Genomic DNA, 283,715 nt, shown 5'->3' with positions numbered 1-283,715 from the left:
CCGGAACCAAGTATTGTGTGATCTCGACCCCGATTGATGGAAAAACTGACAGGCTTTTCCACAGAGCGGCATGGGCATTTGGAGCTTGTATTGCAGCGATACCGTTCCTCAGACCAGTGATTAGTATCGATGCATGTTTCATGTCGGGACGGTACCAGGGAAGGCTGCTGATGGCATGTATGTACGATGCCGAAAACCAATTACTTCCAGTAGCTTTTGCAATTGTGGAGAAAGAAAGTGCTGACAACTGGGGTTTTTTTATGAGATGGTTGAGGCTGGAAGTAATTGGAGATAATCGATTCTTTTGTGTCATATCGGATAGACATTTGGGAATTAAAGCCGTGTTCCAGGATCCAAATCTCGGGTGGGACGAGACTACCGATCAATGTGTGCACCGGTATTGCTCTCAACATGTTGCCGAAAATCTCTACAAGCACGTGGGGCGTAAGAGAGAGGTTAGCGATAGGTTCATAGCTGGAGTGAACAAATGCAAACCTAGGAGGTTGCAGGAGATGTTACAAGACTTTGAAATTGGTTGTCCGAAGGCTATTGACTACCTTAACAAGGTGGGTAAGAGGAACCCTAATGATGAAGACGAGCTTCCATGTCCGGAGAAGTTGTATCAAGCAGAGGACGGAGGTCACCGCTGGGGGATAATGACAACAAATGGGTCAGAGTCACTGAACGCCGTGTTCAAAATTAGTCGGCGATTACCGGTTGCAGCGGTCGTGGAGGACACGTTTTATAAGTTGAATAAATGGTTTTTTGACCGATGGAGCAAAGCTCAAATGAGATTTCAGCATGGTCAGGTGTGGTCCGATAGGGTAACCCAGTTATTGCAAAAGCGTATCGAAAAAGGAAGGGACATGACTGTGATTCCTTACCGTGGAAGACATGGTCTTTTTGAGGTCTTGGTTAAGGGTGAAAAAATACCAGCAAGGCGTAATCAACCGAGACTTGAGTATACTCGTAGGGATTTCGGTTATAGGGTTGTTGTTATGGACAACAACAAGGTTGAATGTGAATGTCAGAAGCCTCAACTGACCGGCATACCATGTTCTCATTTCATGGCAGTTGTCCGCGAAATGAGATATGATGAAAATTTATACGTCAACCCCTTGTACCGTATGTCAATAGTGTTACAAACATGGAGCGGACATTGGGAACCGAAAGGCAACCAATGTGAATGGCCTGCATATAATGGCCCAAAAATTATACCTGATTCGGATCTGATCAAGAAAGGACGGAGACGACACGACCGCATACCGATGGAAATGGACAGAATGCGTGGTCGGAGACTCGGACACCAGCCTCATCGTGAGACAATTGATCGGAATGCTGCAGGTATAGCTGATCAATCAACTATAAATACATGTTTTAACTAAATTCACAATTTAATACATGCTCTACACTACATGTAGAGGAGGCAACAAGACAGGCACAAGCAGCGGCAGAGCAACCGGCAAGAACAAGTACAACTGTTTGGCGCACCATCGGACAACATTTCAATCTGCGTCGTAGAAATTAACTTGTGTGTGTTATTTTTATTTGTATATGTTGAGAGCTATTTTTTTATTTGTATATGTTGAGAAATTAACTATTTTATTATGTAATTTTTTAATGTTGTTGATTATGAAATTGTAGACGATCAAGATGGACAGTAACAATCGACAAAAGACCGAGGAAAATAAAAACAAATGCCAATTCACTGGAAAACAAGAAAAGGACTGTCTGCGATGTGTGCATATAAAAAAATATTGTAACTACGAAATATCTGATGATGATTTCGTAGATAAAAAAACCTGGCTAGCACGTCCTGTGGGAAAGATAAAAAAGACTGGCTAGCATTGTTAGTAAGTAGGTTGTCAATTTCAGTTTAGTTGAACTATTTTATTTGTATGTGCTAAGAACTATTTTATTTGTACGTGTTGAGAACTATTTTAGTTTAGAGGAGACGGTTTCGATGAAATGGTTAAAGTTACAGATACCGGTTTCGAATACCAATTAAAAGACAGAAGGAAATAAAAATAATTAAAACTTAACAACTGGTTCCAAATCTAACGGGCAGTACAACCAAAATAGATAACTTGTACAGACATAGATAAAAGATAAGTAAATAGATCAAAGGCCGGGCATGTGGCCGGGATAATCTGCAAACGTGAAGCGCCGGGTCGCACGGCGGCGCCTATGACCCCTTCCCAGTTCTTCTTCTGGACTTCCCTCGCCTGCACTACCATCAGATGGACGTGAATGGGATGTGGATGCCTCTGCGTCAACAGTATCTATAGGTGGACGCGAATGGGATGTGGATGCCCCTGCGTCACCACTATCGATAGGTGGCCCTTCAAATAACCAACTAGTCCTCGGATGCTCTTGCCGCAAAGTATCCATAGATACTCGTCGTGCAATATCGATATCCGCCTGCTCCTGCAAATCCAACAGATCTTCTATGTTGCCTGTGCCTATTCCCTGTCTCTGATAATCCTCCCAAGACGGATTGCATCCACTCTGATCCTGATTCACCTGCAATTCATACACAGCTTTAATTCCTAAAAAAATAATTGTAATTCATAAAAAAATACTTATTCAAAACGAAAAACATACCTGTCCGAGATCAACGTTCTGATGTAGGCCGTAACTCGGCCCATGCGTCTGCAAAAGGCTGTCCGGATTCCAAGCTTGCGTCCCCTCATCCTGAGATACCTATAATTAGAATTTAGTTTGATAAGTTGTGGTTTAAATACAATTTTTTTAAGTAAAATTACAAATTACCTGTCCGGGGTCTGCGACTGGATGTGGTGGATTTACCGGTGCAAATGCTTCTGGTGAGATGTACTTTCTCCATTCGGTGCCGTCGTATAACCAACCCTGAAAAGGATCTGGGCCTTCGAATCTAGGCGGTTCTGGATATGGATACGCCCCAATAGGAGTAGGCTCGTCCGATGGGATCGTTTCCCAGTTTTCTGGAATCCCCGCCTCATCCATCATTTGCCGGGCACGTGGACCGAAGCCTGTATCACAGCAGAGACGCCAGCCGGTTCTCATCAGTTTTTTACCAAGCCTTCGCCACCCCTTGGTAAAGAACATCTTGACGCCGTGCGCCAACTCCCCAATCCCAGTCAATGCCTATACACAAACAGTTTCAATTTTAGCAATTAGGAGTCTTACATAACTGAATCAACGAGGATAGCAATTAAAAATATTTACAGTTCGAGTGACAAGTGGTCCGCTGGGAATGTATCCACTCGGCCCGTGCTCTGCTCTAGGGAGCCACGTTGTACGATCCATTCCTTCCACGTGCTGACTAAACAGATAGACAGATGACATACATCTCTTCTGGTACCACTTGCGATAACGCGGAAGGTCGTTTTGGTCAAATGAGCGACCTTCTCTGATTACTTGCGCCTCATACGCAGTAGCCAACTGAACATATTCCACGTGTCTTGTGGCCCAGGAACCGTTCTTCTTTGAGCCCAACATCAACCTGTTCATAATTTTATAAGAACTTAACACCCAAAGGTAAGTAACATAAATAAGGAAAATGACGGTGAGTAAACCTTACTTGTGCAACTCGATATGCGTGTGTCTATTCAGTGGTTCTGGCACCGGAATCTCTTGAAACAATCCGAATTGGCGCATGCAGCGATCCGGATAGGTATGCTCAATGATCCAATAAAATATCAGTGGACCGCGATACAAGTAGTATGGCTGATAAATTTAGCAAGAATGTGAGTTATAATTTATAAATACGGTAACATATAACTAAATAAATAAATAGATTGAAACATACCCTTCCCTGCTGGGTCACTGTCGGAAGCTTGCTGTAGACCCTCCCGTACGGCTCCCAATTCACATGATCCTCAGTCAAACTCTGAAACTGGCCCCGCGGGATACGTGCACCCTGGGTCTTGTAGTGGGAGGATGCCACGTATTTGTGCGCACAACACCATTTGTACGCAAAAGATGCGCATGCATCAAGCGATGGAGCGCCCCAGATAGGTTCCCAATTTTTAGTTTGCGGCTCAGGCCGGAGAACTGGAAAGCGGGTCCATGACCAGTGCTGCAGAAGCATCACCGGACCATACATAGATCCTCTCCCGGGCTCGGTAGCGAGACATAGATGCCGATACAGATATGCAAGAACTGCTCCACCCCAATTGTACTGTACCGGCGTGTCCAAATCCACAATTAGATCGAGATACCACAATGGTATCCCATCCCCGCCACTGTCTGGGTACAAATTGGACGACATCAGGTCTAAGATATATGCACGGACATACCTAGCAAAATTCAAGACAAGGTGAGTACATTATTGATAGGCTAAAGAACGAATAAATTGATATATATATATATATATATACTTACCACTTCAGGATCTGCTCGTCGCGATCTTCCGGTAGCTTCCCAAATCGTTCACGAAACTTAGATTTCAGGAATGTCAACTCCATGCTTCTTTCATTTCTCTCAGACCCCCGTTTTTTGAAAAGTTCACTCTGCTCATGCTCTTTGATTCCTAACAATTCGAAGAGCCTGCCTTTTGCATTCCTCCCGTCTGTACTCCCCGTCACTGGGACTCCCGTAATGGGCAAACCCCATAAACAGCTCACATCCTCCAAAGTAACTGTAATTTATCAAATAAAAAAAATATAAATTTCTTCATTTGAATTGTCAGTAAATTAACACAAAGAACAGATTTATTTGAAATAGTTTCAAAGTTAATACCGGTCATCTCTCCGAAGGGAAGATGAAAGGTGTGTGTCTCAGGACGCCACCGCTCCACAAGTCCATGTATCAGCCCCGCATCGATTTTTCCTCCCGGCATGACTGCGATCTGGTATAAACCCAATCGAATCAAGAATGGCGCGTATGCAGCGTGGTACGCGGTCATGCAACGGTAGTTCTTCACGTTTATAACCTCCTTTTTCTACATTACCGAAAATAAAAATGAGAAATTAAAACAAGATGATATTTCTGAAAAAGTCAGAAAAAAAGAAATAAGTAATTGCTTACCTCCTCAGAAGCCTGACACACCCTGTGACTGCTATGCGGTATCCACAACAGATCACTAAAAGTATCCCGCGCCATAGGTACTTCATCATTGATTTCGTCTGCCATGCTACAAAATTAATTCAAAGTTAATCCATTGTTTTTGAAATTTATAAACTAATCTAAACCGTTTTGAATGTTTCAAATTATTTCCAAACCAATTTAGATTACCTAAATTTGGTAAACTATTTTATACTATTTTAAAATTTTCTAAATTATTCTAGATCATTTTTGAACTTTTCTAAATTATTATCGACTATTTTCGAACAAAAATAATTATTCGGGCACCATTTTAAAATTTTCTAAATTATTCTACACTATTTTAGAACTTCCTAATTTATTTTTCACCATTTTGGTATTTTACAAATTACTAATTACTCTAAACTATTTTGGAACTTTTCTAAATTATTCTACACTATTTTGGAAGTTTTTAAATTATTTTTCACCTTTTTGGAATTTTACAAATTACTCTAAACCATTTTGGAACTTTTCTAAATTATTCTAAACTATTTTGAACTTTCTAAATTATTTTTCACCATTTTGGTATTTTACAAATTACTCTAAACTATTTTCTAACATTTCTAAATTATTCTACACTATTTTGGAAGTTTCTAAACTATTCGGGCACCACTTTAAAATTTTCTAAATTAATCTATACTATTTTGGAGCTTCCTAAATTATTCTATACTATTTTGGAACTTTCTAAATTATTCTACACTATTTTGCAACTTTCTAAATTATTCAGGCTACTATTTTAAAATTTTCTAAACGGAACTAAACCATTTCAAAATAATCAAAACAATATTCCAAATAATATTCCAAACAAATTCTAAACAATCTTTCAATATTCCAAACAATATTTCAAATAATATTCAAAATAAAGATTACAAATAAATTTCAAATAATATTCCAAATAATTATTAGAAAAGTTTTAATTTCACTTTTCGGTACATAGACATGCATTTTTGTTATTTCCAAATAATTATTCTAATAATTTTTCAAATAAGAAATATATTCCAAATAATTTTTCAAACAATATTCCAAATAATTCCAAACAATCTAAACAAATAATTCTAAACAATCTAATCAAAATTCTAAACTATTCTAATTAATATCATAAACTATTTTAATATTTTTTAAATAAAAAAAAACCTGATTGAAAAATCTCCTCTTCTTCCCTTCTCTTCTCTTCTCTTCTCTTCTCTTCTTTCCTTCCCGCAGATGCCCGAGCAAATGGCCAAACTAAACTCAAATTCGGCTGAATTTCAGCACATCAATAATGTTGGTTGCCACGTGTCGACTCCCTGCATGATGACCCCCACGCGTCTAAAAAAAAAAAAAAAAAAAGGCCTGGTTCGGTTAACCAATAACCGGACCAACGAATTCGTTGCCACGTGTCAACGCCGCCCCAGCATGACCCCCACGCGTATATAAAAAAAAAAAAAAAATTTCGGTTCGGTTAACCAATAACCGGACCACTCTTTCCGGTGCATAACTAACCGAACCCACTACCCGGTTAACCGTTAACCGGACCCGGACCAAATTTCCGGTTAACTGTTAACCGGACCCATTTAAAAGTATCCGGTTAACGGTTAACCGGAAATTTGGTCCGGTTAACCCTAAACCGGTTTGGGTAGGATTTGAAAAACACGCAAAAACCGGTTAGTTTTTGAAATTTAGTTATATTTTTGGATAAAAATAAAAAAATCGGTGTAGGAACCGTAAGATGTTATATTCATTTGAGATTTTTTAAATTAGAATTTTTTTTTTTGTTCCGAATGGTATAGGATGAGGGAAATTTCCACACGCAATGATGCTACATTTTTTTTTATAAACTCAAAAAAATACCGATTTTTTTTATTTATATCCAAAAAATAAATTAAATTTTAAAAAATAACCGAACCGGTTGTGGAATTTGAAATCTACCCAAACCGGTTAACCGTTAACCGGACAAAATTTCCGGTTAACGGTTAACCGGACCCTTTAAAAGAATCCGGTTAACCATTAACCGGACCCTTTAAAAGAATCCGGTTAACCATTAACCAGAAATTTGGTTTGGGTCCGGTTAATGGTTAACCGATTCCTAGGTCCGGTTAGCCGTGTACCGGAAAGTTTGTTTTTTTTTTTTTTTTTATAAACTCATTTTTTTTTAATAATATATGGAGAGTGTCCGGTTATTCCCACGGGCGGTCCGCTTTTTTTTTTTTTAGAGATCTTAGTATTTTAATTTTAATTGCAGAACACGTCATGAATTATTAAGACTATCATTTGATATCAGAGCAATTGTAAATTCATATAATATGCAATAATTTTTTTTACGAAATTGATTTTGAGTGGTTAGTATAAATATTTTCTTACAATTAATTTTTTTTTTTACGAAATTGATTTTGAGTGGTTAGTATAAATATTTTCTTATAATTAATTTTTTTTACGAAATTGATTTTGAGTGTACAAAAGGCTTTGTATATATATATGTTGTATGAATTGTAATCTTCTACTTTTTCTTGTATATATGTATATGTATATGTATATGTAATATATGTATATGTATATGTAATATGTATATGTAGATGTATATGTATATGTATATGTATATGTATATGTATATGTATATGTATATGTATATGTATATGTATATGTATATGTATATGTATATGTATATGTATATGTATATGTATATGTATATGTATATGTATATGTATATGTATATGTATATGTATATGTATATGTATATGTATATGTATATGTATATGTATATGTATATGTATATGTATATGTATATGTATATGTATATGTATATGTATATGTATATGTATATGTATATGTATATGTATATGTATATGTATATGTATATGTATATGTATATGTATATGTATATGTATATGTATATGTATATGTATATGTATATGTATATGTATATGTATATGTATATGTATATGTATATGTATATGTATATGTATATGTATATGTATATGTATATGTATATGTATATGTATATGTATATGTATATGTATATGTATATGTATATGTATATGTATATGTATATATAATATAATACATGTATAATATATGATAACTGATTTTTTTTATTTTTTTTATAAACTAATATAACTAATATATGTATATGTATATATAATATATGTATATGTACAAATATTGTACATACACATACACATACATATACATATACATATACATACATATACATATACATATATTATAAAAAAAAAAAGAGTTTATAAAAAAAAAAAAAAAAAAACTTTCTAGTACACGGCTAACCGGACCTAGGAACCGGTTAACCATTAACCGGACCCAAACCAAATTTCCGGTTAATGGTTAACCGGATTATTTCAAAGGGTCCGGTTAACCGTTAACCGGAAATTTGGTTTGGGTCCGGTTAACGGTTAACCGGTTTGGGTAGTTTTCAAATTTGGTGACCGGTTCGGTTATTTTTTAAAATTTAATTTATTTTTTGGATATAAATAAAAAAATCGGCAAAAAATATATAGCATTGTTACAATTCCCACGTATCACGTAAGAAACGAAACAGTTATATCAATTTTCTCAATTAACTTTTTAAATATCAACAAAAAAAATTGCACAAATTGTATACAACGCTGAAAGCATCGAGTAGAATTAGGGTGTTCTTAATTACCTTCAAAATCTATTACATTGGTTTCAAATAAGAAATTCAAATTATTGAAACTGATATGCTTCATAAATGATGTATTAACATATATAATTTTCGGATTAATATAGTATAAAATTCAGTAATAAAAAAAATTATAAGGCAATTTTAGTACATTATTTATATTTTATCATTTTATTATTATTTAACGAAATCAATGTCATTTTAGCTTATATAATACCAACTCCAAAACTTATCAAATCAACTTCAAACGATAAATCTAAATTGTTCAAACTAATCTACTTCATTAATTGGGAATGAAATCCGCTGTCATCCAAATTTGCTGCTCTCCCTGCTATCCTCTCTATCTCTCTCCTCTTTATCTCTCTACCTTTTCTCTCCCTTCTCTCTGTCCTCCTCTTTTGAAGAGAGAGATAGACACACAAATGAAGAGCAGGAAGCTGTTATTCTTAGAAGAATAGCAGCAGATTCGTATCCCATTAATTGTTCATTTACGTCAAAAATTTATAATTTTTCAAATTTATTTAGTATCAAGTCAAGTGGTCAAATGTGAGAGTTTTTAAATTAATTTTTATACATTCAGTTTTCAACATTTTTGACCGCTTGACTTGATAACTCGAAAAAAATATAAATTTTACTTGTAAAATTGTAAACACATCACTCATAGGATAAATTTATTATTTAAAATCTATCTAATAAATTTTGAAATTAATATCACATGAGATATCAACATCATAATACAAAGGTACAAAAAAAAAGAAAATTCTCTTCACATTCACTTTACAGAGGGGTAACAGCCAAAACCTTTAATTCTGAGCAACCCAGGTCAAAGTAGAAGGTTGAGAATTAGTGCTCTCTCCTCTCCCAAGAGAGCACTAATTGCCAGATGACAAGAGAGTAGATTTAAAAGCATTCACTAATTAATTAATTTTTTGTACTGCGACAGGGACCAGCATTAGGTAAAGTCTCATGCAAGACTCTGCTCCCCATCTGAGTAAATGCAGAGATTTAAATTTAATTATGATGAGGACGTCGTCTTCGTCTAAATTGTAACAGTAAATTGAATAAATGAACTCATAAATATTCAAGGTATTATTGCTTTTCCTAAATTTTGACTTTGACGATTTGAGATTAATGACTTTAATCAGAATTATATCTGTTAAATTAGTAAATGCTTTAAATCTACCTTTAGCTCTTATATCCCATTATTAATTTAACTCTGTCCAGTATGTGTCTGTGTCTTTGTGATGAACAATATTGTATATCCCATTATTTAATTTATTTTTATTTGCTGGGGGAATATTACATTACCTTTTATTTTATTTTTTTTAATAAAAGTTTATAAGCAGGATGAAGAATTCTAGCTACCGCACAGTTCTAGAAAATATTTACAGGTTTCAAGGGAAAAAAAAAAATTTGGAGTTCAGTGCTTATGCAGAGAATAGCAACAATTATCTCTGTTTTCAATAAAATATAAAATTATGTTTCAAATTGAATACATTCGTTTACAAGTTGTTAATTTAATATATGTATCTTGATTTATATATAGTTATTTGTTTGGATATTTAAGGGTTGTTTTGACTTCTGATGACACGAGTTTTGATAAATACAAATGTAAATATAAATAAAGTATCAGTAAATACGGATATGAATTTCTCTGAAGGTGGACAAAATTGAAGTCTTCAATTTCAATTTTTAAAGTGGTAGACCTCCCAACATTGAGTCAATACAAAAATGCCACGGCCACCTATCTACCTGTCTTATATGATTCTCTGGTCAAATACTTATCTTGAGTTAGGCTACATGCCGAACCCTAAATTAATTGAATTCACATCCTCTCCAATACCTGATAAGGAAATCTTTTACAATTACTAGATCTGAACCGTTCTTTTTAACTTGGCACGAATCTCAAAGTCCAAAAATACTGCTCCTATTGCAGCCCGAATACCAAACCGGTTGAAATTGAATCTTAAACCGTAAAGTGAGGGTGATCCTCTGCAATACCTGAGAGGATATGGTCTCAAATTAATTACCATACTTATTTCCTAATATATCGAGGCCATGATCGGATCACTTTCAATCTACCGTCATACTTTTTTACAACTACGTACGATACACAATTTGAAAGGTCTATCTAATATGACGCGTTATTTAGGCCATGTTTACTAGTAGGGGAACAGATGGAATTTGATGGGTTTATAAAATAAATTTGTTAATAAACTCGTATTACAATGGGTTGACGATCACAATAAATTAGAAGAGAATAATAATTGGAAGGGTTGATGTGATATTGTTTAACAGCTTAGAAATTCGACTCTTTCCATATATTTATAATTTACAATTTGATATATCTATCATGGCCGAAAAAATCCTATATTAAAAAAATGCTCTACAAAATTGGAAAACAGAATATTATAACTATGAACGAAGGAGACGGCATATATAAACAATTCGAAATAATGTATACTGAAAAAAAATTAAATATCTTTTTAACTGTCTATGTTAGTAAAAATTAATGATCAATTACAATGTTCATCAAAGTCCAGTTTGGCAAAAATAAAAATCTAAAAGTAGTTACTGCTATCAACAATGGTCCATTGGATAACGGTATATATGCCCATTTACTTGACAGCCATTCGATTTTGATCGGATAATCTTACGGCCTGTTCGGCCCACTAATGGGAATGGGCATAGGCATAGGAATGCTTCAAATTTGCACTGTTTTTTACTGTTTCGGTGGGAAAAAAAAAAACAGTTAAACTGAATTTTTTTTTTCCCACAGAAACAGTAACCAAACCAAACAGGCCCTTAAAAAAATATCTCTCTAATTAAATAGACCAATTAAATGGATTTTCACAAAAATAAAATTAAAAAAAATCTTGATGTTTCTACTTCAAAAGAAGTCGTGTTGATACATATATTGTTCATGAAATTTATTATTTTTTGTTTGTTTTTTAAAGTACAAATATGATATATTATTCTTATTATAGAAAACCAAAATATGATAAAATTATTTCTGCATTGTAACTCCCATAGTTCCGGATATGTTACCATGGTTGGCAGCAGATGTCAGTGCAAAACAAAAATAAAATTTTGGTAGCAGGACTGAGCCCAAAGCGACAAATAGTTGTTGAAAATGGCACGTGTTAGTTTGAGATTTGAGATTTGAGATCGAATAATTTTGAACTAGTTTATCTGATTGGGCATTGTGAAAAGAATTAGACAGGTAGAGATGGAAAGCACGTGCTTTGTCTTGGTTATTACAAAAAATGGCGAACAATATTTGGGCCTTTGGGGGGGTCTGATCGGAACCAAAACAGATAAGAATTCAACAGAATAAAAAAGATATAATAATTCAATAAAATAAAAAGAATAAATATCATAAAAAAATTCAATAATATTAAAAATAATAGAACAGACATGATTTAGATTAAAATTTTGTGATTAGTCAGACCATTATATAATGAATTCATCTTTAGAAACTTCATAATTATATTCAATTTTTTTGAGTTTACAGATGTTGTCATCATATTCTCATTTTTAGAATTCCAGCTTACAAGAAAAACAACAAGAATAATTGTTTTTACGGTGCAAAGGAGGAGGAAGGAGGGAAACACGAAGGGCTAGAAAAGACCGCATCGTCTCTTTATTCGGTTCCGTACGATTTTTGACAAATTCCTTTATTTTGGTTAGGAATTGGCGACGCAATTTAGAGAGAGAAAAGTGGTAGGAAGTGAATTTGTCTCCTTCGTAGTCTCTGCTTTCGATCAAGTATTGCGTTAAAATTCTAATTTCATTATGTTTTTATAGGATTTTGAAGTTATGTGCATGTAAAATTTGCTTAAAAGTTATGGGATTAGGGTTTATGATCTTTGAAGTTCTTGTTATACTAAATTTGTTCATTTTTTTGACAATTTGATATATATTAAATAAACTTTAAAAACATCACCCATCTCTCATGAAAATAAACAAAATCAACTGCTCAAAATCGATATTTGTGTTTCCCATTTTAATATATAAATATAAAGAAGAGGTTATGATATATATTTGTGACATTGAAACTCTTTTCTAGTGGATGATATGAGTTATCATATATCATTTTGGTGGTAAGTAATAGCATTCTTTCGTCTGCATCATTTTTTTTTTTTTGTATCTTAAAAATGTTCTTCCTTTCTTTGACATGCACTTATAAAAATATTTATACTTTTCAAAAATTTTGTCATAACAAATTGAGCATGCATATTTTATATGTAATTTCTATTTTCATATAATAAGTTATAAAAGTGTATTTATACTCACAATGTCATTTTGAATATCACGTCAGATTATTTTCTGATAATATATTTTTTTACACTAGATATAAACCATTATCTAATAACTGTTCGTCATATTTAAAAGTGTCACGTCAGACTGTTTTCTGTCGTGATCTTTTAACAACTAATCAATCAAATAATATTTTAGTCAGACAGCAATTATCCTCACACTGTTCTATGTTCTAACCACTTCGTTATGGTTAGCTTCAAATGTTTGTCATTTATTCGATTTCAATATTAACAGATCATAAACATTGCATAGGAGGGACCCCAAATTGGGTCCGGATCCCCCCAAAGTAAACCAATCTTTGAGTTTTGGATCGAAACCGTCCGATTCAAATCTGTCGTTCAAGATTGCTTTGCGATTCAAATTCATTTTTCGGGATGTGTGCGCTCTACTTCGGATAGATTATTACGGATTCAAATCGAACGATCCAGATTTAAAACTCAAAGATTGGATTAATTTACTGGATCTAAACTCCCCCAAATTTGTGCATAAATAATGTTGGTTGTTGAAGCTGGAGTGGATTTGTGGGGTCTTTGACTAAAGCAAAGTATGGAAGTGGAAAAATGCAGTGTCGGTGATGGACATGTACTGTGCATGCCTTATTGTCTACTTTGCTGTCATCATCCTAAAATAAAAATAGAACAATAGTAAGATCCTATGTTATTCCGATACTTCAATATAGGGTCTGTATCCGTATGGGACACGTATTGGTATCACGTATTGAATATCGATACGCGTTTGATATGGCTACGATACGTATCAGATACGCCAGCTGACGTATCGGCTGATGTGGCATATTCTTTACGTATTGATACGGTCACCGATACGCGTTGAAACGCACCGATATGCTCAGGATACGGCTAGATACACGTCTGCGCATTTGGACTATGAACCACGCCCATGAACCACGACTGTACACCGCGCACGCGCCTGTAAGCGGAGCATACACCAGACCTTTTTTTTCCCTGTATGCATGGTTCGAACTTGGTCAGCCCCGTTTTGAGCCAAAAGCAGTAACCACTACACCATAGTGTTATATGTGATAAATGATGGTAAGTATAATACTTAACTTATACATAAGTTAAGCCTATAATCTTTTGTACAATTTTAATTTAAGTAGTTATGATTATTTAAATACAATATATAAATAATAATAAAAAATATATATAAAATAAGCGTATCGTATCCTAGATTTTTGAAAATTAACGTATTGTTGTATCCAATATGATACTCGTACTTGTATCTATGCAACATAGGTAAGACCTGACACAAAGTACTTGCAAGCTGCATGATTATTTTTTTTTTTTTTTTAAAGTACTACATATAGTGCAGCTTAATTATAGAACTAGTAGAAATATGGAACGCTGCTTCCATATCATCTTCCTTCTTTAAGAAGCTTAGTTGTTTTTTAGAAATTTGCTTTAAATTGGGAAATCTAAAAAGATAAATATTTAGAATGAAATATTTTTTATAAAAAAATATATATTGTTTAAAGAATTTTTTATACCTAAAACATAACAAGTGTATATCTTTTCTAAATAAGAAAATGACATGTGAGAATGCAGAAGTCATTCAATCATAACAAATAAGAAAAAAAAAGATATCCAAACGAAACCCCCAATTCTTCCTCTTGTTACACACCTTAATAGTAGATAATTTGTAAACTTAATCTCTTTATAAAATATAAAAAAAATATTTTAATACAAGAGTACGCAATTGTGCACAACTAATAAGAATTGCCCACAGAAAATCCTTCATCCTTCATCCATTTCACACGAGAACTTCAAAAAGAAGGCATGGCTCTTTGCCTCTTTCACAGATATATGACCACTGTAGCGTTTGTTAGTTGAATGAATGATTGGGGCTTGGATTCTCCCTTTCTCACAAGTTATATATAATTATTATTTTGTAAAAGATGAAGGGGTCCATGATGGAAACATAGTTTCCAGCTCTATAACCTGTGTAGTGTGAATGTGTGATGTATGTAGTGTGCTTCTCTGACTCATAAAAGACTATGATTCTTAAACAAATAGCAAAGTCCATTATTATGTTCTTGTCTCGTTTCATAATTTTGCCTATTGTTTGTTTCAATAATAATTTATGAGAAAGTTATGTCTGACGTCATTATAAAACTCGAGATTTTTTTTAATAATGTTATGATTGTGTTTCTAACTTTCTACTAAATAATATCATATTAAGTGCTTATTACTCTTAATTATTATTGAAATTGCAACGGTCTGCTGTTCTTTGTACTTTTCTTTGATAAGTTATTGGTAAAAATTCATTTTGGACCATTACAGTAAAACAATTATAGAAGATGCAACTTCTAGGAAACTTAAGCCACAGAAGATCATGAGCACAGTAACGGCAATGTAGTATTGAAAAGGACTTGTGAATTGAAACCTGATCATAGTAACCGCCTGAGCTTTGATTCGCCAAACCAACCAACTACAGTGCTTGGCACTTTTGTCTCAGGGCTTATGGACACTCCTCCTTGTACCATTAGACGGGACCAATTCGCTATCTTTGACACATTTGCAACCTTCCGAGTTCCGACTACTAATAAGAAACTAATTATTAAACAACAACAAAAAAGAACATTGTACGGGAATAATGAAAGGAGAACTAAGTCTATTTTGTAAATATTCATCACAATAGATAGATTAGGATATAACTCCAAGTCTCCAAGATTATTTAAAACTAATGTGCTTTACTTGATATATAAAACTAATGTGCTTATATATAATATCTAACAGTAGCTGTAGCAGGTAAAATTTTGTTTCAGCCATTCGAAGATTTTTTTTAGAAGAAAAAATAGAGATCACGTTCTCATTTTATTAATTTAAACTAGGTTCGGTGTTACAACTATCAGGTTTTGATGTAAAATCTGTGCCCCCCTCCCCTTACAAAGTAGACTCTACCATGAGTCCTTTACTTGAAAAAAAAAAAAACAAAACTGAAACAGAACCTAAAACTTAAACTGAACCTAAGACTTAAACCAAAAGAAAATCTGAAACAGAAAGTAAGAAAAGTACGAAATAAAATGCAATTTAACTTGCTCATTCTATGCTAATGAAGATTTGCCCACTGATTGTGAATTTCTTCTGCCAGTTCATGTGTTGTTTTATTCTCCTCCCTGAAAATTCTGGCGCACCTCTCTCTCCACATCACGAAATGTGTTATTGCCAGAATCTCGCGAATCTTTTTAGGTGTCTTCTTGTCCATCAGTATTTGTATCATGTCGAGGTTTGATCTTTGTACTTCGGCCCGGGAGAATCTGTTTAGGGTTGTCATCTGAAGATGCTATCCAATAATTGCATTTATTGGTATCTTATTGACTTGTACAGCCACTTTGGAATTTATACGGATACAGATGAGTACAAATGTGAACAATTTATTTATAATATAAAATATACTTATAAATAATTACGTAAATACAAAAGAACAAGACGAAATTATCTGTTCCAGTTACATTAGTCCCGGATATGGGCGTAGAAAGTTAGAAACCATGCACGAAAGAACTAATAATTAAAGGCCCACAAAAGCTCAAATTGCTTGTTATTTAAGATTTCAAAATCTATGGGCTTGTGAATTAGCATAATTGCATGTACCACCCTATATGTTACATCAATTATCCAATTTTAACGCAAGATGAAGAAGTTTTCCCATCCCAGAAAAATAAACAGAAACAAAAAATAGCGAAAACTCTACTGCATGATACCGTATCCCTACTATTAAATATGTCCCCAGTTTGCTAGGATCCTTCTGTAAAGATCATAAAAAGGGGACATTATATTAACAATAATCTTATTTAACAACCATAAAAACCTACACAATGCTGATCATAGTCAAATAATTAAAGTTGTAGACATATTATCTATGGCTTAAATAAGTTTTGCATCCTAAAATATTTGTACAAAATAATACCAAGGTCGGATGCGGTTAGAATTACCTCAAAGCGGGCATCCCCATGCTCAAGAATAGAAGACCGTGGAAAATATCCATCTTTTTCTTTTATTTTTTGAAGTTCGTAATCTCTTAGTAGTTAGTACATAGTAGTACCGATGAGCTAAAAGACGACGCTTTATTTCCTCCTTACTGAGATACTTAACCAATAAAAGACAACTATAGTGGAATGCGTATCCTGTGCATTAACTCAAAAAGGAATCTTTTGAGTTAATGAATCTCAACCATCGGATTTTAAATGGAGCTAATCCGGCCCTTGCTTATGATATAGGGGCCCTTTAATATGAGTGCAGATCTAGTGTGTACGAATTTTAAAACAGATCGGATGGTCAGGATTCATTAACTCAGATTCCTTTTGAGTTAATGCAGAGTTTACGAATTCACTATAGTGGGGATGAAGACACAGGCTATCTATGGTTTGACACAACATAGTATAAGTTCAATGCAATTTTAAATAGATTGATCCTCTGTCAAGCAAATTTAAAACTAAATTTTTGTTTATCTTAAAACATTTAATCAGTAACCAAATAACAATCGATCAATATTTATAAATGGCAAAAGACATCTACTAAATTCAATTTTTATTTTTTATTATTTCAAGAGATCCCGTTGTTAGTTGCCAATCTATGTGCAATGTCAAATGTCAACCCCCCGTAACTATTGAAACAATCCTACAGTACAGATGTTAGTTTCTAATGGGAGGTGTATTAATGCTCAGGAACATTATTCTAAGATTTTTGGCATACACTCCTATTGATTATATTTGTTACAATTTGATTTAACTAATTTAAGTAATATAAAACACTTTCTATATAGCAACTTGAAAGTAGAAAACAATATGAGATAAAAAAACAAAACCAGAGATTTCATAGATGACATTATCATACTTAACCTCGGAGTAGCCAAACCACTCACAACAAAAGAACAGGCCACATAGGGTTTCATAACGAAATTTTGTACAAACCAAACCCCAATTCAACTGACACACTTAAATCGCCTATATTCTATACGCCTCAACAAGCATTTCATTTGCTTTATCGAGGAAACAAGCCCTGAAAATAAAATGCACCCCAAGCATTTAGTTTCAAGGAAAAACAGAAGGAAAACACACCTCACATTCAACAATAAAAGAAAAAATGAATCTGAAGTAACATTGGATGAATCAAGCTTTTAGACAACAGCAAAGCTCCAACAGGGCATCTACCTGCAATGTTTTAATACGAAACTCAGATATAGCAACATATTCCTAGTGTATTGTAATAACTACATAAGACAAACAGTGCAAACAACAATACCACATTCTATTTGCTTTATGCAGATGATACATCGATCACACATGGAGAGTTCTCCTACAACAAAGAATAATTAAACAATTAAAAATTAGTATCTGTGATTTATGGTATGGAACTATTTCCATCACCTGTTTCCTGCAACATTGTGTTACATCAATAATTAAAAGAGTGTTTACAAGATAAACACTCCTTTCTGTCAGATTTGTTCAGCTTCCCCCAATGCAATGTACATACCCACAACTGTAACATCTATAATATCTGACATTGGATGATTGGAAAATAAAAATCTGATTAAAAATACAAGCCTCCTTTTTCTGGTCTCTGATTAAGGAAACAAAATCAACATCTAATCTGCATGCATATAGAATATACAACACTAACAAGTTCCACGGTTTAGACTTTATAAGTTGAATGACCACAAAGGATCTTTGTAAAGAAACTATGTTAGGTAGACAATATGGATTCATGTACAAAGATGTTGACCCTTGCTCAATTCAGGACAGCATGGATACCATGTCCCTTCTAAATTTTTACAAAGTTTGTCCTTCTGTACAAATCACACTTGTTTTCATAACTTACAATGTTTTTTCTATTTTCAATGTTGCACTCTTCTGTCACTATAACTCACAAGCCTTAACATATATATATATATATATATGAGGAGGGTTCAAATGCACCCTATCTTTCAAATCATTTTTCTCCGTTTTCAAAGTCCGAATAGTCAATCCGAACCGTTAGATGCGATCTATATATTAAGATGTGCTTGGAGACCAAATTTTACATTTTTTGGAATTTTTTTACTATTTATTAAACCACTTTGAAAATCGCTGATTTTACATTTTCTGGACCATTGGATCAGCGATTTTCAAAGTGGTTTAATAAATAGTAAAAAAATTCCAAAAAATGTAAAATTTGGTCTCCAAGCACATCTTAATATATAGATCGCATCTAACGGTTTGGATTGACTATTCGGACTTTGAAAACGAAGAAAAAGAATTTGAAAGATAGGGTAGATTTGGGTACACAAAAATTTGGGTGCATTAGAACCCTCCTCTATATATATATATATATATTTGGTCCTTTGCCTTGGTTGATACCTTTTTAAACATGTTTTGAGATACCCAACTTGGTGACTAAAAACAAAAAAATATCAGTTTATAATGGATATCAAGAAAAAAGGGCAAAAGAAGAATTAGCATACCATATTCTCTTTCTGTTCCTCATTCTCCAGCTTTGATGTAATATCAACAGTTGTTGCTGAAATAAGTAAGGTTTATTTAAAAATTACCTGAGTTAGAAGGCCAAATGAGAAGCAAAGCAACAACTATACAAACACCGGAGTGAAGCTAGTACATACTATAGACTAACCAAGATTGCTGGTGAGCTTAGCTCTAAACTCTACTGGATCAGCTTCAAACAAATCCAAACCATTGAAAGACAAACGAATGCATTAAAAGAACTTATAAACCAACACTTTTTAACCCCTTGACTTTATACTAAATGCATTTGAAAAAAAAATGAAAAACAAATGTATCTCAGAAGAAGATCAGTTTCAATGGTTTAAAATCGCTGTTTGAAACCCAGTTCAATAGATTTTAGAAGCTTGCCAACCACCATGATAAGCTTCAGTACATACTAGCAACAGTCCCTGTCCAATGACTGAGATGGTACATGACTTCATAAATTTTCAGTTTATTGGACAAGAGGAAGTTTCAGTATCCAACTAGTATATACTCTAAAACTGGAGCAATTTTTTTCCAGTAAAAAGGAGAAAAGTTTACCAGATCCTTCAGATGGGTTGTCTTCCAAGCTGGTTTGATTTTCTTTTTCACAATCTGCTTGCTTCTCCTTCTTCACCTTTTTAAGGTTTTCCTTCGCAGTAGCTATCTTAATTGGGTTCTTGTTAGTAGAAACCCTAACCCTGGAACCTGCATTAGACGCCTTTGGACCAACCTCTGTGTTCAGAGATCTTGGCTTCAGATTCCCATGCCCATTAGAGGCACTTATAGAAGGTGTATTTTTGGAACCCTTCTCTGAGTTGGTGCTGGATTTGGGTGACTCAGACTTTCTGTGGACATAGACTTTGAACTGTTCAGGGTCCTCTGTGATGCCATACATGTTGAGAATGTCTTTTACACTTTCATTCAGTTCGACCAAGAGGTTATGCTGAACTATATATGACTTGAGCTCCTCTCTCATTCGATCTAATGGCTAACAATTTAAAAAGAGTTGATCAAAAGGAAACTTTAGCGAGACAGGTTTACAAAGTAGCACGTTTGTTGCTTGAATTAGGCAAACACTTGTTGAATTTGTGTGTGTGTGTGGGTGGGTGGGTGGGTGGGGGGCAGACAAAGATTACTTATATGGAATGTACCATGAAAGTACAAGTTCTCTTTTTGGCAGGGATACTGACACAGTACTGATCAGGTTCTGCACTGTAATAGTACATACAAGCTGCAGACAGACATTTTTTTGGACAATTCGATAGTTCCGTACTTATATCCCAGATCAATTAACAAGAATACTGCTCAAACATTTTTCACAACAGCCAGACACAGTAAATTTGCAGATAGTACAATATGCTAGGTAGCGTAATAAAAACAAGCCTATGCAATTCTGTTCTCAATATCTATATATTAACATCTGGAATTAAGACAACTTTAAATACCTCACATCCTGCCTCAAGTGCGAGCTTGAAGAATCCAAGAGAGACTGAATGCTTGGAGGCAGCCTCAGCCAGCTTGATCTGAGTCATCCAATATGACACTGAGGAAATCATGCTGAATCGACGCCTAGCAATAGTAGAGCCTGACATACTAGACACAGGTGTCACATTTTTCAGTATGCCGGATCTAGCAGAGATTGGGGTGGTGGTGGTGGGCTTGTTGGTGGTACGAGGAGTCGAGACAGGTTTGGTTGGGATGGAAAGCCTTCTAGGAGGCTTTGTTGAGGATGCTTTGTCCTTTACAGAAAGTTCTAGAACACTGACACTCTTGGTGATATCAGTAATTGGTTTCGCAGACCTAAACATAACAAGTTGAAGTTAGGAACTATACTTTCTAATATTGAGTACTTGCTTCGGTGGTTCAAATTGATATATTATGTTGATTTGAGTGTCCTCAATAGAGATGGTAGTTAGAACATCAACTTATAATTAGTAATTGTTGCATGCCAGACCCATATTGTACCTCATTCAAATTCAATTTGACGTTCTTTTTGTTCAATTGTTTTGTACAAATTGTGAATGTTGAGTTATTTGTGAATAAATAGAGTTCTGAAATGAAATTCAAATCCCTACAACTAGAGCTTTTAAAAGGATGATTTATTTGTATATTCAGCTTATCCTGAGGGTCACATCCACTGGAAAGGTCATTCTTCAATCTTGACAATCAGATTTTTATTGGATTCTCAAGATTGGAGCAACAACCCTCTTCACTCTCCGTATAAACCGGAGCTAAGCAACCAATTGTAAACTTCAAAAGACTTCTATAGATTCGGATCTTCCTAATTTCTGTACTGTAGAAACCTCATTAAGTATCACGAAATTAGGAAGTTCCGAATCTGTAAACTTCAAAAGGCTTGTACGGTACGAAATAAAACCAAAGTCCATGTTATCGTCAAAAGAACATAGACACCGGATTGGAGGTCAAATTTTTCTTGATTAGAAATAAACCCTACTAAAACATAGAAGAGTAAATAAAACCAAAGAATAAGTCAAAATAAAACCTCTTTGAGGCAGGTAGATCATTAACCTCCTTTGATTTCGTAGCTGAGCGAAGGGGATACCTCAATTTCGAAGATCGCACTGCAGAACCTAAATCATATTACAAACAAATTAACAAAAATTGCGCAATCGAAAGAAAAGATCAAATCTATTGAAATTGACGAGTGGATAGCAGTGAGAACCTCTTGGAGCGATCGATTCAGTCTGGGCCTCCATCTGTCCCGTCCCCTCGCGATCCAAGAATCCTCAAGAGGAATGGAAATTTTCGCGTGTCTGCACTGGTTTGGAACTGAAAAATGGGGGTTTTGGAGCTGTTGCGGTTAGTTTGATGGGTTGGATTGGTTATAAATGGAAGTGGCCAGATGCGTATATGGGCTCCACCAGCGCCGTTTCGAATTGGGATTTGAGCGGGAAGATTTTCGAAATTTGGATTGCTACCTATGTATCTCCAAATTCTTTTTACCCTTCTCGTTTTCTTCACGATTTCTAATACCGAGAATTTTTTATTCGGTCTTCTGCTTTTGCTTTTATTGTTAACTAGGGTCGGGAGCGTGCGTATCCTCTGAGATATCTCAACTTTTGCGTGACCGACGTGTCCAGTGCCTATTCGGGAGTGATGTAGTGATCAGTATTTTGTGTGATTTGAGATTCGTGCAGAACGTCTTTAAACGGTTGGGAATTTCCATAAAATCACGCAAATTTTGCGAATTCGGGTCGGGACGGGAGGTCGTGGATACTGACAGGTGACAGCAGTACAGCACCCATTTAATGAGAGGTAAAAAGAAAGGAAATTCAAAAGGTTTTTGGTATAACGGATTTGTCCCTCATAATTGTTTTCGGTAAATCCTCTGTACTTAACCGTGTAAAAAACTGTTAGGCCATGTTTTGGTTGTGGAGTAAGAGACGGAGTAAATCTCTTACTTCACGCTTAGGGCCTGTTCGGATGTAATTCCGAAAATACTGTTCACATGGGAAAATAAAAATTCACTCAGATTGAATTTTTTTTTTCCACGTGAACAGTAAATTTCAGTTCAAATTTTTTCTATTCTCGTTCCTATTCTCATTCCCACTGTGCAGCCGAACAGGGCCTTAAGGAGCCAAACGAGAAGTAACATAGGCGGTTTAAGATGGAGTAAGATTTGAGCTAAACCGAAGTAACTTACACCACCTAGAGAGGTGGTTTAGCTTACTTCACCAAACATGATTAACTTATTCCAGTTTAGCTTGGAGTAGGAAATTTAATCCGGTTTAACTTTACTCCACAATCAAACATGACCTAAAAGGGTAAGGCTAAGATAGTATGGGTTGCATAGAGAGTCCGAGATCTACGGTGCTACGGCTCAATATTTGAGTTTTTAAAATTTAAACGGTCGATTCGAATCGTTCATCTTATTCTCCATATTAATATGATTTGGAGATCAAATTTTATATTTTTTGAAAAAAGATTACTATTTTTTTAAATAGGTAGAAAATTAAATTTCTGAATGGCGCAAAAAATTTTAGATCAAGTGATTTTCTACCTATCTAAAAAAATAGTAATTTTTTTTCAAAAAATGTCAAATTTGATCTCCAAACACATATTAATATGAAGAACAAGATGAACTGTTCGGATCGATCGTTTGAATTTTGAAAACTCGAATATTAAGCCGCTATGCAACCCATAGCACCCTAGCCTTACCCAAACTAAAAACACTAGAGGAAGACTAAGATATAATAGGAAGTAAAGGAAAGGAAATTTTAATTTCTATGCATAACTGTGTTTTTGTTTCGGATATAATTTTCAAAAAATATTTAGGGTCCGTTCGGTATATTACTATTCACCGTGGGAAAAATAAATTTTTTCAGAGTGAAGTTTTTATTCCTACGGTGAACAGTAAAATCAAGTTCAAAATTTTCAAAACTCATGCTCATTCCTATTCCCTACTGGGCTACCGAACGGGCCCTTATCACCTGAAGTTCTACCGAGACATCATTGTTTAATTACCACGCTTAAAAAAAAAATGTATTCGGTATTAATTTGCTTACTTTAATTTATATTACAAAAGCATATTAATTCCGAAGTTTATTTATATTTTTAAAAGTAAACTTGTCATGTTATTCATATGTCAGATCCTTGATATATAGTTGTTAGATTATGTAATAATCTACTTAGTCTCTTTGAATAGCGAATATCAAATCATCTAGAGTTAAAAAACTTAAAAGGACCATATTCATCCTCCTCTATATACTTTTTAAGAGAATAGAAATAGGAATAGGAATAGAAATGGATTGCAAAAATTTTGAACTGATTTTTATCATTTACATTGAAAAAGAAAAAAAATTTCCCACGTAAACAATCAAATTTGTTGCTTCCACCGAACAGTCCCTTAGAGATCAACAATAACATATTTTTTCTATTATTACAAGTAGATCAACAAAATTTATATTAGAAACACAGTATAATATTTTTATCTGCATGTGTGATTTGACTCAACATATAATACTAGTCATTTATATTGTGTATCCAAAAACGAAAATAAATTTTGTTAATTTAAACAAATTCGAGGCTATTATAGTGATGCACATGGCGCTGACAATAATACTTTAGATTCAAATTTAAATTTTTGAGATTCAAATAATTAATATCCGGACGCTCAATGTGATAAATTCATCTCTTGTTGTGGGCAAAATTTTCTTTTTTTTTTTGTTCCACAAGACATTTCAAATAAGTGATTCCATTAATTCCGACGTCTACTTCTTTTTCGGATGTCTCTTGCAGATTTTGAGCCCGTATATTTCCGAAGAGGCAAAATCCATCAGCATACGTTTTAGGTTAAATTTCACCGGAGTTCACTAAATTTTGTCTTTTATCATGAATTAGTCGCTCAAATTTGATTGTTCTAATCAAGTCACTTAATTTTTTATTAAATAGAGTTAAAACGTACCATTAATTTTGTGCCCTAATCATACTCCACATCTCTATATCTGTTTCCAAAATTCAAACGGTTGATTCAAACTGCTCAACATGATATCCACAATAAAATGTGCTTAGAGATCAAATTATATATTTCCAAAAATTACAAAATTTGATCTATAAGCACGTTTTAATACGGAGATCATGTTGAGCTGTTTGAATCGACTATTTGAAATTTGAGAACAGAGATAAAAATATGGAATATGGTTGGAGCACAAAACCAATGGTGCATTTTAACCCTACTCTTTTTTATTTATCTCAATCAAGTCATTCTAAATTTTTCCGTTCAAAATGCTAACGGAATATGGTCATTCGGTTAGCATTTTGGATAGAATAGGTATATTTTGTTAGTATTTTGGATGGAAAAATTATAGAGTTAATTAGAACAAATAAAAAGTTCAGCAACTTGACTGACACAAATTAAAATTGAATGACTAATTTGCGACAGAGAACAAAATTCAGTGACTTTCAGAGAAATTTAGCCTATGTTCTACATCAATATGATTTATTGTAGCATAAAGACTCCATTTTAAAAAAAATATACATTAAAGTTTATCCAAGAACACTTTTAAAGTATGTATTCTTTAAAAATCCACACAGGAATTAGCAACTTGTTGATGAATGTATTTGGGAAAAAATTACATAACCGATCCATTATAACTTAACAACTATAATAATCTCACATTGTTTGCAGCGATCAGTCATTACAAATGCATTACATTGGTAGCTAATCAAATATTGGCAAGCTCAGATACCTGGTTAGAAAGGAGTTCAGATTACTAGTAACCATAAAACTGATTTAATCAAAATGAAATTAAGACCATGTGATTTGATGATAAAAAAATCAGATTTGACATGCCCCATATGCTTCATTTGGTGCACATGTACTAAGGAACAAACCCTCTAGTTCCATCCTCGGCCAGTAACATGTCACGTCGAGGTTGATAACACTATAATAGAATGTTTATCAGCTGCACTGAACCAATAAGTATCCGGTTAAACCGGTTCATTTAGCACAAGCAAAACATGCATATTCAGTTAAAGGGTTCTGCATTACATCTATTTCAGACCCACTACCTACCAGCATACATTTTACTAAGTTATCATCTACAACAATAAGTACTTCCACCGATCTTATACAAAATACCTATACAAAACACATCTAACTCTCAAAAAACTTGCCTCCAATCCCAGAAAGCAGCCAAAAGGATGATCAAGAGGAATCTATATATTCTACAATTATGCAATACTATACCCTTCCAACTGCGGTTCCAGCAGGCCCCTGTCCAAAATGAAATTTACAATCAGTGCTACAACAGCTCTATAAAGTTAAGATATTGGTCAATGCACTTAATTATGTTGTCCCAACTCCGCCTGTGCAGTTTCTACACAGCTTGTCCCAAGCCAGGAAAAAGGAGGAGGGTTCATGATAGGCTTGGCGAGCCAATGGTAAAACATAAAAAACACAACCTCTTTATGGAAACGAAATCCTCACGAATTGGGATAAGAGTAATACTGGGATGGGTGACCTCCTGGGAAGTCCCTGTGTTGCTTATTCTAGTTGGGTTTCATTTCTAGTCTACCCCAACTTGTTTGGGAATAAAGGCTTTGAAGAAGAAGCACTTAATTATGTTGCCCCATGCTAAACCATCATCTAACTAGCTAACCAACCTCAGCTCAGCTTCATCGACCAACTTTCTCTATTTAAAGGGAAATAAATTTAGATTGGTTCTTATTGCTCTATGGTCTATAGTCTATACCATATACGACAAGACAGGTTTGGTGCTTGCCTTAAACTATTCCTTTCAACACGAATTTAGTACCAGTTTAATCAGTCAAGTCGGAGTAAACCTAATTGATCCTAACCCAAGGGCACAACAGGGAACACATGTCAATTAAACATCATAAGCACATCTTCCAAATCTAAATGACAAAACCAGAACGAGTTTTTTTTGTTTACTCTCAAAATATCATAAAAATCAATCAAATAAATTTCAGACATAATACTAATTAACGTCCAAACAAGAAAATAACTTTACAAAATGAATCTGGCTGATAGGCATCTATCACGACAATACTGAGAAAGGAGGCCAAATCAAGTTAGTTTTGTACAATGCACTTTGTGGGTTTCTCGATATGGTAGACTGGTAGTGGTATTTTTTCCCGTGAATGTCACTTTTATATCATTAATTTCTAAAATTTGGTATGTTGTCCCTGTTCCTATTCTTACTTCTATTTGTGCGAAGTAATTTCCAAGAATTGCCTCCTAGTAATTGCGCATATGAAAAAAACAAATATCAAATTTGAAGTTTCAAGATTTTGAATTACCCGATCAGAGAGAATCAGGGAAACCTTCAGGTGGCCACCAAGAAGGATTTTCAAACACGATTCCTTTCATCTCCGCAATCTCCAAAATATCTATGTCGGCATATTTTTTCTCACCAACATCCCCAGAAAAAGCCTCAACTACTTCCTGTAAATTCCATGCTAAAGGGAAATCAGTCCCCTTATTCTCTGTTAGGATTTAGGATTTACCACGCCTGCCTTTCTCATCCTAAGCACTCTGATTTGAAGCCCAAGTCGGAAGCTTTCTCAGTACATCACTGGCAGCAGGGATCACCTTTCTGCTCCTCCTTCCACGTGAGAGAAGGAAAACCATTTCTCAATGCCATGGCTCTGATTATCAACAAATGTTGCAGGCGTTTCTTCAACTTGTTCTTTGAGGTTTATGCTAGAGTTAGGGTTTTCGACTGGTCCTTTGTTTTTGTTTGCGCAAAGGTTAGGGTTTTCCTCGTAGGAAGGCGAGGAGTCATCTGACACCTTTTCTTTAGAATGTGCTTCTTGGTTTGGAGAAGGTTTAGGGTGTTCGTCGAAGGAAGAGGCGGGGACTACTAACGATTTTACTTTTGATCCTCGTTTTGGCCGAGATCAGGGGAGAAGAAAGCTAAATCGGATCCGAATTCAGCTAAAGTGAACATTTTGATTTTTTCAGGAGACATTGGCATCGTACCAGCGGCGCGTAGTTAGAGAGAGGGAGGGGGCAGTGAATTTCAAATAAGACAAGGGAAAGAGAGGGGAAAGGGAACGGAGGAAGAAAGAGGTCACGTGTCTTTTTAAGTTTTGTACATACCCCTCGGGATTCGTTCTTACGCGGATCTCAACAAAACGAACGGTCTTCATTTTTTCCTTTTTTTTGGCATTTTATTTGGCATCTTGCTGTTCTTTTACCCACTGCACTTCGTTTCGGTCTCAGGCTGTGCTCCACAACCCTAGTACGGAGAGGAAGGGAAAAGAAGAGAAAGGGAATGAGTGCCGTGTCGTTACCCTCGTTACAGTGAAATTACATCTCGATTCGGAGGGTACAAATCTCGTCACTTTGCAAAGCGTAATTCTCTCTGTTCCCCTCGCTACAGTACTCGCGTTGCTTTCTTTCCTTCTCCGATTACGCTCTTCTGGAGCAGGTAAACGGCGCGAACTGACCGTGATCGTGCAGATTTTTCCTTCTTTCTTTTTAATGAGAGTCGTCCCCCTCTCTGGAGCACGGCCTCAGACTCGACGTATTATGCCAAGAATCTATCAGCTCAATTTAGCAATAGACCTCTTCATGGCCCAATTATTAGACCTAGTAATTGGATTCCTCAGCCCATCATTCAAAGATTGATCTTCTGGCATATTCTTAGCATAATGAATTAATGGGTTTAATATACAGGTAATAATATTTTTTTTTCGAAATAATTTTTATCCCATCATCTCCCGAATTTTTCTAAACCATTTAAAAAAAAATACAAAGTTATATTTTAAAAAAAATCCCATTTATATTCGTTATACAACTATTATTTGTGCACCGCTTAGAGGTAGCACACATATACTATCTGTGCACACTAAGAGCATCTACATCCCTGAAACTATTAGAGTTTCTAATCTGACGTGGCAGTTTCTAATCCAGTTTCAGGGATGTGGGAGAGTTTCTTATTTAGAAACTATGCAGGAAAGTTTCTTATTAAGAAACTGTTTATAAACTCTATGTTGGCCAAATGATTGGCTCAAATTGTTTCTCCTTTTTAATTTGTTGCTGACGTGGCTTAATAGAAACTCTAAAATGAGTTTCAGGAATGTGGAGGTTAGAAACTTTAGAGACCATAATATCTAAAAAGTAGTTAACAGTTATTTAGAAACCCTTTTGAGTTTTAGGGATGTAGATGCTCTAATTAGTGTGACAAATTGTATCAAAATTTACAACTAATTGTGCATATAATATTCGTGCACACAGATAAAAAAAATTAAAATAATATGGCAAATCTGCATTTTCTCTTTCTTTTTTTTCAAATGATAACTAAAAAAATTGGCAGGTATTTCCTCTAACCTCTGCCAAATGCCAATTCATCTCCAGTGTGATTTTGATGCATAGAGCGAGATAAATACGTATATTGTACACCGTTTTTATTAAGTATTAATATTTTGTAGATATAAAATTATACATGATTGACACTTTTGTCAAGAGTGTTTTTATTTTTAAATTAAAAGACGATATTTTTACTACATCAGCAACTTTAATAATTCTCTCTTAATAAATTATTATATAATTATTTCCCCCCGATTGATTTTAACTTCGGTTGTGTTTATTATTATTTTCATTTCAATATTTACATCTCTGTAATTGTCAATCGCAAGTTGATGTAGTATTTTTAAACATACTGATTTATTAAGAATGCTAAATTAACAATCGCATATTACTTTACAATTAAAATTACAATTGTATTTTAAGTGGGATGAAGATGTTATAATTATTATTTTATACGAAACCTGACATCGGATTGTATTGTTTCTGCCAAATCAAGTAGTAGTTTTGCTTGCACGAGTTATGAAAATGAAACCTCGTACTCAAAGAATGATAAGAATTAAAAGTTGTCAGTCTTACATGTTGGATTAGGGGTGGCAAAAAAGCTTGTAGCTCGTGGATCGATCGTGACTCGCATCTGGCTCACTCGCTAACAACCCGTTCGTTAGTGGACCGAGCTATTAACGAGCCACCTCATCACTAGCTCGACTCAAAATTAACAAGTTTGAGCTAAGGCTTAGCTCGCTCGCGAGCCAGCTCGGTCCAAGTATGAATTTGTACATTGGTATAAATTTGTGTGAATTTAGTATGCATGAATTTATTTTGTGAACTGTGTTTGTATGAATTTGAAGATTTAGTAATTTAATATGTATGAATTTAGTTACAAACTTAATTTATGACAGTTGACTTTATAATATATTATCTAAAACATTTGGGCTTTTGGCCCACGAGCTTTCACGAGCTGGCTCGGCTAGCTCGTTGTCAAAACAAGCGAGCCATGAGCCACTATTTCAGCTCGGATCCAAATGTTGGCTCGCTCATGACTCGCTCGTTGCTAAAACGAGCGAGCCATGAACTCAGTCTAGCTCGGACCGAGCCGGCTCGTTGCCAGCCCTATGTTGGATACAAAGTTTTCACCTCTCTACTTGACTTATTTTTGACTTCGGGTATATTTGAATGCAAAACAATAATAGCTAGAATAACTTTTTTGTCATTTGTCTTATTAGAACAAGTTAAATTTAACTTTTGTAAGAATATGCTATTTTAATAAAACAAAAGAGTTGAATTCACTATTTTAGCTATACAACTCTATCCAGACAAAGAACAAACTATTTTGAATAGCCTTGTTGTAAGAATAACCTATAACCTATTCTTACACCAACCAAACATAGAAAAAGAAAAAAGAAAGGAGTGTATTTGAATTTTTCAATTAAAAATATTATATTTGAACTTTTCTGTAAAAGAAGCTGGTGTATATATGTTTCAATTTTAGGATGGTTGAATGAAAAAATTGAATGAAAGGTGCTATAACTACTTATAGAAAATACAAGAAACATTTGTTTAGTACAAAACACAAGGAGGTATTTGAAACTCATGTAATTTCACAGTTTATTCTTTGGAAAATTGTAGAAATGAAAAGAAATGCACGGGCCTTACTTCCTTTAATAGCCACGGAACATAGATAATAAAAATAAGGCAAAATGTTATCAAAATACTGATCTGGATAATTTTTTTTACTATTCTAAGACAAATAAATTATATTTTTTTTAGCTGTTAAAATTCATCTAAAGACAAAATAGATTATTCCGAATAGTCTAATCTCAAAAAGAATTTATTTTTAACCCAATTAAACATCCAAAATTTTCCTTCGTTGAAAAAAAAAAAAAAATAGATTGAAAATGTTTTAAAGGGAGTCCCGAAATTACATGAGAATGTGAATATGAACATCACGTACAAGTGAGAGAACATTTTGTTCCGGTTCCAACTTCCAAAGAACTTTGTGTCAGTTTAACGAGCCATAAGCAGAGTCATCCAAGCGAACGACGATCCACCACACGTTTTACAGAGATCCGGTCATCGATCTAACTTCAGCCGTCCGTTCTCTCACCCGTTAACTGATAACCCTCGGGTCAATAATTTGGTCTGAACTCGGGACCCAAATGCATACCCTGAAAGTCGGTCGAAACTTCTCTCAAAGATAAACCCTCTCCGCTAGAAAGGAAGTAAATTTTAGAAAATCCTGACCTTTGATTCCTAAACCAACGGCTCAAGTAGTCCTCACCCAGAAAACTCCATTCTTCCTCTTAACCCTATTCTCAATCTCCGCTTTTTCCAAACCTGGCCGCACTTTCCTCCTCTCTCTGTCAATCGGTCTAATCCATCGATCAGTACCCTAGTAACCTTCTGGAAATGACGACGGTGCTTACCATGGCCGAAATAGAGAGCAAAGCAAGCTCTCTCGGTATAGATCTCTCTACCATAGATTTCGACTCCATCGTGCTTCCTCCCGGTGAGGATTTTGGTATTAAAAGGTAGCATAATTTTCAAATCCTTACAATAGAATCTAGCACCAGTGTTTCGAATTTTCTTTCAATTGCTGGTCTAATTCGGTCTTAGAAAACAGTAGCTACCGGGCCTATTAAATTAATCAGTTTCAACTCTTCTCAGCTCACACACAATACCAATAGAAAATTAAATAATACTTCCAAATCTGTAATTCACCGTAGATGCTGTGGTATATTTGGATGAATTATTGTACCGACAATTGAAAGCTTACCTTCTAACTCCATTTTCATAGCTGGTTGAAAGTTAAAAAAAAAAAAAAACGCAAAGAAAGAAATTACATGTGAATCCTATCTGTCTATCTTGGCAATCCATGCCTCTGTTTCTGTATTGTTACCGACGGGGCTTGGAACCATTTACTGCGGTTCTCTTTATGGTATTGGTTTACTTGCTTTCTTGGTCGTCGATTGTACAATTTAAGAATGAAATGTTTCATTTTTGTTGTTGTTTTATTCTTCCCTGAAAAATTTCAGTGACGATGAGGACATTCTTCATGAAGAGGAGCCGCCAGAATTTGAGGCTGGTTATGGAAATGTAATTGTGGTAGATAATCTACCTGTTGTATCCCCTGAGAAATTTGCCAAGTTAGAGGGGGTTGTTCGCAAAATCTACAGTCAGACTGGTGTAATTAAAGAAGGGGGTCTATGGATGCCAGTAAACCCTGAGACAAAGATGACTCTTGGCTATTGCTTCATCGAGTTCAACACTGCTCAGGTTATTATTCTTTTAACTAGGGGTCATATTTTGGTATCATAATGCATTGTTTTTAAGTGGTTAGGGCTTTTTCATGCATGCATCTCTTAGCAACAATATCATGTCAGCTCCTGCAAGACAAGAAATCACAAATACCACTACAGGATTGTGCCCCAGCTCAATGGAAAAAATGACCTCCATAAGCCTTCCCTCCCTATTTACCTGAGAAGATGCTGAAACAAATTTATTATTTATTAGTAACCGAAAACAGGAGGAGTGCTATTCCACCCTTTTGACAGAACAACAGAATGATACTATTCTGGCATTATTTCAAACTATTTGGCAACGTTTTTCAGCAGAATAGCAGACTGCTAGTCTGCACACTACCAAGCGAGCCCAACACAGTAGCAAGTTGAAGAATTCACCATCACGTTAAGCTGTATTTATTTCAATTGCATCATTTTTCTTTCTAATAATTTAACAAACACAACATGACAGGAAGCTAAAGAAGCACAGGAGAAAACTGATGGGTACAAGTTGGACAAATCTCATATATTTGTTGTCAATATGTTTGATGATATTGAGAAGTACATGAATGTCCCTGACGAGTGGACCCCAGCTGAAATTAAACCTTATGAACCTGGAGTAAGCCCACCAATTCCTCCTTTGATCCCATATCTCTTATCATGAAACAGCCATATATTTTTCCTCACGACCAACTTATTTCTTTGTTAAAATTTTGACAGGAAAATCTTCAGCATTGGCTGACTGACGAGAAGGCCAGAGATCAATTTGTAATTCGGGCTGGCACTGTTACTGAGATATTTTGGAATGATGCAAGGCAGGTGCGGCCTGATCCCGTGTATCAGCGCCAGGTATGCTCTCTTCATTTTATGTGCGCCTTTCTGTTCAATTTCTGTTCAGTACTTGCTTAGCTGTCTGATGCTGTGTGTGTATCAAAGCCAGGTGCTCTCTTTCTCTCTCATCTAACTACCTACCGGCACTTTTCTGTTCAATATGTGTTAATTATAATAAGTTTTTCAAGTGAATTAAATGGTTTTTAAACTTGTTTGGGTTGGTGAAATTTCTCGTATAAACAAACAGGTCGGGTCGGGTTTGACCAGGGACCTTTGATGTTGGGAACATTTTAGATCTTCTTGAGCCAATGATCGGTTGGGTAAAAAAAATAATAAACAATAAACCAGACTGGCTTCATACCATACAATGGCATCTGTATCCTCTTGATAGGTTTGTCAAATTATTTTTATAAGTTCATTCTTCCCTTTTTTATTCTTCTTGAGGGGTGGAGTAATTGGGTACATTTGCTAGGCAGCTTTCGATCTTTCTCTTCTGATGTTGTATATCAGGAGTAATTTTGGGGTGTTTGTATATTTATCTGTTTATTTCCTCTTTTTTTTTTTTACAGTATTGGACAGATGGCTTTGTACAATGGTCGCCACTGGGAACATATTTGGCAACAGTTCACAGACAAGGTGCTGCTGTCTGGGGTGGAAAAAGTACCTTTAACCGTATCCACAGGTTCCCTCATAACCAGGTGTGTGTTTTTCAGTTTTTTTTGTGCGCGTGTGTGTGGGAGGGAGAGAAGAAGTGTGTCTTTGAGTTTTCTTGATAGTAAGTATGGCCATACCGGAGGATTGTTGGTCATACCTGCGTCATTTAGGTTGTACATTATCATTATGGGTAGACTTGTTTGAATTAATTAGCTGTTATACAAAGCCTAGGAATAATTTACAATTAAAATTAGATTATGACCCTCAATTTACTTCTCAATGCAACACCACATATTGGTTGAGTTTTCTATGGTCGTTTTAAACTTCTATGGTAACGGCGAGGTTGCATTAGTACTGGAACAGCCTGTGGGGGTCAATCTGCTTGAGTCACTGCTTAAATTTAAGGCCAATTCAAGTGGAAAACAAAAGGCAGAGACAAGAATGAAAGACGGAAAAGGAAAACAACAAAAAGAAGAAAACTCTCGTGGAGTCATACCACAATTGTACCACCTTGGAGGATTTAGATTCTATTTGCAGTAAAAATCCTTGATTTCTTTTCCTGAAATTTTGATTATTTTAACAGGTGAAACACATTGATTTTTCCCCTGGTGAAAGGTATCTTGTAACATATAGCAGCCAGGAGCCCAGCAACCCTCGCGACACTCACGTAAGAAACATATCTCAGATCCCACCTAATTGTGTCATATTATTTGTTTGTCCTATGCTGTTCTAATTTTTTTATTGTGTGGTTTTAGAGGATTCTGCTGAATATTTTTGATCTGAGGACCGGAAAGCTAATGCGTGATTTCAAAGGAAGTGTTGATGATTTCACAACTGGAGGCACCGGTGGCCTGTCTGGTATTTCGTGGCCTATTTTCAAGTAAGAAATTCCAATAACAACCTTTTGTTAAACCAAATCTGGCAAGCATGTGGAGTACAGAATGAATCTGATAAGAAAACATGACCTTTATTAGAAAGATCCAATTGCTCATTTGTTTTGCATTGAGTGTGAAAGAAGAGTGCTCCCATTTTGTTAGAAAAAGAAATTTCTTCTTAATTCTGAAGTTAAAATGTGGATTTGTACTGATTTTTTCTGTTTTCAATCTTTCTGTTATGTTTATGTAGGTGGGGTGGTGGGAAAGAGGACAAATATTTTGCTAGGATAGGGAAGAATGCGATTTATGTGTATGAAACCGACACATTTATTCTCGTGGATAAGAAGTCATACAAGGTGGACAATGTGGTAGACTTTAGCTGGTCCCCCACCGACCCAATAATCTCTCTTTTTGTTCCAGAATTAGGTGGAGGCAATCAACCTGCCAGGGTAAGTTATGATTTGAGATCTCAATGTTTCACGGTAATACCAACTCTTGTATGGCAAGGGTATATTGCAAGCACATTAATTTGACATCCATGACAATCGACTGAATTGTTATAAAAATTGAAAGAAAGTTGTAGATATGTTCTCTATAGTTTTTTGATAAATTGTATCAAACTTGGTGAAATTTGAGAATGTTTGGTCTCTGATCAAGTGCGATAAACTGAACCATTAATTTTTTCAAATCGCATGATGGATTACCGATCAATTTTCGAGTTGCACCTAATTCGATACACAACCTCTCTAAACTACTGGGAACATATCTAGTATTTACCATTTTATTTGTATAACTGTTTTGATGGTTGTTAAATAACTGGGAACATATCTAGAATTTACCATTTTATTTGTATAATTGTTATGTTGGTTGTTAAATAAGATTAATAACATTTTTCAGCTCATAGTTCTGTTATTTATGGAGTCCAGTCCTTGTCACGTTTGTGTGTTCTGTAGGTAATGTCACTCTCTGGATATTTGTATGGTATGCCATGCTCATGCTGATGGAAGTTAATCATAAGATGATGCGTATGGTGGATTGGTTGTTTGTGATTAATACCATTCATATTATTTTCTTTAAATATGTTGTCCATAAAACAGGTTAGCCTGGTTCAAATGCCTGGGAAAGAGGAGCTTCGTCAGAAGAATCTTTTCTCTGTGAGTGACTGCAAGATGTACTGGCAGAGCAATGGGGAGTATCTGGCAGTTAAGGTGGACCGGTACACCAAAACAAAGAAATCAACTTACACAGGATTTGAACTCTTCCGCATCAAGGAGCGTGATATTCCAATTGAGGTGCTGGAGCTAGATAACAAGAATGACAAAATCATTGCTTTTGCTTGGGAGCCAAAAGGCCACAGGTTTGCTGTTATCCATGGAGACGGACCTCGTCCTGATGTATCTTTTTACTCGATGAAGACGGGTGGTATTACCAACCGTGTGTCCAAGCTCACTACTCTGAAAGCTAAGCAGGTGATCATAATTCATATTTGAACTTGATTAAATTTGGTTTTGAAGTTTATGGTGGTTTAAAGTTAAATTTTTATTTTGGCTGAAGTGCTCATAAGGCAAATGGGAAAGATAGTTATTGATTGACATACTTGGTTTTTGGGTTCTTAAATATGTGGTTAAAACCAAGTCTATTGATTGAAATGTTGAATTGGATTTTAATCAATCTGCAATGAATTTAATTATTTCTTGAAGATTAATTGGAATTAGAATTCAACCAATTATGTGTCTTTGATTGGAAATGTATGATTCTTTGGTATAAAATTGGGAGCCAAGCTAGCACAATTAATAATTAATTCTATAATAATAATAACAAAAACAATGATACCGGTTGACCGGTGATACTAATCCGAATTCTGATTTTAGTGTTACAATTGGCTGCTCCAAACTGCTCCATGTAATCTACATATTAAAAGTCCTGGTCAAGGCCAAATTATATATTTTTTTTATTGATTTATTGGATAGGAGAAATATTAAAGTCCAATAGCACCAATCTCTCCCAATTCATAAAATATTAAAAAATCTAAAAAAATACAAAATTTGGTTTCTAACAAGATTTTAATATATAGATCATATTTGAGAGGTTTTAAGCTGATCAGAACTCCTAGTGTTGAATTTGGAGTCATAGCACCCGTCCATAGTGCTATGCAATAGCAGTAGCATAATACATATTATTATCATTAATATTTATTAATATTTTATTATAGAATATTTTGTTTACTTTAATGCTTTTCAAGTCATCTGAAGCTGACTGGATTTTAAAACCCTAACTATCACAGGCGAACGCACTGTACTGGTCTCCATCAGGCCGGTATATAATTCTAGCTGGGCTGAAGGGATTTAATGGCCAGCTTGAGTTTTACAATGTGGATGAACTCGAGACAATGTCGACAGGGGAACACTTCATGTGTACAGACATTGAGTGGGACCCGACTGGCAGGTGCATTATTTTCACATCTCTTATTTTATATCGAGGCTATCCTTTGGGTTACCAGCACTATACTGGTCAGTTCTGGTCATGGTATTTGATGCCACTTGTAAAGGGACGGTACCCATTGGAACCTGCTTTTCCTTTGCCCATTTTTGGTACTTCTTTTAAGGAAGGAATGAGGGTCTTGACTCTTGACAGAGTTAAGTTGTGATAATTGGTTTGTGCCCTGACATAAATTGGTTTAAAGACAGGTTTCTTTGTACTTGATTGCTAGTTTAAAGCCAGGTTCCTTTGACAGCAGCCAAGTATCAATCAAAGCACTTTTCTTGTACTGAGGCAGCTGTGTTTTTAAGCCTAGGCCATTACTGGCTTGCTAGTACTACTTCATTGCTGTTAACTCACTTAGACTATTTACTATTGGTCTTGTGCCATATTATTTTTGATGTAGGTATGTTGCCACAGCTGTTACATCTGTCCATGAGATGGAGAATGGCTTTCACATTTGGTCGTTCAATGGCAAGCTTCTCTACAGGATTCCCAAGGATCATTTCTTCCAGGTATGCAAACTACAGCTGTGCCAGCTAATTTGATTCTACTACTGGTTCATATACTTTTTGTGGTCACATGTATTTGGGCCATTAGTGTCAAAATTTGGTTTGTAGCACTGTACATAAAACCAGATCAGTAGCTTGTCTCTAAGATACACAAACAACCTGTGTATTTTTTTAGCACAAACATCTCAATACATACTCAAAAGTCTGTGCAGTCCTTAACTTGCCTTTGTTCTTATATCACAGTTCCAATGGAGGCCCCGCCCACCGTCTCTCCTAAGCCCCGAGAAAGAAGAAGAAATCAGCCGCAATCTGCGCAAATACAGCAAGAAATACGAGGTGGAGGACCAGGACGTCTCATTGGCACTGAGCGAACAAGACAGGAAGAAGCGCCGTGCCATTCAGGAAGAGTGGGAGACTTGGACCACTCGTTGGAAGCAGTACTATGAGGAGGAGCGGGATATAAGGATGCAACTCAGGGATGGGGAGCCCAGCGATGATGAGGGAAACCAGGAGGAGTATGAGGCCAAAGAGGTTGAGGCTGAGGAGTTCCTTGATGTCCGTGAAGAGATCGTTAATTTTGACCAGGAGCAGTAGTAAAATGTTTCATTTTTGCACCTTGGGTTATTTTGCAACGGGGTAGGGAGGTGAGCATGCTATTACTCTCTTTTGCCTGTTGAAATCAATTCACGTTGTCTCTCTTGGATTTTGCATAGGTAACCTGCTATGGAGTACGGCGATTAGAGTATGCTTTTCGGTTGTTTTTCTCTTGCAGTTTTCTTTCAGTTAGAAAGTATGTTGATTTTTGGCTTTGGTAGATTTTGTTTCATGTTCCAGAGATCTTTAAGCGTATGTTTAGTTCAACTGTTTCGGTTGTGATAAAATTTGAAAGATATATGTGATGTTCTGATGACTAGGATCTGGAGATAAATTATGACTCAATTTCACCACTAGGGTGTTGGAACATAAATGGCTTGCTGCTTTGTTGGCAAAGCTAATGCCATTTGTGTTCTTTTTAAGCTCTTTCAGACCTGTTTATTTAATTTTTACGTTCTTTACTGTCAAATTTTGCTCTACCGCTTTCACCTATGAACATTTGCTGTCCTATTAGACGGAATTTGTGGGCTCTTGCTTGCCTCATAATAGCCAATACTATCATTTCATTTCATTTTAAAGTATCTACACCACTGGTACTATTAGAGTTTCTAATTTGATGTGACCGTTTTTAATTCAGTTTTAGAGATGTGAAAGAGGGAGTTTCTTATTTAGAAATTATGCAGTAAAGTTTCTTATTAATATATTGTATTTGGATTGAGTGAGCCTATTATCACGGAAATTTACCTTCAGTTTACCTTTTTGTGATATGAACTTGTGAAAATAAAGATCCTTAAAGGCTGAAAATCAAAATTCAATGCTTATCAAGAATGATTGACAGAAGGTACAACCAAGAGGGCTGCAGTATATAGGCGAATGGCCTAATGGTATATAGTTTAGTGATGCAGCGGGAGTGTAGTGGGGTATTGTTTTCTAAAGACATTATCATGTTCTCCCACTGCTTGTGACCTTTGCAACGGCGGCAGTTTTGTTATAGGCTGTTTACCTTTCGTTCTCCTTATGCGCATTTTACAGTTTTGGGTTTTTTTTTTTTGAGAAAAACCCGTAGGTATGCATTAATTGTAAAATTTGCGGTTACATCCCTAAGCATAAAACTGAGAATAAATCATGCTAGAAAGAAGAAAGAAAAGAAAAGGAAAAAAAAAACTACCTAAGAATTAAAATATCAGCATGTCCTAGAAACATAACGACCATTATCTAAGTACCTAAAATAAAAATAAAAGGACTAGGAGTCCCGCCATGTTGTAGCTATTTTGCTATCCTCTGCTTGGAGCAGTCTTGATTGAAATCTTTGTCATTGGCTTTTTCTGGAGCAGTGCCTCCATTTTCTATTACCTTGCCAGTTTGAAGAGGCCCCGATCAATACCAGTGTGCAGGTTTGCCCCCAATGCCACCTCTGCTGGTACCAACCCAGTACTAGATGACCCTGTGGTTCGTGCCCAATTTGCCAAGTAATGTGGCTGAGGTACCAATTCCCTTTTCACATGTTGAAGAGTAACTCTACCCATCAGTTGTAGGTATAATTGAGTACCTTTAGCCACCATCTCCGCCGCCTGCCATGAGGGTAATTCGAGGCAGTTTCTTTCTAGTACCGCCTGTACCAGAATTTTGCAATCTGAACATACCATCTTTTGTCGCGTCTGGTTCGCACCAGTTTCACTTGCAATGAACCGTAGCACCTCCAGCAGTGCCAGTGCCTCAGCCTGTAAAGGGTCCGTACATTGCGAGTGCCCTGTGTGAACATACCTCAGTCTTCCAGACTCATCAAACACAACAAAAGCCGTCCCTGTTCGCTTTGTGTTATCCCAAGAGGCATCTATCAGAAATACCTCTGTGTTTTTTGGTACCAATACCGCCTGTAGTGTTATTTCCTTTGGCATATGCTGATCCATTTTTTTTATTGTACCCATCGCCCTTGCTTGAGCTATAATAGCTGCAGGTGTTGTGTCCTTCCCTTGGAAAATTTTTTCATTCCTCGCCTTCCAGATACACCAAAGTATATTACTGAACTGAACAATCTGTTCACTATCCAGCACTGTAATGATACTCAGTAATGTTCTTGCAAAGTTAAGTGGGAGAAATTCCACCCTTAGTGCGAAAGGTGAGATAAACCATGTTACCTGGGATTGAGGGCAAAAGAAGAGCACATGCATAATGAACTCATTTTCTACTCCACATCGCTGGCATATTGGATCAAAGGACCTCACTCTCCTGTGAAGCACCTGGGCCGTCGCAATTCCCCCATGTACCACCCTCCAAAGGAATACCTGCACCTTAGGTACCATGCCTCTCCAATTCCACATGACCTTCCAGATTTCGGTCTGGTATTCATCATATTGCACCACTCTCTGCCGCCTCTTCGCCAATATCTCATACCCTTCTTTAGCCGAATATGTCCCACTTTTGTTATGTGTCCAGATCAATCTATCTGGCAGCAATGCTTGATCATTTGGTCTTCTTGCAGAGGCTGTGATTGATTGTACCACCTGTTCCCCTAACATCTGTGCAATGACATCCTCCCTCCAAGCCCCCCTTTGCTGATCAAAAATGCTTGCTACAGTTGTATCACGCTGGGCATTACTTGTTATTCGTGTCAGTGACCACTCTTCAAACCATGGCTGGTTAACAATAGTGATGGTCCTACCATTGCCAATCTGCCATCTTACCCCCTCTTTAAAGAATTCTTTCAGGCGCTGTACTTCTTTCCAAGCCTTGCTCGATCTTGTATTTGTTTGTATCCCCCAAAATCCCCCTCTCGGGTAGTATTTTGCCTTCATTATACCTACCCATATTTTATCCGCATCAGCAGCCAGTTGCCATACTAACTTGAGCATTAAAGCTTCATTGAAAGCCTCAATATCCCGAATCCCGAATCCCCCTTCCTGTGCCGGCCTACACACCTTTTCCCATGCTATGAGAGACATATAACGGCTTTGCCCCAGTTTTCCCCATAGGAATTTACGCATTACTTGGTTAATCTCATCCATAGTTGCCTTTGAAAGGGTTGCTATGCTCATAAAATAAACCGGGAGTGACATTAACACTGATTTTATCAATGTAATTCGACCCGCATGCGAGAGTGTGTTCGCCTTCCAACCTGCTAGTCTAGCATATACCTTTTCCAAGACCAAATCATTATTCGGATCCCTCCTGGTTGGTGCTTTTCCCATGAGAATTCCCAAATATTTCTCCTTTTCCTCAGCTGGTTTTGCCCCCAACTCATTCATAATCAGATCACAGCAGCTTGTATCGCACTTACTACTAAATCAGATTTTTGATTTTGCTGGATTAACCGCCAAGCCCGAAATGGATGCAAAAATTTCGAGAATTGATTTGTACTGTTGCACTTCTCCAGGCTCCGCCCTTCCCATAATTACCAGGTCGTCCGCATAGAGCATGTGTGTCAGGATTGGTGCAGTTGGAGCCAGTTTAATGCCGTGAATTGACCTCTTTTCTGCTGCCTCATTGATCTGTCTCGTTAAACATTCCATTGCTATAATGAAAAGGTAAGGGGATAGAGGGCATCCCTGCCTCAAACCCCTTGTTGGCTTAATGAAACCACTACCCGACCCATTTATAAGTATAGTTGTTTTGCTGGCACGCATACATGCCTGCACCAAGGATGTGAATTTGCTCGGGATTTGGAACTTATTCATTGCTGCTTCAATAAAGTCCCATCTAATCATGTCGAAGGCCTTGCCTATGTCTGCCTTTAACAGGAAAGCGGCCTCTTTATAATGAGAGTCTTGAAAGGAATGCATGACTTCCTTGATCAGAATCACATTATCTGCGATATTTCTTCCCTTCAGGAAAGCGGTTTGCTGTTTAGAGATGATCTTTTGCATGCTCGGTTGGAGCCGATTTGCAAGGAGTTTCATAAATAGTCTGTACACAGTATTGCCAATTGTAAGAGGGCGGTAATCCTTCGGATTTTGCGGTTCCTCCATCTTTGGTAACAGTATGACATGACTAGCTAACCATTCCTGTGGAAGCCGTTCTGTCTGAAATGCACTTTGTATTGCCTGTGAGATCTCACTGCCAAACAATCCCCAGTTGTTTTGGAGAAATCTTGCTGTTATCCCATCCGGCCCCGGCGCCTTATCGGGGCCCATGCTGAAAAGCGTACCTTTAATCTCCTGTTGTGACGGGGTTCTAGTCAATACTATTTGAGCCTGGGTTGGTACCAGCTGTTCTTGAGGCACTACCAATTCTTCAAAAAACTGTGTAATGCTTTCTAGCTGTTGACCTTGCGGTGTGCAATAAAGCTCCTTGTAATAGTTAACAAAGGCTCTTCTCACATCTGCTTCCTCCGTCAATAGCCGCCCATCACCCAATCGGACATGCGAAATGTGGTTTGTGCGGCGGCGTTGTGTTGCCGTGGCATGGAAAAAAGTCGTATTCCGGTCTCCTTCACACTGCCATTGAATCCTAGACCTCTGCTTCCAATAGATCTCAAGCTCCATCTCAGCTCGTTCAAAGTCGCGCAACAGCTCATCTTCTACCCCTTGAATCTGATACGCCGGATGTACTGTCTGGACTTGTAAAATCTTTTTCGTCAGAATCCTGATGCGGTTTTGTGGAGTGTCCCTCTCTCTAGCCCATGTAGAGATTATCTGTTTTAGCATCCCAATCCTTCTTTCCCATGGTAGGCCCACTGTTTGCTGCCAGCCCAATTCACATACTTCCTTGAAACCTTCTGAATGTTGCCACCAATTTTCAATTCTGAACCGCCTGGCACCTGGTGGTCGGGTTTTTGTCTGTACCAAAATTGGGCAGTGATCACTATGAACTCTTGGCATGTGATTGACAAACGCATGCGGATGCATTTGCGTCCAGTTCAGAGTAGCTACCGCCCTATCAAGTCTCTCATGAATTGCACTAGATGTTTCTTGCTTGTTGGTCCACGTGTAGGCCGGACCTTTAAAACCTAAATCGATCAGCCCCGCTTCAAAAAGAAATTTTCTGAAGCCTCTATTGTTGGAGTTCATTGCTGAATTCCCCCCATATTTTTCTTGATCACTTGCCACGGCATTAAAGTCCCCTAACACACAGGCCGATTTCTCCTTTCTCAATATTCCTTTAATATCCTCCCAAATTCTTGTATTTCCGCCATGATTTGGGTCTCCATAGACACAAATTAGAGACCATTCTTCCCCTCCTTGCTCATGAATTTTTGCATGTATCATGAACCTATCCTTCTTCACAATACTCAAATCTGTTTTGTTATCCCAAAGTAACCAAAGTCCCCCGGACCGGCCTCGTGCCGGTACAAGAGTATTATTTTGCATAGGTAAAAGCTTAAAAAAAATTTTGGATTTTTTTTCCGATCTTTTTGTTTCAGTTATGAAGGCAATATTAGCCCTCGTCACCCGGAGTATGTCCGCTAGGAATTGATGCTTCCGTGCCCCTCCGGCCCCACGGCAATTCCAAGATAGTATGGAATTCATTGCTCCTGCGGAGGCAGAGCCGAGCTCTCCTCCAAGGTCCTCTTTTTAGTTGCGCGATTTTCATACGCAGCACCCGAGGTTTGGGCGCTATAATCTCCCTCATTGAACAACATACCTTGCATGTCTCCCCCGGAATACTCTCCTTGGTCACCTGTATTAGCAGTGTTGGCCCGCAGCGATCCAGCATTAGTGTTTCCATTTCGCTGGGCTCTAAACGGCTTGCTTCTATCATACATCCCTTCAAAACTTAGGCCCTGTGGTGGTTCATTCTGTAGGTCTAGTTGGGCTGACCTCTGTGGCGATGTTTGTTGGGGGTCCGATCTTCCTGCTGGATTATTTGGTTGTGGGCCCATCTGATTAGCCTCTGGTTGATTACCGGTTCGCGCCTCTGGTAGTGGGATACGGGCTGAGTTGTTGATCCAAACCCCTACAGTGGCCCGAATTGGTTTTTGCATCTCCGGCCGGTCCCTAAAGCGAGGGTCTAGCCTGAGTCTCTCCATTCTCAGCTTCTCTATGCAGCCCAGCGGTTCATGGCCAATTTTTGCACAAAAATGACAGATTCTATCCAATCTCTCATATGTGATGTATATTGGAAAGTCACCAAGGTCAGGGTGATGAACTGTCAGTTTGTCTTTTAGTTTGGCATCCAAACTGATCAGTACTTTCACCTTATAAAATTTATTTCCACCCGCAAATACCTCCACTGGTTCAGCAAGCGGGGTCCCCAATTTTTGAGCAAGAATCAATATGCCTTCATGAGACAGTGATGCTGGCGGGACCCGATGCCATTGGGTCCAAACCTCTGCTTGTTCCACTGTTGGGTGCTCCAAATCCATTTGCCCCCCTACCCGTTTTAGAATTACTGCATCCATTTTGTATGTCCAAATTCCCTTCTGCATTACCCTCTCCAAATCGTCCCTGTTTGTGAATTGTACCAGGTAAATGTTGCGTGTTAAGATTGAGATGTCCGTGGCCGGGTCCACCCCCCAGGCTTTCATCATAGTGGCCGAAAAATGGTGGTCCATAGAGGTTCGGTCAGATGCAATTCTCAGCAGCGCACATAGGTTCCAGTGCCTATTAGCTAGGCCCCTCCCTGGCAGATGTTCGGGCTGGGGTGTTTGGACTCCCGCACTTAGTGCCTCGAATTGAGCTACGAATTCTTCGTCAGTCAATTCCATGCTTTCTTGTTGTGGTATTTCTTTCGTGGTTTGGAGCTGGTTAGTTTGGAGAGAAAGGTTTTTTTTGTGAGCAGTGTCTGAGATTTGGTCTGTTTGGAGAGAAGGATTATTTTGGTTTCGTTTTATGGGTGGGATATAGACAGCACAATTAATGGGCCTGGTATTTATTATTGTTGGGGTTGTTGTGGGCTTAATTGTTGTTTCCTTTTTTGCTTGTTGCTGCTGGGCCCCGTCCGGACTTGTTTGTGCTGGTGACAGGTTAATTTGCTTGGCAGGCTTGTTGTGAGCCGTTGTATGGTATAAATTTTCCTTTTTAAATTGCATACATAATTTTACCTGACATTGCTTTTCTCTTGCTGGGCTGAGAACGTCCTCTCTTTGTGCATCCAGCTCATTCACACCCTCTTGAGTAGGCACATGTAAAGCACTTTGCTGTGGGAGCAACAGCCTTTTTGGCATGGCATTTATTGATCTCTTTTGGTTTTGGTAAGGAAGTACCTCAAGCAGCACCTGGACTTGTCCTACCCATACCATTTGCATGCTAAAACCTCTGAAGCTAGTACAGTCTATTTCTTTTGGTGAGGCCGTAGCGCAGTCCACTTTTCCATTTAAGTGGGGGAATTGATTTGCAATCCCTTGATCCAGATATATGTCACCCACTTTAGCCTCTAGTTTCCATTTGTTTTGTTGTGGCATGCATGAGAACTATTTCTCAGGTACTGACATGGTTTCCTTAGAGCCAGTTAGCAGCGGTTCTTTTCTTAGTTCATTCAACGGTTCTTGTCTTGGTTCATACAACATTGGTGTTTGTACACCTTGAGACCTTAGCATCGGTGCATCATGCACCGCCACTCGTTGGGAGGCAACCTGCGCCCCGCAATCTTCATCGGCAAGTTTTAATGGGGTCTGGCTCTCAACCGCTAAAACCGCCATAATGTCGGCCGCATCATCTGAAAAGTAGGATGGTGAGTCAGGTGGAGTCGGCGGGTCTGACGTGTTGAGATAGCGGTTCAGCTTGTCATGTGCCGCTAACAGAGATACTCTATAGTAATCAATGTTGTGTTCAATGAGCGAACACACCGACCTCTGTTCTCCTGTTGTGAGCTTGGCCTCCTCCGGTATCCATGTATTATATTCCCATCCCGCGATGTGAATATACATCTTTTTCCACTTCCTCTCATAGGGTAGAGTCACTGTCGGTGGTATTCTACGAGGATCAATGCATAATATATCCAGTGCTAGTTTGGACCGATTGTCCCGATGGATAAATTCCTCTTCAATATGTACCACCTCTCCAAATCCGGCACATGCATCTTGTATAAAGGTCTCATGCCAAAAGTCTAACGGAAAGTTTGTGATGTGCAATCTCACCCGATACCATTGTGATTGGACCCCGGCATCTTCATCTATGTCGAAATGGCGAAAAGACCATTTCTCCGAGCCTCCCCATACATTTCCAGCATTTATGACCTCCTCATGCTCAAGTCCAATTGGGAGCTGAAATAGATATACATCTTTTGCGTATTTGAGCGGTGAGTACTGTGTGAGTGGACCACCATATGTCCAATGGAGGTAGAATTGTACATCTCTAGGTGAACCGCCGCCATTTTGGTTGTGCTCTAAAGCTATCACTAGAATAGACCTCTTGAGTCCTTCGTGGAGGTTACGGTGGATTTCGTTGCAACGAAGGTAGGCGCACCCTTCATCAGCCTGTTGGGTAACCAGTGGGAAGGGGTCCGATATTGTCATGCTTGAACGATTTGTGTTGTGTAGGATGAGTGATGGAGATAGAGGATTGTTTTAGTGTTGTCAAGGTGTTTAACTTTGAGGGTGCAAGGTTACTTTAGAGGGTACTTGTAGAAATGAAAGCTTGTATATAGTGGAATTTAGAAGAGAAGTTGCATATATGATACTGTTGACGAGTAGAGCTGCCTGGGACTGTTGTGTAAAAGGTAGAGGTTAGGTTGTAGTACTAGGTAGGTGAGAGCATGTTTAATGTAGATTCTGGGAGGTAGTTGAGAGCTTTGATGGTGAAGTTTTCATGGAAGGTTCATGTCACCTCGGATGGGAGCAAAGAGCCGGCGTACATCACTTCGTGTGGAATTTACACAGTTTTGGGTTAATGAAGCTTCAAGGCTACCGTTTCAGGATTTATACATGTTGCAATAAGCCAATAACCAAAGAGTAATGAATTTTTGGATGTACAAGCCAGTCAAATTATTTAAAAATTTCTGACAATTGCAATTCTTATTCCTTGAAGCTAGAGTAAAGTTGTGGCTGGAGAGCACATGTTGCAACATCGACGAGTCATTGTTTTTATCACGTCAGCAGAAATAGCCAAAATTTTTATTAATATAAAATATAATAAAAAAATATCCAGATTAGGGGACGCTTTTCGTTTTTTTTCAGATATAAGGAAAACGTTTTTAAATATCGCGGCCACTGGCCGTTGTGGCTTATCACGGCCATACTTAGTGCCTTATTAATCGTTCTAACTACATTAACCATTCTAATTGAACCAGAGATGAATCATTGAAAAAACCGGAAAAAAAACCCTGTCCGTTATGGATAGAAACGGCCAGCGAAAAAAAAAAAAAAAATTTCGAAAATGCTGTCCGTGATGGATAACAACGGCCAGCGAAAAAACAATAAAAAAAGCTGAGGAGGGAAGGTATCATTCCTTCTTTTAAGAAGATTGATGCCTTTTTGAGCGAATGGAATATTGGCAAGGTTGACCAGCGAGCTCTTTTTCATTCCATCTCTAACATCCTCAAGGACAACAAGAGGTCCTCTCTCTCTCTCTCCCTGTCTTCCTTTTTGTAATTTTTAATATTTTTTTTGTATTTTTTTACTAATTGTTCGTTGGTTGTAGCATGGGGAAAGAATCATTCACATTCTTGAGCAAGTACTTGGCAACATTTTCGGGTTCGGATGAAGATGCTGTCCGTAAGAAAAGCTTTTTTTATTGTTTTTTCGCTGGCCGTTGCTATCCATCACGGACAGCATTTTCGGATTTTTTTTTTTTTTCCGCTGGCCGTTTCTATCCATAACGGACAGGGTTTTTTTTCCGGTGTTTTCTCTGGTTCAATTAGAATGGTTAATGTAGTTAGAACGATTAATAAGGCATTAAGTATGGCCGTGATAAGCCACAACGGCCAGTGGCCGCGATATTTAAAAACGTTTTCCTTATATCTGAAAAAAAACGAAAAGCGTCCCCTAATCTGGATATTTTTTTATTATATTTTCTATTAATAAAAACTTCGGGCAGAAATAGACTGAACTTGAGTGGGCCAAATAAGCGTTCAAAACATAAAATTGGTGACATAAATTGCTCAAAACTCTACCTGATTTCCATTTTGCGCACTATATAATTCACACATCTAAAATAACTCATATCAAAGCCGCCCATGATAACTGGCTATTTTTCAAAGTGTCCAAACCGACCATTTTTTGGCTGGTAAGAATATTTTTTAATTTTTTGTTAGATTACTTCTTTTGATTTGATGTATAATTAACATATTTATACTAAAATATAATAAATTATAGTAATCATGTTAAATTACGCTAATTATATTAAATTAGCGCTAATTATGCTAAATTACGCTAAATTAAGTTAAATTACGGTGTCGCTAAATTAGCGTATTTTAATGCAATTTAGCATCGTTGTAATTTAGTGAATTTAACGTAATTTAGTGTATTCGTCATAATTAACGTTGTCGTAATTAGCATAATTAGCGTAATTTAACATAATTAGCGTAATAAGTATCGTCATAATTAATGTCATCGTAATTTAGCGTAATTTAACATAATAAGCATAATAAGTGTTGTCGTAATTTACTACGCGTCATTGTAATTTAAAAGCATCTTAATTACCCTAATTATACTAAAATACGCTAATTACGCTAAATTACGATGACACTAAATTACGTTAAATTACGCTAAATTACGATGATGCTAATTTAGCATAATTTAAAGTAATTTAATATAATTACCGTAATTTAGCGTAGTTTAACATAATTACCGTAATTTAGAGTATTTTAGTATAAATATCCTAATTATACATCAAAAGAAGTGATCTAACAAATATTTCAAAAAAGAAAAAGAAAATCCTGATTGTCTATTTTTTTATCGGTCAGAATTTTTAATCCAACCGGCCATGGCCGGTTTGGACAAATTTTTAAAAATAACCAGTTATATTTTTAAAAATAGCCAGTCATCATGGGCAGCTTTGATATTTATTATGTTTTTGTTGGATATGAGTAAAAATGTCGGGTGATGGCGAGTCTTCTATAAAATTTCCCGAGTGAGTCTATGGTACTATGCATATTACGGTTTGGCACCGTGCTACGACTCTATATTCGAGTTTTCAAATCCTAACGGTCGATCCGAACCGTTCATCTTGTTCTCCATATTAATATGTGTTTGGAAACCAAATTTTATATTTTTTGAAATTTTTTTACTATTTTTTTATATTTAAAAAATCACTTGATCTGAAAATTCTGGACCATCCAAAAACAGTGATTTTCAATAAATTTCAAAAAATAGTAAAAAAATTTCAAAAAATGTCAAATTTGGTCTCCAAACACATATTAATATAGAGAACAAGATGAACGGTTCAGATCAACCGTTAGAATTTGAAAACTCAAATATAGAACTGTAGCACGATGCCAAATCGTAATATGCATAGTACCATAGACTCATTCAAATTTCCCCAACTAACAAAATTATTTCTAATTAGTCACAAAATACTAAATTTCTAACAGACGGCAATTCAACTCAAATTTCACAAAAACAATTTTTGTACGCAGTAGAAGTACAAAATTTGGGACCCAAGATTTCTCAAAAGCAAAAACGAGATGGGTAACTTCCGTGTTAAACTGTTAATAATGAACTACAAAATTATCAAGACAAGGAGGTAGATAATTATCTCAAAGTGCTATCCCAAACACCTTTTACAATATATCTGTTTATTTCAGATCATATTTATTTTGACAAAAGAACAAATACACTAGTAGAGTTCTAGCAAAATATTAGAGGACAGCTAAATAGCCAACACAGAGAGGTCAAATTAAATTCTAAATTTGGAGATTGAAAATTAGGAAAAAGAGGTGATACCAATGACTTGTAGCATATTGAGTTCCTGTAATTTTTCTTTAAATTTCCTTGAGAAAAGGGGATATACACTTGAGAACACACAAGCGTTGGTTAATATCATTCATATGGAAAAAAAAAAAAATGCCATTTAAAGAAATGTGATTTTCAATACAAGATCTACAACTACAATACTACATTAGTGTCTACACAAATTCTCTCCTTCCATGATACTTCAATACAACTTGTAAAAAAAAGAAATACTGTAATCTCAATACAAAATGATCTTGCAATGTTTTCAAAAACTCGAGAAAAGCTATAGCCACTACAGATGAGCCTAAATTTATTATCATCCAGAAAACAAAAGCTTAAATTGTTCCCCAATCAAAATTGTTTCCTCTTATTTCTAAAGATCTTGTCCCTCTTAGCATACACATAGAAGAAACCAAAAACAAATGCTGCTGAGACTGAGACAGAGATATAAGGAAAAGGAGGGTCTGTAAAACATACCAATTGCGCCTCCATTTCCTGAGATGCCTGGTATACCAAGGTATGAATCATGTATAGATCGTGATCAGTCGACTTCAGATAATACATGGCCTTCTCATAATCCAACCTTGACATGGCTGACACCATCTTCTCCAATTTGAACCTGAAAAGGTTCCACCTTTGCCCAAATTCAACATACCTCTTTTTCCTGTGGAGTATCTTCTCGCCACCATGCATGGCCATGGCTTCTAACACATCAATAGCACTTGCAATGGTGTAATTCAAAGTGGACAGAAGAACATTTCTCTTGGCCGCATCTCTTTGTGCAAAAGAGAGGGTTAGGGTTTCGGAAAATGGCCCAAAGGGGGTGTGGCCCACGCTCCAGGTGTAGTCCACAAGGGTGTCATTGTGCTCAGGACTCCATGAGAGGTGAGTAGGCGATACCCCCCACATGCTCTGTAAAATTGCACCAACTAATGGGCGGTCCAGATTTCTTGTCTGGGTTATGACATGGCGACCATTACAGCTGTAGTCGCTCACAGTTTGGGAGCTCTTTGTTCGTACAGCTACCACCATGTCTTTGAAGGACACAGCTTGGTGGTACCGATCCAGCATTAGAAGTTTGTCCCAGTTGAGGTCGAAGACAAAAACCGGAATAACTCTCGAGTATTCCTCCTCACCTATTCCAGCCAACCGGTTCATCTCCTCTGATGAGTCAGATAGAATCTGGCGTAGCCGTTTCGAGTCAAGGTATTCACTCACAATCAAAGTATAATTCTCAAAAAGAAATCGGGATGTGAAGGAGTTAGTTGATCTTGCAACGGCAAAAGAACAAATGGGACATTCGGTGTATTTAATGCTATACCTCCTGAATTCGAGTTTTTGATAGTTATATGCCAAGTTCCCATCTTTGATTGTTCTTTCTATTACTTCCCAATCTAACCCAACCGGGTCCCTCTGATCTGACCCATAGATGTGCACAAACCTTATCTGAAGTTTATCTTCATAATAAACTGGTATTCTAAGAGATGGTACCAACATTGTCTTGTATGCACTCAACACAAGAGATGCAAGGTCAGAAATAAGCGACCTCTCTGACTTAGGTCGACCATGCAAGGTTGCAAGAGGGTGAAACTCACCTTTGGGTAATAAACCTTCACCTGACAAAGCAGGTCCATAATTCACTGGGCCCGCTGACAAGTCTATCCATATGTACCGCTCCTTCCCAGCCCATACTGTTCCAAAACACTTGGAGAAGGCTGGTGATGATTCACTGCCGTCAAAGGAGTATGCATACTGCCTTGACTGTGATCCGAGATTCAACAAGTAGATATAGAAGGAAGGGGAAGAGGAGGCTGAGTCTTCTGATTGGAAATCAGATTCAATTATGGAGTCTATTATAGAGTAGGGCACAGAAGAAAGTATTGTTTGGTGAAACGGTGATGGTGTTGTGGAGAGGTGGGAAGAGAGAGCTTTGGAGAGAGAGGACGCAAGGTGAGATGAAGAAGCTGAGACTGACAGGTGGAGACTGTGGGAAATAGCAAGGGAATGAGGTGAGGAGAGGGATAAAAATGGAGATGAGGTGATTGCAGCCGAGGCGAAGGAAGAGAGGAGGGAAGGGGATGAAGCGGAGAAGGCGGAACCCACTAGTCGGACGGAGACGGATATGGGAACGGAGAGGGAGAGGAGAGGGGAAGTGGGGTTGGAGGGGTAGCCAGGGGAGGAGAGGAGGCGTTTGAGGTAGGTGGATAGGGAGAGGAAGGTGTCGTTGGTGGCGCGCGGGTCGAGGCGGAGTTGGTCGGAGAGGAAGGCGTCGAGGCCGGGAGGCGAAGCGGAGGTGAAGACGAAGAGAGAGACGAGGATAATTAGGAGAAGGGTTAGGGTTTTAGACATGACTGGGGATTAGAGAGAGGTGGAGGTGGGGATTGGAGTGGTAAGAGTGAGATCGGAGCTCGGAGCTGCGATCGGATCGGGAAGAGAAGGGTGCGGTACCGGGGAACGGCGGAAAAAGTTGTGAGTGGAACCGGTTGAAATTTTAAGGGGGAATTTCACGTATACCCCTCAAAAACTTCAAAATTACGTATTTTCCCCTCTAAAGTTTGAAATTACGTATTTCCCCTCTAAACTTCAAAAACTCACAAATTTACCCATTTTACTGTATGGCAAATTCTGCAATGGATCAAAAATATTTTGGACCGTTCATTTAGTTACGATCGAACGGTTTAGATGATTTGTAAGGATCAAAATTCTCTGTTAAATTTAACAGACTATTTTTTCGGAAGGGTATAATAGGTATTTAAAATGTGATGCTGCTCTGTTAACTCTTTTTTTTCATCACCTCCCGCCGTGAGACGCAATCCACAGTTCCACACTACAACAAAAATGAAAATGAATGAAGTTATACCGGCGCCGAGTAAAAACGCCGTCCTTTCCTCTCCGCTCGCCAGACCAAATCTTTGCCCAAATTAATCGCGCCAGTGCCAAACCTCAAACCCTCCCTCCTCTTTGCTTGTCCCTTTCTATTTGATCTCACCGGCCGTCAAAAGAGGAGGGGTGGGATAGACGCCTGTTGGTTCAGTGTCACCGACTAGGTATTGTTCTTGTTTTTATTGCTTCTGCCTATTTTCTTTCATGATTTTCAGGTCTTAATCTTGTTCTCTCTCTCCAGTCCTTTGAAATCCCTGATTAAAGGCAACCGGGTAATTAACCAAAACTATGGTTTTTCTAGCTTTGCAAATCAATTGTTCTCCACAATTGGGCAATTTAATAAAAAAAAAATTGACTTTTTCATGAACGCAATTAAAAGTTTTTTTTTTTAAATAAAATCTATTTTTCAAAAGTTTCATTCCAATCAGAGGCTTAATGCACGAAACCATGTCCAGTGTTGGTTTCATTATCTTTTTTGCAAATTGAAATGCTGCAACGAGACTGGATCTCAGATGCAGGTGAAATCGATTGCAATCGATTTCTAGCAAAAAGAACAAGTAATTTGAGAAAAGAGAGAAAAAGATAAGAATAACGAAATGGATGATATAGGCATAGGGGTTTAGTATTTCAATTTATTACTTGTGCTGAGTTTTTTTGTAAATAGCCAATAAAATAGGGACCTTATTGTAAATTTTGTAACTTGAGCAGTGTGTATGCCAAATCTCGTGCAATTTGGACTTCATTTCATCGTCGATGCGAGGCTAAGAGCTAAATCATTAAATTTTTATATAACCTGATCAATAGTATATTAATCTTGAAATCGCATCAAACTAACATTGTTGCCTATATGAGAAATAGATGACATATTCACGATTTTAATTCTTGAGTGTTGTTCAAACGAGCTTGGACGGTGATTAAGAAATAATATTTGGAATTGCAGGCACAACTGGAGATGGAGGATAAGCTGAGCAGGGACAAGAAGCACTGACAACTGACCACAAGAAATATGAGATTATCGACAAGTCTATGCATGATGGCATCATCCACCAAACTCACCTCTTGTTATGGCATCAGCCTTGCCGAGGAGCTTTAATTCCCCCTCCTTTTTTTTCTGGCTGTGTCTATCGCTCTCTTTAGAGAAAGGATAACTTTCACGGTTGTAGATTTTAGGGGGTTTAACTGCGTGTATGATGAGAAAGTTCAACATGTGTATGTGATGTTTGCTTGGTATCTCAAGATATCTGTACCTATTGAAACCTGGCTGCAAATGACTAACGATATTTAGATTGAATGGTTTCTGATTTACAAAATAGTCTGCTTGTGATCCCAAAATAAGGAGCCAACTCATTGTCTTTTTTTTTATAACTTGACTGATGCAGCCAAGGATATATTAAAAATTCAATTACATCATGCATCTCAATTGTGCACAGCTACCCATCATGATAGTAGTGTGTTACAGCCTCCACCCTCTTCACCACGGCTCCGCTTGTCTCATCCTTCGTGCGGTCGTGCCTCATCTCTCTCCACTGCCTCTAGCCTCGATCTCCGCCTCGACCACGGCTTGTCGCTCTCTAGCACCTCCTCCGGTATGCTCCCTTCCTCTTCTCTCTATCTCTCTCAGGGCTAACCCTTAATTCTTGGTTGTGCGTAGAATGAGACTTGATTAGCTCTTCCCCAAATGTGAGATATAATCTCGATTTGAACTTGCTGAAAGGAAATATTGTTGGAGAATGTAGAATTGGTAAAGTTTATTTATTTTTATTTTTTATGGGATTTATATACAAAAATTGCAATTTCCATTCACATAAAGTTCTCCTTAACAGGCAACTGGAGGATGGTGATATTGTAAATGTTGATGTTACAGTTTACTACAAGGGTTTCCATGGTAAAAATTTAGTAAGCCTTTTGTTATTATATATGCATTGATAATTTGGTGTAATTTTTTGCTGTAATGTATATAGGTGATTTGAATGAGACGTATTCTGTGGGTAATGTCGATGAAGCGTCCCAGCATCTGGTTCGATCTACCTATGAGTGCTTGGAAAAAGCTATATCTATAGGTGACCATTCTGAATTTCTTTGAATAAAAATATAAAACAGGCATTTTTGCATGCCATTTTCTATTACGCTTTAAAACAGGAACAGCTGAGTTGTTTGCTGGTACATGTATTAACCAAATGAAACCTAAGTCAAGCATATTAACCAAACTAATATTCAGATCTTTTGTATACTATAACCAACCTGTTCTTTTGATGTAGGATTTTCACTAGTACTTATTTTTAAAAGCATATTAACGAATTTTACTTTTGGCTTTGTCTTTTGTCTCAGTTAAGCCAGGAGTTAGATTTAGAGAGGTTGGTGATGTGATTAGTCGGCATGCTTCTATGTCTGGTCTCTCTTTTGTAAGTGGGATTAGTCAGAACCCTTCATATGCAACTAATGACTAATAATTGTTTTTTCGCAATTTGTTGACATCATTTTTTAATTTTATATCATCTGTAGGTAAAATCTTATTGTGGCCATGGTATCGGAGAGTTATTTCACTGTGCCCCAAACATTCCTCATTATGCAAGTGAGATGTGTAATTTATATCACTTCTTGGTCATATCAAATCAAATGATTTTATCCATGCTTTAATTTGCTGTTTTTTTTTTCCCTCGATCGATATCTATGCAGAGAATAAAGCAGTTGGAATAATGAAAGCCGGTCAGACATTTACAATAGAGCCCATGATTAATACCGGTTAGTCAATTATTACTAAGAAACTACTGCTGTTGATATTTTGATGACGCATACTGTTTGACCTCAAATTTTTGTACAATTTGTTTCCCTGGCTGGTTTTGCATTTATTTTTCAGATCTGTTAACATTCTTTAAGACCAAATGTAAGGAAAATTTTTGTACAATTTGTATTTCCAACTATCCCCCTACTCTGTTGAGATGTTTGCATATAAGACCAAATGTAAGGAAAATTTTAGTTTCTGTGAAGTGCTTTCATCTTTGTTCTGCTTGTAGTATTCAGTTTTTAAAACAAATCAGATCAGTACTAGTATTGATACATTTCTGTTATAATTTTGCAGAGGGGGTGTGAATGAGTTCAACTTTATTCTTTCATTCTTCTTTCTGTTTTGTAGAGAATGAAAGATGGAATTTCTTTCAAGAGCCGAGCATGAATTTCGAAGGCGCAAGAACATGAAGATAGTGAAGACGGTAGTGCCTATGACAGTGAATACATTTTAGTTTGAATTGAGTTGGTATTGGTTAAGCTTTTGTGCCCTTGATTAGCGTTCAGTACATGCATTTTTTTATCTCATCAAAATTATGGACAGTTGAAGCTGTGTCAAGGATTCTGCTTAGAAGCTATAATTTATAAGAACTTTTGTCTTTTGTTTTGTTTTGTTTTCTTCTTTTAAGAAACTAATTTATAAGAACTTCCATGGATGCTTGTTAGGATTTCTATTTTTTTTTTTCTGTAATATCCCCCCCCCCCCCCCCCCCCCCCCCCTTTTTTTTTATAAATTGTAGAAATTCAAACTAAAATGAAACAGTGTCACAGAAAGAGATGCATATATATCACAGAAAGAGATGCTTATATCATAGAAAATGAAACAGTGTTAAAAAAAGAGATGAGAACAAACTGCAATATTTGCAAGTCTCTATTGTCAAATTGCATTATATGTCAAACCAGTAAGATATGAGAAACCAGAAATTAACAAACACGTATCTCAATATTTACACTCTAGGAAAAACTACAATATATATAATAGAATCGTATATCACTGTTTACACTCGTGGAACAAACTGCATCATGTATCATAGAATCATATATCCCTTCATGAGGCTCGAAACTTTCTTCTTCTTTTCCATCTATCACCATATCTTTTGTTTCATCTACTTCCAAATTATCTATTTATCTACAAAAAAAATATAATACCTACAAATTAGATTAATAAACAGTAAAAAAAATTAGATTAATCGCTAATTTGTAGGTATTATATTTTTTGGAATAGATTAATCACTAAATTAGATTACAAAAATTATTGGTATTATATCACTAATTTTTACTAAAAACTAGGTATTATATCTACTTCCAAATCGCTAATTTTTACTATTTATTAAATTAGATTACACTTTTAAAAAAAAATTAGATCAATCACTAAATTTTACATTTTTTGAAATTTTTTTACTATTTATTAAGCCACTTTGAAAATCGTTGTTTTACTGTGAACAGTAGAAAATTTCTAGACCATCGAATCAGCAATTTTCAATATTTGTTTTTTTATAATCTCTTTCTTCAACAAAATGAACCTTTTTATCTTAGGAAGATAATTAATATTTAGTTTGCAAACATGTTAATTACTTTTCTATTTTGTGGTAATCAATAATATAAAAACAAAGAAAAAAATGTTATCAATTAATTATTTTTATGACAACATTCAGAGAAAATAGAGTAAATAGAAATATTGTTACCTCAGAGAATATGGACTCCCACTTAAAATGGAGATCTCCTGATTTGCAAATATACAGATTGGGTAATAATTGTATAACAAATAATATGAATCGAAAATTGAACGATTGGACAAATCTAATACGGACTATACTGGCACCGTATTTAGCTCCTCAAGGTCGATGACTTGATACATGATCAAATATATATTTGAGAGATAGATAACATGTTTATGATTTAATTTTTGAAAACATTTTATTGGAAGGGATAATTCAGTCTAATTATAATCCATTGCAATATACATTTTGTTGAGAATGACAAGATTCAATGACAATCAATATATGAATTCGTGAAAGTTGTAAATAAATTATAGATGTAGTGCATATTGCCGATTTTTTTATTTCTATCCAAAATTTAAATTGAATTTCAAAAATCAACCGAACCGCATTTCAAATTTTAAAACTACCCAAACCGCTAAACGGTTAACCGGACCCTAGGTTCGGTTAACGGTTTAGCGAACCCTTGGTTCGGTTAACGGTTTAGCGAACCCTTGGTTCGGTTAACGGTTTAGCGAACCCTTGGTTCGGTTAACCGTTTAGCGAACCCTTGGTTCGGTTAACCGTTTAGCGGACCAAGGCTTTGGGTTCGGTTAACCGTTTAGCGGACCAAGGGTTCGGTTAACGGTTTAGCGGACCAACAGTATGGGTTCGGCTCTATAAATATCAGTCCGACGGAGAGATGAAACCAAAAAAAAAAAATTGTTGTTTGAGAGACGAACGGAAGAAAAGGAAAAAAAAAAAAATTGTTGTTTGAGAGACGAACGGAAGAAAAGGAAAAAAAAAAAAACCGCTGTTTGAGATACGAACCGAAGAAAAGAAGAAAAAAGAAGGTAATTTATTTTTATAATTAATTTGTAAATTATATAAGTTAATTTTTTAACTATCGATTTTTGAAATTTCGTCTGCTGGAGAAGAAGAAATTAAAATATCCAACCAAAATACAACATATTATAACCGTAATATTTGCATATATTATTGTTATTCAATATGTACCACAATTTTTTTTTTGACCAACTTGTGATAAATAAAATAAATTGGCAAATTGTTCATTATTGTTATAAAAAATATAAATCAAAAGTAATGGAGAAAGAATGTTACTTATTATTTAATTCATTATTTAATTTAATAACAAATTACGGATTCTTTTTTTTTGAAAACTTGGTAGTAGCTACCAAGGTTCCAAAATAGTTTAGAATATGACAAAAAAAATTCTAAAATGATTTAGAATTGTTTTAGGAATCCTTACGGAGCTCTGACTGTCTGATCAACCGGCTCTTCGATTCAGGTATTTTTTGTTTTTTATTTATTTTAATTGATAATATAATTAATTAGTTCATTTTAAACGGTTCAGAATATTGTCGAAATAATTTAGAATTTTTTAGAACATTCCAAAACGGTGTAGAATAATTTAGGAATATCCAAAATGGTTTAGAATAATTTAGAAAAATGTAAAATGATATAGAATAATTTTTAGAGGTCCAAAACGTGGCATTTAAAAAAAAAAACCTGATTTCTGCCGATTTCTCTCTGGCCTCCTCTTCTCTGCTCTGCTTCTCTTCTCTTCTCTGCTTCCCGCACCAAACGGAAAAAAAAACCCAAACATTTGCCTATTTCAGCAGCCACGGGTCTACAGTGGAAATGCCACGTGTCGACACCCCAGCGACATGACCCCCATGTGTTTAAAAAAAAAAAAAAAAAAGGGCCGGTCCCCTTAACGGTTCACCGAACCGTTCTCAGTCTGCCACGTGTCGACACCCCAGCGGCATGACCCCCACGCGTTTTAAAAAAAAAGATTTAATAAAAGCGGTCCGGTTAACGGCTCACCGAACCGGTCTTTCCGTTACGCAGTTAATCGAACCGAGGAATCCGGTACGTAGTTAACCGAACCCAAAGCCTTGGTCCGCTAAACGGTTAACCGAACCAAGGGTTCGCTAAACGGTTAACCGAACCGAGGGTTCGCTAAACCACTAACCGAACCTAGGGTCCGGTTAACCGTTTAGCGGTTTGGGTAGTTTTAAAATTTGAAATGCGGTTCGGTTGATTTTTGAAATTCAATTTAAATTTTGGATAGAAATAAAAAAATCGGGCATATTGCTTGTATAGTTCTTATGTCAAATTTGACTCCTATTTATAATTCATTGACATGTATAATTCCAAATGTGATAAAGCTAAATCGTTTAGATTTTTAATAGTGAATTGTAAATTGATATTCAAATCACTCTAAAATTTATATGCCTAATATATTTATGAGAAATGTTCTGGTATCCCGAGCCATCATACCTGAACGCGTCCCCCAAGTAGTAAAGTGTTATTTAAAAAACTTTCAATGTTGTCTAACTTTCATTTTCAGTACTAATATCAAAACATTTATAACTATGTTCAACAACAACTCTTTTGATTTCAGAAAGAGAAATAAGGAAATTAAAAAAATTGATTTTCATTGTGATCTGTATAGAAATGAAGAAGAAGTAAAGAAATAAAGAAATAAAAAAATAGAAGGTGGAGTCTTCTCAATTGAAGAGGAGAAATATGAAAACAAAGAAATAAGAAAACATATAAATATATCATTAAATTTTAGAGTTTGTTCAATTTTAATTGTAACGTATTGTGTGAGAGCATATACATAAAACATATGCATTTAATCAAAATAAGACAAAATATGTAATTGGAGGGCTGAGATCAAATTCAAAGTTTCATCTTTCAATCGTAGCTGTTGATGGATCGAACACTCAACGTGCTTAATAATACAGATAAGTGATGTGCTGCCCTGTTTGTTAATGAATCTCTCCATTTCACAATACTGTGGTCTGTGGCCTCTTTAATCCAATCTATTCACTGACAGCTGGATCCCTGTTTCCACTTAAGCCTTCGTCCGTCCGACTCTGAAAAATTTCATAGCTAGGTTTATTTTCATTTTTCCCTCCAAAGTTTTCATTTCGCGCCCTTTCTTCCTCTCTCTCACTTGCCGAGCCTAGACCCAAATCGAAACCGCACCCAAATCCAAATCGACCCCGTCGCTCCCAACCCAAGCACGGGAGCGTAACCTAGATCGGTGTCTCCCTTCCCTCACACGCTCTCTTCCTGGTGCGATTTTGCATTGCCCTCCCCCTTTTTCCCTGTTAATTACGCAAACCCGGTTACGGCTTCATTGGGTCCTTCGGGTCCTTTGGCTGTGCTCCCGAAGCTCGGAGACGGCCTCAGAAGCAAGGTGGAGGAGAACGATTGAGACCCTCTTGGTACCACGCTGAGCCGAAGTTGAAAACTATCTGGTAAATTTACCTTTTTCAAAGTTATTTCCCCTTCTCTCTTTATTGATATTGCACCAGCGGAGAAGTTTAACCATGATTCTTCTATTGGTAATTGGCAGTAGTAATTACTTCCATTTTAATTGCATTAGTAGTTGCTTTTGTTATCACAATCCCCATTTAGGGAAGATAATAATATCATTTCAGTAATTCCATCCATATCACCGGATAGGTCATTTATGTACTGTTAATGCTATTTTTCAGTCCATTTGCAAATCAAATGTTTCTGAGTTTCAGGTATGGTTAATTTTTCATGGTTTTAGTTTCCCCTTTTGCAGGGGCAAGGATATATTGGATCTTTCACAATAAAAAGTTTCTTAAAAGAAGAAAGACAAAAGATAGTGCATTGATCCCTCTCTTTTTCTTGTTTTCCTTGCATTTTGGATTCAGAAATCATGGCAATTATGTCTCAATACATGCTGTTGGATAACCATCATAACGAAACCCAACCGTTGCGGCAAGATTCAACAGCCTAAGGTGCTTTTAATATATGCTCTTTGGATGCTTTATGCAATATATGGATATTTTAATTAAGATAAGTTCGATTTATTTGCAATATAATGGATATTTGGGTAATTTAATGTTGCCAATACAATAGGTTTTTGCAGCATCTTGGTGAGCATCTGCATTTGCCTGCGTATGGCCTGGTAGATTCAGATCCTTATGGGTTTGATGCTCTGATGACATACCATTTTGGTTCAATGGTACCATTTCATTTTAATTTTAAACACTAAAATAATAGCAACTAGTTGCATTTGTAGTAGATTGTATTCTTTTTTGTCTATCATTCTGGCATTATATCTCCAAGAATGATTTACTTAATTGTAGATGGCGAGGTTGACCCTTTTCCATAATCTTTTTTCTCCTCTGTTGATACCAATCTATAACTCAGTAGTAAAGCCAACAGGATGGTGTTAAACAAACGTGTAATAGATAAGAGTTTCAAAGAGATGTTAAAACTCACAATGTATTAAAGATTATCACAATATTTTTGTTCTTGGTCTGCGGTCATTAATTTCCAGTGCAAATTGCTAGATTGAGAATTTAGGGTATTGCTTGCAAATATGGTAATTATTGGGTATAGTTTGGAAAAATTAAACATGTGCCTTTTCTCGACTTCTTTAATTTCTTTGATCAGTTTACATTTCTCTGTAAGTTGGTTGGTGCAATGGTGCCAACTGTACCATTGTTAGTTTGATTGATTTCCTTGTTTTGTAAAAAAATGGCTATTTTGTGATCTTTGCTTAGCTTGTTTGTTTCTTAATTGTACAAGAATCAAGGTTTAATTGATGAAAAATTCCATAGTTTGTGATATAGTAACTGTCACAAGTAGGGATACACCTTTATTCAAAAGGAAATCAGATTTGTGATGGCCTTTTCTCTCAACCAATTTGGCATTTCAAAGGTGGAGTTATAGATTTGCTAGATACCATCAGCTTAAGAAGGCAATGTATTAGTTTTTAGATACTTTTTCTTGGCATTTGTATTTACTCTTTTTTTTTTTTTCAAGTAATGAAATTGGCTAGTACATACCACTATCATGTTTCATTTGTTTCCATCTGTGCCATCTTAATTTTTTTTTTTTTTTTGTAATTATTTTGTTTCAGGAAATAGTCATGCTCCTCACCAGAGGTAACTTCAAATTACCTTTATTAAATGAGATATCAAACAGACTTCAACATAGAGAGAAACAAGCTTTAAAAAGGAGGAAAAAAAAGAATTAAATAGAAAAACATTTCGGGTGAAATCGAGAAACTGATCTTATTACCTCCTTTTTTCTTTTTTAGTTACAACCTTTACAAATTATTTTCTTGGTTTATTTATGCAACAACGCAGCTAATTTGTTGTGGCACTATATATTGTAGGAGGAAATAATAGGCATGATGGGCACCAAATCACCAATCTCTTGCCAGATCCAGATTAGTGCTTAACATCTATTGATGGTTCTGTTATGGCCTTATGGGTGATGGTTGCATTTGTAATTCTTCTGTTTTTTTTTTTAATTTTATTTTGGTTTTAGTTTCCCTTTTATGGGTATCCTATTCTTAATTTATTTCTGTTTTTTGGATGTTGTTTTTGGAGAGGTCCAGTGCAATGCTACTGGTTGGCAGTTTTACAATGATGCCGGAGTCTGAGGCATGGTTCTCAGTGTTGGTCTTACCTTGCAAGGCCTCAAAATAACCCATATATGCACATATTATTTAAAAAAGAAGAGTATTTTGTGCCCCTGCATTACGGGAAAAATTTCACCGTGGCCCTCAAATCTAATTTTTTAGAATTATGTCAATATCAAATTATGCTCTCTCATAGAAAGGGTGAGAAAGAAGGGTCGATTTGACTTGTAACCACACAAATGGTTGGAAACAAGATATATCAGGCACTTCAAGAGTAAGCCGTTATAGTGTATTTTTTAGATGTTGCAAATGCAATTGAGCAAACTAATTCTGATGCAACCCTCAGGATGTTGTATTTGTAGTGGATTGCATTTGGAGATACAATTATGTCAATCGTTCTTGGCATTTAGCAGGCTTGCTTTTTCTCTAAAGCAAATGGCATACCAGTACCACTCAAAGCTAATGCGGGTACCTGACATTGTTGTCAGTGTTGGTTTGATAGGCATGAGTTTACTGGTATTGTTACTGGTATAAGACAGAATTTGGGATTGTAATATTAATTTTCTTGTACTCATTTTTATGTTAATATATTTGAAATTGCTCTTTAGATTGTAAAGGACAGTTTACAGTTTAGAGCATGCATAAAATTGAGGGTTTTCGATTGGCTGATTTTTTTTTTTCCTTTGTTTTGTAAAAAATAAGAAGAGATGTATATATTTGTATGTGCACTTCTAGCTATGGTTAGATAATTGCTAGAATTGAATGTTCCTTTTCTTTTATTTTGTTTTTGTTTTGTAACTTAGCAACCATTGCTAAGCTTTTAAAAAAAAACATGGTGTGCACTTTCCTTTTATCGTATCATGCAACTCTTACAATTTCAATATAGATTAAATTGTTCAATTTCTTTCTATTAATGAATTTATCCATCATTTTTATCTTCTTGTTTTCCTTTGAATGGTACGCAATTTAATGGCTGCAAAAAATGCACTAAAAACTATCACTACAATAACAAAAACATTCAGTCTAATAATAAAATTTCCAAATAAAAATTTAAAAGGGAAATTAAAACAACATCATAAATCATTACTCCATTGTTCAGTATATGTAATAATTTGACAAGATCATGCAACTCTCCACCTTCATTGAAAAAAATAAGATAAGAAACAAGAAAAAAAATATATCAGAAAAAAAGTTTATGCATCATGGAAGGAAAGTAAAAAAAGATAAGATATCAGAATAAAGTAGATAGTATTATGCATCCTGAAAGGAAAGTAAAAATATAAGATATCAGAGAAAATATTTTGCTTTGCTCGTTTAATCGGGAATAAGCATGCATACTCAGAAATTTCCTAAATTACCCTTGTCACATGATAAACCAATCAAATAAATCAGAAATGAAGTTGATAAAATGGTGAGATTGTGTGTGCATATCAGACATATCAGTAAGGATAGAACTCAAAACTTGATAGGTGAAGAACCTAAAATGACTCGTAACACACACTGTCATTGTGGTATGCAGTAACAGTGCCTTTCTTTTATGCCCCAACCACAATCCAATGATCTGGACCACTCAAATTCGTTTTTTGGACCATATTATCCTCTCTCGGAAAAGGAAACTATTCCGAGAAGCCAGAGCATCTACAATAGAGTACTCTACCATGTAGAGATGGAAGACTGGACAGGAATAATTTCAATTTGCAAAGAAAGAGTGTCTTCAAAATGAGAAGATGCTGAGAAGTGGCTTGTCAGTAGCTCTTCATACAAGGAGTTGCCTTCTCATCTGATCCAATCAGCAAAACAACCAGAACAAACAAAGAATAGGAAATATGCGGGTATGGGAGAGAAGGTACCAAATTGGAGGATTTGACAGTGCAAATTGTACCTTCACTGGTAAAGGTAGAGTCTGAGATAATGACTTGTACTCTTCTCTGAGAACTTATTTTTCTTGGAAGATCCTTTTTCGTTTATCAATTTTTTAATGCTTCTTAGATTGTGGAATTACCCCTAAAGTGGCAGAAATTAGTGTATCCGAAGATGTTTATGATAGTCCACCAGTGTATATAAGAAATCTTACTACGTGGGAGGAATGGATTTATAATTTTATATTATTCTACCTTTTCATATTCCCTCTTATAATAAACATATTTATACTTTGTTCTTTTATATTATATTTGTTGGCCGGGAGACATTTTGATCTCTGATTACACGTGATAAGTGCAAAAATAAGAATACCAGTATACCATGAAATAGTTTGTACTCCTTTAGCATAGTTTTGTTTTTGCAGAACTTAACAAAATTTGTTTGATAAAATTGCGATTCTTTTTCCCCTTAAGAATAGTGCAAAATGCTAGGTTAATTTATAAATTGAGAAAAATATAAAGTGGTAATAACCAGATGCCTTTTTTGTTGGTTGGTTATGTCTTTTGTATCATAGGACTTGATTAGAGTGGTTGAGAAGTTAAATTCATTCTTTCTCCAATGGCAGAGAAAGTGCCGTGTTTAGTCAAGATGATACTGAGAAATTAGACCTGCAACTGGAGAGAACGGGGGAGTAGGAGATACGGAGCAAAGGGCCACTGACGGGAGGGGGAGATACGGATCAAAGGAGAGGGGCCGACCGACGGGAGGGATATCTCAGAGGATGAGAATTCGCCACGGGAGGGAGAGATCTCAGAGATGCAAATTCGCTAAGTGGTGATCTACGAGAGGAAGAGACGGGAGCAAAGGACGGAGATCTAACGAAAAGTTTAACGGAAAGATTTTATTATATGATGCTATTCCAATTTTACCCTTTTGGAATTAACGACTGTGATTAATTCGGACAAAAAATTGAAAAAAAATTCCGATCCATGACAGCATCACTCTTGTGTTGATCTAGCATGCACGGATCTTAAAGCAATATTGATTGGTGCGCATCGCATTAAGATCGGTGCACGTCACATCAATATATGTGCGTGTTCGCATCAAGATTCGTGCGAATCTTGCGCACACATATTTAAAAGTAGTTTGGACGGTAGAAAAATTGTTCAAATTCAATTTTGAGTTTGATGGGCTTTATATGCTTTTAATAAAATGGTAAAATGGGTATTTTATAAATTTAGAATGAGTTTTAATATAAAAGACAATAAAATTGATAAATTTGTGAGTATTTGAAGTTTAGAGGGGAAATATGTAATTTCAAACTTTAGAGGGGGAAATATGTAATTTTGAAGTTTTTGAGGGGTATACGTGAAATTCCCCCAAATTTTAATTGCCCTTTAATAAAAAAGTTATGATTTGGTTCGGGGGCCCACTTTTCAGTGAGCATAGACTGCACTACTGCAGTATCAAATTAAGTTGCCAATATTTTTTTTTTTCATATTTTATGATTTAAATTAATTTGTATAAAAGAGTAAGATCGGGAGTGAATCAATACTACTAACAATCAAGTGATCAGCCTTCATATTTTGTTTATTTATTTTCAAAGTCCAATATATCAATCCGAACCATTCAGTATAATATCCATACTAAAATATACTTAATGATGAAATTTTATAATTTTTAGAAATTTATTACTATCTGTTTAGATAAGAAGAAAATCACTATTTTTGAACAGTCCAGATACAATGATTTTGTACTTATTATAAAAAAATAGTAAATATTTTGCAAAAATTATAAAATTTCATTTCCAAATATATTTTAGTATAGATATTATATTGAGCAGTTCGAATCGACAATTTAAACTTTAAAACATAAATATACGATATGAGATATGAAACACGAAATATTGGAACCTTCTCAAAATGGCTATAAATTGAGGGAAAACATTTCTGGTTAATGTGTTATGCGTCGAAACAAGCATTACACGTATGCGAAATATACACCAATTGTAACTGATTACGCACGAACCACTGGCATTGGAGGGCTCAGTAGACAGTAGTCATTGACATCTCCAGTGGTTGATAGTCCAGACAAGTGTTGTAAAAAACAGTTTTAACAGTCAATTAAACAACCGTTTAATCATTAACAGTGGTCAAACCATTATAAATACACTTAACGGATGCCTGTTTGCAGATGAAAACGATTAATCGACCGTTTTTTCTGATTAATCGGCCGTTTTACCGATTATTCATCTATCTATTCCCTTTTTTTTCGATTAATCGGCCGTTTTACCGATTAATCATCAATTTATTCCCGTTTATTCCTGTTTATTCTAGTGAGTATTTAGTTTCACATTGCTTTTTTTTTTTTTTTTTCCAGTGATAGTTGTGTGATAATAAAACATGTATTGTAGTATTATTGTGCTTGGATATACATCCAATATTTTTTGTATATGTTTTTCTTCTTATTTACTTTGGAATTGATTAATTCTTCTATTATTTATATACCATATATTTTCTTACTTATTGATGTAATTTTTTCAATTAGTATAACGTATTCATTTATGAAATTAAGTTGTTATTATAAACTAAATTTAGTGATTTTATGTTGGAATGTTTCATTTCTTTCAAGTAATATATTATTAGTATTTAAAAAGAATAATTTCAATTATTATTTTTAAAATAAATGTATTACTTACATATGTAAAATGCTTATGTGTTAAGAAAATAAAAAGAAATAAGCGTACTATCATGTTATAACAGTGTTCTAAATAGCGCGCTATAGCGCCGCTATAGCGTTTTTGGAGACCAAACGCTATGCTATGGCATTAAAACACGCTATTTGCGCTACAGACGCTATAGCGGTAATAGTGATCCGCTATAGCGTATAGCGTGTAGCGCAAATAGCGCGCGCTATGCAACATTTGCTGTTTTTTTTTCAATTTATATGAGCTTTAAAATAAATAAATGGTGAAGATATTGTTTAATTTTGATGAATATTACATTATATCAAATTCAGGTCCGCTATAATAATTTTTTCATTTTGCTCTTGGTTTTTTTTTTAACCGATGATAAATCAAATAAATAATTGCTAAATTATGGAAATTTTAGGGACTAACAATAATTTCTTCAAGGATCATCTGTTTATTTTACTAAAAGTATGATTTTTTTTTTCTTTTCAATTTCTAGGTTATTTTGAAATTTAAATAGAAAAAAGATAAATTATGTTATGATGTTGAAGATATTTTAAATAGAAAAAGATCGATAGTTTATGATATTAGTATTACTATAGATATTTTGAGTCGCAATTTGGACTTTGTATTGGTTCAATATGAATATTATAATTTTTTAATCAATTTGATATTATTTATTGTTATATGAGACTAAATAATGTTGATATTTAGTACAAATATATAATATAATTTTTATAAAAATAAAAAAAATGCTATTTGGGATAGCTTTCGCTATAGCGTCGCTATTCGCTATAGTTTTTTCTGGAGGCTTCCCGCTATGACGCGATAAACGCTATTTAGAACCTTGTGTTATAATAATAAAACTAAGTTAAATTAAATTTATTTGATAAATTTAATGAGTTAAATAAATTATGACATATATATACATAAATTTAATAAAAACAATAAATTATCTGCATAATTTTAATTAATTAATTTTATACTAATTAATTGCTTAACTGTACCCTTCCGTCCGACAACCGCATACCATTATTTACAACGTTGACTGCAGACCACACCCCAAACCAATTCATATCGCCCAAGGTACTGAACGTTCGCTATATGTTAGCACTAATCTTGAAGGGCAAGTTTGGGACAGAACTAGACCGATTCTGATCGGACGGTTAATTGAAACTAGAACGGCGAGAGGTAATGCAAAGGATCCGGAGTTCCGGACTCGGGATGAACCGGATGGTCAAAAAAGAAAAAAAGAAAAAATTATCAGGGAATGGGATTGCCAGTTTGCTACCATAGAAAGTAGAAACCTTGGGCTAAAAACCCTCTTTTCTTCCATCAGCCGTCTCTTCTTCCCTCTTATTACCAAGTCTCCCTTCTCTCGCTAATTTCACCAAAAACCGATAGTACAGACGGCGGAGATGGGGTTGGGCCGGCCAGAAGCGCCTCCGCTCGAGCAATTCCTGGCCATTGGATTGGACAAGCGCACGGCGCAGAATGCGGTCGCCAACAAAAAAGTCACGTCTAACCTCCTAGCCGTCATCAAAGAGGTTTCAATTTAGCCCCTTCTTATACTTGTTTATGGTGTTTTTGTAAGAACTGAGGTATCTCGAGTTCAAAACTTGGTTCTTTGAGTGGGATCTTAGAGGATAACTTTTTTCAAATGGTTTCGGTTATCAAACCTATCCAATTTACGTAAAATTTGTGTTGTCAATTGTGCTGGGGGTTTACTCCCCACACTTAGTCACTTTAGTTTCAGTCATACAACTTAGATTTGTGGTTTTGTGCAACTACAGCCCTCTGGATTTGTCCATTTTATTACTTTGAGTGTGAATTGAATTTCTCCAGTTCAAGCTACTGAGAACTACAGGTTCTCACAAGCAAGTTGTTATAGTTAAGAGTTTATGTGTAGGGTATTTTATCTGGTTATCTATTTGATCTACAATTAGATATACACATTTGAATAAGGTGCTTTACAATACTTTGTGGTTTTAATTTCTTCAACTATTCTCTATCAGGCTGGTGTAGAGATGTGTGACAAGGCAATTGGAAACCTCCTTTACACGGTGCGTCTGATAACTATTTCTGATAACACCTTTTTTAAATTAAATTCTGAGCTGGGATCTAATTTGCCGGGCCCTTTTATCTTTGTTCAATAGGTGGCGACCAAGTATCCAGCAAATGCATTGGTTCACAGACCTATGCTTGTTCAGTATGTAGTCTCGACAAAGGTAAAAATCAAGGTTTGACGTACTGAAAATGAATGGTACTGTATCCCAACTAAAGCCTGATTTAACTCATCATTGCAACTAACTGTAAGTCCAGAGTCTGGCAATCCTGTTCTAAACTAAATCAAGTTTGCTGCATTGCCTCTGTTTAACCAAAATAAAGCCTCAGTTTACTACCATCAGCTGTCATGTCAACCTTTAAATAAATCTAAATGGCAAGTTAAACTTAATTTACCATGAATGTTTCAATTAAGCCAGAAAAATGCCTTGGAAATCAATAACTAAAAAGAGGGAAAACAAAGGAGGTATATCTGTTACAAACCAGAATCATTTTCTGCTAAATCATAATTCTTGTAGTCATGCTGTTGGGTGCTTATAATTGACCCTTTTTATTGCCCCCCCTTTATTCCCCCTTTTTTTTTTTTTTTTTCCTTTTCCAGATTAGGAGTTCGGCACAACTAGATGCTGCACTCTCTTTTCTTACTAATGCGGGGCCGGAGCCTTTTGATCTGGATAAATTTGAACAAGCCTGTGGAATAGGTAATGTAAACATTTCTGATATTTTTAAGTGCATATATAAAAATAAAATTTATCAATTGTCATCTTGTATGAATATAAAATGCACTGAGCCTTGTTGCTACCTGTTTTCGATTTTTTTCCTTACATAAGGGTAAACTGGGACTAAATTAAGGCACAATTACAAAAGGAAGGCTTAGTAGGCCAAACTGGATTCAGCTGTAGTTTATTGCACAGCTGATGCTTATTTGGACCTTGGTGCTTAATTGGGGTTTATTTTAAGGATAATTTTACCATACAAAGAGATACTATGCATACAGGTCCAAATCTTGTGACAGTGCCAGAAATTTAAACTGTTGAGAAAACATAGCTGCTTTGGTGCACCACAAGTCAAAGTCTTTTTGCTTGAAATTTTTTTAGTTAATTAACTACTATATTTTCTGCTACTTTATTTCAGGAGTTGAAGTTTCTCTGGAAGAAATCCAAGCATCTGTCAAGGCAATTGTAGATGAGAACATGGATGCCATATTGGAGCAACGTTACCATATAAATGGTGATTCCTCGTGCATCAATTTGGATATATTATCTATAATTGTAGCTTTACTAGCTATAGATGTTTTTTTCCCTTAAATTTTTAATGCATTTCTTGAATCAGTTGGAAGCTTGTGTGGGCAAGTGAGAAAGCTCCAACCTTGGGGTGATGCTAAAATTGTGAAGGTATGGTTATATATTTTTTTACATCCATGTATGGCATTTTCTTAATTAGTAGAGTTGTCTCAAAGTTATTTTTCCTCTTTTTCTTGTAATCAGGAAGAATTAGATAACAAACTTTTTGAAGTACTTGGAGAAAAGACAGAGGCTGATGAAAAGAAACCCATGAAGAAGAAGAAAGAAAAGCCTGCTAAAACTGAGGTGTTGTTTCATAATAAAACTAACAAAAAGTACAAGTCCCATTTAGGCTTGCATGGAACCCTAAATGTCACTTATAACCTGGTCAACATATGAGTTCTTAGTGTGCCCCTTTTTCTCTCTTGTTCCTGTAGTTTGTCGACGTACCCAAACTAACCCTCAGATAAACTTGCTCAATAATAACAACATAGAAAATTCAATTCATTTACTTCTATATTATAATTTTCTTGCTTGATGTTGTTTCATTTGTGTAGGTGCAAACTACTGTCACTACTCCTCCACCTTCTGAGGAGGAACTGAATCCTTATACCATCTTTCCAAAACCAGAGGATAATTATAAGGTTAATTTCTTAAACATTTTTTTATTTAATTTGAAGTACTTCATTGCTTCTTCTATATTTTGATCTTTAGTCAGCTTTGTTTCTTTAGACGCAGCATAATTCATTACCATTTAATTATAGTATGCAAGTGGTTATGTAGATTACCTTTGGTGGTTGGAACTAGAGAAACACTGTTTGTGCACCAGTAGAGCGCAAGCAGTGGCGGAACCAGGAATGATCGATAGGGGGGGGCCTAACTAGTTTCTCAGGATATCAGTTTTAGTTTCATGTTACAAGAATTTATGTTTACAATTTTTCAAATGACCATTATTCCTACATCAAAAGGTCAGAAATACTTTTCAAATAACTATACATATCTGCCAATTATTCCGAGATTTTTAGACAATGAATCATTAGAACGAAACATCTAAATTCTCACAAATATTTGATCTCAACTAAGCGTCTGAGCCCAACCACCAAAATAATTTTCATTAGCAGGAAATATTATAAGCTGTCAAACAATAGGCTTCAGGAAGAGAGAAAAGGAGTCCACGTTCTCAAAACCAAAGTTCATGGGCTTTTCCATTTGGATAAGGAGGCACAGATAGCCAACGAGAGGGTGCTCCGTATATTAAAGGGGGGGCCGGTTTTTTTTATTTATTAAAAGGCCTCTGTAAATTTTCTGAGCCAAGGGGGGGCCAAGGCCCAGGCTGGCCCAGGCCTTGGTTCCGCCCCTGAGCGCAAGCTGGTACTAACATCAACACTAATCCTATTTTTGTTACCACAAATAAGCGGTTTCTCTGTTTTTTCTGGGAACAGGGAGCTATTAAGAGGCCAATATGAGGACCTTGCATTTGAAAGACTTATTTTTAAAAAAATTTGAGCCTGCAGATGTGCTGTAATAGCTTGTTCAGGAATTGCCCATGACAGATGTTCAGTTTTAAAAAGTTCTATTATGTTCTTATGTATTAGGTGCATACAGAAATATTCTATAGTGATGGTTCAATTTGGAGGTGCCACAACACAAAGGAACTGTTGGATAAGCATCTGAAAGCTACCGAAGGAAAAGTGCTCACTCGATTCCCTCCTGAACCTAATGGGTATTTACATATCGGCCATGCTAAGGTAATTATGAATTTTGTAATTTTGTCAGTATTTCATTGAAGACCTGGAAAACCTTTAAGGGTGCATTTGGATGAAGGCTTGGGTTAGTGAGAAATAGTGAGCTAACCCAAATTTGAGATAATGAGCTAACCCAACTTTTGGTTGGGTTAGTAGAATAGCATGCTAACCCATAAAATACAAACAAAGAATAGTCCCTTTTTGCTAACCTAAACACATCCAAACATAGAATAGTAGTTCGGAATAGTCGCTAACCCGGGTTAGTACTATTCTTTGCCTCATCCAAACGTACCCTAAAATATCTGGCACCCAATTTTTTACTTCAGTATGTGAGAGGCTGTTGTGTAATTATGGAAAGTATCACTTGTGGCCTTTCCTCCCAATATAAATAAATGTTAACTAAACCTTCGGAAACTTTGCCAGTATCATTATGCCTCTATCTCATTTAATTTTATTTATTTATAGTGCACAACTACCCATCCTTTTTCTTAGCCATGTTTGATTGAGGTGTAGTTTGGCCATTTTTTGAGTAACATATTTCAGATGCTTCCACTTGAGCCTAGTGTATTTTGTAAACACATGGGTCATGCTGAGGTGGATTTGTAATCTTGAAGATATTTTAACTTTTACCAGTGGATCACCTCAAATTTCCTATTTTACCTTGCAATATAACATATAAGCCTAACAATGCTAGCGTGTTTAGAAAGTCGAACTAATCATGGAAAGAAAATTATGAATTAGTAATCCTGGAAATTTTTTATGCCTGATCTTGCAGTAACCTCAAAATTTTGTGCTTGATTTTCTTAAGAAACTGCCTTATGTACTGTTTGTTTCTTCCCCATTCAAGTAGAGACACCCCTGGGGGACCATTTTTTGGCATCTTTCCAAAACAATTGAAAATATGAGGGTTGGTTAGGAGTACAAACATACTATTTCTATGGTATGCAGGATACTTATCATTTGGCGGTGTATATGTTTAGGATTTTGCTGGGTACATGAATAAATGTTCTTGGCACAATTATAATCCTTTTCATTGTGGTAATTGAAGAAGCAGCAGCTATTGTATGAATTTAGTTTCATTCTTGGTAATATTTTTTTTATGGGCTATAATGGAATTATTATTGCAGGCTATGTTCATTGATTTTGGGCTGGCAAAGGATAGGGGTGGTTCATGCTATCTAAGGTGAACATTTTTCGTAAACATGCCTTTAATTCTCCCAGTATTTTAGTGTTAAATGACAAGTATGCAGAGAAAATCAATTAATTAATATGAACATGCTATTACATTGCAAAATTTTATTTTGATCTGAATCATCTTAGTTGTTCGATATCTAGTTTTGCAGAAACTTAGAAAATATTTTTCCTTAGTGAATTGCACCCAGTATTTTAACTTCTTTGCAAATTGGAACAAAAAAATACTATATTTTGGTTTCTTATACCCCGACATTTGCAATGTTACCCAAAAGCTACTGGTATGGTGAAAAGGGCATAATATTCTTTTTAGCTTTGATTATTGCGTCTTTCCTTATTGAGTCTCTTTTATATAGAAATTGATCCCAGTTGTTTGATTCTAGTTTGGAGCAATTAGGTTGAGCTAATTTGAAAAGTCAGGGGCAATGTGTCATGAGTTTGTAACTCAAACAGTTCATCATTTTTTTTGTTGGCTTATCAAGTGCTGTTGAATCTTCACTTTTACTTTGAGTGTAATGTTTATAACTCGAAAGGATGTCAGGTCTAGGCAAAGAGTACCATAAGATGTTGGTTATAACTTTGCAATTATCCCTGAAAAGTAGAATGCATGATTATTTTCTGAGAAACAATTTTTATTGAGCTATTGTCCCTTAATAGGTTTGATGACACAAACCCCGAGGCTGAGAAAACAGAGTACATAGATCATATCAAGGAAATAGTCAATTGGATGGGTTGGGAGCCGTTCAAGGTAGCTAACTTAGGTGCCCTCATTCTGATATATCCGCTACTTTCTTTTCTTTGAAATGATATCCTGAATTGTAGCATTGCTGTTACATTACTGTGATACCAGTGCCCAGCAAGTCCAATTGAAATCAGAAAATTGGCTGAGAATCATTCTAGCTAATTATATTTTTTTCCTAATGCAGATTACATATACGAGTGATTATTTTCAAGACTTGTATGACCTAGCTGTTGAGTTGATAAAGAAAGGATTAGCTTATGTTGATCATCAGGTGAGGAATTTCTCTCTTATGTATTCAGCTTGTTTTGTTTGGTCCTTACTCGATATATTTTGTTTGGGTCTTCTGAGTTTGCAACCCGCGAAAGAATGGTGCACATGTTCTCTTGAAATTAAAGGAAATAATTAAATTATTAGGAGTTTGCTTTTTATTCAGATCTTATTCAGATCTTATTTGCATTAGAGTTTTTTTTGCATACGCAAGAACGAAGTTTTGGCTAAGTTGAAGTCAATTGCACCATTGACGGTTGACTGAACCATTATTGGTAGAGGTTGACAGAAGTATTTGCTGTAGTCTAATAAGAAAATTGAGAAACAATTAGCTTTTCTTGATTGACACAATGAGGGCAAGCATTATGTAGGCATGCTATAGCATGTAATACCAGTAAGGTTTGCTTCTGGTTTGTAAAATGAGATTTGAGATTAGTTGTACTTTCTACTTTCTAAAACCAAAGCAACTCTGAATGTGTTCTTGACTAATTTATGTTGAAGACCCCAGAAGAAGTAAAGGAGTACAGAGAGAAGATGATGAATAGCCCATGGAGAGATAGGCCGATAAATGAATCACTTAAATTATTTGATGACATGAGAAGGGGCCTAATAGATGAAGGAAAGGCCACACTTCGCATGAAGCAGGATATGCAGAGTGACAACAAAAACATGAATGACCTGATTGCATATCGTATAAAGGTTTGTCTACATCCTCCCTTTAAGCTTCGAGAAATTTAGTAGATAACATTTTTGTCTTATGTTATGGTATTTCTTAGATTTCAAGATAGCCATCTGGGTATGTGATGTATTGTGGGTTCTAGACTGACAATCTAATAGTGGTTGTTTGATGGAAAGTACTTATTTGGGATTGCTTCTAATGTTGTTTGGTGGCATTCATTTTCCCCTTGGAATGAGACCAAATTGTTTCAAATACTTGCTCCTTATATTGTGGAAAAGCGAGGCAAGTAACTTTGTTTTGAAACTTGATTTTTCCTTGGTTGTGTTGGTTCTTCATTTTGCTAAGAATACAAATTGAGGTGGTGCTATTTGCAAATATTCTTTAAGATATCAAGTGAATTTGCGGAAGCCTTTTTTTGGTTTGGTATTTAATTTGTTTATTTCGTAACTTCTAGTCTCCTTTTTTGTTCATTCTGCACCTTTTTTTTGTTATCTTGGTTTATGGAGTGATTATTGCTGCTAATGTTCTTATTAAGTTAGCCTTTAGTTATCCTGAGTTTCTTAGCTTACAATTTTTTTTATTTAATTTGTAAACAGTTTACTCCTCATCCACATGCTGGGGACAAATGGTGCATATATCCAAGTTATGATTATGCTCATTGCATTGTTGATTCACTTGAAAACATCACTCATTCAGTAAGCTTTCTTCTTGTTTGAGTAGTCCTTGTAGTTTTGGTACCCTTTAATTCTTGATAATTTGAATAATTACAAGCTTGCTTACAAGGAGAAAGGACAGACTGAATTCAGACATCTATAGTTTATGCAAAACAATAAAAAAAAAATATGCATGTCTGCACAGAATATTAGGAGACCACATACACACAGACAAAACACAAGGCATTTTCAGAGGAGAAATTAGGACCTGCACATCATGATAAAAAATTATTAATAAATGCTACTTTAGTACCTTAAGGCCTATCTTCTAATGATTTTTTTGTTATTTGTTAACATGGTAGCTTTGTACTCTTGAATTTGAGATAAGACGTCCCTCGTACTACTGGTTATTGGTAGCACTCGGCCTCTATCAGCCATATGTATGGGAATATTCTCGGCTAAATATCTCAAACACTGTCATGTCTAAAAGAAAGGTACAAATGTCGAGCACACTTTAGCATTAAAGAAAAAAGAAATGCTTTGATTTTGTTTCTGTGTAACTGACATGTGTTGTTCCTAACTTTGCAACAGTTGAATCGGTTAGTGACAGATAAATGGGTCGATGGCTGGGATGATCCTCGGTTGTTGACTCTAGCGGGCTTGCGTCGGAGAGGCGTATCTTCCACCGCCATCAATTCTTTCGTTCGTGGGATTGGCATCACTAGAAGGTTCTAAATTTTTTATTTTTACCAACTTAGTTTCCATTTTCTTACATCCAAATCTTGTGAGTTTTGTCTGAAAATAATAGCCTATTATAATGCCTGGGGTTCTGGTGAAATGTTAAATATTGTTGTGTTGGACAGGTGGTGTATCTTCCTCAAGGACTCTTTCTTTCCCAAGCTTTTTTTTTTTTTTTCGTCTTATTTTTGTGTACTACAAGTTCTCCTTCATTTTCGTTGGAGTTCAAATTGAACTATAATTAAGCCAAAAGAGCTATCTTTATTGTTGGTTTATAAGTTTGAATCAGTCATGATGTGATCTCCCTATTTTCTTGGCCTACTTTGGTTATTTTTTGTTCGATCTGATTGTTTGTTATATTTTTTTGTTTGATCTGATTGTGTTATTTGAAAAAAAATTCCATCCTGGATAAAAACCTTTCTTGACTTTTGACTTTAACTAATTACAGTGATAACAGTCTGATACGTGTTGATCGCCTTGAGTACCATATTCGGGAGGAGCTGAACAAAACTGCACCTCGTTCCTTGGTGGTGTTGAACCCAGTCAAGGTTTGTAAAAAAAAAAAAAAAATCTTGTTTTAATGCTTAAGGTTTTACAGGAATATTAATAATTTTTTTTGGCCTAATGTTGAAGGTTATGATTATGAATCTTGAAGATGATAAGGTGATGGATCTTGATGCAAAGATGTGGCCTGATGCACCTGCAGACGATGCTGCCTCATATTACAAGGTGCATATTTAATTATAGTAGTAGTAATAGTAGTTAGTCATTCAACTGTGGAACTTTATTTTTACTTCTTTGATAAAATTCTGGTCCATCTAATCAAGTGTGGACCTTTTTTGATGTATGCAAAATCAATCTTCACCAAATGTTTTCCCAAACTGTGACGACTTCATTATCCTTGCAAATAAATATCAGCTAGTGAATATAGCACCTTAAAAAAAATATTTTGAAGTCGTCTAGCCTTTTTTTTTGTTTTTTGAGAAAAGGGTATGTAATCTTGTTGCTTTAGCATAATATAAAATTTTGTCATATATTAATAATTTTATGCTTCAGGTTCCTTTTTCAAGGGTTGTGTACATTGATAGATCTGATTTCCGCTTGAGAGATTCAAAGGACTTTTATGGTCTCGCTCCCGGTAAAACTGTGCTTCTCAGGCAAGTGAATTTCTATATATAATTTGATTACTTTTCTTCCTGATGTTCCCATGTAAATGCATCTGATCTAAGTATACATATATTTGGTTTGGGTTTAATGCAGATATGCCTTCCCAATAAAATGCATTGCAGTGAATTTATATATATAATTTGATTACTTTTTCTTCCTGATGTTCCCATGTAAATGCATCTGATCTAAGTATACATATATTTGGTTTGGGTTTAATGCAGATATGCCTTCCCAATAAAATGCATTGCAGTTGTAACTGGTGACGATCCTGAAGATATTATAGAAATACGTGCTGAATATGATCCTTTGAAAAGCACTAAACCCAAGGTAGTTTTCCTTCACATATTCTTCTTGTTCTCCTACAATAACCTTTCCTTGTTGTTGCAATCCTTTGAATGGTGATATGTTATCATTAAGCACCTGAACAAAATATTGCGCAATTGCAATTTAAGCTATATTATAATATTAACTAGTTATGTACAATGCATGGAATGGCAAACTTCATGACTAGTACCTGGTTGACCACTTATTGGCATTGCTTCCTCTCCTTTAGTTGTTTTTCTTCCTTTTCTTTTGCTTAAAAAATGATTATAAGGATATTTAAAGGTAGTTGAGGCATAATTTGGTTCAGTTTTCTTTACTCAATTGATGGTTTATTTGTCCTCTATCGGGCTCAATTTAGAACTTGTATTTATTCAGGGAGTTCTTCACTGGGTTGCTGAGCCATCACCGGGGGTAGAACCCCTCAAGGTTGAAGTCAGATTATTTGACAAGCTATTCCTTTCTGAGGTCAGTTATGTTACTATTTCTTAATCCTTTTTTTCTTCTTGCTATCTTAATTTGCAAGGCTTTATGAACTTCAAATGGTTATATATTTTGTTATCAGAATCCAGGCGAGCTGGAGGATTGGCTGTCAGATCTAAATCCAAATTCAAAGGAAGTGATACAGGGGTGTTATGCTGTGCCATCCCTTGCCAAGGCTGTTTTGGGCGACAAATTCCAATTTGAAAGGCTAGGTAATTTGCCTTTTTAATTTTAGTTCCTTTTCTCATCATAGGAAATATTTTTTCTGTAGATCAGCCAATATTAAGGTCCTGTAGGTGCCTCAGATTTGCACAACTCAGAAAATGAGAACAGAGAAGAATTGCGCAAGGCCATTGGAAGGGTTAATTTGCAGAGTTTTGGGAAGGAGGAATATGGACAAGATCTCTTCTTTATGCATGTTTGTTGGATAATCCTATGCTTTTTGGGGGCATTTCGGATGTTGTTCCTGTTTTATCTTGATGTCGTTCATAACCAGATGAGCTTGCTTATATTATTGATTTCTTTTCGTGGTCTTTGTTTTTCACTCAATGTGTTTCTGTTATATATAGGTTATTTTGCGGTCGATACAGATTCAATTCCTGACAAGCTTGTGTTTAACCGCACTGTTACTCTCCGTGATTCTTACTCCAAGGGGGGTAAATAGTTTTGAGTTAGAACTCAAACATTTTTAATTGTTGCTCCTTAGTTTTGAAATAGAAACTGAAAACTGGGCTGAATTGGAAAAAGAAGCAAGATTGGGAAATTAGCAGTTTATTGGAATAGTTACTGACAGATTATTATAGGATAAACTGTTTGATGGCTGTGCTGAGTGTTTTTTTTTTTCTAAAAATCTGAACAAATCCCAGTTAATATCTTAGTGATTTGATATAAAATTTCCTTATAAATATACTTTAGTTTCTTTTAATTATGAAATTTTGATGAATCGCTTCTTGACGAACTTTGAACTACATTAACTTCACATATGCAATTGAAGCCTTTGCCCTCTCCTGATATTCTTTTTCCTCGAGTCATAGTGTATCACAGCTACATGTCTTTTTCCCCCCTTTTGTACGAGGGAAAACTGTATGCATTTGCTAGACAGGCCTTTTTGTTTTTGTTTTTGTTGTTTTGTTCTTTTACAGATGCGATCATACTATGGTTTTCTTTTGACACGTAATTCCATTGGACAAGCATTACGGAGGCTACACCCCCATTATTTTGTTTGGTAAGAAATCTCCGTAGAAACATAATACGCATATAATTATTAGCTGCAACTCCAATATTCAAACAATGGAAGCATTCTATTATAAAGCCCCTTTTTGTTCATCAGGGAATCTCTCTACAAATATATAAGCACATTGCAATGCAAACCCTTCAGTAGGAAGTTAATTATGGAAGCTACTCACCGGGCGAAGCCTCTCTTTATTTTCAGTAGGAAATCTCTCTACTTATTATAATGGGTGGCCAAGCTTGAAAACAGTAATGCTGATGAGACTATGGTCATCGACATTTCCGTGCACTGATTTTCGTCACCCGGTGATGACACCGATGCTTCTTCTCATCTGTGAGTACCTGATGCGTTGTCAGATTGAGTCCTCTCGTGATTTGGCTGTTGGTTGTTTCTTGTGCTCCATGCTTCTATCTGTAAGTCCCTGCTGGGTTTTGTCCTCTACTAAATGTAGGGATAGGAAGAATATATCGACACAAATTTACTTGGCAACTGTAGCAATTGATGTCAAAACTTCAAAATAAAATAAAATATTTAGATATGTTCTCCTTCTCCATCACTTGGATAGTCGTCATCATATTTGTGCAATTAACTGAAAGGGCGTACCCACTGCCGAAAGCTCCCACACGTTGTAGGGTCTGGGGAAGGGAATTTCTAGGCAGCCTTCCCCTTCCACTTCCAGGACACAAGTGGAGATACTCTACCACTGTGCCAGGCCTGCCCTTCTGCAATTACCTGAACGGTTATATTTTAAATTGGTTAACAAAAAATTAAACTAGACGATTAATAGGTAAAATTGAACTGTTCAATTTCAAATTGCTTGGAATGCTGTTCCATTTTTAAATTGCATTAATTTGATAGGCTTTGTAGTTTCTACACAGCTTGTCCCAAGTTAGGAAAAAGGAGGAGAGTTCGTGATAGGCTTAGCGAGCCAGCGGTAAAAAAAGTATCTTTATAGAAATGAAAACATCACGAATTGGGCAGTAGTTGTACTAGGATGGGTGATCTCCTGGAAAGTCTCTGTGTTACTTATTTCAGTTGGTTTTCATTTCTAGTCTACCCCAACTTGTTTGAGAATAAAGACTTTGAAGAAGATTATAATTACTTGCATCGTTACTCGCAGTTCGTCATAGTTGAAGCAAATGTGCCATCTTCTATGGCTTTTGATTCAATGGACAGTTAATAAGTGAACGGCATGGTATTTCGGTGTGAGATGGTTTTTGAACGACGTGTAGCTTTGGAACTGTAGCTCCACTGACAAGTACTGCACCGTGATAAATATCACCTTAGTCAGCCATTGTTTCTAATATATCAACAAGATACAGCTTAGGCCCAACTGCAAATGCTGGACGTATGCTCAAAATATAATCTGGCATATTATTTGTATATGATAATTAATTTATGCAAATTTATGAAGCATAAGTATATTCTTGTATTAAATTAAGTTTTGACTTTATTGTAGCTTCCAAAAAGAGCAGCTTACACTTACCAGGCTTATCCTCTGCCAGGGTTCGAGTGGCAGTTGTAGAATAGAACATGCATGAAGCACTTATAAATAGGAAGAATATGCAAAACAAGGGAAGTATTTTCATCGCCATTTTTTTTGATCTTGTTATTTTCTTTGTTGTTACAAAAGGTACTTCTATTCGTTGCCTATATATGTTTGTTGAAGAGGTACCCAGGGGCGGAACCAGAATTTAAGTATAGGGGGTGCTAAATAATATTATTATTATTTTTTGGAATCGATGCTATAATTTATAATATGAAATTGTTGTTTTCAATTTAGGAATTGTCTGATTAGTCGGTGCTATAATAAAATACCATTTGTTTATTGTAATTTCTAATTTGAAAAGGATTTTATTTTTGCCATCTTCCAATGCGCAAAGACGGAAGGCCCACTAGTCCAAATAGAAATGAATTTAATTATATTTTTTTAAATTTACATTGAAGCCCTCTAATTTTAAATATTTTTATAGGGTTATACATGTAAAATGAACTATATAATACAATTCCTATATACTTGGTAATAAAAAAAATTTCAAGTTGGGGTGGCTTAGCACCCCCCAGCTACACCTATGTTTCGCCCCTGGAGGTACCCATAGTGTGCAGTAATGATGTGTGATATCTACCTACTTCATTTTTGCAATACTTGCAATCTAATAAGTCAATAAAATACACCTAACCCCGTAGAAAATTAGATCGGTTTTTTCGTGTCTTAGTTCATCAAATAATCAAGTTAAATCAGGCGATGACTGCTAATTCCTCAGTATCCACACCACACTATAGTGAAATTGAATATTTTTTATACTACATGTCAGGAGACAGCTCAGAAAGGTAATTAGATAAGATCGGCTATCTTATCAAAATTAAACAGTAGGGAGGATTGAATATGGCTTGCTTAGATATAATTGGTCTAGTTGGACACAGTTTTTCCAATAAACAGACAACATAATTTTCCGTATTGATTAATTTGGATAAGAAATTTAAAACTCACTTTTGCAAATCATAACCGATTTATCAAAAAAATAATAATTTATCCTTTAAGATACATTGGTCGTATGACTCTAACGTTTCTGAACAAGTTTAGTTTGTTCCTATAAACTTCTCCTTTAGGATTTTGAATTTCTTTCTTATGTTAATTTCGTTTTACATGCCGTAGATAGAGTAAAATAAGTTTCACACAACATCCTATATTCTGCAAGGGAATAGTGTCTCCATATGATAAGCATCTTCCGTAGGTAAAATAATTTACACTAATCTCTAACTTCAATTAAAGGTCTTTACAGCACTCTAGTAGTATCTCCATATGACAAGGGAATATGGTAGTTGCAACCCTAATACAACACTTCAATTGAAGGTATTTGCAGCACTATATTAGTGTCTCCAGATGACAAGAGAAGAGGGCGGTTGCAACCATAATACAATATTTCAATTAAAGGTGTTTGCAACACTCTAGTAGTGTCCCAAGATGGCAATAGAATATGATAGTTGCAACCCTAATACAACACTCCAATTGAAGGGCTTTGCAGTACTTTAGTAGTCTCCACAAGACAAGAAAAGAGGGTGGTTGTAACCTTTATATAGCACTCCAATTGAAGGGCTTTGCAGCACACTAGTAGTGTCTGCATATGACAAGAGAATAGGGTAGTTGCAACCCTAATGCAACACTTTAATTGAAGGAGTTTATAGCACTCCAGTAGTGTTTCCATATAACAAGAGAAGAGAGCGGTTGCAACCCTAATACAACACTACAATTGAAGGTCTTTACAGCACACTAGTATTGTCCCCAGATGTCAAAAGAATATGGTGGTTGCAACCCTAATACAACACTTGAATTGAAGGTGTTTGCGGGGGTCTAGTAGTGTCTCCATATGACAAGAGAAGATGGTAGTTGCAACCCTTATACAACACTCCAATTGAAGGTCTTTGCAGCACACTAGTAGTGTTTGCATATGACAAGAGAATAAGATAGTTGCAACCCTAATGCAACACTTTAATTGAAGGTCTTTGCATCACTCTAGTAGTGTCTTAATATGGCAAGGAAATATGGTAGTTATAACTCTAATACAACACTCCAATTGAAGGAGTTTGCAGCACTCGAGTAGTATCTTTAGATGGCAAGAGAAGAGACTGGTTGCATCTCTAATACAATACTCCAATTGAAGGCCTTTGCAGCACACTAGTAGTGTCCCTAGATGTCAAGATAATATGGTGGTTGCAACCAAAAAACAACAATTTAATTGAAGGGGTTTGCACCACCCTAGAAGTGTCTCCTTATGGCAAGAGAAGAAGGTGGTTGCAACCCTTATACAACACTCTAATTAAATGTCTTTGTAGGACACTAGTAGTGTCGCCAACTGGCAAGAGAAGAGGGTGGTTGCAACCCTAATACAACACTCTAATTGAATGTCTTTGCAGCACTATAGTAGTGTCTTAATATAACAAGTGAATAGGGTAGTTGCAACCCTAACACAACACTCCAATTGAAGGAGTTTTCAGCACTCCAGTAGTGTCTCCAGATGACAAGAGAAGAGGGTGGTTGCAACCCTAATACAACACTCAAATTGAATGCCTTTACTATGTTAGATATGTGTTATAAAAGTTATCTTATGTTGATCACTTTTACATGTAATGTTTATGAATTGGATGCTACATGCATTTTGTTCCATGAAATTTATGTTTATCTATAGAAGTGTTCAAGAAGTTGCTCTTGATCTTGAACCATAGAACTCTATATGATGACAAACATAAATCTCTAAAATGTCCACAAACTTGGTTATTAGCATGGAACACTAATATACTATGATAAGTTTGTCATGTTGATTAAAGTACATTGTAGTTTTATAAATGTTGATAAAGGCTTATTGTTTAATAACATGAGTATATGAAAGGTTTCATATATTGAACAAACATAACGAATGAAAATATTATATGAGTTATGTTAGTGTCATTAATATTTTCATTGTCTCAGAATTCTAAGATATGAGATGTATTTCTTTTTCACATGAGAAGTATATAATGTAATTAGTATTAAAAGTTGCTTATTATAAGTGGTGATAAAAATATTAGTTCCTTGTATATGACTTGTGCGGGAAAAAGTTATATGTCAATAGTATCATTGCCCCTCATTTATAATGAGTGATGATATTTTATGGGCCCCTTGGTAAAGTAGAATTATAATGCATGCAATATAACTGAAGTGCAGTTATATATTTATAATTTACTTAAGAGACCAAGAAACAAATATAATACAAAGATGACACAGTCCGACTTTGTATATTATTCATAATATTATGTGGCAAGGAATAAACACAAGTAATGTTACAAATAACATTACTTTAAAGGATCATGTATTATAAAAAAGGATACTTTACATCTATGTTATTTGGGTAACTATCATGTATAGCTAGAATACCGCTTATAGTTTATGGTAATAAAATGTTTTATACCATTGCCAACATAACACAGATCCTCCATATAGGTCACACCAACTGAGCGAGAAACAAGAAAGATATTTTATTTATATGATGTATATTGTTTCATATGACCTGAAATAATATACATGTGATAGATAAATATCATGATTACTTAGAGCGAATATAAATTTATGAGAAGTGTGCATATATATATTATTTGGTATAATATGGTGCATATTATATAGTATAATATACACGACACATAAATATAATAATATGCAGAACATTGTTATAACATAAGTTTATTAAAACCCCAAATTAATATGAGTTGAGGCGGGTACTGTAGCATTTATGTAGCGCACAGCTAGGGTTGGCTCTTTTAATAAGGAGAATTATACTAGGAAGGTTGCAGAATGGAAACCCTAGTATATTTGTATATAAGGAGAGGTAGAGAAGGCATTCAAGTAAGCAAGCAATTTTCTGAAAATTTATTTTCCTTCTCTTCCTCTCCCTCCTAGCCGCCACCCCTCTTCCTCTCATATTATTGGTTTCCCTAATGAAGAATTATTAGAAGAACAAGAAGGGTTATTAACTAAGTTAAGCTTAGATTAAATTAAGATCTCTAGCAAGGTCTTTCTAATCCTTGTTTAGTTCAAGGTAAACACTAGGAGGCCGTTTCGACAAACGAAGGTATCTAAGATGCCTAGAAGAGAATATGACTTCTCTCTATTTACCAAATTGACATTTGGTAGAGGTATATTCAAATCACCTTTGTTAGATAGATTTGTGATGAATGAATGAGTAGATATCTATTTGCATATATATGAATTGCTTTAATATAATTAGCATAATAAAGTAGATTCGTAGATGCTTATAAGAGGGTCAAAATTTTATAATTTATCGCCTTGCCGCATCATGAAATCATTCATACTACACAAGTAGTGTCCCCAGATGTCAAGAGAATATGGTGGTTGCAATCCTAATACAACACTTTAATTGAAGGTGTTTGCAGCACTATAGTAGTGTCTCCATATGGTAAGAGAAGAGGGTAGTTGCAACCCTTATACAACACTTCAATTGAAGGTCTTTGCAGCACACTAGTAGTGTCTTTATACGGCACGAGAATATGATAGTTGCACACCTAATGCAACACTTTAATTGAAGGTTTTTGCACCACTCTAGTAGTGTCTCCTTATGGCAAGAGAAGAAGGTGGTTGTAACCCTTATACAATACTTCAATTAAAGGCGTTTGCAGCATACTAGTAGTGTCCCTAGATGTCAAGAGAATAACGTGCTTGCAACCATAATACAACACTTTAATTGAAGGTGTCTGCAGCACTCTCGTAGTGTCACTATATGGCAATAGAAGATGAATGTTGCAACTCTTATACAACACTTCAATTAAAGGTCTTTTCATTACACAAGTAGTGTCTGCATATGGAAAGATAATAGGGTAGTTGCAACCTTAATACAACACTTTAACTGAAGGTCTTTGCAGCAGTCTAGTAATGTCTCCATATGGTAAAAGAAGAGGGTGGTTGCAATGGTAATACAACACTCCAATTGAAGGTCTTTGCAGCACTTTAATAGTATTTTCATATGACAAGAGAAGAGGGTGGTTGCAACGCATAACAACACTCTAATTGAAGGTCTTTACAGCACTATAATAGTGTTTACATATGACAAGAGAAGAGGGTTGATGTAACCTTGGTACAACATTCCAATTGAAAGTCTTTGCAGCAACACTAGTAGCATCTGCATATGACAAGAGAATAGGGTAGTTGCAACCCTAATGAAATATTTTAATTAAAGATCTTTGTAGCACTCTAGTAGTGTCCTAAAATGACAAGGGAATAGGATAGTTGGAACCTTAATACAACTCCAATTGAAGGAGTTTGCAGCACTCGAGTAGTGTCTCCAGATGGCAAGAGAAGAGGCTAGTTGCAATCCTAACACAACACTCCAATTGAAGGCCTTTGCAGCACATTATTAGTGTTGCTAGATGTCAAAATAATATGACGGTTGCAACCCTAATACAACAGTTCAGTGTTATAAGAACCAGACCGGATAGGTCAGTTCAGTCAGAAAAAATGGGAATTGATCACCTGTCCGGTTCGGTCCTTTTCAATTATCGGGTAAAAACGATTTTATCGGTCGGTTCATGTAAAAAAGGCATTGGAGAAATCCAGGTTAAACCACGGTTCAAATCAACATTTGATATATCCATATCTTCCTCTTGCAGAAATGAGAACTTAGCATATCTTCCAATTTTGCTAGATTTTTTCATTTCCTGCCTTTTCTCCACATGACTGAGATGGAAAGAAATGAGAAAATTGCTCTCCTTTCTCCTTCAATTTTCTTGCATATATTGTGGTATATTGCACATAGGCTCAAGGATGTTCTGAGTTCTGAAGGCATAAGCTTGAAACGAAATCACCAAAGAACTTGCATTAGATATTATAAGTATACTCATCTGATCATTTAATTCGAATTTGTAGTCCATGCACTTGAAAAGCTTGAATTTTTTAGATGCTTGTATTGAATAATTGACTGCATTGAAGGTGTTCGATGAAATGCTCAAGCCAAAATAAGATTTAGATGAGAGTAGTTGGAACTTAAACACTGATTAGTGCTCAGTTGGGAATTGATTGGCAATTAAATTATGCAAGACTAAGTAATCTAATGTCTTGCTTTACCAATTGTAACACTAATACGACATTTCAATTGAAGGTGTTTGCAACACTCTAGTAGTGTCTCCATATGGCAAGAGAAGAGGGTAGTTACAACCCTTATACAACACTGCAGTTGAAGGTCTTTGTGTCACACTATTAGTGTCTGCATATGACAAGATAATATGGTAGTTGCAACCCTAATATAACCCTTTAACTGAAGGTCTTTGTAGCATCCTAGTAGTGTCTCCATATGGAAAGGGAATATGGTTGTAACAACCTTAATAAAACACTCCAATTGAAGGAGTTTTTAACACTCGAGTAGTGTCTCTAAATGGCAAGATAAGATGCTGGTTGCAATCCTAATACAACACTCCAATTGAAAGCCTTTGTAGCACACTAGTAGTGTCCATAGATGTCAAAATAATATGGTGGTTGAAACCCTAATACAACAGTTTAAGAAGGTGTTTGCAGCACTCTAGTAGCGTCTCCATATATCAAGAGAAGAGGGTGGTTGAAACCCTTATACAACACTCCAATTAAAAGCCTTTGCAGGACACTAGTAGTGTTGCCATCTTGCAAGAGAAGAGGGCAGTTGCAACCCTAATATAACACTCCAATTGAAGGACTTTGTAGCAATCTAGTAGTGTCTCCATATGACAAGTGAAGATGGTGGTTGCAACCCTAATACAACACTTTAATTGAAGATTTTTGTAGCACTCTAATAGTGGATCTCTAGATGGCAAGATTAGGTCATTGACAACCCTAATACAACACTCCAATTGAAGGTGTTTGGAGTACTCTAGTAGTGTCTCCAGATTACAAGATAATAGGACATTTACAACCCTAATACGAAACTACAATTGAAGCTGTTTGGAGCACCCTAGTAGTGTCCCTCTATTGCAAGATAATAGGGCATTTACAGCCCTAATATAATACTCCAATTGGAGGTGTTTGGAGAACACTAGTAGTGTCTCTATATGGCAACATAATAGGACATTTACAACCCTAATATAGTACTCGAATTGAAGGTGTTTGGACCACTCTAGTAGTGCCTTTATATGGCAAGATAATAAGGCATTTAAAACCCTAGTACGACACTCGAATTGAAGGTGTTTGGAGAACTCTAGTAGTGTTTCTATATGGTAAACTAATAGGACTTTTACAACCCTAATACAATACTTCAAACGAAGTTGCTTGGAGCACTCTAGTAGTGCCTTCAGATGGCAAGATAATAGGGCTGTTACAACCGTAATACAACACTCCAACTGAAGGTGTTTGGAGCACTCTACTAGTGTCATCAGATTATAAGATAATAGGGCATTTACAACCCTAGTACAACACTACAAGTGAAGGTGTTTCAAGGACTCTTGTATTGTCTCTATATGGCAAGATAATAACGCATTTATAACCCTAATACAACACTACAATTGAAGGTGTTTGGAGCACTTTAGTAGTGTTTCCAGATGGAAAGATAATAGGGCATTTACAACCCTAATACAACACTCCAAATGAAAGTGTTTGGAGAACTCTAATAGTGTCTCTATATGGCAAGATAATAAGACATTTACAACCCTCATACAACACTCCAATTGAAGGTGTTCGGAGAACTTTAGTAGTGTCTATATGGCAACATAATAGGGCATTTACAACCCTAATAAAACACTCCAATTGAAGGTGTTTGGAGAACTATAGTAGTGTCTCTATATGGCATGATAATAGGGCATCTACAACCCTAATACAATACTACAATTTAAGGTGTTTTGAGGACTCATGTAGTGTCTCTATATGACAAGATAATAGGGCATTTACAACCCTAATACAACACTCCAATTGAAGGTTTTTGGAGAACTCTAATAGTGTCTCTACATGGCAAGATAATAGGTCTTTTACAACCCAAATACAACACTCTAAATTAAGGTGATTCGAGCACTCTAGTAGTGTCTTCAGATTGCAAGATAATTGGACATTTACAACCCTAATACAACACTCCAATTGAAGGTGTTTGGAGAACTCTAGTTGTCTCTATATTGCAAGATAATAGGGCATTGACAACCCTAATACAACACTCCAATTTATGGTTTTTGCTCTTGTAGTGTCTCTATATGGCATTATAATAGGGCATTTACAACTCTAATACAACATTCTAATTGAGGGTGTTCGATGAACTGTAGTAGTGTCTGTATATGGAAAGATAATAGGTCATTTACAAACCTTATACAACACTCCAATTGAAGGTGTTTGATGCACTTTAGTAGTGCCTCTATACGGCAAGATAAAAAGACATTTACAATATGAATACAACACTCCAATTGAAGGTTTTAGGAGCACTCTAGTACTATCTCTAGATGGGAAGATAATTGGGCATTTACAACCATAATAAAACAGTCCAAATGAAGGTGTTTGGAGAACTTTAGTAGTGTCTCTATATGGCAAGATAATATGACATTTACAACCCTAATAGAACATCCCAATTGAAGGTGTTTGAAGAACTCTAGTGGTGTCTCTATATGGCAAGATAATAGGGCATTTACAACCCTAATACAACACTCCAATTGAAGGTGTTTGGAGCACTCTAGTAGTGTCTCTATATGGCTACATAATAGGGTATTTACAACCCTAATACAAAACTCGAATTAAAGGTGTTTGGAGAACTCTAGTAGTGTCTCTATATGGTAAGATAATAGGGCATTTACAACCCGAATACAACACTCCAACTGAAGGTGTTTGGAGCACCCTAGTAGTGTCTCCAGATGAGAAGATAATAGGGTTTTTACAACCCTAATACAACAATTCAAATGAAGGTGTTTGAAGCACTCTAGTAACCTCCAGAAGCACAACAAATGATGAGAGATAAGGATTTTTGTTTTTATTTTTGCTGCTGCTCAATCAAGTAAGCAGAAAATGCGCTTTATTATTGCAGTTGGTGCGAAATAGGACTTAAGCGACTAGAGCGAAACCCCTGTGTGGATGGCGAGTCGTAGGATTAACCAGATTGTTCAACATGATAGCTTTTCTTTGCTTCTCTTTTTGAAAGAGTGTCTCTAGATTGCAAGATAATAGAGCATTTACAACCCTAATACAACACCAATTGAAGGTGTTTGGTGGATTCTTGTATTGTCTCTATATGTCAAGATAATAACGCATTTACAACCATAATACAACACTCCAATTGAAGGTGTTTGGAGGATTCTTGTATTGTTTATATATGGCAAGATAATAGCGCATTTACAACCCTAATACAACACTCAAATTGAAGTTGTTTGGAGCACTCTAGGAGTGTCTCTAGATGGCAAGATAATAAGGCATTTACAATCCTAATACAACACTCCAAATGAAGGTGTTCGAAGAACTTCAGTAGTGTCTTTATATGGCAAGATAATAGGGCATTTACAACCCAAATAAAACACTCCAATTGAACTTGTTTGGAGAACTCTAGTTGTGTCTCTATATGGCATGATAATAGGGCATTTACAAACCTAATACCGCACTCCAATTTAAGGTGTTTGAAGGACTCTTGTAGTGTCTCTATATGACAAGATAATAGGATATTAACAACCCCAATACAACGCTACTTTTGAAGGTGTTTGGAGAGATCTAGTAGTGTCTCTACATGGCAAGATGACATTTACAACCCTAAAACAACACTCCAAATGAAGGTGTTTGGAGAACTCTAGTAGAGTCTCCAGATTGCAAGATAATATGGCATTTACAACCCTAATACAACACTCAAATTGAAGGTGTTTGGAGTAGTCTAGTAGTGTCTCTATATGGCAAGATAATAGGGCATTTACAATACTAATAAAACACCCCAAATGAAGGTGTTTGGAGAATTCTAGTAGTGTCTCTGTATGGCAAGATAATTGGGTATTTACAACCCTAATATATCACTCGAATTGAAGGTGTTTGGAGACCTCTAGTAGTGTCTCTGGATGGTAAGATAATAAGGCATTTACAACCGTAATACAACACTCCAATTGAATGCGTTTGGAGCACTCAAGTAGTGTTTCCAGATGCCAATATAATAGGGCTTGTACAAACCTAACACAACACTCCAAATGAAGGTGTCCGGAGCACTCTAGTAGTGTCTCCAGATTGCAAGCTAATAGGGCATTTACAAACCTAATACAACACTCCAGTTGAAGGTGTTTGGAGGACTCTTGTATTGTCTCTATATTGCAAGATATTAGTGCATTTACAACCCTAATACAACACTTCAATTGAAGGTGCTTGGAGCATTCTAGTAGTGTCTCCAGATGGCATGATAACAGGGCATTTACAACTCTAACACAACACTCCAACTGAAGTTGTTTGGTGAACTCTAGTAGTGTTTCTATATGGCAAGATAATAGGTCATTTACAACCCTTATACAACACTCCAAATGAAGGTGATTGGAGCACTCTAGTAGTGTCTCCAGATTGCAAGATAATTGGGTATTTACAGCCCTGATACAACACTCCAAATGAAGGTGTTTGGAAAACTCTACTAGTGTCTATATATGGCAATATAATAGTACACAACACTCCAATAGAAGGTGTTCGGAGGGCTTTAGTATTGTCTCTATATGGTAAGATAATAGGGCATCTACAACCCTAATTAAACATTCCAATTGAAGGTGTTTGGAGAACTCTAGCAGTGTCTCCATATGACAAGATAATTGGGCATTTACAACTCTAATACAACATGCTAAATGGAGGTGTTTGGAGCAATCTAGTAGTGTCTCCAGTTTCCAAGATAATAGGGCATTTACAACCCTAATACAACACTTGAATTGAAGGTGTTTCGAGCACTTTAGTAGTGTCTCTATATGGCAAAATAATAGAGCATTTGCAACCCTAATACAACACTCCAGTTGAAGGTGTTCGAAGAACTTTAGTAGTGTCTTTATATTGTAAGATAATAGGGCATTTACAACCCTAATAAAACACTCCAATTGAAGGTGTTTGGAGAACTCTAGTAGTGTCTCTATATGGCACGATAATAAAACATTTACAACCCTAATACAACACTCCAATTTAAGGTGTTTGGAGAACTCATGTAGTGTGTATAGCAAGATATTAGGGAATTTACAAACCAAATACGATACTCGAATTGAAGTTGTTTGGAGAACTCTTGTAGTGTCTCTATATGGATAGATAATAGGACATTTACAACCCTAATAAAATAGCCCAAATGAAGGTGTTTGGAGAACTCTACTAGTGTCTCTATATGGCAAGATAATAGGACATTTACAACCCTAATACTTCACTCGAATTGAAGGTGTTTGGAGAACTGTAGTAGTGTTTCTGTATGGTAAGATAATAGGGCATTTACAACCGCAATGCAACACTCCAATTGAAGGTGTTTGGAGTACTCTAGTAGTGTCTCCAGATGCCTAGATAATAGGGCTTGTACAACCCTAACAAAACACTCCAAATGAAGGTGTTCGGAGCACTCTAGTAGTGTCTCCATATTGCAAGTTAATAGGGCATTTACAACCCTAATACAACACTCTAGTTGAAGGTGTTCGGAGGACTCTTGTATTGTCTCTATATTCCAAGATAATTGGGCATTTACAACCCTAATAGAACACTCCAAATGAAGGTGTTTGGAGAACACTACTAGTGTCTCTATATGGCAAGATAATAGGACATTTACAACCCTAATACTTCACTCGAATTGAAGGTGTTTGGAGAACTGTAGTAGTGTTTCTGTATGGTAAGATAATAGGGCATTTACATCCGTAATGCAATACTCCAATTGAAGGTGTTTGGAGTACTCTAGTAGTGTCTCCAGATGCAAAGATAATAGGGCTTGTACAACCCTAATACAACACTCCAAATGAAGGTGTTCGGAGCACTCTAGTAGTGCCTCCAGTTTGCATGTTAATAGGGCATTTACAACCCTAATACAATACTCCAATTGAATATTTTTTGAAGGACTCTTGTATTATCTCTATATTGCAAGATATTAGTGCATTTACAACCCTAATAGAACACTCCAGTTGAAGGTGTTTGGAGAAATCTAGTAGTTTGAAGGTATTTGGAGCACACTACTAGTGTCCCAAGATGGTAAGATAACAAGACATTTACAACCCTGATATAACACTCCAATTGAAGTTGTTTGGAGAACTCTTGTATTGTCTCTAAATGGCTAGATAATAGGGCATTAACAACCCAAAAACAAGACTCCAATTGAAAGAGTTCGGAGGAGTATAGTAGTGTCTCTAGATGGCAAGATAATTGGGCATATACAACCCTAATAAAGCACTGCAAATGAAGGTGTTTCGAGCACTCTAGTTGTGTCTCTAGTTTGCAAGATAATAGGGCATTTACAACCCTAATACAACACTCTAGTTGAAGGTGTTCGGAGGACTCTTGTATGTCTCTATATTGCAAGATAATTGGGCATTTACAACCCAAATAGAACACTCCAGTTGAAGGTGTTTGGAGAACTCTAGTAGTTTGAAGGTATTTGGAGCACTCTACTAGTGTCCCTAGATGGTAAGATAATAGGATATTTACAACCCTAATATAACACTACAATTGAAGTTGTTTGGAGGACTCTTATATTGTCTCTAGATGACAAGATAATAGGGCATTTAAAACCCTAATAAAGCACTGCAAATGAAGGGTTTTTGGAGAATTCTAGTAGGGTCTCTATATGGCAAGATAATAGGGCATTTACAACCCTAATAGAACACTCAAGTTGAAGGTGTTTGGAGAACTCTAGTAGTGTCTCTATATCGCAAGATAATAGGGCATTTACAACACTAATACAAATCTCCAATTGAAGGAGTTTGGAGCACTCCAGTAGTGTATTCAGATGGCAAGATAATAGTGCATTTACAACCCTAATAAAGCACAACAAATGAAGGTGTTTGGAGAACTCTAGTAGGGTCTCTATATGGCAAGATAATAGGGCATTTACAAGACAAATACAACACTCGAATTGAAAGTGTTTGGAGAACTCTAGTAGGGTCTATATGGCAAGATAATAGGGCATTTACAACCCTAAAAGAACACTCCAGTTGAAGGTGTTTGGAGAACTCTAGTAGTGTCTCTATATCGGAAGATAATAGGGCATTTACAAGACAAATAAAACACTCGAATTGAAGGTGTTTGGAGAACTCTAGTATCTCTATATGGCAAGATAATAGGGCATTTACAACCCTAATACAACACTCCAATTGAAGGTGTTTGGAGCACTTAGTGTATTCAGATGGCAAGATAATAGCGCATTTACAACCCTAATAAAGCACGGTAAATGAAGGTGTTTGGAGAATTCTAGTAGAGTCTCTATATGGCAAGATCATAGGGCATTTACAACCCTAAACGAACACTCCAGTAGAAGATGTTTGGAGAACTCTAGTCGTGTCTCTATATCGAAAGATAATAGGGCATTTACAAGACAAATACAACACTCGAATTGAAGGTGTTTGGAGAACTGTAGTAATGTCTCTATATGGCAAGATAATAGGGTATTTACAACCCTAATACAACAATCGAATTGAAGGTGTTTGGAGCACTCTAGTATGTATTCAGATGGCAAGATAATAGCGCATTTACAACCCTAACAAAGCACATCAAATGAAGGTGTTTGAAGAATTCTAGTAGGGTCTCTATATGGCAAGATAATAGGGCATTTACAACCCTAAAGGACATTCCAGTTGAAGGTGTATGGAGAACTCTTGTCGTGTCTCTATATCAAAAGATAATAGGGCATTTACTAGACGAATACAACACTCGAATTGAAGGTGTTTGGAGAACTCTAGTAGTGTCTCTATATGGCAAGATAATAGGGCTTTTGCAACCCTAATATAACACTCCAAATGAAGGTGTTTGGAGCACTCTAGTAGTGTATTCAGATGTCAAGATAGCAACGCATTTATAACTCTATAAAGCACAACAAATGAAGGTGTTTCGAGAATAGTAGGGTCTCTATATGGCAAGATTATAGGGCAATTACAACCCTAATAGAAGACTCCAGTTGAAGGTGTTTGGAGAACTCTAGTCGTGTCTCTTTATCGAAAGATAATAGGGTATTTACAACTCAAATACAATACTCGAATTGAAGGTGTTTGGAGAACTCTAGTAGTATCTCTATATGGAAAGATAATTGGGCATTTACAATCCTAATACAACACTCCAATTGAAGGTGTTTGGAGCACTCTAGTAGTGTATTGACATGGCGAGATATTAGCGCATTTACAACCCTAATAAAGCACAGCAAATGAAGGTGTTTGGAGAACTCTAGTAGTGTCTCTATATCGGAAGATAATAGGACATTTATAAGACAAATAAAACACTCGAATTGAAGGTGTTTGGAGAACTCTATTAGTGTCTCTATATCACAAGATTTTTACAAGACAAATACAACACTCGAATTGAAGGTGTTTGGAGAACTCTAGCAGTGTCTCTATATGGCAAGATAATAGGGCCTTTACAACCATATAACAACACACCAACTGAAGGTGTTTCGAGAACTCTAGTAGTATCTCTATATGACAAGATAATAGGGCATTTACGACCCTAATACAACACACCAAATGAAGGTGTTTGGAGCACTCTTGTAGTGTTTTCAGATTAGCGGTTTTAAAACCCTAATACAACACTCCAATTGAAGTTGTTGGAGTAGGCTGGTATTGTCTCCAGTTGGCAAGATGATAACGCATTTACAACCCTAATACAACATTCCAATTGAAGGTATTTGAAGCACTCTTCTAGTGTCCCCAGATGGTAAGATAATAGGACATTTACAACCCTAATATAATACTTCAATTGAAGTTGTTTTGAGGACTCTTGTATTGTCTCTAAATGGCTAGATAATAGGGCATTTACAACCCTAAAGAAGACTCCAATTGAAAGAGTTCGGAGGAGTATAATAGTGTGTCTAGATGACAAGATAATAGGGCATTTACAACCCTAATAAAGCATTGCAAATTAAGGTGTTTGGAGAAGTCTAGTAGGGTCTCTATATGGCAACATAATAGGGCATTTACAACCCTAATAGAACACTCCAGTTGAAGGTGTTTAGAGAACTCTAGTCTTGTCTCTATATCAAAAGATAATAGGGCATTTACAACTCAAATACAACACTCGAATTGAAGGTATTTGGAGAACTCTAGTAGTGTATTCAGATGAGAAGATAATAGCGCATTTACAACCCTAATAAAGCACGACAAATGAAGGTGTTTTGAGAATTCTAGTAGGGTCTCTATATGGCAAGATAATAGGGCATTTACAACCCTAAAAGAACACTCCAGTTGAAGGTGTTTGGAGAACTTTAGTCGTGTCTCTATATCAAAAGATAATAGGGCATTTACAAGACAAATACAACACTCGAATTAAAAGGTGTTTGGAGAACTCTAGTAGTGGCAAGATAATAGGGCATTTACAACCCTAATACAACACTCCAATTGAAGGTGTTTGGAGCACTCTAGCTGTGTATTCACATGGCAAGATAATAGCGCATTTACAACCCTAATAAAGCACGACAAATGAAGGTGTTTGGAGAATTCTAGCAGGGTCTCTATATGGCAAGATAATAGGGCAATTACAACCCTAATATAACACTCCAGTTGAAGGTGTTTTGGAGAGCTCTAGTCATGTCTCTATATCGAAAGATAATAGGGCATTTACAAGACAGATACAACACTCCAATTGAAGGTGTATGGAGCACTCTAGTAGTGTATTCAGATAACAATATAATAGCGCATTTACAACCCTAATAAAGAACAGCAAATGAAGGTGTTTGGAGAATTCTAGTAGGGACTTTATATGACAAGATAATAGGGCATTTACAACCCTAAAAGAACACTCCAGTTTAAGGTGTTTGGAGAACTCTAGTAGTGTCTCTATATCGGAAGATAATAGGGCATTTATAAGACAAATAAAACACTCGAATTGAAGGTGTTTGGAGAACTCTAGAAGTGTGTCTATATCACAAGATTTTTACAAGACAAATACAACACTCGAATTGAAGGTGTTTGGAGAACTCTAGCAGTGTCTCTATATGGCAAGATAATAGGGCCTTTACAACCCTATAACAACACACCAACTGAAGATGTTTCGAGAACTCTAGTAGTATCTCTATATGACAAGATAATAGGGCATTTACGACCCTAATACAACACACCAAATGAAGGTGTTTGGAGCACTCTTGTAGTGTTTTCAGATTAGCGATTTTAAAACCCTAATACAACAATCCAATTGAAGTTGTTTGGAGTATGCTGGTACTGTCTCCAGTTGGCAAGATGATAACGCATTTACAACCCTAATACAACACTCCAATTGAAGGTATTTGAAGCACTCTTCTAGTGTCCCCAGATGGTAAGATAATAGGACATTTACAACCCTAATATAATACTTCAATTGAAGTTGTTTTGAGGACTCTTGTATTGTCTCTAAATGGCTAGATAATAGGCCATTTACAACCCTAAAGAAGACTCCAATTGAAAGAGGTCGGAGGAGTATAATAGTGTGTCTAGATGGCAAGATAATAGGGCATTTACAACCCTAATAAAGCACTGCAAATTAAGGTGTTTGGAGAAGTCTTGTAGGGTCTCTATATGGCAACATAATAGGGCATTTACAACCCTAATATAACACTCCAGTTGAAGGTCTTTGGAGAATTGTAGTCGTGTCTCTATATCGAAAGATAATAGGGCATTTACAAGACAAATACAACACTCGAATTGAAGGTGTTTGGAGAACTCTAGTAGGATCTATATTGCAAGATAATAGGGTATTTACAACCCTAAAAGAACACTCCAGTTGAAGGTGTTTGGAGAACTCTAGTCATGTCTCTATATCGAAAGATAATAGGGCATTTACAAGACAAATACAACACTCGAATTGAAGGTGTTTGGAGAACTCTATTAGTGGCAAGATAATAGGGCATTTACAACCCTAATACAACACTCCAATTGAAGGTGTTTGGAGCACTCTAGCAGTGTATTCACATGGCAAGGTAATAGCGCATTTACAACCCTAATAAAGCACAGCAAATGAAGTTGTTTGGAGAATTCTAGTAGGGTCTCTATATGGCAAGATAAGAGGGCAATTACAACCCTAATAGAACACTCCCGTTGAAGGTGTTTGGAGAACTCTAGTCGTGTCTCTATATCGAAAGATAATTGGGCATTTACAACTCAAATACAACACTCGAATTGCAGGTGTTTGGAGAACTCTTGTAGTGTCTCTATGTGGCAAGATAATAGAGCATTTACAACCCTAATACAACACTCCAATTGAAGGTGTTTGGAGCACTCTTGTAGTGTATTTAGATGGCAAGATAATAACGCATTTACAACCGTAATAAAGCACATCAAATGAAGGTGTTTGGAGAATTCTAGTAGGGTCTCTATATGGCAAGATAATAGGACATTTCCAACTCTAATAGAATACTCTAGTTGAAGGTGTTTGGAGAACTCTAGTCGTGTCTCTATATCGAAAGATAATAGGGCATTTACAAGACAAATACAACACTCAAATTGAAGGTGTTTAGAGAACTCTAGTAGTGTAATAGGGCATTTACAACCCTAATACAACACTCCAATTGAAGGTGTTTGGAGCACTCTAGTAGTGTATTCAGATGTCAAGATAATAGCGCATTTACAATCCTAATAAAGCACAGCAAATGAAGGTGTTAGGAGAATTCTAGTTGGGTCTCTATATGGCAAGATAATAGGGCATTTACAACCCTAATAGAACACTCCAGTTGAAGGTGTTTGGAGAACTCTAGTAGTGTCTCTATATCGCACGATAATAGGGCATTTACAAGACAAATAAAACACTCGAATTGAAGGTGTTTGGAGAACTCTAGTAGTGTCTCTATATGGAAAGATAATAGGGCATTTACAACCCCAATACAACACTGTAATTGAAGGTGTTTGGCGGACAGTAATAGTTTCTTCATTTGGAAAGATAATAGCGCATTTATAACCCTAATAAAGCACATCAAATGAAGGTGTTTGGAGAATTCTAGTGTGGTCTCTATATGGCAAGATAATAGGGAATTTACAACCCTAATAGAACACTCTAGTTGAAGGTGTTTGGAGAACTCTAGTAGGATGGCAAGATAATAGGCATTTACAGCTCTAATACAACACTCGGAATGAAGGTGTTTGGAGAACTCTAATAGTGTCTCTATGGGGAAAGATAATAGGACATTTACAACTCTAATACAACACTATAATTGAAGATCTTCGGAGATATTTAGTAGTGTCTCTATATAGCAAGATAATATGGCATTCACAAGTGAAATAAAATATTCCAATAGAAGGTGGTTGGAGAACTCTAGTAGTGTCTCTATGTGGCAAGATAAAGGGTATTTACAATCCTAATACAACACTCCAAATGAACGTGCTTGGAGCAGTCTAGTAGTGCCTCAAGTTAGCAAGATAATAGGGCATTGACAACCCATATAGAACACTCAAAGTGAAGGTGTTTTGAGAACTTTAGTAGTGTTTCTATATGGAAAGATAATAGGCCATTTACAACCCTAATAAAACACTCCAATTTATGGTTTTTGCAGGACTCTTGTAGTGTCTCTATATGGCATTATAATAGGACATTTACAACTCTAATACAACATTCTAATTGAGGGTGTTCGATGAACTGTAGTAGTGTCTCTATATGGCAAGATAATAGGTCATTTACAAACCTTATACAACACTCCAAATGAAGGTGATTGGAGCACTCTAGTAGTGTCTCCAGAATGCAAGATAATTGGGTATTTACGGCCCTAATACAACACTCCAAATGAAGGTGTTTGAAGAACTCTACTAGTGTCTCTATATGGCAAGATAATAGGACACAAGACTCCAATTGAAGGTGTTCGGAGGGCTTTAGTAGTTTGTCTATATAGTAAGATAATTGGGCATTTACAACCCTAATACAACACTCCAAATGATGGTGTTTTGAGCACTCTAGTAGTGTCTCCAGTTTCCAAGATAATAGGGCATTTACAACTCTAATACAACACTTGAATTGAAGGTGTTTGGAGCACTATAGTAGTGTCTCTATATGGCAAGTTAATAGGGCATTTGCAACCCTAATACAACACTCCAATTGAAGGTGTTTGGAGGATTCTAGTAGTGCCTCCTGATGGCAAGATAATCGCACATTTACAACTCTAATATAACACTGCAAATGAAGGTGTTTGGAGAAGTCTAGTAGGGTCTCTATATGACAAGATAATAGGGCATTTACAACCTTAATACAATGTTACAATTGAAGGTGTTTGGAGTACTCTAGTATTGTCTCTATATAGCATGATAATAGAGAATTTACAACCATAATACAACACTCGAATTGAAGGTGTTTGGAGAACTCTAGTAGTGTCTCTATATGGCAAGATAATATGACATTTACAACCCTAATACAACACTCCAATTGAAGGTGTTTGGAGCACTCTAGTAGTGTATTCAGATGGCAAGATAATAGCGCATTTACAGCCCTAATAAAGCACAGCAAATGAAGGTGTTTGGAGAATTCTAGTAGGGTCTCTACATGGCAAGATAATAGGGAATTTACAACCCTAATAGAATACTCTAGTTGAAGGTGTTTGGAGAACTCTAGTAGTGTCTCTAGATGGCAAGATAATAGGACATTTACAGCTCTAATACAACACTCGGAATAAAGGTGTTTGGAGAACTCTAATAGTGTCTCTATATGGCAAGATAGTAGGACATTTACAACTCTAATACAACACTACAATTGAAGATGTTCGGAGAACTTTAGTAGTGTCTCTATATAGCAAGATAATATGACATTCACAAGTCTAATAAAATATTCCAATAAAAGGTGTTTGGAGAACTCTAGTAGTGTCTCTATATGACAAGATAATAGAGCATTTACAATCCTAATACACCACTCCAAATGAAGGTGTTTGGAGCACTCTAGTAGTGCCTCCGGTTGGCAAGATAATAGGGCATTGACAATCCAAATAAAACACTCCAAATGAAGGTGTTTGGAGAACTTTAGTAGTGTCTTTATATGACAAGATAATAAGGCATTGAGAACCATAACAGAACACTCGAATTGAAGGTGTTTGGAGAACTCTAGTAGTGTCTATATATGAAAAGATAATAAGACATTTACAACCCTAATACAACATACCAATTTAAGTTGTTCGGAGAACTTTAGTAGTGTCTCTATATGGCAAGATAATAGGGCATTGACAAGCTTAATAAAACACTCCAATAGAAGGTTTCTGGAGAACTCTAGTAGTGTCTCTATATGACAAGATAATATGCCATTTACAACCCCAATACAACACTCGAAATGAAGGTGTTTGGAGAACTCTAGTAGTGTCTCCAGATTGCAAGATAATAGGTCATTTACAACCCTAATACAACACTCCAATTGAAGGTGTTTGAAGACTCTAGTAGTGTCTTTATAGGGCAAGATAATAGGCCATTTACAATGCTAATACAACACTCCAATTGATGGTGTTTGGAGCACTATAAGAATGTCTTTATATGACAAGATAATAAGGTATTTACAACCATAATACAACACTCCTATTGAAGGTGTTTGGAGCACGCTTGTAGTGGCTCTATACTGGAAGATAATACCGCATTTACAACCCTAATACAACACTCTAGTTGAAGGTGTTCGGAGAACTTTAGTAGTGTTTCTATATGCAAAGATAATAGGGCATTTACAACCCTAATACAACACTCCAAATTAAGGTATTTGGAGCACTCTAGTAGTGGCTCCATATTGCATGATAATAGGAAATTTAGAACCCTAATACAACACTCGAATTGAGGTTGTTCTAGTAGTGTCTCTATATGGCAAGATAATAGGCCAATTATAACCCTAATACAACGTTCGAAATGAAGGTGTTTGGAGCACTCTAGTAGTGTCTCCAGATTGCAAGATAATAGGGCATTTACAACCGTAATACAACACTCTAATTGAAGGTGTTTGGAGCACTCTTGTAGTGTCTCCAGCTTGCAAAATAATGGAGAATTTACAACCTTAATAAAACATTCCAATTTAAGTTGTTTGCAGAACTCTAGTAGTGTCTCTAGATGACAAGATAATAGGGCATTTACAACAATAATACAACACTCGAATTGAAGGCGTTTGGAGCACTCTAGTAGTGTCTATATATGGCAAGACAATAGAGCAATTGAAACCCTAATACAACACTCGAATTGAAGGTGTTTGGTGCACTATAACAGTGTCTCAAGATGGCAAGATAATAGGGCTTTTACAACCTTAATACAACACTCCAAATGAATGTGTTTGGAGCACTCAAGTTGTCTCCAGATTGTAAGCTAATAGGGATTTTACAACCCTAGTACAACACTCCAATTGAAGGTGTTTGGAGCACTCTAGTATTGTCTCTAGCTTGCAAGATAATAGGACATTTACAACCCTAATACAACACTCCAATTGAAGGTGTTTGGAGAACTCTAATAGTGTCTCTATATGGCAAGATAGTAGGGTATTTACAACCCTAATACAACACTCGAATTGAAGGTGTTTGGAGCACTCTAGTAGTGTCTCCAGATGGCAAGATAATAGGGCTTTTACAACCCGAATACAACACTCCAAATGAATTTGTTTGGAGCACTTTAGTAGTGTCTCCATATGACAAGATAATAGGGCTTTTACAACCCTAATAAAACATTCCAGATGAATGTGTTTAGAGCACTTAAGTATGTTGTTCGTACAATAATCTTTTTAGTCTATTTGACTAATTTGCAAAAACATACAACTATTGAATTTTACGATTTCTTCTATTTTAGAATTATGCAGGTTTAAGTCAAATGGAATTGCAATATGGAATACTTGAACTGAAGAAATCATGAAGACTTATCAAGAATGTAAATTGTAAAACGTTATGTAACGTTTATAAAACGTTGTAACGTTTTACACCTGTCAAAAACACTGAAGTAAAAGCTTGATTAAACTCAGAAATAACTTAAAACGTTATAACGTTTTAGGATTGCCAAAACGGCTGAAGCACAGGTATTCAGAACAACTGAAACGTTGTAACGTTTTACAAAACGTTATAACGTTTCAGGATTGGCTGTATCAATGCCAAATTCAAATATAAAACGTTGTAACGTTTTAATTAAATCTGAGCTTCAAACAATTCTTGTTTTGATCAAGATTTTACAGAGCAAAACGTTATGTAACGTTTTATAAACGTTGTAATGTTTTGGATAAGTTAGCTGAGCTGTCAGAAAATTGAAAACCTAAAATCGCATTACAAGATAAAACGTTGTAACGTTTTAGCTCAATTTGCTCTTTCTGGAGCTGTCTCTATAAATAGAGCAGTGGGGTCTCTTCCCCACTGAGAACCCTAGCCGTCCCTAATTGCAAAAGAGGCGATTTTCTGTGAGCTTGGTTCCACCATTGTTGATTGAGCTTAAAACTTCAATATCTCTCAATCAATCTCAAACAACCTCAAACCCACTTCACTAATATCTAATTAGATTAGGTTAGAGTAATCTATTGAGTGTTTCTCTTGTTCTTGAGTAGCTTGTGTGACTTCCCTTGTTTGTAAGGGCTCGCCGGCTCAAACCTCGAGTTGCTCGTGTGACTTCCCTTGGTTGTAAGGGCTCGCCGGCGCTCATTTCTCGTTGGCCGTGACTTCCCATTTTGTAAGGGCTCACGGTTCACAATTGTAATCCTTTCATATTGGGTAATAGAAAGGCGCACCTAGAAAGAGGTTGTGACGCCCCGGAGACGTAGGCCTTTGTTTTGCCGAACTCCGTTATCATCCCTCGTGTCAATTTCTCTAAACTCATCTCTTTTACTTTTAATTGAAATTTAATTTCAGTTTTCGAGATAATTAGCGGTGCCCCTTAGTTCAACAAAGTAGTGCCTCTAGATTGCAAGATAATAACGCATTTACAACCCTAATACCGCACTCAAATTGAAGGTGTTTGGTGGCCTCTTGTAGTGTCTATAAGACAAGATAATAGGACATTTACAACCCTAATACAATACTCGAATTGAAGGTGTTCGGAGAACTCTACTAGTGTCTCTATATGGCGAGATAATAGGGCATTTACAACTCTAATAAAACACTCCAATTGAAGGTGTTTGGTGAACTCTAGTAGTGTCTCTATATGACAGGATAATAGAACATTTACAACCCAAATACAACACTCCAATTTAAGGTGTTTGGACGACTTTTGGAGTGTCTCTATATGGCAAGATAATTGGGCATGTATACAACACTCTAATTGAAGGTGTTTGGAGAACTCTAGTAGTGTCTCTATATGGCATGATAATAGGGCATTTACAACCCTAATACAACACTTCAATTTAAGGTGTTTGGAGGACTGTTGTTGTTTTTCTATATGACAAGATAATAAGGCAGTTACAACTCTAATACAACACTCTAATTAAAGCTTTGTGTAGATCTCTAGTAGCATCTCTACATAGCAAGATAATTGGTAATTTACAACTCTAATACAACACTCCGAATGAAGGTGAATGGAGCAATCTAGTAGTGTCTCCAGATTGTAAGATAATTGGGCATTTACACCGCTAATACAATACTCCAATTGAAGGTGTTTGGAGAACTCTATTAGTGTCTCTATATGGCAAGATAATAGGGCATTTACAACCATAATACAACACTCCAATTTAAGGTGTTTGGAGGACTCTTTTAGTGTCGCTATATTGCAAGATAATAGGGCATTTACAACCCAAATTTAACACTCGAATTGAAGGTGTTTGGGGAACTCTAGTAGTTTCTTTATATGGCAAGATAATGTGACATTTACAACCCTAATACAACACCCCAATTGAAGGTGTTCTGAGAACTCTAGTATTGTCTTTATATGGCAAGATAATAGGGCATTTACTACCCTAATACCATACTCCAAATGAAGGTATTTGGAGCACCCTTAGTGTCTCAAGTTTGTAAGATAATAGGGCATTTACAACCCTAATACAACACTCCAAATGAAGGTGTTTTGAGAACTGTACTCGTGTCTCTATATGACAATATAATAGGACATTTACAACCCTAATACAACACTCGAATTGAAGGTGTTTGGAGCACTCTGGTAGGGTATCTGTATGACAAGGTAATTGGGCATTTACAATTCTAATACAACACTTAAATTGGAGGTGTTTGGAGAACTCTAGTAGGGTCTCTATATGGCAAGATAGTATGACATTTACAACCCTAATACAACACTCATATTGAAGGTGTTTGGAGCACTCTAGTACTGTCTCTATATGACAAGATAATAGGGCATTTACAAACCTAATACAACACTCCAATTTATTGTGTTTGGAGGAGTCTTGTAGTGTCTCTATATGGCAAGATAATAGGGCATTTACAACCCTAATACAACACTTCAATTGAAGGTGTTTGGAGCACTCTAATAGTATCTCTATATGGCAATAATATAATATGACATTTATAATCATAATATAACACTTTAGTTTAATGTGTTTGGAGGACTCTTGTTGTGACTCTATTTGGCAGGATAATAGGGCATTTACAACCCTAATGCAACTCTCCAATTTAAGGTGTTTGAAGAATTCTATTAGTGTCTTTACATGGCAAGATAATGGGGCATTTACAACCCTAATACAACACTCCAATTGTGAAGGTGTCTGAAGAACTCTAGTAGTGTATTTACATGGCAACATAATAGGGCATTTACAACCCTCATACAACACTACAATTGAAGGTGTTTGAAGAACTCTAATAATGTCTCTATATGGCAAGATAATAGGGCATTTACAACCCTAATAATATAACACTCTAATTGAAGGTGTTTGGAGAACTCCGGTAGTGTCTCTATATGGCAAAATAATAAGGCATTTACAACCCTAATACAACACTTCAATTGAAGGTGTTAGGTGCACTCTAGTAGTGTCTCCAGATGATAAGATAATATGACATTTACTACCCTAATACAACACTCCAATTGAAGGTGTTTGAAGCACTCTAATAGTGTCTCGATATTGCAAGATAATAAGAAGGCATTTACAATCCTACTATAATACTCCAATTTAAGGTGTTTGGAGGACTCTTGTCTACAATAAATCAGACTCACTCTGGACAGTGTGTGATTGCAAGAATAAGGTGGCAGGGGGTCTTCTCGGTGGGTCCCATGCTATGGTCCAAAGTAGGCTGTTTCTTTTGGTCACAATTGATTAGTCTCAAAGGGTTATTCAACTGGTCATTTACATGGATCATAGGCAATGGAGCTTCTATATCCTTCTCGTATGACCAATGAGGGCCCTTTCCCTGAAAACAAACTGGTTCGAAGCAACAATTTCACGCAACCTCTCTGTTAGATGCCTTCTCGGATTCCTACACAGTTTCCCTTCCTGATTCACATAACCCACCTACTTTAAATGACTCAGATGATGAATTGATTTGGAGGTGGTCACCAAATGGCAAATACAATACTAGTTCCATTTATGCAGTCATGACTGGGGCAGGACTGTGGCATGGAGTTTTACAGGAATCTGGAGATTCTCAATTCCCCCGAGCAGATATTCCTGTATCTGTTGCTAAGAGATAAACTACTGACAAAGGAAGTGATGCTAAGAAGGCAGTTCAATTGCAATGGGAATTGTGTGCTCTGCGATTCTACTCAATTGGAATCAACACTTTATCTTTTTTTCCAAATGTGAGTTTGCTGTCAAAATTTGGGATGGGATTGTAGTTTACTTGAGAAATCAGATTCGAGTAGAAGCAGATTCAGTGGAATTGATCTGGATCCGTTCAGCCCTCCCGTTTAGACATAGCCGAACAGCTAGGAGGAGATGGCAGGTGTTCTTCACAGCGGTTTTTTAGGTGATTTGGAGGCAAAAATCTGGAATTTTTTTAGGAGAAGCTGTTACCGTTGACATGATTATACACTGGATTAGTTGACTTAAGTCAACCGTTTCATATTTGGAATCCGAAATCTGGAATTTTTTTTAGGAGAAGCTGTTACCGTTTCATATTTCTATTTCGATGACAAGATTTTAATTTGTTGGATTAGTTGACTTAAGTCAACCGTTCGTCTCTCCGAATACAGGGCAAGGTATTGGGCCTATTGGCCAGCAGTTTTTCTTCTTGATGTAATTTTGAGAATTGACTAAACTTTTATTGTTCTCAATTATATATGGAGTTGAATAAAAAAAATTATATATGGTGGAGTTTTTAGTCCGAATTGTTTTTACTGATTTCTGGTGGTTTAAAATAATAGAATCAATAATTATAATTTTATATTGTGTGATATTTTCTAGATGCTATGTTCGATGTAATACTTATTTATTTGCGGTATCTTTGGATTAGATTGTACAAGTTATTAATTTATTTGATTATCAGTTATTCGTCAATTTTGCGTTAGCCTTAACAAATAAATGTTGGATAAAAATACTCCGTTCTTAACATGTAAGAATACTATGTAGATGAGTGTTGTAAATAACGGTTGCGTTCGTCGGACAGATAGGGTACTGTCAAACAATTAATCGGCTATAATCGAGAATAATTGGCCAATTAGTTGAAAAAATCTGTGATGATTTAATCACCGTCAACAACAACTAAACGGCCGTTTTTTACAACAATGATGTAGATAAGTCTAATTTTAAACAAGTACAGATGTACATTCATACAACTTGTACTAAATGATCAGCCAATCTTTTAGTACAAACGGGCACAAAAGCACACAAAGATTGTACGAAACCACGAGATAATAATTATCAATACAACATATCATAAAAAAGGCTTTGACAGAGTACATGTCCATTCAGCCCCCTCTTTATTTCAGTAGCATAGTCACATATTTGTATTTATATATTGGAGTTATCGTTGTCCACTTACTGTTCCATCCTCTCCATTGGCCTGTAGATTCTTATATTTTCTTTTCTGTTAATTACTTTCCGTTGGGAGTGGGAGGAGAGTGACAAGGTCTGTATAAGCTATTGCATGGCCTTGGCCTTGGAAGATAAGGTCCGCCTGGGTTGCATGCTCCCGTGGGGCATATAGGCCTATTTGGGTTAATTGGGTTGAGAGCAACACCACCTATCAGAAATCACATGTTAATTAGTCAGTCCGTGAGAGGAGGTTGGAGATCTAGATGATGAGCTTATAACATTTTTCGAACAAATGAAACAATAAGGTTAAAAAAGAGAGAAAAAAAATCCACCAACAAACTCAAAACTTGATACATTTGCTATGGAACAAATCTATCTTAATATAAATAAGTTTCATTGGTTTGAGTTTGTTATTGAGAGCAAATTCCATGAATTTTGAGATTAAGTTTACGAAAAATCATGCCGAGATTATTAATGCCATAAAGAGCATGAGTGTATATATGTGTGTGTGTGTGTGTGTGTGTGCACGTGCTGTGTGCAAGTAATCAAAATCTTATAACATTCACCGAATACCATAGTAGGTTCACTATTTCTATTTAAGTGGTGTCCGGGTGTGTGTAAATCATAAAAGTCTTTAAAAACATTTACCGATCACTTGGAAATTATTAGCATCTGTTTCTATTGATTAATTTAATTAGAGCTTTAAAGCAGGTACGTAATGGAAGAGTTGCTGCCATCTGTGTTACCACGTTGCCAACCGAGCTAGTTTGTGTCATCCAAAAATAGTCATGGACGTGCAAGCATAAGAAATTAATTGTGATCACATACGCGTGTATGAGTGTTTCAAAGTCAGGGGATATGGTCTCGGAGGGGGAGGGGAGAGAGAGAGAGAGAGAGAGATTACCGTCCTTGCTCTCAGCCAGAGTTCGAGCGGCCCCTGTAGAAGGTAGCACGAGGAGGGAGCCACTAAAAGTTAGAAAGAGAATGCAGAGGAAAGGGAGAACCCTCGTTGCCATATTAGGATAGTTTATGTATTGTTTTTCTTGGTGGTACTGATACATAATCACACCCTTGAGTCAGTCCTATATATAGACTAGTGTGCATGGGTTCGTTGGAAATTATTTCGTAACATTCATAATGAGGGTTAAATAAAAACTAGATTTTTTTAATTAAGGTTTAAAAATTGAAATAAATAATTAAATTCAAGACAAGTCTACATCTTAATATGGCATGCTAACAAGTACTTTGACTGCCCAAAGGCTCGCACCCGTGGAAATGTGTCGTCTTCTTCACTCATCAAGATTAAGCATATGATTTGTATGAAATATGAATCGGAAAACGAGATTTTTTTTTTTCGGTGAAGCAGACATAAGAAAAGTGAATGAAGGTTTTAAATTACCATCTAAATTGCTTTCCTAATTATAATTTTTTACTGCAAAAACACACATTTATTTTGTTTCACTGGGTAAGTCAATTTTAATGGTGTTTACTGTTATGGTACTTTTATCTAAATCAATGAAAAATTAAGACACATGAATGATAAAAAACATACTTGCAGTGTGTGGTTGTCTTCTATGATTCCGTTTCAATCCAAATTTGAAATTTGTGAGAAAAGATTGATGTGGAGGATTGAAGTAGAAAGTCAAATTGACACTCGATAAATTGAAAAAGAGTTAGATTTTTACTGATTATATTTCCTTTCCTACAATGGAGTAAAAAGGAAAGGTAACAATAGAACAGCAGAAAAATATATCAATTATGAATTATCAAAGATACAAAATTAGAGGCACTGAAATGAAATTATAGAAGAGTATATTTGTATTGAATTGGATATATATAAATTTAGATTTTATAATTACCCTATAGGGTAACGGGTACAAAATTGTCATTATCCATATCCGTACCTATTTGGTTAACGAAAAAAAATTCTTATTCATACCCATATTCAATAAGCTAACGAAAAAAAAAACTTACTGACACCCGTCTTATCGGATACGATATGGATCATGTAAACAGCTAAAAAGGTACCATTGACACCCCTAATGATTGAAGTGCGCGTCACTGCCTGCTATATTTTCCAACAATAGTCAAAAAAGTATAATCAACGTTAACTTCTGTTACTATGATGTAGACGAGTTGTTCTTAGCAAAACTACTTTCGTCGTAGCTCTCTGTGTTATTTGCCCCTAGCTTCTGAATTCATATCCACTCCAATACCTTACTCGGTAGAATGAAATCTGAGTCATCGGTTTTAGTTAATTTGGCACGAATGTCAAAACAGATATAGTAAATGATACCACATTAATTTTAGTCCACTGCTCAGCAATTAACATAAGATTAAAAATGAAGGATTGAAAACTCAAGGAGTACTAAGGAACTAATGATCGGCTGTCATAATTCCTGAAAGATATTTAAGAAATGAACAGAGGTGTCTTAAGGTCCGAATAGAGAATTAAAATTATGGCAAAAGGTGGTTAAATGATGTGATCTTAATCTGCAGTAAAGAATTATTGTTAGATAGAATTAAGTGGCTAAGGAACACGTACTACTAGAATAATCTTTAATTTATTGCATGACTATGAAAATGGCTAAGGAACACGTACTACTAGAATAATCTTTAATTTATTGCATGACTATGAAAATGGCTAAGGAACACTACTAGAATAAACTTATTTGCATGACTAAACATCACACAGTTGCATGGTTGCATTTCACACAATTGCATGCGATACCTGTTACATAGGGATTCACATGCAACAAGTTTAAAAAGTCAACAAACGCAATTTCTTTTGCATGAGCCGATCCTAATAGTTTATAAATTAGGATCGGTTGTTTATAACATCAACTCTTGTATATCATGCATGTTAAACAACCGATCCTAATAGTGCATATTAAAAATGAAAAAATGGAGACCAGTAGATCAGCAAGTCTGGACTGATACAAGGACCAAACTGCAAAAGTGATTACACCGGCATGTAGAGCATTAAAAAAATGCACAAAATTGACATAAATTTCAATTTATTTGAATTTTTCTACAGTTAGTTATGAATTTCTAAAGTTCAGCTTTCGAAAAAACTTTAAACATCCATAACTTTGGTTAGAAAAGTCAGATTTGGGCATTTGACCACTTTTTGGAAAGGGGGGGGGGACGAGATGGATCCGATTTTGCCCTAGTAATACATCAGGCACTGTCGCATCTGAAGCATCAGAATTTAAAAAAAACGTCGTTTAGTGTCTCAAAAATTTAGTTTAAGTTTTCGTTCAACGGTAGACATACAATGATCGGTATTTTGTTTATAAATATCGTTTGGGTTTTGTTTTTTTATAAACTCATTTTTTTTTATAATATATGTATATATAATATAATATATGTATATATAATATAATATATGTATATATAATATAATATATGTATATGTATATATATAATATAATACATGTATATATAATATATGTATATGTATATATAAAATGATATTGATAATAATTAAAATGACAATAATTTAAAATGATATTGATAATACCAAAATATAATGGTAGAACATTTTTATTGTATTATTAAATAATTTTGACAAATTAAATTGTATAGTAGAACATGTATGTTGCATCAATGACTTATGTCAAACATGCATGACCGTAGAACATCAACTCTTGTTGTGTGAGTTAATGAAGGAACAAAGACAAACATCGTCTGTTGGTCGATCAAAACCGTTTAAATTAAATAGCACTGCATTTATTGTCTTGCATCCAACTTTGATCAAAATTTATTTTTAGTAACCCATCCATCTAATTGACCGAAAATTGAAGCATCGTATGGCCATAAACACTTCGTGTTGGATCGAAGATCATACATAATAAATTTATGAACTTTTAGGTTGGTTACGTTCAATGTTCTTGTAACACTGTGAACTTTTAAAATTCAGATTTAATTAAAATAATAAGTGGTTAAATCGAATAATATATATATACGTATATACGAAATTAGTGACGTGGATGGTGAACAATAATTATACGATTAATTGTGTTAAGAAAGAGGAGCAATAGGTGTTATATAAATCATTTAATCAATATCGAACAAGTGGAGGGTTTATTTTGTAAAAAGACCACTTACAAGTGGGGGTCCTTGTCATTCTTTCCTCTTTCCCTTCTTCCTTTCCTTTCCTGCGCCCCATCCCTTCTCTTTTTCTTTCTTTGTTTCCGCCAAGAGAGAAAGACAACGAGAGAGTGAGAGAGAGACAACCTTAAACCCTCCCCCGGTGACCGTATTGCCCGAAAACAGAGATTTAGGAAGAGGAGCTCAAACCTCGCACATCCATCCGTTCCATTGGTAATTCCCCTTTCTATTTCTCTCTCATTTCTTGATTCCGTGTTTTTAGGGTTTCGGTGAAAACCCGTAGAATCGTACCAAACTGATTATCCGTGCCTTTGTTGTTTCTATAGTATAAATTGATTGATTCCGTGTTCCAAAGTGCAACCAAATTTCCAATTTACGGATTTTCCCAAAAATTGATTAGGGTCTAAATTGTAAAAGTGCCGGAATTTAATAAATTGACCTATGTATAGATCCTAACGAGCACGGCTAGCGGGATTGACGAGCTTACCGAGTCGCGAGATCGCGGACCCTCTACGTGCCCTACGTAACCAGGTGCGGGGGTTCACGGGATCTGTTTTGGGGTTTATTCGTAGAACTAAATAACGGTGCATATTATTATATTTATGTTGATTGCTTGATTTAAATAAACTGTGCATAGCATGTTGAATCTCTGATTGAAAGCATTTGTTGCCGCATTGCATTAATTGTGATATTAGTGTAATTGAATTGTATAACTGTTATGATTCTCATGTTGGTACGGTTTATCGATTGTTGATCTGTCGTTTTGAATAAGTGAGTGGAACCACAGTATGACTTGGATTGATTGTGTGAAGTGAACAGTGTATTATAGTGGAAAGTCTAGCTAGCTACTAGACTTTCATCCAGGACCCTTAAGCGCATCTGGAGAATGGCCCTAGTGAACCCAGTACCGGTTGGGTAAGGGAAGTGCAGTGTAATTTTAGGTAGAACTGTGGTTCAGTGATTCAGTGAAAGTGTCAGTGATTTCTTTTTGAGAAAAGTGATATTCTGTTGCATATTCGCGGAATATGCCCGTGTATATTTTAAGTGATGAATTGATGAAATTGTATGACTTGAAACCAGAAAATAGAACTGTTAAGCCGGAGGTGATCGATAGTTGATATCTGTACCTCATAACCAGACTTATATATATTATATCTGTGAAACCAAATCTTTCTGGAAATTCGTTGATTGATGTTGATGAGATGTGAATTGAAATCCGTTTGAATCTATTCCCGGTACATGTGCATTTATTATTATTGGTGAATAAATAAATAGACACCCTTTTTCTAGTGTATTTAGTTCTGGTGATGAATTTCTCACAAATTCAGTAGCCCTTTTAAATTCCGCACTGAGAAAACGGATGACAGGTTTTCTCACCCCCTCCCCTCGGGGAATTTTTTCCCTTTGAATTGAAATGTGCAGGTAAACGCGAGTGAAGTGGGACTCGGGCTCGACACGTGAGTATAGGCCAAACTAATAGGTTATGCCAAACCCCTTTTATGCCCATTTTGAATGTGTAGTTGAACCTGTAGTCGGTTATTTTGATGTATAGGTTATTATCGAACCGTATTATGTTATAAAACCCTCACGGTATGTTTTAAATTGTTGTTATGACTTAAATGTTGAAATTGCATGTTAAATGTCATTAAAAATTTCTAGTAAATGGGGAATAATTGTTTAATTATACGGGGATTTGATCGGGTTTGAAAACGGGGTGAAATTTCATGAAAATGGGCAAAGGAATGAAAAACAGTACCCTTATTGCGGGCCGCAATAACCCTATTGCGGGCCACAATGAGAGTAGACAGAGGGAAAATTCGCAGATTAAAATCCAACCAGGTCATTGCGGGCCGCAATGAATGGAGGCAGAGACGATTTGCAGAGGCTGGAAATTTTGGAACTTGTTGCGGGCCGCAACAGCCCTATTGCGGGCCGCAATGGCAGACAACGCTCGCAGGGGGCTACCGCCCCCCTGCCACCGCCCGCATACTCCTAGGAGCAGGCCCACACACATAAATATAACAATATATATATAAATCCGCATATGCGTCCGCATACCGCATATGCGGCATGCAGTGGCCTTCCGCATGCATGAACACAACCGCATTTTAAAACACTGGCGAAAACTGCGCGACCCCCCCTGTTCCGGGGTGTGACAGTTCTCCCTTGATCATTTTAAAACAGATTTAGAATGATTTCACTGCAGATCGATCATTAATTTCTCGCGTGAAAATGAACAGTCTGAAATGTTTTCTAAATTTGAAGGGGCATATAATGATGGAAGTCTATAAAAAATGACATGTAAAGTATTATTTGGCTATATAAGATGTTAAAAAAAATATATTTTTTTGAATTTTTTTCATATGTATTGCTATACATGCATTGGGTGATTAGTAAAACTTTCATACCGTCCGATAAGTGAAAAATGGTTCTGATTTATTCACTTTGAATAGCTGTGGGTAGGGAGTTCCTATACTCTGCGGTAAAATAATATCTCTATTTAGATCTGTTTTTGGATTTAAATTTCTTGTTATAATATGTAATGCATTATATCTGGATTCACAAAATGTTGGTTCTGAAAAAAAAGGAATTATGATCGGTTGTTTCAAAAAACCGATCCTAATTCATTTTTTTTTGCAGAACCATCATTAAAAAAAGAATTAGGATCGATTTTTTCGAACAATCGATCCTAATAGGATCGGTTTTTTTGAATTAACCGATCTTAAAGCTAATTTGGAGCTAGGGTTTATTTTCGTTTCGCGCCTCTGTACTTAGCAAAAATTTTTGAGTCTCAATACTATGAGGATCGGTTCAATAAATAACCGATCTTGATAACTCCCTATATAACCTGCTTAGGGTTCTTATTTTCATTTCGCGCATCTCATTTTCAACTTAGCGTCTCTCTCTGTGTCTCTATCTCTCCCTCTCAAATCCTCAGACCTCTGTGTCTCTCTCTCTCTGTCTGTCTCAGTCTCTCCCTCTCCTCCGTGTCTCTCTCTCTCTCTTGCACCTCCGGCTCAATTGTGTCAGTTTTTAATTTTTTTTATTGTTTCAAAAATTAATTAATGGTTTTTGCATATTGTTTTATAGTCTTGAGGATATCTCGCTCAAGTTACTTAATCATCCGGCCGATCAACTATCACGGTATTAGCTTTATCTAATTTTCTCATTATTATACTTTTAAAACACATTTTTTTTTTGTATTTTTCATTGAAAAATATTTTTCCATCTAATTGTTTCTTTTGTTTTTGTTTTCAGGGTCTTTTCTAATCTCAAGTGATGTGATTGCAAAAGAGGAAATTATTATTTTTTTTATTGTTGTGCTTTACATTAATTGCATAAATGTGTGTTAATTGAAGAAATAGTTCAATCAGTCACTTGTATGTTTGTTAATTAAATTTTTTGGATTTAAATTTCTTGTTATAATATGTAATGCATTATATTTGGATTCACAAAATGTTGGTTCTGAAAAAAAAAGAAAAAAAGAATTGGGATCGGTTATTTCAAATAACTGATCTTAATAGTACTATTAGGATCAGTTTTTTTGAAACAACCGAACCTAATTCCTTTTTTTTATTGTTGGTTCTGCAAAAAAAAAAAAATAGGATAGGTTGTTTCAAATAATCGATCGTAATAGTACTATTAGGTTCGGTTTTTTGAAACAACCGATCCTAATTCCTTTTTTTATTATTGGTTCTGCAAAAAAAAAACATTAGGATCGGTTATTTCAAATAACCGATCCTAATAATCAGTTATTTCAAATAACCGATCCTAATAGTGTTAGTTTGTAATAATCTAAAAGTCAATAATACGATAATTTATCATAAAGCTTTTTTCATGAATTGAATGTTTATTTATAGGGAAAATTGTGAAAATGCCACTGCAAAACTGTGAAAATGTGAAAATACCACTACAAATCTGAAAATTGAGAAAATGCCACTGCAAACTTTAGAAATTGTGAAATTGCCATTATTGCTATATTTTTATACTATTTTGTATATGTATTTTTGTAATTCCAATTTTACCCTTCATACAATTAAAAGACTTCTTATTGACACCGTAGCCTCCAGTTCATACCATTTCACTTGTGTTCCTGAAGGACCTCAAGAAATTAAGGGAGCCCAAAGAGAAGAATGCGCCGCAGCTTAACAATTAACATCATTCCATGTTTGAGGCAGCCAGGCTTTATTCTTAACAACTGAACAGTACTATTCAAAATAATTTGACATCATTAATGACAGAAACATAGTTGTGAAAATACAAAACATGCATATAAGGTTATAAGATTCTTCCGTTGTACTTTATTACAAATTAGGTCCCTCACACACGCACAGAGCATCCTATCTCATCGTGAAAAAACAAAAGGAAAAAAAAATAAAAACGAACAAGAAATGAACAGATTCTTCTGTGATCAGGTAAAGTCTATGATCTGATTTAATGCTCATGCTTTAGCATTTGGAGTTGCCTTAATTTTTGCAGCTTCTGGAGTCTTAGTTTTTGGGGTTTCTGCAGTCTTCGGATATTCTCCTGCCTTTGGGGGCCCCTTCCACTTGAAATTATCAGCATAAGATTTGGGCTACAATGAAATTTAATTTCAATTAACGGAGTAAGATTGAGTGGGCTAGTATAATGATATGGATGAACAACACATACTTAACCCTTCTGTTTGAACCTAAGTAGCACTCGTGCAAGTTGATTACCTGTGTTCTCTTCAATTTGACTGGATGCGTTTCTCAGTGTCTCCAGACGGACGGGTCTCCAGGCTGACTGGATTGGGGCTAGGGTCCTCCGTGTCTCCAGGCGGAAGGGATTGGGGCTAGGGTTTCTGTACCGAATTGGATTACGGAAGGGTCTCTAGGCGGATTGGGGCTAGGGTTAGGGCTCCAAGCGGAAGGGAAGGCATGTCTCCAGTATTCTTCATTAAGGGTATTTTAGGTATTATGTTTTGTTTTTTGTTTTTTTAAAGATTAATATAGCAATAATGGTAATTTCACAATTTTTGAAGTTTACAGTGGCATTTTCTCAATTTCCAGTTTTGCAGTGGCATTTTCACATTTTCACAGTTTTGCAGTGGCATTTTCACAATTTTCCCTTATTTATATATGATTTTGTTGCCTTGAGTATTATCGAATTTATGGATCATTTCGAGTTCATGACTGAAATTGTGAAACTCCATAATATAGATGATATATACTCTTAAAAAGTCACTAACCAAGGTAATTAGCAGAACACTAATTACTGCGATAAGGTTAGTATGTGGATTAAAAGATGGTTAAGTTTTACAAACCACCTGACACGAGATGTCATTTTAATCACATAGATACATGTTCTAGGAACATGGTATTTGATAGACCCCGAATGAAACATTAAATAGAATTGTGTTCGTGTCATTTATGTTTTCATTCAATGTCAGGTTCTATAGTATGAGGTATTTATCGTTCCCACTGAGAAATATGTATGTGTGATTGTTATCTAACGCTGTCCGTAAAAAACAGTCATAACGGTAGCTTTTCCATATGTGCTTAGTTGAGGAAGTGATAGTTTACCAAGAATACTATTTGTCCCTCGTATTTTATACGAGCTATAGCATCACTGGGCTTGATAGAGTAAGATTATCTGCTAGCGGTATAATTACAAGAGTAATTATATTTGATAATCTGCTCAAGATCAAGAAAAGATTCAGTTAGCAAGGATGACACACATCTACCTTGAAACTAATATGATAGCTATGAGACAGAAGAACAGACACAAGTAAATTGTTTACTGGATCGTGATATTGTACTGTACATCATCATCTGTGTAATTGGATGGTCATGATGTATACTGCCAGATACCGCTCATGATTATAGAAGTTAAAACAGTTTTAACTCTATTTACCAACATAACACAGATCCTATTGGGTCACACCATATAGGAGTTAATCGGAGAATCTTATTGTGATTGATTATAAATTGGTTATGATCAATAGTAAGATGGTTATAATTAATTATACGTGTTATAATTAAATTATAAATGTTATGTAAAAATAACAAGCAAAAACATTGGTTAATTTATAAACGTGTGTGACACGTTGTATAAAAGTTAACCAGTTAATTTATAAATGTGCAGGACACGTTGTATAAATTACCGAAACAACAACCGCAAGAAATATAATTGTTCAGAATAATTATATGAATATTATTTGTATTCGGGCCGAGGGCATTCGGGTCTTTTCAGATTCGTCCTTATCCGCATGACACATCATCGATCCTATCCAGATGACACGTCATCAATCCTATCCACATGACACCTCACCCCCCCTAGGTGGCATGCCTTGTCATAGGGGTATTTTGATCTTTTCACATAATTTTAGAGGCTATAAATAGAGGGGTGCATGGAGAGAATAAAATACTAATTCACTCGTATCGTTTCGTGTCGAAACGAATCGGTATTTTCTCTCTTTCTCGGTTTCTCTCCCAAATAGTGTTTCGGTTGAGAAAAGAAAGTTATACGTAGTTGACGTATAATCTTGTGGGTTGTTGTGAAGTATATTTACGGGATTGATGAATAGTGTTTTCCTGAATTTCGCGGTATGTCAGTTTTGCTTATTTGTGAAACTGAGTAGCTGAAAATTCGTGTTTACGGGTTTTCGTCTTTTCTCCGTGAATAGTGTTTTTGCAGAATACCGCGGTTTATAGTATTTCTGGCAAAAGAAATAAACCGTTCTCCGATTAGTCCTGGTGGATAACCGATAGAGGCATCAGACGTCTGATGCTCCGAGGAGAATCATTCCCGTGATGTAGCTCTACTCGCTCGATCTGCATTCCAACTGTGATTTGGAATATGTTATATTAATCTATTTAATTGGTAAGTAGATTAAAATTTTAGAAATCAATCATGGAGTAGATCTGTAAAAAAGATTAAATTGGGTTTTGATGTCAAAGGAATACTGAAGGTGGACAGCCTTGGAAAGTTTTCTGACATACCCCGTTTAATCCTGAGCTTAAGTTGGCCGTAGAAATTTTTGTTCTACGGTCATTCCGCAACTTAAGCCTAAACGGGTTTTGGTTACCCCGAAACCCAACAAATAGTACTATTAGGATCGGTTGTTTGAAACAACCGATCCTAATGCTTTTTTTCGGTGGAAACTCGAATTAGGATCGATTGTTTCAAATAACCGATCCTAATAGTACTATTATAATCAGTTATTTGAAACAACCGATCTTAATGCTTTTTTTCTTTTCTTTTTTCAGTAGAAACTCGAATTAGGATTGGTTGTTTCAAATAATCGATCCTAATTAATACTATTAGGATCAGTTATTTGAAACAACCGATCCTAATTGAAACTATTTGGATCAGTTCTTTAATCGATCCAGATTAGTGTAGTATTAGTATCGCCTTGATCAGGATCGGTTGTATTCCGATACTAATATGCGTATATAACCGACCCTGATTCTAATTTTTCCACTAGTGTGGCAACGAGCTACTTAGTTTGGTCCGAGTTGGACCAAATTCATAATTTATTTGTTTTGGCAACGAGCGAGTTATGAACGAGTTAATATTGGATCCGAACTAAAAAGGTGACTTGTGTGGGCCAAAAGCTTAAATATATTAGATAATGTATTATAAAAATCAACTACTATAAATTAAGTTTACAACTAAATTCATACATACCAAAATATTAAATTCTCAAATTCATACAAATATAGTTCAAAAAATAAATTCATATTTGAAACGAGCTAGTTCGCCAGCTCACGAGCAAGCTAGACTCTAACTCAAACTCGTTAATTTTAAATAATTTTTAAAATTAGAAAGTTTGACCCTATCTTTATTTTTTTTTAGAAAGTACGTTGTACATATGCAAATGATTCGGATATTATCCATCTATATCCGGTATCAAGAAATTAAATATAGATCGGATATTATATTGGTTTTATACATTAAACAATATATGAGGCACAAACATATTTAAAATCCTAGGCAAAATCCAATTATTAGTATTTCTATCGGTTAGATCTGTATAATCGATAAAAGTAAATTAAGTACTTAGACAAACTTGATATTCAATATATACATGATATACATAGATAATTCAAGAAATATTCAACATTCTATATAAACATTCAACATTCAACTTACATAATATTCATAATACAAGTAATATATTCAATATTAATTCAACATAAAAAACATACAAATTAAAGACAATATGGTTAGCAAAAAGGAAGAAATTAAGAGGAAGAAAAGACAACAATAATATTGTAAATAACGGTTAGAAAAGGTTCTGCTAAGCGATTAATCGAAATTATGCGGACGATTAATTGTTTTTATTAAAATTATGTGTATATATTAGTAATTGATTAAAAATGATTTATTTAATTCATCAAACTTATCAAATAAATTTAATTTAACTTAATTATATTATTATAACATGATATGTACTACGCTTATTTCTTTTTAACAATACATACACACTTTACATGTGTAAGTAACACATTTCTTTAATGAATTTTTTTTCAAGAATTAAGCTTTTTAAATAATATAACATATTATTTAAAAGAAATAAAATATTAAAAGATAAAATCACTAAATTTAATTTATGATAACAACTTAATTTTATATATGAACATGTCGTACTAATTGAAAAATTACATCAATAAATAAGAAAACTATATGGTATATAAATAATAGAAGAATTAATCAATTTTAAAGTAAGAAGAAATAACATACATAAAACATATTGGATGTATATTCAAGCATAAATAAAACTATAATACAAAATTTATGAAATTTGTTAGCACACACAGTGACAGAAACAAAAAAAATAATATAAAAATAAATATTCAATAGAATAAACAAACAATTAAACGGGAATAAACAAAATAATTGGGAATAAACAAAATAATCAGGAATAAATAGGAATAACGACCGATTAATCAGAAAAATCTGCAAACGGACCACCGATTAGTGTACTCGTTACTGTTTGACCGTTGTTAACGATTAAACAGGCATTTAATCGGATGTTAAGGCCGTTTTTTACAACATTGAGAGAGATGAGAGAAATTAATTTGATTTGATAGGGAACAGTGTGAAAATTAATGACCTCGATCCAGTTAATATGCACGAAATTGAAATATCTAAATTCTAATGGTTGAAAACACAACTAATAAAACAAGTTTGTTTTGCTTATATCGGGACTAATATTTTAACCAATATCATAAGATCATGAAATATTTCTATCGGTTAGGATTATAATACTTTTATAATAAGAGAAATAACTTTTATTGGTACACTAAAATAACAAATAGAAGAAAGTGGTGCACATCTTTTATTAGTTCTTGAGAGCGCTATTGATAGAATAATATTTCAACTCATTTATTAACTTACCACAACACCGTTAGTCTATCGGTTTCAAATCAAAATTGCTTTAAATAGTTAGAAAATGAGCTTTAAGTGATTCTATTTTTATAGCAGTGTCATAAAACAGCCAGTTCTTTCCTTATCCTTGAGTGAATATGAAGATGTGAAAAAGTTGTAATTAGACAACAATAAAAAACCGTGGGCTTCCACTATGTTGCAAAATGCCTGTCAACTTCTGCTATATTTTCCAACGTTAGTCAAGGATAATGCAATATAGAAATAAAAAGGGAGATCATGGGCATGGCAATCTACTTTCACTTTCTGTTTTCTTGTCATAATTTAAGTGATAATAAGTGCGATTCTACTTAAAAGTAAAGATTGCAACTATATTGGGGTGTTGACTACAAGTCTACCAAGTAAAATGACAAAGTGAAAAAAGAAAATTAATTAGTTAAAACACAATCTTTTCTTAATATTCTCATTTTTCATGTTGTTCAAAATAATTTATTCCAAAAATATTTTATTGGACACACAATTATCACAATTCAACAATGATTATTGTCCAGATTTAGAAATTAATTAAAATTCTCAGCATTTTTTGGGCAAGGTGTCTATTAACAACCACATTTACATCGCAAAGGATAACAATCATTATTTTTTAAATAATCAATAAACAAATAAAATTATAAAAAATGTACTTCATAATTTAGATACATTGTGCATTAAATTAATTTGATATAATATAATTTTTTTTATTGTTCAATGAAAGTGATATATTAATTTAATTAACCAATCCGTTAATGATTAATTGATTTAGAAATAGTACAGTATCATATTTGACATACAAATTAACATCTAATTAATTGAAAAGATATATATGTAATGTTATTCTAAATTATAATAACCGTTTGATTGATGGTCATAATTATCAAATGAGTTTGTTTGCTAAAAAATAATCTATCTCTGAATATATTTTATTGCGATGACATGCAATTTTACATGCCTAAATTATTATATAATAAAAAATTGACTTTCGGAGGATGTCCCCAAGAACACAAAAAAAATTGAATTATTATTAAGAAATCCTCTGCCTATGTGGAACTCTTTATATATGTCAAATGACATTACACTTAACAATGTTATATGTTCTCAAGGGAAAAAATGTTATATTTGTCTCATATTTTAAAGTCTGATTTACTATCTGTCGATGAACTAACATCTTCAATTATTGCATAATTTGGTTATTTTAATTTCCTACAATTTTATGGTATTTTGAACCATGGCTTAAAGAGACGAGATTTGAGTAGGTAAGATCTGAGATGCTGTCGTGTACCATCTTATTCACTTTCATTTTTTTATTTTATTATTCGACCATCTGAGGACATATATATTATAGGGGGATTAATGGATATATTAATTGACGAATCATATATTGGAGGAAAGTTAACAAATCCCATTCAATGATAAGCAGTCGTGTTACCATAGCACAAAAAAATCTCTGTTACTACAGACGATTATTTTCAAAGTATAAGGATTAAGAATCATATTGATTTCACAACTCAATTTTTATCAAATCACAGTAACTTATTCAGCTGGCACATAGATACATATATAACGTGTGTAGCGTACACATTACAAGGTCCCCTCTTTATTTTTCGATGTTACATGCATAAATTTCACTTAAAAGCTTATACGCATACATCTGTCATTACATTGTTCTTCAACTCTTCTGTCGAAATATGGATTAATCTTCTATGGTGGGCATCCGTATTTACTGCAGGGCCGAGTGTATGGTACGCCGCCAGATCCTCCAGGGCGTTTTGGGTTTATTGGATTGTACCCGATAGTAGCTGTATCAAGAAAAATATAAAATGAAGAAGAAATTTACGTCATTAATTTAGTGGTGTCAATTATATAATTGAACCTCCAATCTTATAAACAAATACAAACCAACCATTAAAACTAGGTAAGTGGCTGCCAACAGAATACACCCTTTTGCATGTATCTAAAATTTATACTTAATTAAAGCTTATAGGAGTAAATTGAAAAATCTGGCTCAAAGATTTAAAGTTGATTCAAGCAAGCTAGGAAACTTGAACGCGCACCAGGGAAAAATAAATATATATGTGAAAGCAGCAGATCGATAAAGAGAAAAGAAAAAAATTATCACCCTTGCTTTCCTCCAAGGTTCGAGTGCCCTCTGCAGAAGGAAAAACAAGAGAGGCGCTAACAAGTAGGAAGACAATACAGAGCATTGAAAGAGCTTTCGTTGCCATGTTGAATCCCGCTTATAGTGGTTCCTTTTGTGGTAGTAGTACATAATGGTTTCAATATATATAGAGATATGTAGGGGTGGCAATGGGTACGATATGGGTAGGGTGAAACTATTTTCATACCCATACCCATTAAGAATTGATCTTATCCAAATCTTATCTATACTGTTAAGAATTTGCTTTACCCTATCCTAGCCATATCTGTTAAAATTAGCGGATAACAAAACGGTAGTAGGCGAATAACGAATAATACAATTATAATAGTTTTATATTATTTTTACAAATAAACTATCAAAACTCACCATATCATACATATGCAATCACAATTACTAATTAATATATATAAAATTGAAATACAAATATACAATCAATTCTAACGAATAGTTTTTTATGAAATAAAACAAATAAAAATCACAAATAACTCTTCTAACAAATCCAATTTGTTAACTAAATAACAAAACAACATGTTTAGCATAATATTCTTCTTATAATAACATGCATACATTTTCTCAAGATGTAATTTATTTTATATAATTATCCATTATCCAACGGATACGAAATAACATTTATCCGTACTCATATTCGTTTATCTAACAAAAAAAAATCCTTACTCATATTCTACCCAATAAGCTAACGGAAAAAAAATCTTAATTACCATGCCCGTCTTATCGAATACGATACGGGTAGGGTAAACGGGTAGCATTGGCACCCCTAGAGATATGTGTGGGTTTAGTTAGTAGTAGTCCTACGTATCTATGCTTTATTTCATTTTATTAATTATTATTATGAGTCCTTCACTAATATTTCCGCAAGTCGTTGGACCCTATTTTGTCCCGAAGTTTCTGCATCTTTCATATCCACAAATAAATATTTTGTCCCTTTATTTATTTGTTTTTTCAATAGTATCTATTTGGACCGTTCATGTATTTCACTAGCTAAATGCGGGGAGGAATTTTGATTCGTTCGACTAGACAGGGAACAATTTGATTTGTTCATGTATTTCTTTTTGGAAATCCTGGCAGAGGCTGACCAAGAGTTACATTCATTACAACCTATACAACATCAGTGAATAAAAAGAAAATGGACTTTTCCTAACAATATTTACACCACATCAAGAACTCTCCCCAAATTCTACTCGATAAAATATTGGGAGTTACATCCGTGCCCCTGAAAACCTTAGAATTCCTGGCCTTCCATACATGCCAGCAAGCACAGAGCATCAGTTCAGTCAGTCTGCTGCATTGACCCCCCTGTTCCTGATAGAAATGAATTCCATGCATCTTCTATCCTCATGTCATCCTGGTCAATACTTGGGAAATTCATCCGAGCCACTTGCCCTAATCTCAACCAAACTTCTTTTGCAAATTTGCATTGAAACAACAAGTGCATTGTTGATTCCAAAGTACAATCTTCACACATCATGCATCTAGGATCACAGTTGAAGTTCCTGGTAATCATATTAGCATGTGTCAGCAATCTTTCGTTTAGCATCAGGTATCCAAAGATTCTGACTGATGGTGTGAGTTTGCATCGCCATAAATGAACAAAACACCATCTTGTCCTTCCTCCTCCCTTAAAGACTCTATATAAGGATTTTGAAGAGTAGATACCCGTGCTGGTCCAATTCCACACAATAGCATCCTGTTGTGTGTTAAAGGACAAAGCAGAGATCTCCCCTTCATACTCCGGGGCAATTTCTGACACCACGTCAACTGCCTGACGAAGTGAGATTCGAAAATGAACAGGTCTCCTTTCAGAAGGCCCTTTGATTGGCTGACCACACCAAGCATCAAACCAGAACGAGATTTGCATCCCATCACCAATCTGCCACCTCGTTGACCATAAGAACGTATCCTTGATACCGTGCAGTTGCTTCCAAAAGAAAGAACCCTCCTTGGTGAACAGTTGAGGTCCTTGAATGTGATTTGCAACTGCATGCAGATCATGTACCGTCATTGCCCAAAGCGAATTTGGTTCGTGGTAGATTCTCCACCACCACCTGCATAGGAGAGCTTTGTTCTGAATTTTCAAATCCGGGATGCCCATTCCTCCCCATTCTATTGGTAGACACACCGTAGGCCAATTCATTAGGGAAACGCCTCTCCCATCGTTCTTACCCCATAAGAAATCTCTACGGAGTTTGTCTATTCGTTTGATTACCCAATCCAGTAGGAAGAAACAACACATGAAATACACCGGTACCGCCGACATGACCGATATGACCAATTGTCTTCTTCCTCCCCTGGAAATTAATTTCCTTTTCCATCCCTCCAACCTTCGCTCCAGTTTCTCAATTAACGGAATGAAAACAGCTTGGGAAGGTTTATTTAATGTTAGGGGCATCCCAAGATAATTAATAGGAAATGCAGACTGCTGACATTCCATGATTGATTTCGCCACGGAACACTGTTCACTACTCAAATTCAGCGGTACTAGACAGCTCTTCTTGAAATTAATGTGCAATCCTGAAATCAAGCTGAATAACCTGAGTATTATTCTGAGAGTGATTATCGAATTGTAATCATGCCCTGCATTTGCTATAATAACGGTGTCATCCGCGTATTGTAACGCTTTGATTGATTCATGGATTCTATGGGAGATGGGCTGTAGCAGAGTAGAGTTTGCTATCCGAAACATCCTCTGTAGTGCATCAACGGCCACTATGAAGAGCATAGGCGATATCGGGTCGCCTTGACGAAGGCCTCTCTTATGACAGAACCCATCCGATTGCTCCCCATTAATGAGAACTGATGAAGTGGATGTAGTGAGTATGTTTCGGATCCATTCAATCCATCTGTTGGGGAATCCCCTTGCCTCCATAATAGCGAAAAGAAACTTCCAATTGACAGAATCAAACGCTTTGGAAAAGTCAATTTTGAGAAAAATTGCCTGCCGTCCATGTTTGTGTATGTGCTGCAACATTTCTCGCGTTGCCAGAAATGACTCCGCGATGTGCCTGTTCTTGATGAACGCCGTCTGTTCATTAGAGATGATGTCAGGTAGGAAGTGTCTCAGGCGGTTAAATACACCTTGGATATTAGTTTCGGCAATAGGTTTACAACACTAATGGGCCTGTACCCGTTAACATCAGTGGGACTGTCAGTTTTTGGGATCATGATAATATTGGCACAATTGATCGTCCGCAGATCCAATTGTCCATGGTAAAACTGATTAAAAGCCCCAAGCACATCCTCCTTCAGAGTATCCCAAAATTGTTGTATGAATTCGTTCGGCAAGCCATCTGGGCCTGAAGCCCAATTTTTTGCCAGTTGCCTAACTGCCTTCGCAATCTCTCTTTCAGTGAAAGGCACCTGTAGAGAATTTAGGTCTTCTTGCTGAGGGTAGAGCTTTTTGGGATCGAAGTGAAGCACCTCTTCCTCCCTTCCTAGCAAATTACGCATCTGATTACGAAAGATCTCCCTGATTTCAGATTGATTAGTCACCGTAGTGCCCTCATGTTCAATTGAAAGGATTGCCTTCCCTCTTGCCCGTGCTGATGCATACGCATGGAAAAAATGGGTATTTCTATCCCCACTCGCAAGCCACCGGCATCGAGCCCGTTGTGACCACCGCATCTCGATATTGTGTGCCAACTCATAGGCCCTTTCCTTGATTCTTAAGCGCAGCTGGAATTCCCTTTGATCGAGGTTGCGCCTCTCTTCTATTCTATCAAAAAAGAGTATAGCCTCTCTACATCCTTTAAGTTGCACCTCTATCTTTGAGAAATTGTTTTGATGCCATTTCCTTAGAGCTTGTTGTACCGCCATGGTTTTATTTTGAAAAACATGAGCTTGTTTTCATGTATTTCACTAGCTAGATGAGAGAGAAATTAATTTGACTAGACAGGAACAATGTGAAAATTAATGACGTCGATCCAGTTAATATGCGCGAAATTGAAGTATCTAAATTCTAATGGTTCAAAACACAACTAATAAACAAGTTTGTTTTGCTTATATGCATGAGTACTACTAATGTATTAACCAATATTATAATATCATGAAATATTTTTATCGGTTAGGATTATAATACTGCTATAACAAGGGAAATAACTTCTATTGGTACACTAAAAGTAACCAATAGAAGAAAGTGGTGCACATCTTCTGTTAGTTTTTGAGAGCGCTATTGATAGAATAATATTTCACCTCATTTATTAACTTGTCACAATACCGTTAGTCTATCGGTTTCAAATCAAAATTGATTTAAATTGTTAGAAACGAGCGTTAAGAGATTCTATTTTTATAGCAGTGTCATAAGGCAGCCAGCTCTTTCCTTATCCTTTAGTGAATATGAAGATGTGAAAAAGTTGTAATTAGACAACAATAAATAACTGTAGGCTTCCACTATGTTGCAAAATGCCTGTCAACTTCTGCTATATTTTCCAACGTTAGTCAAGGATAATGCAATATAGAAATAAAAAGGGAGGTCACGGCAATCTACTTCCACTTTCTATTTTCTTGTCATAATTTAAGTGATAATTAAGTGCGATTCTACTAAAAAGTAAAGATTGCAACTATATATGGGGTGTTGACTACAAGTCTGCCAAGTAAAATGACAAGGTGAAAAAGAAAATTAATTAGTTAAAACACAATCTTTTCTTAATATTCTCATTTTTGATGTTGTTCAAAATAATTATTCGTAAAATGTTTTTATTGGACACACAATTATCACAATTCAACAATTATTATTGTCCATATTTAAGAATTTATTAAAATTCTCAGCATTTTTTGGGCAAGGTATCTATTAACAACCACATTTACGCAAAAGAAAACAATAATTATCTTTAAATAACAGAAAAAAATAAAGCTATTAAAATGTAATGCATAATTTTGATACATTGTACATTAAATTAATTTGATATAATATATTTTTTTTTATTGTTCAATGATAGTGATATATTAATTTAATTTAATATAAAGAGATTGGTAATATGGCCTCTACAGCCTTCTGGCTAGATGGATGGTGTTATGAATATCCTTTACAATATTAGTATCCTAATCTTTTTTCAATAGTGGAAAATAGATTTATTTCAGTTGCATTAGCCTTCTCAAGAAATTATTTGCATCTAGATTTTACAAGACAACTTACTGGTATTTATATGCAGGAGTGGCTACAACTGAAAGAGCATTTTTTGCACTTTACATTGGATGATTCAGTTTTTGACAGACTTATGTGCAGATGGTCATCCAATCATCTCTTCTCCGTCACATCCTTCTATAAATGATTGCAATATGGGGGCATGCCAAATAAATAATACCTTACCATTTGGTCTTCTCATTTACCATTTAAGATTAAAATCTTTTTTATGGTTAGTTAGGCAAAATAAAATTCTGACCAAAGTGAGCCTCTCTCACAGAGGTTGGCAAGGTGATACTAAATGTGTTTCTTATACAAATGAGGTAACAACTGACCATTTATTTACTCAATGTTCATATATCAAAATTATTTGGAATTGGATTACAAATTACAATAATTTTACCTTCTCTTTTGAAATTGTAGAGGAATTATGACTTTTAGATGCTTTAATTCCCCTTAAAGATAGACTCTTGCTTGAATTAATTAGAGGTGTTATACTTTGAACCATATGGTTAGAAATGAATAGAGTTTGTTTCAATAACACCAGACCAGCATCTGCCATAGTTTTGGGGTACCAAAATCATATCTATGAGCTCTTTTTGGTGCCAATCTAGAAATGATAATTCTTTTCTAAAACTATCTCTAATATTGCCTTTTAACGTCAAGGATCTCCCATATCAATTGACAACAGAGGAAGAGGCAGTGGGTCTACTTTTGGCCATGTCCACCATGGAGGAGAACCTTCTAGAAGTTGTGGCCACTCAAGCACCTGTAGAAGGAGATGGAACGATTGAAAATGTGCAGGCTGATGTAGAAGATGCAGATCAGTGAGCTTGAGTGATTACATGTTTATTTGCATATTTTGAGTTGTCTGTTTCTATATCTAACTTGTTATTTTGATTGGTTGGATAGTTCATTTACTTTGTTTATAGTTGAATATGGAATGTGTGAACATAACAGGATCATGTTTGTGGCATGTTTCCATTTTGGATACCTAGACATGTATTACTTTGATTTTGTAATGAAATCGGTGGTATACCCACTATTTAAAAAAAAAAAAACCAATCCGTTAATGATTAATTGATTTAGAAATAGTATCATATTTGACATGCAAACTATCTAATTAATTGAAAAGATATATATGTAATGTTATTTTAAATTATAATAACCGTTTGATTGATGGTCATATATATTTATCAAATGGGTTTGTTTGCTAAATGACATGCAATTTTATATGCCTTATTATATAATGAAACAATTGACTTTCGAAGGATGCCCCCAAGAACACAAAAATGTTTCAATTATTATTAAATTTCTTAAGTTCTATGTATAGCAACATTTCCTTGTCTGAATTAATGCATGCCGGTTTTTAAATACGATAACGCACCGAATAAATATTTCATTTAGCTAGAAATCGTCAGTGTTAATTATTAACTGCTTAGAATTGTAAATTCTGTTTTATATTAAATTTGAATTATATAGAAAGAAAAAATAATTCATTACTGATAATTTAATTATATTCATAAATATACTCTCTACTTTAAAATTAAGTACGAACCATATACAAATAATATATAATAATAAATGTAATGCCGATCAACTTCTAACAGTACGACATACTATTAATAATTAACAAAACATCAATAGTTAACCAGTCTCCTCTGAAATTAGCCAAAAATACATTCGCACGAGAGTCAATGTCTTTGGAACAAAACATCAAAATAAATCTTTGTCTGTTTCTCACATATTTGATATTTCTAATGTTAGTCAAAAAGTGAAAGAATCAAAGTAATACAGCTCTAACGCAATGCTTTGTCGATATCTCGCATATCTTTGGAATTATTTTGATTCAGTCAAAATGTATTTAGGAAAGGCCAAAGAATATTAACGCATATAGTCTTGAAGAAAGTGACAGCAGTTCCTTTCTTTCACGGAAGGAGACTTTGTTATTGACAACTTGACAAGTATGTTGAAAAATAGTGGAAATCATAAGTGAGGGATCGTTGACTGGTGGTCAACCGAAGAAAACTATTGATTAGAGAAGTCAATACTGTAGACTATTAGTTCAAAGTTAGAGAAACACTAGCATTGATTAGAAACTAATATAAATGTTTGTTTTTCTAAATGTTGCCATTATATTAATTTGTACAAAATGATAAAGAATTAGAAAAACAAAATGAGTGTGTCATATATTTAGTTGTGCTTCACTTTTTTTTGAAAAAAGGCTAACGCCCGTTTCATTAACATGAAATTGGTAACTTACATCTCAGAGTTCCATCAGTAAAATTCACCATATCAGATAGATAGTTCTAAGCAGCAAAGATAAAGCATCCAAAACAAGTTCATGCACGCAGGCATATACTGAAAGGTTCAACACAAGATAGAAATAGTAATAAACGGAATCTCCAACAAAAAGAAACAACAAAATATGTTGGAGAGGAGCAAGGCTTCAGTCTTCACGCTTCCGCTTCATCAGCAATCACCCAGTCCACCATTTGCACATCATCCGGTGGCAGCACCTGTAATGGGATGGCATCGACATCTAGAGGCATCCATTCCTGAACTGCAACCTGAAGCGCTTCCACCGCAGTACCTGTCCAATAAGATACAAGAGACACAATTTGTAAGATAACATTGCGTGCTGTGTATATCCTATGATTATTAAAACATAAATCATTGCAATGTTTCCAAATACTCCATACAACCGCACATGAGACTATCAGTAAAGCAGTTCTGTGTAATTTGTTTAAGGTGAGAGCAAAATCGACTACATCATCTATTGAGCTCCAATCCTTGTAAAGAAAAGAGCAACGTCCCATCCAGTGCCAAATCTGTTGTACATAAAAGCACCTGAAAAATAAGTGATTAGAGGTTTCATCCAATTCACAAAATTGACATTGTAACTCTCCTTGCCAACCTCTATTTTGTAGATTTTTCTTAGTTAGAATCTTATGTTTATGGACCAGCCACAGGAATGCTTGAATTTTTGTTGGGATTGAAAGTTTTCACCAAACAAGGAACTGTTTATGTGATACGCTCCTGAAATTTAAGAAAAAATACATGGACTTGACAGTAAAATGTCCATGAGTAGTTGTGCTTCACTTAAAAGAATTTCCTCGTTCCATGGTACCGTTATTTTTCAAAAACAAATAATAGTAATAAATGTAAACCACTGTCTACTTTATATTTTATTAATCAAGAAAAAGAAATATTTACAAGACATCAAAATTAATGTACATCAAATAAATCATAACATATGACAGTGAACACCATCTCCATTAATTGGATGCTCACTTCATGAATATTTCGTACATAGAATCGGATGTCCTCTGTGTTCTTTCCTTCAGAAATTCTACAAAGTCTCATCTCGAAAGGGCCATCCCGTGCTTGGAAGCCTATTCCTAATACGAGCCCAAAAAGTGAAAGAGGTATTTGCCCCATTTGGTTGTGGTACATGGTATCGAAAGTGGTTGAACTGCTGGGCATAAGAAAAAGAGACGCTGTTTCAGAATCCCCTCTGCCTATGTGGAACTCTTTATATATGTCAAATGACATTGCACTTAACAATGTTATATGTTCCCTCAAGAAAAAAAATGTTATATTTGTCTCTTATTTAAAATTTGATTTACTATCTGTCGATGAACTAACATCTTCAATTATTACATAATTTTGTTATTTTAATTTCCTACAATTTTATGGTATTTAATTTGAACCATGGCTTAAAGAGACGAGATTTGAGTAGGTAAGATCTGAGATGCTGTCCGTGTACCATCTTATTCACTTTCATTTTTTTTTTTTATTATTCGGACCATCTGAGGACATATATTATAGGGGGATTAATGGATATATTAATTGACGAATCATATATTGGGGGAAAGTTAATAAATCCCATTCAATGATAAGCAGTCGTGTTACCATAACACAAAAAAATCTCTGTTACTACAGTACGATTATTTTCAAAGTATAAGGATTAAGATTCATATTAATTTCACAACTCAATTTTTATCAAATCACAGTAATTTATTTAGCTAGCACATAGATACATACATAACGTGTGTAGCGTACACATTACAAGGTCCCCTCTTTATCTCTCGATATTACATGCATAAATTTCACTTAAAAGCTTATACGCATACATATGTTAATTATTACATTGTTCTTCAACTCTTTTGTCGAAATATGGATTAATCTTCTATGGTGGGCATCCGTATCTTTTATTATTGCAGGGCCGAGTGTATGGTCTGCCAGCTGATCCTCCAGGGGGTTTGTTGGGGTTTATTGGATTGTACACGATATTAACTGTATCAAGAAAAATATAAAATGAAGAAGAAATTTACGTCATTAATTTAGTGGTGTCAATTATATAATTGAACCTCCAATCTTATATACAAATACAAACCAACCATTAAAACTAGGTAAGTGGCTGCCAACAGATACACCCTTTTGCATGTATCTAAAATTTATACTTAATTAAAGCTTATAGGAGTAAATTGAAAAATCTGGCTCAAAGACTTAAAGTTGATTCAAGCAAGGAAATAACTTGAACGCGCACCAGGGAAAAATAAATATATATGTGAAAGCAGCAGATCGATAAAGAGAAAAAGAAAGAAAAAAATTATCACCCTTGCTTTCCTCCAAGGTTCGAGTGCCCTCTGCAGAAGGAAAAACAAGAGAGGCGCTAACAAGTAGGAAGACAATACAGAGCATTGAAAGAGCTTTCGTTGCCATGTTGAATCCCGCTTATAGTGGTTCCTTTTGTGGTAGTAGTACATAATGGTTTCAATATATATAGAGATATGTAGGGGTGGCAATGGGTACGATATGGGTAGGGTGAAACTATTTTCATACCCATACCCGTTAAGAATTTGCTTTACCCTAACCTAAGCCATACCAGTTAAAATTAGTGAATAATTAAATGGTAGTGGACGAATAACAAATAATACAAATATAATGGTTTTATATTATTTTTACAAATAAACTATCAAAACTCACCATGTCATATATATGCAATCACAATTACAAATTAATATATATATATATATATATAATTGAAATACAAATATACAATTAATTCTAACTAATAGTTTTTTATGAAATAAAACAAATAAAAATCACAAATAACTCTTCTAACAAATCCAATTTGTTAACTAAATAACAAAACATTCAAATAAAAAAACAACATGTTTAGCACAATATTCTTCTTACAATAACATGTATACATTTTCTCAAGATGTAATTTATTTTATATAATTATCTATTACCCAACGGATACGAAATAGCATTATGCTAAACATGTTGAGTAATTTATTTTATGTAATTTATTTTGTTAAATAAATAACTGTAGGCTTCCACTATGTTGCAAAATGCCTGTCAACTTCTGTTATATTTTCCAATGTTAGTCAAGGATAATGCAATATAGAAATAAAAAGGGAGATCACAGCAATCTACTTCCACTTTCTATTTTCTTGTCATAATTTAAATGATAATTAAGTGCGATTCTACTAAAAAGTAAAGATTGCAACTATATATGGGGTGTTGACTACAAGTCTACCAAGTTAAATGACAAGGTGAAAAAGAAAATTAATTAGTTAAAACACAATCTTTTCTTAATATTCTCATTTTTAATGTTGTTCAAAATAATTTATTCGTAAAATGTTTTTATTGGACACACAATTATCACAATTCAACAATTATTATTGTCCAGATTTAAAAATTTATGAAAATTCTCAGCATTTTTTGGGCAAGGTATCTATTAACAACCACATTTACGCAAAGGAAAACAATAATTATTTTTAAATAACCGATAAAAAATAAAGCTATAAAAAATGTACTGCATAATATAGATACATTGTACATTAAATTAATTTGATATAATATAATTTTTTTTATTGTTCAATGATAGTGATATATTAATTTAATTTAATATAAAGAGATTGGTAATGTGGCCTCTACAGCCTTCTGGCTAGATGGATGATGTTATATATGAATATCCTTTACAATACTAGTATCCTAATCTTTTTTTAATAGTGGAAAATAGATTTATTTCAGTTGCATCAACCTTCTCAAGAAATTATTTGCATCTAGATTTTACAAGACAGTTTACTGGTATTTATATGCAGGAGTGGCTGCAACTGAAAGAAACATCTTTTACACTTTACATTGGATGATTCAGTTTTTGACAGATTTATGTGGAGATGGTCATCCAATCATCTCTTCTCCTCTCCGTCACATCCTTCTATAAATGATTGCAATATGGAGGCAAGCCAAATAAAGAATAATCAGTGATTCCAATTTTATCCCGTTGCATTTGAAATTTCTGCATCCTATATATTTTCTTCATTCTTGGTAACACACAGAGAGAATAAGTGATAAATCTTAACTCGTTACAGTTTGATAGTGCGATTTTTGTTGGGTTAATTGACTATAAGAAATTGAGCTTTCCTTACGACAGGGACTGCAATACATGGGATAGAAACAACTTATCTTATCGTTTTGAATGTATCAGGAAAATAGAAAGAGCAAGATCATCACCAGCCTTGTTTTCTTCCGGAGTAAAAATAGATATATCTTCTTTTTTTAAAGAGCCCCAGTCGCAGTTTCTGCGGAACTTTCAAAAAAGATTTTTTTTTTTTTTTAAAGGTTGAAGGTGTGACACCCCAACAATACATTAAAAAAGAAAGTATAATTAAAAAAAAATTTTGCTCTTACCTTTTAGTATCAGTAAAAATAATAGCCCGACAGTGGTTTGACACTTTGACTGTTATTTCTACAAAATAAAAATCTGTAGAGAGTAGAGGTAAATCTGATAAAGAAATATTGACATGTCACAAGTCGGTTAATTTGAGTTGATCGGACGGATGAATTATAAAATTTTCATCCAATATGATTTGATGTTCGAGACATTAGCTTATTTACATATTTATTGATTTTATTTGAAAAAAATTAAACCCTGTATTAATGAAAATATCAACATAAATCAGTAAGATCAGAGCATACGCTGCATATCTATATATCAGTTGACTATATAACCCACAACCACAACCAAGCTACTTAATTAGCCAATACACATTTCAGCAAGCAATAACTAAAAAAGTGTCTGTGCATTGCAATGAAAACATATTATAAAATTAAAAAAAACTCATAGAAAATAACATATTTCATTAAAAAATAGACCAATGAAAAAAATAATTATTCAATAATATTTATGAATGATATTAAAATATATTGAAACGGAGACATATTATAAGAGAGTAAATACGTACAAAATCATTCTTTTTATAGAAAATAAGTTGGACTTTTAATTCATAAGTACGTTGATTTTGTGTGGTATTTTAAAATGAATTTCCATTTTTTTTCAATCATGCCCTTTTTGATATATATCTCATTATCTAAATGTTGGTTATTTCTGTACATATAACATGATATTTATTACCAGGCATAAAAATTTCATTCATTTAAATTTTAAGGTGTTTTATTACAAAGTTTTGACTGTCCTTCACATAATGATTAATTACGAGGTCTCAAGTTTAAATTAAAAAAAAACTTATTGTGGGTATAATAATAATATAAAAACCAAATAAATTAAGGAATTATTTTCTTAGTGATAATGTATTTTTCTTACATCACAAAAAAGAATTAAATATGTACACAATTATATTTGATTTTGATTGTTTGTTCAGGAATCAACAAAATTTTTGCTAAAATTGGCATTCCAACTCGGCAATTGAGATCACCTAATAATCATAAATTGAATTTTGATTGAATTGTTTCCATAGATGCTCAAACTAATCTTTAACATCCTAGATTTACGACTTAATATTAGTAGTTATTGTTTGAATCAACTACTAAGAATTGATTGTATTTAATTACCAATCAGATCTCATTAATTACGATTCAAGTCATGTTTGGATTTAATAAAGATACCAAATATAGATAATTTGTTAGCATATCATGTATTGTTATTCAAATTAGATACGATGAATGATTGCAATTTATTCTCCATCAATCCCTATCCATCATTTAAGAAAGGCAATCAGATATTGATCTTGAAGTTCTTTAAAAAAGCTAAATAATTGGCTTCTAAGTTTTTCTATACACTAATTAAGTTAGTTTTAAACTTCTTCCGAAAAATTATGATAGTGCCTAGTATTTTATTTGCACCAAATTAGTCCTTCAACATTTGAAAAGAAATTAAGTTTTGACCATTGGATGTCTCTTAAATTAATGCAATTAATCCTTCTAACTTGGTTCATTTTTTTTTTTTTTTTTTAACTTTAAGAACCAATTTTCACTCATATATATAGGAGTTTAATTAGAGACTAAATTTGTCATCTTTTCAGAAGTTCAAACACTAATTTGACTTATTTTTACAAATTTAAGGATAATTTGATGAGAGTGAAAGTTTAATGTCACACCCCGCGGCCACGGGTCGTAACAGTCCCCCGCCGTAAGCATACAACGCCGTGTATGCTTACAAGGCTACTCACAATTCAACCCAAAAAATTCAATATAAAACAAGTTTCTAATAGATAATCAGAGTACACAGTCTGGTCAGAATATAATACAACAAAAGTATCTCATCCGGATACCAACCACGAGGCCTACCCTAAATCTATACAACAAAACATATCTAGGGTCATACACTGGTAAGCTACTAAGACCTACTACTCTCGTGCCTCTCCGGAATCAGTCGCACCGGTACCTGTAATATAATCCGAAGGTGGGGGTGAGAATAAATTCTCAGTGCGAATTTGCCACATATGAATTATTGGACTTGCAATCAAACTCCATATTAAAAAATGAAACCCCAAACAATAACAATGCAAACAGATATATAAGAAAACATAAATAACAGAATGCCACTACTCGACAACAATTTATCAACCTGAAACACAGTTTACGGAATTTCCAAGATGAATTTCAAACACAACATATATTTTGGCTTAACTCGATTCATAACTCAGTTCATTAGGGCTTGTAGCAATTACAGATGTTCTTTCGAGCTGAACCTTTATCAAACCCACATCTGTAGGGTTACTGACACCTACAGATGGCCAACCGCTGGACCCTTTATCTGACACCCATCTGAAATCACTTGGCTTAACCGTTTATTAAGGTCTGGTTCGAATCACATAAAGAAAATCCTTTTTAGAATCGTTTCCAATATTCGTCATATTCAATCGACCGTTCAAATGCATTAACACGTAGGAAAATGCCACCGAGCCATAGACGTTACACAAGTCACCCACGATTTCCAATCACATCTCATAACATAATCACCCTCCCTCGTCCCAACCGGTACTGGGAATATCGAGGGCCTTTCACCTAAGGCCATTTAGGATCCTGGGAATCCAAGTCAGCATAGAGCCCGACTTGGCAAATTCATTGGATCCAAGTGCTTAACTTCGTAAATCCATTCACATACATATCAAATCAAATCGTGGTGACTTTCAATCAAATCAGATCATAATAGATCGACACAACCTACAACCATACCAGCATGCAAATCACTCAAGTCACATCAATTCGAGTTTAATTTGATTGGGCTATGCAAATGCTATACACAATTCAATGATGCAATCAATGATATTCAACATGACAAACGAAAACACAGTTTAATTCCTGAAAATAAAGTATCAAACAAGTCCAAGAATCCCGCACCTTAGTATGACGAGCGTACCGCTTAATTTAAGGATCGGACGTCTCGTATTGTCTCGCAAGTTCTTGCTCGACCGAGCCTACACCTATATCATACGTATACTTGGTTTAACATTGGTTCAGGATCGAGAGGTTTACTCGAGTTACTTTTAGGGCTTATACCTTCCCTAATCAATTTCTATGTGTTTGGTATCAATTCGTTCGGTTCATTATTTCTTACCAAAATCCTCTAAAACCACACAAAATCTCATCTAGGTCCTCTGGACCATACACTCTCCATTTGGTAACCATCAATCACCGTTTCACTACTTTGGTTCTCGGTTCATTTCAATTTACCGTTTGGTTAACCCTAATTTGGTCAAAACCTCAAATCAGCCGTTAAATGTTCTAAAAATTCACGATCAGGAGGCAACCCTACCGATTACAAGTCTAATTGGTCGGGTTAAGCAAATCAAATCACGATTATGCCAACTTTCAATTTTGGCACGAAACCCTAGAAATCAGATTTCACAAATCGGAAGAAATCGGGAAAAAGATTGACAAACAAACTAGTAAGGAGTGTAGAGGAACTAGTTCTCGAGAAATTCGAACACAAATCTCGGGTTTAAAACGAGAATCTGAGAAATCGAGAAAATTCGAGTTTTCGAAAGAAAGAAGGAGAGAAAGAAATACCAAATAGGAGGGTTCGGAGAGATCCTCGGCTGCTTTCTCGGTTCCAAACTCGATTTCTCGCAACAATCGGGAGTCTGAAAGAAACGGAAACTCACGAGCTCTTTTTCTTCTCTCTTGGACGAAAATCACTTAAAAATGGGGAATGGTGGAAGAGAGAGAGAGAGAGAAGCTTTGATTTGGATTTTAGGGTTAAAATTACCCTGAATGCGGATGCACCCATCCGCACTGCGGGTGGCTTGACCCGCACTCGGGACTTAGAAAGTTTTCAGACCAAATTCAAGAAAATCCGAGCCTAGTGCGGATGAATCCCACCCGCACTGCGGGTCAACTTCATCCGCACTCACTACTTAGCCGATTTCAGGAAAATTCAGTGCAATACATAAATTCATGAGTGCGGCTGGACCCATCCGCACTGCGGGTCACTCACCCGCACTCAGTACTTAGTCAATTTTGGACCAACACAGAATTGCATGAGTGCTGATGGACCCACCCGCACTGCGGGTCAATCCCATCCGCACTGCGGGTCAATCCCATCCGCACTGAGCCTATAAAATTCCAAAATCTCGAAATTTCGACGCGGTTTCGATTCACACTTAACCTACTTATTTAGGGGAACCTTAATTAAGGTTTAAACTTCCATTTTATTAGCACAATTAACTTGATTCTTGTTTTTAATTCATTTGAATTTAATTGTAAAAAGTTCGTAACGTAACATTTAAGGTCCAACTTGATTTTTTTTTAGAAAATTTAATGATCGATAATTCAATATATGAATGTTTATTAAGAAAACACATCTTGGAGAAGGCTCTAACTATCTAACAGAATTCAACCAGTGTAGTAAAATACAGCTTATATAATTGCATATGTGTACGAAGTTAAATTTCGCATAAAAAATCTTTATACAGTAGTCCGATCTATATATACAGTTATGTAACATATATAGTTCCGTGTGCAGCCGCATATGCACGTATAATATGCCCGCATAGAGGAGGGTTCAAATGCCTCCACGTATAAATATGGAGGCATTTGAACCCTCCTCGCCCGCATATCCATCTTATTTCTTTTACAGCCGTACAAATTAGTAATGTATGCTTTTATGTTTTGACAGATTTTACAAATAACCTGCAACTATTCATGCTTTCATCTTTTTAAATATTAATATATATATCTGCATTCGTGCATGATTATAGATCATGTCTGTTACGAGTTTTCAGATTTATTAACCGAAGTGACATATTAAATATTTAATTGAATTGATGGTGTTATATTTATATTTAATGAAGACATTTGTATATTTAAGTTCGTATAAAAATCCGCATATATAGTAGTATGTGGTTATTTTTTGTATACCGCATAAAAATCGTATTTGAAAACATTAAATTAATATTGAATTAATCCTCATCTATTTCTAACATATTTTCAATGTTACTCAAAAAGTTAAAAATATCTAAGTTAAACATTCTAAATTGATTCTACGTTTGATAGCACAATATTTTTGTCTTTGTCTCGCAACTTTTCCGAATTATTTTGATTTACTTTGTTTCTTTCTTCTTTTTTGTTTTTACAGAAGTGACATTAATTAATTATTGATGGCAATTTAAAGTACGTTGAAAAATTGTGGAAATCGTAAGTGCATGTGGGACCGTTGACTAGAGGTCAATCGGAAAAAACTAGTGTATCTTCCTTCTTTTTTGTTTTTACGGAAGTGGACATTAATGTATTGATGGCAACTTAAAGTATGTTAAAAAATTGTGGAAATTGTAACTGTGGGACCGTTGACTAGAGGTCAATCGGAAAAAGCTAACAAATAATCATACTCATTAGAAAAGCTACAGTAAGTAGTGCTGACTAGACATGTGTATTAGTGTCAAATTTGGGAAAATAACCGAGCAATCGCTAGGAATTTATTTTGATTAGACGTGCTAAAAAATATGTGTTATTCTAGATTTGTTTGATTGCAAAATAAGAATAAGTTATAATAGCTTTTTTGCTATTTGTTTTAATATTAAAATAGTAAAATTTCTCTTTTTATAAAAATAAACTATTTTAATAAGATAAATAAATTGGATTCTCTATTCTAGCTTTTTAAATTTAACTAAACACACAATAAGCTATTCTGAATGAAAGCTGTTAACAGCCTCCAGACAAATATGGTCTTCTTCTTGGCAAAGCATTAGAAGTTGAGGTAGCATGAAAGAGGTTACATGGATAGCATGGTTCACGTGCGTGACGTGGTTCATCTGAAAACAGAGAAATTAACGAACAAGTTTTCAGAGGTATGTTAATGCCTCCGTGCATGGTTGTTAGTTGATAAGATCTTTACAGAAGGTGCGCTATGGCTAAAGCATTGCTAGCTTTGAGCAGATAGTATTTTGTTTTTGTTTTTTTTTTTTTAATTTCCTGATTTTGTGCTCATGAAGATTTGTAAGTTTAGGGCTCGTACACGAGCATGTAAAGATGGACGTTATAAGGCTAATGCAAAATACTGGCAGCATCTGTCAGGGAATTTAAAAAAAAGAAGAAGCAGTCTCCGAAAATCAATCACTGGATTTAACTGAAAAGTGTATGTAAACTTTTTCACAAAATTATGTAAACTTCAATACTAAATTATATAAACCGCGCGATTCAACGAATTCTACAAACATAACGACTTTGCATTACCGTGAGGTCCCCAATAAACCTCCAGTTTAACAGCTTTAACCGATTTGATCGGGACCACTTGTGGACTTTGATCAGGATCATTAAGATCACATCACTAGTGGAAAAACATGAATCAGGATCGGCCTATCTGGATCGGTTATATGAAACAACTGATACTAATAACTATCTGGATCGGTTTTCTGAACAAAACCGATCCTAAAAACTAGTTAGATCGGGTTTTTTAGTCAACCGATCCTAATTTGTGAACTATCCGAATCGGTTTTTTATAAAACCGATCCTGATACTATCAGGATCGGTTGTTCTAAAAAACCGATCCTAATAGTTAAACTATTAGGATCGGTTGTTTAGAACAACTGATCCTGATACAATTTTTTTTTTCAAAATTGGTTCTGTAAAAAAAAAAAAAAAAAAAATCAGGGTCGGTTTTTTATAAAGAACCGATTCTGATACTATTAGGATCGGTTTTTTATAAAAAACCGACCCTGATTTTTTTTTTTTTTTTTTTTTTTACAGAACCAATTTTGAAAAAATAAAATTGTATCAGGATCGGTTTTATTGCTAAAAACCGATCCTGATAGTATCTGGATCGGTTTTTAGCAATAAAACCGATCCAGATAGTTTTTTTCTTTTATTTGGAAAATCTTTTCATATGGTTATGTTTAAATAAATATAAAAAATTACATATTAGAAATATAAGTTAATTATTTAATAGAAATTTTATTTAATTTTCAAATTCTACTTAAATAATATTGAGATCCAACGTAAACTATTTACGGCCGTGCGATGTTGCTATATTGTTTTGCTTTCATGAACTAGTAAATGAATCCCGAATTGTATCAAATTTTATAATGGTGAAATTAATATGACATTCTTTCATTTTAACGGTTCCGATCGACCAAATGCTAATGTTCATATTCGTTCCTTCACAACCCCACACAACAAGGATTCAAGTCCTATGTATATTATTATATGGCACAAGTCATTGATGCATCATGCATGATTGTATAAAAAAATTCAATAGTCAAAATGACTTCAAAATGAAATATCAATGTCAAATAATTAATTATATTATCACATAAATTTTAATAATATAAATTACATTAATTTTCATCAAAATTACATTAATGAAATGTCAATGTCAAATAGTACCTATCTCCTGTTTAATATTATTTAAGTAGAATTTGAAAATTAAATAAAATTTCTATTAAATAATTAACTTATATTTCTAATATGTAATTTTTTATATTTATTTAAACATAACCATATGAAAAGAGTTTCCAAATAAAAGAAAAAAAACTATCTGGATCGATTTTATTGCTAAAAACCGATCCAGATACTATCAGGATCGGTTTTTAGCAAAAAAACCGATCCTGATAGTATCTGGATCGGTTTTTAGCAATAAAACCGATCCAGATAGTTTTTTTTCTTTTATTTGGAAACTCTTTTCATATGGTTATGTTTAAATAAATATAAAAAATTACATATTAGAAATATAAGTTAATTATTTAATAGAAATTTTATTTAATTTTCAAATTCTACTTAAATAATATTAAGATCCAACGTAAACTATTTACGGCCGTGCGATGTTGCTATATTGTTTTGCTTTCATGAACTAGTAAATGAATCCCGAATTGTATCAAATTTTATAATGGTGAAATTAATATGACATTCTTTCATTTTAACGGTTCCGATCGACCAAATGCTAATGTTCGTATTCGTTCCTTCACAACCCCACACAACAAGGGTTCAAGTCCTATGTATATTATTATATGGCACAAGTCATTGATGCATCATGCATGATTGTATAAAAAAATTCAATAGTCAAAATGACTTCAAAATGAAATATCAATGTCAAATAATTAATTATATTATCACATAAATTTTAATAATATAAATTACATTAATTTTCATCAAAATTACATTAATGAAATGTCAATGTCAAATAGTACCTATCTCCTGTTTAATATTATTTAAGTAAAATTTGAAAATTAAATAAAATTTCTATTAAATAATTAACTTATATTTCTAATATGTAATTTTTTATATTTATTTAAACATAACCATATGAAAAGAGTTTCCAAATAAAAGAAAAAAAACTATCTGGATCGGTTTTATTGCTAAAAACCGATCCAGATACTATCAGGATCGGTTTTTAGCAATAAAACCGATCCTGATACAATTTTTTTTTTCAAAATTGATTCTGTAAAAAAAAAAAAAAAAAAAATCAGGGTCGGTTTTTTATAAAAAACCGATCCTGATACTATTAGGATCGGACCCTGATTTTTTTTTTTTTTTTTTTTTTTTTACAGAATCAATTTTGAAAAAAAAAATTTGTATCAAGATCGGTTTTTTATAATAAAAAACCGATCCTGATACTATTTTTATACAAAAAAATTAGTATCAGGATCGGTTTTTTTATTATAAAACCGATCCTGATACTATTAGGATCGGTTCTTTATAAACAACCGATCCTAATGATAATTCCTATATAACCAGCTTAGCTAGGGTTCTTCTTATTTTTATTTCGCGCCTCTCATTTTCAATTTAGCATCTCTGTCTCTGTCTCCGTATCTTCCTCTCAAATCCTCAGTACTCTGTCTCTCTCTCTCTGTCTCCGTCTCTCCCTCTCCTCCGTGTCTCTCTCTCTCTTTCTCTCCGTCTCTTCCTCTCAAATCCGAGCCTCTCGCACCTCCGACTCAATTGTGCCAGTTTTTAATTTGTTTTATTGTTTCAAAAATTAATTAATGGTGTTTGTATATTGTTTTACAGTTTTGAGGACATCTCTCTCAAGTTACTTAATCATCCGGCCGATCAACTATCATGGTATTAGCTTTATCTAATTTTCTCATTATTATACTTTTAAAACACATTTTTTTGTATTTTTTATTGGAAAATGTTTTTCCATCTAATTGTTACCTTTGTTTTTGTTTTTAGGGTCTTTTTTAATCTCAAGTGATGTGATTGCAAAAGAGGTAATTATTGATTTTTTTATTGTTGTGCTTTACATTAATTGCATAAATGTGTATATTGTATAAATGTGTGTTAATTGAAGAAATAGCCCAATTAGTCAATTGTATGTTTGTTAATTAATTTTTTTTTTGATTTAAATTTCTTGTTATAACATGTAATGCTTCACAAAACTTTTTATGAAGTACATGAATTTTTTGTAATAGTTTAAGATGTGTATGATAATTAATTTATAATGTGTATATGATATTTAATTGATTATTGCTTCTTACTGTGCAACAAAAAAAAATTTAGGATGCTGGCCAGCAAAATATATATGGAAGCTGGTCAAATAAATAAAAATATTTTTTTTAGCTTCAATAAAACATCAGGATCGGTTATTTTAAACAACCGATCCAGATTACTACTATTAGGATCGGTTGTTTAAAATAACCGATCCTAATTCTAAAAAAAAAAAAAAAAACTTTTAGGATCGGTTTTTAAATAAAAACCGATCCTAAAAGTTTTTTTTTTTTTTTTTGGAATTATGATCTGAAATACAATCAAGATCGGTTTTAATATAAAACCGATCTTGATAGTACGTATCAGGATCGGTTGTTATGTAATTTAAAAAAAAAAATCGAAAATACTATCAAGATCGGTTCTTATATAAAAACCGATCTTGATAGTACGTATCGGGATCGGTTCTTAGTCAAAAACCGATCTAGATAACAACTATTAAGATCGGTTTTATTAAAAAACCGATCCTAATAGTTTCTATTTGGATCGGTTCTTGAAAAATATAAAACCGATCCTGATAGTATCAGTATCGCCTTCATCAGGATCGGTTGGATTCCGATACTGATATGTGTATATAACCGATCCTGATTCCTGTTTTTCCACTAGTGCATCTAGAAGATTTCTGACAACTTTTTGATTCAGAGGATACTGGTGCTCTAGGTCCTGATGGTTTTACATTCTTATTTTATCAAATATTTTGGGACTTGGTTAACCAAGATCTGTTGATTCTTTGTCAAGGATTTTATAATAATAGGTTAGACCTCCATAAACTAAATAAATCCATTGAGGAGGGATCCAATTACACCATTTTATGGTGACACATCTTGATATTATATTTTTATAAGTTATTTTTGTAATTTCAAAATTCAAATAGTCGATCCGAACCATTGAACGTGATGTCCATATTAAAATGTCCTTCGAGACCAAATTTTACATTTTTTGGAAATTTATTATTATTTATTTAGAATTTTTTTAAATTACTTTTTGGAAATTTATTATTATTTATTTAGAATTTTTTAAAATTATTGTTTTTTAATGGTCCAAAATTTTCTGAAAACAACAATTTTGTACACATCTTAATAAATACTAAAAAAATTCCAAAAAAATATAAAATTTGGTCTTCAAACACATTTTAATTAATATGGAGATCATGTTGAACGGTTCGGATCGCCTGTTTGAATTTTAAAATCACAAAAATGACTTATAAAATATGGTGTCAAGATGTATCACCATAAAATGATGTAATTGGATCCCTCCTCAAATCCATTATATATTTGATACCAAAAGAACCTGATGCCCATGTTATCCATAAATTTAATTAGGCGCCAATCAGCCTGGTAAACTGTGGCTTTAAGTTGATATCCAATATCCTAACTAATATACTAGAAGGGATTATGAGTAGATTGATTGATGACACATGAGTTTCAAGATTTTACAAAGCAACGAGATAATTATCAATACAACATATATATCATAAAAAAAAAGGCTTTGACAGAGTACATGCCAATTAAGGCCCCTCTTTATTTTCAATGGCATCGCCACTGCATATATATTTGTATCTATATATATTGATGTTATCACATACTCTACTTATTGTTCCATCCTCTCCATTGTCAAGCAGATTCTTTTATATTTTTCGCTTCTGTCAATTACTTGCCGGTGGGCGGTGGGACGGTGGGTGGAGTGGGACAATTTCTCATATACGAGCATGTCCTTGTATAAGGATCGCCACGGGAGGTGCATCTACCCTCGGGACATGCACGCCTATTTGGATCCAAATTTCCTGTTGATATACCTAGTAGAAATCACATATCAATTATTAGTTAGTTCATGAGACGACGTTGGAAGTACTTAAAATATTTTTGGAACAAATAATAAACAACAAGCTCTAAAAAAAATTAAACTAAAATATCAATATATATTTATACGTGGGTGTGTGAGGGTGTGCGAGGGCAAAGTAAAATAGACACAATAATTTTCGTTTAAATTTTGATTTTTGAAATTCAAGTAGCGAGTCCAATCCATATACATGTATTCTTATTAAAAATATCGAATCATATATTTCAAAAATAAATTCCTAATCGTTTAGAATGGTTCAGAGCTTTTTAAATCAACATATTTATTGTTTCCTATATAATTAAAGAGATAGTTTAAAGAAATCTAAAAAACATATATAAACAGATCTGATTTCCAACAAGTTTTATGTAAATCATATTAAGTGGCTAAAATCGATTGTTCGTATTTCGTATTTGAGATTTTAACACAAATTAAAATTGTTTGTCAACATTACCCATAATTTATTAGATCGGTTCAATGACGAACTCAAGCTCATCAAAATGATACACATAGAGTTTACATAACTAATTTGTTAACATGTGAGTATATTTAGTATAAATAAAGTTAATCCGTAAAAATTTAAAGATTTAGAAGTTTATTTTAATGTATTTATTCTTTATTATTTTTTGTCTACTTCACTTCATAATAAAAATAAATGAAATTTAATAAATTAATTTGTTATCGAAACAAATCTTTCGTGAAATAAATCATTTTGATTGATGTGAGTTCACAGTTGATAGCCGATGCATTGAATTTTGATCTTAAGCTTATAAATAATCATGCTGATTGAGCTCAGTGGGTTTGCAATACCTAAATAAGAATGCTGATGTGTGTGTAAACTATAAAAGTAAAAACATTTACCGATCATTTGTACATTGTTAGCATCTGTTTCAAACAATTGATTTACAGTTCATATCAATTGACTGTTGACAATTATGTTTGAACTTCCAATCTCATGTCTGCCAACAGAGCACATCCTTTTGCAGGTATTTCAAGCAAGAAAATTTTAAACGTGTAGATTAAAGTTTGAACATAACAGAGAAAGAGAAAGATTATCACCAGCCTTGCTTTCTTCTAGGGTTCGAAGGCCCTCTGCAGAAGGAAAAAGAAGAGAGGCGATAAAAAGTAGGAAGAGAATACAGAGCATATGAAGAGCTTTCATTGCCATGTAGAATCCCGCTTGCAGTGGTTTCCTTCGTGGTAGTGGCAAGTAATAACCACCCAAATGGTTTCTATATATAGAGAGAGATTTGTGTGCGTGCGGTTTAGTGACTGTACCTTTTTTTTTTTAAATTTATTTATTCATACTAATTAACACTGAGTCCTTTCTTTTCCAAAATTTCCACAAATCAGTGGTTCCTATTTTATCCCGTTGCATTTGAAATTTCTGCATCCTATATTCCTATTTATTTTTTCCCTTGAATAGTATTTATTCCTCTGTTGATCTCGGTCAATGTGACTCTCTGTATTTGTCGTTTTGAACATGATATTTTCTTCATTCTTGGTACCACACAGAGAGAGAATAAGTGATAAATCTTAACTCGTTACAGTTTGATAGTGCGATTTTTGTTCGGTTAATTGACTGTAAGAAATTGAGCTTTCCTTACGTCAGGGACTGCAATACATGGGATAGAAACAACTTTCTTACCGTTTTGAATGTATTAGGAAAATAGAAAGAGCAAGATCGATCATCACCAGCCTTGTTTTCTTTCGGAGTAAAAATAGATATATCTTTTTTTTTTTAAGAGCCCCAGTCGCAGTTTCTGCGGAACTTTCAAAAAAGATCTTTTTTTTTTAAGTTTGAAGGTGTGACTGTTAGAAATGTACTATAGGTTTTATGGCCAACGAAAAAAAGAAAAAACCCTTCTTCAAAAAAGATTACATGACCTCCAAAAATTAAAAGAGGAAAGAGTCTATACCCCTCAAGAAGAAGAAATTTGGATTCAAAGTACCAATAGATTAGAAGAATTGTTACAAGAAGAAGAGGACCACTGGAGACTAAGATCTAAATAATTATGGCTGGAGGGTGGTGATGCGAACACTAAATACTTTCATAAAATTGCTTCACATAGATCTAAGAAAAATCAAATCAATAGTTTAATGATAGATAATACTCTTAATCATAATATGGTAGAAATTAGACATCACATAGTGGATTACTACAAAGATTTATTAGGAACTCCTGGTCTAAAATATGGTCATTTGGATACAAACTTTTGGGATGAGCGAGATAAACTCACTAGAATAGAACAATGGGAATTATAACAACCTTTTAGTGAAGAGGATCTTAAGAGTGCGGTTTTTGCTTCTGATCCAAATGGGGCACCAGGCCCAGATGGATTCACATTTAAATTCTATCAATTTTTTTGGAATATAGTTAAAAATGATCTCATGATTCTAGTCCATTTTTTCTATGAAAACAAACTAAATCTGCATAGGATAAATAGGTCATGCATCTGCCTTATACCAAAGGAAAAAGATGCCAATAATGTTAAGAAATTTAGACCAATTAGTCTAGTTAATTGTAGTTTTAAGATACTTTCTAAATTACTTACTACTAGATTAGATATAGTTATAGATAGACTTATTGATCATAGTCAAGCTGCCTTTATTAAGAATAGGTATATCTTAGATAACGTGATTCTTAGTCAAGAAATCTTACATTCTTGCCATACTACAAAACAATCTGGTGTAGTTATTAAAATAGATTTTGAAAAAGCATACGATAAGATAAATTGGGAATATCTGCTAGAAATAATTCATGGTAGGAACTTTGGTAGTAGATGGATCCAATGGATCACTCAATGGCTTCAAAGCTCACAATCTTGTCTGAATATTAATGGGGATCTTAGTCCTTATTTCTACTGTAAACGGGGGGGTTAGGCAAGGGGATCCATTATCCCCTTTCTTATATATTCTAGCTGCAGATTCATTGAGTAGAATATTCTCTAAGGGTAGGCTTGCTAATGTTATCCGATGTTTAGGTCCTCAATGTATAGACAATAGGGCCCTTACTAACTGCCATTATGCCGATGACACGATTCTTTTCTTGGCAGCTCAAGAAGACAATGTGGAAGCTGCATGGTGGACTATGTTAGCCTTTGAATCCATTTCTGGAATAAAAGTTAATTATGACAAAACGGAGATGTTTCCTTTACATATAGATACTACATCAAATCTTAATCAATTGTTTAGATGCTCCTGGTGTGCATTCCCAATGAAATACTTAGGGCTTCCATTACATTACAAAAAACTACAGATTTCTGATTGGTCCTTCCTAAAAGATAAAGTAGAAAGTAGATTACAACTGTGGAAAAGTTCTAAGTTGTCAATAGGAGGTAGACTTACATTGTTGAATTCAATCCTTTCTGCTATTCCACTATATGCTCTTTCGGTTTACAAAGTTCCTATTACTGTTATTAAGTTGATAGATAAAATTAGGAGAAGATTTATGTGGCAAGGTAATTCCAAGAGAAAAAAATACATCCTTTTAGATTGGTATACCTCTCGGTTAGCTAAACACTTTGGAGGGTTAGGAATTTTAGATCTTAGACAAATGAATATTTCACTCTTACTTAAGTGGTGGTGGAAACTTAAGAATAATGACTATTTTGGCCTTTGGAAAACCCTTCTCATACACAAATATATCCGAAACTGCACAGTTTATCTTTCTCCTTTCTGGTCTTCTCTAAATAAAATTAGTCATATTGGCGAAATGAGCTCTTCGTATACCCCTGGCTTACAAACTCAACTTAGGTTTTGGTTAGATCAGTGGTACCAAAATTGCTCCCTCTCAATCAAATATTATTCTTTATTTTCTAAATGTATTAATAAAACAGTTTTGTTAGCCGATGTCATACACACTCAAGGGCAGATTTTGAAATTTAGAACCGAATTGATAGGTGTAGATTATAGGGAATGGTTAGAATTGCTTGCCATTGTTAGTGCTACTTCTTTCACTTTGCCTTACGACAAGATAGACTGGAGATGGGACAATTCAGGGAAGTTCTCAACTCACTCAATTTATACTATTCTAAACTTTGGAGGGTATCAACCAACTAATGCTATGGTCTGGTGGCAATTACCAATACCCCCTAAAATAAGGATCTTCATGTGGTTAGTTTCCCACAATTTAATTTTGACCAAAGATAACCTTACTAAAAAAGGTTGGACAGGTAACACTCAGTGCCATATATGTGGTCAGCTTGAAACAGTAGATCATTTATTCTTACAATGTGATTTAGCTCAACAAGTTTGGTTTTGGTTAGGAAAAAGTCAAGAGGTAATGCACCTCTGGCACAACTGGGATAGTTTGATCCAGTTTGCTTACTCCCTTACTCTTGTGAATCGAATAGGTTTTCTAATTGTTTTAAGTGCTGTTACATGGTCTCTTTGGAAAAATAGAAATGAAATGTGTTTTAATAATACTCCAGCTAAAACAGCTAGAACAATGATTATGCTGATAAAATCTTTATGCTTGTATTGGATAGGTATGCTGAAGAAGAAGACCAAACAATCGATTGAAGAGTGGCTCCCCATCGTTGAGGATGCCATTCCAATTAGTTAGTTCATGCCTCTCTCCATGGTAGTGCTCCAACCTCCTGCTGAGGGCTCCGAGGCCACTTGATGGCAGATGAAGACAGATTCACCATTTTGCTCTACTTATCTAGTTTACCTTAGCCCCCTTATGAGTGGCTTAGTTTTAGCTAATCTGAAATATTTTTGGACTTTAGCTCTATTTATTATGGTTGTTGTATGAACTATTTGCTGTTTTTGTGACTTGATATTTTCTACTCTCAGTTGAGGTGTTCCCTGTTTGGAGGGCACACTAAAACTAATTTTGTAATTATCCAATTTTAGTAATATGAAATGGGCTTCTGCCTTCTTTTTTTTTTTTTTTTTAAAAAAAAGAAAAAGAAAAAAGAAATGTACTATAGGCCAGAATATTTATGGGCCATATTAATAGTTAATATGGATCAACTCTTTATTGGGCTAGGTCCGAATTTCTGATATTCTGATATGATCTGAAATGGATAAGTCTTCTGAAAGGGTTCAACGAATTGATGCCATGAATAGGCTCAAATGAACTGGTGCATATGCTTTATAAATATGCAGTGATCTGTTCAGAATTCGGTGGCTATTATTATTTAGATTTTCGGAAAAAGAAAGAGAGACAGAAAGAAAGAGGGGCTGTTAATTCGGTACTAGCATATCGAATTACAGAAGTTTATCAACCTGTTCGTGTGGATACTGATAGAAGTGTGACTGCTGGGCTGTTTCGTGAATCTGACACGGAAGGAAATGAGAAGAAGGCTACCGCTGGACTAGACTTGAAGTTTCCGCTGCGCGTCTAGTGGTAAACTCTGTTTTAATCCTAGAATTAGTTTTATACATGGATTCTGATTTTCGGGTAGTGAACAAATCTTGAACTGAATCGAATTGTTGCACTTTAACCTACCCGAAAACCCTACAGTGACACCCCAACAATATATTGAAAAAGAAAGTATAATTCAAAAAAGATCAGGCTCTTACCTTTTAGTATCAGTAAAAATAATAGCCCGACAGTGGTTTGACACTTTGACTGTTATTTCTACAAAATAAAAATGTGTAGAGAGTAGGGGTAAATCTGATAAAGAAATATTGACATGTCACAAGTCGGTTAATTTGAGTTGAGTTGATCGGACGGACGAATTATAAAATTTTCATCCAATATGATTTGATGTTCGAGACATTAGCTTATTTACATATTTATTGATTTATTAACCGAAGTGCTGAAAGCATATTAAATATTTAATTGAATTGAAGGTGTAATATTTATATTTAATGAAGACATTTGTATCTTTCTTCTTTTTTGTTTTTACGGATGTGGATATTAATTTATTGATGGCAACTTAAAGTATATTAAAAAATTGTGAAAATCGTAACTGTGGAATCATTGACTAGAGGTCAATCGGAAAAAACTAACAAATAATCATACTCATTAGAAAACCTACAGTAAGTAGTGTTGACTATACGTGTGTATTAGTGTCAAATTAGGAAAAAAAAAACGAGCATTCGGTAGAAATTTATTTTGATTAGACATGCTAAAAAATGTATTATTCTAGATTTGTTTGGTTGCAAAATAAGGGGAACTCATTTTTACAGCGTAAGATTCTGTGCGTACAGCGTTTGAATTTTTCATGGACTAAAATGCCCTTCTACTCTTTTCTCCCCCGCGACACTCCCGTTTTTTTTCTGATTTTTTTTTTTGCTGTGGGTCCGTCGGTCAGAGGAAGAAGAGGGGAAAGAATAGGGGTCCGGACCTGAAGTAGGGAATTGATTTGGGTTAAATCCTCTCCAAAAATTAAATCCAAGCTTTGAGATTTGTGCTATTTTCATTTAAACGGCTACATGCAATTCTGATTTGAATGGTTAATTTATTTTATAATTTCTAATTTATCATGTAGCGATTCAAGATCAGATTCTTATGAAACATTCTCAGGTATTAGCATTTGAACTTCTTGGTTCTTATGAAACCAAACTTAAATGTTTATTATTGAGTTAAAAAAAAATTATTAAGAGGGTAACTTAGTTGAATAAATATAATAAAATAAAATAACTTGTGTAAAGAAATAAATAAATAGATTTGTACTTAGTCGAATAAATATACAAATTTTCACACGAATAATTTTTATATATAAGTTACAAATTTTATTTATTTAGGAATTATAAAGATGTGACTTTATAATTTTATGTATATATATACACACTATTTGATATTGAACTATTTAGATTTAAAAAGTCAAATTATAAGCACGTAATAATATTCGTACGACACTGTAATATTTTACAAACATTCGATTCAAAATTTGGACAAAAACAGATTTTTAACAAATTAAATGAGTACATATTGAATTCTAGTTTGTTGGAACCTTTGGATGCAACTCACCTCGGAATTTTGGAAAAAGGGGAACAGGGCCCAACTTTGGTTCGACTACCTAGGGGTGTCAACGGGTACGGTACGGATCGGGTGGAGGCATTTTCATACCCATACTCATTAAAATTGACCTTACTCATATCATATCCTTATCTATTAAAAATTGGCCGTACCCTACCCTACCCTATTCTTACCCGTTAATATTATCAGGTAACAAAAGGGTAGCGAGTAAATAACGGATAATACTAATTAGAATTTTTTAGATTTTGAAGTATTGTACAAATTATATTTTACTCATTACATTACCGTCTAAATTGCTTTTACTAATTATAATTTTTATTGCAAAAACACACATTTATTTTGTTTCACTGGATAAGTCAATTTTAATGGTGTTTACTGTTATGGTACTTTTATCTAAATCAATGAAAAATTAAGACACATGAATGATAAAAAACATACTTACAGTGTGTGGTTGTCTTCTATGATTCCGTTTCAATCCGAATTTGAAATTTATGAGGAAAGATTGATGTGGAGGATTGAAATAGAAAGTCAAATTGACACTCGATAAATTGAAGAAGAGCCAGATTTTTACTGATTATATTTCCTTTCCTACAATGGAGTAAAAAGGAAAGGTAACAATAGAATAGCAGAAAAATATATCAATTATGAATTATCAAAGATACAAAATTAGGGGCACTGAAATGAAATTATAGAAGAGTAAATTTGTATTGAATTGGATATATATAAATTTAGATTTTATAATTACCCTATAGGGTAATGGGTACGAAATTGTCATTATCCATATCCGCACGCATTTGGTTAACGAAAAAAAATTCTTACCCATACTCATATCTAATAAGTTAACGAAAAAAAAAAAATACTGATACCCGTCTTATCAGATATGATACGGATCGGATAAATGGCTAAAAAGGTACCATTGACACCCCTAATGATTTAAGTGCGGGTCACTGCCTGCTATATTTTCCAACAATAGTCAAAAAGTATAATCAACTTATGTTACTATGATGTAGACGAGTTGTTCTTAGCAAAACTACTTTCGTCGTAGCTCTCTGTGTTATTTGCCCCTAGCTTCTGAATTCATATCCACTCCAATACCTTACTGGGTAGAATGAAATCTGAGTCATCGGTTTTAGTTTGGCACGAATGTCAAAACAGATACAGTATTTCAAATGATACCAAATTAATTTTAGTCCACTGCTCAGTAACATAAGATTAAAAACTCAAGGAGTACTAAGAAACTAATGGTCGGCTGTCGTAATTCCTGAAAGAAATTTAAGAAAGGAATAGAGGTGTCTTAAGGTCCGACTAGAGAATTAAAATCATGGCAAAAGGTGGTTAAATGATGTGATCTTAATCCGCAGTAAAGAATTATTGTTAGATAGAATTAAGCTGTTAAGGAAACTAAAGAAAATAGGTTAAGTCTTAAAAAATCTTAATTAATCTTTGTTGCTGAATTTGGTCCCCGAAGTATGATGTATATGATACGTAATTTAAAATCCTAGGCAAACATATTTAAATATATGAGGCAAACATATTTAAAATCCTAGGCAAACATATTTAAATATAGATCGGATATTATATTGGTTTTATACATTAAACAATATATGAGGCACAAACATATTTAAAATCCTAGGCAAAATCCAATTATTAGTATTTCTATCGGTTAGATCTGTATAATCGATAAAAGTAAATTAAGTACTTAGACGAACTTGATATTCAATATATACATGATATACATAGATAATTCAATAAATATTCAACATTCTATATAAACATTCAACATTCAACTTACATATTCATAATACAAGTAATATATTCAATATTAATTCAACATAAAAAAACATACAAATTAAAGGCAATATGGTTAGCAAAAAGGAAGAAATTAAGAGGAAGAAGAGACAACAATAATATTGTAAATAACGGTTAGAAAAGGTTCTGCTAAGCGATTAATCAGTACGTATATGGTCGATTAATCGAAATTATGTGGACGATTAATTGTTTTTATTAAAATTATGTGTATATATTCATAATTGATTAAAAATGATTATTTAATTTATCAAACTTATCAAATAAATTTAATTTAACTTAATTCTATTATTATAACATGATACGTACTACGCTTATTTCTTTTTAACAATACATACACACTTTACATGTGTAAGTAACACATTTAAGCTTTTTAAATAATATGTTTTAAATAATATAACATATTATTTAAAAGAAATAAAACATTCCAAGATAAAATCACTAAATTTAATTTATGATAACAACTTAATTTCATATATGAACATGTCGTACTAATTGAAAAATTACATCAATAAATAAGAAAACTATAGGGTATATAAATAATAGAAGAATTAATCAATTTTAAAGTAAGAAGAAATAACATACATAAAACATATTGGATGTATATCCAAGCACAAATAAAACTATAATACAAAATTTATAAAACTTATTAGTACACACAGTGACATAAACAAAAAAATAATAATGTAAAAATAAATATTCAATGGAATAAACAAGCAATTAAACGGGAATAAACAAAATAATTGAGAATAAACAAAATAATCAGGAATAAACAAGAATAAATGGAATAATAAGGAATAAACAGGAATAACGACCGATTAATCAGAAAAATCTGCAAACGGACCACCGATTAGTGTATTCGTAACTGTTTGACCGTTGTTAACAATTAAACAGACATTTAATAGGATGTTAAGGCCGTTTTTTACAACATTGAGAGAGATGAGAGAAATTAATTTGATTTGACAGGGAACAGTGTGAAAATTAATGACCTCGATTAGGGTATTAATACAAGGGCGGGTACGGGTACCCCGGGTATACCCGGGACGGGTACGGGTACGGGTAGGACGGGTACAAGGGTATACGGCTACGGGTATGGCGGGTATATTTTTCAAAAACCACACCCTACCCGTCCTATACCCGTACCCGTGTACCCTTGACGGGTAAGGCGGGTACGGGTAGGGCGGGTACGGGTATTTTATTTATTTTTTTCTGTTTTCTTTTTGTTTTTCTTTTTTTTCTGTTTTTTTTTCTGTTATTTTTTTTTCTGTTATTTTTTTTTCTGTTATTTTTTTTCTGTTTTTTTTTTCTGTTTTTTCTGTATTTTTTTCTTTTTTTTTGAACGGGAAAAAAAATCAAATTTTGGGTTTGAATTTGAATTAAAGTGGGTCGGGTATAAGGGTACGGGTACGGGTAAGGGTAGACGGGTATCCGGGTAGGGTAAAGTCGGGTACGGGTAAGGTCGGGTACGGGTATGGTCGGGTATGGTATGGTCGGGTATGGGTCCAAAAAATCCCGTCCGGTCCGTTTTTTGCCCGTACCCGCGTACCCGAGTACCCGACCCATACCCGGGCTCGGGCACGGGTACCCCGGGCGGCGGGCACGGGCGGGTATGGTCGGGTATACCCGACCCGGGTTTTATTAAACCTCTAACCTCGATCCAGTTAATATGCACGAAATTGAAGTATCTAAATTCTAATGGTTGAAAACACAACTAATAAAACAAGTTTGTTTTGCTATCGGGACTAATATATTAACCAATATTATATGATAATGAAATATTTCTATCGGTTAGGATTATAATGCACATCTTCTGTTAGTTCTTGAGAACGCTATTGATAGAATAATATTTCAACTCATTTATTAACTTGTCACAATACCGTTAGTCTTTCGGTTTCAAATCAAAATTGATTTAAATCGTTAGAAAATGAGCGTTAAGAGATTCTATTTTTATAGCAGTGTCATAAGGCAGCCAGTTCTTTCCTTATCCTTGAGTGAATATGAAGATGTGAAAAAGTTGTAATTAGACAACAATAAATAACTGTGGGCTTCCACTATGTTGCAAAATGCCTGTCAACTTCGCATAAAAAATCTAAGTATCTAACAGAATTCAACCAGTGTAGTAAAATACAGCTTATATAATTGCATATGTGTACGAAGTTAAATTTCGCATAAAAAATCTTTATACAGTAGTCCGATCTATGTATACAGTTCCGTGTGCAGCCGCATATATATGCACGTATAATATGCCCGCATATCCATCTTATTTCTTTTACAGCCGTACAAATTAGTAATGTATGCTTTTATGTTTTGACTGATTTTACAAATAACCTGCAACTATTCATGCTTTCATCTTTTTAAATATTAATATATATATCTGCATTCGTGCATGATTATAGATCATGTCTGTTACGAGTTTTCAGATTTATTAACCGAAGTGACATATATTAAATATTTAATTGAATTGAAGGTGTTATATTTATATTTAATGAAGACATTTGTATATTTAAGTTCGTATAAAAATCCACATATATAGTAGTATGTGGTTATTTTTTGTATACCGCATGAAAATCGTATTTGAAAACATTAAATTAATATTGAATCCTCATCTATTTCTAACATATTTTCAATGTTACTCAAAAAGTTAAAAATATCTAAGTTAAACATTCTAAATTGATTCTACGTTTGATAGAACAATATTTTTGTCTCTGTCTCGCAACTTTTCCGAATTATTTTGATTTACTTTGTATCTTTCTTCTTTTTTGTTTTTACAGAAGTGACATTAATTAATTATTGATGGCAATTTAAAGTACGTTGAAAAATTGTGGAAATCGTAAGTGCATGTGGGACCGTTGACTAGAGGTCAATTGGAAAAAGCTAACAAATAATCATACTCATTAGAAAAGCTACAGTAAGTAGTGCTGACTAGACGTGTGTATTAGTGTCAAATTTGGAAAAATAACCGAGCAATCGCTAGGAATTTATTTTGATTATACGTGCTAAAAAATATTTGTTATTCTTATAATAGCTTTTTTGCTATTTGTTTTAATATTAAAATAGTAAAATTTCACTTTTTATAAGAATAAACTATTTTAATAAGATAAATAAATTGGATTCTCTATTCTAGCTTTTTAAATTTAACTAAACACACAATAAGCTATTATGAATGAAAGCTGTTAACAGCCTCCGGACAAAGAATATGGTCGTCTTCTTGGCAAATCATTAGAAGTTGAGGTTGCATGAAAGAGGTTACATGGATAGTATGGTTCACGTGCGTCACGTGGTTCATCTGAAAACAGAGAAATTAACGAACGAGTTTTCAGAGGTATGTTAATGCCTCCGTGTGGTTGTTAGTTGATAAGATCATTACAGAAGGTGCGCTATGGCTAAAGCATTGCTAGCTTTGAGCAGATAGTATTTTTTATTTTTTTATTTTTTTATTTCCTGATTTTGTGCTCATGAAGATTTGTAAGTTTAGGGCTCGTACACGAGCATGTAAAGATGGACGTTATAAGGCTAATGCAAAATACTGGCAGCATCTGTCAGGGAATTTAAAAAAAGAAAAGAAGAAGCAGCAGTCTCCGGAAATCAATCACTGGATTTAACTGAAAAGTGTCTTTAAACCTCCAGTTTAATTAACAGATTATGTAAACTTAAATACTAAATTATATAAACCGATTCAATGAATTATGCAAATATAACAACTTTGCATTACGCCATTACCGTGAGGTCCCCAATAAACCTCCAGTTTAACAGCTTTAATCGCTTTGACTGAGACTACTTGTAGACTTTTGACCAGATCATTGGGATCACGTACATCTAGAAGATCTTTAACAACTTTTTAGAACTAGTAACTAACAAGACCACATTAAAATTCTGTAAATAGATACATGACATACATGTAAAAAAACATTTTAAAAAATTTAATTTTTTTTCAAATCTGCATCAAGATGCTATTTTCAATTATTTTGAATATTGTAAACCTTATCATATAACTTTGTAGATAGTTTTATCGAATACTGTAAATCGGTAAAAAGAAAAATCAAATTTTAATTTTGTTTCACAATTTTATTTTTTTAAATTTGAATCTAGATGCTACATTTAATTGTTTTAAATTTTGTAAACATTATCACATAACTCTGTAAATAGTTTTTTTTAAATATTGTAAAAGATTAAAAAAAAAAATGTCCATTTGAAGTATTGGAATGTTTTTGGGATATATTTTATATTACTTTTTCGTATTGGGTTGTCCCCCTTAAAGTAAATATGAAAAAGGAGAATAGATTGGAATAAAGATTTCATTCTAACTGAATAATAGTTAACCGCATAGGTATAAATACTTCAGTGCATAGGTATAAATACTTGTAATATTTGATATTATTACTATTAAATGTCAGCAGTGTCATATGTGGAAAATACTAGGTATAAATACTTAGATTTCGAGGTATTGGTTAATTTTTTTATTTTCAATTTTTTTAGTAGGTTAATAACTAGTTTAGTTAATTTTTAATTTTAGGTTTTGTGTGTATTGGTTTCAAAATGAGTCTAATGGTATACATTTACACTGGTGGTGATGTTTTAACAGACCATAATGGGGTTTATTATAGTATCAGGCCTGTTACTGTGATTCTGGTAATACCAAGTACTGATTTAGTGGGGATTAAATCAGTTAGTTGTCAGAGTTTGGGAGTAGATCAGGGTCAGTATGACCTTAATATTCAGGCCAAAATTAACATGCCCACTAATTCAGCACAAACCTAGTTCCAACTGTTTCCAGTTCAAAATGATGGAGACTGGCAGGTACTGTACAATCAAATCATGAGTTTTTCTGAGGGTGGATACGAGGTAATTGAACTATATGCTGAGGTTACCCGAGTCCGGCGTAGCAATCCAATTATGAGGTTAATCCAGGGCCGTAGTCGGGTTAACTCATCTGGCTCAAGTCCTTCCCCTTTAAAAAACTATTTTCTTCAAAAAAATTTAATTATTCATAGTTTATTAACAAATGATTCGAGATCCAATACGATAAGACTCTTGGGGGATTTGACAACTACAACGAGTTCGAGATAATCTCCACACTAGAGAGAGTTCACGCTTTCATACCTAACGATTCTGGCTAGTTTACCAAAGCCAATTTCAAATATTTGGATCAAACAAATCATAATAAAATGCTAAAGTACTTCATTTAAATTCTTAATTAACAATTAAACAAATTAACACTAGAAATGCAAAATAGGACTTCTCTTATTATTGTGCAAAATTAATTACAATTCTAGAAGGTTTGTTCGGATTTAGCACCGAAATTTTTATATATAGCATAAAAAAAAATCCAAATCACTCCATAATCTCCATTGACACCTCTAACTGTACGATTCTACTATGTTTCAAATGCCAGTCAACTTCTGGCTATATTTTCCAACATTAGTCAAGGTCTTCAAGGATAATGTAAATGACACAAATTAAGAGAAATATGAAAAGAGGTGATGACAATCTATTTGTCTTTTAATAGAATATTTAAGTGGAGAGTGCGAGTCTATTGAAAAGTATGAAGATTGGAAGTATGGAACTATATATGTGGCGGTTGACTCCAGGTCTACTAGGTAAAATGATGGACTAAAACGGAAAACTTGAAACAGAATCAATTTTTTAAATTTTTATTTCCACCTTCTTACAAAAACTCTTTGCAACTTCAATTACAAGAAATTAGGGCATGACTCCAATTTTTTCTCAAAAAAAAAAGAATCAGTTCTTGAAATTTCAATTTTTTATGGTGATTCAAAATAAGTTTACTTTGTTTGCAACAAAAAAAAAAAAAAAAGTTTACTTATTTGGACTTCAGAGTCAGTTGTCTTACTATCTAATCTATTAAAGGCGTAGTACACCGACTCAAAAGTTTTTTTAAGGTTAGCTAGCAAGTGCAGCTAATATTTGTATTGATAAGAAAAATTTATTTACATAGTCCTAAAATTAATAGTCCTCTCTAACTAATTTTTGAAGTTCAATGACATAATTAAATGTCTACGTACTGACAATTGTATTAACAATAAAAAAAAATTATTGTAATTCAATCAGGAAAGTTTTTACATCAACGGATCGGACTCAAAGTTATTACTGTGCTAAATTCATAGATGATTTATAGCTTTTTTTACTATCAAACCTATCAAAGGCCAATGCAATATTTTTGTATTATATTTTATATTACTTTCTCGTGTCGGAATATCCCTTTAAAGTAAATATGAAAAAGGAGAATATAGATTGGAATAAAGATTCTATTTTAACTGAACAACAAAGAAATTAAGTGGAATTGTAGGGGAAAAGAAGTAAATTGAGTTTAAACTTTTACAGTTAAATTCATGTTTTTTTAAGTAGATTCCTCTACATTCTCATGAATCGATTCTCTATTGAGTTGGGCTACGGTGCTATGCATATATAGTGTCATCTTATGCTATGCATTTTTGAACCGTTGAATGAGCTTTAAGATTAGTGCATAATCATTTTAGCCTCCTACATCTTGCCTCGCGCCTACAGCCCCCTCCCGCCGCCTCCTACTCTCACAAATTTAATTCATTTCTACCATATCGTATCGCTTATTAGAAATGTCACCAACGATGAAATCTGGCCTCTAGGCATAAAACTGCAGGTACATCTCAAACCTTCTGTGCAATTGTTAAAGTGTGAATGCAAGAGTCACTACTTTCTATGCCATATGGAAATCTAAATTGTTATTTGGTATTTCTGAAAAAATACAGGGCATTTTAATAAATGGATAGTTGTCAAGACCGCAAATCAAGACGGTACAAAACGACAATCTGATTATCAATGTCTACAACATCCTCACTGACCGCTTATCTCTTGGTATCTCATTTAATCTGTCTACAAACTCAGGACTAAACCCTTCCCCGGTTCAGCGACCAAATCTTTTAGCGACTACTGATATTTCTGTCAATTTCTGTTAACTTCTCATCCAGCAAAAATTTTCGCACTAATCTCAAAGCTCATCCAACGATTTAAAAATGCATAGCACAAGATGACACTATATATATATGCATAGCACCGTAGCCCAACTCTTCTCTATTTGATCGATGGAGTGACGAAATTAATAGTTTATGAAATGAAATTGACTCATTTTATAAATATTCTTCTATTCTTCCACTTTTATTTTAAGACGACTGAAATAGTACGAAATAGAAAATTATTTTAAATTTTATTTGTTCACTATTCCACTTATAGCTAAACAGGCCTTATGTGGCATAAAGAAAGCATATCATATAAGGTTTTGACCCTTAATTTATAAATAGTTTTAAGTATAAATTTTTAAATGTGAAGACACAATAAAGAAGTCCTCCAGTCCCTCAACAAATAAATAATATGATATTTAACAAATAAGGATAAGAATAATTTTAATTAGATATTTGTATTTAACAAATTAATAAGCATAAGATTTGTATAAAAATAATTTTATTTAGATATGTACGTATAGCCGTATAGATATCAAAACACATCCACCCAACATATAAGAACATATCCTAATAGAATAGGAACTAGTTTTCTAACCTTCTTGAAAATTAAATAGATGCACAAGGAAGCACATGTTATTCTCTCTATTATATTTGTAAAAAAGTAGGCCACGGTCTATTTATATTTTATTAACCAAGGGAAGGAAATATTCACTAGACATTGAAAAGAAGTTACAAGATTAAATATAAATCCTAACATCTGCCAATGAACAGAGTATCTGTTAATGGGGGTGCACACTTCATGAATCGTTCGTGACTAATTAGAAACGAAAATCCTCTGATATAGAACAGGCGTCACGTGCTTGGAAGTCCATTCCTAATAGCCTATAGGAACCCAAAAGGGTAAAGGGGTATCATTTTCACTTGGGGAGTGCTAAATTAAGTGCACAAATTCAATTTTTGAGAGCAGAGAGAAAACTTTGTCCTTAATTCCAATTTTGTCCTCGCTCTCTCTTTCTAATTTAACTAAGAAACAGGGTGGGACCTAAGAAAAATTAACTAAAATTTTCAATTCCAACTTAATTAAGAAATCAAGTGGGCCTTCGCATTAACTAAAACTTAAAGTACAAATATACTATTATATTAACTAAAATTTTCTGATGAATAATATAAAATATGAAAGTTTTGGGAAGGGGCTGTTATAAATACGGAAGTTCTGATACCAACACGAGCTATACAAGTATCGACACCATAACTCATCAATTTAGATTATTAGGGCTGGTTCGGCATTTAAATGGGTTGGGGAATGGACATGGTAATTGAACTGATTTTTACTGTGCTCGTGGGAAAAAAAATTTAGTCTGAGTGAATTTTCTTTTTCCCACGCGCACAGTAGCGCACCGAACAGGCCCTTATAGTGTATATAGGATGACATATAAAATGACAACAATTGGATGACATATACAGTTTAGGCCTTCTTGTACTTGCAGAAAGAACTATAAACTAAAGCAATAATCATAATTAATAGCTGGAAAAGATAACCGGAGAGAGTAGGACTCTGATTTGGATGGGATTATTGAAATTCAAACAACACACAGACCCAAACTGACATGATAATCTTCTAAAAATTGATTGGCCTTAGCTGGTCACTTCGCAATTTTGAAAAACAAAAAAAATAAAATGTATTAATAGAGCTGACAAAATTTGAACTCCACAAGGTTCTGTCCAACCTGAATTTGAACCTAATTCGAAAATATTAAAAAACCTCAGTATACCTTATCGAAACCCATTTGTTTTGAGACGCATAATAACTCTAAATTGAAATGTCGAAACTCAATTTTATTCTGATTTACCCACTTATTTGTATTTAACCATATTTCATATGAATGAAGGTAAAGTACATGAACTAGCAATGACTGGTAACAAAGGATGTACTGAAGGCAAGTCTTGAGGCTAAAGTGATGTTATCGTGTCATATATATCTGTCATAGCCACGAAACCAGGTTGGAATGGTGAGGCCTTATGAGTCATGCTGGTCCGATAAAGCTTATCATTTACCACTGAGAATTCTCATATGTTTTGTTTTACAATATTATAATTTGAACATAATTTTATAGATTTCTTCCAAGATTTTACATAATTTACAAATCAAATTACCAATCACCCATCACTCATCTACAAGCAGTACTGATTAATTTACAATGGTGCCTGTGTAATATTTCACATGTACATTGTGAAATTATATATATAAAAAAATGGCTTTAGCTTGTTAATATTGCAGCTAAAGGTGATTTGCTGGTTTGCTCGTATTGTTTGTGCAACAAGATGGGGAGCCAACTTGCTGACAAAATTTTCAAAACAATACAAGCTAACCATGAAGTGCCTTTTGTCGTATGCATCTGGCATAGTTATGACTTATGAAGTGCTTTTGGATTTGACTTTCTGCTATTGATTGAGGAAAGAAATAAATTTACACCTTGTTTGGATGGAGAGTAGAGGAAGGGAAGGAATGGAAATAAACAAAAACTTTCCGTTGAATCGTGTTTGGTTGTTAAAATTATGTCGGAGGTGAAGGGTATAGGAGGTGAAAGGTTTAATCTTGTATCATTATAATTAATAGAATTGGTTTCCCTTCCAAATTGGGGTATAACGGATGGAAATAAATTTTGTTACAAATATTTTTAGAAAAAATAACACAAATGTCTAATCCTATATTTTACATATATAATTCTCATACAAGATTTTTTCCTCAAACCTACAACAGTCACCGAATTTCTCATTAACCTCCTAAATTTTAGTCAACCAAACAAAAAATAAGACAGAAAGGAAAGTTTTATTTTCTCTCATTAATCATCCAAACACGAAGAGGTTAAATATGTTAATCTTTCTTTCTATTCCATTCCATTCCCTTCTATTCTTAACCTCCTATTCCTTCCTCTACTCTCCATCCAAACATGGTGTTAATAAAATAAAATTTTATTTTGTTCTGATTTTCTTTCTAATTAATCCACTTATTTCCATTTTTGCATATCAAATTAAAAAGTATTTTTTTCTCATGGCCACTCTGTTTCTTAGTTAAAACGGAAAGAAAGACCCACTCGATTTCTTAATTAAATCGGAAAGAGAGAGCAAGGGCAAAACTGGAATTCAAAGACAGTTTTCTCTCAGCTCTCAAAAATTTAATTTATGCGCTTAATTTAGCACTCCCCTTCTCACTTGATTGCGGTACCCGGCAGTGTTGAACTGCTTGGCATAAGAGACTTGAAGGGAGTGGTACGTGGTACCAACTACCAAAAGTGTTGAGCTGCTTGGGAAAAGAGATTTGATTGGAGTGGGTGAGATGTGAGATGGTTTATGCCATCTTATTAATTTTCATTTTTTGTTATTCGGTCCATATGATATGAGGACATATTATAGGGAGATCAATAGGTATATTCGTTGTGGAATCGTGAACCATTGGAGCCAAGTTAATAAACCCCATTCAATTATAAATGGCCATGTTACCATAAGAAGATAAATCAATAGTTATTACAGAGGATTATTTCCAATAGTATCAGGATCATGAATCATATTAATTTCACAACTCAATTTATTATTAAAACGCAATAATTTATTCAGGCAGCACAAAGACATATATGAGTGTAGTGTACACATCACAAGATCACCTCTTTATTTATCCATGTTACATATATAAGTTTCATTTGAAAGCCTATACGCATACATATATATGTTCTTCCATTATCGTTCTTCAACTCTTTCGTCTAATTGTTGATTAATCTTCTATGGGTTTGCTTCAGGATGAGTGCAATGGTTGGCTGTACTGCAGCCCGGAGCCGGATGAATCTATGGTTGGCCAGGACGTGTGGTTACTGCGGGCCTGTTACGGTTGATAGGGTTACCGTACGAGATATCTGTATCATGCAAAATATAAAATGAAAAAGAAATTATGTCATTAGTTGAGTGATGTTAATTATAATTGAACTCTAATGTCATGTACAAATGCAAACCATATATAAACATTAGGTAGTTTGCCAACAGTACACATCCTTTTTTGCATGTATCGAAAAATTTAACTTAATTGAAACTTGTAGGAGTAACTAAATTCAAAATTTTGGATCACAGACAGTTTAAAACTTGACCACGCAACAGTTCTAACTTGGCAACTGCTGCCAAGATTTCAATCAAAAAAAAAAAAAAAAACTACTCGACCACAGCAGGGAAAGAGAAAAATTACCATCAATCTTGCTTTCTTCTAGGATTCGAGAGCCCTCTGCAGTAGGGAAAACGAGAGAGGTGCTAAAAAGTAGGAAGATAATGATACAGAGCATTGGAGGAGCTTTTATTGCCATTTGGAATACCACTTGCAGTTGTTTTCTTTGTAAGAGTGGTACATAACCACCCAAATGATTCCACTATATATAGAGTGAAATTTCGCATATGTACCTATGTATTTTTCATTAACTCATCTCTATTAAAACTGGGTCCTTTCTTCGCTAAAATTACCACAAGTCATTGGTCTCTGTTTGGTCCCACACATTTAAAATTTTTGCATCCGATATATCTAATTAACTAGGGCTGTCAAAAAAGCTCGTGGCTCGCTCGTGGCTCGCCTCTAGCTCGCTCGCTAACAGCTCGCTCGGTAGTGGACCGAGCTGTTAACGAGCTAGCTCGGCTCAGGCTCGGGCCAAAATAAACGAGCTGAGCCAGGGGTCAGCTCGGACCGGGCCAGCTCGGCTCGTTAAGCTACAGTGGATTTAGGGTTTAGTCCCGTATAATTTTAAGTTCAGTTCCATTTTCAAAGGTGTAATTATGCAAAATTGATGTATTTTCAGTTTGGAAAGAAATGATATGGGCTTTAGTTGCTTGAAGATGTGCCTGCTAGACAATTTCTTAAATTTTTTTAATGGACTTTTTTATTTTTTTTTTATTTTTGAATTTGTATAATAGCAGTCTAATAAAGCCCAGCGAGCCAGCTCGTCAGCTTGCGAGCTAGCTCAGGCTGGCTTGTCACAAGCTGAGCCAAAGATTTTGCCTCGGGTGACCTAGGTCCAGCTCGCTCGGTCCAGACTCGAGCCAAAATAAACGAGCCGGGCTAAGGCCCTGCTCGTTTACAGCCCCATATCTAACCATCTATTATTCATTTATTTAGTTTTCACTTGAATTGTATCTATTCCTCGATTGATCTCAGTCACAGTTAACTCTCTGGGTTTGTCGTTTTGAACATGATATTTTTTTCATTCTTGGTAACACCTTGAGAATAAGCGAAAAGTCTGAACTTAATTACTTAATTGACTAAAAGGAATTGAGAGGCGATTTTTGTTGTATTAATTACTTAATTGACTAAAAGGAATTGTGCTCTCCATACGATAGGGGCTGCAATAAATGGAATAGAAACAACTTCTTTTTCAATAAATTATAAATCAACATAAATAGGACAGGAAGTCAGGAACTAGCTAGTTTTCTAATCTTTTTGAAATATTAAGAGATGCATGCATAAGGGAGCACATGTTATTCTCTCTATTAATTTTGTAAAAATATAAGCCACGGTCTATTTTATGTTTTAATAACCAAGGAAAAGAAATATTTACAAGACATTGAACAAAAAAGAAAAGAAAAGGAAGTTAAAAAATAAATCAACAAGGCAACAACGCTCACACATGTTTCCTCCTCAAGCTTAATTTCTTGAAGAGATTTTTGAGAGTTGAAGAAGTCTGTTGTTTCCTTTTCCCTCCGCCCTCCCTCTACCCTCCCTCCTCCCACTCCGTTCGGTCCACTCCGCTTTACTTAATCCGAGCAGTACTTTTATTAATGGATTTGGTTACTGCTCCGCCTTGCTATATACTCTCTCGTCTCGATCCACTGGATTCGGATGGAGGTGCTGTAAATTCACTCCACCTTGCCTGTAGTATCTACTATTTATATACATAAATAAGGTAAGTGTTTATGGTTGATGGCAGTGATGTTGTTGGCAGCAATGTGATATGCTGTAAACTCCTCTTCTTCTCTCTTCCTTTTTCTTTTCTTTGTCCTCTTTGTTCTCCTCTGCTTCGACCTTTCTTTGCTCTCGTTGTATCACTACAGCAGATCCTACTATCAGAGACCGGTTTTCCGGTCTCTGATAGTCACGGCGCCGGTCGCTGATGCCAAATCCGGTCTCTGATGATAAAAACCGGTCGCTGATACTCCGGTCGCTGAAGGCATTGTCGCTAATGCTCGTCCAATGACGTCACTGGTCGCTGAATGACATCATCCCGATCGCTAATGCTTCCTGCAGAATTTTTTTTGTTTATTTTGTTATTTATATCAATTACACCAATTACTAATGTTCTCAATTCTGAGTTCTGATAGAGACTCGATTGCCCTGTCTACCAATAGCACAATTACCCATAAACTATCATGCTCAAAATACAATAATAATTAAACCATTAGTAAGAGCTAAGAACTGAAATTGCCATTTATGGAACATGTAAAAAATCATGTCTTCAGTTACAAATTTGTTAACTAAACATACACCTAACATAAAACTAACATCCACATATCTGATCACCTCACATCGCTTATACAAAACACCGAATAGATGCAGCTCATACATCCACATATCTGATCGCCTCTCTCATGGATTTCATCAACCAGCAGATGGCTTACCCCACTTAAATTTGGTTCTTCAATCTACGACAAAAAGACAAAAAACTAACACACTGTGTTTTTATTTGGTTTCCTTAAGGATTCTTTCATAATCTAATATAAACAGATACAGTCATAATCTAATATAAACAAAAGTACATAAGAAAAAATTGCCTGAAATAGAAATGGCTACTCAAAAAGCATGTATGTACAACATCAGTTCTAAGTTCCCACTAATTCAATTTTCTTGAAATCCTTGTAACAAAATTATACTAACTAATTATTCAAATAAGACAAATTAGTCTAAGTACCTCAATAACAGTAGGAGATGTGATTTGCTGATTCCCCTAATCCCTTTACAAAGCAACTTGTAATCTACAAGTTCAAGTAGTCAAATTAGGATTTCTTGTTCAGAACCAAAGAAAAGTTGAACTACAGGCAATAGTCAGCCCATACGTATATATAATCCAATCCATGTTCAGATTGCAAACATGCCTATTAGAGAATTTCTGTACATGATATAATAGTACAATACTATTCTTGAGACAAGTTGAGTCCATGCCTGGGCAGGAAGAAGGCCACGAGCCCCATTCAAGTTTTTTTTTTTATGTTCAACAAATCTGAAAGCAAAATAAGAAATAACATTGAATATGCAACTCTAAGATGATTGAATTAATTAACAAGAAACATTGAATAATATAGTTAGATGACATGTTCCCGGTGAATTCAATCATAGGGCATTTTGGTCATTATTGTGTTATGTACATGATGAGTTTACAATTAACACAGACAATTTGGTCATTTGTGTAGTAGTTGCAGAGGCAATTTTATGCATTAAAATGCAATGCATTAAAAATATTAGTGCCTTTAAAGAAACTCTTGTTAAATTAGAAAGGTACCGGTGAATGGATCAACTTTTGGATGTGCAGTGAAAGAATGCTTCAATCTGTTGTCATAATCCAACAGTCGACGAGTTTGCAAATCTCCATCTTCTAGAACTTTCACAACATCTAATTTATAACAACATGACAAATAGTCTCTTCAAAATGTCTAGAGCAACTAAAAGGGCTATCTTTTACAAAGTCTTTGGTAATTGAGCACAAAAATGATCTCTAATAATGTTTCACCAGTATGAAAATTTTTACTCCCAATTAAGCTAAATTCTGCAATTGAGCCTCAATAAACTAAATTGTAAACTTGTGGCTCAATTATGTGTCAATTAATCAAACCAAATTCAATTTTAACTGCACAAGAACACACAAAATAGACGGACAGAATATGAGAAGGGTTCAGATTGAAGGTCAAATCGGTACTGGTACTTACAATTTTAAACTCATAAAAGCTATTAGACTAATAGACGGCCAATTTTCACTAAAACTAACCTCCTCCGATGGCTTCTCGCAAGTAAGGGTAAAATAGCATTTGTTCTCCTCCACCATTCGCTGCCTCAATCCTTGAACCCTCCCAGGATTTCTCTGAGCTTCGCACTCAAAACTCTGACAAACGAAACCCTCGCTAGTCTTGCTGCAACGAGCTTAGAAGAGGGAACGGCGTCGTCATCAGCCGAAGTCGCGCCGCCGAGCGAGAGAAAAAGGAGGCATGTGGAAGATCGAAGAAGAGAGGCGGAGAGGCTGGAAGGGTTTTGGTCTAGAGGTGACTGGAGAGGAGAGGCGCGGAGGCGGGAATGGTTTTGGGTCGGGAGGCGGGAGAAGAAATGCGGGGCTGCTAGGGTTCTGGCGCCTTTTTTATTTTTTACCCCCAATACGCTGAAAGTATAAGTCGCTAGCGCTATTTCTCGTTTTCTTTTCAAAAAAAATTGAGTATCAGCGACCGGCGTTAGCACCGGTCACTGATACCGGTAGCTGATACTATTTTTTGCTGTAGTGTATTTCCGTCTAAATAAATTAGGGACAAACCTCATATGAGCGTGAAGGCTCCCTGGATTTTCCTATCTCGCCTTGATTTCAACAGCATTTTTTTATACTAATGACAATAAATTATGCAGACTCACAATCTATCAATTTGAGAATAAGCACAGAAAATACTGCATGCTCAATATGTATCTACCGATCTGAGCACAGAAACCCCTGAATATGCATTTATTTATTTATTTTTTGTTTACTTTTGTAAAGAAATTTAGTTCTAATATATAATGTATTGGTATAAATATTGTATGTACTGGTACCAAATTATGTATAACTAATTATCCTTATTAATGAAAATACCTACAAATTTTAAACCAAAAAAAATCAAAGTTAAAAATAAATCATAACATTTGTCAATGAACACCATCTCTATTAATTGGGGTGCGCACTTTATGAATCGTTCGCGACTTAGAATCGATAAATCCTCTGATTTCTTTCTTTCAGATATTATAGAATTTGACAGCACATGTAGAGGTGCTACTTTACCCGATTATCCGGATCCGATTCGGAACCGAACCGGATCCGATCCGGAACCGACCCAGATCCAATTAATTTGGATAGGGTATGATTTAAAAAATATAACCGGTTAAATTATGGGTATGGTTACAAAATTAATAATTTAATATCCAACTCGGATCCGAACCAGAACCGATACTGTAATGGGTAGGATATGAGTTTCATTTAATTATCCGACCCATAACCGAACCCGACCCGATACCCGTATAAATACTCGATAAAACATATATTAATAACTATTAATATATAAAAATACAACTTTGCATATTAATTTTTGCATAAGCCGTGGTGAGTCCAGTATTCTTTTGAATATGAGAAAATAGAATGCAGTGACATATTCGCTATGTTTATACACATAGATGGATGTCAAATTTATTTCTTCTATAACAGCCGCATTAATTTTTTAAATAAAATTTATTACTATGAATACATTCTTCAATATTTGCCTTGATATTCTCTGCATAATAATGGAAATTTATTGCTCTCATTGATATGTCATTTATACAAATTATTAGTATTTCATTCATAGATTTTTTGAACCATAGAAAATGAAATCGTCATCTCTAATATTTTACTTTTTAAAAATTATATCTCTTCTTCAATATTTTTTTTCAAAAGTTATTTTCTCTCTATCCTCTTGTTTTTTTTGTGACATATACCCGCTCTGGATTTGGATTCGCCCTGTATTCGAACCGGACCCGATAATCTACAAACAAGTTATGGGTATATATCTACCCGGAACCGAAAGGATGGATCCGAAATATCTACGGGTAGATAGGTACCCGGATCCGGACCCGACCCGAATTGAAACAGATAAGTGTATGGATCAAAATTTGAATCCGAACACTTTTAGGATATGGGTCCAAATATAATAGTATCCGGATCCGACCCGACCCGATAGCACCTCTAAGAACATGTTATATTAGAAGAATCCGTATCAGCCCAGGTATCTAAGGTGCAAGTCATAAATCCGGACTGTTCTTTTAATGTTGCACGAATTTAAAAGCAGATCTCATACAGCCTCAATATGCTCTGTATTGAGTTTGGCTCTGCTGAAATTCACTTTCATATTTTGTACCCGGTCCATCTATATATATCAAGGTTCTAAATAGCGTTTATAGCGGCATAGTGGGGAGGAAAAAAAAAACTTTAGCGAATAGCGCAGCTATAGTGAAAACTATCATAAATAACATTTTTTTATTTCAAAAATTATATTTTATATTTCTACTAATAGTAAACATGTCTCATCAAGAAAAAAAATACCAAATTGATTAAGAAATTATAATATTCATATTAAATTAATACAAAGTTCAAATTGTCATTCAAAATATCCCTAATTCAAAAACTATCGATATATTTTATATTCAAAATATACCACTAACATATATTAATGCATGATACAAAATTTAATTGATATAGCGGTATAGCCCGCACATATTCCATTATATTGATATAGCATGATAAAGTAAAAGAAGTCTATCTAGACATTAAGGCCTATTAAAATTGCAAAATTATAAGTCATGTAGCATAGCGGACCGCTATTGCCGCTATGCACTACATGCTATAGTGGTCGTAGCTCGATTAGCGCAGTTTTACCCCGTAACTTAGTTTTCTAGGTCCAAAACCACGATAGTTGTGCTATAGCTTCGCTATAACTAGCTATTTAGAACAGTGATATATATCATTAAGGAGAATAATGGATATCTCTATTCTATTATTAAGCACGTTGGGTGTCCGATCCGCCAATGGCTACGATTGAGAGATGAAACTTCGGATTTGATCTCAGCTCTCCAATTACATATTTTGTCTTCTTTTGATTAAATGCATCTGTTTTATGTATAGAAGTCTAAATTTAGTTAAAAACATACCCACCACATATGCTGTCACACGATACGTTACAATTAAAATTGAATAAATTCTAAAATTTAGCGATATATTTATTCGTTTCCTTTTTTTTGTTTCCATATTTTTTCTCTTCAATTGAGAAGACTCCATTATCTATTTTCTTATTTATTGTTTCCTTACTTCTTCATTTCTATACGGATCACAATGAAAATCATTTTTTTTTTATTTCCTTATTTCTCTTTCTTTGTTTCTATACATATTGGTGTGGACAATTTAGAATATATTTCCAATATATAATATATCAATGTGTGTGTTTGTGTGTTCTAAATTGGAAACAAAGAAGAATATAAATTGGAACGTGTGTGTGAATATATATTTTTCTTATAATATGTGTGTGTGTGTGTATTATATACATACACACAATAACACTTTTTATTTATGTTTTTTGATATCATATTATATATTGATATTGAATTGTTGTATGATATTTGATATTAGATTCGAATAGAGCTATTATTTGATATCATTGGTACTTAAAAATAAAAAATTATCACATCATCAAATTGTTATCAGAGATCACGATTAAAGTTAATTAAAAATACATAATCATAGAAATTTTCTATTAACATGTGTTTTAATTTTTAGATAATTATTATTTTCATTGATATATTTGTTTCTTATAATATGTTCCCGTTGCAACGCACGGGTATGATACTAGTATCAATTGACGAATCTTGATCCAGTGGGGCAAAGTTAATAAATCTCATTCAATGATAAAAGGTCATGTGTGTTACCATAAGAAAATAAATTTCTAGTTATTATTCCAACGGTACAAGGAGTATGTATCATATAAATTTCACAACTAATTTGTTATCAAACGCAGAAATTTATTCTTTTGGCACGAAAACATACATAAGCGTGTACATTACGATGTCCCCTCTTTACTTTTTCATGCTACGTGTATTAATTTCACTTAAAACGTTATACGCATACATATGTACGTTCTTCGAATACGGTTATTCAACCCTTTCGTTCAATTATTAATTAATCTTCTATGGCTTTGCTTCAGGAGGTGGGCAACTGTATATATTACAGCATGGCTGAGGTCTATATGGTTGGCCAACTATTTGAGGGATTGGATTATAGGTGATCATGCAAAATTAATATAAAAATATTAGTTCAGACTGAAAATTAACAAGGAAACGACAAACTAGAGCTAAACTATTTAATTAATTATGTGTCTATCAATTGAGTGGTGGCAAATGGTAATCATAATTGAACTTTCAATCTCAAGCACAAATGCAGATGATAAACACTATATATATATATATATGTATATAGTTGTCCACCAACAGAACACATTCTTTTATTTATTTTTTATGTATGGAGAATTGAAACTTAATTATTACTTATCACTTATAGGAATAAATTGAAAAATCTGGCTCAAAGACTTAAAGTCGATTCAAGCAATATTAGAAACTTTCATGGTGTGATTCAATGTTTGAACACAGAAAGAGAAAGAGAAAGATTATCACCAGCCTTGCTTTCTTCCAGGGTTCGAGTGCCTTCCGCAGAATGGAAAACAAAAGAGTGTTAAAAAGTAGGAAGAAAATACAGAGCATTTTTTTTAGATAGATAGAAAGAGAAAGAGCTTTCATTGCCATGTCGAATCGGTTTGAAGGGTTTCCTTTCTGGTGGTGGCACATGTATAATCATCCAAACGGTTCCAATTGACAGTGAGTCCTTACATATCAATTGAAACAACTGATGAGGGAGCAACACGCCATATTTATTTATTTTATTTTTTTGAAAAATAGGCATAAATTCCCTTCCATTATATAAAAGAAAACTTACAAAGACATTGATATATTTTTTTTCATTACGATCATCCCTTCCTTGGCCGTTAGTGCAAGTCTATGGACGATGTATTTCATATATATATGCACACTTTATTTTGTTAAGTAAAGTATAATTTTGTTTAGATGATTTTGATCATATATATTTAAAAATATTCGAATACTATTTTCCTATCTATCTAGAGAAGGTGGTAGAGTCAGTGATATGGTTTATTAATTTTTCTTTTGAAAATTAATTATCGAAGTTACAATTATTAATGCTATATACATTATAGTGAGGCTATGGTAATATGCATAGCGCGGATTGGTCCATACTACAGATCAATATTTTTATTTTCAAACTCCTAACAGTCGATCTAAACCATTCAAAAAAGTCACTATATGAATATGTACTTGTGCATTAAATTTTAAAATTTTAGCATGTTTTTACTATTTTTTTTAGATGGATAGAAAATCACTCTTTTTGGATGGTCCAAAATCTTCAGATCAAGTGATTTTCTACCCATTTAAAAAAATATATTAAAAAATTCTGAAAAATTATAAAATTTAACTTACAAGTATATATTCATATGGAGACCATATTAAACGGTTCGGAACGATCGTTACAACTTTCAAACAAAAGGATTTGAGTCCATAGCATGTGCTAATATGTGCTATGCATAGTACCATAGCCTCAATCATGCATATACATTATATTGATGACTTCTAAATAAAATTTGAAAGCTGATATAATAATGAATAATGCACTTAAATAAGCCTATGATGATTTTGAACAAAGGTTTAAAATAGTATTTATCGCGTCATAACAAAACGCCTAAAAAAAACAGCGCTATGCCCATATAACTCCATAACTTATGTGATCCGAAAATACTATAGCGCGCTATTTAGAACCATGATTTTAAAAATATATCGGGATGAGAAATCCACATAACGTACTCGTGATCCTCACAAAATGATCTCACTAGTTAGAGAATCTTGCTCCGTATATTTATAATTTTCTGTGTAGGTAATTCTTGCAGAATAAGAAACAAAAAAGGCATCACTTGAAAAAAAATAATAAGATGCCTTGTGCTTAGGAGTCGAGGGTTAAATGATATTTAGAAGTTTTGAGAATCAAAGTGTTCTGGTCTGAAATATCTTTGGAAGATAAGTTCCTGAACTCTCAAGGAAAACTGTTATTGGAAGTTAGCAGCGCAATAAATCTTTCTAAATGTGCACTGGACTTCAAGTTGAACACCTCGGTCATCTATGAATTTAGCACAGTAATAACTTGAATTTGTTTACTGAATCGAACCCTTGATATATGCATCATTAGACAACTGACTCCCAAGTCGAGAGTCTAAATAGTGAAAAGTATCCCTTTGAACAAATAATGAAAACTTTTAATAACTGATTATTTTGTTTTAACTTTTCCTTTAGTAGCTAGACCTGGAGTCAACCTTTACTTTTCAATAGACTCCCACTATCCACTTAAATTCTGACAAAAAGACAAAGTAAAAGCCCCCCTAATTCTAATTTCTCTTTGATACTTTTGCATTATACTTGAATAAATATTGAAAAATATAGCAGAAATTGGCAGGCATTTGAAACATTGTAGAAGCCTAGGTCATTTATTGTTGTCTAGTTAAAGATATTTTTCACATCTTCATATACACCAGAGGATAAGAATTGGCTGCCTGACGATCGATATGCCAAAATAAAGCAATTTCTTTTAACTCAACTTATAAAATTGAAGAGTAAATACTCCCATTGGAAGCAAAATATATCCGTTGTTTCCTCCTCTGTTTCTTTCCATTTTTAAAGGAGACCTAGCCTTATCATCATTTGAAGGCTCCTTTTTAATAATAATTGATAAGTTGGGTCAGTTTGTATCAGGTTGACTCAAGTCGGATCCGACTTGTTCATTTTTGTTTTGTTTTTCTATTAAATTAATGCTAAGCTCTATTTCAAATTATTGACTCATAATGTGAAAATTAATAGATCAGCATTTAATTTCCTACAAGAGCCAGTGGAACTATAGCTATTTTTCAATTTCGACCAATTAATCAATAGGTCACCCAATTAATTAAACTATATGGAACCTAACTATAAAGATATATAGGAATAGGCAGCTGCTGCCAGGCTTTCAGAAAAAGATATATAGGAATAAGATATTTAAAATTTATCTTCTTTTTGATAATTTTTTATCAAAGAGGAATTTCAGGGAAGATATTTCCAGTAGTAGTATAAGGTTGTTGCTTGTATATAGAGTAAGGCTTGGGTGCTATGGATAGCATAAGGCCATTCCGTGCTACGGCCTCAAAAATTTATCGTATTACTTTCAAACTTCGATTTAAATAGCTCAATAAATTAGTTATATAATAAACTTGTATAATACTAATTTTTACTGTTTTTAGAATTTTTTTACTATTTATTATGATTTATGAAAGATGGTCAAAAATGAATAGGAAAATAAAAGAAAATTTAGTTCAGTTTTGGTCATCTTTCATAAATCATAATAAATAGTAAAAATCAGTATTCTACAAGTTTATTATATAACCAATTTATTGAGCTATTTAAATCAAAATTTGAAGATTATACGATAAGTTTTTGAGGCCGTAGCATGGGATGGCCTTATGCTATCCGTAGCACCTAAGCCTTACTGCTTGTATATATATCTGCTTCTTCAAACAAGAAAATAAATTCTTCTTAAAATATGTTAAAAAAATATTTTTAATTTTAGAACAAAACATTAAATTAATGAATCCTCATCTGTTTCTAACATATTTTCAATGTTAGTCAAAAAGTTAAAAATATATCTAAGTTATACATTCTAGATTGATTCTACATTTGATAGCACAATATTTTTGTCTGTCTCGCAACTTCTCGGAATTATTTTGATTTACTTTGCATCTTTTTTTTCTTTTCTTTTTTGCTTTTACAGAAGTGGACATTAATTTATTGATGGCAACTTAAAGTATGTTGAAAAATTGTGGAAATCATAACTGTAGGACTGTTGACTAGAGGTCAATCAGAAAAAAAAAAAAAAAAAAAAAAACTAGTGTATCTTTCTTCTTTTTTGCTTTTATGGAAGTGGAGATTAATTAATTTATTGATGGCAACTTAAAGTATATTAAAAATTATGGAAATTGTAACTGTGGGACCGTTGACTAGAGGTCAATCGGAAAAAAAACTAACAAATAATCATATTCATTAGAAAAGCTACAGTAAGTAGTGCTGACTATACGTGTTTATTAGTGTCAAATTAGGGAAAAAAAAACCGAGCATTCGCTAGAAATTTATTTTGATTAGACGTGCTAAAAAATATGTGTTATTCTAGATTTGTTTGGTTGCATAATATATAAGAATAAAGCTATAATAGTTTTTTTGCTATTTGTTTTAATATTGAAATAGTAAAATTTCACCTTTTTTTTGTAAGAATAGACTATTTTAATAAGATAAACAATTGGATTCTCTAATTTTGACATTTAACTAAACACGGAATAAGCTATTTTGAATAAAAGCTGTTAACAGCCTCCGAACAAAAAATATGGTTGTCTTCTTGGCAAAGCATTAGAAGTAGAGGTTGCATGCATGAAAGAGGCTACATGGATAGCATGGTTCACATGTGTGACGTGCTTCATCTGAAAACAGAGAAACGAACGAGTTTTCAGAGGTATGTTAATGCCTCCGTGCATTAACATATGGTTGTTAGTTGATAAGATCGTTACAGCAGGTGAGCTATGACTAAAGCATTGCTAGCTTTGAGCAGATTGTATTTTGTTTTTTTTTTTTTTAATTTCCTGATTTTGTGCTCATGAAGATTTATAAGTTTAGGGCTCTACATGAGCATGTAAAGATGGACGTTATAAGGCTAATGCAAAATACTGGCAGCATCTATCAGGGAATTAAAAAAAAAAAAAAAAAAAAAAAAAAAAAAAAAAAAGCAGTCTCTGGAAATCAATAACTGGATTTAACTGAAAAGTGTCTTTAAACTTTTTCACAAGATTATGTAAACTTAAATACTAAATTATATAAACCGATTCAATGAATTTTGCAAATATAACAACTTAATTTGCATTACCGTGAGGTCCCCAATAAACCTCCAGTTTAATAGCTTTAATCGCTTTGACCGAGACTACTTGTAGACTTTTGACCAGACCATCGGAATCACATCTAGAAGATCTTTAACAAATTTTCAGAACTAGTAACTAACATGATCACATTAAAATTCTGCAAATAGATACATGACATACATGTAAAAAAACATTTTAAAAAATTTAATTTTTTTTTCAAATCTGCATCAAGATGCTACTTTCAATTATTTTGAATGTTGTACTGCAAATTGGTAAAAAGAAAAATCAAATTTTATTTTTTAAAATTTGAATTTAGATGCTACATTTAATTGTTTTAAATTTTGTAAACATTATTACATAACTCTGTAAATAGTTTCTTTAAATATTGTAAAAGATTAATTAAAAAAAAGGATGTCCATTTGAAGTAGAGGTTTGCTAAACCCCTAACGGGTGGAGCCCGTTTTGCCCGGCCCGTACCCGTTACCCGTGGTACCCGTACCCGTTGCCCGGGTACAAACGGGTAGACGGGTAGACGGGTACGGGTAATAAACGGACCGGACACCCCTATTTTGAAATAAACCCATTGTACCCGTACCCGTCTACCCGCCAACCCGTACCCGTCTACCCGCCAACCCGTACCCGCCTACCCGTACCCCTATACCCGCCTACCCGTACCCGTACCCCTTTACCCGTACCCGTATCCCTTTACCCGGTTGCCCGTACCCGTTACCCGTTACCCGTACCCGTTATCCGTTACCCGTACCCGATCCGTACCGCAAAATTCAAATTTTTTTGAATTTTCCGCCGGTTCAAGACGGGGCCCGGGCCAGGTCAAATCAAACCCGGCCGGACCCACCCGGGTCACCTCAACCGGTGGTTTTTTTTTTTTTTTTTTTTTTTTTTTTTTTTTTTTTTTTTTAATTTCAAATTTTATTCCCTCTCCAATTTTTTTCTTTAAATACACCCCTCTAATCCTCTTCCTCTCCACACTCAAATTTTCAATCTCTCAAACTCAATCTCAAATTCTCATTTTTCATTATTCTAAATTTTTAAATTTATTGTTTGAAAAACATATGGTTGTAATTTAATTCATTTTACAAATACGCAAACGGAATTAGAGGTTCGCTAAACCCGTGACGAAATTACGAAGGTATCGAAATTACAAAGTTGTGCACCTCCCGCAAGATTTCTCCGCGAAATTTAAAGGTTAGATTTATTTTATGTTAGATTAATTTATTTTTGTAGAGTAATTTAAAATTTCATATTAGATTAATTAATTTTTGTAGAGTAATTTATTGTTGTAGATAAATGTATAATTTAAATTGAATGTTAGATTTAGTTTATGTTAGATTTGTTACATTTATTTAATTTATGTTAGATTTGTTAGATTTATTGAATGTTACATTTATTTAATTTATGTTAGATTTATTAGATGTGATTATGTGAACTTGTGAAATAATTAGATTTATTTTGAATATGTTAGATTTTATTTTTGAAATTCGGATTTATTTTTAATAGGTTAAAAAAATATGTTAGATTCATTTTTGTGAATATGTGAAATATTTTGAATATGTTAGATTTATTTTATGTTAGATTAATTGATTTTTGTAGAGTAATTTAAAATTTCATATTAGATTTATTGTTGTAGATAAATGTATAATTTAAATTGAATGTTAGATTTAGTTTATGTTAGATTTGTTACATTTATTTAATTTATGTTAGATTTATTAGATGTGATTATGTGAACTTGTGAAATAATTAGATTTATTTTGAATATGTTAGATTTTATTTTTGAAATTCGGATTTATTTTTTATAGGTTAAAAAAATATGTTAGATTCATTTTTGTGAATATGTGAAATATTTTGAATATGTTAGATTTATTTTTGAAAATGATAGATTTATTTTGAATAAGTTATATTTTTTGAATATGTTAAGTAATTGTATTTATTTTTTAATATGTTAGATTTTTTTTAAAATAGATTAGATTTTATTTTTGTTTTTTCAAATTCTTTTTTTTTCTGTTTTTTCCGGATTTTTTTAATTTTATTTTTTTCTGTTTTTTTTAAAAGAAGTTGTATTTGAAATTCATTATATAACTAGGTTAGATTTATTTGTTGAATATGGTAAGTAATTGTATTTATTTTTGAATATGTTATATTTATTTTTAAATAGATTATATTTTTTTTCTGTTTTTTCCAGATTTTTTTAATTTTATTTTTTTCTGTTTTTTTTTAAAATAAGTTGTATTTGAAATTCATTTTATAACTAGGTTAGATTTATTTGTTGAATATGGTAAGTAATTGTATTTATTTTTGAATATGTTATATTTATTTTTAAATAGTATATTTTTTTCTGTTTTTTCCGGATTTTTTTAATTTTATTTTTTTCTGTTTTTTTTTAAAAGAAGTTGTATTTGAAATTCATTATATAACTAGGTTAGATTTATTTGTTGAATATGGTAAGTAATTGTATTTATTTTTGAATATGTTATATTTATTTTTAAATAGTATATTTTTTTCTGTTTTTTTTTCTGTTTTTTCCAGATTTTTTTAATTTTATTTTTTTCGGTTTTTTTTTAAAAGAAATTGTATTTGAAATTCATTATATAACTAGGTTAGATTTATTTGTTGAATATGGTAAGTAATTGTATTTATTTTTGAATATGTTATATTTATTTTTAAATAGATTATATTTTTTTTCTGTTTTTTTTTAAAAGAAGTTGTATTTGAAATTCATTATATAACTAGGTTAGATTTATTTGTTGAATATGGTAAGTAATTGTATTTATTTTTGAATATGTTATATTTATTTTTAAATAGATTATATTTTTTTTCTGTTTTTTTTTTTAAATAAGTTGTATTTGAAATTCATTATATAACTAGGTTAGATTTATTTGTTGAATATGGTAAGTAATAAACCTTATTTTTGTGAATAGGTTTACATATTTTAAAAATGTCATCTCATCGTGATTCGGTGCAAGAAGATATCGCGAGAATGTCGGCCGATATTTTTGGCCCCGAAATACCAACTACAAATTATCCACAAGATTATCCACAAGGACCACAACCTTATTTTGATAGTTCCTCTCAAATGCCGCCACCTAATTATCCACAACCTCCCCAAAATTATCAAAGAAGAGACCAAATGCTACAAACAAATTATCAACCGTCAAACTATCCTGCTCGTATTCACCGGCAGGGAATGGGACCAACTAGAAAGGCTTTCAGCATTTCTAGGAACCTTTTTTGAAGCAACCGTCAAACTATCCTGCTCGTATTCACCGACGGCATTTGAGTTGTTGGGGCAAATCTATCAAATTTCCAAGATTTATCGTAATTTGGAACAAGCAGAAACTCACGATAAATCTCTCACACCGATTGTAGAGGCCATGAAACTAAAATTTCTAAAATATTGGGAAGATGTACTCCTCTTGGCCATTATTGCAAGTTGCCTCAACCCGGCATACAAGAAATATTACACGATAAAAATGGTTGAAGCGTACAAAGATAATCTACATTTAGTCGCAACCGGGGTCGAGGCATACGTGGATGCGAAGTTCGCTGAGATGTTTAACATATACAACTCAAGAATTAGTGGCAACCAGAACCCCTCTTCGTCCCGGGCTGGTCCTAGGTATGAATAAATATACATTATGCTTTTAATCTTTATTATTTATAATATCTACATTATTTGTCCACTAATTTTTTTTTATTTTTTAATAGTTCCACTTTCAGGAGCACTAGCAGTAGTGGATTGTTAGCAGATTTTCAATCAGATGGCGAACCGCACGCATCCACAAACGAGTTAGTGAGCTATTTGAATATGCGCAACGAAAATGAAAACGTTGACATCATGACGTGGTGGAAGAGGAATCAAAGGTCTTATCCAACACTGGCGATGATGGCCCGCGACGTCTTTGCCGTACCCGTGTCAACCGTCCCTTCAGAAAGTTGTTTTAGTTCGGCGAACAGGATCCTCTCCGACAAACGCAGTAAATTGGGTCCACATGTTTTTGAAAGACTTGTGTGCTTGAAAGATTGGATTAATGCTGACGAGCGCAACCAACATCAAGCTCAAGAATCATCTTCTGCAGCTGATACTGAAGAAAGCGTTACCGAGCCTCAGCCTCAACCTAATTCAGATTCAGACGGTGCGGAAGAAAACGAACAATGGTATATGAATCCAAACTACTAGATAGGTAGTGTCGGTATAATTTTCTAACCTCTTTTAATATTTATGGTTATTTTAAAAATTATAATTTCTAAACATTTCAATTAGTTTTAAAATTATTCATTTTAAAGAACAATTACTAACAAAAAAAAAAGTTAGAACTCCGCCTATGTTATTTTACATAGCCGGTCCCAAGCCCGGAATAAAGGAGGAGGGTAACTTTTATTTTTTAATCTATTGTTTTCAAATTATTCATAATTATTTTTAATGTAATAAATTAATTTAAGATATTATTATTTATATTTTATTGTTTTAATTATAATGAGAATTTGAAAATAAAATAAAATGACTTGCTTAAAGAAATAAATAAATAGATTTGTACTTAGCCGTATAAATATACAAATTTTCGTACGAATAATTTTTATATATAAGGTACAAATTTTATTCATTTATAAATTATAAAGACGCGAGTTGATAATTTCATGTATATATATACTCTATTTGATATCGAACTATTCATATTATAAAAATTGAATTATAAACACGTAATAATATTTATACGACACTGTAAAAAAAACAGAAAAAAAATATTAAACAAAACAGAAAAAAAAAACAGAAACAAAGACAGAAAAAAAAAAACGGAAAAACAAAACAGAAAAAAAAAAAAAAAAAAAAAAAAAAACTGACAAAAAAAACAGACAAAAACCGGAAAGAAAAACAGAAAAAAAAAACGGAAAAAAAAACGGAAAGAAAAACAGAAAAAAAAAGGAAAAAACAGAAAAAAAAAAAAAAAAAACCGGGCGGACCGGACCCGTACCCGGATACCCGGACCCGTACCCGCGGTACCCGTACCCGTCAACCCGCAACGGGTACGGGTAATAAACGGACCGGATATATGTTTTGGGAGTTTTACCCGTCTACCCGTTACGGGTTTTACCCGTACCCGTTGTACCCCTTTACCCGTCCTACCCGTTACCCGTAACGGGTAACCCGGAACGGGTCACGGGTAACCCGTTAGCAATTGACTAATTTGAAGTATTGGAATGTTTTTGGGATATATTTTATATTACTTTTTCGTATTGGGTTGTCCCCTTAAAGTAAATATGAAAAAGGAGAATAGATTGGAATAAAGATTCCATTCTAACGGAACAATAGTTGACCATTGGAGCCAAGTTAATAAACCCCATTCAATTATAAATGGTCATGTTACCATAAGAAGATAAATCAATAGTTATTACAGAGGTTTATTTCCAATAGTGTCAGGATCATGAATCATATTAATTTCACAACTCAATTGATTATCAAAGCGCAGTAATTTATTCCGGCAGCACAAAGACATATGAGTACGCGCGCGCGTGTAGTGTACACATAACGAGATCACCTCTTTATTTATCCATGTTGCATACACATACGCATACATATATGTTCTTCCATTATCGTTCTTCAACTCTTTCGTCTAATTGTTGATTAATCTTCTATGGGTTTGCTTCAGCATGCGTGCAATAGTTGTATGAACTGCAGCCCGGAGCTGGATGAATGTATGGTTCACCAGGCCGCGGTGTGGTTACTGCGGGCCTGGTAGGGTTTTTAGGGTTATGTACGTTACCATAAGAGATACCTGTATCATGCAAAATATAAAATGAAAAAGAAATTAAATAATGTCATTAATTGAGTGATGTTAATTATAGTTGAACTCTAATCTCATGTACAAATGCAAACCATATATAAACATTAGGTAGTTTGCCAACAGTACACATCCTTTTTTGCATGTATCGAAAAATTTAACTTAATTGAAACTTGTAGGAGTAACTAAATTCAAAATGGGTGCGGAGCTTGTCCGAAGCCCTTTGGACCATCTTTGTCCAAAGGGTGATAAGCACCGTGTGATGCTAATCAATACATACTGTAAATTAATTGTTCTTTAATGAAGGAGTAAAGTCTTTTTTTTCCATTGTAATGTTTTCTCCATTACTTAAAAATGGAAGCCTCCATTATTATCTTAAATGTTATATATCGTAGTAGCAGGATGGAATGAATTGGTTTGTTTAGAAATATAAAATTAAAAATAACATAGTTTAATATAAGTAATAACCTACTTCATAAAAATACAAATAACAATTTTATTTTCATGTGTTAATTTATTTTATATAGAATATTTCAATTTTTTATATTATAAATAAATCAATCTCTCTAATTAATAATTACTAGAATTAATAATTAAATTTATCTATAATAGAAGAAATCTTTATAATAATACAACAAATTTATTAATAACGAAAATAAATTGTTATATACTGCATATCAAAGAAAGAACAATGGAAGCCTTCATTTGTAGAAAAAATTGTGATTTCAAATAACATGTTGTATGTTGGATTTAGATTTCTGAAATAAAGATTGAATTCCTTATTTGCACACGATATTCTGTAAAAATGGAAAGACTTATTACTATATCAACCTCTTTGAACGAAAATGGTCCAAAGGACTTTGGATAAGTTCCGCACCCATTCAAAATTTTGGCTCACAGACAGTTTAAAACTTGACCACGCAACAGTTCTAATTTGGCAGCTGCTGCCAAGATTTCAATCAAAAAAAAAGCTACTCAACCACAGCAGGGAAAGAGAAAAATTACCATCAGTCTTGCTTTCTTCTAGGATTCGAGAGCCCTCTGCAGTAGGGAAAACGAGAGAGGTGCTAAAAAGTAGGAAGATAATGATACAGAGCATTGGAGGAGCTTTTATTGCCATTTGGAATACCACTTGCAGTTGTTTTCTTTGTAAGAGTGCTACATAACCACCCAAATGATTCCAATATATATAGACCCATGTGAAATTTCGCATATATATATGTACCTATGTTTTTTTAATTAACTCATCTTTATTAAAACTGGGTCCTTCGCTAAAATTTCCACAAGTCATTGGTCCCTGTTTGGTCCCATACATTTGAAATTTCTGCATCCGATATATCTAGCCATCTATTATTCATTTATTTTATTTTCACTTGAATTGTATCTATTCCTCGATTGATCTCAGTCAAAGTTAACTCTTTGGGTTTGTCGTTTTGAACATGATATTTTTTTTTCATTCTTGGTAACACCCAGAGAATAAGCGAAAAGTCTTAACTCCTTACAGTTTAAGAGTGCATTTTTGTTGTATTAATTACTTAATTGACCCTTTAACAATTAAGAGTATAGCTATTAAAATTAGAGTAGAACTAGGGTGTTCTTCAAATGTCGAATCTGAACCGTTGAAACCCTACCTTACGAGTGATACGTCTACATGTGAAAATTTAAACACTCAAATTATTTAATATAAAGTCAAATGGTCAAAATTAGAAGGTTAATAAATTAATTTAATGCATTCACTTTTTGAACGTCTTTTGATCACTTGACTCTATGTAAAATTAATTTCAATTTTTTTTATATGTATACACATCACTCGTAAAGTAGACGGATTTCAACTGTTCGAATTCGTCGTTTGAAACTGATTCAATAGATTTTAGACTTGAGTTCACTAAGGAACTTGGTGAACTTAGAACACCCTAGTTCTACTCTTAAAATTATTTCTTTAGTCACTTTTTGGTGTCAATCTAGAACTAATGATTCCCTTCTTAAATTAAGTCTAATGATGCCCTATGATGTTAAGGACTTACCAGACATGTTAATGGAGGAGGAGGCCGGCAGTCCAAACACAGCACAGGTGGTGGACCTTCTGTTGTCAATAGGTAGGGAGAATTCCATAGAGGAAACTAATTTGCAGGATTCTTGAGCTGGCACCAAAATCCAATGTTTGAAGAATAACAGAGTGAAGAGGATCAAGTTAATTGAGAGGAATTAGCTTGATTATTAGTTCTTTACTTGATTTGTTTCTTGTTAGCTTGTTATCGATTTTCTAAGTTGTCTGTTTTACTGGTATTTTAGATATAGCTAGTTTTCTGCTTTTCAGATTAGTATTATTTTATAATATTTGTAATACTCTGTGTGTGTTTGATATTAGTTTTTTTTTTTTTAATATCATGTCAGACATTTTAGTTTGTATATAAAACTAGTGGATATCTCTGCTACTTTTCAAAAAAAAAAAAATACTTAACTGACTAAAAGGAATTGTGCTCTCCATACGATAGGGGGCTGCAATAAATGGGAACGGCCATTTTTATTAATATCCTTAAAAAAAAACTTAATTTTAAAAATAATCTTACATTGAATTTTTTTATTAAAAATGCCCCAACCGCCAGGCCCACGGGCGGCCCAAAACACAAGCGGACCGCCCGTGGCTGGGGCGCCCCACGGTTTTTTTTTTTTTATTAGAGATCTTAGTATTTTGATTTGAATAATTTTGTGAAAAAAAAAAGTTTTAACTTGAGCATTATTAAAGCACATGTCATTACGATTTTTTCAAAGTGTCCAAGTGACAGCACTGAGGACAACTAGAAAACCTGTGCGATTGGCAAGACTAAGAGAGTAAGCAAACTGAACCAAACTATCTCAATTGTGGCAGAAATGCATTACCTCTTGACTTTTTCCTAACTCGAACCAACTAACTAAACTGATGTAATACCAGTTGTGTTCTAGATACCTGTTTATGTATCTGGACATGGTCAAACTTATTTCTATGGTGGATTTATCCACTGCTTTTTAAAAATAATTTCTTGTGAATGTCCACAATAGAATAAAAGAAAATTTTCAACTACGATTTATTTCGAAAGTTTATATGGGAAAATTTCCGTGTACTAAACATGTTGGTCTAGTTAGAATATTCGTCTACCTTCGCCTTCGCCAGGTGTCCAAATTAACGTGGATCAACTTCTAACAATTCTAATAATTTGTTACGCACTTATTATGAATAATATTACGACATATTATTAATTAGCAAGCCTACAATAGAAACATCAATATTTAACCAGTCTCGTGTGATAAAAGCCAAAAGTTCATTCGCACGAGAGTCAAGGTCAATGGTACAAAACATTAAAATGAATCCTTGTCTGTTGTTTCTCACATATTTCCAATGTTAGTCAAGTGGTCAAAGAATCAAAGTAATACATTTTGAGTTTATTCCACGTCTGACAGCACAAATTTTTTCTCTCTTGCATCTTTTCCGAATTATTCTAATTTACTTCTTACTTTTCTTCTTCTTTTTGCTTTTACAGAAGTGGGCCTTCTTCATGGCAAGTCTGTTGAAAAATAGTGGAATTAAATCGTAATTGTGGGACCGTTGACTGGATGTCATGAACCGGAGAAATGTGAAAAATAATCATATTGATTAGTAAAAAACTACAGTAAATACTGTAGACAGTATTAGTTTAAAATTAGAAAAAATCCAAGCATTTGCTACAAAATTAATATTAATTAGACGTGCTAAAATAAATGTGTGTTATTCTAACAAAACGATGCCAAAATCCGGTAAAAAAGTAAATGTTTTAGAAAATTGACGGTTATATATACACAAGAAAACACATGCAAACACCTCCAATTATTCCCGAACTTATTAATTAGTTACCATATTTTCAAAAATAATAAACAAAATTGACATGTGTTCTGAAAATGAAAATTATTATTGTTGACGCAGTTAATAGCTGCGCACTATCCAAGACCGGAACACAGTTATTAGTTGCATATCCATGGTTTGTTATTATTAGCTGCATATCTAATAAATTAAAAAGATTCCAGAACTTTGTCAATTCTATTTTCTTTTTATAACTCTGTAAATAGTTTCTTTGAATATTGTAAAAGGTTAAAAAAAAAAATGTCCATTTGAAGTATTGGAATGTTTTTGGGTTAAATTTTATATTACCTTTGGTATTGGATTATCCCATTAAAGTAAATATGAAAAAAAAAGATAATAGATTGAAATAAAGATTCCATTCTAACTGAACAAGAAAGAAATTACGTGGAATTGTACAAGAAAAAATATGGAAATGAGTTTGAACTTTTACAGTCAAATTCATATATATATATATATATATATAGAGTACGGCTAACGCGCTTCCTCTAGCATATGGGCCGAAATGCTTCCGGTGAAAAGTTGAAATTTCAAAATCCAAAAAGTCGATCTGAACCGTTCATCTTCTTCTCCATATTAATATCTGCTTGGAGACCAAATTTTACATTTTTCTGAAATTTTTTACTATTTATTAAGCCACTTTGAAAATCGCTGATCCAATGGTTTTACTGTTTTGTTAAGCCACCGTTGGATCAGCGATTTTCAAAGTGGCTTAATAAATAGTAAAAAATTTCAGAAAAATGTAAAATTTGGTCTCCAAGCAGATATTAATATGGAGAAAGAGATGAACGGTTCAGATCGACTTTTTGGATTTTGAAATTTCAAATTTCCACCGGAAGCATTTCGGCCCATATGCTAGAGGAAGCGCGTTAGCCGTACTCTATATATATATATATATATATATATATATATATATATATTTTTAAAGTAGTTTTCTCTACATTCTCACGAGTCAATTTTCTATTTTATGGAGTGATGAAATTAACAGAGAATTGTTTTCTATGAGATGAAATTGACTCATTTATCAATATTCTTTCATTCGTCCACTTTTATTTTAAAACGACCAAAATAGTACTATTTTAAATGGTATTTGTTCACTATTCCACTTATAGCTAAACAGGCACAAAGAAAGTATATCATATAAGGTTTTGACTCTTAATTTATAAATAGTTTGAAGTATAATTTTATTAAATGTGAAGACACAATTAAAAAAGCCTCAAGTCCCTCAAAAATAAATAATATGATATTTAACAAATAAGAATAAGAATAATTTTAATTAGATATTGATATTTAACAAATAAGCATATGATTTGTATAAGAATAATTTTATTTAGATAGGTATAGATATCAAAACACATCCACCTAACATACACAGTATTTAACGCCGAAATTTTTATTTATAACATAAAAAGAAATCAAATCAATCCAATTATGGAGTAATTCGACAAATACTCAGGCCGCAGAGGTATTTGACGGTCCAAAGACTGGGGGCCACCATATGTCTCTACGGCCCCAACCTGGGGTCCGCCAAATGTCCCTGCAGTCTCTATTTTGCTACATAAACCCAATCAGAGGTAGAATTTTATTTCTCAGTCTCACCCATTCTCTCTCCTGAACAAAAGCTTCTGATCCGTAAGTTTTTTTCCTTTTCTTTTCAATTTTTTTAGTAGGTTAATGATAAATTTAGTTAATTTTTAATTTTAGGTTTTTGTTGGCTTTTGGGAGCCCTCGACTTATTTGTTTGATTAGATTTACAAAATATACATCATTGCATTTTACAGTTTTCTTCTTGAGTATCTGTGCAGGTTTATGACAAGTGAATGACTAGTAATTACACATCAAAGATGGATTAATACACTGCAATATAACATCATGGATGTGGTCATGAAGGCATAAGACACTAGATAGCTAGAGAGAGTTCACGCTTTCATACATGACGATTCTGATCGGTTTACCAAAACCAATTTCAAATATCATGGATCAAACAAATCAGAATTAAATGGTAAAGTACTTCATTTAAATACTTAATTAACAATTAAAAAGAAATTAACACTAGAAATGCAAAATTGGACTTCTCTTCTTATTGTGCAAGATTAATTACAATTCTACAATGTTTGTTCGGATTTAGCACCGAAATTTTATTTAAGCATGAAAAAAAAAACAAAAAAAAAACAAATCACTCCAATGACACCTCTTACGATTCTACTATGTTTCAAATGCAAGTCAACTTCTGCTATATTTTCCAACATTAGTCAAGGATAATGTACATGACTCAAAAGAGATATGAAAAGAGGTGATGACAATCTACTTTAATTTTCTGTCTTTTAATAGAATATTTAAGTGGAGAGTGCGAGTCTATTGAAAAGTATAAAGATTGGAAGTTTGGAACTATGTGGCGGTTGACTCCAGGTCTACTTGGTAAAATGATGGGTTGAAAAGAAACAGAATTAATTTTTGAAATTTTTATTTCCAACTTGTTACAAAAACTCTTTGCAACTTCAATTACAAGAAATTAGGGCATGACTCCAATATTTTCTCTAAAAAAATAAAAAATCAATTCTTGAAATTTCAATTTTTCATGGTGATTCAAAATAAGTTTACTTATTTGGACTTCGGAGTCAGTTGTCTTACTATCTTATCTATTGAAGGCTTAGTACACCGACTCAAAGATATTTTAAGGTTAGCTGGCAAGTGGAGCTAATATTTGTATTGATTAGCAAAATTTATTTACATAGTCCTAAAATTAACAGTCCTCTCTAACTAATTTTTCCGACATTTTTATTTTTACCCCATTAAAAAATTATTTTAATAATAATAACCAAAGTTTAGCAACAATTTTAAAAATACTCCACCCGTGGAAATTTTCCACGGGCTGTAATTTTAATTCCCATTTTTTTTTTATAAAACAGAAATTTGTTTTTATTTTTTATTTTTTGTATTGAAATATTAGAAATGTTGGATATATTTCTTTGAAAATAGATGGAATACAATATAATTTGATTTATTAGAAAGACTGTAACAAATAACCCGGATCAATATTTTCCAGGTCGGATTTTTCGCGACTGTAAGAAAAATTAATATATTTCTGTATATGTAATTGGAAAAAAATAAAAATGCTTAGATTATAAGTTATTGATCCCGGTTCAAAAGTCACTTCTATATAATCTAGAAAATATTGTGATCCTTCTAGGACATTTAATTTATGGAAAGTTGTATCTATTTTTGAAAAAAAAATAAAAACTTTAAGTTATTTAATAATTATTATTCAAAAAGAATTCTCAAAATAGATACAACTTTTTATAAATTAAATGTCCTAGAAGGATCACAATATTTTCTAGATTACATAGAAGTGACTTTTGAACCGGGATCAATAACTCAGAATTTAAGCATTTTTATTTTTTTTCCAATAACACATACAGAAATATATTAATTTTTCTTACAGCCGCGAAAAATCCGACCTGAAAAATATTGATCCGGGTTATTTGTTACAGTCTTTCTAATAAATCAAATTATATTGTATTCCATCTATTTTCAAAGAAATATATCCAACATTTCTAATATTTCAATACAAAAAATAAAAAATAAAAACAAATTTCTGTTTTATAAAAAAAAAAAGGAATTAAAATTCCAGCCCGTGAAAAATTTACACGGGTGGGATATTTTTAAAATTGTTGTTAAACTTTGGTTATTATTATTAAAATGATTTTTAATGGGGTAAAAATAAAAATGTCGGCTAATTTTTGAAGTTCAGTGACATAATTAAATGCCTACGTACTGACAATTGTATTAACAATAAAAAAAAAGTATTGTAATGCAATCAGAAAAGTTTTTACATCAACGGGTCGGATTTAAAGTTATTACTGTGCTAAATTCATAGAGGATTTATAGCTTTTTTTTTTACTATCAAACCTATCAAAGGCCAGTGCGATGTTTTTGTATTATATTTTATATTACTTTCTCGTGTCGGAATGTCCCTTTAATGTAAATATGAAAAAGGGGAATATAGATTGGAATAAAGATTCTATTCTAACTGAACAACAAAGAAATTAAGTGGAATTGTAGAGGGAAAAAAAAAAGTGAATTGAGTTTGAACTTTTACAGTCAAATTCATGTTTTTGTAGATTCCTCTACATTCTTATGAGTCAATTCTTTATTTCATGGAGTGACGAAATTAATAGTTTATGAGATGAAATTGACTCATTTATAAATGAGGAGAGTTCAAATGCCTCCATTTTTTGTACCTCCACCATGCCTCCATTTTTTAAAACTTTAATAATTTAAAACTTAAAAATTAAAATTAAACCGTTGGATATGATCTACATCATTTTATCTATGCACATGTAAAAAATTATGACATTTCAATTTTATTTTGATTGTCATCAAGAGCTTGTAAAAAATGCACTAATTTGGATGATTTCTAGACGTTGATTTTTGAATTTATTGATTCACATAAAAACAAAATTGAAATGTGATAATTTTTTATGAGCACATAGAGAAAATAACATAGATCACATCTAACGGTTTTATTTTGACTTTTAAGTTTTAAATCTTGAATTATTAAAGTTTTAAAAAATGAAGATATGATGGAGGCACAAAAAATGGAGGCATTTGAACCCTCCTCTAAATAAATACTCTTTTATTCTTCCACTTTTATTTTAAGACGACCGAAATCGTACGAAATAGAAAATTATTTTAAATTTTATTTGTTCACTATTACACTTATAGCTAAACAAATAAAGAAAGTATATCATAAAAGGTTTTGACCCTTAATTTATAAATAGTTTAAGTATAAATTTTTAAATGTGAAGACACAATAAAGAAGCCCTCACAAGTCCCTCAACAAATAAACAAATAAATAATATGATATTTAACAAATAAGGATAAGAATAATTTTAATTAGATATTGATATTTAACAAACAAGCATAAGATTTGTATAAGAATAATTTTATTTAGATAGGTATAGCCATATAGATATCAAACACATCCACCCAACATATATATATCCGATATTTAACGACACCCTTTATTCTTTAATAGGACAGGAACTAGTTTTCTAACCTTCTTGAAAATTAAATAGATGCATAAGGAAGCACATGTTATATTCTCTCTATTATATTTGTAAAAAAGTAGGCCACGGTCTATTTATATTTTATTAACCAAGGAAAGATAATATTTACTGGACATTGAAAAGAAGTTACAATATTAAATATAAATCCTAACATCTGCCAATGAACAGAGTCTCTGTTAATGGGGGTGCGCATTTCATGAATCGTTCGTGACTAATTAATTAGAATCGAAAATCCTCAGATATCACGTGCTTGGAAGCCCATTCCTAATAGGAAATAAATCTGTGATTCCTAATAGCCTATAGGAACCCAAAAGGGGAAAGGGGTATCATTTTCATTTGATTGCGGTACACGGCAGTGTTGAACTGCTTGGCATAAGAGACTTGAAGGGAGTGGTACGTGGTACCAAAAGTGTTGAGCTGCTTGGCAAAAGAGATTTGATTGGAGTGGGTGAGATGTGAGATGGTTTATGCAATCTTATTAATTTTCATTTTTTGTTATTCGGTCCATATGAGGACATATTATAGGGAGATCAATAGGTATATTCGTTGTGGAATCGTGATCCATTGGAGCCAAGTTTATAAACCCCATTCAATTATAAATGGTCATGTTACCATAAGAAGATAAATCAATATTTATTACAGAGGATTATTTCCAATAGTATCAGGATCATGAATCATATTAATGTCACCACTCAATTTATTATCAAAACGCAGTAATTTATTCAGGCAGCACAAAGACATATATGAGTGTAGTGTACACATCACAATATCACCTCTTTATTTATCCATGTTACATATATAAGTTTCATTTGAAGGCCTATACGCATACATACGTTCTTCAACTCTTCCGTCTAAATATTGTTGATTAATCTTCTATGGGTTTGCTTCAGGAGGAGTGCAATGGTTGTATATACCGCAGCGTGGAGCCGGACGTGTGTATGGTTGGCCAGGCGGTGTGGTTACTACGGGCCTGTTAGGGTTGTTAGGGTTACCTTACGAGATACCTGTATCATGCAAAATATAAAATGAAAAAGAAATAATATGTCATTAATTGAGTGATGTTAATTATAGTTGAACTCTAATCTCATGTACAAATGCAAACCATATATAAACATTAATTAGGTAGTTTGCCAACAGTACACATCCTTTTTTACATGTATCGAAAAATATACTTGTAGGAGTAATTAAATTCAAAATTTTGGCTCACAGAGTTTAAAACTTGACCACGCAACAATTCTAACTTGGCAGCTGCTGCCAAGATTTCAATCAAAAAAAAAAAAACTACTCCACCACAACAGGGAAAGAGAAAGATTACCACCAGCCTTGCTTTCTTCTAGGATTCGAGTGCCCTCTGCAGTAGGGAAAACGAGAGAGGTGCTAAAAAGTAGGAAGATAATGATACAGAGCATTGGAGGAGCTTTTATTGCCATTTGGAATACCGCTTGCAATTGTTTTCTTTGTAAGAGTGGTACATAACCACCCAAATGATTCCAATATATATAGACCCGGGTGAAATTTCGCATATGTACCTATGTTTTTTTTCATTAATTCATCTTTATTAAAACTAGGTCCTTTCTTCGCTAAAATTTCCACAAGTCATTGGTCTCTGTTTGGTCCCACACATTTGAAATTTCTGCATCCGATATATCTTGCCATTTATTATTCATTTATTTATTTTTCACTTGAATTGTATCTATTCCTCAATTGATCTCAGTCAAAGTTAACTCTCTGTTGGCAGTCATGTGATCTTCTTCCTCATCTTCTTCTCTCTTTTTTTTTCTTCTCTTTGTCATCTTTGTTCTCCTCTACTTCGACATTTCTTTGTCCTCACCGTATTTCCATCTGAATAAATCAGGCGCAAACTTTATTTGAGCATGAAAGCTCCCCTGGATTCCCCTGTCTCGCCTTGATATATTTCAACAACACTTATTTGTGCTAACAACAAGAAATTATGCAGACTCACAATCTACCAATCTAATCATGAGCACAGAAAATCTACCAATCTAAGCATTTATTTTTTGATTTTTTTGTCTATTTTTGTAAAGAAATTCAATTGTAATATTTAATATACCGGTACAAATATTGTATGCACTAATATCTTTGTTGTTGTTTTCACACAAATAATATGCACAATATATGTCAAGTAGCGTCATTCGTCTGTCAGTTACAAAGTAACCGGTTCTTTTAACCACAAACAGCCAGTTAATACATAATAATTTGGTGAAAGAGAACATCGAAGAACTTTACATTCAGTCACTACCTGAATGGTACTGCACTATATATACCCGAACCATGCATTCGCTTATCAGCGTCCAGTCGGTTGATACCTAATTAAACTTAATGTTCACATTCTTATAATTATTTATTCTCTTCCATTAATGATCTTGATCTACAATTGTTCCTAATTTGATCATATATATTCATATGGAAACCATGTTGAATGGTTCGGATCAATCGTTACAACTTTCAAACAAAAGGATTTGAGTCCATAGCGTGTGCTAATATGTGCTATGCATAGTACCATAGACTCAATCATGCATATACATTATATTGGTGACTTCTAAGTAAATTTAGAAAGGTGATATAAGAATGAATAATGCACATAAATGAGCCTACGATGATTTTGAACAAAGGTTTAAAATAACGTTTATCGCGTCATAGTATAACGGTTAAAAAAACATCACTATGTCCATGTAACGCCATAACTTATATGGTCCAAAAACACTAGCATACGTGCTATTTAGAACCTTGATTTTAAAAATATATCGGGATGAGAAATCCACATACGTACTAGTGATCCTCACAAAATGATCTCACTAGTTAGAGAATCTTGCTCCGTATATGTATAATTTTCTGTGTAGGTACTTCTTGCAGAATAAGAAACAAAAAAGGGATCACTTGAAAAAAACAAAAAAAAAATGCCTTGTGCTTAGGAGTCGATGGTTAATTGATATTTAGAAGTTTTGAGAATCAAAGTGTTCTGGTCTGAAATATCTTTGGAAGATAAGTTCCTGAACTCTCAAGGAAAACTGTTATTGGAAGTTAGCAGCGCAATAAATCTTTCTAAATGTGCACAGGACTTCAAGTTGAACCTCGGTCATCTATGAATTTTTTTTTTTGAAAACTTAATAGTAGCTACCAAGGTTTGTGAGGAGGAATCGAACTCTCAACCTTTGAGTATAATAACTCTAAGACATTTTCCTAGCCAATTGTACTACCTCCCCTTTCTCCGGTCATCTATGAATTTAGTACAGTAATAACTTGAATTTGTTTACTGAATCGAACGCTTGATATATATATGCATCATAAGACAACTGACTCCCAAGTCGAGAGTAAATAGTGAAAAAGTATCCCTTTGAACCGATATTTTTTATTTTTACCCATTTTTAAAAATATTTTAATAAAAATAACCAAGGTCTGATGAAAATTTTAAAAATGCCCAAAACGCGGAAAAAATTCGCGTCCCCGAATAAAAATTTGGAAGAGCGGAATAATTCCGCTTCCCCGAATAAAAATTCGGAAGAGCGGAATAAATCCGCATCCCCAAATAAAAATTCAGAAAAGCGAATAAATCCGCAGTCCAGCCCTTTTTAATCCGAATTTTTAAATGATTAAATATTTTTTTTAATTTAACGATCGTTCAGAAATTATTTGACCGATTAAAACGAATCCATTAAATCATTTAGGAAAGAAATTTATAAAAATCCTCAATGAATCCATTGAATCCATTCAATTAATTATCTAAAAATCCTAAATTAATGAGTTTTATAAATTCTATATTTTATTTGTACGAATAATTTCGTATAATTATACTTTTAATTAGAATTCAATTATTTATTTATTAATACAAATCAAATTTTAAATTTCTTTTCTAAATGATTCAATGGAATTGTAACGAATTTGTGATTTATAACTAATTATGTATTTCAAAATTTTAGATTCGTTTTAATCGGTCAGATAATTTTTGAAAGATCATTAAATTAAAAAATTTATTTAATCATTTAAAATTTCGAATTAAAAAGGGCCGGACTGCGGATTTGAATCGCCTGTCCGAATTTTTATTCGGGAAAGCGGATTTATTCCGCTCTTCCGAATTTTTATTTGGAAGCGGATTTATTCCGCTCTTTCGAATTTTTATTCGGGAAAGCAGATTTTTCCCGCGTTTTGGGAATTTTTAATATTTTCATCAAACTTTGGTTATTTTTGTTAAAATATTTTTAAAAATGGATAAAAATAAAAATGTCGGCACTCTGAACAAATAATGAAAACTTATAAAAACTGATTATTTTGTTTTAACTTTTCCTTTAGTAGCTAGACCTGAGTCAACCTTTACTTTTCAATAGACTCCCACTATCCACTTAAATTCCGATAAAAAGACAAAGTAAAAGTCCCCCTAATTCTAATTTCTCTTTGATACTTTTGTATTATACTTGAACAATGTTGAAAAATATAGCAGAAATTGACATGCATTTGAAACATTGTAGAAGCCTAGAGTCATTTATTGTTGTCTAGTTACAAGATATTTTTCTTTTTTATGGCTCGAAATTTTTCACATCTTCATATACACCAGAGGATAAGAATTGGCTGCCTGACGATCGATATGCCAAAATAAAGCAATTTCTTTTCACTCAACTTATAAAATTGAAGAGTAAATACTCCCATTGGAAGCAAAATATATCCGTTGTTTCGTCCTCTGTTTCTTTCCATTTTTAATGGAGACCTAACCTTATCATCATTTGAAGGCTCCTTCTTAATAATAATTGATAAGTTGGGTCAGTTTGTATCGGAAGCAGCTTGGGTCCGATGCCCATTGGATCCAAAGTGGTTCCAATGGGTTCGCTAACTGTCGGATCTGTTTTAGGATTCGTGCCCGCAATTTCGCGTCTACTTTAAAATCCGTGTACACAAATCCTAAAGCAAATCCAACGGTTACCGAACCCATTGGAACCACTTTGGATCCAATGGACATCGGACTCAAGCAGATCTCGTTTGTATTAGGTTGAATCAAGTCGGATCCGACTTGTTCATTTTTGTTTTATTTTAAGCTCTATTTCAAATTATTGACTCATAATGTGAAAATTAATAAATCAGCATTTAATTTCCTACAAGAACCAGTGCAACTATAGCTATTTTCAATTTGCTCACCCAATTAATTAACTAAATGGTACCTAACTATAAAGATATATAGGAATAGGCAGCTGCTACCAGGCTTTCAGAAAAAAGATATATAGGAATAAAATCTTTAAAATTTATCTTCTTTTTGATAATTTTTTATCAAAGAGGGAATTCAGCGAAGACATTTCCAGTAGTAGTATAAGGTCGTTCCTTTGGTATACATCTGCTTCAAACAAGAAAATAAATTCTTCTTAAAATATGCTGGCCAGCCATTACCAACCCTATCGAAAGGAGAATTGAGTGATTTGAGTTGATTAAACCCAATAGTATCGCCCTTTCAAACTGTGAAGGATCTGGACTTCCTTTCATGTGTGTTGCCAAAAGTGAAGAAATTTCATGACCAAAAAAGACGAAACTAGCTGGATGGTCACTTTTTGACCAGATATCAAAATTTCAAAAGCAAATGATATATAAAACTGGAAGCCCGGTTAAATAATCGGGTTGGGTGAAAGCCCGGTTTGGAAGTTTGGGCTTTTCAGAAGAGAATTTGGTATGGATGTATAAATTGGACAGGGCCTGAACTTTTTCCTTCTACAAATAAGGGCCGACCTCGAATCCGATTTTAAACATCCATTCAATTTATGGACTGAATTTGAGCCGAGGCCCGCCCATTAGCACCTCTTCCCTAGAGTCTCTGAAGAGAATAATTTACAGGGTATTCTTATTCTCTCTTTCTCAGAGGCCGAAACGCATCCGCTTCTCTGGCGCGCTCTCTTTCGATGGAAGAAAAACAAAGTGCCCTCTCTTCTTCGGCTGGAGCTGCAGATCAGGCAAAGGAGGTGCCAAGGAGTAAGAAGAGAGGAGGTTTGTGTGTGGAGGGGTATCAGGTGGAGGGGATCTCAATTGGCGGCCAGGAGACATGCATCATTTTTCCCACTTTGAAATTGGCATTCGACATTGGCCGGTGCCCGCAGCGCGCAATCTCCCAAGATTTTCTTTTTATTTCTCATGGCCACATGGACCACATCGTAAGCCCTTTGCTTCTCATTTTTTTTTTTTTTCTTTTATTTTCTTAGTTAAGCTTGTTTAGTTGTTTGGTATTTAGTACTATTCTTGAGCTTGTTTACTAACTGGCTTTGTAGCAATGAGATTTATAATTTTGGGCTTAAAAAAATGGAAGAATTGCCCAGATGTTTATGTTAACAAGTTACTGTGGATCAGCATTGCCTAGTAAGCTGTTATTATCTTCTTTTTCTTTCTTGATTCCTTTTGGGAATATTTGAACTGTTAAAACGTTTATTGATGATAAATTGGGGCACAATTTCACTTTTCATGCAATTTTGATTGAGCTAATGCTGAAATTTATAAAGAGATCTAGTCAGTGCTATATTTACACAATTTAGCTGATATATATTATTATTTGGAATTGATTTGAAGGTTTACTTGCAAATTTAGGCAAATTGGTACCATACTTCGCAAAACCAATACACTTTATCTAATACATTTTGTTTTCTTAAACATTATTAATTTGGTTCTGATAAAGAAGATCTCTATAATAAATGGGTCATCAACTAACTGGTGGCAACATGTATGTGCCTTAGTTTGTGGCTTTTTAATTTAATCCTCACAAGTCCTTTTCTGATTGAAGGGAGGTCTCCCAATGTATGTTGCAACGCGCGGTTTGTATAGCATGAAACCACCAACAATATTTGTTCCCTCCTCTTTGAAAGAACATGTTGAAAATTTGTTTAATGTGCATCGTGCCATGGACCAATCTGAGTTGAAGCACAATCTCATTGGATTGAATATAGGTACAGTTGCACTTTTGTATACTTCTTCATAGAATAAATGTATATGCCTTCCATAAACAGTGCTCTCAAATTAAGATCCATAAAACTTTAAACGATTCTCTTGTGAGTTGTAAATTAAGAAATACATGGAATAATAAGGTCCTTGGAATACTTTAAATACTTCAAGTTGAATTCATGTACTATGGCACATGATAATCAAACCATCCTAACAGTGATTTGTAAAACTATGAATGTGTTATTGTGATGTCTACAATAAATTTACCCATAATTGACCAAATTTACATTTTCTTATGCAAAATAGATGTATAAAAGAAGATAACTGTATAGATTAGAAAAAAAAATTGAACCAGGAAACATATTTATGGAATAATGCAGAACTGTATGTCTGTGGTACTAGAAGAGACAAATCTAAGAATGAATTATGTAAATTAGTGAACCAGTATCAACTTGATTGAAAATTATGGTTGGCAACTTATTATTGTGCTTCAGCACCGTGTTTCTAAAGCAATATAGTGATGGTTTGTACTGAAACCAGATCACACTATTTACATATGAATTATAAATTTAGCAAAGATAGGAAAGTTGTCCTTATATCCACGCTTTATATAGGTGAAGAATATCAAATAAGGAAGGACCTTCGAGTAAAAGCTTTCAAAACTTATCATGTCATCCCTAGTCAGGTCAGGCTTTTATGTCTTAGTTATGTATGATGAGTTGTTTATTAAGTTGGGTTCCATCCCCATGAGGCTCATTTGATGCTTCTGAGTCCAATCATTCCTTACCATGCCTTTTTCAGGGATATGTGATATACACAGTGAAGCAGAAACTAAAGCAAGAGTTCATCGGCTTGTCAGGAGAACAGATTAAGCAGCTGAAGCTTTCAGGTGTGGAGGTCTGTATTGGATTAATTAAATTTCACAAACCTTAAAAAATTAACAATTTTAGTCTTGTGATGTAAGGAGTAGGAAGGATCATCTATAGCCCCCCCCCCCCCCCCCAAAAAAAAAAAAAAAAAAAACCTAAAGTACTAAAAATTATTGCCTTACTACCATTTTCTGCAAAGCATCCCCAAAATTATGTTTAGTTTTGAAGAAACTGGGAGAGGAGGGGTATGTAAATATTTCTTGTTCTTGCAGATTTATATGAGATATTTGTCTATTTCTTTCATATTCACGGTATTTTGAAATCATAAAGGTTACTTATGAAAACCTTGCTAAAATTTTTTAATATTTTTCTTGAATGTTTTTACTACAGATTACTGACACAATCTCAACACCTGAAATTGCATTCACGGGGGACACCATGTCGGATTTCATACTTGATCCAGATAATTCTGACGTGCTCAAGTCACGAATTCTTGTCATGGAGGTACTATATACCTATAAACTTCATTCGAGTATTATGATAAGATGAACTTGATTCGCAAAGTATTAGCATCTCATTTAGTTCCTTTTTGACAAAATGTACCTCATTTATAATGTTTGAATGACCAAAGTCTAACTAGGGTTACTTTGGGTAAAGTTTGGCCAATTTGTATTATATTGAGGAACTTGATTTTACATTTAGGGATGAAGTTCTCTCAACTGAGTCATTGCTTTTGCTTATGAAATTTTGAGCTGCTTTAGTTCAAATGCTTGGAGTCTAATTCAGCATCCTTGTTCTTTCTTTTTCCTGAAATATTCATAATATGTTCAGTATCTCGATTATCAGTTTCACAGTACCTTTTGATTAGTATTGTAAGTTGACCATCGATGATATTTTACTTTGGTTTACTTTTGAAAAGTTGGTGTTATATTGATGAACTTTAGTTTAAAATTTTGAAAAATTGTGGCAACTTGGTAATTGCTTTTGCTCACAGAAATTGTGGTAATAGCTTGAATTGAAATGCTCAAATCTAATTCTAAATTACTATTCCAGAAATATTTCATCATTAATTTAGTAGCTTGATTCTTAATTTTCAGAGTACTTTTGTTGATAATGCAATGTCAATTGAGCACGCTCGAGAATTTGGACACACACATTTATTTGAGGTGACTTCTGTAGTTATCTTTCTTCTCTCTTTTGTTCTCCCGAGTTAACTATACCTTATTTATTAATAGTTATTGACTATTTTTTTGTACTTGTGCAGATTGTTAGTCTTGCTGATAGATTCCAAAACAAAGCAATTCTTCTGATTCACTTTTCTGCTCGATATAGGGTAGAGGTATGTCAAAGCTCTCAAATCTCTCTCATTTTTTCAACTAGGTTTACCATATTGTGGTCAGTATGATGAAAATATGAACCATTACATGTGGGTCGTAGATTTTTTCAACCAGTGTTTGTCATTTAAGCCTCATTGAGCTTTAATTTTACTGGGATGCACCTGGTCAGTGGTGATGCTGGTTATGGACCTGTCCCTACAATGCCAAAACTCTGAGTTGGACATGCATGTTGGTGTACAAGGTCTTACTATATGTTAGATTTTTTGCTTTTATTCATGGTACACTAGCATTCGGTTCCGAAAGGTGTTGCATATTTTTCAGGAAATTGAAGAAGCTATTTCCAAGCTGCCTTCTTCTTTTAGTGGTAGAGTCTTTGCGCTGACAGAAGGCATCTGACAATGACATTTGTCACTAGAACAAACTTATCTTTTTTTTGAAAACTTGGTAGTAGCTACCAAGGTTCACTAGAACAAACTTATCAAATACATTTTTGTTTCCTTTTTTTTCTTCACTTTTCTTTTGAAATTTACTTGCTAAAGATGTGGTGTCATATTTTCTCCTTGTTTTCTGATTTTTTTTTTCTAGTCCTGTAGAATTCTATTAAAATGTCCTTATTCAATTGGAATGTAAATAATGTGTTGACTTGTTCCCAGACACCACACAGTCTATTACTTTTGACTCCGATAATGGGGGATCTTTTGCTCTATGAACTTTTCTATTATACATGCTGGCGTTTCTACTTTAGAATACACTTTAGGGCCTATTCAGGTGTCCATATCTCTGAAGGATTTCATGTGTATATTATGAATTATCAAAAAGTATAACTAATATCTCAGGATTTAGAAGTTGGGCAACAATATGTCAATATGATTAAAACTATACACATGCGTTTAGCCATTGAAAGAGTCTTGAGTCAGTGCATTGCAATGCGCTCAGGCACAGAAAGTGTGTGCTTTGGTCAGTGATTGTTGCAACGCACTCAGGCTGTCAGGCACATAGTTTGTGTGCTGTGGTCGGAGAGTGTCACAACACATTCAAACTGCATTCTGAGGTTTGTGCACTGCAACATACTCTAGGTGTGTTACAAATGTTCATTTTCAGCCAGTGCTAACTAGTAACTACACACTTCTCTTTTCAATTGAATCTCCTTTCTTTATCGTTCAGGGATGCCAGACAGAAACGTGCCCCTCCGTTTTTTATTCGATCCTTGTCAAGATGTCTACTATTTCGTTCTCTGGGTTGTGAAGTGCTCAAGACTATAGAGAACAGAAAAAACTGAAAGGGATTGGAGAGAGAGACTCAGTTTTTTGGACTTGTCTGATGCTAGGTTAGAGCTATTCAAATAGCATGCATCAAGATTTTCATAAATAATTTTTAAATCAAGATTTTCATGCGGATCAAGTGTGTATAAATTTTGATGTGAATGAGGAGGTCTCGGTTTCAACAACAGAAACCGTCGAAACAAATATTCCACTTACAAATAATGACCATGAATCTCAATGACCAAGAAAATAATTGGCAATTTTTGCAGAAAGAGCCATAGAATACATGAAATCTCTGAGAAAGATTTTTATGAATTTTTCATTCAATTCATTTCAAATAAGTCGTATCTTTCTCAGCTTGATTTACATCTTGGTTTGATTGTCGCACCCATGCGAGTCTATCTACGTACACCGTTCGATTTAAACCAGATTAAAACATTTCAGATCCTCTACCATGGGAGCCCAACAACTCAATCAAGCCCAAAGTTAAATGATACTTCTTAAACAAGTGACGAACAAAGCCCGAAATGAACAAATGAATTATGTACAGTCGAAAATAGGGATTGAGGTGAGTGCTGCTGCCAAACTAAAACAAAGCCGTCGCGAGGTACCCACCACTAATTTCTATATCGGTGGAAAGAGCCATTTATAATTTCTATATCGGTGGAAAGAGCCACGAGACCTTTCCAATTTAGATATGTCAGGCACTCTCCCATCGGTCGATTGACAAAACAAATGACAAACATAGAAGGATATTAAAATTTTGTTGTAGACTTGTAGTACATATTCAATAAAAAAGAATGAAAAATTGCAATATCTCAATATATTTTTGTCGTTCTACTCCCATTACCTCGCCATCAACCCCACATTCCTCCGTACAAAGAAGTTCATTACATATTTCTGACTCTTCTATTATCCACACAACCTCAGCACTTTTTACCAACCCGGCATTTGAGTGTACCAGAGAAACGAGTCAACCGTGTCACGAAAGTACCGGGCTTAGCCTTGAAAAATTGTTCTTTTGTGTACTTTCTTTCATTTGTACCACCTGATTCCGTGAAGAAAGCTCCATTCTGTAGCAGGTCACCGTCTGATTTCCAGACCCAGTTCTTATATTCTCCCTCATCGGCATATTCTCTCTTTGTTACCTGTATTATTTAGGCACAAATATGAGTCATAATTGTTAGGAGCACACAACCATAGATGTAGCAAATGCAATTGAACTACCGATATTTATGAATCATACAAAAAATCAAGAAAAAAGATTTTGTTGCTTCAGTTGTTTACCTCTTTGGCTGCAATGTTGGGAGGGGCAATGTATCGGTTGCCTTGGCTAATAATGGTTGGATTCTTACTTCCTCCAACTGCATACATCAACCAATGTGTGTAGTCATTGTTTACAACATGGAAAAATCCCCATCGACACCTGACAACAGCAAAGAAGTTGTGAGTTTGTCTTGGCCATGAAATGTGCTATTTTTTATGGAAAAAGTCCTCCATCGGTCAGCTCTTCTCCATTTAACCATGCATGCACCCACTTATGTACTAACAACGAATACTTAAAATGATTGCAAATGTTTATATATGTGTTTACTATGAAATATTAATGTTGTTCATCTAACCATCTAGATATATAGTTGTTGTTAAGTAGGTGCACAATTTCAGTGGATATATGGTAGCTAAGTGGACAGTCTGGGCACTCATCTTTTATACAAAACAAAATGCAAAGATTGGTTATTATACAAAATTTCAAGTACATTTGATATGAGCACATGAGAAGTGAAGGTTCAAGTACAAGATGGGCTACAGTACCTGGGCATTCTTTGTACAAGGCCTCTTCCAAAGTGGTTAAAGGCTAGTGTAACCTGCATAAACTGGTCATCTGAGAAGGAATCACTGGCTCCAAAGAGCATAACCTGTACAGTTCATTAAAATTTTATCAATGCACTTGTACTTCCAAAATGGTAAGATATCAAAATCACAATATTTATATTATAATAAATTTATGTGTACTGATTTACTTTATTATAATTTTTTAGGACTCACATCATTGTGACGAGTGTAGTGACCATTGGAGATGGTGATGGCAGTTGAGCGTTGAACCACATCAATGAGACCATCAGCACAGTTAGACATGGACACATGGTCTATCCATACGTTGGTTGAGCCGTAGATCGTGATTCCATCCCCATCGCTTTCAGTCCTCAGTCCATAGTGATCTGTCGAGTCTCTTATCATACCCCCGGCACCTGGCTTGATATCATGTATATGAAGGTTGTGAATGATAACGTTGTGTGCGAATTGGATAGTGACCTGAGCGCCATAGGCAATGTGCACATTTGCACCACGGCCGTCGAGGGTCTTGTTGCTGGAAATCATGAGCTCTTGAGAGAGCGTGATGATCATGTCATTGGCAAAGGTGATCCAAAGAGGCTCCTTTTGGATGACTCCCCAACGGAGGGTACCAAACTTGGGGTTCACCACGTCCTTATCTGAAGCATCAGTCACAACATAGAACTTCCCGGCTGCACCACCAGTGGTGCCTGAAGCGAACCCCTTGACACACTTGGCAAGGCGCTTGCGCTCGTTTGCCCAATTTGAACGGCATCGCCAACACCTGTCGATTGGGTTGGTTGCTTGGCATGGCCCTTTGTACTTTTGTCGCAGGGTCCTTCTGGTACTTTTGGTCCTGTTTGACTCTATGAACATCTCCTCTTGATCTTCTTCTAGTATTCTGCATGTTGTGTACTTTTGCATTAGTACCTTCTCTGTTACTTGTCAATGTATAGTTGTCGATGGTCAATGGTAGTGATTAAACTAATTTACACAATTTTACTTTGCATCAATCTATATGTCACTAACATTGATTTGTTACACAACAATGAATTCCAAACGGGTTGGCCCGGTTTATTATTTTGATATTTAACTGTAAATAATTAGTTTGTCATTGGAATGTATTTCTCTCAGGGAAAAAGAGGGCTTGCCTGTGGACTGCTTTGTTGAAGCTGTTAGTTGTAGCTACAGGGTTCGGATTATACGCAGCCTTGGCCCTGGCTTCGGCCATAAGAGCCTGGTTGCTCCAGTAGGAGTCGACTTCAGCATTGTCTGCTGTTGCGAATATAGCCGATGCCACAAAAATGGCTGAGAGAAAGAAGAATGTAGCGGCTTTGGAAATGTTTTGGCCCTCCATTGAGCCTGTTGTTGTAATACGCTACCTTCTTTCACTGCTGGAGGGCCTACTTGATTTCTGCTAATATCAAAGACAGGAGACTATTATATAGGTGGTATCCGTTCTCTATTTTTAGTAGAGGTTGGAATTTGGGAGGATGAGCAAGCAGATGATGTTGGTCATGGTCAATTGCCTATCTTTAGAAAGAGAAATGTGGCTGAGGTTAGAAACTCTTAGGTGGTTGTTCTTGTCTGGACTATAAGAACGTTGAGATACATGACATATTTCACCAAAATTAGAATTGTTAATAATTATTGTTGCAACAGTGAGTTGAGCAAAAAATGAAGGATTTTGGCTTCTAGAAAGCTCCTTTCTTGAACGGTCACAACCGCAAAGTTGCTCATAAACGGGCACAACCGCACGAGATTAACAGGAGCAAATTAAAGGTAGCTCCTTTCTTGAAAATATTGTTAATTACCAGCGCAAACTCAAAAAGAAAAAAAGAAATGTTATGCATTGAATGTAATTGATTAATTAATTAGTTGTGAACAGCTTTTTGTGACTCCGATTGAGTTTCATTTTTAGCCTACTACAACTTGTGTTTGTTGTTTGAGATTAAAAATTTGATTATTGTTGTTGTTGTATTTTAAACAATAAGGATTAATTGTTTCATGCAAGTTATATTAGTGGCACTAAAAACTAGACCAAGATCTTAGCTCGTTTTTTTTTTAAAATTTTTTTTACCTCCTTTATTCCAAATTAACTCATAGCTCAACTTGTCAATCACTGTTTGAAACACGTGCCAGATATATTATTGACACGTAATATATACTCCAGTAAAAGTCTTCAAAGTTTACCAAGCAAGCTTAGAATAAACCAATTAATACTGGTATCAAATACCCAAACCGGTATGTACAGAATAAACCAAACTCGATCAAATCAAACGTACCCAGAAAAATAATGTCATCAAATAAAGATGTTCTAAACTACTGTTGCTTCTGTTTAAAATAAATATAAAGACAGAACAGAAAGGATTCATTTATTCCATTCATTACATTTTATACGTCACCAGGTACAAAATATATAAGGTCGCAGTAAATTTTATCTGATCTTGGCATAATTTTACAAGCCTCTCAGAATGTTTGAACAAATTCTAGATTAAATTGATAAGCCCCTAGGATTAAATAAATTAAAAGCTACTTAAAGTTGACCACCTATTGACCAATGTATAAGAAAGTGCTTTGCAGACTGTAATGGACCAAAAAAGAAGAACAATTTTTCCATCCCCTTTACCAGAGATTATCTTAAGATCTTATTCTTAAGTAAAATAAACCCAAAAAAAGGGGAAAAAAAAACATTACCCTTCGTAACATATCGATCAGTGGGGTTTAATTTATCATCAACTAATCATGTGAAAATGTGGGTATATATTGATAGCAACTATCAGAGTCTCAAAAAAGAAAAATGTGGGTATATATGTTAACAATATTACTGTTATAAACTTATAATAATATTAATATTAAGTTTTAACAATATCCTCTAGTAATAATTATATTTATATTAATTGTTGATCGGTCACAATTATAATTAACTTAGCCGATTGGTTAATTTAAGGCTAATTCCTTCGATTTAAAAAAGCATAAGAAATTAAATGAGGTTTTTAGACAAAGACAGCGGACACAAACAGCCAGGTTTTGCAATAATGAGCAAATATTTAAATGTTGGAGACTTGGAGGAGATCTCAAATTTATAAAGAAGGTAAGAAAACATATCGGACAGAATTTCCGGAATCATTTTCATGGTTAGCAACAATTTGATGCACATTGATTTGACGAATTGTTCAACGAGTTTTGGACAGTTTATCTGAACCATAAATCAGATCTCAACCGTTGAATTCGTATAAAAATTCACTCCAACGGTTTAGGATCTCAATGCAAATCAAACGATTTAAACTTTACTTTAAATATAATTTGTCTAAAACTTTTAGACTAAACTCAACTCCATAACAATGTGTAATCATTTCCAAAGCTGTTGCAATATTTACTGAAAAATCACAACAAGAACGGAAGAGTATTTGCAACGATAAATTAAAGTAATTATCTGCAAGGGTATACCGTCATAAAAGTATTTTTTTCTATTAGTGGCGGTAATATTCGCAGCGGTATACTGAGACAGTATCGGTCGCGAATACTTCTCCTATTCTTGTTGTGAACTAAAACACCAACAATATTCTAGTCATTGCATAGGCAGATTAGTCGTTATAGTTTAGAAGCTTGCAAATGATCGTTAATTCATTATCCGAGAGGAAGCGTTATAACTTTTTTAAATTAATATAGAAATTGTTGCAAGCAGAAAGGCATTGTTCCAATGGTTAGCAAAAATCATTACACACTAGTTAGGAGGTTGCAGGTGGAGGCAAAACTGTTGTAAGCAAAACCCTTGTAGCGGTTTATAGGAAAAGGAATACACAATTTGCAAAACAATTTAGCTTTCTTATTGAGTATTCTTTATTTAGAAATAATTTTTTTTTTTTTTTTGCTTGAGAAGGAAGGAATTTAATTGATTTTCGAAAAATCAATCCTTACGTTTGCACCGAACCATTTTTTGCAGTGAAATCGATTATTCGAAAATCAACTAATCTTTCTCTTTTCAGTAAAAAAGTATATTTTATTTCTATATAAAAATGTCTCATTGAGTGTCAAATCTAGACCGCTCTTTTTACCTGGCACAAATCTCAAAGCAGACCCCTATAGTTTCAATAGGCACCAGATCTAATTTGAATCAACTGAGATTAATTTGGGCAGTCTGTTTTGTTGGATTGTACCTCAGGTACCTGGGGGGATACGGACTCGGAGGGGGGGGCAACATTTTAGAATTTACTGGAAAAAAAAATTGAATTGTAGATATATGCTCAAATATTATTCCATTAAAATTAACTTATAATGTTTTTCACCACATAATTTTATATTAAATTAATTCGAAAATAAAAAAATTTGTATGTAACACATCACTCGTAAAGTGAATTAGGTTTCAACAATTTAAATTGATTGTTTGAATTTAATATGATAAATTTTAGAATTAAGCTTACCAAGGCCAAGGTAACCGAGATTTTTATTTTTATCCAAAAAATAAATTATTTTATTATAAATAACCAAAATCACGACAAAATTTTATTTCTACCCAAACCGTAAATAATATTTACGGTTTGAATTCTTAATTCGAACCGTAAATAATATTTACGGTTTGAATTCTTAATTCGAACCGTAAATAATATTTACGGTTCGAAGTCACAATTCAACCGTAAATAATATTTATGGTTCGAATTAAGAATTCAAACCGTAAATATTATTTACGGTTCTAATTCAATGCCACTCACGATGTCACAGCCGCTTCCCCTCTTGCCTACCTCCGAGCCGGACCTCGCCGTATCATCAACTTCGATGCGTCTAAGGTTTGTGCTGCAATTGTCACATGCGGCGGGCTGTGTCCCGGGTTGAATACGGTGATAAGGGAGCTGGTAGTGGGTCTGACTGAGCTGTATGGTGTGAAGGATATCTATGGTATACCAATGGGATACAGGGGGTTTTACACGGCAGATCCAATTAAACTGGATCCACGTTCGGTGCATGATTGGCACAAGAAGGGTGGCACTATGCTCACAACCACACGAGGCGGGTTTGATCTCCAGAAAATTGTTGATGCAATCGTGAAACATGGATACAATCAAGTGAGATGCTTGATTCATATTTTTGCTGAGTTTAAATATTTTTCTAACACAATTAACAGCACATAGTAAATATTGTGATCTTGACTTTCATTCAAACCAGAGTCCTATAGTACTTAGGTAGAAATTAAGTATTTTCTTCCACACCTCTGAATTACAAGGCTAGTTATTGCATGAATTATATACATCAGTACATGACATTGACATTTATGCATGTGTATAGTTATATGTAATAGGGGGAGATGGAACAATGAGAGGTGCGCTGGACATATACAAGGAGTTGAAACGCAGGAAGCTGAACATCAGCATCACAGGGGTGCCAAAAACGGTAGACAATGACATAGGCATCATCGACCGATCGTTTGGTTTTGATACGACTGTTGAATTAGAACCGTAAATAATATTTACGGTTTGAATTCTTAATTCGAACCGTAAATATTATTTACGGTTTGAATTGTGACTTCGAACCGTAAATATTATTTACGGTTCGAATTAAGAATTCAAACCGTAAATATTATTTACGGTTTGGGTAGAAATAAAATTTTGTCGTGATTTTGGTTATTTATAATAAAATAATTTATTTTTTGGATAAAAATAAAAATCTCGACCAAGGTAACCTTAAAACACTGAACATTTACTCCGTACAATAAAAGATACTACAATATGTCATGCGAGAATTCATATGAAAGAATATATAAGAACTGTCTCCCACTAAGAATTTATTTGCATTTTAGTCGCATCAAATACATTTTTTTTAAAGAATAAATATAAGAAGGCATGAAAAAACCGGATTGACAAAAACATAAATTAAGTAACATAGCTAAAGAGATTTTCTTTTTGTTTTATAATTACTAACGCGCTAATCTGTCATTGTTTAATATAGTTCATTCATAATTAAATGTCGTGGCTCCTGCTTCATAGTGAGATCTGTAAAATAATAAATGATAGGCAACTTGAATCTCAAAGTTTCTAAAGGGCGGTGCTATACTCAGCGCACGGATTCTAATATCAAGCCGTGCGCTGAGAGAATTTTTTTGTGATTATACCCTAAATACCCTTCATTAAAATATTTACCATTTATTCTCCTTTGTGCCCCCCTGCCCAACCCCACCTTCGTCCAAGTCCCCCCTCCACCGTCCCAGCCCCTTTATCTCTCACCTCCCCATCCTCTGTCTCGGTCGCCACTCCCTTCTCTCTGTTCTCGTTGGAGCTCTCTTCTCCCTCTCTATCACCAGCTTTGGTCTCTCTAATCTTGTTGTTTCTGAAATTGCTTAAATTATATCCGATTGCGATTGATCTCTTGAACTGCTAAAAGTTAATCTGATCTCATTGAAGCTAAATTTCGAGTTACGATATTCAAATTATTCATTAGTTCTGCAATCTGATTTGATATTGGCTCCTTATTTTACTTATTGACACTCGTGTTGGATATTGTGAATGGAGTGTGAAAAGATCAGTTTAGCTATTATGGCGGATGGATGAAGCTGCTTTGTTTGGTCCTAGCTATTTTCTTTTATTTGTTGGCACTTGCGTCTCTTGAATGAAAAAAAAAATGTTTTGTGAGATACTAATTTATTATTTAATTGAAACTGATTTCATTTAAAAAGAATAATTCGAAGTCGCTACGAACTAGTAAGGAAAAGAAATTGTTAGAAAGAACAAATTGAGAAACACGGGTCTTACAGAAAAATATATAATGTTTCACCAAATGTTATTACATAAAACTTTTTATATATCAATCTATATAAAAATAATAATAAATAGAACCTCAAAATTCACCACACTATAAGCATCAAAAGAATCTAGAAGCTCATTATCACGCTCTCACTGTTTCAATACTCCTAGCTACTGAACAACGTAATTTCCTAGTTTATTTCCTCTTCCCGTTAAAAAAAACCATCGAAGCTTTCTTGGAATTAATTTTAGTAGGTTTTCAATAAAATGAATTTGTACTCTGATTAATTAGTTTAAGCTCTTGATAATGGCGAGGCAATGTTCTCTTGCTTGTCAACAAATCTATATTGAAAGGTCACATGTAAAATAAGAATGTTGAATTATAATGAGGAGGGTTAAAATGCACCATTGGTTTTGTGCCCCAACCATACCCCATTTCTATATCTCCGTTTACAAAGTTCAAACAGTCGATCCGAACCGTTCATCTTGTTCTACATATTAAAATGTGCTTAGAGACCAAATTTTATATTTTTTGGAATTTTTTTACTATTTTTTTAGATAGGTACAAAAGCACTACATCTGGACCATCCAAAAACGGTGATTTTGTACCTATCTAAAAAATAGTAAAAAAATTCCAAAAAATATAAAATTTGGTCTCTAAGCACATTTTAATATGTAGAACAAGATGAACGGTTCGGATCGACTGTTTGAACTTTGTAAACGGAGATATAGACATGGGGTATGGTTGGGGCACAAACCAATGGTGCATTTTAACCCTCCTCAATTATAATATAGTAACTACTGAAAAATATTCTTTCTTATTTTCTTTCAGAGAATACTTACTAAAAGAGACGTCCTCTATTAATAGCATATTTAATTCAAAAACAAAAGAAGGAAGTATTTATTAAGGGTAAAATTGGTTTAAACAAAACAAATTTTTTTTCAGCTCTTATTATTAGAATCAGTGCGCTTAGAATAGCACCGCCCTTTCTAAATTGTGCCGAATAATTAAAACTCTTTTGCCTTTATTTTTAAAATCATGTCGTATTATAAATACAACATTAGAAAGAAATTATTCTGCACTCTATAATTTATGTTCTTTATTTACAGTCTAAAAATATTTATATTTATATGTACGTAGTTTATATCTGAATTAATAAATAGTTTATACCTAATATCAATAACTCATCACTTTTTGTTTTTTCGGACTACAATATAAGTTCAAATTTAATAGTTAAAAGTAGAGTTTGACTATTGTGTTATCGATAGTATAAGACATTATGTGCTATTATCTCAAAAATTTATCAAATAGATTTCAAATGATGAAGTCAAACTGTTGAAATCAATTTATTTCGCGAGTAATCCGCTTACTTGCAAAGTTTATAAAATTTCGACTTCATGTAGGATAAAGTCAAATAGTCAGAAACGAGGATTTATAAGTAAATTTTAATGTTTTTTTTTATTTATCTTTTTTTACGGTTTGACTATATACTTAGGGTGTGTTCGGTGTGCCACTGTGTCCGTGGGAAAAAAAATCACTTAGAGTGATTTTTTTTTACCCACGTGCATAGTGTTTAGATCATTTAAATTGGACCTGAATCCAAACCCATTCCCATTCTCATCTGACAATCGAACACACCCTTCAAGAATTCGAATAAATTAGGGTTGCTCGTGAGCCAAGTTAACTCGAGTTCTTATCCAGGTTTCGAGTTGAAAATCTAACTTGGAATCAACTCGTGGGCAATTCAAATCAACTCGTGACTCGTGAGCCAACTCGCTAAATTTGTGATTTTGATTTTGATTTTTTTTTTTACAAATGACCCATAGGCTTTCCATTCATGCGTAATATTGTGCATACAAAATGTATTTTATATTGATAATAGTAACATACAAAAAAGTTGTCACAATAAGGAGCATAAGTCACGAGACACGAGTCACCATATATATAATAACAGAACCACAAGTCGCTTACAAATCTGGCATGGAAAAGTAGCAATGTGGGAATTAAGTGGAACTTTGGAAAATATACTACTAACACGAGTTACGAGTTGTTTATCAGCGTTTTGGGACCAATTCAAATTTAATTCGTGAGTCAATCGAGTCAGTTAATTCAACTCAGTTGTAACTCGAATCAATTTTAGTTTGAGTTGTTGATGAGTTGAGTTCGAATTGATTCTAAACGAGTTATGAACTATGAGCATTTTGTGCAGTTCCAGAATAAATGCATCACTAATGAAGCAAATTGGTTTCAACAGTTTTAGAATCGCCGCTTGAAATTTATATGATAAGTTTTCGAGACGATAACACAGCATGTCACTAGCTATACTATCAATAAAACACCAACCAAACTCTTAAAGTAGAGTTTGACTAGTGTGCTATCGATAGTATAAGATGTGTCATGCTATTGTCTCAATAACCTATCGAATATGTTCGAAATGACAAATTTAAATTATTAAAACTGATCTACTTCACGAATAATGCGTTTACATAAAAATATAAATTTTCGATTTCATTTAAAATGTAAACTAGTCAATTGAAAATTATAAATTAATTTTAATGTATTTATTTTTTATTATTTTATGACTATTTAACTTTATATCAAATAAATTCAAAAATTTATAAATTTTATATATAAATATATCACTTGCAAACTAAATTGATTTCAACAATTTTAATTCATCACTTAAAACTTATCCGATACATTTTCAAAATAACAACACAACATGTCACTATATTACAGCTAGCCAAACTCAAATAATAATAAAAAAGTTACTATTGTTTCTCCAACTTTACCCACCAATAATAACAAAATGAAATTCAATTTCTATCCTCCCATTTTTTTTTCTTCTAGGACCTGTTCGGTTGTGAAAATGAGAATTTCAATTTGTCAAAACCAAAATTATTTAATTCACGGAAAATTTTAGAATATAGATGTTCAGTAAATACATGGAAAATTTATTAGGATGTTGGTTTATTTTTTTTTATGGAAGATGTAATACTACAATCAATTCAAACTATATAAAGTGGAGTATGACTAATATAACACCAGTGTCATTTCAGTCTATATAACACTAACTCCAAAACTTATCAAATCGAGTTCAAATGGTGAATCCAAACCGTTTAAACTAATTTACTTTATGAGTGATGCGTTTACATGCAAACTTTTTATATTTTCGAGTTATTTTAGTATCAAATCAAGCGGCAAAAAAATTAAAAAATGAATGTATTAAAATTAAGTAATTAACTTAAAAACTCACACATTTGACCACTTGACTTGATACCAAATAAACTCAAAAACTTATAAATTTTACATGTAAACGCACAGCTATTGAAGTAGATCGATTCGAACAGTTTGGATTCACCATTTGAATTCGATTTGATAGGTTTTGGAGTTAGTGTTATATAGATTGAAATGACACTGATATTATATTAGCCATACTCTATAGTGTATTAATACTGATTATTTTGACAAAAAAGCAAGGCTGTCGACCGAAATTTTTAAATATAGCATAATCCAAAAAATAATAAACCAAAACACCATTTTTCGGCCAAAATTATAAAAAATGACATGGCCGCATCTAGGAAAAGCGGGCACCTTTTTGGTGGCCGCATCTAGGGAAAGCGGCCAATATTTTGGGCTGTTTCTATGGGATGGGGGCACGGCCGCTTCTAGGTGATGCGGCCACCCTGGCTATTTAATTTTTTTTTTTGTTTGATTTTTTGTTTTCAATATTTGTAGGCTGTGTATGGTGTTTAATTTGGAAGCCGAAATTTTATTTGAAATATTAGATTAAGATACGCCTAAATAAATATTCCATATAAGTACTACTAAATAAAATTCTTAAAACTATTACAACAAACAAGCAATGCAATCACAACATAAAATTGATTACTAGATAAAAATATATTGCTTGTCTCTCTCTCAACTTGAAAATTGACAAACAAAAATATATTGTTATTATTAGTTTTTTTAAAAGCTGCAATTTAATTTAAAAATATGAGTTAACTACCTCGTGCATCTCGAGCAGCTCTGTTTTGTTGTTCTTGTGTATCTCGGCGAGCCTGCTGTCATCTCCTTCTATTATGCAGTAAATCAAGCCACATCGGAATCCTATTGACTCGCCTTCGACCCAGAGTAATATTTTTGTCATTTGGAACAAGGGTTGGGCCTTCATTTTGCGGCCAATCAGACTGATTGTCATACACATGCCATTCACCCATCCATGTGTTGATCAGTGTCTGGATGTGGTAGTAGCTATGTTACCCCGATACGCCAGTTTAGGCTCCGTACCTGTATCACACGCATATCGGATACGGATACGCACCCGATACGCACCTGATACGGCTCCGATACGCCAGCTGGCGTATCAGCTTACTCAGCCGATACGGTCTCCGATACTCCGTTGACACTCACAGATACGGCCGGATACTCTCAGATACGGCTGGATACTCTCGTGGACCACGCGCCGCGCCTGTGGACCGCGACCGTAGACCATGCACCGAGGCAGTGGACCGTGCCTGTGGACCGCGAAAATCTCCTCTTTTTTCTGCTTGAAGCGGGATTCGATCTTGGGTCTTCCTCTTTGGTGCCAAAACTCTTAGCCACTACACTAAAGTATGCTATGTGATATATTTAGATTACTATAATATTTAAGTTATACTTAGATTAAGTCTTTATTTTTTCTACAAATTTGATTTAAATTATGATTATTCAAATATAATATATAAGATAATAAAAAAAATATATATATATAATAGACGTATCGTATCCTAGATTTTTTAAGATTGTCGTATCGCCGTATCCGTATCGTATCTGATACGATACCCGTATCCGTATCCATGCAACATAGGGTAGTAGTAATGTACGAAACTGCCAAGGTCGATGCCTCGGAGACGGCACACTGCCAGAACATGAGAACACGATATTCTGTTTAATTGCGGCTTCTGGCATGTGCATGTAACCGTGTTATCATCCGTGATTACCATCGTGTATTTGTAATTAGCCTTGGTAAACCGGCCAGAAGCATCAGACATGTATGCATTAACTTTCTCTTGTGTGGATGTTACCTCAAACTCGTTCCAGTTGCCAAATCCACCGAGCGTTGTCATAAATTGTGACCTCCCGCACCGTTTGTTAATCAACTACGAAAAAATTGATGATATTAATGTATTTAAATAATTTCATGAAAATAGAATATGATACCTCGCATATTTAGCCTATATTTGACTTGATTTCGTACCAAATTCACGTTCTAAATTGTCAAAATCATGTGCATTTCATTGATATATCCTTAGAATTTGGTACTGCTGAGAGTTTGTTTGTTTTCTGCAGGATTGGAGCAAAATACACGAAGAAACGGTGTTTTTGGACTCCCTGGTACGACCCTTACCAGGCTTGGTACGGGCCGTACCAGACTTAGCCGATCCAGCTTTTTCCCATCTTGTACGGCCTAGCCGTACCACCTTGGTACGGGCCGTACATAGATGCCGCTTGACAGAATTCAAATCTTGGAAGAGTCTATTTAAAGCGAGGGATCTCTCCATTTTTGAGAATCCCATTTCCATTCATATTTTCATTCCAGATTGAGAGCTCAGAGAAAGAGAGAAAGAGAGCAAAGGAGCAAGGAGAGAAGAAGAAGGAAGAGGAAGAGGCGAAAATCGACGGATCAACCCCTTCTCCACTCCCGATCTTCGATCTAATTCTATCATGCCTCTCTTTATCTCTTTACTTGTATTTCTGGACAGATCTATGACTTGTGAGTAGTTGATCATTGTTTCTAGGGTTTGTAGATGGATTTTCTTGATTTGTGTTGCTTTTCTTGATTTGGATCTTGTATGAACTCTTTTGATTGTATTGATTGTGTATTTGCTTGTCTTGATTGCTTTGTCTTTCTGTGATTGCATGTGGTGTGCCTATAGTGGTAGATCAACCCTAACAAGGTCATGTGACCATTGCCTTCTCTCAACCAAACCAATCCCTTTAGGTAGACTTGTTCGAATTGAAGCCGAAAGGTTGAATTCTCCCCTAATTGACAGATTAGAGGATACCTTAGATCTCCAATCAATCAACTAGAGGATCTGGACCAAAACACGAGAGTTGAGGTTTAGAAACCCTAGAAGGTGAAGAATTGACTCCAAAACCTAGATCTTGAACCAACAAACGAGAGTTGAGGTTTGGGAACCTTAGGTATGGTCAATTGAACCTTTCTCAAGAGTTTAATACAAGGTACCAGCAAGAAATGCATCAACTCGAACTTGTAAGCTCTGTTCTGGTAAATCAGTACGGGTCTTACAAGAGTGGTGCGGCCTACCCATACCAAGCCCACACGGCTTGGTGGAACAAGGTTGGTGCGGCCTAGCCGTACCAACTTGGTAAGACCCGTACCACTAGAGGCAAATCAGAGATGAAGTCTGAAACCCTTGAAACATCTTTTATCCTAAATCAAAACACAGTTTATACCTTTCCTTGCACAGTCACTATTCTATTGCATTGTTTGATTGTTTGAATTGATTCTTTAGGAAAATTAAATATCAAAACTCCTTCTTTCTCACTTCTAGTCTTTAGTCAAGATAAGTAGATTCTAGATAAAGAAACCGTCCCTGTGGATCGACACCCGATTATACTCCTCGATAGGGTTGTGCACTTGCAACCCTAATCGGAAGGTGTAACCGCGGTTTTAAAAGGTACGCTCCCAAGCGTACCGAAACTTGCGTTGCGCTTTCACGCGAACAAGTTTTTGGCGCCGTTGCCGGGGACGGCTACCATTTTCTGGATTTTTGCTTATCTTAGCTAATCTAGATTTTAATTTGTATTTTTTTCTTTTATTTTTCTCTTACCACAGGAACACAGCTGTTCCTGCACAACCACCTCTCGACGCGCCCCGCATCACAACCGACGCGACTCGCGTGGAAGAGACAGAGAAGCTCAAGACGCTATGGCAACATACCAACAGTGGTCCGGCCACGACAATTCTCGAGGAGGAGGAGGCGGTCGATACAGGGTTGATCAGATCACAGCTCTATATGCTAGAGCTGCCGAGTTGGAGGAGTCCATGCAAGAGGCTTTAATCAAAATGAGCATGAAGGCAGTCGGTAACCATCAACCACAGCCATCTGTCATGTGTGGGGACATGAGGCACTCTTATGAGTATTGCCCACTGGCAGAATGGGATGAGAAAACCGAACAGGTCAACTATCTCAGCAACTTCAGTCGCAATTTCTACAACAATGCACTATTCGATAACTCAAACAACTGCTCATTCCAATCCGATCCACCCGGGCCGTACATTGATCCCGCTGTGAGTAACTTCACACACGAGCAAGGGAAAATGAATCAAATCATGTGGGATCAAATGCAATCTATGTCTACTCAACTAGCTGCTCAGAACAAGTTGCTGGAGCAGTTGAGTCACATAGTCACCTCGAGCCAACCTCAACCTGGAAAGCTACCTGCTCAACCAGAACCAAACCCAAGAGGAGAGGCAAAGGCAATCACTCTGAGAAGTGGGACCCAATACAAGGAACCAGCCAACCTAACAGGTCAGATCCCATCTGACGCGACCCGCATTCCAGAGATGCGACTCGCATCAAGCTCTGAAAAGGTGAGTCCTGGTCGCATAGGATCAACTGAACCCGCATCGTCGATTGAAGAGCCAGTGAATGCGACCCGCATCACAGACACGCGACCCGCATCAGGTGAATCTAAGGGCCAGGAAAAGAAGGAGGTTGAGAAACCACAACCATACCGGCCGCCTATTCCTTTCCCTCAGAGGCTAGCTGAACCAGGAACATGCTGCACAATCAACATGGAGGATCAATTGGCTAAGGGACAACTTCGCGAAGGATACAGGAGCACAGTTAAAAATTACCCTAATTATTTATCTGAGTTGCAGGTTGAAACAAGCGAGTTGGAATCAGTGTATGGAGCAGATGTGACTACTGTCGACCTGGGAGAACCTGGACGTGGGCAGGATGAAGCAAACGCGAGTCGCGTGCCACAGTTTGAAGACCCAGAGGAACCAGAACGCGAGCCGGATGAACTTGACGCGGGTCGCGTTACACAGTTAGAAGGTCTGAAGAGTAAGCAATGCGAGTCGTATGAAGCTGCTGTGAGGTCTTCACGCGATTCGAGTGTGCCTGACGCGGACCGCGTCAAAATCCAAACAGAGAGTCCGACCCCTGAACTCAAGCCTCTTCCAGTAAACTTCAGGTGCTCTATCATGACCTTGAAAGAAATCTTGTGGATTCTCCTGATGTAAGGGCTTGATCGCATGGTCCGTGTACCACAGAAGTGGGTGCTTCCCCCAGTGCCGCCTGATCCACCTTCCACCAACCTGTGAGACGCCCCCGCCTCACCCCTCGCTCACCATCTAGTAAGTTTCCATATTTTCTTCTATTTACTTTTTCTTGTGTGAATTCAAGCATTGAGGACAATGCTTTATTCAAGCTTTGGGGGGTTGAATAGAAGAAAACTGTATCTGCATTTAGGTCATGTTTATTTTTCCAAAATTTGCATTTTTAGGTGATAAATTTGTGTGATTGCTTGGGTTAAGGACTTGTTTGAACAATTTTGGTTGTGATTTGGATGACTTTGAAAAATTAGAACTAACCCTATAATTGATCAAAGAACTGATTAGAAATGGATGTTTTGAGAACTTGAAAGGATGAAAACTTGAATTGTATCAAAAATCAATTTTTGAAACTGAACTGTGCCTTTTAAATAGGGAAATGGGGATTTTAAATAAAGAAAGATTTGGATATTCATTGGTATGAATGAATACCAATGGATGTGTGTATTCATGGTATATGTGCAAAAGCAAAAGAATAAAAAAATAAAAAGATGGAGAAAATAAGAGTATTGGCAATAAGTCCTATTGGGCGCCTTTGAGCTCGTCTCCCAAATAAAATTAAATTAAATTAAAAAAAAAAAGGATGGAGAAAATAAGAGTACTGGCAATAAGTCCTATTGGGCGCCTTTGAGCTCGTCTCCCAAATTTAGAAAAGAAAAATAACTTTTGCATATATCAACACACGAAGTCCGCGACTTGCTAACCTAAGCTTGTTCCAAGCTTGGGGGAGAAAAAGGGAAAATCTCCACAAATGAGAGCTTGATTTTAGTAAAAGAATGATAGATTGATCAATTCAAGTATTCAGCTTTGCAAGTATTAAAACATTCTAGAACTTGAAGTTTGATTAGTCAATTTGTGGGGTGAATCAAAATTGATCAAGGAAAGTCCAAATCATACCATAAAGATTCTCGAGGTTCTTGATTTAAGCAACTCATGTAAATTTTCACATTTAGGAACTTAACTTGCATTTAGAGTCCAACCCGGTAACAAAGAACAGATCTTTGCTTGAGGACAAGCAAGAGTTCAGCTTGGGGGAATTTGATACCTCGCATATTTAGCCTATATTTGACTTGATTTCGTACCAAATTCACGTTCTAAATTGTCAAAATTATGTGCATTTCATTGATATATCCTTAGAATTTGGTACTGCTGAGAGTTTGTTTGTTTTCTGCAGGATTGGAGCAAAATACACGAAGAAACGGTGTTTTTGGACTCCCTGGTACGACCCTTACCAGGCTTGGTACGGGCCGTACCAGACTTAGCCGATCCAGCTTTTTCCCATCTTGTACGGCCTAGCCGTACCACCTTGGTACGGGCCGTACATAGATGCCGCCTGACAGAATTCAAATCTTGGAAGAGGCTATTTAAAGCGAGCGATCTCTCCATTTTCGAGAATCCCATTTCCATTCACATTTTCATTCCAGATTGAGAGCTCAGAGAAAGAGAGAAAGAGAGCAAAGGAGCAAGGAGAGAAGAAGAAGGAAGAGGAAGAGGCGAAAATCGACGGATCAACCCCTTCTCCACTCCCGACCTTCGATCTAGTTCTATCATGCCTCTCTTTATCTCTTTACTTGTATTTCTGGACAGATCTATGACTTGTGAGTAGTTGATCATTGTTTCTAGGGTTTGTAGATGGATTTTCTTGATTTGTGTTGCTTTTCTTGATTTGGATCTTGTATGAACTATTTTGATTGTATTGATTGTGTATTTGTTTGTCTTGATTGCTTTGTCTTTCTGTGATTGCATGTGGTGTGCCTATAGTGGTAGATCAACCCTAACAAGGTCATGTGACCATTGCCTTCTCTCAACCAAACCAATCCCTTTAGGTAGACTTGTTCGAATTGAAGCCGAAAGGTTGAATTCTCCCCTAATTGACAGATTAGAGGATACCTTAGATCTCCAATCAATCAACTAGAGGATCTGGACCAAAACACGAGAGTTGAGGTTTAGAAACCCTAGAAGGTGAAGAATTGACTCCAAAACCTAGATCTTGAACCAACAAACGAGAGTTGAGGTTTAGGAACCTTAGGTATGGTCAATTGAACCTTTCTCAAGAGTTTAATACAAGGTACCAGCAAGAAATGCATCAACTCGAACTTGTAAGCTCTGTTTTGGTAAATCAGTACGGGTCTTACAAGAGTGGTGGAACAAGGTTGGTGGAACAAGGTTGGTGCGGCCTAGCCGTACCAACTTGGTAAGACCCGTACCACTAGAGGCAAATCAGAGATGAAGTCTGAAACCCTTGAAACATCTTTTATCCTAAATCAAAACACAGTTTATACCTTTCCTTGCACAGTCACTATTCTATTGCATTGTTTGATTGTTTGAATTGATTCTTTAGGAAAATTAAATATCAAAACTCCTTCTTTCTCACTTCTAGTCTTTAGTCAAGATAAGTAGATTCTAGATAAAGAAACCGTCCCTGTGGATCGACACCCGATTATACTCCTCGATAGGGTTGTGCACTTGCAACCCTAATCGGAAGGTGTAACCGCGGTTTTAAAAGGTACGCTCCCAAGCATACCGAAACTTGCGTTGCGCTTTCACGCGAACAGAATAATTTACAATTAAGAAAATAAAATAATTTCATGAAAATAAAATACCTTGTGCACACGACATGAGAACTGTTGACCCTGGCTTGCTTCAAATTGCGCTTTTGCCCTCCTTTGAGCAAACCATTGCTGACATTTGTAAAATGTGTCCTCAATTATTGCTGCTACCGGCAACCTACGAGATGACCTGAAGACATTATTGAGCGACTCGGACCCGTTTGTAGTCATAATTCCCCAACGGTAACCCCCATCCAGCGCTTGAAATATCTTCCATGGTTTTGGACACTCATTCTCATCTTGATCCAGATACTTACCCACACCGTCCAACCAATTCAAAGCACGGTCACATACATCCCCCATTGCTTGCATTCCTTGCTCATATCTCCTCATCTTCCTCTTCGCCACACATATCCTGAAGTACTTGATTGCTTGGTCATTGCAATGGTTCTTCTTCATGTTTTCTGCTATATGAGTAGCACAAAGACGGTGAATGCACTCATCCTTGTCTTCCTCATTCCATCCCAGATCATCCTGTCTAAACACCTTTTTTATTCCCTTGCCCCTGTCAGTGATGACACACACGAACCTGGAGCGAACTACATTGTGCCTCAACCATTGCATGAACCATGCACAGTCTTCAAAATTCTCTGTATCTACCAAAGAAAAAGCCAACGGAATGAGCTTATTTTCTACATCGTACCCGGTTGCAATCAACATTTTACCTGTATTAAACCATAAAAAAAAGTAACTAAAAAAATAACATATCAATTTCGACTACATTTGAATAAATAAAATGACATATCAATTTCGAATTTTATTACCTTTGTACCGGCCTGATAAGAAACATGCATCAACAGTGATGAGAGGTCTCAGGTGTTGAAAAGTCTCTATGCACGATCCAAATGCCCAAGTCGCCCTATAAAAGTACCTGTAAGGTCCAGGCTCACCAGTTGGATATGAGGTCACATCAAACAATGTACCTGTCAATAAAACAAATTAACAAGTTCCACATTTTTTGTTTTAAATGTTGTTGAAAGAAAACAAATTAATTGCCTCCAACAAGGGGACTATAAGCGCGTATGACCCATCCCAACTACCAAATTGACGGGCAATTGTCAACTCCCTTCCACGCCATAATTTGTTGTACGCAGGTACCTGACCATTGTACGTTTGTGCAACCTCGATTCTGACAGCATTGATACTCAAATCCACGTCATTTCTCATGTGCGCGGTGATGCAATCGGCAACCATACCAGCCGTCAGCTGTGCATGATCTATTCTTGTGGCATCCGCATGACAAACATGTTTTGTTGGGCACCTTGATACTTTCCATTGTGTACCAAAATCAGTGGCCCTTGCTAATATGTACCAACCACATCTGGGGGGCAGTTGAACCTAAGGCTTTGTTTGTCGCTGTGCGTATTTTCAATCTCTTTATTACAAAGAATGTGAAACTTGTAAATTGCAGCTTTCATTTCCTCCTTTGAATTATAGCATTGCCCCTCTGACAATTCATTCTCAAATTCTGCATGTCTACCAAACAACCCCACATTTGCTTCCTCAAATCCTGATAGGTCATTGAAAGCTGCAATCGGGTGCTGAACCCCGCGACCCATTATCCGAAACCCTTTATCAACCTTGAATTTTTTGGGCTGCCCGAGCACAGGCCCAGTATCTTCCTGGTCACTTCGATCGCTCATGCAAGCAGGATCAACATTCCCTCAATTTTCCTCTGCCTCTTGTATTTCCGGATCCACCGTCTCCTCGGTTTCATCCAGATCACAAGGCTGACCCCAATGAGCGGTCTGACTAGTACTAGCAATTTGGTTAGGTTGGGGTCGGGACCGACGGGAGGGCCGACTAGTAGACCGTCGGCCCTCCTGAACTGGGGCCTGACTACTCTCAGGCATGTCAATCTGCAAAGGGGTTTGGGACCGACGGGAAGGCCGACTAGTAGACCGTCGGCCCTCCTGAACTGGGGTATTACTACTATCAGGCATGTCAATCTGCAAAGGGGACACTGGACTTGAGGAGCTTGACGTATTACCCCGAGTAGCACTCCGAATTAATCTCGCAATGGGGTTGGGACGCTGGACTCGGTTAATCTCCACATAAAGTTCAATTACCTTGTATCCACCTCCAGAAAAACTAATGGTCTGGTTGTACAGTACCTGCCAGACTCCATCATTCTGAACATGAAATAATTGGAACCAGGTCTGTCCTGAACCAGTGGGCATGCTAATTTTGGCCTGAATATCAAGGTCATATCGATCCTGATTCAATCCCAGGTTTTGACAAATCAGTACCCGGCATTACCGGTATCAAAGAAACAGGCCCGATACTATAATAAACCCCATTAGGGCCTATTAGAACCTCACCACCAGTGTAAACTGATGCCATTACAGCCATTTTGGTCTGAGTATATAAGAAAACCTAAAATTACAAATTAACTAAATTAATTACAAATACTGAAAAAAAAATTTGAAAAAAGAGAGAAAAGAAAAAACTTACAGTTCAGCTGAGAAGAAGAGGAGGCTCGGTGAAAACTACCCGTGAAATGAACTCTCTTTCCTCCGCTAGAAGTGGCCATGCCCGCATCCCATAGAAGGAGCCCAAAATATTGGCCGCTTTCCCTAGATGCAGCCACCAAAAAGGTGCCCGCTTTTCCTAGATGTGGCCATGTCATTTTTATAATTTTGGCCGAAAAATGGTATTTTGGTTTATTATTTTTTGGATTATGCTATATTTAAAAATTTCGGGGCTGTCGAACACCTGCAAGAGAAAAGTAGCTGCTAAGTTTTTTTACTTAGAAAAACCCTTAGGAAATGGGGATGTCGAACAAGAATCCGTATCCTCTCCGGTATTGCAGAGGATCACTTTCACTTTACGGTTTGAGATTAAATTTCAATCCGTTTGGCATTCGAGTTGTAATAGGGGGCAGCAGTATTTTTGAGCTTTGAGATTCGTGCCAAGTTAAAAAGAACGGTTCAGATCTAGTAATTGTAAAAGATTCTCTTATCAGGTATTGGAGAGGATGTGAATTCGCCGAACAGGCCCTAGTTGCTTATTTTGGCTTCTAAACTCTGAGCAGACTTGAACAGAAGCAAACCGCAACTGTCTTTGATTACGAAATAGCCTACTAACCCTAGATCGGTCCAATTCAAGCTATCGAAGGAGAGCAATGGATACTCATCAATGGCGATCCGCGCCATACCAGCCCCAACCCTGCCCGGTATGCTTTTATCCCCACTACCCTTACTGCTCTCCCGCGCCTGCGTACGGTGGATCCCACCTCCAGCAACCTCATCCCTACCCCGCCCCTCTTCCTCCTCCCAAGCGGATGCGGATCGAAGATTCATACCCTCTAGATCATACCTTGAATCGTATCCCACCTAAAGAAGATCGGATACTGAATCTGATCCGTGACCATGGTCGACAGGGTGACTCTCAAGATCCTGGTATTGGGTCTTATCAGAATTATCACGTACACCCCAACGTGTACAGTAACCCATATAATAGCCTGTACCAGGCTTCGCAAGCCGTAAACCAGAGTTATAGACCTGTACCCAGTTATGGTTCAACTAGTGCCCATCCTGAAGGTTATTATGGGTATAACCGGCTAGAGGATGGTTATGGGTATCCACCTGACCCGTCACAGTCATGGGCACAAGCAGCACCGCCACCTCCTCCACCTCCCCCACATGGGCAACCAGAGCCCCCTCCCCCTCCCCCTCCGCCACATAATCCGTTAGATTCTGTGCCACATAAGAATCCTTCACTGTTTCCTATTGTGTCAAGTGGCTCAGGGAGAACAGTCCCGTTGCCATCTACAGTGTATGGTTTTGCTGAGACAAACCCTTCTTTGCCACTTCAGCAGGTGCTTTTCTGTATACCTGCTTATAATTTTTTTTGTCTTTTTGCTTATAAAATTATTTCTTTTGTTTCCTTTTCAAATTTCAAGTAGTTATTGCCAAAATCTCACATAAAAACATTGGTGTTATTGCATAACAGGGTGGCTCAGCAGTGTATCCCCCATCTGTCTCTGAACCAATCATGAAGACATGTTTAAATCTAATAACAAAGCCAAATAGTGCTCAACCAACAGTAATTAATGCTTGCGATTTGTTTAAGCACCCACAACGTGCATCACGCCCTGATCACTTTGTTGTCATTCTTCGTGGATTGCCAGGTTTGTACCCTTTTCTTTTTAACTTTTTACAAAAGCTGTATGGCTTCGTGGTGTTCATTTTTTACCAAAAAAGTTTACAGTTATACCTGTATAATTGAGACTGAAATTTAACATGTTTCTTTAAATTACACCTAATTGCGATTATGACGAGATAATCCATGAAAAGCAACAAAAAGAAAAGGAAGTGCAATAACCAGCTCGTAGGCATACACCTATAGAAACCAAGGATGTTATCTTTTTCTACAAACTAAGTAGGAATAATGCTTGGAATTTAATCTTCTAAATTAGAGCTGAACTCCCAATGAGAATTTCTGTTTCATGGTCTAATCTCTTCCCAATTATTTGTTGTGCTTGTCTCTATGAGAAGTTCTTTTAATTCAATTTATAGTTTCGGCTTGCATACTGTTCTTGTTTGTTGTGTTCTCTGTATTTGTGAAATTATTTTTCCTCTTTTGATAGGTAGTGGAAAGAGCTATCTAGCAAAGGCACTGCGGGATGTTGAGGTTGAAAATGGAGGCCGTGCACCAAGGATACATTCGATAGATGACTACTTCATGATTGAAGTCGAAAAGGTTAGTGGCATTGCTTTTTAATTTAGAGCTGGTGTTGGGCCTACTTTTACTTTCCTTGTCCTTGTCCTTTCTTTATATCATTATTGTGGGAGGAGAGGTTGGTTTATGGTGGTGTTAATGTAAGTAATTTGTGGGTGTTTCTTTTTCCTGGATTAGTTATATATTTTTCATTTTGGCTTTTCTTGGTAATAAATAATGTTTTCTTAATTGTTGATTGTGTCAGGATGTGAAAGACGGCGAAGGCTCTAAATCAAGAAGCAAAAAGTTGACTAAAAAAGTGATCGAGTATTGTTATGAGGCGGAAATGGAGGAGGTTGTGCATCATTTCTTTTAATGTACATTATTTTGGGTTTCATTGAAGGCAGCTATGCATTCAGTGATGAAGAATGGTCAATTATGTTGCTGAATTTCTGTTTGATTTACGGATTGGAACATTTTCTTAATATAAGGGTATTTAAGAAAATAGGGTTGGTAATGTCTGGACCTCCAAAATTGATGTAGCTTGTGTAAAAAGAGTACATTTGACAAGAAGAAGATCAATTTAGTTACATAAAAGTTACAAAATATAACAGAAAGAGGTACAACTATCCTGGAAAATGTAAAATATCATGTTTCAAAGTAGAGTGATAACAAAAACATTGAATTTTCTTCAGAGAAATGACAACAGTGTGCAAAGTATTATCCTATTTATCAGGGCATTTTCCTTGAGGAGGGAAATACTTGTTGTAGTTAACATTTCCTTTAGTTAGCTTTTCTTATATTTTATTTTGATGTTGTTGTTATGTGATGTCAATTTATTAGGAACAATATATTTCCATAACAAGTTTTGTATCCAGATGCAACTGTTGTTGTGAAATAGCAGTTGCTCACAGTTGAAGACTGTATATGATTTATTTTTTTAATCTTTTACCATAACTTTGTAATATTAGTTTCTCTTTGTCCATCTTTTTGGTGTTATCCATTCTCATTGATCTATAATTATGTAAATATCTGACTTAGCTTTTTTTGTTGACAGGCCTATCGTTCGAGCATGCTGAAGGCCTTTAGAAAGACCCTTGATGAAGGAAACTTCACCTTTGTTATTGGTATGAGGAGCATTTTCATTCCTCAACTATCTCTCAACTTTGTTTTTCTTTACTTCTGTTATGTGTTCTTTTTCTCTTACAAATTTGGGCCTGTGCAAATTAGAAATACATTTCAGTACCATAAATGATCATTGAGTTAGCATTTGCTAGTCCCTCTGATGTGAGTTAAAAAGGAGACTAGGACTGGTTTGCAAAGTCAGATGCCCTCGTTTTTGTTTCACTGATGATCTGATGCAGCAATGGTTATGAAAATGGGAAACTGATCGTTTATTGATTGACTGATGGTATGTTTTGGGGCCCTTTCTTAGTGGATGACCGCAATCTGCGGGTAGCCGATTTTTCCCAATTTTGGGCAGTTGCAAAGGTAATTCCCTCCTTTTTATGACTCCTCTGACCAGACAGAAACTGCTTGTAGCTTTTGTTGTCACGTGTATGTTAATTTTTTGTCTCCAGTGGTACAGGATTTATATTATTAAGTTCTATTATAATTAAAAACATCCTGGTCTTATTTTTATACTGGAGCTAAAAATAGTCTCTAGGCCATCTTGTGTACCATTTTGCATAAAATTTAATTCAGGTCTGAAATCGCTTGCAGCTTGTCTTCTTATAAATGTGTCATTGTGATGAGATAAATCTGGTATTTTGCCAAGTTATTTCTTTTTCTTATTTGAGGTCAGGTTTGATTATTTTGTCAATTAAGTTGGTCCAGTTTTCAGGTTGGGTTGCAGTTCCATGTCAGGTTGGTTTTGGGATATAGGTCAGTTTTCAGGTTTGTCAGGCTTCTTGCTTCTGCTTGTGATCAAATCAAGTTTGACCCAATTTGGGTTGCAGAGTAGGTCAGGTTGAACTTGGATCACAATTGCCAGCTAGAAATTTCTGAGTCAGTTGAGGACTCCAAGTTCAGCTCACAAATCGTGACTTGCTCGTGGTCAATGTGAAATGTAACCTGTTATTAGCTCCCTTGTTTGACTTTTGAGCCAGATTCTATCCAAGCTGATGAGCAAAAAAATTGAAGTGATTGGTCAAGCTTGCCTGAGAATGGCTCAATTTTGATTTGAGCTTCGCCGAGCCTTATGTTTCATTTTGTTATAATCGTAATTCAGCGTCTGATTGCATGTTTTTTCGTGAGTCCATTAGAATTATTAGCCGAACTGCTAATCTTTGGTTAGTTCAATATACTGCCCAATATCTAGGTTATCCAATCAATCGTAGTCTTTTATTTTGTTAGAAGAGATCACAAGCCTTGATCACTAAACCTAGCATAATACCATCTCTTCGCTTCTCTTGCTCTTCCCATCCCTTTCTTTTCTTCCAATCGAGAGCGCTATCAATTGGATGCCACTTCCTCTGACTTGCTTTTTTCTCTACCTATATGCCTCTGTTTGATAACATCCATCAACAGGCATCGTGACACCTCTGAACCTCCATACTCCCTTGAATCAACAAAATAACTGCCACCTAATTGAGGGTTGCTCAGTTTGTTTTGTTTCCAATCTCAAGGTAAGCTCCAGCTGGGTCCAACACCTCAATATGGATTCATTTGCTGTCCTAGTCAGGTTTGGGCTGTCTGAGGGTTTTTCTGTTTAGATCAAATTTACTACATCTTCCTTTAACAATAAGGTGCCTACCTGTAGCTGAATTGCGAAGCTAGGTGGTACCTCTGTTTCAGGGTTCTAATAATTTGGAATTGAACAGTAAGGCCTATTGATTTATGTGTAAAAATATAGCATTTGTCTAAGCTTATGAGAGTAATGAGACAGATTGCACCACTTAAATATCTGTAAGAGTTCGTATGGTCATCTCCTCTACTCTGTACACTTTTTTTTTACTTTCCACATTGCCACGGATTTTCCAAGATACGGGGGATTTTGGAATAACAAAACTAGCAACCTGAATTTAATTTGCTTTATGTAAATGCATATGTGAATATTCTTTTTGTTTTTTCTACTATACAATTCTGGATCCTTTTCGTCACATTTTGCATATACCTGTTGAAAACCTCACTTTAATATTTGTTCCATCACATTTATTTAAGGATTTGTTCATGATCCAACAAATCATACTTTTTCTCTACAAGTTGTATTTAGATCCCATCCAATCACTCCTAGTCTCATAACCAATATGTTCCTTGTTCTGTTGAGGTACTGTTCTGTGTACCAGTTCCAGTTTCTTGTACCAATGCATTCCTGTTGCTCAGCAGCCCTGATTAAAATATACAATGACTTAGATAAGCAGGATTTTGTACTTATCCTGATGCCTATTATTTCTTGATTCGGGCTCATTTTTTACTTATATGTTGACACTCAGAAGTAGTTCATCTCTTAGACTCATGTTAAAGTACTTGTTGTCCTAGTCTCTCTCTCTCTCTATATATATATATATATATATATTGAGGTTGGCTACTCTAATTCCATAAGCATATGAGGGCATATTATAAGTCATTTTTGCGTTTTCAATGTCCAAATGGTTGATCTGAAGCGCTCAACATGTTCTCTATATTAATGTGTTTGAAAACCAAATTTTACATTTTTTGGAATTTTTTTACAATTTTTTCAGAATTTTTCAAAACAGTCATAAAAAATATTAAAAAAAAAATAAAAAAATATGAAAAACCCTGTTTTGAAAAATTCTGAAAAAATAGCACATATTAATATGGAGAACATTTTGAGCGCTTCAGATCAACCATTTGGACATCGAAAATGCAAAAATTGCTTATAAGCATATGCCCTCATATGCTTATGGAAGTAGAGTAGTCAACCTCTCTCTCTATATATATATATATCTTTTCTCTCTTTATTCTTTTGTTTGGGTTGCTTTGTAAGTATTTCCCATTTTTGTGCTAGCAGAGGTCGGGCTATGAGGTGTACTTGCTGGAAGCTCCTTACAAGGATCCAACGGTTAGTTATCCTATGATCATGATATATTTTATGGAAGCCAGTTCAATTGTGTTGTAACTTTGATGTTACCTTGTTCACATTTGTGAAAGTTGAATCTCATTTATTTAAAATATTTCATTGATATTTTTGTCTTATTTGTATAGGGATGTGCGGCAAGGAACTTGCATGGATTCACATTGGATGAAGTACAGAAGATGGCAGCTCAATGGGAAGAGGCACCGCCAGTTTACCTCCAGCTAGATGTTAGGGTATAGTTAAATTGTCTCTGCGTTAACTGGAAACACATTAAGCATTTTTACTGTTTTGATTTATATGTTTATTTTTCTTTGCTATTTACTTTCTTATTGGAGGGGGTGGATATTATATCAACATGCAGCACATTAGTATTGTTCTGATCTGTTAGCTAAGAGATTCCTTTTTTTTTTTTTTTCAGCCATTGTTTTCTGGAGACTATTTGAAGGATGAAACTATTCAAGAGGTAACTCCTATATTTGCAATCTTATAGAAAGTTTTTCCCCTATATGGAATTATCATATGCTTATTCAAGGGAAACATATTTTTTCTGAATTCTAAGGGAATGACACTCTCTGCTAGAGCATGTTTAGTACTGATATAAGGTTAATTGTTGCTGATGTCTATTGCAAGTTTTCCATGCGACTTGGGATACTTAATTTTATTTTGTTCTGGTAGTAAGGCAAAGTGAGGCCATGTACTTAGTTTTTTTGTATTCATGCCTGAAACAGGTTGAAATGGACATGGAAGATGAAATGGTGCCGCCAACAGAAAATATTCCTGAAAGTAGTAACAGCACCAACATCTATCATGTTGTTTCTGCTAATAATGATAATGGCTCTGATGAGAAAGCAGAGTCACTAGGTGGTAAGCATCACTGTGCCGCCAAATATTTGTATTTGCACGTTTGTACATATTGGCTGTTATGTATGTACTGTTGCCAGATCTAACCAGAACGGTAGTACAACAGTGGATTTATGAGTACTCTGCCTGAATGCTAGATTCATCCAAATTTTTACTGATAGCTAACTGGCTGAATTGAGAACTTGACCTTTGCGCTTAAGAAACACAGAGATATAACAAAAAATAACATTTATTTTCCCTAAATGAGTATAGCTATCCTATTTTGAGAAAATGAGTACATCTATCACTGAGGTCAGTACATATGGGGTTAATACCTATATAGTATTGATAACTAGTACTATTTGTTCCTGCACATATATCCCTGCAGGTGTACCAAAAGGGGGAGAGATGTGGGACTCAGAAGAAGAAGAGCTGGTAGGTGTGAAAGATCTACATCAAAGTAAATGGTCAAAAAATACTGAAGAGGAGACAGAGAAGCCAGAATCCTCCAAAGGAAATCAAGGTGTTGGCTCAGGACTGATGCATGCATATGGTAAAAACAAAATCAGAAAGCGTGTTCACTGGGGTGATCGGGTAATTACATATCTGCCCTTGATTCTTGTTTGTTGTACACATTCCACTGAAAGAGGTTAACACAATTGAGCTTTAATCACAAACCTTTTTTTTCCTAGGCTGAGATGGGCGGTTTTTCAATTGGTTCAGCTGCTCAGAAGCGCACTAATTTATCTTTAGTTCTTGGTCCTGGATCTGGTTACAATTTGGTTAGCTCTTGTCACCCTCTCTACTTCACTCTCTCAAACTTTTTATAAACAGATTGAGCCCAGGATATAGCATGTTCACTTGATTATACCTGTACATGGGTTAAATGTTGGTAACCAGGCGACGGGTAATATTTTTAGATGCTCATAGAATATTATTTCAGACATTTAGCTTGTATTTGACATGAAAGAATATGTGTTTACTTCAATACAAGAACGTTCATAAGAACATGTATGTTCAGATTGATATTTGTACATTTGGACTCTGTACGAGCATGTTCAGATAATTTTACTTGACAACTGTATAAATTATGTGCAGAAATCAAATCCATTAGTAGATGTAGAGAAGGAAAGTCTGAACAGCAGAGGAAATATTAACCCAGAGACAAAGAAGCTATTGAGCGAGCAGCTACGAGCTGAAAGGGAATCATTCAAGGCCATATTCGACCGGAGACGGCTCCGCATTGAGGATGAATGATATATTTATGTGGTGCTTATTTTAATCCTAATTCCCAGCTGAATATGCGGAGTTGTTCGGAAGCACAATCTTGCCTCGAGATATGAAATAGCACAATCACCGGGAATTTTTTCGCTTTTGAAAGCTTCCATTGTTATTGATCTAAAAAAAGCTTCTGTAAATTTATTATTTTGGGAGGGAAGGTAGAGAAACATGGTTTGTGGGCATCAAATGTCGGCAAACATCTTGCACCATGCATTGCAAGGCACAAGTTCTTGGATAAGAGATGTACATTATATTTAATCATCATTTATGGAAATATTATGCTGCCTATGGGAATTTACAAAATCTATTGTGGACTTAAATCCATCAATAAGCTGAGTCATAAATTGTTATGTTCTTTTGGCCGAGAGAGTAACATTGTCGGATGAGCTTTAATTTAGGAATATATTTTTACTGCATGTATTGTATGGAATCAATGCGACCTTGATAGGCTTCTTTGAGGTATTTTCCATGTTATTGGTATTGAGCTGATTATTTTATCTCGATACTGTATTTGAAAACAAAAGAGGAAAACGAGATCATATAATGTGCATGGCCCGGATTGCCGGATATGATAATAATGCTATATAAAATGTGGATCTGGAATTTGGGAACAACAAAATGTTAATGGTAATAATGCCTCATTTCGAGATGCTTAGCTGATAAACATAGTACCTGTCGGAGTTACTACAGGGGAAAAATGTACAAAGACAGCTATATTTACCAATTAAATTTATACATTTTCTTACGTTTCAAAATTATTATATATCAATAAAAAAAATTAAATATTGCAAATTTGATTATCACTTTTTATCAAATCATTAAATATTTTATATTAAGATGCTTAATTTCTCTGCAATAAAAAGAGAGATTTTTCAATCATACGAGAAAGGATCTTGGAACATAAATTTCTTCTTATTCTCTTCTTCTTTTTAGAAAAATGGCATGAAATAAGATATGACAAACTAAAACAAGTTATCTTATTTTTTGAAAAAAGAAATGATGTGGGTTTTTTTTTTCCGACTAGATAAAATTGAGATATCGCACGTGGGGTTGAAGAAAATAGTATATTGGATGATGTGGCACAGTGGCAGAAAGTATGCACTCAAATAACAATTCCGTTCACTAGTAAAAACTGGATTGTTTGGGTAATTGACCTTCTTTTGAAAATCTAAAAATGTAAGATAGTTTATAAATGACGGAGAAATATTATAATTTTCCAATTCATGGTAGAAAACAACAATTTATTTTGAAAATAAGTTTAAAAAAAACTGTCAATGCTATGAAATATTGCATTTCATGACAACCATAAAATAAGAACATGATAGGAAGTCTTTAGTATCATTTTAAATATGTTTCTGACACTTGTAACACAAATCTCTCGTGTTCATTCTGTTTATTATATTTTGTTATATTTCTCTGGACATTCATGGGTTTGTGGATATCATTGCACATGACTGTTTTGCAGATTAGGAGCAAAACTTAGAGAGAATCTAGTAGTTGTTATCAAATTCAACTCTCCTCCAAAATTAGTCAATTAACAACCTGTCTTCAGTTTTCGGTTTTTGCGGAAAATAACTGCCCTTTCACCCCTTTATATAACTGCGGAAAATCCTTCATATTTTTTAAATTCCAAAGTAAAAAAATCAGGTTCAATGGAGAGGACAATATTTATTAAACTGATTTATCTGTTCCTCTTCTCTACCATTTGCATATCATCTTTTGGTATTTTGGAAGCATCAGACGATGATTATTATTGGAAAACCAGAGCTGTGCAGGCCCAAATGCTTGCCAAAAGCGCCTATGATCCAAAACCACATGCTACCACAAATCGCTTCAACAAAGCAGTACACAAGTAAGCGTGCTTTTTTTTTTTTTTTTGGGTATGGAAGCACACTAATATATACAATCAGTTTGAAAACGAAGAGGATAAATGTCTTTAATTTTTTCTATTTATAAAATTTTAGTAACTCGAATCTAAAACTCAAACAATATAATGCTATTGGATGTGATTTTTATCATTTTTTTACAAACACATAAAAAGATCATAACATTTCATTTTTTTTTTATTGGCATCAAGATGTTGTACAATTTTCATATATTTGGATAACTTTTTTACATTGATTTTTTATTTCTTTGTTCCTATTAAAAAACTTAAATACTGCTTTCAACAGTTTTCGTTTATTATTTGAGATTCAAAATTTTGGTTAGCACAAATTTAAAAAGATGATGAAAACATAAATTGATGCATTAAAACCCTTCTCAATAAAAATAGATAGTCAACACTAATGTATATTCAACTCTTACCAAAATTAGAATATTGTGGTTTTGGCCTGTAAGCTTTTGCTGATCCTGTACCAATTGAAATTCAAAATGTACCAGCTTAATTGTACTAGAAGCTGTTTTCCAAAGTTGTAAAACAACAGCAGTCGGAAAATATTAAATATATTATTGAATTGAGATCATTTTGTTTTCAAGTGAATGTCTGCCTAATCCTTTCATAAAACGGGACAAGAATCACAAACTACAAGTACAAAATGAAAAAGCTCATTTTTTCACCAAGTTGCATACCATAAAAATGTGCAGGATGTTCCCGTCGAACAGCGCAGGGACAAACAGCACAGGGAGGAACCTAAAGGAAAAGTACAACGGCCCGTGCCTAGCAACAAATCCAATTGACAGGTGTTGGCGGTGCCGCAAGAATTGGGCCAACGATCGCAAGCGCCTTGCTAAGTGTGTCAAGGGATTCGCACACGGCACTACTGGTGGTTTGCACGGTGCATTCTATGTGGTGACTGACCCATCTGACAATGATGTTGCAAACCCGAAATACGGAACTTTTCGTTGGGGCGCCATCCAGACGAAACCACTCTGGATTGTGTTCGCTAGAAACATGATCATAACTCTCAAGCAAGAACTCATGATATCAAGCAACAAAACCATTGATGGACGTGGTGCGCAGGTGCACATTGCGCATGGTGCCCAGCTGACTATTCAGTTTGTCCATAATGTGATTATTCACAACCTTCATATACATGATATCAAGCCGGGTGGGGGAGGCATGGTTAGGGATTCGGTAGATCACTGTGGGTTTAGAACCATGAGTGATGGGGATGGGATGACAATTTTCGGATCATCCAATATATGGGTCGACCATATCTCCATGTCAAATTGTGCGGATGGTCTCATTGATGTTATCCAGGGCTCGACTGCTATCACCATCTCTAATTCTCACTTCACCCGCCACAATGATGTAAGCCAAACAATTTTATTCATGTTTCGACAGCTGTTGATGGGTCACAGGATGACTCTTACCAGTCTCAGTCTGCACTAGCAAGAGATGCGAGATGTCTCTGTTTTTCTTTTCTTTTTCATAATATGAGCTTGTCGCTAATTAAGATGAATTATTCAAAGTAAAAGTTGGCTTTATCGAATTTGCTTAATTGTGCAGGTTATGTTATTTGGAGCCAGTGATTCCTTCTCAGGTGATCAGATCATGCAGATTACACTAGCATTTAACCATTTTGGAAGAGGCCTTGTACAGAGAATGCCAAGGTACAGAAACCAAATTCAGTTTTTTGCTTAACTTGTTAACTAATCAGTCTGATATGGGAGGCAAAATTTATTGATGAATGCAGTATACATGCAATTATTATCTAGAGCTTAGTCATACTGATGAAACTTAATTCTATATTTCAGATGCCGTTGGGGGTTTTTCCATGTCGTTAACAATGACTATACACATTGGTTGATGTATGCAGTTGGAGGCAGCAAGAACCCAACTATTATCAGCCAAGGAAACCGGTACATTGCGCCTCCAAATTTGTCAGCCAAAGAGGTAAACAATAATAATAACAAAAATACCCCCACAAAAAACACTTCATATTTCAACAATGTGGATCTGTTAACCATGAAAAGAGTACAAAAGAGCTCTCTGTCTCTCTCATATGCCAACTATCCATTTCCAGGTAACAAAAAGGGAATACACTGAAGAAGGAACATGGAAGGACTGGATCTGGAGATCACAGGGTGATCTGATGCAGAACGGCGCATTTTTCATCCAATCAGGTGGCAAGAACAGCAAACATTTCTCAAAGAGTGACTTGATCAAGTCCAAGCCGGGGACATTCGTTACAAGGCTGACGCGTTTCTCCGGTGCACTCAATTGTCACGTTGGAAAGAAGTGCTAATTTTTTTCTAGCCTAAGTAATCACAAGGAGATGGTAATAAGGTGACCTAGAGTCGGCACGTTAGGTGTTGTACCAATCCTTTTGTGGTACGATGCTAGAAAAGAAATACTGTATAGAGATAATTAGTGGTGTGACTTTGAAGAATAAATGTGAATGTGGTTTGGCCATATTCCCTTGATAGTTTTTCTGTAGTATGATTTGTCTCTGTGTACTGTGTACCATGATTAATGCTATTATATTTGAGAAAAGGTAATGTCCCAGGCTATAGTTCTTCAAAAATCTCTGTGTATAAAAGTCTTTTCTTTTTAGCTTAGTTCTGACGCATTTTTAATTGCCACAACTGCCATAATTTTAACTGCTATAATTTCAAGTACAATATGTATGTTTATAGAATTATATGTGTTTGTTTATATGATAATATGTGTATGTTTACAGGATAATATGTGTATGTTTACAGTATATTATGTGTATGTTTACAGAAGGTGGTCTCCAACAGATGTCACGTGTTTTCAATAGCTGTCACGCGTTTTCAACAGCTGTCACGCGTTTTTAACAGCTTTCACGCGTTTTTATGTTTACAGGATTTGTTGAATTAATTTAAAGGATTTAGTATTGATGTTTACAGAATTAGTTGAAAATATCTGAGAATTTTTTAAAGACTGGAGTTGGAAGACTGTTAGCTGCTTCCATTATATTTTGCAAAGTGACTTCCAAATATTAAATTCGAATCGGTGCCTTCTGCACTGATGCTTAATAGTAGCGGGATGACGAAAAGATTTGACAATAATTTGCTCAAATTTACTCTTTATGGTTGATTGATCCCGGAAACAATTGATAATTCTCCTAAAAAAATTTGATAATTATCTTCTGTCGTGTAAGAGATTCTCTTGTATTTGTACGGATACATATTTTATTTTAAATTATCAAAATAATAAGAATATTCAGATTATTTAAATATAAAATAAAAGCAGATGCTCTGATTTTTTATTTGTCAAGCAATAAGAAATTGATGCCAAATTATTAAAATTTCTATATGTTAACATTTACATTTAATTTTATCTTTTCCGTTTTAATTAATTGAAATATAATTGTATTTTATATACTTATTATTAGGAGTGTCAACGGGTCGGACAGGGTCGATATTATTTTATTATTTTCCTGCTACCGACTCAATTTGACCCGACCCAACTTGACACAGGTCAAAATTATTTGACTCTTGACTCAACCGGAATGGGGCTGGGTGGATCTGACTAGACACGTGTAACTTAATTACTTGTTTATTTATTTATTTATGCAACTTAATCTTAATTACTAATCTTCATTAGTGTGCAATAAATTTTAATTAGTTCTAGATTCAATCGAACAAAACACAATAAAATGGGTCCAATTAGTGTGGGAAAAATGGCACGGCAGAGCCAGCTCTATCACTGAATAGCACGGCACGTGTTACTGTTCTGTGTCATGACTCACGTGTCACGTGTCGTGACCATTCGCGTGCTGTGACCACCCATTGACATTTTTGTCACGACACGGCACGGTACGTAATCACGCGAGTCACGTGTAATTAGGACCATGATGACTTAATTAAATGGTGAATCTTGAAAAAACTAACTTAAATTATGAAAAAAAATAGTTAAACGTGAGAAATGTGACCAGTTATGTTTGGACACGACACGCAAGTCACGGCGTGACTCGCGTGCCGTAACCATTCGCTTGTCGTGACAACCCCTTAACATTTTGGTCACAGCACGGCTGGCACGGGTCACTGTTCACTTAATCACGGAACGACACGGCACAAGGTTAAAGTCATGGCATGTTAGTCACGGCACGACACGTTTTTTCCACTCTAGGTCCAATCGGTCTGACCAAACCCAACTCGGCCCGATTCAGGTCAAAATCGGATTAGAAATTGACAACCAGTTTTCTTGCTTTAAATTGATAGCGTTGACTTTGATTCTTACAGGTCTGCAAGTCCTTATTTTAGCCCAACAGCATTTCTAAACTCGTATGGCTTCTATCCACATCCATTGGGGAAACAAATCTGCTGTGATTCCAAGGAATAACAGGGGCATGCAATTTCAAATCCAATCATTCAATGTTTTTTATACTCGAATCTCAAAAAAAGATAATTTCAAAACAGATGAATTGTTGGATTTGGAATTGCAGACTCCCTGTTATTCCTTGGAATCACAGCAGATTTATTTCCATCCATTGGTAAGCAAATGAATTAGGTGCACCGTAGATTTTTGTTTTGTTTGCGACCTCTTTTTAATTAAAGGCATTACTAGATTGGTCCCTATTTCATGTAAATATTTATGACAAAAAAAATGTGCAAAAATACATAATAGGTTGCAAATGGATTAATTAGGAGCAGAGTCGTTAGATATTGAACAAAAGAAAATTAATGAAGATGGAGCAAAAAATGTTGAGCTACACATAAATAATAATTTACATAATCAGGAGTAGTTCCGTTGATATTGGAGGCCAAGCAAACATTTTACCAACATAGAGAACTGATGATAGCGTGTCTAAAAGATTTAGAAAAAGAAAAAATATCAATAGTAGATATGCTTAATGAGTCGAGTGGTAAAACAGTATGTTTTGTAGACAGATGACACAGTTAGAAAAAATAGTGTCTGCAGAGATTAAAAAGAAAATACAAGACTTATTTAGATCGTATAAAAGCAGCTGAGACTATATAATTTCAGCAGATACTCATAAGACCAATCTTTATATATATATATATAGAGGTAGGCTAATAAACAATCGATTGTTTCTAGCCTCCCGTGCAACCAAGTCGTTTTTGAATTTCTAAAGTCCAAATGATCGATCCAAATCGTTAGATGTGATCTTCATATTAAAAGGTGCTAGGAGACCAAATTTTACATTTTTTGGAATTTTTTTACGATTTATTAAGCCACTTTGAAAATCGTTGATCCAACGGTAGCTTCTGATTTTACTGTTTGGTTAAGCCACCGTTGGATCAGTGATTTTCAAAGTGGCTTAATAAATAGTAAAAAAAATCCAAAAAATGTAAAATTTGGTCTCCTAGCACATTTTAATATGGAGATCACATCTAACGGTTTGGATCGATCATTTGAACTTTAAAAATCGAAACATAACTTAGTTGCACGGAAGACTAGAAACAATCAATTGTTTATTAGCCTACCTCTATATATATATATATATATTAGCTGATGATGAAAACCAGAGTATGTGAGTTGGGCCTTGGGTGGTTGTAACTTATAAGATGTAGCAATTTTGTGAAGACAATTTGAGAAATTAATCATACTTGTTGTGCTTCGTGTTTTAATTAGGAGTTATCAAATTAAAGTGGTTCATGGTTTAATATATTTTCAACATATGCTAGATTTTACTTTTCCAAATTATATATTGTTCAACATATGTTAGTTTTTAATTAAGACTATTTTGATTGTGAATTCATAATATTTTGGATGCTAATGAAGTTATCATCAGTCATTTTTATGACTGTATTTTAAGCAGTGTTCTAAATAGCGTGCTATAGCGGCGCTATAGCGTTTTTGGACCCTAAACGCTAAGCTATAGCATTAAAATACGCTATTTGAGCTACGGACGCTATAGCGGTAATAGCGGTCCGCTATAGCACATAGCGTGTAGCGCAACATGAGTTTTTTTTTTCAATTTATATGGGCTTTAAAATAAATAGATGTTGAAGATATTGTTTAATTTTGATGAATATTACATTATATCAAATTCAAGTCCGCTATAATAAATTTTTCATTTTGTCCTTGGTTTTTTTTTTAACTGACGATAAATCAAATAAATAATTGGTAAATTATGGAAATTTTAGAGACTAACAAGAATTTTTTTCAAGGATCATCTGTTTATTTTACTAGAATTATGATTTTTTTTCTTTTCAATTTCTAGGTTATTTTGAAATTTAAATAAAAAAGGATAAATTATGTTATGATGTTGAAGATATTTTGAATAGAAAAAGATCGATAGTTTATGATATTAGTATTACTATGGATATTTTGAGTCGCAATTTGAACTTTTGTATTGGTTCAATATGAATATTATAATTTTTTAATCAATTTGGTATTATTTATTATTCTATGAGACTAGATAATGTTGATATTTAATACAAATATATAATATATTTTTTTATAAAATAAAAAAAAAACGCTATGTGGCATAGCTTTCGCTATAGCTTTTTTTGGAGGCTCCCCGCTATGACACGATAAACGCTATTTAGAACCTTGATTTTAAGTAAGTCAATGTCTCAGATTATTTTGATGACAATTTTAAGTCTTGTATTGATCGAGACAAAAATTGCTTAAAGACAATAACATCAAGATTTAAATAATATAATTCATTTAATTATAATCATTGTTATATGAATTTATTTAGTTATTACCCTAACATTTAGAACTCCGTGAAAAAATGTTGGTTCAAATATAAAATATATAATGACTATATATGATTATGTGAAAAGTAAGTTCTGTTAGTGGGTTTGATTTTTCATTGCAGTAGAGAAATGTAAAACATGTCTTCAATAGTTATTTCAAATCAAAAACAGTAACAACATATTATTATAAATAATATTTCTTTGATATTATATTTTATGAAATCTTAATATTTCATAGAAGAGTAAGGCTACATTGAGTTGTGAAGTAAAACACGTTTTTATTTCACGCAATATCTTCATTTTTAAAGTTCAAATAGCCGATCTAAACTGTTAGATATTTAATCTATATTAAAATATGCTTGGAAACTAAATTTTATATTTTTTTGGAATTTTTTTACTATTTATTAAGCCACTTTGAAAATCTGGAAATCCGCGTGAACAGTAAAAATTTCTGGACCGCTGGATCGGCGATTTTCAAAGTGGCTTAATAAATAGTAAACAAATTCCAAAAAAAATGTAAAATTTGGTCTTCGAGCACATTTCAATATGGAGATCATGTTGAGCGGTTTGGATCGACATTTTGAACTTTAAAATCGCAAAATATGAGCGTGAAGTAAAATAGTCGCTTTACTTCGCAACTCACCGTAGCCCAACTCTTTCATAGAATGATCTATAGCACAAATCAAATATCTTGTAAAATAATTTATATTGATAAGCATTTGACAAACGCTACGTGGATCAAACAATTATTAAAGTCAACAAAACTCAGACGATTATGTATCAAATTTGATTTAATTTGAATACTAATTTATTATTCATTGAGCAATTAGAAAAAAAAAAAGAATTGATAACCGAATAATCTATCAATGACATCAAATTTAATATACAACATATTCAAATTATAGACAGCATGTATACACCTTTTTTTTTTTTTATTAATTATAGTTGTTACACATTTTTAGTTTTGAAAGATAAATAGAAAATTAACTCAGTATATTATTCCTTCCCTTTTCTTGGAGAAATTATATGTTATCCATCTTAGAAAAATAAATCTTAGATATTTTAGAAAGAGTCTAGATAAAAAAAGAGAGAGAGAGAGAGGGAATTTTATATTGTATTGCATATAGCTTGTTATAGAAAAAATTATACCTATTATCTTATATATAAACATTTTTATCATCGATTATAATTTTTTTTTAAAAGCGGTATAAATAAATATTTTTGGAATGCATACAAGATTACAAGTGTAGATATAATGCAGATTTCACTTCTCCATTTAAATTCTAGTCATAATACAAAGTTGGTTTTCTCCATTTAAAACTGTGTTAGCGCTTTAAGATAATTTTGTTTCGGATTTGTCTATTAATAATAATGATAAATTTATTTAGTCAAAATATAAAATTAAGTGAACAAATAAATTTAAACCATTGGGAACTTTTATAAAACTTTTATTTTAAAAAACAAAGAGCAAAAACTCACCTCCTAGTCTAAACAAACAGGGTTTGTATCTGTCGTTTTGTTTTCCTAAAGTATTTATTTATTTATTTTTATTTGACAATGAGCAATATATGGACTTGCTTCAAATAATTTGAATTGTTTGTTTTAATTGAACCGAACTAATTACTGACAAAAGAAAGCACTGGAAACTTCTCTGTCCCAATTATATTATATATATTTATTTCAAGAAGATTTTTATTTAATTTCACTTGAGGAGAGTCTTTCCAAAAGTAAAATGGGAATTTTATGGATATCCCTCAAAAACTTTGAAATTTCATATTTTTCCTTCTAAAGTTCATAATATCATAATTACCTTTCTACAATTCAAAATCTCACAAATTTACTAAATTTATTGTTTTTTCTATTAAAACTCATTTTAAATTTATAAAATACCCATTTACTCTTTATCAAGAAAAATAAAAGTATGTAGAATTTTTTTTAAATATCGGTCTTCTAATAAGTTATTTTTTTTTTAGGGTAAATAGATCATTTTTCTACTTTTAATGCTTACACAAACATGTACCTAAATGTCAATGTATCTGACAGAAATAGAGAAATTACATATTTTCTTCAAAAACCGAATTAAAAGATAGATGACCGTCATTTTTTTGAAAAATTAAACATTTTTTTTATTTTTCTTAATAAATAATACCCGCATATATCTTTCTTATTTTAGAATCAATCCGCTCCAAATTCTTATTTCACTCTCACAAGTGAGAGCTCCCGTAAATATCTTTCTTTAGCGGTACTACTTCTATAAATACACAAACTTACAACATAACCCTCCGATATTTTCATTTTGATTGCAAACTCACCAAGAAAACCCCAAAAACCAGAACCAGAAAAACCCGACCCTTTCCCCGCTCGGCCGCTCCCGAGCGCTCGCTCTCTCTCTCTCTCTCAACCATGGAGTCCGGTGGAAATTCTCTGCCCTCGATCGGTACGGACGGGGGAAAGCGTAAAGTTTGCTACTTCTACGACCAAGAGGTCGGGAACTACTACTACGGCCAGGGCCACCCGATGAAGCCGCATCGGATCCGTATGACCCACGCCCTGCTTAGCCGCTACGGCCTCCTCGGGCAGATGCACATGTTCAGCCCGAATCCGGCTCGAGACCGCGACCTCTGTCGGTTCCACTCCGACGATTATATTTCATTCCTCAGGTCCGTCACGCCCGAAACCCAACAAGACCAGATCCGCGCGTTGAAGCGCTTCAACGTCGGCGAGGATTGCCCTGTCTTTGACGGGTTGTACAGCTTCTGTCAGACCTACGCCGGCGCCTCTGTCGGTGGGGCTGTTAAGCTGAACCATGGGTTCGATATTGCGGTTAACTGGTCCGGCGGGCTGCACCATGCCAAGAAGTGCGAGGCGTCGGGGTTTTGTTACGTTAACGACATCGTTTTGGCGATTTTAGAGCTTCTGAAACAACAAGAGGTGATTTTACTTTGGTATATTTTGGGCGGCTTTTCCCTTGTTGGTTTTTTAGGGTTTTTGGGTATATGAATTGCTTATGTAGATATATATAATTTATTGTTTCTATTTGTGAGATTATTAATTTATTGGCTTAATAGGGTTTTAGAAAGTGGATAGGAGAATGATCAGACCCAGCTAGACTAGATTTATCAGTTTAGTTTGTAGACTTTAGTTTTTTATTTATTTATTTTTATTAAGTTGATTGTTTTATGTTTTAGATTCTTTTTGCTTTAAGAAAAGAAATAGTGAAAACAAAATTTACAAACTCGTTCCTTCTATTCCAAATGATAGAAAAGACATGCCCTTAATATGTCTAAGATACAATGGTGGCTCTGGAAGAAGTTTGGTGCCTATAAGAAACAGGTGCTTTAGGGAGGGGTGAATGGTTACCTTATACCAGTACTATTTTGTGTGGTCCAGATTCTGAAAGTGGAGAAAACAGTACACATTGTGTGTACTGGCTGGTGTGGTAATGGTACATTTCTTGACTAGCTTTGAATGTATATATTTACTCATGCATATGCCTATGGTTTATGCTTAATTGCACAATTCTTGCTAGATATTATTATAGTATTTTTTTTTCTGTTGTGGTAGATTAAGTTGTAGTTGTCAATAGTTGCATAGTTTAAAATCAATTGAGGATATTGATGTATATTCTGAATTTCACTTTAACATCAATTGAGTCCATTTTTATACATTCTGAATTAAAGCTATCACTTTCAATTAGGACTTGCAGATTTTCAGCTGAGTGCTGAAATTGCTTACTGGTGCCTCTATGTGGTTTATTACGAGCTGGTATTGCCACCTTTTAATGTATGTGCAATATTTGAAAAAAAAGTTCCTTACATGTTCATATTTTTTTTCCAGCGCGTATTGTATGTAGACATAGACATACACCATGGAGACGGCGTTGAGGAGGCCTTCTACACCACTGACCGGGTCATGACGGTCTCCTTCCATAAATTTGGTGACTACTTTCCTGGTACTGGTGATATCCGTGATATTGGCTACGGTAAAGGCAAGTACTACTCTCTAAACGTCCCTCTTGATGATGGTATTGATGACGAAAGCTATCAGTCTCTTTTCAAACCCATCATGGGCAAGGTCATGGAGGTGTTTCAACCAGGTGCTGTAGTGCTACAGTGTGGAGCCGACAGCCTGTCTGGGGACAGACTAGGTTGCTTTAACCTCTCAATCAAGGGGCATGCAGAGTGTGTCAAATACATGAGATCATTTAATGTGCCACTTCTGTTACTTGGTGGTGGTGGCTATACAATAAGAAATGTGGCACGCTGTTGGTGCTACGAGGTATATTCCTATTGACAACTATTAGAAATGTGTATCTCAAAACTCTGATTTTGATGTACCAGTTCCATGTTTTATACACTGGTTTGCTCTATTTTTTATTGAAGGAGATTCAGACTAGAGATATACACATGTATTTTTTTATCATCCGTTTCAAATATCTAACCCTTATTTACTTGTTTTGTTACATTTTTTAGACCGGAGTTGCCTTGGGTATTGAGCTCGAAGACAAGATGCCACCGCACGAGTATTATGAGTACTTCGGTCCTGATTACACTCTCCATGTAGCACCAAGTAACATGGAGAACAAAAACACGCGGCAACAGCTGGATGAGATCCGATCCAAGCTTTTGGATTATCTATCTAAGCTCCGGCATGCTCCAAGTGTTCAATTTCAAGAAAGGCCTCCTGAAACAGAATTCCCTGAGGTTAGTTCCATTTAGTACTGTTGATATATTCTTTTCACTAGTATTTTGGGGGAAGGGGAGGAGGGTGGGGTCGGTGAGATTTTTTGCAATATATACTTCAAATATATTTTTTACATGTTGTATCTGTTGTTTTGATTTTTGTTAGCTTCGGGACAAATGATTATTTTAGTATACTAATGTTATGTTGGATGGTGTATTATAGGCTGATGAAGACCAAGAGGACCTTGATGATAGGCATGACCGCGATTCAGATATGGAAATAGATGATCCAAAACACTATGATGAGACACCAAGGTATGTAATTATACTAGTTTGAAAATATCTTATTTTGTAACTACTATTGCAAATTTAGAAATGTCCTGTATACAGTATGAACAATTACAAATGCCTATTCTATTTTGCCCCGCCCTCCCGTCATGCTGTCATTTCTGTAAATCTTGAAGGCGGGGTTGGTACATGGGAAAAGTCTGTGTGAGAAGAGAGAAAGTAGATTTTTTTTTTTTTTTTGGGGGTGGGGGGATGGGTATTATGATGCCTCTTTTTTTGGGGTCCGTCATGTCATACAAGAATTTCTTAATTTATTTTTTTGTTACCTTTTCTTAACCATAGGATATTCTGCATATCTTCATATCAGTGTCTTAATATTTCTTTCCTTGCAGAAGATCATCTACCGCTGTTCCTAGTATAAGAATAAAAAGAGAGAATGCGGATAATGAGCCTTTGAATCAGGTCTGTTCTTGCTCTACATTGTTATTATTTCTTTTTGTATTTCCTTAATTTTTACTGTGCGTGGGTGTTTGGGCGGGGGGGGGGGGGGGCTTTGGTGATCCCTGCAATTAATTGGCAGCTTTAACATATATTTCTCAGATCTTGTTTTTATTCAGCTTAATAAAACTTAGTGACAAGATAATCTGATTAAAGAAATATAATTTTGCAGGGATAAAACTTAGTCAAGTCATACTTGTTTTTAGCCCCCCTCCTTTTTTCCCTTTTTTTTTTCTCTCTTTTTGGTGATAGGGAGCATTATTGCAGAACCCATGTGTCAACGAATGCTTTATATTTCACACTCAAGTACTTAACTAACTTTGTTGGTATTATATTTTATTTTATCTCAGGATATGCATTCTGCGAAAGTACCTGAGGCTGTTGTTGAGGAGGTCAGTTATTCGAAGGTAGTCTCTTTTACTTCTTAATGGTAATTGTGCTCCCTTTGCAGAACTAGAAAGCACTTGCATTCTTAACCAAAGTTACCAGAGGAGGTTTCAAATGCCTCATGGCTCATATCCTCTATCTCCGTTTTCAAAGTTCAAATTATTGATCCAAACCGCTCAACACGATATCCATATTAAAATATGCTTGGGGACCAAATTTTATATTTTTTGGAAGTTTTTTTCTATTTTTGTAGATAGGTACAAAATCGCTGTTTTTGGATGGTCCAGAAACAGTGAATAGTAAAAAATATTCAAAAAAATATAAAATTTGGTCTCCAAGCAAATTTTAATATGGAGATTGTGTTGAGTGGTTCGGATCGACATTTTGGACTTTTGAAAACGGAGATAGAGAATGTGAAGCACAATAAGGTATGGAAGGCATGAGGCATTTGACCCTCCTCAAGTTACCATTGTACCTGAAAAGCTTTGCTTCACTGTTATTAGTTTTATTTTCAACATTGCTGAGACTACTTCATGAATGTGAAAAAGGAGGTTGCTGTAGGACCTGTACTTGCCATATTCTTTATTTTCTTGTGTGTTATCATTTGAATTTTAATATTAATTAATATTTTATAAGTTCTGACCTGCAACATGGATTTTTTTTCATGTGAAAAATCATAAGAGCCTTAATTGATGGGATGTTTGAAGTTTTGATCTTTTGTTCCTTATTATTATTATTATTATTATTTTAAATCATTCAGGCATTGGATATAAATTCAACTCTGGATGAGGCAGTGAGTGGCATGAAAGTAGAGCAGGACACCTCTGTGAAGCAAACAGATTCATCTTCTATTATTTACCCAAAATCCTGAGATAATCCAATATGCTTACAGGCAGCTGTGCAACTTCAGGTATGGAGTCTTAGATCAGTAAATTTTGCAGTTGGTAAATGGTTGGTCATGGGGAGTTTAGGTCAGGTGAAATATATTTAATTCAGTTTTATATGCTTTGGGTCAAATGAACTTCGAGAATTATCAGTTATTTTGGGTATTATTCCTATATCACGTCTCTGGTCTCAAATGGGTTATAGTTGATCAACTTTGAAAATAATATTTGTTGTCAGAATGGGTTTGCGCTGGCCGGATTGGGTTTGTTTGCCTTTGAACTTTTCTAAATTCTTATGTCCGGGTGCGTTATTTAGAGTTCAGTAAAATCAGGTGGTTTTCAAGCTACAAAAAAAAAATGATAGGTGTGAAATACTTTTATCTATATACTATGAAACAATGTATATTGACAAGCCATTAGCAGGAAAATGAGATTTTACATAATGAAGAGCATGTAAATAAACATTAAATTGTAATGCTATTTTGCTCGGGCAAATTTCTCTACTTTTTTGTATTCCATTATTCAGGCGTTAACAGTGGCATCTCAAAGTAGAAAATGGAATTTTTTTTTTTTTTTTTTTATGTAGCTTGCGGTATCTAGCTGAACTGTGGTCGTTTGTTGAAATTTAAAATCAAGATACAATAAAATGATTATAAAGAGATGCTTATTTAGGACTTCTCTTGTTGAATATTATTAGTGTTTTAACTAAATACTTTTATCATTGGCAGGCAATGGGGCTCACCAGGCAGTACTTTTAAATTGGACAATTGTGCAGAAGATAATTATTTATCTTCACTGAAAAGATGGAGGTTAAAGTAACTCTTGAAAGGGATTATTGTAAGCTATCAAGCTATTAGCTTAGGAACTTAACATATGTGACCCTTTGTATATTTATTGGTAGGCTTATTTCTGATATCCTTACTGTGAGTTTGATGGGGTAGTTGGAACATTCTTTCATTGTAAAACCAATGTGGCATATTATCTATTGAACTCAGTATTTTTTTAATGCTAAATTAGAAACATTTTTGAGTTATCTCTCTTGCTCAATTGTTTTCTTTCTTTTAATTTATCTTCCCTTGCTAGTTTGTTGAAATTGAATTGCCTTCATATGCGTTGTATATCAATCATGTAAATCAGGTCCAAACTTTGGAATGGAAACTCCAGGTCCCAACCAACCAAATTGAATTCAATCAAACCCATAATAGTGAATTTTGTGGACTGGTATCAGATTTCAATTGTTTGGGATGTTTTGATAATGAACTGATTGTTATTTGATAAAGAATCGCGACTAATGCAGTGAATGTGCTTAATTTTAATGAGATTGAAATGATGCTGCAATTTTTTGTAAATAATTTTTTTTATTATTAATATATTTGTTGGCGTTCTCCCCAACCATCAAAAAAAGAAATGATGCTGCAATTTTAATTTTATATTAAAATTTGTCTATACTGCGTTGATGCATGATGAAGACTAAAATATCTCAACATTGACATTCTTAGTAGTTAATCCTCGAATCACCAAAATAGATGTTATCCCTATTAAATTATATATATTAAAATTTTATATCACATAATGACCCATGAAGGGAAGGCCAATTTTACATTATTTGATTTATTATGAAATTGAATGATATTAAGTGTCTAATTTTTGGAGTTTAATTAGCAGTTTAAACTACATGTAGAAAAGTATGTTATTCCTTTGAAATTTTCCTACTATTTTTCATAATAATATATGTTTGCATGGATCATTTTTATTTATGGTATGCATATCAAAATAAGTGAAAGAAAATTAATGTATTTACTGTTTAAATAAAAATTTTAACACTTTGAGATCATACATAACTGACATGAAAATTGTAATTTGTAACACTTAAATAATTACATGTATGATGTTGTACTGAGGAAATTATGAAAATTATATATAAAAAAAAAAAGAGAAAATCCTGTAAAAAACTGTACCCACTATATTTCCCATAAACTTGCTTTTGTTACTTCAATTGACTCATTTAATAACTCCAGGCTCAAAAGTTAAGTCGGTCAAAAACGATAATTTCTACTCTATCTACATTTAAAGATATATAACTTTTGAATTAATACAACACTATTGTATTCCTCAGCTTGAGTTACCGTCTGACTAACCTTGTTATTTACCATCATACATGTTTTTAACGTTTCAAAAGATTATTTATTTGTGCCAAAATTTTACTGAACACAACTTATTTGGCAAAAATGTCCCATTTTATTATAGTAATACCGTTAATATTGTTCTGGAGATAAATAATTTGAAAAGCATGATTATATTTTCAAGAAAATTCAGACGTACATTTTAAAGTGAAAAAAAAAATACATGAGGGAGAGAAGATGATAGAGATTGAGGCAAATTAATCTATAAATCTCAAACTATATTATCCTTAGCAATCCACCATGCCATGATAAATTTCTCTGGCTCTACTTACATGTTTGACCACACGCTCCATGTCTGGTCTTTCTCTTGGTGAATCCTTCGAGCACAGCAACCCGCATTCAATCAGTGAAACCAGGAAATTTATCATGCAGTCTCCCACATAGTTCTTCGCATGCTGATCGCCTATGGTGTCGTCATTACCGTCAGTTAAAATAGTACTTTTATCTATGATTTCCATTATTCGGTCAGGAGAAGCTGCCTGAACGTAGGTCCGAAGGGACATGCCATCTTTGAACATATCATCTGTTGGTCTTTTTCCAGTGAACATTTCTAGTAGAAGAATTCCATAGCTATACACATCTCCTTGTGTTGACACCTTGGTTTCAATTCCATATTCTGAATAGATAATAGAGCAATTAGTATCAATTTGATATAGAATAAATTGTAATCAGTTATTGCTACCATATAAGATAGCAAAATAGTTACCCTTGTATTGCAAGACAGTTTGTCATTCTAAGTTTCTAACCAATGACATTCCTTAAACTCAAGACATAACCAGACAACCATCTATTCCTGAATATAGTTGTTCATATATAGGTACACTTAATAAGCCACCTAATGTGACAAATAAAAAGCCTTTTGCATCTTTTTCCTAAAAAAACAAGAAAGAAATCATGAAATGGACTTCTATTTGTAAAAAAGGCATATATTTATATCTTAGGCAAGAAAACTAACCTGGAGGAACATAGCCAATGGATCCCCTAAGTGCAGCAATGCTACTTGAAAATGGAGTTGATTTCTCTGAACTTTTAGAAAGTATCTTCGCTAATCCAAAATCACCAACATGAGCCACAAAATCAGAATCTAGAAGAATGTTGCTAGGTTTTAGGTCACAATGAACAATAGGCATATTATTCTGATGATGGTGAAGATACTCCAAGGCTGATGCAATATCAATGGCAATGTTTAATCGTTGAATAAGGCTTAATCTCTTTGAAGAAAGATTCAGGGAGGAACTGGGGTGTATCCATTCATCTAGACTTCCATTTGGCATGTATTCAAAGACTAAAGCCCTGAAGTCTTTGCCACTATGGTCTAAACTAACGCAAGTAGTTAAGATTTTTAAGAGGTTTCGGTGCCTGACATGTCTGAGAGATTCACATTCCGAATCAAAGCCCCTGATAGCTCCATGCTGATCGAGATTTATTACCTTTACTGCTACAGTGCTTATACCATCATGCACTAGATTTCCTTTATACACAGAACCAAAACTGCCGGTTCCAATTAGATTAACTAGAGAGAAACCATTTGTGGCTCTGAACAGCTCAGCATAAGATACTCTTGCATATTTTTCTCTGAAGGAAATTGCGGATGCTGGTTTTGCTTTTGGATGCAGAAAAAAACGCCGAGCAATTACAAAGCAAAGGATGATTAATAGTAATAGGAAAAGTCCACCAATGGAAAATAAAATAATCTTAACACCATTAGAGATATGCTTCCTCCTCTTACTATAGGAGGAGCATTTTGGTAAATTCAATTGAGGAATCCCACCACATAGTTTTGTGTTTCCACGAAGTGAAACTGCACTTGAGTTGCTAAATATTCCTTTATCGCCTACCTCTCCCTCAAATTTGTTGAAGGAGAGGTTTAATATTTGTAGATTTGGCAATTCTTCAAGTAAATTCGGTAATTGACCATTGAGCATATTGTGTGATAGATCTAGCACTTGAAGGCCTCGTAAGTTGCCAAAGGAGGAAGGAATGGTTCCTTCAAACATATTATTTTCCATGTAAAGGATCTCCAATATTTCACAATTACCCAGTTCAGTAGGAAGCACCCCTGATAGTCTATTATGAGAAAGGACCAACTCATTTACATTCTTTAAATTACCGATCTCAGCCGGCACAGTTCCATTTAGTTGATTATGTGACAAGTCAAGGAAGTTTGACAGTGAAGAAATACCTATAACTTCTTTGGGAATGTTCCCTATGAGCTTATTATATGAAAGATTCATCAATTCTAAATGCAATAATTTACCAAAGCCTTCTGGAATACTACCTTCCAAGTTGTTATTAGATAGAAAAATCCGGCTAATTTTGCTAAGATTGTTAATGGAGTACTGGATCTCCCCTGATATTTTATTTCCTGACAAATCCAATGATTCCAATGTCAATAGATTGCCAATATCATTCGGAATGATGCCTTGAAGAAGGTTATTGCTCATATCAATAAAAGTTAGGTCTACAAGCTTCCCAATGCCAAGAGGAACAGTTCCATCAATTTGGTTATTATCAAGTGCTAAATAATTAAGACTTGCAGACAAATTGACCAGTAAACTTGGCAACTCCCCACCAAGATAATTATTCCCCAAATTAAGATTTTGTAAGTATGTGCAATTCACTAGGGTTATCATGAAATCCCAATCACTGGGCTTCGTAGCTACCAGTTCATTATCAGAAATATCAAGGTAGTATAAGCTTGGTAAGTTTCCAAAAATTGGTGGAATCATGCCAGTAAAATTATTACCCATGATCTCAACATCGGCTAAACCTGTTGAGTTTAACAAGGATGCAGGAATAGGACCACTAAATTGGTTAGCGGACAAACGTAACATTTCAAGAAATGGCAGTGCATTGCCCATGTCTGGCCAAAGAAACCCCTCAAGATTATTACTATCAAGGGCAAGCGCTACCAAGTTGGATAGGTTATACAGAGAACCTGGTAATTTTCCCATTAGGTTATTGTAACCAAGATTGAGCCAGATGAGATTGGAAAGCTGCCCAATTGAATTTGGAATTTCTCCAGAAAGAGAGTTTTGTGGCAAATCCAAATGGTTGAGAGATAACAGGTTACCAAAGGAAGCTGGTATTTCACCTTGGAGATTATTTTGGCCTAGGCCTAGACCTTCTAGAGCAGAGATATTTCCAAGAGACGATGGGATTGTTCCATTTAGCCTATTACCAGTAAGTTGGAGAGTTGATACCATGCCTAGGTTGCCTAAGGACAGAGGTATTATTCCTGACAGATGGTTAAAACTAAAATCCAGCCAAGCTAAAGATGAAAGATTACCGATGGAACTTGGTATAGAACCAGTGAGACTGTTATAAGGGAGATCAAGAATTTCTAGACTAGAGATTCTGCCTAAGTTTTCTGGTATTGTCCCTGTCAAATTGTTATAACCTAATACTAGTTTAGCCAGCTTTGAAAAATAACCAAATTCAAGAGGAATTTCTCCTGCAAGGAAGTTGCTTCTCAAGCTAAGGACTTTAAGATCTCGACATTGGGTAAGATTAAGAGGAATCTCCCCTCCAATCAAATTACTCCTCAGATTGAGCACTTGCAAATTGGAAAGATGTGATAGAGTTGACGGGATATCACCTTGAAAACGGTTTCTCTGAAAATCAATGATCTCTAGGCTCGAGATGTTACCGAGGGTTGATGGAACAGCGCCATGGATGGAATTCAAGCTCAAGTTAAGAAACTTCAACCGATGCAGTCGGCCGAATTCAGTGGGGATTTCTCCAGTGAGTCTATTAGAAGAGAGACTGACACTCTGAAGAAATGTCAAGTTCGCCAAGGCGGGTGATATGGAACCAGAAAGAGAAAGGGAATCCAAATGTAGAGCAACGACTCTTTCGGGATGATGCTTGCCACAGATAACGCCATTCCAAAGGCAATAAGGTGAGGAGAGATTCCATGAGGTTAAGGCTTTAAATGGATCTTGATTTATCATGGATTTGAAAGCTAATAGAGACAATTGATCTGTGGAATTGCATCCTTCATTGGTTGAGTAAAGAGAAAACATGAGGACTGATAGTAGGAAGACGGTATAGAGAGAGCTAGTCATTTCTTCACTCTGTGTGGTTGATAGTATTACAGGAATAGTTGGTGAGGAGAGGATGGACAGTGTGTTGCTCTATTATTTAAAGCGCTCTTTGCTTGGATAATTATCACAAGAAATGTCAAGCTAGCAGCTAGCTGTATGAAGTTGAAATCCCTGACAATTACACATCTGAAGTACTGAGCAAACATTTAAGAGAAGTGCTACATTTTGAGTTCCTACACCAAACATTAAATAATTATATATGTTCATTTTGTAATGGATAATGACATGTTGCTGACACGGTAATACGATTATTCCGATTGAGACCAAACGGCATTAATTACACTTTGGCTTTTAAAAGTCGATTATATATACAATACGTGGATGAAGTTGTTCTTCGAATCAGTATGACCATCGAGCTGTCTTCAGAAAAAGACTGAGGAAGCTTCAGCTACAGTACGAGACAGCTACGAAATCTTACCTTTCTGAGTCCGGAGCCATTTGCCATCCTCAAATTGTACCGCAATTTGTAGCATGGCCAGTACCTCTAATCTGAGGCCATAGAAGGGGGCCTCTTTTCTCATCTTCTTATCCCAAATTCCCTTGTCTGCTCCGATGCACACCAACCGTTCGTTCAAATACCCAACACAGCTACCGCTTCCCACAACCATCTTACTATTGCTTTTTGTAAAACTGATGATTTGGAAGAGTGTTGTAAACAAAGGTAGCCGGTCGTCGAGATACAGACAATTTAACGTTTTTATTAAATATTTATATATATAAATATTTATGTATCATAATTTATTAAAAAAAAATTATTTAACTCATTAAACTTATCAAGCAAACTTAATGGAAATAACTGGGTGAATGAAAACTAATCCAAGAGCATCGCTAGAAAGTTCTACACGCTATAAAGCTAAAAAAAATACCATTCCACTAGCTCTATGCAGTGGTTTGAAAAAAGAGATCGAATCGTCTGCCCCCCGGGGGGCAGGAAATTCCTGCCCCCAGAGTCTCTGCGGGTGGTGCTCCATTTAAAAACAATAACAATAGTTAAACTCTAAACAGTAACCGGTCTCACCCCGGTTCCACCCAGCAGTGACTCTGGGGGCAGGAATTTCCTGCCCCCCGGGGGGCAGACGATTCGGTTTCTTGAAAAAAACCGTGGGGGCTAAACTCGGTCCGGTCCGTCTGTACCCGTTGCCCGACTGAACCGTGTCCGTGTCCATGCCCCGGGTATGCACAGGTACACGGGTATGGATTTGAAACGGGCATAATCTAGTTTCTTGGACAAAAACCCATGGAAATTCGAACCGGATTACGCCTGTGCCCGCCCGGACCAGTCCGTAAACCCGTGTCCGTGAGCCCATGCCCGTGACCTCTTTTTTTTTAGATTTTTTTTTTAAATTCAAATTTTAAACCCCATTTCCCCCCAAATTCAAATTCAAATTTTATTAGACTATTAGGTAACAGGAAATTAAGGAGATGTGGATCCCGTCATGAAAATAATTTTTTCTAGTATAACCCATTCATTAATCTAAATCTTTTTAATTCCTGAAACAATTTTTGGCATGCAACTACTTGAATTGTTAGCTTTTATCATTTTTTTTACTATGGTGATTCCTCCTGATTTTCAATAATATATATTATTTTTAAGTTTGAATATGATTGAAAATAAGAATATCTGAATTAAATATTTGAGTAACTTCATGCCTGATCTTTACTCAAAAAAGAAGTTTGAAGATAATTTCCAATTGAGAGCCATGCAAGGATCATAATTCCAGTGTCTCATCATAACTGCAAATTTTAAGTTTATAAATAATTTATATTTAAATCTTAAACAAAATAAAATTAACCTTCAATCATGTTTTTTTTTTCTTATAATGCATTCATGTAAAAATCGTAAAATTTTGAATTCGTTTTGTACAAAATGAAATGATAAAAAGAAATTAGATGTGCAAGAAAATAAACACTTAAAACTTCTTCCACAAATTTATAAGAAACTACATTATTTGTTTTGGACGAAAAAAATTACAGTTTTGATGGAACATAAAAATTGACCGAACCAAATCCAAGGTGCCTTTGTATAGAAACGGAGCAAAAAATTAAAATTTGAATTGATTAGCATCTGTGCGTGCTAACAAAAGTGGTCCTTGTTTTACTAAAGACACGAGAACTAGTTCTTAATAAATATTGCTAGTGCAAAAAACAATTCTCAACATGCAATTATATATCTTTTGCTTGCCTAGCAAATTATTTAAACTCATATATGTATTTTTGGTAGTCCAAGATCTCGTCTCAAACTCAATCAACTCAGAGCACATAATGTATTAACTATATCATGTTAAGCACCAAATTAATTACAAACCAATTAGTAACAAATTCAATAGATAAATTTATATTATTAGCATTCAATATTTAATTGAAAAAGAAAAAGAAAGAAAAAACAGAAAAAAAAAAAAAAATCCGGACCGGACCCCCCCCCCCCCCAATACCCGGACTGTCCGGCCCTCCTACCTGGACCGCCCGTGCTCCCGAACCCGAGGCGGGCACGGGTTTGAAACGGGCAGGACACAGTTTTTGAAAAAAAAAACCCCGTGATACCCTACCCGTTATGCCCATGCCCGAATTAAAAAAAAAAAATCTCAAAATTTGCCTGCCCGCTAAAATATTCTCTTCCCGCTGAATCGTATTCGATTCTCTCTCTCTCGCTCTAATGGACCTTGCGATAAATTAGTACTTGACCTACAATTAAGATATAAAGATTAGTCAAAAGATTTAAGTTTAAAACTTTGAAACAACATCATATGAAAGTAAAATAATTTACCTTAATAAAGCTTGACTATTTGAGATACTTCGAGCTTTGCCTTTCTTTGTTCTTGGCAAGTTCTCATTCCAAGGTTTAGTTCGTTTTGAACGCTTGTCACCAACCTTATTCTTTAGGCAAAGTGAACTTTCGGAGATAATAGAGGTTGGATTGGCTTCACCACAATCATTGGTTCTTTTTGATCGGTTCCCATATTTCTCGTCATATTGCTCTCGAAGTGAACGCAATCCATTAAGCATAAATTCGGTTTGTTCTTCGTCACAGGCCGCCTTAGCACATGTTGGTGCTATCTCACGAATCATATCTCCATTACGGTTTCTAACATCCAACATGGCATCCTCAATTACCATTCTTCCTTCTCTATCCATAACGGTATATGCCATACACATAATCCATGCCTTGTTTCTGGCATTACTTTCTCTAAAGCAATCCCCATTGCACAATCTTGATCTGTAAATATGGTGATGGGTATTTTGCCATGATGTGCCTCTAGGAAGTTTGTGAACACCCATTCGAAAGACTCAATAGTTTGGTTAAACATGAGAGCCGCGCCAAAAATCACAATCTCTCTAAAGTGATTGAAGCCAACAAAAACACCAAAAGCCCATTTTTCTTTATTGGTGCCAAATGTAGTATCAAAGATAACTACTTCTCCAAACCGGATGTAATCCGCAATCATTTTTGCATCCGCCCAAAGATGTTAACGATTTCGTGCTCCTCGTTGATTTCCTCAAAATGCTGAAAAGACGGATTCTCCAAAGCCCGTCTTTCAAAATACTTCATTAAAGCAACAGCTGCCCCATATTCCATTGCTTTCTTCCGCATATCCCTCAAGTGATTACGATGGTCTGTAATAGTGTAACCAAGGCCTCTAAGTCCACCGACTTGTCTACTTAACATCTCATGTGCTTCTTTTGGCTGAATTCCTGAACTATCAGCTAGATGAATGTCAATGCCCGCTACCAGGGCCGGCCCTGGTGCTGGGCAGCCAGGGCGACCGCCCCGGGCCCCAAGATTCAAGAGGGCCCCAAAATAAAAAAATTATTTTGCATATATTAAAAAAATGTATATATTAAATAAATAAAATATTAGAGCTCCAACTTTGAATATATAAAGGGTCCAAACTTTTCTGTAAATAGGTACGATCTATTGACATATCAATAAAAAAATTTATATATATAAGTATTGTAAATAACGGTATGTGCGTGTCTAACGACGGGATACCATCAAGTGATTAATCAGAATTATACGGACAATTTTGTATTTTTATTAAAATTATGTGTATATATTCATAATTTATTAAAAATAATTTATTTAACTCATCAAACTTATCAAAATAAACTTAATTTAACTTAGTTCTATTATTATAACACGACACTACGCTTAACAATACACACACACTTTACATGTATATGTATTTACACATTTATTTAATGAAAAAATAAATTCGAAATTAAACTTTTTCAAATACTAATACTATATTATTTGAAAGATATATGAAACATTATAACATAAAATTACTAAATTTAGTTTGTAATAACAACTTAATTTAATATATGAACATGCAGTACTAATTGAAAAAATTATATCAGTAAGAACGAAAAATATATTATATAAATAATAGAGGAACTAATTAATTAATTCAAAATAAGGAAGAAGAAAAAATATATATAAAAAATTGAATGTATATATAAATAATAGAGGAACTAATTAATTAATTCAAAATAAGGAAGAAGAAAAAATATATATAAAAAATTGAATGTATAGCTAAACACAAATAAAACTACAATACATGATTTATGAAATTTATTATCACACAGTCACAGAAAAAAATGCAATGTAAAAATAAATAATTACTGGAATAAACGAAAATATATAGACGATCAAACGAGAATAAACAGAATAATTGAGAATAATCGAGAATAATCGGCCGATTAATCAGAAAAAAATCACTAATAGACCTCCGATAAGTATATTCGTACAGGTTTGACCACCGTTAACGATTAAACATGCATATAATCAGCCGTTAAAATCATTTTTACAACACCAATATATATAAAGGATCCAAAATTTTCTTCTGCCCCGGGTCCCAAAATCTTCAGGACCGGCCTTGCCCGCTACTTCAGACACTTCACGTTGACTAGGTATTAGATAACAAGCTTGGGGCTTTTGGAGAGGGTGGTTGTGTTCGGAAACAAAACCTATGACTTTATATTTTTGGGCTCCTCTATCAAATTTTATTTGTATACGAACTTGGCAATCTGTTCGCGTCTCTGCACGAGAGTTCTTCATCAGATTATCTCGCTTATCTTTTTCTCGTGTACCTTCGTTGGAGCACAAAAAAACCTTCGAAGTAATAATACCATCTTTTGTACTCTTATAATCATAGCCTTTATTTTTTATCAATTATGTCTTATATCAACTATACAAAATAATTCTTACTCATACCTTTATTCGATAAATTAACGAATTTTTTTTAACTTGGCAATTATATCTTATACAATATTTGAGACCAAGTACAATGAGATCTGAGTCGTCAGTTTTAACTTGCACAAATCTCAAAACATATTCCCTATATCTACAATCTACACCGAATTTCTCTGGGCCGGCGATGATGTGAGTTGGAAATGCATCAACTCAGGTATATTCACAGTTTTTTTTGAAAAAAAAGGCTAGCGTCCAGTTTCATTAAGAAACACAGTTAACTTACAAAACTGAGAGGAGGATGTGAGAGTAAAACAAAAGTCTCTCAGCTCCAAAATTATTCCTTAATCCTAATAGAAGCAGATAGCATCGCACTGCTTTAACCAAAACATAAAACTTGCTAGCATATTAGGCCTAGCATCAAACCACAAAATCGTATCAACACTTCACAGAAGCATATCAGCAGACCAAAAAACAGAAAACAGTATTTGTCAATTGCTAGCTATCCTTTTGTCATCAAGGTTTATTATTAAAGCAAAAGCCATTAGGCTAGCGATGGGGATGGGAAAGGGGGTGGTGTGAAGGTGGTGAAGTCATCCTCCTCCTGTGGCAGCAGCTGGTCATTTCCAGGGAGCCAAACACGCAATGGAATGGTCTCCAGTACCCTGCCCGCGGCATCCAATCCTGAGTAGCCTCCTTGGTCTGCTGTGGTACCTTGTTGCTACCTATCCAATATTCAATCAAAGAGATAGTAAGTAAAATAAGTTGGCGACCTGTTTTAAGTTGTATATTGTTAAAACACACTTCATTACGGTGTTTCCAAATTGTCCAACAGATGCTACTAAAGATCATCAAAAAAGCTTGTCGCTGATATTTATCCAAAGTTTTAGCAAATGCCATGATGTCATTTAAAGATTTTCATTGTTTAAAATAGTTTTGGTTGTTCTCCATCTAAAACCACACTTGTTGAGCAAGTGTACAAGTGAGGAACAAATGATTAGCTGTTTCAATGTTATTACAAAAATGACATTTGATGTTGCCTTTCCAATCTCTAATTTTCAGCTTGTCTTTGGTAAGTATTTTTTTTCTTACAAGTTAACCACATGAAAATTTTAATTTTATGAGGTATGGGTGTTTGCCACCAAATCATGGGATAAGCCACAGTAAGATCCTGACAAATTTCAATAGCATCGGCCTACAAAATGTTACATCTCAAAGGGATACAGTGCCAGTGGCAAAGGGTGCTATGGAAAATCAAAGTACCGGTGAAGGTAAGAGTGTTTTGCTGGTTGCTACTTTACAACAAAGTTTTAACTAGGGAAGTTTTAATGATCAGGGGATGCAATGTCACTACCACATGTGTGATGTGTTCTAGGGGAGTCCTGGAAACGAGAGACCACTTGCTATGGAACTGTGGATTGGCACGCCAATTATGGAGGGGAATAAAGGCAGCATTGAATATCACGGGCCAAACTAATGAACAAACTGTCAGTGAGGGATGGTGGGAGCAGAGACGTGCCTTATCGGGTCAAATGAGAAAGAGTTGGGATAAAGCATGGGCGGCGGGGGTATGGATACTGTGGAAGGAAAGGAATCAGAGGATATTCTCACAGGAAAGCCAGCAAGCGCACAAGTTAATAGATGAAGCGGTACAAGAAGCCATATGCTGGGGAAATAACTGCTAGGGAGAAACTAGTAAGAAAGAGAATGGGCACTTATGATCAAGCCCGCTCTTTTGCAGTTTTTATTAGTGTTTTATTTACTAGTTAGGTGTTGAGTTAGTTCTGTAAGATTCCATTTGGAATTGTGAATAATTCTTTCTTATCAATATCTACTGTTGGCTGGCTTCTTGCTAGTTGACCTTCAAAAAAAAAAATCCTGAAAAATTTTATACTTGCATACACTCCGAAGTGTTAGATAAGAGCATCTCCATTCATGCAATTGAGATGCAATTGCAAATAAAAAATAACTGTCAAATTGCAATTAACTTTAAACTTGATTTCAAATACCCTACATTCATGCAATTGCATTTCAATTGCATTTATGCCACATTAGCGATACTTTTTAATTTTTTTAAATTTCGTTGACTGTTGATGAGATACTAAATTCAAAATACGTAAAACAGGGTCCCTCTCTCCTTCTCTCTACTCTCTGCTACCCTCTCCCTCTCCCTCGCTCTCTCTCCTCTCATCTCCATGAAACAGAAAAAAAAAATTCGCCCTCTCTCTCTTTCCTCTCCTCTCTATGAAACATACAAAAAAACAATAAACACAACATATATGGAAGCACCGACAACATATATTATATATTAATGCTCTCTAAAAATATATATATGTAGTTAGCTTCAAATTTACATTTCTCAATATACACCAGTTTCGACCTTCCTATCGGTAGAGAAAATTAAATTCACATATACTCTGGAGATATCATAATGTCTCATACATTTTGAATCAAATGGATACTCCATAGCACTGAATACTTGTTAAATTATCATTTTGGAGATAAAGCCAGTACTGTCTTTAGCAGCTATTTTCTGGTCCTCCCTGTCCTTTTTCTATCTTTCAGCAGCCCTGCAATATTAAGAAATTATTAAAATATGAATAACAGCTCTACAGTTTACAATATCATAGACTGTTGGTATGATATATTAAAAATTGATAAAGTTTACAATAACATAAAACAGTAAAAGTTACAGTTTCTTTCTTAAACCACGTATTTTCGACAGATCCTAATTTCAGCGATATATAATTTAACTAAATGAAGGATGAAAAAAAGGAACACCTAAAAAAAGTAGACACACTTTATAAAACTCTGATAAATTAATTTATTATATTCGATATGCTATAATTACAAAACTAAATTGTAATTAAAAGAAAAGAAAAGAAACATTGTGCTGGTTAAAGTCAATCCCAGATAGGTTAAAGTCATATATACCTGCTTGAACTGGACATCTTCTTTCTCTTCTTCACTCAGATCTAAGAATATCATAAAAACAACATGTTAAAAAGGTTGTTCCCTGTACACACTCACTCACACAGGCATAAGCATGTGCGCGAGTATGCCCACACACTCGGAGAGATAGAGACAAAGAGACTGACTAAATACAAATCCAGGGCTTTGGCCTTCAGCTTGAAGCAACTCGTCTACAATAATCAAGCAGTTATTTATATCTTGAGAAGGAAATACTCGTTACAAAAATGATCTTAAAATGAATCATGAAAACTATCTACATCAAGTTCAATGAAAGAAAATCTAAGAGACATAATTATAGTAGAGACCTGATAAGTTCTTGATATGAGAAAGCCGGTTTTGTGACAGAGCAATCAGAACAGCATCCTCGACCTGAAATAAAACATATACAAGGCATCAATTACAAAGCATAGGTAACAGGAAAATTTGTCCTTATAGAAAAGAACTACCCCATTTTTTCCAGAACTACCCTTTTACCAGTAAGGCTAAAAGAGTTCTCAACAAATTACAAAGCTTGAAGTAGTCGTATTCATAAAGATGTATAAAGAATCATCATTGGAAGAAGGAGAGATTAGAGATAGTTCATCGTCATCAGCATCATTGGAAGAAGAAAAGATTAGAGATAGTTCATCGTCATCAGGTAAATCTTTTTAACATTTATTAACTTTTGTGCGATAATTCTTCTTGGAAAGGAATCACAATGCCAGAACCAAAATTAGTATGGGTGTAACTACAATGTGTTTAATTTTTTTCTTGGATCGTGCAAAAAATTTCTTGCTAAGTTGTACGAACTACTGAATACAACAGAAAAGTGACACCTCGAAAAAAAAATGACAACTGTTTCTCTACAAACCTTATTTTTCTGACAAATCAATATAAATCTCAATTTCCCAACGAAACAATCAGATGCTACATCATGTCAAGACCTTGTTCCCGATACGACTGGTTGTTTAATTCAAGAAGAAATGATCTCAAATTTGGTTCAATCAGGTGCTACACCATGTCAAGACCTTGTTCCTGATGCAAATGGCAGTTTAATTCAAGAAGAAATGATCTCAAATTTGGTTCAATCAGGTGCTACACCATGTCAGGACCTTGTTCCTGGTATTTGCACTGAAACAGATGATAAGCAATTAACTTAATTCTCTACCTTATTAGTTTCTCAAATTGAAGAAGAAGAATCGATCTCTTTCCTTCCTGTGCTCCTCCAAGACCAGCGACGAAGTTCACCTTCTTTTATCTATTGGGTGGAGAGCGGAGGAGAGAGCGAATTTAAGAGAAGGAACCTGCGAAGAAAGCGTGTCGCTGTGTAGCGCGAGAGGAGGGTTTGCTCCGCTTGAGAGCGCTCTTCAGTGGGGGGGAGCTGGGGGAGGTGCTGGACCTGACACCGGAGCAGGCGAATCTAACCTCCGGCTCTCTGGCGCCGATGGCGGAGGCAAGCCCGCGAATTTTTCTTTCCGCCATCCTCTCTCTCTCTTTCCGTTGAGTGCTCGCGAACGGCTAATTTCAGCGATCGAACGGGAATTTTCAGCGCTTTGCAAGCGATTTGCAAGCTTGCAAATCCTGAAAGCTTTCGTAAATGAAATTACCTCTACATCGCTGATTTTGTGGATTTTAAATGACACGTCAGCTTTTGCAAGTGTATTTGAAAGCCACTGTAGATGCTCTAAGAAGAGCAAATAAATCTTACTCATAACTCAATTCATCATCTGGAGAGAACGTGCGAGATTATTCTCAGAACAAACCAAGAATAGCCTGAGCTTGGTTGATGAAGTCTAGGAACAATGGCAATCCGTACTTTCTTGCTCTATCTTTAGTTAGTCTTTTTATTTATACTGTTTTTTCGTTTCTTAATTTCTTTTAGTTCTCTTTTTTTCTATCATAACTCAAATGTTTTGAGTTTTCCTTCCTTCTCTTTTTCTTTTTTTGAACCTAATGAGGTTTTCATGCTGTAAAACATATTTTTATTCAATCAAAATACAAATAAGGTCTAGACCCTTATTTTTACTCAAAACAGTAGTTTCTATAACGGCTATTTGAAAGCCTTCAATTTCAGAATTACAATACCACTGTTCAAAACATTACTATCCTCCTGGAATTCCATACTCATTCAACTGATAATTTTTTATGCACAATCGATGCACTAGGCTTTGGAAAACCTATGCACAATACTGAAGGAAGCCCAATAATTGGTTTATATCAGATCTCCATGCATGTAGCTCAAAGTTAAAAACATCAAAACTTCCTACAAGCGAGCAAAAAATTAAAGGATTAACAGTATATACATTTCTTTTCTATGAGTTTTCCTGCTATGAAATTGAAGTTTTACATATCTAATTCAAATCTCATATCTCATTTTACAGAACAGAATTCCGACAAAAAGTAAAAAAGGCAATAAATAATAAGTCACTCAAGAATTACAGGAAAGAAAATTATTGGTATTTTCTTTTACTTGGTGGATGCATTTGCTCCTATCCTGCTTGAAGAGTTCAAGAGAACATGGTAGACTGAATCTTGGCTTGACAAACGTGACAGTTGGACCACAATGTAGGTGCATGTTGTAATGCTGAACAAGCAAAAACAATTTTAGAAGGAATATGCAAAATCATATTGTAGTATGTAACAAAATTTCATGAAAAGTATGTATATATACCTTCCAAAGCAAATCAAAAAGATAATCCAAATGCAAGCACTTATCCATGTTGTCTCCTTGTGTGCGACCCAAAGCTATTATAATAATCATAATTTAGCCAATTAGAAGATGAAATAGAAATCATAGAAGATGATATTTTTCAATTATCAGTCCGTTATCATCATTTAACTTTGTGTGCTCTTTTGTGTCTTTCAATTTTTTTTCTTTGGTGGGCAGGGTGTGTGTGCTTGCTTCAGCAGTATAACTCTTATAATTGATTTTGGTTAACAATCAAGCAAAGCAAGTCAATAGAGGTTTTCCTGTACCAGTCAAAAATGGTACCTTTACATGCCATTGGTGCCAAATACAAAATGGCCAATATTGTAATCACTCATCCACGAGAAAAACAAATTAAGTAGCTTATCAAATTTGTCAGCAACAATTGAACATACCGATATAGCAAATACATTAATATAGAAGTCAATCAGGGTAGCTGTCATCCACCTATTACACATTGTATCAACCAAAAATAGTTAGATATCCATTTTGTTGGGAGCAAGTATTTATATTTCAGATTCAGAACCAACAAAAACTGTTTTATGCAGGCTGCTATTAGATAGGTACCAACTTGGTAGCTCTTCTAGTTAATAGCCTCATGGTTGCCGCATAGTTACCAACAAAGACATGATTATCATAAACATGGAACTGGGATGAATTCAAATTAATGGAAAATTCATATATAATATCTGACCAGTGAGTAATTGAACCTTAATTATAACCAGACAGAACTGGAAAAATTACGGGAGAACACTGGAAGGATTACTGGTACTAGCTAAAAGCTAGGCAATTACAGTTCCGATATATAAAAAAATTACAGATAGAAAGTATAATCCAAGAGAATTAAATTACTTACGGCGTCAAGAGTTCTTTCCTGAAAGGCGATCCATCTGTTACAATAGTATAAGTTAGCACCGCTACCATGAAGGCTCCCAGTATAGTAAAAACAAGCTTTCCATACTTCACATACGAGCTCTTCATGTTCACTATCTGACCTTTCCTGAAAATAATATTAACAACAGTACAAATAATATTGTTATGAATGGAAAAATGTGAAAAACAAATTATAATTGATATATTCAACAAGGAACACAGCACCAATTAACACACAAATTCATCATTTTAATAAAAAAAGAAAAAGAAAAAGAAAGTAACCTCAAAGAGAAACTCAACAAGAAAACTAAGAAACAACAAACCCAGAAATAAGAAGAAAAAAACACTTGAGAAGTGAAACCACAATAGTATGCTTGTATACAGGTTAGCATGAATATGTACCTTACTAATAAAAGATCCATAGGGTCTTGAGTTGGATCCTGAATTGAAATCTCAAATAATTTTGCCACTATGTAAGCACATGTTGCAGCACTGAAATTAGGAATAATCAAAACAATTATCTTTTTGCATTTTTCTGTTATGTTGAGATTCAACCACCAGATGGTAAAAATGTGTGAAAATAAACAGTTAAATATTGAGACCAAACAATTAGCAGTCAAAATGAAGTCAAGCAATGCTTAATTGGAATTCTGTGAGCACCTTCACTGCCATGAACCAGTATGTACCAGCCAGCATGTACAGGTACTGCTTGCAAAAGCCAGTTGTGTTTACTTGACTGTAATTTGACTAGATTATAAAGCATAAATGCATGGAGGCTTGATTGTATGATATAGAGTTATAAATGTTACCTAAAGTACAATTTATACCAAAAGTACTAATAACATTGTTCATAACATCTAAAAACCAATTCATATAAATATATGTAAATAAAAACTCTACAAAATACGGAATAATAAAAAGATTACCTTCCAAAACAAACTAACAACACTATCCAAATGACCGAAATAACCCAACTTGATTCTTTGTATGCCACCCAAACCTAGGATGGAAAAAACACATACATACATATTATATATTTTTGTCAGAAAAAACATATTATATATAAATTTATATTATTTGATCCTGGCTATACTATATTTTTACAAAAACAGTGGACACTCCAAATATTATGGGGATTGTAAGAAGCTGTAAGGTGAAGCCATCAGTGATGTGCCCACTAGTGGTTTCAGTTTGATAAAAATAATTGCCTTTGTGACCGACTTTTGAGATTTTGTAGGGTTTTGGTGTTCAATTGCAAAAATTGAAAGCAAGTTCAGGCCGAACTGGGTTAAATTGAGGGAATTAAAGTTTAATCAAGGCTTTATTGCAAAACCAGATGAGTCAGAATTGATTTTGTTAAACTAAAGCTAAATGTCTAAATTGAAACCTTGTTTTGTAATTAGATGGGCAGCCTAGAAGGAAGGTACAACCAGTTTACTTCTGTACTGTTATGGAGAGCTGACCAACTTTCACTAAGGGTTACTATCTAATCTAGTGAGAAAAATTAGATTATTAAAAGGAGAAAGAAATATGATGAGATCATACCGATAAGGCTGCCACATTAATGTAGAAATCAATCAAAGTTGCTACCATCCACCTAGAGAAGTATATAAATACATATATTGGATTTCCTGAATAACTTATAGAAAGGCAAAGCATTTAACCTTGTTGTTCAAAAGAAATAGTACGGTTAATAACTTGCAAGCTTTTAATCTGACCATGTTTCTACCAGTGACCATTCTAGCATACACAATTACAAATTTACGCAACAAAATTTTTGCTTATAAAGTAAACAGATGCAAATTCCCAAACAAATCATACGGAGTTAAGAGCTCGACGCGAAATGGAGATCCATCGGTGATGGTGGTGTATATCAGAGTCGCAACCATGAAACATCCTAGTACCGCGAACAAAATCCTATACAGAGCTAAAGTTGTAGATGCTCCCATTGTAGGATCAGTAAGCTAAGTTCGACTTCGAACAATTGAAAAAAGGGGTATTTTGTTATTTTTCTTTGTCAGAACAAATGTTGTTTTGTTAAAAAAGGAGAGGGGGCAAAGTTGGAATTTTGCGCGGATTGAGAAGAGAGAGTGTGGTCCAGAAGCGCACACATCGCAGCGCAGGAAGGAAGACTGGAAAAAGAGAGACGGAGAGACCCGGGAACGGGTACGGATGACAGGGTTTTCCCCACGTAATTTTCAGATTGCAAACTTTAATTTTCTTCTTTATTATATTAATTTAGTTCAAATAAATATGCCTTTGATTAGTCCCTAGGCCACGATATATTTTCGGACTAAATTTGGACCTGCCATTATTCACAATTTCAAATGCAGACTGGTCTCCGATTTGTAAAATCCAATGGAGTCCGTAGAAAATTCACCTCCTGGTGGACAAGGAAATAAGTGATACGCTCTGATGTGACAATAAATATGTTGCGATTTAGTTACATCACGTGATGTGATAATTTTTTTTTTTCCGTTGTGCAATATGACGTGATTAAAATAATAGCAGATAGTTACATAATGTGAATGATCACTTCATGTAGTCAAGCCGTGATCACTAGGAGTGCAAATGTATCGGATACGGATCGGATAGTGGTAAAATTATATTTGTATCTGTTTTTATTTTTCGGATACGGATACAGATCGGATATTAGATGGATACGGATTGGATATTAACCGGATACGAATACGGATATCCGCTTTTTATAATAGTGAATGACATAATTTTTTTCAAAATACATATTAAATTATATAATATATATTTACTATTCAGATACGGATAATTAAAATTCAAAACCGTATCCGTATCCGTATCCGCATGGATATTCGGATATCGGATATCCATATTAAATTTTCGGATACGGTCGGGTAATATCCAACCCGTTTGCATCCCTAGTGATCATATGTGACGTAACATGACGTAACGTAAATTAATTACATCAAACTATTTTTTTATATTTTAATTTAAAATGTTGGAAATTCAGAAAAAATATAAAATATATGAAAATTTCTAAAAGTTCTGAAATTACAAATATTTATTGAACTAAACTAGAAAACATAAAAACCAATACTACATGAGTAACCGGAGCACTGAACTTACACTAAAAGAGAAACATAAATACTCTATGCGTACCAAAATAAGTTGAAAATTAACTAGAAAAAACTAAATACTCTATATTTCATACCGTGACGTGACTGGTTCGTGAGACGTGACGTGTAATTTTCTTTCGAATATGATCACGTCACGTCACATTACATAATCAATACACATAATGTGACGTGACTTATCATGGTGTGACAAATTTCCTTCTCTATCTCCTGATATATCTCAAATTCTGAGTTGATCAGCATTCGCACCGTTCACTTCTTTAGTACACCAAGATAGTTCGGTACATTTTAAATAAACACCGAATTAAATATCGCTCAACTTTAGATAAACTATTTATAACACTATTTGTGTTCTGATCAATAGGATATTAGAATTAGACCTTCATTTTCTTCTTTAAATAAAACTTCAGATAAACTACTTTTTTCAGTTATCTCAAATGATACGCCCCCGTACATAGAGGGGCTAAATTTTCAAAACTGTGTGATAAAAAATATGTAATGCAGTGCAACATGTGTGATAGTCTGATAGAAATGCGGAATGCAGTGCAAGATAAGTAAATTAAAAAAAAAAAAAATCCTACTCTATTGCGTATCATAGACAATTCTTGCATACTAATTAAAAAAATAAACGCAACATATGTTCATTGAATCATAGAACTTTAATTAATTCATGTGTTTATAAACACAATAAAACAAACTCAGCATTGTACTACATTTAAAGAAACAAGGAGTTGTGCTCATCGAGGGAGAGATGAATCCATGGGCCAAGTCCAATAATAGCAAAGCCCTATTGTCCAATGAAATTATTATTAATATTATTATTATTTTCTCTAGAGCAAGAAGTCCGTATAGAGATTAAAAGAAATGTGAAATGTGGGTTAATAAGTTTTTTTTTTATTTTAAGATCGGGTTAATAAGTTTTTAGAGGAACATAGTTGTTGATTAAAACTAAGATATAATCTCATCCATTTAATTTTTCATCGGACGGTCCGTGAAAAAAATACAACCGCGTTATGATTATGTTCTTTGCAGCAGAAGCGGGCTCGCTGGCAGTTGACTAAATATCAACAAAGCCCAATTTTAACTATAGATCCATTAGGTTGAATAGCGCTCTTAGGCCCGGTCTGGAAAGCGAAAAAACCATCGTCAAAAAAAAGTTGCATATCTTCAGGCTTTTACAAGAATATAACAAACTTAATAATCCGATTTTTCAGTTCGTACTGTCCTTTATGCTGTTTTTTTTTTTTTTAGATTTTTAAGTATTATTTTATAATTTTTATTCCTATATATATATTTCAGGAGAATAAGTATGATTGTATGAATCCACCTGCAGTAGTATGAAACTAAACAATGAAATTTTGAAAGTGGAAAGAGCAGTTCTGGGGCAACATAAATGCTCATCAACATTTATTTTCTTCCTTTTTAAAAAATTACAACTAGCCTCTCAAAAATATGATTATTCCTTTTCAGTACTTCTTTCCTAGGATTGCGGGCAGCAATGCCCTTATACTATTGAAAAGAAAGTCAATGATCTTTCAGTACAACATGTTCGGCTGTTATAAATTAGCCTGGTCGGTGTATAATAAATTTGTAGCATTAATTCATGGGACTTCATGAAATATTTCTCAACACCGTCTGAGGAAGTCACATGTAGAGGTGCTATCGGGTCGGGTCGGGTCCGGGTACTATTATATTTGGACCCGGACCCTAAAAGTGTTCGGGTCCAAATTTCGATCCATATACTTATTTGTTTCAAATCGGGTCGGGTCCGGATCCGGATACCTATCTACCCGTAGATATTTCGGGTCCAGTCTTTCGGTTCCGGGTAGATAGATACCCGTAACTTGTTTGTGGATTATCGGGTCCGGTTCGGATACGGGGCGGTTCCGGATCCAGAGCGGGTATAGGTCACAACTCCAAAGTATTCGAGAAATTATTTACATTTAAATATAATTATAATTTCTTAAACATCTCATATAATAAATCATTACAGTATAAATTAAAAACTACTGCAAAATTAAAATTATACTATTAATCATGTTTATAAATAATAAAATATATCATGCTACATAGCAAAATAAAAATAATAACTCTAAATTATTAGTTGATTGTTGGTTGTTTGGAGTACTCATGGTGTAACAAAAAATATTGAATTCAGTTTTTTGTTAATAGCTTTTGAATTCAGGAGGATGGAGGAGATATAATTTTTAGAAAGTAAAATATTAGAGATGATGATTTCCTTTTCTATAATTCAAAAAAAATCTATGAATTGAATGTAATGGAAGAAAAATCTATGAATTGAATGTAATGGAAGAAAAAAGGTATAAAATAAGCTGGTTATATATGGAAGAATAAATTTGACAATCATGTGTCATGTGTCACATGTGAATAATATAGAACAAAAATTAAAGGGCTAGTTAAGGATGTAATTAAAGGGTAGTGTAAAACAGTAGCATAAATTTGGTTAAGTTTTATCAAATTATAGCTCAGCTGAAATATATTATCTAACACAAAAACTTGATGCAGAGTTATTAATATATATTTTATCGGGTATTTATACGGGTATCGGGTCGGGTCCGGTTATGGGTCGGATAATTAAATGATACCCATATCCTACCCATTACAGTATCGGTTCCGGTTCGGATCCGGGTCGGATATTAAATTATTAATTTTGTACCCATACCCATAATTTAATCGGTTATATTTTTTAAACCATACCCTATCCAAATTAATCGGATCCGGGTCGGTTCTGGGTCGGATCCGGTTCGGTTCCGGATCGGATCCGGGTAATCGGGTAAAAATAGCACCTCTAGTCACATGCGCTGTCACGCTATAGTTCAAAATGCTATCTTGTTAGCAAATGTTTCAGCCTTGCATGTCATTTTATTTTCCGATCACCCGGCCACTAACCAAAGCATTCAACGTGATCCCACATTGTAAAACTTGGAACGTAAGGGCATGTTCGGCGGTAATACCAACTTTTACTATTTTTGTGGGAAAAAAAAAAATTCAGTCTGACTGAATTTTTTTTTTCCCACGTGAACAGTAAAAGTCAGTTCAAAATCTGACCAATTCCGTGCCTATACCCATTCCTAGCAGTGTGCCGAACAGGCCCTAAAAGTGTTAACTCTTTATAAATTTAAATTTTATCTAATTCACACTTCATAAAACTTTGAACGTAAAAGTGTTAACTCTTTATATATTTAAGATTGACATAATTAGGACGATATAGGGGTTCGACAATCAGGACGATTGCAAGTGACAAAAATTATTCCTCATTTGAAAATGCAAGTTTGTTGTTTATTTCGTTATTCAATTTGTTTATTTCGCTATCTTATTCTCTTCTCTACTCAAGGAGATAGAGACAGAAGAGAAAAGTATACTAGTGAATTGAATTGAGATCTAAAAAAATTGAGAGGTAGAGAAAAGAGGCGGCCAGAATTTAATCTCTTTTTTTTCCACTATCGATGAAAGAACGAAAAAGAGCAACCGCTATTAAATTGGAGAGATGTTGAACACCATAATCACTTTCATCGTTGAAATAACAAACATTATATTGCAATCGAACTTAGTTTAAAAACTCATCCACTTGTTTGTCCACATCTAACAAAACAAATAAATAAATAGTTAGTTAAATGATGCACGTCAACAAAATAGTTCTTAACTTAACTTTTGAACAGCGGTATTGTCACTTTCATGATTGGAATATAGATCTAGCAAGCTTGTTTATTGGTACATCCTAATTAATTTATCTATTTAATAATTTTTGTTTGCAGTACAATCTTTTCCACAAGAATAGTACTCCTAAATTCTGATCCTTGCCAACTAATAATGGATAAAAGTTCGATTTCAAACTAAAAATTTCCCAAAAAAGAAGAAGAGAGATTCAGAGAAAAAAGGAGTCAGTCTCGATGTCTAATTGGAGTCGTTAGATCTGTGTAAATATCCGCACATCCGTTTAAATTTATGAAATATAATTTAAGATAAATCATTCGCACGACTCTTGAAGTGGATCAGACATCACTGAATAAACATCAGATCGAAATTGGTCCAATGATCGGACAACTCTGTTTCGTTTCGACGCTCTTTCTTCCTTTGATTTCTATTGGTTTTGTTTTGGTTTGAAATAATCTAGCTTTGTTTTAATCTTTTATCTGCACGAATGTTATTATCTTTTGTACTTAATATTACATTTATTAATTTCCCCTTTTATATAATTTGAGATCAATTTCTAATAAAGTTAGATATTATATTTTTTTTAAATTTATCTTTACACAAAAAAATTTATTAGACAGATTTCAAACTTAAGATAGGTTGACAGGTGTCTCCTAAAACCGTGGCATAAAATACGCTCTTAATTAATGATTGGTAATAATACCTCAGAGAAGCATCTTATATATACAGAAGAGTCGGCCACTAAATATCTTATATTTCTTTAATTGATGATTGTTTATGTTGCACTACTAAACGGTCATCATTTTTATATGTACAGAAGATATTATATATGCCAAAAAAAAAAATACATAAAGAGTGACATACTAAGTGAGCTGTTTAAGTTAGATTGGTTTGACTTCTAATTTGTATGTATATCATGTGTTAAGTTCGAAAGACAACTCATGCTTGATGTGTGTGCAAAGTGCATACAAAAAAAAATTTCATTTTGCTCAAACGGTAGTTCAGTACCAGAGGAACATATTTTGCAACTTTTGATTATCCATCGAATCTGAGTTAGATTGTTATTTTCCTTAAAAAAAATTAACTTTTGTGTTTAGAAAAATAATATACTGATCGGTCAAAAGAAATTATACGGGGGTCCTCCTAAGTGTAATTCCATTCCTTAATTATTTTGGGGGCCTCGCTATCAAACAGGAAATTAACGGTTCAATAAATAACCGAAATTTTTATTTTTACCATTAAAAAAATGATAAACCAAAAAATAACGAAATTTAAGAACTTCTATTTTTTACAAAGATGCAATGTGAAATGGCGGTAAAAAATTCACGTTACATCCACCAATTTTTTTTTTTTTTACCAACTTTAACCATTCAAATGGTTTGATTGAATCTGACTAAGCCAAAAAAAATGTAGTACCCACTCAATTTTTGGTTTTCATGTTGCTTGCTGTGAATTAGAGGAAATAAAAAGTTGGTGAACACAACGTGAAGTTATGACCATTTAATTTCTAACAAAAATTTCACGTTGGGTCCTGACAAAAATAGAATTATAATCAAATGATAGTTTTTTAGTTTATCGTTTTTTTTTTTCTAATGATAAAAATAAAAATTTCAGAATAAATGACGAATGTTTTAACTGAATTCAATAGTAACCACCGCAGCAAAACAATCGAAGTATACTACCATAATGACCGCAAAATTTAACTCGAACCCGGATTTAACGTGAACAATCAAAGTATACTACCATAATTAACATTTATATTATAACTTGAGAGGGTGGGGAAGATGAAGGAGGTGAAGTGGAGGACATGTTTAGGGTTAGAGAGTTTGCTGGGGCGGCTTCAATTGAATCTGGTGAGTAAGAAGGTTTGAGGATAGCAGAGCAGGTTAGGGAAAGGTCATAGGATTTATCGAGTTTGGTTCTAGGGTTTAGGTTTTTGCGACGTCGGTTGACTGTAGTCCAATCGCCTCCCCTATCACTTCCTTTCGCCTCTATCTTTCAATTCCATTCGCCGACTGAGCCACTTTCTTGCAGGCTATTTTCTTCTAATAGCCTGCAATGAGTACTACATAAGTTGTGCGGCTAGGGCTGCAAACGAATTGAACTGAATTGAACTTGATTCAGTTTGAGTTTGAATTCGAACTAATTTTGAATTGAACTGGTTAGAAACAAAAATATGGTTTTAATTGAAAAGAAGAGTTCGAATTTGATTCGATGCGAATTTGAAAAGAAGAGTTCTTCTAATAGCCTGCAATGAGTGCGAACTAGTGGTAGCGCGCGAGAGACGACAGAGTTGTGTGTGCGAGAGCGAGCAGGTGGCGACGCAGTGAGAGAGAGCAAGAGGAGATGAAAAGTTGGAAGATCAATGTGGGTGTTAATCAGTTAGTGGGTTTAAAATTTTGGATAAATTTTTTGGTAAAAAAGCTCTATTAGAGCCTAATTTCATTGCTGAAACTTTTAGTTAAGTTACATTGGTCCAAAAGGGATCATAGACCCAAAACAGATAGATCACTGACACTAGTTGAAACTATAGCCATCCCGCTAAAGAGAATAATGGCTCTTCTTGCGCCGCATGCAAGGAAAACGAAACCCAAAACATAGGTAAGTTGCTACTTCCACATAGGTAAGTTGCTACTGCCACACAAGGAAAACAAAACTGTTTATCTACTACGCAATTAGAGTTGAGCGCCCTTGTTAGACAGGGGTACTATGACCATCTGAAGAATGGGGAGAGGACGGTGGAGGTGATGGGGAAGACCCGTTTGGCTGGTATGGTATCGACTGGTCATCTCCTGGGAGCCAAACTCGTAGAGGGATTGCGTCTATCATATCAGCACATGACATCCAAGTGCGGGCTGCTTCCTTGGTCTTTTGTTTAATCTTCTGACTACCTAACCAATATTCAATCAGAGAAACAATTAGTAAAATAAGCTGTCTACCAGATTTGATTGTACTATTTTGAAAACACAATTCATTTCTGTGTTTCCATATTGTCCAACAAATACTACTAAACACTATTAAAAAGGCTTGTTTGTGATATTTGGTTAAAGAGTGTGCAAAAGTAAGAATGTCTTCGAGAGATGACCAATTCTTAAAAAAAGTGTGACTCTGACCCATCCAGAACCAAATTTGTTGTGTTAGAGGGCATTTTAAAAAAAGGTGAGTTGTTGTTTTTGGTTCCTTGCAGAATGGACATGTGCTATTCCCTATCCAACCTCGTTTAATGAGGTTGTCTTTAGTAAGTATTCTCCTCCTACAAGTAAGCCACATGAAGATTTGAATTTTCACAGGTAAAGGGGTAGACCACCATAGTAGTGGGTATTCTACATGAACTCCTATAAATGTCAAGAATTGGTATAACGATTTGAATGTAAATCGTCCTGTAGAGTCCCATCTCCAAGAGATCTTATCAATGTTGTGAGTGAAGGAAATGGAGCTAATAGAGTGAAGGATCTGTCCCCATTCGAACAACAATATTCCTGTAAGAGTTCTTCTAAAACAAACCCCCCTGCCCTGTGTATGGATCACTTTAGAGAGTAATACATGTGGATTAGTGCAAATTGCATATAATTGAGGATATTTGACTGCTAGAGTACACTCCCCTGTCCAGAGATCATCCCAGAGTTTGACCTGAGATTGAACTCCTGGAAGATATGAAATACTGCATTTACCTAAATTGTATAGTTTCATAATTGATTTCCAGAAGGGAGAGGGAGGGAAAATTTTGGATAAATTAAATTCGTTTTCCACAGCTCCGAATGTGCGCGATTCGTTTAATCAAATTTTGATGAAATCAGATGGTAGTGCTGCCCATCGGACTCAAATTTGATCCGATGGGCATCAGACACAAGCAAAATCAAACCAAACAAAATTTTAAATTCATCTTTAAAAAAAATTCAAAAAATTAACAAAAAAATAGATTAATATTCTATGTCGGTTCAACCGAATAATTTTGATTTATTCAGTTCAATTCTTATTCTATTTCAGTTCGGTTCGATTTGATTTTTTAAAACAGAATAAAACTATAATTTGCAATTTAATTTGATTTGAACCGAACCGAACCGAACTGATGAACACCCTCTTGAATATCAAATTCAGAAAAGACATAAACAGTGCTGCTTTCTGTTGATCAAAACTAAGATATAATCTCATCCATTTAATTTTTCATCGGGCGGTCCGTGAAAAATATAACCGCGTTATGATTATGTTCTTTGCAGTAGAAGCGGGCTCGCTGGCAATTGACTAAATATCAACAAAGCCCAATTTTAACTATAGATCCATTAGGTTGAATCTTAGGCCCGGTCTGGAAAGCGAAAAAACCATCGTCAAAAAAGTTGCATAATTTTATAGGCCTATCTTCAGGCTTTTACAATAATATAACAAACTTAATAAGCCGATTTTTCAGTTCGTACTGTCCTTTATGCTGTTTTTTTTTTTTTTTTTTGTAGATTTTTAAGTATGATTTTATTCCTATATATATTTCAGGAGAATAAGTATGATTGTATGAATCCACCTGCAGCAGTTAGAAACTAAACAATGAAATTTTGAGGATGGAAAGAGCAGTTCTGGGGCAACATAAATGCTCTTCAACATTTATTTTCTTCCTTTTTAAAAAATTATAACTAGCCTCCCAAAAATATGATTATTCCTTTTCAGTACTTCTTTCCTAGGATTGCGGGCAGCAATGCCCTTATACTATTGAAAAGAAAGTCAATGATCTTTCAGTACAGCATGTTCGGCTATTATAAATAAGCCTGGTCGGTGTATTATAAATTTGTAGCATTAATTCATGGGACCTCATGAAATATTTCTCAACACCGTCTGAGGAAGTCACATGCGCTGTCACACTATAGTTCAAACTTCAAAATGCTATATTGTTAGAAATTGTTTCAGGTAATTTTGTTTTCCGATCACCCGGCCGCTAATCAAAGCATTCAACGTGATCCCACATTGTAAAACTTGGAACGTAAGTGTTAACTCTTTATAAATTTAAATTTTATCTAATTCAACCTTCATCAAAATTTGAACGCGTAAAAAAATATTTAAGATTAACATAATATACATAGGACAATATAGGGGTTAGACAATGATCAGGACGAACATTTGAAAATGCAAGTTTGTTGTTTATTTCGTTATTCAATTAGTTAGTTGATTCTTTAGTTGTAAATTATAGTTGTTTAGAGAAAAACAAAACATATAGGGGTAATTTATTAGTTATTCCATGAGACACTAATGAGTTATTAAGCAACCCCTTGCATTATTAGAATATGAATGATTTCTGGTTTTCCAATAAATTATATAATATATATATATAGAGTTAGGCTGGGGTGCTATGGATAGCATAGTGGCCTCTATGCTACGGCTCAATATTCGAGTTTTCAAAATCCAAACGGTCGATCCGAACCGTTCATCTTATTCTCCATATTAATATCTGCTTGGAGACCAAATTTTATAATTTTCTGAATTTTTTTACTATTTATTAAGCCACTTTGAAAATCGCTAATCCAACGGTTTTACTGTTTTGTGCAGCCACCGTTGGATCAACAATTTTGTAAAATACTTAATAAATAGTAAAAAAATTCAGAAAAATGTAAAATTTGGTCTCCAAGCAGATATTATTATGGAGAATAAGATGAACGGTTCGGATCGACCGTTTGAATTTTGAAAACTCGAATATTGAGCCGTAGCATAGAGGCCACTATGCTATCCATAGCACCCCAGCCTAACTCTATATATATATTCTGTATCTCCTAGTTGAGACCTCCAATAAAAGGGACCGCATTCTCTAGTTGAGGCCAGAAACGATGATTTTTTGGTTTACTTATTTTGAAAAGGTGGTATATTTAAAAATTTCGGTATAATAAACAAACCTAATGTATTTTTGTGAAATGAATTATAAAACTGTGCAAATGAAGAATCGGAACAAAAAATAATATAATAAAGAAAGAATAAATTGAATGAATTTTGTTACAAATAGCGAAAAATTGTGTACATGACAAAACTGTGATTTTATCTTTAGAATTTTTATTTCAAATTCTTGTCTTATATAGATATAGGCAATTTAAGCCAAGTTAATTTTTATTCTCTTTCAATAACATGTAATAATTTTCTTTTACATATTTAGAACAATAGATTGAAAATGAAAGAAAAATATTTATCTCTGTGTTCAATAATTTAATGTTTCTATCAAAATAACGCTCTTCTAAAATAATGAACCATTTTGTAACGAGTTCACTTTGGCATTAATTAGTAGCTCTTTTAAGTATTCGTATTTCTTATTATTCTCACTCTCTGTTTTTTTTTTTTTTTTTTTTTTTTTTGGGTCTAAACTAAAACAGATGACTCGATCATTATGCCGTTGATTTATATGAGAACTTTTGGTGTGCGTTAGATCCCTCCATTTTAGATCAGATAGTTCGAAACGAACATTAAATCATCATTTCTTAACAAAGAATAAAACTAAAAAAAATCTCTCACTAAAAAGACATATTGAGCATAAAACCAGTCATAATCTAATGCCAAAAGCAAAATTTTCTGTGAGGAAAGTCGCAAATTCAAAATACAAATGAGAGATCTCTTTTGTAGATATTAAATAGTTGACGATGATAGATTAGAAATTTTAATTTATGGGGAGAAATTAAATATCAACATTTTGATGACAGCTATTAAATTATATTTTCAATTAACAAGGCTAATTAATAGGATGATACATAGATTATTCATTAGTTGCACTCAATAATTGCCTTCATTTTGAGTTTGTTTTAGCATACATCAAGAGCTAACAACATTAAACGAATAAAATTTTGTCAATTATTGACATCTCTTGATAGCTAGAAATGTAATCAAAATTTTATGCTATTCATATACATATAATTAAGAGGATATATAGAACATCTATTTATTTAAATTTTCGAATCTTCCTTCTTAAAAAACAAATAAATGTACTTAGAATCGTCGATCCTCATTCAATATATTATAAATTTTCGTAAACTCTATATGTCTCTATCTTCCGCGAAACCATCCAAACATTTATACTTACTATATTATCACGAGCATCAGCTGCAAATATAAAACGCTTGGTTTAATTAGTCAACCGATTTGAAGATTGCTGGATAACTACTAGGTTTTGCTGTATCTAAGTGAAATGTGAATAGAAATTGCAGGTATCAGCATAAAAGCAGCAGCAAGCCAGCAACAAACAACATATAATTTTATTTCCAAAAGCTCAAGATCTGCTGTGTCTTTCCCAGTATGACGGTGAAAGCAGGAAAGCGGGAAAGAGATCACGCCCTATTGGAAATGCTACTATATTTTATCTTTGATAGTGAAAGTGTAATGCTAATAGAGTGGAAAAAAACGTGCCATGCTGTGCCGTGTCGTGACTTTGGTTTCGTACCGTGCAGTGCAGTGCTGTGATCAAATGAATAGTGATCTGTACCGTACCGTGCTGTAATTAAAATGTCAAAGGGTGGTCATGACACGCTAGTCACACCGTGACTCGCGTGCCGTGTCCAAACGTAACTAATTACGTTTCTCATGTTTAGCTTTTTTTTTTTATAATTTAAGTTAGTTTATTCATGATTCACCATTTAATTAAGACCTAAAGGTCTTAATTACATATGACTCGCGTGATTACATGCCGTGCCATGACCGGATCTTTCACGTGCCGTGCCGTGACTAAAATATCAAGAAGTGGTCACGGCACATGACACGCAAATCACGGCATGGAATAATAACACGTAATTAGTTATGTTTGAACAAAATATTATCGGATGACTCCTGTATAATTTTTTTTTTTAAATGATATGTATTTGATGTATTGAAGTTGTAATATAATTGCTAAAACAATACAATATTTTGTTGTTCATGTATTGAATTTCTTCACTATTAATCCTGTTGTGTGTATATTGTATATTTTTTCGTTGTTTGAAAAAAAATATTAATTTGTGTTGATGTTTTTTTAATACAATATCATTTCTATAAAATTAGTTAATTTTAGAGAATTAAAAGCGTTCAATAAAGTTATTATAATTTTGTCATATATTAAACTTGAGAGATTTTTTTTTTAAGGTTAGTGACTTTAAATATCAACTAACAATCTCATTGATAAAAAATGTATTTACAACAAGTCAAATGACCCTAATTTCTAAATCTAAACTCTTATATTCTCATTAATTT

General features: G+C 34.6%; 12 protein-coding genes, 9 long non-coding RNA genes and 2 pseudogenes across 29 annotated transcripts; 8 read left to right on the top strand and 15 right to left on the bottom strand.

Annotated features, from left to right (window-relative positions):
• Positions 1 to 17,892: 17,892 nt before the first annotated feature.
• On the bottom strand, positions 17,893 to 22,475 carry LOC144571535 (uncharacterized). Of its 3 annotated transcripts, none has more exons than XM_078320861.1 (7): positions 22,180 to 22,475; positions 22,000 to 22,087; positions 20,942 to 21,296; positions 20,055 to 20,484; positions 19,475 to 19,530; positions 18,256 to 18,330; positions 17,893 to 18,167 (listed from the first exon to the last, which is right to left on the bottom strand). In XM_078320861.1, the coding sequence occupies exons 1-6, from the start codon at positions 22,211 to 22,213 to the stop codon at positions 18,292 to 18,294; spliced, it is 1,002 nt and encodes a 333-aa protein (XP_078176987.1). In that variant the 5' UTR covers positions 22,214 to 22,475; the 3' UTR covers positions 17,893 to 18,167; positions 18,256 to 18,291. The 3 variants fall into 3 exon arrangements, with proteins under 3 accessions (XP_078176987.1, XP_078176988.1, XP_078176986.1); XM_078320862.1 differs by having other exon boundaries at positions 17,893 to 18,185; positions 18,277 to 18,330; XM_078320860.1 differs by having other exon boundaries at positions 17,893 to 18,330.
• Positions 22,476 to 31,502: 9,027 nt separating this feature from the next.
• Positions 31,503 to 38,870, top strand: LOC144571760 (eukaryotic translation initiation factor 3 subunit B-like). Of its 2 annotated transcripts, XR_013517575.1 has the most exons (13): positions 31,503 to 31,820; positions 32,325 to 32,565; positions 33,043 to 33,189; positions 33,291 to 33,419; positions 33,971 to 34,099; positions 34,639 to 34,722; positions 34,811 to 34,935; positions 35,181 to 35,379; positions 36,028 to 36,399; positions 37,215 to 37,375; positions 37,815 to 37,923; positions 38,164 to 38,564; positions 38,634 to 38,870. XR_013517575.1 is itself a non-coding variant. In XM_078321129.1 (12 exons), the coding sequence occupies exons 1-12, from the start codon at positions 31,699 to 31,701 to the stop codon at positions 38,512 to 38,514; spliced, it is 2,169 nt and encodes a 722-aa protein (XP_078177255.1). In that variant the 5' UTR covers positions 31,503 to 31,698; the 3' UTR covers positions 38,515 to 38,870. The 2 variants fall into 2 exon arrangements, 1 of the variants encoding a protein (XP_078177255.1); XM_078321129.1 differs by having other exon boundaries at positions 38,164 to 38,870.
• Positions 38,871 to 50,479: 11,609 nt separating this feature from the next.
• LOC144571647 (uncharacterized) lies at positions 50,480 to 52,765 on the bottom strand. The gene has a single exon (XM_078320996.1). It carries the CDS (start codon positions 52,628 to 52,630, stop codon positions 50,633 to 50,635), a length of 1,998 nt encoding a protein of 665 aa, XP_078177122.1. The 5' UTR covers positions 52,631 to 52,765; the 3' UTR covers positions 50,480 to 50,632.
• Positions 52,766 to 54,902: 2,137 nt separating this feature from the next.
• Positions 54,903 to 56,561, top strand: LOC144572020 (methionine aminopeptidase 1A-like). 2 transcript variants are annotated; one of them, XM_078321415.1, is made up of 6 exons: positions 54,903 to 55,049; positions 55,126 to 55,224; positions 55,493 to 55,566; positions 55,667 to 55,736; positions 55,841 to 55,906; positions 56,298 to 56,561. In XM_078321415.1, exons 1-6 carry the CDS (start codon positions 54,932 to 54,934, stop codon positions 56,357 to 56,359), a joined length of 489 nt encoding a protein of 162 aa, XP_078177541.1. In that variant the 5' UTR covers positions 54,903 to 54,931; the 3' UTR covers positions 56,360 to 56,561. The 2 variants fall into 2 exon arrangements, with proteins under 2 accessions (XP_078177541.1, XP_078177542.1); XM_078321416.1 differs by having other exon boundaries at positions 56,244 to 56,561.
• Positions 56,562 to 68,895: 12,334 nt separating this feature from the next.
• OVA9 (glutamine-tRNA ligase, putative / glutaminyl-tRNA synthetase, putative / GlnRS) lies at positions 68,896 to 79,873 on the top strand. Its single transcript, XM_078321406.1, has 23 exons — positions 68,896 to 69,184; positions 69,653 to 69,700; positions 69,794 to 69,865; positions 70,303 to 70,402; positions 70,836 to 70,931; positions 71,034 to 71,095; positions 71,189 to 71,290; positions 71,542 to 71,628; positions 72,580 to 72,732; positions 73,857 to 73,912; positions 74,578 to 74,668; positions 74,847 to 74,933; positions 75,431 to 75,628; positions 76,205 to 76,303; positions 76,624 to 76,755; positions 76,853 to 76,989; positions 77,448 to 77,547; positions 77,633 to 77,728; positions 78,056 to 78,156; positions 78,388 to 78,493; positions 78,866 to 78,955; positions 79,053 to 79,182; positions 79,540 to 79,873. Exons 1-23 carry the CDS (start codon positions 69,056 to 69,058, stop codon positions 79,632 to 79,634), a joined length of 2,367 nt encoding a protein of 788 aa, XP_078177532.1. The 5' UTR covers positions 68,896 to 69,055; the 3' UTR covers positions 79,635 to 79,873.
• LOC144572026 (uncharacterized) lies at positions 79,852 to 80,105 on the bottom strand. The gene is made up of 2 exons (XR_013517649.1): positions 80,053 to 80,105; positions 79,852 to 80,022 (listed from the first exon to the last, which is right to left on the bottom strand). It is a non-coding gene; the product is annotated as an uncharacterized LOC144572026 (long non-coding RNA).
• A 120-nt stretch (positions 80,106 to 80,225) lies between these two features.
• On the bottom strand, positions 80,226 to 150,866 carry LOC144572021 (uncharacterized). The gene is made up of 4 exons (XR_013517644.1): positions 150,855 to 150,866; positions 81,688 to 81,806; positions 81,304 to 81,462; positions 80,226 to 80,439 (listed from the first exon to the last, which is right to left on the bottom strand). It is a non-coding gene; the product is annotated as an uncharacterized LOC144572021 (long non-coding RNA).
• On the bottom strand, positions 108,327 to 109,620 carry LOC144571756 (uncharacterized). Its single transcript, XR_013517572.1, has 2 exons — positions 109,475 to 109,620; positions 108,327 to 108,778 (listed from the first exon to the last, which is right to left on the bottom strand). It is a non-coding gene; the product is annotated as an uncharacterized LOC144571756 (long non-coding RNA).
• On the bottom strand, positions 123,586 to 124,370 carry LOC144572023 (uncharacterized). Its single transcript, XR_013517646.1, has 2 exons — positions 124,193 to 124,370; positions 123,586 to 123,872 (listed from the first exon to the last, which is right to left on the bottom strand). It is a non-coding gene; the product is annotated as an uncharacterized LOC144572023 (long non-coding RNA).
• Positions 133,456 to 134,168, bottom strand: LOC144572022 (uncharacterized). Its single transcript, XR_013517645.1, has 2 exons — positions 133,991 to 134,168; positions 133,456 to 133,667 (listed from the first exon to the last, which is right to left on the bottom strand). It is a non-coding gene; the product is annotated as an uncharacterized LOC144572022 (long non-coding RNA).
• On the bottom strand, positions 147,053 to 149,065 carry LOC144572024 (uncharacterized). The gene is made up of 2 exons (XR_013517647.1): positions 148,500 to 149,065; positions 147,053 to 147,399 (listed from the first exon to the last, which is right to left on the bottom strand). It is a non-coding gene; the product is annotated as an uncharacterized LOC144572024 (long non-coding RNA).
• Positions 150,867 to 166,700: 15,834 nt separating the features above from the next.
• On the bottom strand, positions 166,701 to 167,597 carry LOC144571890 (uncharacterized). The gene is made up of 2 exons (XR_013517607.1): positions 167,371 to 167,597; positions 166,701 to 167,047 (listed from the first exon to the last, which is right to left on the bottom strand). It is a non-coding gene; the product is annotated as an uncharacterized LOC144571890 (long non-coding RNA).
• Positions 167,598 to 195,280: 27,683 nt separating this feature from the next.
• LOC144571889 (uncharacterized) lies at positions 195,281 to 196,417 on the bottom strand. Its single transcript, XR_013517606.1, has 2 exons — positions 196,011 to 196,417; positions 195,281 to 195,696 (listed from the first exon to the last, which is right to left on the bottom strand). It is a non-coding gene; the product is annotated as an uncharacterized LOC144571889 (long non-coding RNA).
• Positions 196,418 to 200,557: 4,140 nt separating this feature from the next.
• Positions 200,558 to 204,475, top strand: TRZ1 (tRNAse Z1). The gene is made up of 8 exons (XM_078321411.1): positions 200,558 to 200,835; positions 201,456 to 201,618; positions 202,228 to 202,298; positions 202,415 to 202,510; positions 202,873 to 202,986; positions 203,580 to 203,648; positions 203,747 to 203,821; positions 204,141 to 204,475. Exons 1-8 carry the CDS (start codon positions 200,587 to 200,589, stop codon positions 204,213 to 204,215), a joined length of 912 nt encoding a protein of 303 aa, XP_078177537.1. The 5' UTR covers positions 200,558 to 200,586; the 3' UTR covers positions 204,216 to 204,475.
• Positions 204,476 to 205,890: 1,415 nt separating this feature from the next.
• Positions 205,891 to 208,581, bottom strand: LOC144572031 (pectate lyase-like). 2 transcript variants are annotated; one of them, XM_078321420.1, is made up of 5 exons: positions 208,066 to 208,570; positions 207,128 to 207,815; positions 206,894 to 206,997; positions 206,369 to 206,507; positions 205,891 to 206,229 (listed from the first exon to the last, which is right to left on the bottom strand). In XM_078321420.1, the coding sequence occupies exons 1-5, from the start codon at positions 208,269 to 208,271 to the stop codon at positions 206,008 to 206,010; spliced, it is 1,359 nt and encodes a 452-aa protein (XP_078177546.1). In that variant the 5' UTR covers positions 208,272 to 208,570; the 3' UTR covers positions 205,891 to 206,007. The 2 variants fall into 2 exon arrangements, with proteins under 2 accessions (XP_078177546.1, XP_078177547.1); XM_078321421.1 differs by having other exon boundaries at positions 206,127 to 206,229; positions 206,328 to 206,507; positions 208,066 to 208,581.
• Positions 208,582 to 211,614: 3,033 nt separating this feature from the next.
• On the top strand, positions 211,615 to 212,371 carry LOC144571918 (ATP-dependent 6-phosphofructokinase 2 pseudogene; annotated as a pseudogene). Its single transcript, XR_013517611.1, has 2 exons — positions 211,615 to 211,977; positions 212,198 to 212,371. The product of XR_013517611.1 is annotated as an ATP-dependent 6-phosphofructokinase 2 pseudogene (transcript).
• A 15,269-nt stretch (positions 212,372 to 227,640) lies between these two features.
• LOC144572013 (P-loop containing nucleoside triphosphate hydrolases superfamily protein) lies at positions 227,641 to 235,730 on the top strand. The gene is made up of 13 exons (XM_078321407.1): positions 227,641 to 228,425; positions 228,560 to 228,737; positions 229,197 to 229,309; positions 229,533 to 229,622; positions 230,325 to 230,394; positions 230,703 to 230,758; positions 233,241 to 233,291; positions 233,435 to 233,539; positions 233,725 to 233,769; positions 234,035 to 234,170; positions 234,535 to 234,740; positions 234,839 to 234,928; positions 235,245 to 235,730. Exons 1-13 carry the CDS (start codon positions 227,730 to 227,732, stop codon positions 235,401 to 235,403), a joined length of 1,995 nt encoding a protein of 664 aa, XP_078177533.1. The 5' UTR covers positions 227,641 to 227,729; the 3' UTR covers positions 235,404 to 235,730.
• Positions 231,949 to 233,285, bottom strand: LOC144572025 (uncharacterized). The gene is made up of 2 exons (XR_013517648.1): positions 233,153 to 233,285; positions 231,949 to 232,760 (listed from the first exon to the last, which is right to left on the bottom strand). It is a non-coding gene; the product is annotated as an uncharacterized LOC144572025 (long non-coding RNA).
• A 1,347-nt stretch (positions 235,731 to 237,077) lies between the features above and the next one.
• LOC144572016 (pectate lyase-like) lies at positions 237,078 to 239,769 on the top strand. Its single transcript, XM_078321410.1, has 5 exons — positions 237,078 to 237,279; positions 238,011 to 238,677; positions 238,876 to 238,979; positions 239,124 to 239,262; positions 239,393 to 239,769. The coding sequence occupies exons 1-5, from the start codon at positions 237,080 to 237,082 to the stop codon at positions 239,612 to 239,614; spliced, it is 1,332 nt and encodes a 443-aa protein (XP_078177536.1). The 5' UTR covers positions 237,078 to 237,079; the 3' UTR covers positions 239,615 to 239,769.
• A 6,521-nt stretch (positions 239,770 to 246,290) lies between these two features.
• Positions 246,291 to 251,776, top strand: HD1 (histone deacetylase 1). 2 transcript variants are annotated; one of them, XM_078321408.1, is made up of 8 exons: positions 246,291 to 246,935; positions 247,842 to 248,282; positions 248,477 to 248,707; positions 248,910 to 249,001; positions 249,367 to 249,436; positions 249,823 to 249,879; positions 250,620 to 250,769; positions 251,472 to 251,776. In XM_078321408.1, the coding sequence occupies exons 1-7, from the start codon at positions 246,408 to 246,410 to the stop codon at positions 250,728 to 250,730; spliced, it is 1,530 nt and encodes a 509-aa protein (XP_078177534.1). In that variant the 5' UTR covers positions 246,291 to 246,407; the 3' UTR covers positions 250,731 to 250,769; positions 251,472 to 251,776. The 2 variants fall into 2 exon arrangements, with proteins under 2 accessions (XP_078177534.1, XP_078177535.1); XM_078321409.1 differs by having other exon boundaries at positions 246,297 to 246,935; positions 249,370 to 249,436.
• Positions 251,777 to 253,023: 1,247 nt separating this feature from the next.
• LOC144572011 (receptor kinase-like protein Xa21) lies at positions 253,024 to 257,052 on the bottom strand. Its single transcript, XM_078321405.1, has 2 exons — positions 253,882 to 257,052; positions 253,024 to 253,542 (listed from the first exon to the last, which is right to left on the bottom strand). The coding sequence occupies exons 1-2, from the start codon at positions 256,991 to 256,993 to the stop codon at positions 253,154 to 253,156; spliced, it is 3,501 nt and encodes a 1,166-aa protein (XP_078177531.1). The 5' UTR covers positions 256,994 to 257,052; the 3' UTR covers positions 253,024 to 253,153.
• A 3,087-nt stretch (positions 257,053 to 260,139) lies between these two features.
• LOC144571917 (protein FAR1-RELATED SEQUENCE 5-like) lies at positions 260,140 to 266,654 on the bottom strand (annotated as a pseudogene). Its single transcript, XR_013517610.1, has 8 exons — positions 266,477 to 266,654; positions 265,700 to 265,836; positions 265,499 to 265,562; positions 265,307 to 265,363; positions 265,155 to 265,195; positions 262,885 to 262,945; positions 261,902 to 262,186; positions 260,140 to 260,755 (listed from the first exon to the last, which is right to left on the bottom strand). The product of XR_013517610.1 is annotated as a protein FAR1-RELATED SEQUENCE 5-like (transcript).
• Positions 266,655 to 267,328: 674 nt separating this feature from the next.
• Positions 267,329 to 270,861, bottom strand: LOC144572019 (uncharacterized). The gene is made up of 9 exons (XM_078321414.1): positions 270,574 to 270,861; positions 270,298 to 270,349; positions 269,679 to 269,752; positions 269,155 to 269,244; positions 268,736 to 268,879; positions 268,275 to 268,326; positions 267,844 to 267,917; positions 267,643 to 267,756; positions 267,329 to 267,435 (listed from the first exon to the last, which is right to left on the bottom strand). Exons 1-9 carry the CDS (start codon positions 270,699 to 270,701, stop codon positions 267,426 to 267,428), a joined length of 738 nt encoding a protein of 245 aa, XP_078177540.1. The 5' UTR covers positions 270,702 to 270,861; the 3' UTR covers positions 267,329 to 267,425.
• Between the last annotated feature and the right edge of the window lie 12,854 nt (positions 270,862 to 283,715).

This window comes from Carex rostrata, chromosome 19, assembly GCF_964058835.1.
Source record: "Carex rostrata chromosome 19, lpCarRost1.2, whole genome shotgun sequence".
NCBI lineage: Eukaryota > Viridiplantae > Streptophyta > Magnoliopsida > Poales > Cyperaceae > Carex > Carex rostrata.
This window is presented reverse-complemented; position numbering and strand designations above follow the sequence as displayed.

Excerpts from the sequence above, each read along its gene's own strand:
- LOC144572031 (XM_078321420.1), bottom strand. The coding sequence starts at position 208,271 with ATGGAGGGCCAAAACATTTCCAAAGCCGCTACATTCTTCTTTCTCTCA. Across the intron at positions 207,816-208,065 it reads TTCAACAAAGCAGTCCACAG|AATACTAGAAGAAGATCAAG; the intron begins GCAAGCCCTCTT and ends CACAACATGCAG. Across the intron at positions 206,998-207,127 it reads ACTACACTCGTCACAATGAT|GTTATGCTCTTTGGAGCCAG; the intron begins GTGAGTCCTAAA and ends TGAACTGTACAG.
- HD1 (XM_078321408.1), top strand. The coding sequence starts at position 246,408 with ATGGAGTCCGGTGGAAATTCTCTGCCCTCGATCGGTACGGACGGGGGA. Across the intron at positions 249,002-249,366 it reads CACTATGATGAGACACCAAG|AAGATCATCTACCGCTGTTC; the intron begins GTATGTAATTAT and ends CTTTCCTTGCAG. Across the intron at positions 249,880-250,619 it reads AGGAGGTCAGTTATTCGAAG|GCATTGGATATAAATTCAAC; the intron begins GTAGTCTCTTTT and ends TAAATCATTCAG.
- LOC144572013 (XM_078321407.1), top strand. The coding sequence starts at position 227,730 with ATGGATACTCATCAATGGCGATCCGCGCCATACCAGCCCCAACCCTGC. Across the intron at positions 230,759-233,240 it reads AATTTTGGGCAGTTGCAAAG|AGGTCGGGCTATGAGGTGTA; the intron begins GTAATTCCCTCC and ends TTGTGCTAGCAG. Across the intron at positions 233,292-233,434 it reads CTCCTTACAAGGATCCAACG|GGATGTGCGGCAAGGAACTT; the intron begins GTTAGTTATCCT and ends TTATTTGTATAG.
- LOC144572019 (XM_078321414.1), bottom strand. The coding sequence starts at position 270,701 with ATGGGAGCATCTACAACTTTAGCTCTGTATAGGATTTTGTTCGCGGTA. Across the intron at positions 270,350-270,573 it reads CGCGTCGAGCTCTTAACTCC|GTGGATGGTAGCAACTTTGA; the intron begins GTATGATTTGTT and ends ATACTTCTCTAG. Across the intron at positions 268,880-269,154 it reads ATGGATCTTTTATTAGTAAG|GAAAGGTCAGATAGTGAACA; the intron begins GTACATATTCAT and ends TATTATTTTCAG.
- TRZ1 (XM_078321411.1), top strand. The coding sequence starts at position 200,587 with ATGGAAGAAAAACAAAGTGCCCTCTCTTCTTCGGCTGGAGCTGCAGAT. Across the intron at positions 202,299-202,414 it reads ATCATGTCATCCCTAGTCAG|GGATATGTGATATACACAGT; the intron begins GTCAGGCTTTTA and ends TGCCTTTTTCAG. Across the intron at positions 203,822-204,140 it reads CTGCTCGATATAGGGTAGAG|GAAATTGAAGAAGCTATTTC; the intron begins GTATGTCAAAGC and ends CATATTTTTCAG.
- LOC144571647 (XM_078320996.1), bottom strand. The coding sequence starts at position 52,630 with ATGTCTAAAACCCTAACCCTTCTCCTAATTATCCTCGTCTCTCTCTTC.
- OVA9 (XM_078321406.1), top strand. The coding sequence starts at position 69,056 with ATGGGGTTGGGCCGGCCAGAAGCGCCTCCGCTCGAGCAATTCCTGGCC. Across the intron at positions 69,701-69,793 it reads TTGGAAACCTCCTTTACACG|GTGGCGACCAAGTATCCAGC; the intron begins GTGCGTCTGATA and ends TTTGTTCAATAG. Across the intron at positions 77,729-78,055 it reads ATGCTGCCTCATATTACAAG|GTTCCTTTTTCAAGGGTTGT; the intron begins GTGCATATTTAA and ends TTTATGCTTCAG.
- LOC144572016 (XM_078321410.1), top strand. The coding sequence starts at position 237,080 with ATGGAGAGGACAATATTTATTAAACTGATTTATCTGTTCCTCTTCTCT. Across the intron at positions 237,280-238,010 it reads TTCAACAAAGCAGTACACAA|GATGTTCCCGTCGAACAGCG; the intron begins GTAAGCGTGCTT and ends AAAAATGTGCAG. Across the intron at positions 239,263-239,392 it reads CAAATTTGTCAGCCAAAGAG|GTAACAAAAAGGGAATACAC; the intron begins GTAAACAATAAT and ends ATCCATTTCCAG.
- LOC144572011 (XM_078321405.1), bottom strand. The coding sequence starts at position 256,993 with ATGACTAGCTCTCTCTATACCGTCTTCCTACTATCAGTCCTCATGTTT. Across the intron at positions 253,543-253,881 it reads CATTGGCTATGTTCCTCCAG|AATATGGAATTGAAACCAAG; the intron begins GTTAGTTTTCTT and ends TTATCTATTCAG.
- LOC144571535 (XM_078320860.1), bottom strand. The coding sequence starts at position 22,213 with ATGGAGGCCCAGACTGAATCGATCGCTCCAAGAG. Across the intron at positions 19,531-20,054 it reads CAACCCATCTGAAGGATCTG|CAACAACTGTTGATATTACA; the intron begins GTAAACTTTTCT and ends TACTTATTTCAG. Across the intron at positions 18,331-19,474 it reads AGGAACAGAAAGAGAATATG|GAGAACTCTCCATGTGTGAT; the intron begins GTATGCTAATTC and ends TCTTTGTTGTAG.
- LOC144572020 (XM_078321415.1), top strand. The coding sequence starts at position 54,932 with ATGGGATTTATATACAAAAATTGCAATTTCCATTCACATAAAGTTCTC. Across the intron at positions 55,050-55,125 it reads TTACTACAAGGGTTTCCATG|GTGATTTGAATGAGACGTAT; the intron begins GTAAAAATTTAG and ends TAATGTATATAG. Across the intron at positions 55,567-55,666 it reads CTATGTCTGGTCTCTCTTTT|GTAAAATCTTATTGTGGCCA; the intron begins GTAAGTGGGATT and ends TATCATCTGTAG.
- LOC144571760 (XM_078321129.1), top strand. The coding sequence starts at position 31,699 with ATGACGACGGTGCTTACCATGGCCGAAATAGAGAGCAAAGCAAGCTCT. Across the intron at positions 33,190-33,290 it reads TTAAACCTTATGAACCTGGA|GAAAATCTTCAGCATTGGCT; the intron begins GTAAGCCCACCA and ends AAATTTTGACAG. Across the intron at positions 34,100-34,638 it reads ACAGGTTCCCTCATAACCAG|GTGAAACACATTGATTTTTC; the intron begins GTGTGTGTTTTT and ends TTATTTTAACAG.